The sequence below is a fragment of the Sceloporus occidentalis genome, unplaced genomic scaffold, assembly GCF_023333645.1.
Source record: "Sceloporus occidentalis isolate IW3139 unplaced genomic scaffold, rSceOcc1.0.p SCAF_4, whole genome shotgun sequence".
NCBI lineage: Eukaryota > Metazoa > Chordata > Lepidosauria > Squamata > Phrynosomatidae > Sceloporus > Sceloporus occidentalis.
In genome coordinates, this window is record NW_028316984.1 from 110,830,148 (window position 1) to 111,090,739 (window position 260,592).

Here is a 260,592-nt window from a genome sequence, read left to right on the forward strand (position 1 = left end):
ACCCTGCAGGTTTCATGGCCAAGTAAGGAACTGACCCTTGATCTCCAGAGTCGTAGTCCAAGACTCAGATCACTATGCCACGCTCAGGTCTTCTATATCCTGAAAAGACACTATATCCTGAAAAAAAACCTCTGGGTCTCTTTATTTGTTTCATATTATTTGATAAATAATGCTTTGAGGGGAACAATTCAAAGGTTTCTACTACAGTTTGAAAACTCAAACCACTGCACCACGCTGGCTCCATATGCATTTATTACCAATCGGTACTGCATCCAAAGAAGTGGGTTCATATCCACGAAAGCTAATATAAAAATGAAACCCATTAGTCTCAGAAGTGCTGCCACATTTCTATTCTCTCATCCTTCTTCCTTCTTTGTCTTTATGCTGCAAGAGACTAACAGGGCTGCTTCTTTGAAAACTGTACAAGGAAAAAGAGTCAGGTTGGCATAGTGGTTTGAACGTTGGACTAACACTCTGGATAACAGGGTTTGATTCCCTCTCTTCACCATGAAAATCCTACTGGGTGGACTTGTGAAAGTCACACTCTCTCAGCCTCAGAGGATGCCAATGGCAAACCCCCTCTGAAGAAACCTTGCCAAGAAAACCCTGTGATAGGGTCACCATAAGTAAAAAATGGAGACGCACAACAATAATAGGACAAGCTCCAGCATAAAAACCAAATGTGTCCTAACCGCAAAGGAGTACAAGGCAAGATAAAATGGAGAAAGTGAAGGGGAAAAAAGTACTGTATTTTCTGGCATATAAGACTGTTAAGGAAAATGCAACATGGGATATACAGTGAATGAAATAAAACATGTATGTGAGAGTCAGGGTGACTCAGCAGAAGCAAATAAAAGCCACACAGGTGTAAAAGGTAATGGAATTAGCAAGTCCTAAATGCCAAGGACAGAAATGTAAAGTGGATAATTGAACACACCTGAGAATTGTTAAGTGGTCAAGGTGAAATGATGAAATCATTAATTGTGGGTTGAACCAAGAGAACCAATGAGAGTGGATGTACACGCCCACTGGGTGGAAACAGACAAGAGTGGGTGGTATTATCCAATGACTATAATAATGGCTATGAATCCCAATGTATTTTGTGGGTAGTAGTAGTGGGTAGTATTGGAGCTGTATATAGTAGAATAAAGTAGATCTTTTATATAAGACTACTGAGTTGTCTGGTGTCTTGAGTGAAGATACAAGAGCCAGCAGGATCCTGAAGAAGTGTGAAGACTTCTGTGGAAGCAAGAGTGAGAAGGCTTGGAGAGTTTGTCAGGGTCTTCAGCCTATTCTCTGTAACTCTGCTGCTTTAGAGCAAAGCTTTAACCACTGACCAAAACTGGTCAGCGCCGGTGCGTAACAAGGTGGTGAGTTCGAGCCTGAGGTGAAGAGCAACAATTCCCATCATCCCTGACAAAGACTACTTTTTAACCCAGGAAAATCTTCTCAAAAGTCGGGGGTCGTCTTATACGCCGGAGGTCGTCTTATAGGGCAGGTGCTGAAATGTCCAAGCTGGACTGGAGAATCTGCAGTTGCCGCATATGGTGAGGGGGGCTCAAAAATGGCCACGGCCACATCCCCACCGTATGCGGCAACCATATGAAAGCAGCAACGGCAGCACTGTACAAGTACAGTAGAAGAAAATCCATTCACAAGGATTTGTGGAAAGAAGTGACTTAATGCGGTCCCGATGATGAGGTGACGGGGGTGTAAGTGAAGGGCGGAGCAAGCTGCAGGCGTCTGGAACCCCTGGGGTATGGAAAAAAGAGCCATGTTTGCACTACCATTCTGATAGTCTTGGAGACAGGGAGGGCAGGGCAGGCAGGGAGAGCTGACCAATCCAAGCAGGCTTTGTATACAACAAGTTTTCCTGCTAAGTACCTGCATATCATAAGCATTTGAATTAAAATTACCATACTGAAATCAAATCTGATGTTTTTTAAATTTTTATTTGGTGTGCGTTGGAAGAGGGGTAGCCTTATATGGCGAGTATATCCCAAACTCTATATTTTAACTGGAAAAGTTAGGGGTCGTTTTATACGCCCAGTCGTCTTATACGCCGGAAAATACAGGTATGTCATTTATCACATAAAAGCTAAGAACACTAATACAAATTCATGCTTCTTAGTGAAGCTCAAAATGGAGGTTATTTTGGAACTCCTCCTGGACAGAAGGTTGAAATGTCCTCAAAAAGGTGGACCTGTGGTCACCCTGCACTGGGTGACCTTGGGCAAGTCACACTTTCTCCGCCTCAGAGGGTGGCCAAAACATAGAATATACTTTAAATTAAAATCTGAAACAAAACTTTTATAAAACACAATTTCGGTCATATCTCACACCTTATAAGTTGGCCAAGATGTCTAAAAATACCAAAAATATATGCTGGAAATGTGTGGAGGAGATTGGCACTTTCTTTTTTTTTCTTCTAAATTTTATTTTCATTACCTGGTACATCATACGTCTTTTGATACTGTTACATCAACATATTTTCCAATACCCCATAGTCCCTTCTATTTCTTTCAGATTAATATTTACATTCAGTTTTGTTTTAACAAACTTCCTATCCCTAAATAACCGGAACTATCTATACAATCTTTTTCTCTATCACATCCTATCCTTTTCTTGTGACACTCCTTAAGAAATCCTACTGGCTTACCTCCCATGCCTCATCTGAACTTAAGTTACATTAGTTATAATTTATACTAAAGAAACATTTACACATATAAACAATACTGTGAATAGTATTCTTCCATCTTTTAGTATAATAGTATTTTTTGCGTACATATTAACCTCCAGGGTTTCCCCTTAAACCAAATCTCTAATTTCTTGTACTTAAAGTCCCCATTTCTCCTTGATTATCTCTTTCTGTCTTACACAATTTATAACCTGTATCATAAAGATGTTATGATAGATATATGTTTTCTACTGATATCTAGCAAAGTCTCTTCAAAATGGTCTAAACACATCCAAATTTATAGACTATCCAATAGGTATATCTTCAATTGATAACATGTTTGCCACTTTACCCCATTTTTCTTCCATGTATCTCTTTACTTTAATCCAACTTGACCTCCATTTGGAGGTATCCTCATTTTTCAGTTTGGATGATAGTGGGTCTGCCTCCATCATGGCATATAGTTTAAGTCGCTATTCGTCCAATTCTATTTTTTTTTAAATCAGTTTTCCAATATTTGGCAAAAATTAGTCTGGCGGCTGTTAGCATATAAAAAATAATTTTACCAAAGATCGATTCTACGTTGTCTTCCAACAAAGTAACCATGTTTCTGCTCTCAATTTTAACGTAATCCCCAAAATATTGTGTACTTCAACTTGAATCTGCTTCCAATATACTTTTGCTCTATCACAGGACCACCATAGATGGTAGAAAGTACCTATCTCTTTTTGGCATTTCCAGCAAGTGCTTGTTCTTATCCCATATATTCTAGCTATTTCGTCTGGCGACAGATGCCATCTATATAGGATTGTATAGTAGTTCTCTTTTACATTTTGCGAGAGGGAGTATTTCATTCTTTTGTTCCAAGCTTTTTCCCACTGATCTAATTCTGTCACCCACTCGCAGTTCTGAGCCCATTTGATCATGGCATCTTTTATCCATTCATCCTCAGTATACTACTCTAATAGTTTTTTATATATATTAGATAGTGTCTTTTGTTCTGACTGACATATAATTTCCTCCATTACAGAATTAGAGTTGGAAAGGCCACTTTGTTTTTTGTCTATATGATATCTCTGGTATAATTGTCTGTATAGAGACCAACTTACCTTCCACTTCTCTTCTTTTAATCTTTCGTACATTTTAATTCTACCTTCCTCATCAATTAGATCTCTATATTTTATCCATGTTGTTTCTCTTTTGGGGTGGATGTTATATAATGCCTCATGGGGTGAGAGCCACAGCGGTATTTTAGGAGAGATTCTTTTCTTGTATTTGTTCCAGATTCAAAAAAATTGAGGCTCGGATGTAATGGTCGTTTGGCTTTTAGTTTGTCATAGAACAAATAACCATGCCATCCGAACCTCATATCAGCACCTTCCAACTTTAATAATCTTTCATCTTGTAAAGTCAACCACTTTTTTAGCCACATGATTACACTGGCTTCATAGTATAAGCTTAATTTGGGGAAGGCAAAGCCCCCTCTTTCCTTAGCATCACGGAGGATTTTAAGCTTAGTTCTTGGCTTTTTGCCAGCCCACGCAAAGTCTGCCAGTTGTTTTTGCCACTCTTTAAAGATTTTTTTCATATTTAATTATGGGTATGCCCTGGAACAAAAATAATATCTTAGGTATAACTGACATTTTAACAGCAGTGATTCTACCTAATAATGAACATTTGAGTTCTTGCCAATTTTTAAAGTCTTTTAAAATTTCTGTCCATTTTCTTTGGTAGTTGTTTTTGTACAAATTTGAATTTTTATTTGTCAAAATAAATTCCCAAATATCTGACCTTATCAACAATATTAAAGCCTGACAAACGCTTCAAACTGTTTTGCTCTTCTTGACTCATATTTTTTGTAACCATTGCCGATTTCTCTATATTAACTTTTAGGCCTGAAATCTGTTTGAAATTTTTTTAGCTGTTTTATCAGCTTTGTGATGCTTGTTATTGGGTCTTGCAGCATGATGATCACTACGTCGTCCGCATAGGCTCTAGTTTTTAAACATTCCCCCTTAAATTTGACTCCAGTTATTTCCTTATCCGTTCTTAAATTGATTAAGAACATCTCCAAAACCAAAATAAACAAAAGGGGTGACTGGATAGCCCTGTCTGGTGCCACAGTGTAAAGAAATACAGTCTGTTCTCTGTTGGTTAATTATCACTCTAGCCGATTGCTTAGAGTAAACTGCTTTTATCCAGTCCATAAATCTCTGACCTGCTTTTATATGAGCTAATGTTTTTATTACAGTGCACCATTCAAGGCTGTCAAATGTCTTTTCCAAGTCGAGGAAGATCAGTGCAAGTTTTCTCTCGTTGTGGCAATCAAAATGTTCAATGACATCTAAGATGTAGCGCAAGTTTTCATTTAAATGTCTATTTGGGAGAAAACCACACTGATCCTCGCTGAGGATTAATTGCAGAGGAGACTGGCACTTTCTACCACATGTGCTGGAAGTGCAAACATGATATATATATATATATATACACACACACATACACATACATACACACAGACACAGGAAGGGAATCCACAATACATTATGAAATATCTTAAAAATTAAGGTGGATGAAGATCCAAAAATGTACTTATTAAATATGGTCTCAGATGAAAAACTGGAGGAAATATGTGGTAAGCTACTATTTTACATGGCAACTGCTGCTAGAATGTTATATCCACATAAACAGAAGGACAATAAAAACCCCATTATAAATGACTGGTTAGTGAAATTGCACAATATCGTAGACATAGATAAACTGGCATGTTTATTGAAAAATAAATCTTTATAGAGAGTTTTAAGAGTAAAAGGGATCCCTTGATACGTTGCTTAAAAGTCGAATATGGCGAAGCACCTTTCTTATCGGTCTGCAATGAAATATTTGGAACACAAATAAGCAAAATGCTGTAAATGTTACTCTGAAACAATGTTTGGACTTTATAATTACGTGGTAGATAGGGCTTTCTTTTTCCTTTCCAGCTATGTTTCTGGAGTATTATCAAATGTCAGAAAAAAACAGAAAAGGACACAATTAACGGTTTTAGTCTGATAAGATTTAAGATTAGTTTTAATATAGTTTTATGTTTCTACTGAATATTATGTAGTTTTTTGTTTGTTTGTTATGGATGCAGTTTTTGTTGATTTTAACTGAGTATAAAAAAATTTCAATAAAGAAAAAAAAGAGGGTGGCCATGGCAAAGCCCTCTCAGGGAGTCTGTCAGGAATAATAATAATAATAATGATATTTATTGTTTTATTAATATATATATATATATATAATATTAATGTATATATTAATATATTAATATTTTATTTATATTATGTATATATTCACACACACATTATTTATATGTTTTATTTATATAGGGTCGACATAAGCCAAAAAAAAAAAGACTCGGGGGCTCACAACAACAACAACAACAACAAGGAAAACGAAGCTAAAAGGCACAAAACACAAGCGTTGCTTCGCGCAGGCGCAGAACACAGAAGCAAGGAGGGTCTCCTCAGGAGGGGCGCGTGACACACGCACATGCTTTTCGCCGGAGACCTCCCACATTAGCAACGGCCATCGAGTGTTTTTGAAAACGCTTCGCCCCGCCCACTCCGGATGACTCTTCTCCTCCTCCTCCTTGTGCGCATGCGTCTTCCTTCTCTGTTTTCCCCCCGCACTCCGGATGAGCCTTCTCTTCCTCCTCCTTGTGCGCATGCGTCCTTTTTGTTCGCCCCACTCACCCCGCACTCCGGATGAGTCTCCTCCTCCTCGTGCGCATGCGTCTCCCTTCTCTTTCCACCCACTCGATGAGTGTTCTCCTCCTCCTCTTCCTCATGCGCATGCGCCTTCCTTGTTTCTTCACCCCGCACTCCGTTTCTTTCTTTCCCAGCATCCTTTTCGCGCAAACCCTCCTAGAATCCTGACCTGTCTGATTCGCCGCCGCTCCGTTGGCGGCGTGACGCTTGCCTTTTTTCCCGTCGGCCCCTGCGTCCTGCGTCCTCGCGCTTTCCCCACTGGGGTCCCGCCCCCTTCCTAGAGCGAGGAGAGGGGCGGTTGCGCCGCCATTTTGTTCCTTAGGCCGCGCGGAGAGATCGCTGCTGCTGCTGCTGCTGCTGCTGCTGCTGGGGACTCTGCGGAGGGAAGGAAGGAAGGAAGGACATATCCCCCGGCAGCTTCCTCCCTTTCCCTGCCCTTCCTTCCCCTCCTGGGGCCTGTTTGGACCCGCCATGTCCGGAGACGCTCCCGCCGGCGGAGACCAGGTAAGTAGGCAGGGCCTCCCTGGCTGAATGGGCCTCTTAAGGGGCTGAGAAAGGCCCCGAGGAGGAGGGCAGGGGAGCGGGCCTCTTTTGTCTTGGCTCCTGCGCTTCTCCCCTCCTTGCGCTTATAAGCCCCTCTCCCTCCCAGGCCCTCTGCACCGCCCCATTCGCCCGCATCTTGCTCCGCTTCCCTTCTGTCGCCATTTGGGAGGCACACCCGAAATACATTATCGGACTGCTGTGGGCTCCCACAAAGGAGACCCGCCAAAGGCAGACTTGGATCCCAGACACACAGCGGAAATAACCCAGTTTGAGGCCGCTTTAACTCTCCTGGATTAATGCTAGGGAAGCTCCTGGGAACTGTAGCCCTGTTACAGACTGCCAAGATGAAGCTGCTTCGGGTCTCTTTGGAGGTATGCTATTTAAATGATGCATGGGTCCTAAGAGTCCGGAGGTCGCACCAAAGCCACACTCCATTCCTAAGCACCAGAGTGCAGCTTTTGGTGCAGCTTCCGGATTCTTAGGATGCATGCATCATTTAAATAGCATACCTCCTAAGAGACCCGAAGCAGCTTCATCTTGGCAGTCTGTAACAGGCCTTAGTTTTGTGAGGCATCCAGCCTTCTCTTTCAGAGAGAGCGATGGTGCCTCAACAAACTACAGTTCCCAGGATTCCCTAGCACTCAGCCAGGGCAGTCAAAGCAGCCTCAAGGTGGATTATCTCTGCAGTGGACCTGTGTTGGGGTTGATTTCCAAATGCACACGGCTGGCATTACAGCCTCATCGTGCGTCTCTCCTGGGATGAATGAGGGGAAAGCAGAGGGGTGTTTCCTAATATCCGGGCGTGACACAATGAAGAGCACATACAGCCTTCTGCCTATTAGCTTCACATTCTTAAACCAGAAAACGATGGAGGTCAATACCTTTCCTTCACGAAATAAAAGCTTATGTACGGACACAAGGTCTGCACTGTGTGCTTCATTTTGTATGCGGAGTAAAATTGAGCTTGAGGCATTCGAAATAGGAATTCAGCTAGCAAAATGCGGGCCTGCTAATAAATGGGATCAACTTAACAGAAATGTTACTGTGTCCTTCATGTGCAGCTTCGTATTGTTTGTGTGTCTGTGTGGTTCTATTTTCCTCTGGAATTAAAGCAATGTCCACAGCAGCTGAAGACAGGAAAGAGTAGCCGGGGCACAAAGACTGGACACAGTAGAACAGTCTTCCATTCCTTGTATGTGTCCTATATAGAGGCAGGCTGGCTATGGGGGGAACTGCACTTGAAGCTGCGCACAGGACCAGAGAAGGACCTTAATTCCTTAAAGGGGGAGGGCAAGCCCCTCAGGAATGTCGCTGGGCTTTCACAAGGCTCTAGGAGAGTAAATGCTGTTCTTTGCATTGTTCTTACCAGTTTTGGAGGCACTTTAAATATTCTGCTCACAAAATGAACACAGAGGGCTTGTTTTTTAAAAACTAGTATTAATTATTTTCTTCAGTACTTTTTTTAGTGCACGCCTTCATATAATAGCAATGCTAGTTTCTATTAAACTAAGTGAATGCCAAGGATAACTTCCTCTTCCATATCTTTGGATGTTCAATAGTGTTTGGCCCATTGCTTAGGCTTTACATGTTATGTATGGTTATGCGTGGCTAAAAGAGCACAAGTGCTCTAATTTTTCTTCTCAACTTGCCTGTTTTCATCAGTCAAAAATGCACCTGCACCTTTCACTTTGTCTTGTGACCCGTCTTGGGTCCCTTTCAGAGTGAAAGGCAGCATAAAAATCCAGTTAATTGTAATAGTCATAGTGATAATAATTATAACAAATTTGCCTTGGCACACATTTTCCATCACTGTAACACAGAAATTTATTCTTCAGTTGAGATCCTATAAATTTAATAGTTCACCAAGATTTCAATTTGGGACTATCAAAGGCATATTGGGGTTAATAGGCTGATTTTCACAAGATGGGTTGAAGTAACAAGGCCAATCATCTTTACAGAGAGGGAGATTCTTCAGGTTTAGCACAAGAAGCCAGTTTTGTGTGTCATGGCGGTACAGTTTGTTTCTTTGCTGTACCCTTTTGGTAACTGCCAAGTCCTGTGGGAAGTCATAACATCATGCCTATTTGTCAGAACAATTCGACTAGATTAGACGAAGTACATCTTTATCCTACATCTTATTTTCACACAGTGTGTAATCAGATGCTTTCCAAAAGTTCACACATTGGGAATAAAGGCAATAGTTGTCTCCCAGCAACTAGTCATAACATATGAGGTTTACCTTCTTTTTATTCACTTCTGTGCTGTGAAGATACAGTTGGGCCAAGAACAGTAAGGCCCTTTATCAGGTTGCTAAAGTCTGGATGAAAGGTTGGGTTAGAGAGAACTCTTGAGGCTTATGTACATCATGTACATTTTGTGATAGTGAGCAAAGGGGTGCAGCTAGAAATTGGATCTGATTTCCAGGTGATCGTTGTGCAGCCCAGAGTGTAGGTAAGATTATCTTGGAGTATTGTACTGCAAGTGGTTTTTCAAGCTGTTCTTTCCTGACTCATTGCACTGACCTAAGAAGGGCAAGTTGGGAGGCAGGGATAAAGATGAGTCAAGGACTGTTTTCAAAAATATTTTCCAACAGTTAAAGGAATTAGTAAATCTGATCAGTGGTTTATTTATTTAGAGAAGGGAGGTGCCAAAAACAGGGCATACGTATCTGGTGACAGAAGCAAAAATCTCAGTATATTTGTTAGATTCCTTTTCTTTTGAAAAACAGACTTTTAATTAATGTAGGGCCCAAGCAGACAGGCCAAAATAAAGCTGCTTCAGGTCACTTCGAAGGTATGCTGATTAAATGATTAAATGCAGAAGCCGCACCAAAGCCGCAATCCATTCCTAAGGCATATAAGACGACCCCTGACTTTTGAGAAGATTTTCCTGGCTTAAAAAGTAGTCTTATACGCCAGAAAATACAGTACGTCATTTAAACAGCATACCTCCAAAGTGACCTAAAGCAACTTTATTTCGGCCTATCTGTTTGGGCTCGTGATACATGTCTTGAAGTCATCACTTTAAAAGGCAGATTGTCTATTAATACAGACCATCGTCTTGTGTGTATCTATATGCCTTAAAGTTTTAGGTAGCTCTCATGAATTTCATAGGGTTTTCTTAGGCAAGGAATTCTCAAAGATAGTTTTGCCAGCTCGTTCCTCTGAAATGTAGCCTAAAGCACCTGGTATTCATTGGTGGTCCTCCATCCAAGTACTGACCAATGCTGACCCTGCTTAACTTCCAGGATGGTGCCTTATAGGGAATGTCGATCAAGAGCATCTGAACAATTATTTTTATGTTGTCTAATGTTGGGGACCTTTCCCCCTGGTGTGCTTTTTTGTGCCTATGGGCTAGAGCTGCCTCATGCCTTCTTGGAATCTCTGCAGACGAGCAGAGCAACATCACTCCACGGATCAGTATTGCGTAGCACTTCCTTGCATTGCGCAGGTGTGAATTGATCCAGTCTAGAGTTGGACTGAGCAATGTATGGCATGTGTTGGCTGTTTGAGTGGCCCTCAGGGTCATGCAGTTGTCAAAAAATCTTTTGCTCCAAAACTCCTTTAATATCCTTAAGTGCCCTTGGACAGCATTTGGAGCCTCCCAGAGTTCAAAACTATTTCCTCTCCTCAAAATAACCCAAAATTCCCTCTAGGTGCCCCAGGGGCCACAAAAACATGATGAGAATGCCCCATGTCTCTTAGAGGACATTTGGGGCAAAATTTGAGTTTTCTTCTTGGGGTTCAGCTGTCCAAGATCTCCCTGGGGGCTAATACATACATCCCATTGTGGGTGTAATCATTTGGCAATGCTAAGAGCTCATAAGCCTGTCAGTAATCCATGTGAATTTAATGTGCACCACTCCTGTTGTGGGTGTACTGCTCCCATTGTAAAAATTCTGAGCAACGTGTTGGTTCTTTCGGAGATGACTTGAAAAGTCCAGTAAAAGTGTTTGTCAGAATGTGGTCACCTTAATAATGCCTCCTGGTAAGCTAAAGGAAAAGAGTATTTCATTTTACCATGCAGCTCACACATTAGCACTTCTGCTTGGGACTTCACTCTACTTACTTACTATTTTTCCTGTGCTGCAACAGCCCAGGAAGAAAAGGCTATCATTTTTTTTTCAGTTTATCATTTTTAACAAATAAAGGTTTGGGTCATTAAAATTGATTCTCATTATGTGATAATCATTTGTTACATCAGTTATTGCACAGCCTTTAAGAAATGCAGCTATTAATAGAACTTCCTTCACTTGCTGAATATAATATGTTCCATTGGTATAGTCAGACCTGTTTCAAGTTTGAATGTTTCCTCCACTTGTTAAGATAGCAAGTCAAGATATCTGGCACATTATACTATTAGATATTATGTGCCAGAAGAAAATCACTCCTGCCCTGGAACATTATAAATTATATCAAGAAGAGGGAGTCAAATGTATTGGGGTGTGGCTGATGGTTGTGCGTGGGAAGGTATGCAACTGCTCAGGGCCAAAGAGGATAGTATTCACCAAACATGAATGCAGTTTGTACTGCTAAATCAAACTTGTATGTTTGGATAGTTTACAATGATATATACAGTACAATGGGACTTCGCCATCCGTGGGCTTGCCATCCACAGATTTGAGCATCTGGGGACACCAGGCCCTGTTGTTCTCAATGGTGGTGCATGCCATTAGGAACAACAGGACTTGAAGTCCCATATTTTTTTGTGTTGGGGGGAGGGTCTGGAATGGATCCCCCACAGATACAAATGTATGAGTGTGGGACCAGTATAGTTGCCTGAATCTAGTGCAGCGGTCCCCAAACCTTTTCAGATTACTGCTCCCTTTTCTCTTGGGTGACATTAGGTCTATTGTTCATGGAGTACCCACCTGGCCAGCAGCATCTGTCTCAATCATGCACAGCTCACCACCATCTCTTCTTCTGCCTCAACCTATCATATGCAAATACAGTACAGTGGGGCCTCACTGTCTACGGACTTGCCATCCACAGGCTTCAGCATCTGCAGATAGCAAGCTCCTGTTGTCCCCAGTGGTGGCACATGCATGAGACTGCACTGCCATTAGGGACAACAGGACTTCAGGTAAGCGACCATTCCATTGTCCCTAATGGTGTTGTGGCCACATGCACATGCTGCCATTGTGGACAGCGGGGCTTGAAGTCTCACAGATTTTGGTATCCGCAGTAGGGGGGTCTAGAATGGATCCTCCACGGATACCAGGGCCCCACTGTACAACACTGGTGGTGGCCCAGGCCTGCTCCTTTGTCTTGCCTGTGCTGGCTTTACAGTAAAAAGAAGCAGAAGCTAATCTGAATAATTGCATTAAATCAAATTTGTGATGATGCCCTTCAGAGTCTTCTGGAAAACTGTAGTTTGAGATTTTTGAGTGTGAAGAGAAGGCTGGGCCCTAGGACACGCTTTGCCCACACCACATAAAGATCAACCAATGTTTGAAGGATCAGATCCTTTAAGGAGTTTTGAATTCAGGTGCCAGTTGTTGAGCCAGAAATAAAAACAATTTTGCAGGTAGATGTGCCTGTTCCAATAGAACTTCCTGGCATTTTGGGATTGGAGGTTTAGTCATTATTACTCAGATGATTTCAATATTTTCAGTACAGTCAGCCCTTCATATCCATGGATTCAACTATCCATGGCTTGGAATAGTCATATAATTATTTAAGAATACAAATGCCAAAACACATTAGGAAAGAATTTACTTGAGCTAGTTTTGATCAGCTTGACATTATGGTAAGATATGGGAGATTTAATGGCATCCCTTATAATGAGCGAATCTATATTTATGGAGAGCATGAAACTGAGGATATAGCACATAGAATCATAGAATCGTAGAGTTGGAAGAGGCCACAAGGGCCATCCAGTCCAACCCCCTGCCATGCAGGAACTCTTAGTCAAGGGACTAAAATTAAATTACATTTAAAAAAAAAGGTAAAGGTAGTCCCTTGACTATTCCAAGCCATGGATACTTGAATCCATGGATATGGTGGGCTGACTGTATTCAAAAAGCCATATGTATATATATATATATATATATATATATGGCTTTTAATATATATATATATATATAGAGAGAGAGAGAGAGAGAGAGAGAGCTGGCTGTACTGAAAAAGCCATATATATATATATATATATATATATGGCTTGGAATGTATATGTGTGTGTGTGTGTGCATTCCAAGTGAGATATACAGTGCGCCCGCATTATACACGGCATCCAGCATATGCTGGAAGCCATGCCGGAAGGAAGGGAGGAAGAAAACAATGGTGCGCATTCCCATGGTGTGCGCACCGCCGCGGGCACAAGCCCCATTCATTTGAATGGGGCTTGACCATCTGCATTTTTCCCCTTACGTGGGGGGGAGGGTCCTCTGAACAAATCTTACTAAGAAAACCCCATGATAATAGTCAGAAATGAAGGCACACAACAACAAACAGTAAAGGGATACTGGTATACTGACTTTGAGTTTTCAGAACAGTATATAGTAATAGAATCCAATCATTGTAAATGTATGCACTAATAAATGGATTTTTCTACTTGCCTGAATCTGTTCTAGAATGGAATGTGTTGTGGATTTAATGTTGGATGTTTTTAGTCAATTACTAACCTAGGTCACCGCTCCACAAATGATTGAACTTAATTCATACACATTTATGATCAAATTAATATGGTTTTATATGAATGGGATGTGAAAAATTGGTGGAATAAGGTCCTTACTATCCAACATGTTACTTTAGCCTTTGACTAAAATTTAAATAAATTTAATATTCACCAGGAAAATTCAATTTGGTGTTTATTAAAAATGTTATTGAAACATTAATTCTTATTTCTGTTTTTAAACATTATTAGTCTAACAGGTAGGTTAAACAATTTAAGCATGACTTTCTGATTCAGTCTTTGGTTTTAATACCAGATATCTTAAAAGATTAGTATTTGAAAGTCTGGCAAGTTCAACTGTTAAGAGAAGACAAAATAATATTTGGGAAAAAATAGTTACTGTTATAAATACTGTAGTTTAAAAATGAACCTACATGGGAGTTTAAAATAATTTTATCCCATGTTTTTCTACTATGTTTATCCATGGATTCAGTCATGCACGGTTTGAAAATATTCCAAAAAAATATAAATTCCAAAATGCAAACTTGGATTTTGCTATTTTATGTAAAGTACGACATTTCACTATGCCATTATGTTTAATGAGACTTGAGCAGCCATTTTAGTGTCTGCTGGAACCATACCCATCAGACACCAAGGGCCTTCTTTAATCTGGGATCTTTAGTACAGTAATTGTCCGTTTTTACATAAAGTAGAAGGAGGCTTATTGATTATTAAACTATATGTCCTGTAAAATATAGCCTACAACCCCTGATATTTGTTGGCAGTCTTCCATCCAAGTACTGATCAAAACTGACCCTGTTTAGCTTCCATTTGTCAGTTTATAAAAGTCTGTCAGATACCCTAGGGCAGTGCTACTCAGTCTGGTTGTCCATGAGTCCACTACCCATTTATCGCTGGCCTGATCAAGTTTCTAGATGTCTATGTGAATATGATGGGAATATTCAACAATATACAGTATCAGTCCTTGGTACATTCAGGGGGAAATAAATAGTCAGTCTACTATATCAGATATCTTGAAAAGCACTAGTCTAGCAGAAGTTGAGCACAATATTGTCCTGAGTTTTGGAGGGTCCCAAGCTGTTTTAAACTTAAGAGGGGTCTTATTCAAAACAGAAAAAGACAGAAATTTTGGTTTTGGGAAAGAGCCTCTTGGCCTAAAACAAGTGATGGGGTGGATGTTCAAATTGTGTTTGAATTTTTCCAAGATCCATGGGAGGTATGTGTGGCTCCCAAGTGTCAGGATGTTGTTGGTCATTCAAACTATATGGTAATGCAGTATGTTCATTTAGCTTCCAGGCTCTTGTTAGTTCACTTGTGTGTTTTTTTTTTAATCTACTGTACTATCATATCTGAGGCTAATAAGAATTTTAGTGGGCAGAATTTTGGTGTACACTTATTCCAGGCTACTTATGTGGACTCCTGTTTCCCCTTCTAGGTGACTGATGTGTGCTTGTTTGCCCTGTAGTTCATAGGATGATGATGAGTTTCCTCCCACCACCTACTGTGCACAGTAAGAAAGAGGCAACTAAGGTCCAAAGCACACTGCAGAAATAATCCAGTTTGGGACTGCTTTAGCCACCCTAGCTCAATGTTAGGAAATTCTGGGAACTGCAGTTTCGTGAGACATTTAGCCTTCCCTGTGAGAAAGTTCTGGTGCCACAGTCAACTACAATTCCCAGGATTCCCTAGAACTGAGCCAGGGCATTAAAGCAATCAGAGTGGAACTCTTTCTTTTTGAAAATGGGATACCTCTCATTTTTCATGGAATGGATGTACAGTCATCCCTCCTCATCCAAGGATTTTTTACCCACGGATTCAAGCATCCACAGCTTGAAAATACTTTTAAGAATACACAAATTTCCTTATGTAAACCTGGATTTTGCCCTTTTATACAAGGGACACCAGTTTACTATGTCATTGTATTTAATGGGACTTGAGCATTGACGGATTTTGGTATCCATGGGGAGTCCTGGAACCAAATCCCATTGGATACCAAAGGCCCGCTGTACATACACACCTATATATGGGGTTCATGTTAAGCAGGGTCAGCCCTGTTTTGTATTTGTATGAAGACTGCTAAGGTGTACTAGGGCTGTAGGCTATGTTTCAGTGTAAGGCAATGAGAAGCCACCTCTGAGTATTTCTTGCCCAAGATGCCGATGACACCCAGCTGTATCTTTCCGCCCCTGACCTTTCTCCAAGGCTTGAACAGCAAGTTTCATCATGTCTCACAGCTGTCTCGCAGTGGATGCGCCATCGGCGTTTGAAGCTCAACATGTCCAAGACGGAGCTTCTTGTCTTTCCTCCTAAGCCCACCCTTCAACACTCCTTTTCTGTCTCTGTGGACAACATTTCTATTCAACCAGTCCAGCAAGCCTGCAGTCTTGGTTTTATCTTTGACTCTTCTCTGTCGTGTATCCCTCAGATCCAGACCACAGCCAAGGCTTGTAGATTCTTCTTGTACAATATTGCCAAAATCCAACCATATCTCTCTGCCTCTACTGCCAAGATCCTGGTCCATGCCCTAGTGGTCTCACGACTTGATTACTGTAACGTCCTCCTGGCTGGGCTTCCTCTTTCTCACCTCCGTCCTTTAATCTCTGTTCAGCATTCAGCTGCATGCATTATCACTTCCACCCACCGCTCTGACCACATCTCTCCTGTGCTGGCATCCCTTCACTGGCTCCCACTCCCTTTCCGCATTCAGTACAAGCTCCTGCTGTTGACATTTAAAGTCCTCCATGGACTGGCCCCTCCTTACTTATCAGACCTTCTTTCTCCTCACCTTCCCACTAGGGCCCTCCGTTCTGGTAGTCAAGGTCTGCTGTCCCAGCCCAGGATTTCCTCTGCCCCATCCCGGATTCGCCCCTTTTCACTTGCTGCCCCCCACTCCTGGAACCTTCTTCCCCCACAAGCAAGAGCCATCACTTCTTTAACCAGCTTCAAAACGGAGTTGAAAACCATCCTGTTCAGAGAAGCCTTCCCAGGCGTTGCATAATTGTTGCTTGCTATTTGGTGTTCTTTTGTTGTCTGTTTATCAAACCATTTCCTGTATTGCTATGTACTGTATATGCATTATCCTACTTGAGAGTTTGTATTTTCCCTGGAAAATGATTAACCATCCATTAAGAGCCCAAGCCCTCCCTCCAGTCCATCTGCCTTGGTCCAGGCCTTGGAGGTAGAGAGGAACTGCTGGACCTCTTACCCTTTCCCTCCACCACTCCCTTCTCCTTCTCTGTCATGTCTCTTTAGATTGTAAGCCCGAGGGCAGGGAACCGTCTAACTAAAAAGATCGTATGTACAGCGCTGTGTAAATTTACAGCGTTTCATAAATAAAAGTTAATGATAATAATAATAATAACAAGAAAACCCTATGAAATCCATGGGGTTTGCATGAATCAGCAGGCATCTTGAAGGCACATAAACACATACTTCCATTGAAAGCTTAGCCTTAAGAACCAGAACTCCATCTCAAGTAGTCCACCCTAACATTTAATAGTAGAAGTTTCTCTTGCCTTCTTGGGTTTGGGGAAGTAATCTGTTATCGGATTATTTCCAAGAAAGACGTCTCACCTCCCAACATACATTTGTTTTGAAATCCTAGTTTTACTTTTCTTTTTTAAATATAAGATGTGAATGAGATGGCTGTATAAAGAAAAGCATTTTCCAAAAGAAGGCTGAAATGTATATTTGTTTTGGGTGTGAGTAAGTTTCCTCTACCAGTTCCAGTGTTAAAACAAGTAGGGATTATTCCATTGTCTTTTCAACTGAGAGAAGAATCAAAAAGGCAACTGTCATGTCCTTCCAGTTTTGCCCTTTACCATAGTGTAAAATGCAAATTTCTGAAAACAGTCTAGGCCTACCAAATAATGTTTTTAATCATTCAAATGGGTTGTATGGGATATTGTCAGAAGTGATTCATTCTTTTTTACTTTTCAAGTTTTCTACAGAGGTCCTGCATGCTTACACAGCAAAAATGCTAATTACATTATCAAGAATGTTTTATGTCTCTTGTGATCACATTTTTCTGGCATAGCTTGTTTTTAGTATCATAGTATAAGAGTGCGAGGGAAGGAGAGACTAATCCATTAGGCCAAATCTATTCTCCTTGGGCTTTCAAAATTTATATATTTAATTATTTATTTACTCTGGGGATATGTTCTGACATTTATGAAGGTGCTCTTATATTTCTAAGAGCTCTAAAATCTAGTGACACAGACCTGTTATTGCCATTATAGAAAAAGAAGCCAACATTATTTGGTAATACAAAGTTTAAGCTTTTTTGTTTAAATTGCAAAGGGTTGTTTTCAGTAATGTAATTCCCTGGATGGAATGGCTTCCATTTGTGGGAATGGGGTCATCATACACCAAAGTGGTTCTCAATGGCTGTGGAAATGATTTGGAACAGATTTTCAAGCACAGTGAAAAACTATCATATGGAGAAGTAAGGGAGAAAACCATGTTTTATTAGCAACCTTTTACATTATTTTGCATTCTGTAGAATATTTGGCTCAATTTATAGATATTTTTGTATGTTGCCATGGGTTTGATTTAGCATTGAGCTCCAGTAATGAGATTAAACCTATTTGATACTGTGCATTTTTCTTGTGTACTGCATATGTTACCATTGTGCACATTGTTTTGGTATCATGGGGGAGAGGGGATTGTAATCAGTTACATATCTATGTAAAAGTGAACATTCATATATAGGTGGCAGGTGACATTGTCAAACTAGTTGTATACTCTTAACATTCTGCTTTGTGTTTTCTAGGCTGCTGAATATGTCCCTGAAAAAGTAAAGAAAGCTGAAAAGAAACTAGAAGAGAATCCATATGACCTTGACGCTTGGAGCATTCTCATTCGAGAGGCACAGGTTTAGTGACATAGGATTACATTTCCTTATCAATGGGTCCACTCACATTGATTGGTTCTAAAGTAAATGTCAATACATATTTTAACATCATAAATATTGTAAATATTTATTGGTTTTTAATTTTTAGAATCAGCCTATAGACAAAGCACGGAAGACCTATGAACGCCTTGTTGCCCAGTTCCCAAGTTCTGGCAGATTCTGGAAACTGTACATTGAAGCTGAGGTTAATATTTTTATATTCTTTCTTAAACATATAGTAGGAATTTTACTTGACACTGAAACGTTTTTAGGTCCATACACAAACTCAGGTAAAGGAGGAATTGAATTCTTTATTTCTGTAAAGTAGGTGAAAAGGGGTGATTAAAATGAATTCTAAACATTTGGGTCTCTGGTGATTGTTGCATTATGGATTTGCAACAACATTAAAACCGTTTCAATGGTATTGGAGTGCTTTAGCCTTTTATTTACTTGTCGTGTCAATTTATTGCCTCCTGTGTCCTTTATTTAGAGCTCCCTTTTTGTTCATAGAAGTTAACAAATGATTTTGTGATATGTTGGGCTCTAATATTAATTTTTTATTTCTTAGGATTGATTGAAATTTTGAAACGTTTTGGGGGTGGGGGTGGAATTAAACTTATTTTTAATTGAAAAATAACAGAAAATATGTTTACATAAATGTGAATTATACATAATCCAAACAAATAAGCTTTTATCCTGTTGTGTTAAAAAGCCCACAGGATAATGTGAAAAGAAGGTGCTGTGTCAGAAAAAATATTTTTGTCTTTAGCAATTATTTATACATATACCTTTATGTTTAAATGTAGAGTACATGTTGCTGTACATGCAAACCTTGTAGAGTAGCATAATGTGTTTTTATAATTGTAGATAATTGTTCATCTATAGTGTAAAATGTTAAGTTAGTCTTAAAATATGTTTCTAAACGAGTAAGTAAAATCAGTTTGAAGATGCTACTCATGTGATGTATGTGGTATAAAATTAATAAAATAATTTGAGGTATGTAACTAGAGAACATCAAAAAGACCAGCAATAGAGTATTGTAGGAAATTCAGATATCCATAGTTGAATCTTAAGTGTATGGTCATCAAAATACGATTTTAATGCTTTATTTGTTGCACATCAAAACTGATTCAGATTATTGTTCTAGTATGTTCTATTGTAGACATTCCACTATACAAATTATTTAATGTAACGTAGAATCCCTAGAGATCCCACAGTGTTATGTTGGTATCCAGTACTTGATGGAATATTCACAGGCCTTTCCACAAGTACACCTATTCCAGAGGTCTTTCAGTTCCAAGGAAACAAAGTGTTAGTATTTTTTAATGTGTAATACCTGATTGTAGGATTTCGCTACAATCCCAGTTTATTCTCTTGCCTTCAGTGGCTTGAATATTTGTTTTTGATATGACCCCTATACAGTAGACTTAAAATTGGTTGTTGTAATATATTTATCATCACTGATGGAGTATAGCAATATCCCTCTTTTTAGTGATAGTGCAGTATTCATGTATTTGATAGTTAGCAATAGTATTGGTCTTCAAATAAATAAAAATGACCACCCAAATAATGCCCAGTCAGCATCAATACCAGGAAGATTTTTAGGAGAACCAGTGCTGTGATCACTAAAAGTCAATATGGATTTCTCTAAAATAAGTCATGGCAGACTAGCTCTCTCTCTCTCTCTTCTTTTTCTTTCTTCTTTCTTTTTTGATAAGAGTTATCAGCTTAATAGATGAAGGGAATGCTGTGGGTGTAGCATACTTGATTTCAATAATGCCTTTGACAAAGTCTCCCATGATATTCTTGCAAAAAGGCTAGTAAAATATGGGCTAGATAATGCAACTGTTAGGTGGATTTGTAACTGGTTGACCGGCTGAACCCAAAGTGTATTCACCAATGGCTTTTCTTCATCTTGGGGGGGAAGTGTGACTAGTGGGATGCTACAAGATTCTGTTTTGGTCCCAGTGCTATTCAACATGTTTATTGATGAATTTGAGGATGAGGTAGAGGGCATGCTTATCAAATTTGCCGATGAGATCAAATTAGGAGGGGTAGCCAATACTCCAAAGGACAGGGTCAGAACGATTTTAACAGATTAGAGAATTGGATCAAAACTAACAAAATGAATTTCAAGAGGGAGAAATATAAGGTACTACCCTTAGGCAAAAAAATTGAAATGCACAGATATAGGATGGGGGATACCTGGCTTGACAACAGTACATGAAAAAGGGATCTAGGAGTCTTAGTAGACCACAAGATGATCATGAATCAACAGTGTGATGGGCCAACTAAAACGGCCAGTGCTAATCTAGGCTGCATCAATAGGAATATTGTGTCTAGATTGAGGGAAGTAATAGTACTATTTTATTCAGCTTTAGTCAGAGTTCACCTGGAATACTGTGTCAAGTTCTGGGCACCACAGATCAAGAAGGATGTTGATAAGCTGGAGTGTGTCCAAAGGAGGGCGTCCAAAATGGTGAAAGGTCCTATGAGGAGAATCGTAGAGAGCTGTTTGTGTTTAGTCAGAAGAAGAGAAAGTTGACATGATAGCCACGTTTAAATATTTGAAGGGCTGTTGCATTGAGGATGGAGCAAGCTTGTTTTCTGCAGCTCCAGAGATAAAACACAAAGCAATGGATAGTCCATCTAAACATTACGAAGACCTTCCTGATGGATAGAGCTGTTTGACAATGGAATATGCTGTCTCAGAGTGTGCTGGAGTCTCCTCTGTTGGAGATTTTAAAAGTGGACAGGAATCACATGCCTTATCTAAGCCTTATTCTTTGGGAATTTCATTTCTGTTTTCAATATTCTCTTTACTCTTCATATATGTTTGCCAACTTGAGCTGGCCTTGATCCCCTGCCTGTGATAGGTTGTACGTAATTAAAAGGACAGGAACATGGACTGTTAACAAAAGTTGGTAGCCAACTTTTTAGAACAATCACAGATAATAGGGATAGAAACCTTCAATTATCATTCAGCTAAGTACCATTTTAACAGTACTTGATATCTCAAGTAATGGATATAATTATCTGATTTCCCCCTGTCCTCTGGCAGTTATGTGGGCTGCAAAAATCTTCAGAGGCTTGGACAGCTCTGCAAAGCAGAACCCATGAAACAAACAGCAGCTACTGGAAAATTAAATAGATTCTTTGCCATGCATGACTAAAGGCCCTGGCATAATACACACAAGTGGAAATATGTTTCCATTCATGGGAGATATATGGAAATACAGCTTGAGTACCCCTAATCCTAAATCTGAAATTCTCTAAGCCAAAACTTTTTTCATGGGTGGCTGAGACAGTTCCATGTTTGCTTTTTGATGTTTTAGTATACACAATTTTTTCCTTCATGCACAAAAATATTTAAAATATTGTATAACATTACCTTCAGGTTATGTGTATAAGGTGTATATGAAACATAAATTAATTTCCTGTTTAGACTTAGGTCTCATCTCCAAGATACCTTCTGATCCCAAGCATTTTGGATAAGCGATTCTCTACTTGTTCCTTAGTTTATTCCATTTCAGCCGCCAAAATCTACATGGAGATTAAATTTGTTGTGCAGCTAACATAATAAAATTTGACTTAGTAGTATTGGTTTATTAATCAAGCTATTACCCTAAACAGAATTTGTTATAATTTATTTATTATATATGAATAGCAGTAGAGTAGGTATTTTGAACTGACACTTACAAAGGAGTAGATAATTATGCTGAAATGTTTAATTCTGATTCTTTAAACTCTCTTCCTGTGAATCACTCTAGTTTCTTCCTTGTGCAGTGGTGGTCTTGATCTTATAAAGCAGGGGTGGGCTACTTTGTGGCTCTCCAAATGTTGGAACGCAGCTTCCATCAGCTATAGGAAGCATGTCCAGTAGTGAGAATCTGGAAATCCACAAGTTGCTCTGCTTATTTAGAAAATATGCCCCAAGTGAAGTGCAGAATGTGAGAGTGCCGCTGTAGTGCGCAATTATGAACATATGCATTTCTATCCTGTACCTTACTGTAATTTTCATTTTCTGCTGAGCTGATTATAAAGCTGCAAGAAACATAGTCTAACTTTGCTCTTGTCACAGGCTCCACATATTCCTCCTTATTATGCCTCTTGTAGCTGGAAAGTACTATGCTTTTTCTAACTAGAAAGCAGCTGCAGAGCTTTTTATTATCATTTTTCCTTTTTAAAAATGCTCTTTGAACGATCCCTGAAAATTCTAGCTTTCAGATTGAGTTTGTTGATGCAATATTAAACAAGGCAGGGTATTGGAAGGCTTGAAAATATGTATAATAAATTTAATAATTTATCTTAAAATTAGTTTTGAATTCTGATACTGAACTAAAGAACCTAAGAATTTTTCTGAATAGTGAATGTAAGAGTGGTCATATAGATGGTTCTCATGTTTCTTCCTTTTATATTGGTGTGGTAAATATTGCATAATTATATCTAGTTAATTAGTTTCAAGGTAGTTTAAGGTGGGAGTGGGCAGAAGATACATTGCCAGATGTTTTAAACTTTACCTCCTATCAGCCCCTGCCAGTATGGGCAGTGGTCAGGGTTTGTGGGAAATGAAGCCCACAGCTTGGTGAAAATTTTCTGCTCACCTCTAAAGTATAATGGGAATAGAGTTTGATCAGTGCAAAGAAGGGATAAATTTTACAAAAACAGTGAAAATACCAGGATTCCACCAGCTTCTTCTGAAATATTACCTGCTGTATAACCTGCTGCTCATGAAAGCATAGCTGAAGCTAGTGGTAGTTAAATACTTATAATTGGCAAAAGATAGATAACAATGCTGTTTTCCTGTATTGGTCTATACATTCAGTGAAAGGAAAAGGAACAGAATATTAGTACATCTTATATGACTTGCTAGTCATATAATTTCATTGGTCAGAACTTTAGAAGGCGGAAGGAAGGCTCATTTCTTATTAATCAGTTGGATAGTCTACTGCCTATATGATTTCCCTATTTCCCTGTAATTATAAGAACTAGCATGTGTGTATGTTTAGCACTAATTTTGTAAAAATCCGGGGAGTAGGTTTGCGTATATAAGCATAGCATCTTGAAATATGGGAATCTTTGAAAATAGTTAAATAGAGATAATATAATGTTCTGATAAGTTGTGAAGTTCTATTGTTTCATTAAGTCGTCTTCTCCCCATCCCATTTTATAGTTTTGCTGAGCAGTTAAAAAGTAAATTAAAGACATGATAAAAATCAAATTCTGAAATAGTAAATTTGATTAGTTAGATATGCAAGCTAGATTTGTTTCATATGATTAATTTGGAAACACATCCCCTTGTCTCCTGATTTATAATCTGTCACAGTGGATTGTGAGGTGAAGAATAGTCCAGGAAAACTTCCTGAGAAAAGAGTGTGGTACTAATGGGCATCTTACTTCATGAACTATATTCTGAATGCATGTGGCATGGCCATGGAGTGCTTTTTGGGCAACACATTTCACTAAAGAAGTGCTGTGGATGGCACTGAAAAAGAGGGAGATGCAGTAGTAGTTTTGCTCAAAGGAACAGGTAAGTGGATAACAAAGTTATAGTTTAAAAAGGTAAAGTAAAACATGTACAAAATTACAATAAAGTAGGAAAGTAGTGACTACTAAAATAACAGTGATTTGAAGTTAATGGGTGTTTCAACTGGTGTTATGCTTCACTTTGTCTTGACAGAAAGATGGGAGATTGCCTTCCTTGGTCTCCATTTTCTCACAACTACTTCATGCAGTTTTTCCTATGTGCATCTGATGATATAATTGAAATACATGTTGAGATTGTCAGAGTGAAAGTCTGTGTATGAGGATATGTTGAGTGAGAAGAGATATGAATATTGTGTGAGTTTTTTGTGAGTGCACAATTAAAAATGATAATTTTGACACCAGATCCAAAATTGTCCACATCAGTCTTGAGTTCTTACATAACTAGGTAAGTATTTCCAACTAGTGCTAGAGAGGACTCATAAATCTTAAGACTACTACAGTGAAACACACAAGAGGAAGTATCTTAACTCCATCCATTCTACCACTGCGTTTGCAAAATTGTCTCATGTGATTAGACCAGACAGGAGACCTTTTCCAAACTCCCTCATCCCTTGTCTTCATGCATAGATTGCCTCCCAGTAGTGCTTTCTTGTGTACACTGTGCACGGTTGTATTGCCTGCCTAGTGCCTTCCCTCTAAAATCTACTTTGCGTTGTATTCACTGGTGCCTGTTTTTCAAACTTTGTCCTTGTTTTAGCTTTTTCATCCAGAAAATATATTTTGCTTCAGGATTTTTGTTTCTCCAATTTAATTTCACCCCGTATCATCTTGATTTATACATAATAGAGAGCATAAAGTAACAAAGCTTGAACAATAATCAGTTTATTATCATCCCTTTCTGATGCTTGTCCTCTTCTTCTTCCTTTATTTTTATGCATTCATTTGGATTCTGTGCCTACAAAGAGCCAGATATATACTGGCCTGTTTCATGTGTCAAGGTAAACCAGGAATCTGCAGGAACCCTGGCTTAGCAAGGATTAGCAGCATGCTTGTGCATGCTATTTGATTGCTCCTATTTGCAGCAGAAAGAGCTAAACAGATCTTGGACCTGGGAGCATGTGGAGCAGTTAAATCATGGACCAGAGCAACCAGCCCTCTGGCTCCCCCCCCCCCCAAACGTACCTGGAAAAGAAATCGACAACAAACTTTCGATTATTTCTTCAGCTTGCTTAGGAGTAAAACCCAGCTACTGCTGGGTTCCTATATCAAACTAAATGAACCAAGGACCAAAGGCTGGTTTGTTTAAATGACTTGGAACTAGGATTCAGCACACTAGCTTCTTCTTGAAACCATGACTTCCAAGACACCCAAATGTGACCTGTGCGTTGGTTAGTTACCCAGAATTCACATTGCTGGTGGGTGTAGATTGGAGTAGTAGGACAAAAGGCTGTTCCATTATTAAAGACATCAGTGAGTCTTTAGTAAAGGGCAGCACAATTTCCTGATTTATATTGACTCATATGTGCTGATGAATAAGGGCAGTGCAGGTTGTTTTGGAAGAAAGTGTATACCATCAAGATTGCTTTGTGGACTGTGGCAGAAGTAATTCTCATCATCTCTTCTCGTGTCCGGTGAACGCAACACCTGAACAAATCAGGTCGGTTGGGCTACATGCTATTGTGAGCCATTTTAGTCAGTCAATCAGAAACACCCGCGGCTCTGTCTTCGTATTTAGGTAATCTTGTCTCAACAAATCTTTCTAAGTGGGAGATACTCCTCACACTGCTTTTCTTGGAGATTGGGGGACAGGGGATAATGTTCTAATGCCTCAATCTATTTAGAAACTATTGCCTTAGATTCATTTTAATTTTAATAAATTAATGAAATTTTGTGGCTTCTGGAATAAAATGAAGCTTTATTGAACATACAGTTAAATTCATATGAGAAATCAAAGAGAACTGAGCTCTTTACATCCCTGGTGTACTTCTAGGAACATCATCTCTATAAAGCACTCAAAGATCCTTCTGCATTTCTTTGCCTCAGTTCACTTCTCGTACATAGCACTACATGCAGTATGACAGTGTTGCAATCGCCACGCACTCATATGCTAAACATGGATGGCACTGGGTGGGGCATGGCTAGAAGGCAAACAGTTAAGAATTTTGAATTTTTATTGTGAATGTTTAAAAACAAGTATTGCAACAGTTGCCCCCCCCCAAAAAAAAAATCCAACAAAAGTAAAAATGCTTTATGGTTCTGCCTATTGTCATGCATTCTTGTGTAGAATTTGAATATTAATACAAGGACAACTTCATAAACCTTTTCTTAGGGACTTAACTCTCTGCAGAGATTGCTGTGAACATGTTCTGATCCAAAAATTTAACTTGAAAAATAAAAGGTTAAAACAAGTGAATAAAACACACATTCTGCAAAGTGCTTTGGTGTGGAAGAGCAACAGGAAATGCTGAAATACAATTTAGTACCACTCAGCCTATTTTGTATGCAAGGATTGAGTTAACATAACTTATACAAACAGATAAATATAAGTTGTAACATAGGAATAATCACAGAAGCATTCTAGATAAAAGGTGAACCAGTTAATTACTGATCCCACATCGTACAGAAGCACAGCATGACAACTAAAGGAAGGTACTGAGACTTGTGTATCTTCATGGCACACACTGATGACTCAGTCAAAACCTTAGGTCACAATCATTGCTGATACATTGAATCAATTGGGGGGTAATTTTTAATGGAACAGTTTTCTATTCAGCAGATATGCTATTTACCTACCTCACAGGGTTGTTGTGAGGCTTAATGTAGAGTATTGGGTTGTTGTGGGAGGGGAGGAAAGACTATGGAAGTGCTATCAAAAACTATGGGAGTGCTATTCTGGTCCAGAAATGTATATGAAAGGGGACATTCATAAATTACAAAGTAATTCCATTGATTAAATTTTCTTGAATGGATAGATGAGTAGCTAAGCTCTAAACCATTACTGTGCTTGCCCCCTATCCCCCACCCCACTGTTATCAAGAAGAGATCAAAAGCTTCTGAAACTATTATTTGACTCTGACCTGTTCTCAGTATATTCCAGGGTCTAAACAAGACAGTAGAAGCTTTTTATCTCCTTGCAGCTGTGGGAAAACAATGGGGCCAGTAACTGTTTGCATAGTAACAGTATGGGTTCTTGGTATGTTGGAATGAAGCTTGAGAGATTTGCTTTTATGTAGGAATAATTGTCTGTACATTTGCACTAAACACTCTTTGACACTTGACATGATTTTTATTTTAGAAAATGTATTGCAGCATGCTTGGTAGGGTTCTCTTGGGATCGGAGTTAAGAACAAATATACAGTGGAAAGAGTGGGGGTGGAACAACCTACAGCATGATCAGAGGTCTACTCATACAGTACAACATTGGATGTTGCCCAATAATTGAGAACTTGGCTGGAAAACAGAAAAGTCATAGACCAAAATCCTAAAATTTCAACTATAATAATTAAAAACATTTGAAATCAGATTTGTATTTTTGTTAAAATCCAATCAGACACACACACACACACACACACACACACACACACACACAGCAATAAAAACAGCCAGAACATTTTTCTAATAAGTTTATGAAATGTACAAATGCAGTTAGAGCACCCAGAATTCCTACAGCAGAATACTTTCCAGTTCATCAGAATTTTTCCTCCATGATTGAAATAAACATTTGTCCATGTTTTTCAACAAACAAATATTAAATGCACATTATGTATTGGAGAACTTTTAATTTTTTCCCCAATACTTTCTAAATATTCTGGTCTGCTTTCACACATAAAAATGATAATTGATGTCAGATTCTTTTCAAATTAAAAAAAAAAAATGAACGTAAAATTGGATTTGGAAATCAGCTCTGTTTATCAGACCATCATTTCGTATTTACTTTTCTGAATGTAATTTTATTATAATATCTATCCATGATTCAGGATTAATTATATTGCAGTATGGATATGAGAGTTCCTGCATGGCAGGGGATTGGACTGGATGGCCCTTGTGGTCTCTTCCAACTCTATGATTCTATAATAATGTTTGTCAAGTTATTAAAAGATGAGTGAAAAATTTAGGATTTCTGGGTTATTTATCTTAAACATTTTTAGTTGGATTTTCTCAAAAATATTTTAATAATGAGCATTTTAAGAAGATTATGTTAGAAATCTATAGTTATGTGATAATGTTTTTGGAGTGCTTTAATGTGAAATATTTTCCCATTTGTTCAAATTTTTCTAAACCTAAATGGATACTGTTGGTACAGTTTTGTAATAATTGATTAGTAGTTATTCACTAATCGAGGCAAAAAGTTTGTGGATTCTCTGTATAACTAATTGTTTTTACTTGAAGTAATTGTTTCCTAAAATTTTGATACTTCAAAAATTGTACCCCTGCTAATAAATGGTAATTTCTGTCTATTGAAGTTCTACATTAGAAATAAGATGTAGCATGATGTATACAGTTTGGCCTATTTTTTCACAAATCAGTATAACAATAACTAGAATAATAAATAGTTTAAATGAAGAAGATGTTACTTGCTTGTCTTTTAAAACATACACTACAACACTGGAATTTCCCATATGCCTTATGTAAGCAATTCTGGTAACTTGGTAATTTAGAAAATTTCTGAACCTCATAATTATAATGTGCACTTCCTTTACCACGGTGAAAAATGCACCAGGTTTTTTCTCTTTTTAATTTGTCATGCCCTCTCCCCTTCTGTGGTGTTTAAACTTGAACAAATATTTGCAAAGTGTTGTTTCTGCCAAAGGAGAATGCTGTTCATTTTCATCTTCCTGAGCTATTTCTGGAGCCTAACGCTATCATAGAATACCTTGGCTGCCATGAAAATAATATTAGCATGCTTGTGTTACAGTTTCTTGCAGTTTATTTTCAGATTTTGTAGCATTAACTACACAATCCAAAGCAAAAGTTCAAGTGACAATGTGTTTTAAATTTATACACATTAACACTTTGTGTATTTCTTCTTCAAGCTGGTGATTGGAAATGGCATTGAACAATGAAGCACTGTGTCTTGATCACTGCAAACCATATTCCACACTTCTGTGGTTCAGCAGGGATTATCCACATATGTTCATTATACAGCACCTAGAATTTGGATGTTTCTAAATATAGTAGGTCAGATTGTAAGGATTCTAAATTTGGTACTTACAAACTGTTACTGAATGCCCACAGTGCTACATTACAGTAATACTTCACGAGAATATGAATGGCATTAAAAAGAGGACTTGCAATTTGACCACTTTACTGGATTCATTATTACTTTAGGATGCTCTAGGATTCACTGTCGTCTAGTATTCTTTAAGTACAGCTAGCCCTTCTTATCCACAGATTTTTTTATCCACCGATTCAAGCATCCGTGGCTTGAAAATATTTTTTTAAAAGTATAAATTCCAAATAGCAAACCTTCATTTTCCACTTTATATAAGGGACACCATTTGGTATGCCATTGTATTTAATGGGACTTGAGCATCCATGAATTTTGTTATCCATGGAGGGTCCTGAAACCAAACCCCAGCAGATAACAAGGGCCCACTGTAATAGGTATGCCTTGGAATTTTGCTTCTCAAACTAACTAATGTGGCATATGGCAGTTTTCTCTTTTATTTTGCAGGGACTGGTACTATAACTGTGCCATATTTTAAATGCATAGTCCTAGAAACCTGAAACAGAACAGCATTGGCCTTGAATTTGTTATTTGGTTGATACTTCACAACTTTTTAGAAATGTGGGATCTGCCATTTAACTCACTTGACTTGATAGCCTAGCATGAATACTGTAGTGAGCTGCAGCGTTTGAAAAAGTTTGGAAACTCTTGTTCTGCATTCTGTTAACTCTCCCTTTGTCTTAAGCTGCACACAATGCTCATATTAACCCAATTTCATTCTTATGTGGATAACAGTCCAGTCCATTTCCTGTTATATTCAAAAAGTGGGAGCTAAATGTACTCTGGATATATTTAAGAGAGTGCCTTCTCACTTTGATATCCTTCTCATTACCCTCCTCCAGCCTGAATGATATCAAGTGGCGAAACCTTGTCTAAACAGTACTTTGTTATATTTTTTTATTATGTTTATAAAATTGTCTTTAAAACAAATAGTTGGGCTGTCATTATAGTCTTTAAAAAAGAAAATACAGTAATGTAACTTATATCTAAAGTGCAATATAAAAGTAACATAATAAAAATATAAAGCCTGTGTGCTAAAGTACAATAAAATGAAATACACTGGTGACCTTGGGAAAGTCACTCAGCAGCAGGAGAGGGCAGTGGCAAATCCATTCTGAACAGATCTTGCCAATAGGTTTGCATGAGTGTCTCCATAAGATAGAATGGACTTGAAGACACACAGCAACAAATAAATGATTAGATTCAGCATGATGGTAAATCTTTCCTTGTTTAGGCAGTACAAAATTCTGAAGTAATGGTTACACTTATGCTAGCACTTTCTCTTATTTTTTTGTGTAATGGCTTGTAATGTAATCCTAAATATGTGGTGTAATTTTGAACAATAAGGTTCTATTTTGCCCCTATGTGGGAGATGTTGGGACAAACTTAATGACCTATCACTGTCACATTCTTCTAGTTAGCATGTAATTGGAAATAGAGTCCTGGATCAGATAAATCTGTTTTCTGATTCAAGTATGTGATGGTTTGCTTGGTTCACAGGTAAAATGTGATTATCCATAACAGCTTGTGTTCATCTTCCTATGCCCACGGCTGGTTTCTAGTTTACTTAAGCATGCCTCATTGAATTAGATGAAACATACATAGTGTAATGAATATTGATTGTACTGTTTAACAAAAATACAGAATAAAGACACCTTCTGAAACAAACTACCATTTTGTATCCACTTATTCTGCCCTTAGGTTAGCTTCATAGACCTGAATGGCTTGCAGTGTTTTCTAGTTCAAAAAGCAGTTGCAGCTCAAAAAAAAAACTTTATAACATCTCTGCATGTTATCTGTCTTACAGATTCACTTTGTGTTTTCCATAACTTGTGATCAAGGAAGGGCCATAACACCATAACACCATAGATACACTATCTGGCAAAACAATAGTTAGTTTTCAGTCTCAATAAATACACATACACATATTGAATGCATGTGTGAAGATAAAGACTCATGGAACCGGAAGACCCTCATATTTCTGTACTGTACCCAGTATCTGTGCAGTGAATATTTCGGCATAATATTGAAGGCTGTTAATCCAAGTATGAAAGATTACCAGTAACCCTTTTAGACTACTTTAAGCTTGTCTCACTTAATACTGCTAGTGAATTCTCACTTCTTTACTTAAACAATGTGACTGAAATGGTGCTTCATGTCTACTTAATTTCACGTTTGCACTTTTTAAGTGAAATAATCAGATACCTAGATGTTATGAGTTATTTCCTTTTCAGTTCACCTCCAAAAACACTGAAATAGTTTTTAAAAACCCAATAATGATGCTGACACTCTTCTTCTCCCAGGCAGTTCCTGATGAAGAGAGAACAAAGCTTTAAATCCTTAACATGGATCATTGTCGTATTATTTTACACACTTAATTTTTTTTGTGCACCTTAAAGCTCAAACCTATTTTCCACATTCATTTTGTGCTACTTCTTTGGGGTGGGCATCAGTGCCAAGTCCAGAGGCCAATTCTTTGTTACTTTCCAGGGACAGCATGGACTGTTAACGCCTAGAACTGGTCAGAAGTTCATTTCTGGTTTTGACAAATTTTGTGTTTTTCTCTTGACTGTGAAAACAGTATAGAAGTGACCTGCTGTCTGTTGAAAAGATACATTGCTGCTCCTGTTAATTTCCAGTAGTGACAATTCGCTCTGTTTAAGTCTTGGGGAATCTGGAGGATGAAAGGCCTCAAAATCAGCCTTCTGGGATGCACTTTGTTGACTGTTGCTCTTCTAGTCTGATTATGTCCACTGAACACCATTAACTAAAATAGTACCTGTTCTGAGTCCTAGTCCCTATTTTTGATTGTTAGCTGTCTCTTGGCAACCTCTGAATGTTGGAAAGTGTCACTGCACCACTATAACACTGACCTGATGTTACTTTGCAGGGTGCTATTCCCCTGTGTATGCAAGTGAACCTCTGAAATAGCTTTTTCTGGTGTCTATTCATCTCAATATTGTGTTTCTGCTTTTTAAAAAAACTATTTGAGGATAGTACACACCAATAAATAAACTACAGCAATATTGTGGAACAGCTGAGGTCATAAGAAAACACTATATATTCCCACCACTAAAAGGTGCTCCACTGTTAACTTCAAGCAGGGGCCTTATAGTTCTCATCAGGCCGCCTAAAGAACAGGGGTTAAAGGAAAGAAGGATGGGAGGGATGAATGGACAGATAGACAAAATGACCCTTTACACTACCCTGTACTATTAGAGGACTTGGAGCCTAAAACCTGAACATGGAAAGTAGGAAAGATTGCTTCCCTCCTTGCTTATTACAGTATTGTTGTATCCGCATGGATTCATTCGGACCAAATGACCTTTAAAATGCCTCCTATAATCTCTTACAAGATGGAGTAGTTTAGTTTGAACTCCCTCTTCCCCTCATATTTTTTTCCCTTTGCTTATACCCTAACATTCAGTTTTTCAGACATGGACTTTTATTGTACTGTCTTCCTATCTTCACATTTCCTTTATCTTATGCCCTGTGTTTAGTTACATTCTTGCGCTACTGCAAGATCTGTTGCACACGTGGTTGTGCATTTGCAGAGTTAGAACAAGGCTAGCATTTAATACTGCTGCTATGCACAAAGTTATACAAAACTCTTATACAATTAATCATGCTCAATCGCTTCTGGATTATTTGGCACAACCACTCCAGCAGGGATTTTCACTCAATCAGCTACCACAGATACTTTAGTAATGTTTTTAGATAATTGCAGTTAATGGACTATTTTGTTTAGGGTACTGCCCAGTTGCATCTCTTTGAATCATATTCTGAAATCTTCAAATGATCTTTGGTCTACTGGGGAGCATTGTTACAGTGCAGCGTTTTCTAATCCAGATTTTGATGGATCGTATGACTCCTATACATACCATGCACTATAGCATCTTTGCTCCAATTTTTTCGGGCTACTCCCCTCTTTCCTCTTCGGTTACAACCCTAGTGGCCTCCCATGTCTATTTCTTGACATTAGGTCTACATTTTGTGTAGCAGCTACTTGGCCAGTGCTGTCTACCTCAGCTGCACCTACCTGCTACTTTCTCATTATCCTCCTCTTCCACCTCTCGTGTAATCCCACAGCAGCCAGACCTGCTCTTCCCTCTTGCCCTCATCAAAAGGAAGGCTGGCAGGCTGCTTTTTTGCTGCTCCCATGGTGATTGAGTTCAAAGGGAGCAGTGTCCAAGCAACAGCCCAAAAGGGCGAGAGGCTTCTCATTCACTGCTTCCTTTCCACCCAGTTACTCTGGGAGCAGCAACCAAATAGTGGCTGAGCAGCAACTAAGAAGCCTCTCGCTTATACTGGACATCTGTCAAAGGCTGACCCAGACTAAAGGCATCTCAGCTGCTGCTCGATTGGTTCCTTATTTGTTGATCCCAAGGTGACTGGCTGTAAAGCAAGAAGCTTCTCCCCAGTTAAGAAGGACTCCCAGTTCTTTGCCGGGGTACAAAGGGATGCAGCTAGCTTCCTATCTTTATTGTCAGTGGAGAAGGACTCTCGGTCCTAGAGAGATAAAGGACTTTCAAGGAATCAACCCCAGATACTCCTCCCTGTACTTCCTAGAGACATGCCTTCCTCATACAGCTTCAAGTCACCCACCCCATAAACACACAAACATTGTTTCTTCTGGTACCTCTTGTGGCCTGTCCAGTGAAAATAAGCAGCAGCAGCACACCCCTGACCCACCAGCTGAGTCCCAGCTAAATTTACAAAGCTTAAGCAGGGTTCCAAATGTGAAAGCCCCCTTTTGCCTCTGCATCTTCCCTACTACCACATGCTTTAACTCCTCATCTCTACCATGGTCCCAAAGACTGCTGATTCCCCTTGTTTTCCTTGCATGCCAGTACTTTGACTGAAGGCCCCTCTGCTGCCCCTTTTCCCCTCACCACCCCCATTGGGAATTGCTGGCCTAGCGTTTCATCTTAAAATGAACTCTATGTACACAACTCTTGGTCAGCATTTGAGAGTATGTGCACATAGAATCATAGAGTTGGAAGAGACCACAAGGGCCATCCAGTCCAACCTCCTGGCATGCAGGAACTCTCAGTCAAAGCATGCCCGACAGATGGCCATCCAGCCTCTGTTTAAAGACCTCCAAGGAGGGGGAGACTCCACCACTCTCTGAGGAAGTGTGTTCCACTGTCGAACAGCCCTTATTGTCAGGAAGTTCCTCCTAATGTTGAGGTGGAATCTTTTTCCCTGGAGCTTGCATCCATTGCTCCGTGTTCTAGTCTCTGGAGTAGCAGAAAACAAGCTTGCTCCCTCCTCAATATAGTATCCCTTCAAGTATTTAAACAGGGTTATCATATCACCTCTTAACTTTCTCTTCTGCAGACTAAACATCCCCAGCTCCCTAAGGCATTCCTCATAGGGCATGGTTTGAAGACACTTCACCATTTTAGTCGCCCTCCTTTGGACATGCTCCAGTTTCTCAATTTCCTTTTTGAATTATGGTGCCCAGAACTGGACACAGTATTCCAGGTGGGGCCTGACCAAAGCAGAATAGAGTGGCACTATTACTTCCCTTGATCTAGATACTATACTTCTGTTGATGCAGCCTAAAATCACATTGGCCTCTTTAGCTGCCGCATTGCACTGTTGACTCATGTTCAACTTATAGTCTTCTTGGACTCCTAGATCCTATTCACATGTAGTCTTATTCAACCAGGTGTCCCCCATCCTATATCTATGCATTTTGTTTTTCTGCCCTAAGTACAGTACCTTACATTTCTCCATATTGAATTTCATTTTGTTAGCTTTGGCCCAGCTTTCTAGTCTATTCAGGTCATTTTGAATTTTGATCCTGTCCTCTGGAGTATTAGCTACTCCTAATTTGGGGATAGGTATGCCCTCAATTCTGTCATCCAAGTCATTGATAAAGATGTTGAATTGCACTGGGCCCAGGACAGAACCCTGTGGGACCCCACTGGTCATTTCTTTCCAAGATGAAAACGAGCCATTGTTGAGCACCCTTTGGGTTCAGCCAGTCAACCAATTACAAATCCATGTAACAGTTACTTTGTCTAGATCTATAATCTCAGACTGTTCTAAGTTCCCCACATAGTTATCCTCCTTACTTTTCCTGTCTACTAGTTAGTTTGTCATCACAATGTTCAAACAAGTTGTCACTATGTCTAGGCTACCTCCTCAAGCTGTTTGTGTAGAACAGCTAGAAATTCTGCCAGCTCCATAAAGGCACAAAAGCATTTTCCCCATTTTCAGGATATAAATTCTAAAGATAGATAAATAGTTTATTCTGCTTTGGTGGAAAAATTAGACAGTACTGTGATTAATTGATTTCTGTCAGTAACAAGAATATACATGTATTTGTGATATATTTTTCCCAAAGTATCATCATTTAAGTAGCATTGATTTTCAAATCTTTCCCATCCCTCTACAGTTGTGTATATTGGTCAGTAATTTTAGAAATGTTCTTCCCATATGTTCTCAACGCATGTATTGTTCACATTATCTGTTAAACAAACATAGCAACAAATGAATCTGAAGTATATATCAGTCCTGTGAGATTTAGTAGAGGTGCTAATACATTTAGTATTTCCTAATATTGGAATGTAAACCTCCAACATATTTCTCAGTATAAATCTATGTCCAGTAGTGAAATGCACATTAAACAGCATGCCATTCAGATAAGAAAATCTAAAATTATATTGGTAATGAAAACTCAGATGCTGAGGTATAATATACACAGACTGCAATTAATATGCCTTAAATACAATTAATATGCTTTAAATACACTAGGACAAAAGTAGATGTCAGTCTACAGAAGCGGGTGTCCATCTGAAAATTTCAACTTCACAATGGGTAATGGTTAGTTAGCCTTACATTTTGGCTGGGATCCAAAGTAGCCAATTTAGGATATCCACGGCTTGAAAGTGTTCAAAAAATACATACATTCCAAAAAGCAAAACTTAATTTTGGCATTTTATATAGGGGGCACCATTTTATTTCTGTTATATTTACAGTCAGCCCTCAGTATCTGTGGACCGCAAGCCCACATTGTTTTGTTTGTTTGTTTGGTTTTTTATTTATATACCACTATTCCAAAGATCATAGCGGTGAACAGCAAGTAAGCTAATTAGCAAGTAAGCTATTCCCAGTGGCAGCACATGCATGTGGCTGCACCCCGTATGGACAGCCCCCATTGTCCTGTGGCGTCATGTGCACGCAGCCATGCTGTCATTAAGTTCCATTGTCCCCAATGGTGGTGCAGTCGTGTGCACGCGCCACCATTGGGGGCAACGTGGGCCTGAGTATCAGCAGATTTTGGTATTTGCAGGGAGAGTATGAAATGGATCCCCTGTGAATACTGAGGGCAGACTGCAATTGGATTTGAGCATCCATGGATTTTCTTATCCATGGGGAGGAAGGTGTCCTGAACTGAACCCCAGGGGATACCAAGGGCTCGTTGCATTGCCTTTCCCCCCTCTCCAGGCACCAGTGCTTAATTCACTACATTATAGTGACTGTGTTTTATCGAACCAGCAGATATCTGTTGATAGTACATTAACGCATTGTGTTTTCTAGTGTGAGCTGAGGTGATGATTTTGATTATTTGAGAGGGGAACAGTAACAAATGGATTATGTACACAGGACCTGAACTCTTTCACTTGGTAAAGAAAAAGAAATGGAGAAATAACCTTACATGATCATGATTTAGGGAACTATAAAGGTTTGTGGCGTCAGCAGCAATTATATTAATTACTGTACTCATCTGTAATCCACCTATATGCATAACACCCTACATTAAGAAAAGGGAAAACAATTGCTCTGTTAGCAGTCTTGGAAACAAGCGATCAAGAGAAAATATGGAGATTAGACACAACTATCTTAGCTACTCCATACATACCACCATTAATTTGGTTAATGTTCTACACCTCCAATAGCCATATTAGCAACCAGTTTTTAATTGTATTCTCATGCTGTTTGACTCGGATATTAAAATAAGAATGTGTTCATTACGCTTTCACTAAGGTGCTTAACTACTGCTTGTATATCATCTTATAAAATATGGCCCAAATATTCATATTTCTTTTTAAACATCAATACCTATATCCATTTATCATTTTTTTACTTTTAAATCTCAACCAGTCAATTTTGTGAAGGTTTGATAAAATATGAATTCATATAACTGATTATCTTCCCATTAATTTTGGATTGTGCTTGCAATTACAGTCAGCCCCCCCATATCCATAGATTCTTTATCCACGGATTCAACCATCCACAGCATGAAAATATTCAGAAATTATATAAATTCCAAAAAGCAAACGTAGATTTTGCATTTTATATAAGTGATACCATTTTACCATGCCACTGTATTTAATGGGACTTGAGCATCCATGGATTTTGGTATCCACAGAGGTTCCTGGATCCAAACCCCAGCAGATACCAAGAGACCACTGTATAACGTTGTCTTTTAGGTTGCATCTACACTGCAGAAATATTCCAGTTTCACAACATGGCTCAATGTTATGGAATTCTGGGAACTGTAGTGTTGAGAGATATTTAGCTTTCTCTGTCAGAGAACTCTGGTGCTACAACAAACTACCATTCTCAGAACTGCGTAGCATTGAGCCATGGCAGTTAAAATTGTATCAAACTGGATCATTTTTGCAGTGCAGATGCAGCCCTAATCTAGCAAAGCTTCAACTTTATCTTTTATATGTTGGTTTTTCACTATATAAATTATCCATGCACTATTTATACTCATCCATTCAACCTAGTAAGAGCCAGCCTCGTGCAGTGCTTGAGTTTTGAACATGGCATACAGGAGCCTAAGTTTCACATCTCGACTCAGCCATGGGGACCCACTAGGTGACCTTATGCAAGTGATACTCAGTCTTGCAGGAGGGCAATGGCAAGCCTCTGGGGTGGGGGTGGGGAACCCTTGCGAACAAAATACTATGGGTTGCCGTAAGTGAGAGTTGTCTTGATGGCATAACAGCATTCAGTCTTCCTTATTTCAGATTCCTTGATGGAAGAGTGCAACAATGGCAGTATTTTTCATTTTTCTACTTGGGAATTGCAGTGTGTTATTTCCAGCATCCATTCTGAATTTACCATCCACAGGATTGTTAGCCCTGCATTTTCTGTTGACATTTTAAAATGCATTCAAGACAACCTATAGTCTTCCCAGCCCCATGAAAAAGCTTTCTTGTAATTGTTTCACATTTACTTTTGCATATAATACAGTCTTGCCTAAAATACTAATAAGAAATTACTCATATCATTTTACCTGTTAACTGGATGTGTGTGGGAATGTGTGTGTGTGTGGTACTGAAAATTTGAAACAAATTAATTCCATAATCACAAAGGATGAATGGAAATTACTTTAAATTTAGATATTGCTTTCTTAAATTAATTAGATATCTTAATTTAAATAACCATTTATTCAAAATCTTACTAAATGTTACGATTTTTTTATTTTTCAGTGAAGAGTTCAGTTAAATTATTGTATTATACAGATACGAAATTCTTTTTACTATAGTTGGCCCACAGTATCCATGCGTTCTGCACCTACAGATTCAGCCATCTATGGCTTGAAAATATATATTTTTTTAAATCCAAAAAACAAACCCTGAATTTGCGATTTTATATGAGGAACACCATTTTACTGTAACATTGTATGTGATGGTACTTGAGCATCCACAGATTTTGGTAGCCATCTGGGGTCCTAGAATCAGTGGGGACACCAAGGTCCCAATGTATTATTATTAATGTATATCCTACTTCTCCCCATTTCTGGGATTCAAGATGGTCTACAAAAGTTAAAACACAAAATCGTAAATAAAAACACAAATAAATTATACACAGAATGAAAACCAATCAAAATGAACCTGTGAAGGACATTAAGAACCAGTAGGATAAGCAAAACAACATACTATTAAGAGCCTTGGCAATTATTTCTAAAAGTCTGTTTGAACAGTAGGATTTTCATTTGTGGTAGAAATAAAAAAGAATCATTTGCTACTTATCTGGATCCTATAATTCACATGGTGGTAGCCAAAAGGTCTATAATGGTGAGTAAACAAATACGTATTTACAGGATTCTCTGTTAGCCCTTGTGGTGGTGGTGATGAAGATGATGATGAGTGTTCTAGGACATACCTGTTCATTAATATCTATATTGTTTGGGTGCCATGACACAACCTGCTCTACCCAAGCTCCTGCCTATGTTGATGTAGTTTATTCATCTTTTCTGATTCTCATCCCTACCTCACTCATGTCATAATTGAATTTTGGTGGTGATTGCCTCTGACTTTTCAGTGGGCGAGTTCCAGACATGGCACATATTCAGTTCATTGCCTTTATTGATGAGGCCTTACAATTCTGTGCAGAATAATTAACAATTCACAACACAATTATCCTTTTTTCCATTGAAGCCTATTTGATTCTACTCTTTAAATAGTACTAAATCAGTGTGCTAGTGTTGCTTTTAATGGTTTCAGACGTTTATTTACTGTCCTATTTCCCGTATCATACACCCCCTATTGTGAAGGGAAGAGGTTCCTATAATAAATAAATAAATAAATAAATAAACTTTATTCTTATACCCCGCCTTTCTTCTGCAGCGATCAATAAAATATAAAGTGCTGTTGAAGTTCTTCCTCCTGATGGCATATATGTCCTTGCTATTATAGTGAATAAAAGGGCTCACATTATTATTAATTTTAGTATTATCTTCATATCCTGCCTTTCCCCCAATACTGAGACTCAAGTACAATACATTTTAAAAAATAGATAAAATAAAGGAGTCTTTTACTGGCAAGAGAAAGGCAGCAAGGAAGGGAACCATTCTAGTCTCCCTAGGAAGGGCATACCAGGGCTGAGGGCAGCCACTGAGATGTCCCTCTATTCTGATTCCAACAGATATGTGCAGCTCCTGAAGATAAGTGGGGAAGAGATCAGTAATATTATCTCACAACTGCTTCCTATATGTGTATTATTGATTTCAGTAGGATTTATTTCCAGGTAAATATTCATTTGAGATTGTGGGAGCAGTCCATTTCGGGAGTGGGCTGTGCAGTCGCTGTTGTCCCAGCCCAGTCAGGGTTTATCATTATCATTAACTCCAGATAATTAGTCTTATTTGTTAGATTCTTAACTAAATTGGTAAGGATGGAATTGCAGGGATTTTGCACCCAAAAGCACCAATGCAATTTTAATAAAAACATGCTTCAGACACATTAACAAGCTTCAGTAGCATACCTTTTTAAAAATATATATATATTCAAATGTAAAAATATACAGTAATAGCATTCTAATTTTTATATTCTTTTGCTGTCAATGTAAGAAAACAGTTTTATCTCACCTTATGTAGGTTTGGCTATGAAGGACACATGACAGTGTAAAAGACACATCCTTGACAGCAAAAGGAAATGTTTTAGAAGATCCACCAGAAACAATATGAAATGTATATGTTGTGAATTTCTGATAGATTTCTTTTGTCTTTAGTCTAGAAATTTGAGAAAGGTGGCGTTTGTGATTATTTAGGAAAGGACTGGAGCATCTTATCTGTAGGAAAGGAAATTCCAAAATATGGAAAATAAGAGAGTCAAAAGAGGATAAGGAAGGAGAGGAGTGATATAAGTATCTGGAAGTGTGCTTGTTTGTGTGGGTATGAAAAAATAAAGCCCTCCTCCACACTGCAACCAAACAGACTTCATTAGGCCACATTACAGAGCAGGGTGTCTCTATACATCAGAGAGACCAAGCTGCTCTATAGGGAAGAAGGTGGTCCTGAACTGTTCAGGGACTTGTACACCAAAAGTTACATCTTTAATCTGTTAAAAAAAGTTGTTTTCTGCTCAGGGGTGCAGTATATATGTACAGTGAGCCCAGGCCATACTCAGGCTCCTTATAGGTGGCTTTCAGCATACACTGAAGCTGCCTGGGAAATGCGTGCACAGCGGGCACGAGCCCCATTATATCCAATTGGGCTTCCAAATGGCGCATGCAGTGGGCATGAGCCCCAATGGATATAATGGGGCTCAAGCTTACACGTGATTTGCTTTACACGGGGGGGGGGGGACGGATCCCCCACATATAGCAAGGGTCCACTGTATGATAGAAAACTAAGCAGCCCAACTGCATCATTTTTTCTGAAACAGGTCTAATATAGGGCTGGTACAGACTGCCCCAAAGGCACTGGATTGTGGCCCCAATCCGGTGTTTTTCCGGGCCACAGAGAATCAGCAAAATGCTGCTTCTCCATAGGCGGGAAAAGGGGTGTCCTAGGGGCATCATGCCCCCGGACATCCCTGCACTAAAGAGGAGAAAGGGGCAGCCCCTTTCTCCTTCTCTGCATCTTGATGCAGCCATTTGGTTGCTGCACCAATTGTGCATGCGCCCAAAAGGAGCTGTGAAACGGAGCTCCTCCAGCAGTGTGGTGACGTGTCCTGTGCGATGTGCCATTTGGATGCTTTGCACACGACACATCATGCACGCCCCCCCCCCCCTGTGTTGGCGGGGCAGTGCGGTGCTGTAATGGCACCACCTGCACGCAGTAGGGCTCGGGACCGTGCGGTTGGTGCGCTGTCTCAAGCCCTTTTGTTGCCGTCAGGATGTCGCGTCCTGGCGGTCTGTACCAAACCATAGTTCCATTTAAAGCACATTGCAGTAGTCCAGTTTTAAAACTACAAATGCATTAATCACACTGTCCAGGAATGGCCATAGATGCCACACCAGCTACAGCTGACAGTAGGTTCTCTGCCACTGAGGCAACTTAAATCTCATGTGACAAAGATGAGTTCTAGAGCATTCCTCTCCAGACAAATTATGTAAATCTTGGACCCAGGAACCACTCATCCACTAGGATTCAGCTACATTTGGTTAGCACTCATCCACTCTTCTGCATCAAGTGCAGGTCCCTACTGTGGCATGGTCACACTTCACAGAGAGATAGCATTTTAAAAAAGCTGGATATTATCTGCACCTTGATGTTGCCTTGCCCCTCCAACCCTCATGACTGTTCTCAATAGCTTCATGTAGATGTTACTAAGTTTCCTGATGTACCACCATAGCATAATTGCCAAGAAGCAGAGGAATAGTTCCTCAGTGCCCACATCTATAGTTGGCCCTGTAGATAGCAATATAATCCCACTGCATTTTCACAAAGCTGAAGTCCTATGGTTGATGGTATCAAAAATCACAGAGAGAGCAAGGTGAAAGGCAGCAGTTACATTCCCTCATTCCTTTTCCATTCAAGGTCTTCCCTCAGAACAACTAAACCTGAATCTGAACCTAGGCTCAGGTCTGAAACTAGGCTCAAAAGTGAGCCTCTGCATGTGCCACCACCAGCCTCCAGATTGTCCAAAAAGGAATGTTTCTAACGGTAATAATTTTTGCGTATATCTAATTTGGGATGGTTTTCTTTGAAGTCATTATGCAATTAATTCTTTAAAGGTAGCTTGCTAAGGTATCATAGCAAACAGTCTCCAGACCCATCTGAACAGTCAATCCGTGGCTAGCCCCAATGAGGCAAGATGGATAAGAGTTAAGAAGTCAGATTCTACCCTTTAGGAGCAAGAATCCTATCCACATCCACAGATTGTATCAACTGAAAATAGTCCCATAACATTGGATAACAATGCGCTGAACACCAGATGTTGGAAAGATAAATTGTCAAAATACCTGGCAAACTAGGCAAATCCTATTCACACTAGGGTTACAATCCTGTTGGTTAGTTTCAGTCATAGTATATCTATTGAAACAGTTTATGAATGGTAAGTCAACTCAGGTAAATCCAATTCAGTGGGTTTACTCTGGTTTGGACTAACAATAGGATTTTAGTCTAGGCTTCTGAGGGGTTGTCTGCACTGTCTCGTACTCTACATCAGATGGCACAAGCCAAAACCCCTGGGCCAATATTGGGCTTGATCCTGCCTGTCCAGATAGAGTTCTGGAGGATCTGGCCTTTACCCCAGGGGAATTTCTGCAGAGCGTCTAGGAAACGCCATGACAAAACCTGGCTGTGCAGTCCCCCCTCCAATCCTTACTTGCTGGCTATCGCCTCAACTGAAGAAGCACCTACCGTTGCCTCTGATGCAGAAACAGGGCATCTGGGCATGTGGGTGCAGCCAGGCACCCCGTTTCCATGTCAGACACAGTGACAGGGACATCTTTAGTTGGGGTAATGGCTGGCCAGGTAAGGAACGTGCTCCTGTCCCAGTCCTAGATCAGTGTGGGGAGGTATGTATGAACACCTGCCCATCTCCGTGCCAACCCAGGGATCAACCCAGTTGGACTAGGACACTAGGAAGCCAGGGTTTGAATGCTGGCTTGGCCATGGAAACCCACTGGGTGATCTTGAGCAAGTCACACACTCTGAGCTTCAGAGGATGCCAATGGCAAACCCCCTCTGGACATAACTTGCCAAGAAAATTCTGATAGGTTCACCTTAGGATCACCATATATCAGAAATGACTTGAAGGCACTCAACAAAAACAAAGTAACATGGCTTGTACAACCCTCATTCCAAAAATAATTTTATATGTTAGAAATGAGCCCTCATTCCATACTGTTCTTGACTGCTAAAAGCCAATTGTAATTACATGGGAATGAGGCTATCAGAAGATTGCCTAGCAATGCTAATCCCAAATTGTTTAGTACTTAACACATCCTCTCTTTAAAGAGAGTCATCTAGGGCAGCAGTCCAGTTCAAACACTAGACCAGAGTTATCCTTTGACAATATTTTGTGCTACATAGTTTTTGTTCTGGCAGAAGATTCTGAATTTATAAGGACAGATCAGTGTAAAGCTCATAGGTGTAACCTGTTCTTAAAATTGTAAACATAGTACATACACCAGGGCCATGATCCTACACTGTTTTAGCCTGGTGTAAATTCATGCCAGCATAGTTATGCTAGAGACAACACTTGTGCAGCAGTTACCATTGTCTTGAGCTCAGCTGTTGTATAGTGATTGATTATTCCCTCATGTATATCAAAACTTTGAGAAAGGGCTCTGTGTGTGTGTGTGTGTTTGCAGAACAGTTCACCAAGCTTGGGACCACGCTTTTGCAATGATTTGTACACAGTGATTATGGTGTACAGACAGTTCTGGACTAGATCAGAATCCCAGAGCAAATACCACTCTATGAGCTGGAGATGGTAGAAAGTATTCTTGGTTTCTGCTGCAGTGGGGGTATTTAGAAGCCACAATCAAAGTATGCTATACTGTATCTCAGTTATTCTCATCTACCTCAGGTTAAGGATAGCTATTGATAATTCTGGTTTCACCTTCATCCCGTTTAATTCTCAGACATGAGAAAAATACTGACAGTATACAACCGCAAAGGAAGAGGCAAACATCAGAGGTCACATCCCTTTTAAGAAGTCGTGTGTGTCAATTTGAACAAGGAACACAATGAGATTCTATAGTTAGCATTTTAGTGGGATGATAAGCATTTATCATTTTCTTGATTTCTCTTGATAGCAGTGAACAGAATCACTTGGAATATCTGCCCATCATAATCTCTTGTAAGCAACACCTTAGCTAGGCCAGTCTATGAGGCAAAGGATCTGAAATGATTATGGTTTATAGATGTACATGGGATGAGCATTGGAGGTGCTATAGGATTTAGACATGAATTTACATTCAGGATATGTTAAACAATATAGCCAAGTATTGACAAGCAGGAATAAAGAGATAACACAAAGTTATGTCACAGAACATTGAAAATTTTGACTGCAAATCAGATTGCAAATTCACCATACATAGATGAAAATAGCTAAGCATAGATATATTTAGGTCTATTTAGACCATTTATTCCAAATAGTTCAGCTAACTTTATAAAAACAATGACATTTAAAACTGAGTTACTATTGCTACAGCATAGTTGTATAAAAAGAAGTACACAATTAGTACTCCTCAAGGTGAATTTAGACCAATACTCTGTGATTTCCATAAGCTTGAACATACTTTTGTATTCTTAAAAAGTATCATTTTAATAGCTAAATGCAAAAATGTTATTTTTTCAGTAATTATTACAATAATGTGAAATATTAATCAGTCATTTGGGTTAGTTAATTTATTTAATATATCACTTTTCTTCTTTGTGGTCTCTGTGACTCACACAAGTGGGTTATGCTGCGCTTGTGCAATGTATCTTTCGGAACCTTCTAAAACATTACATAAATGTGTTGGTGGTGGTCCCACCCTCTCCAACAGCCTTATATAGGGGACTTCTCACTGAAACACCAGTTCTTTTTCATCTGCTGCTGCAGCAACATCAATAGGAACTGCATTCATTGATTGTCTTTGGTCTTATGACAACCTTCTTTGGCAGATTCAGCCCTGGGGGTTAACCAGGTAATGGGTTACCTAGCATTGGTTGTTGAAGCTGCACTTGCCCTCTGAGTTTCTTGCCTCACTGTCGTCCTTCAAAAATGTGTCTTCTGTAGTGCTAAAATCCCAGGATGGGATGGACTCCTGAAATGTCTTGGGTCTAGGGAAAGCTCATGTGGTTGTTTCTTGTGTCCATTCGACTGCCTTTACACCTCAAGCAAAATGAAATTTGAAGGCACTCCTGTACAGGGAGGCCTCAAATGCCATCTTGATAGTCTGCTTCTGTTGGTATGGGAGCCATAGAAAAAGTCTGAAAAATTGCTTCAGTTCTGGCTGCCAGTTCTTCCGCTCACCACAACGTTCATTGATGGATTCCATCTCAACCCCATCAAAAGCAGCATAGGCTAATTCCAATAGTCCTGGTGTGTATGTGTCTTCCTATGTAGTCAATATGTTTTGACAGCAAAACATAAGAAGTGTGCTAAAGAAAAGGACTGTAGCCATCCCACTGTTTCAAAGGAACAGTTGACTCCTGATCATTGCACCAGTGCCTGTGTCAAGGCCTTTGGAGCTCTTCCATGGGGGCAGCTGCCTACCTGTGGAACAGAGAATTAACAACATTCCCCTGCTGGGGTGGAAGTGGATCAGATATGTATCTGAGGGTGAGATCCTAAAATCTTCCCCTGTCCTGAAAGTCACAGATTCACCTTCTCCATTTTGGCCATTGACTTCAGATGTGACTGCTTCAAGGCTGTTTCCCACCATACCATCTACACCACATCAACATTAATGTTAGTTTTGGTTTCAGTGGATTTTGGCATCAGATTCAATTTGTGATATGTCTTTGAGCTCTAGGTCCTGTATTAGATGGCTCTATCAATCTCAATACTTTCAGTACACAGGCATAACAGGATGAGGCATTCGAGGTCAGATTCAACAGAATCCTCTTACTTCAGGTACAATAACCCTTTGGTTTACAATAGTCATTACTGGGACTATGTTTACTACTATGAGGACAAAACCCGCCTGCAATACCGTCTGGCCTATAAGCACCCTCGATATCAAGAATGCTCTTGTGCACTTGCCTCTGCCTAACAGTTGATTTAGTACACGGGACATGCCTTACAGGAGATACCCTCAATGGGACAGCAAGAACCTGTACTATCTAGATCTGTACCAATCCAGGACATTTCAAGACAGTCCACCAAGATGTTTCAACCTTCCTCCACTCCTGCTTCCACTCAAAACTAAGATCTGTGCCACACCTCAGTTGTTACAACCTCTGATCTCAGCTACTACATCATCTGCATCTGGGTCTGGTTCAGATTTGGTCATAGTTTCAACGAGGAAATCACCCCAGATTTCATTGAGGGCACTAGATCCCTCCTCTGCAGGTGAGGTCATAGCCTTCGTCAACCAGATTATGAGAACGGCAGAGTTGCTAGATCTTTCTATCACACAGCCACAATCACAGATCAGTGACCCGATTTTCCATTGCATCTAGACTCAATCTACCATACCTGCTGCACTTCTTTTGCTAACATATCTTGTCCAGGTCATCTGTAAATCCTGGGTGCTCCCTTCTCAATACTTTCCACATCCAAGGTTCAAGATCAAAGCTCTTTATATGGCACAATATAAAGCTTGGCTTGGTCAACATCTAAAACTGAATTCTATCATTGTGAACGCAATCCAATCCATGGTATCTTGAAGACACCACTCAGAGCCAACTGATAAGGAGAGGGGAAATTGGATTCAATGAATAGAATGTTCTACTCATCTGCTGCTCTTATTTGCAGGATTTAAAATTACCTGGCCTTCATGGGCTCATAATGCCAGTTGCTTTGGGAGAAAATCGCTCCCTTTCTCTGTAAATTGGGTAATGAATAGTTTTTTGTGGGTTTTTTGGGCTATGTGGCCATGTTCTAGAAGAGTTTCTTCCTGACGTTTCACCAGCATCTGTGGCTGGCATCTTCAGAGAATGCTTGCCCAAGTCCTTTCCAGGCATTTTCCATTGGGGAATGAAGAGTGAAGAGTAGCCTTGTTGTTCCAATCTGAAACTCATAAATCTGACCTCATGACCTTTCGCCATGTAGCAGACTGGTGGTAAAGCTGTGGCCAACATTGTGGTCTTCCAAAGAAATGCTTGACTTCAGTTTTTAGAGCTCTGAGCAAGCATGATTAGTGAGAGAGGACCTGTTGTTAGACTATGGCAGTCTGTTCAATGCAGAAACAGACACAAAATTAAAACACCTTCAAGAAATGCAGTCCACTAAGAAGTACAGGTTTAATCTGTTAATGCAGTCTGGTTCGAAGTGTAGATCTTATTGGTATAGATATGACACGGCCCCAGAGAAAGCCTATAATTCATTTTGGGCTTGATACTGACATGCCTTTCCACTGCCCTCCTCTGCAAGCCTCTTCTGTATCAAATTCAAGTCTGGGCATTCTAAAAACTGTCAGGGGGAGACTTCTAAATATATGGAAAATTGCTCTCTCTGGGATGACTCACACAATCCCACACATCCTCCCCTAGTAGTGCCCTGTCCTATGGACTACTGCATCGGTGTCCATGCAACTGGCAGTTTCAGTGGGAAGGCCCCTGTATAGCTCTGCTGGAGGTGAGCGCAGCTACCACCAAAACACTGTCAACTCTTACCATGATGAAATCAAAACTAATCCAGATTTTATACATTGAGCAGCTGATAGGTACATTTGTGCTCCGTTTCTCCTAAACCACCAAACCAATATGTCCTGGCAACCAATTGTAATTTATAAGTGGAAAACATGACACTCATTCAAAATGAGGTTTTTGTAGCTTTTAAACTTCAGTTTCAGAATTGATACTCCATGAAATGGGAAGGAGCCATTGAGACAAAAAAAAAAAGGGGGGGGGGACACTCAAGTAATGCCTCACCTCCTGTCAGTGTTTTAGTTCTCTTTAAATTTTAAAGTTGTCTTTAAAATATATGATTGCACATTTTAGCATATTTTACCTTTATACACATACCATGCAACTTTTGCACACCTCCAAAAGGGTTTGGGGTTGCTGTTATAAATGTTTGTTATACTGACATGCTAACAGTTAGGTGCTTAGAATTCCAGTTGGACTGAATTCTGTATTTTCCTCATTATTTTTGTATCTTAAAATAATCTGTGCTTGCATCACTCTGCTTACAAATTACTTACCCCAAATAACTTAAATTGATATAATAGATGGTGTTGATGAGAATTCATTGTCATGCTAGCAAAATGCGCCTAAAAACAGATGTAAATGAGCCTTCCCAGCTTGGTGCCATCGTGATGCAATTAGTATGAAGAGCAATGTTTTGAGCAAGATGGGCCAAACAAATCTTACTTTGTTGAAAGATCATTAAAATACCTGAAATATTTTTAGGGAATAAGCTTTCCTCAATCTCCACAGCAGGTTGTTGTATGCCTCAATTAGCAACTTCTATAAATGTCCTGAAACTATAATTTGACAGTGTTTTTCAGCACCACTTGTAGTTTTGTGTTGTATATATTAAAAGCCAAAAAGTGTTGTGATATTGTGAAGACTTCATTGTGAAGACTTCTGCCTTTGCTTCCTTAGGATGGTAAGTGCAAGATTGCTGAATTTATTTTCGGATTGCTCCCATTTTGTAACTTTGAATCCTGCCCCCTGAGATGCCTGAAGTTTATGGAACTTTAGAAGGAGCTAGCAAGATATAGTGGCTTCCATATTAGTCCAAGAGACCAGGTTTCAAATCTCATCTCAGCTGTAGAAACCCAGCAGATAATATTGAGCAGGTCACACACTCTCAGCCTCAGACTTTTAATGTCAAAACTCCACTGAACAAATCTTCCAAAAATACCCTGTTCATAAGTTTGCCATAGGTTCGAGCCAACTTGAAAGCACATCAAAACAATAGAATACCTATGAACAAAAGAAAGTGGTTAATTAGTAATAAAACTGGCTGTCTGAACTTCCCTAATTAGTATGGATTTTAATAGAATAATTTCAGTAGTATGAAAATAAAACTAAATATTACTGATACAGGCCTTAAACTACTATATATTCTCAACTATAAGTTGACCTTATGCATAAGTCAAGGGCAGGTTTTGGGGCCAAAATTATGGATTTTGATATGACCCATGGATAAGTCAAGGGTAAAATTCAGGGGCATGTAACAAAAGATCCTTCACTTCACATGAAGTGAAGGAAAATAGTGCCAAAGAACTTTTAGCAGGCATAACTAAAGGCTGGATAGATGACAGAGGAGGGGGGATCAGTGCTCCCAAAAGAGATTACACTCTTGCCTTCACCACGGGATGGTTCTTTTTTTAAAAAAAAAAATCAGAGTTAAAGTACAGTATTTACTTTGACCCATGGATAAGTTAGATTTTGGGGTCAATTTTTTGCATATAAAAATTATATACAGTACAATATCTGAACTAGTTCTTTAATTTGGAATTAGTAAGATGTAAGATCTAAAGTTTCTAAATTGCAGAAATTGTTTGTGCTTGTTGCTGAACCCAGGATCTGGTAATCAGCAGGCCTCAGAATATTATGCTGTCATGCCTCATAGAGTTGTCTGAAATTTTAGTCCAATGTAAGATAAAGAAAGACCTGCTATCTCTTTTAATATTCTATGAAATGAATGCTAAATAAAACAAAATTAATAATAAACCAATACTACTAGGTCAAGTTTGATTAACTTAGGTGCACAGAGAATTTAGTTTTCATGGAGATTTTGAGGGCTGACATGGAATAAATTAAGGAACAGGTTGAATATCCCTTATCCAAAATGCTTGGAATCAGAAGAAGGTATCTTGAAGATGGTACCCAAGTTTAAACATGAAATTAATTTATGCCTCTTACACGTTGTAGACATTGCCTGAAAGTAATATTACTCAGTTATTATTTTAAAATAATTTCATGCCTGAAACAAACTTTGTGTATATCGAACCATCAGAAAGCAAATGTAGCACTGTTTCAGGTATCCATGAAAAAAGTTTTGGATTTTGGAATATGTCAGGTAAGGGACATTGAACCTGTATTTCCATAGACAAGATCTTCATAATCTCAGAATTTAAGAATATTGAAGCAATTATTACAGAAGTACATAAACATATTCAGAGAAACATAGCTTTTTGTGTCAAACATCATGACAAAATGTAGTTTAAATAAATTAGAGTTAGTCACCCAGAACAAACAGTGGATTCAGATTGTGATCTACGGCTTGTTAACAAACTATCTTTTAAGATGAGGAAGACTCACAATAGGATCACAATAACAGACATGCAACAGACCAGATTGCAGCAAATCATACCATAATTTCTTGTTATGTATACATATTTTTCAGAATTTTACTGAATTTCCATTTGATTAAGCGCAAACCAAATGCTGTCATGGATTTTGCTATGATTTACCCCATCTGTATATAAAAATGTGAAATCATAGGTGCAAGTCATTCTTTGTTTCACTTTGTTTCATTTCATCACTTAGGCATACAAATAGCATGCTTAGACAAGCATGAATGAATGAGAGATTCTTATGGAAGAGAGTATAACCTCTGTTCCCATAATTTTTTTCTGACACACTTTTGAGTACCACTGAATTATGTTATTCTTAGGAGTGCTGAACGAGCAATCCACAACCATTGGGATATTCCCTTGCGCCATTTGACCCCAATTTCAAATCTGTTTAAGCCATTGTTGTGCCTCTCTCTGTTCACTTTTTTCTCCTGTCTTGCCAGCTGGTCGAAAATATCTCTCTCATTCATCACTATAAAATTAAACTCTAGTTAGTTGAGCATTACATGGGAGAAAATTAAGCATGAAATTGACAGGAAATGTTAAAGAAAAAGAGAAAAAGCATGGTTTCATATGAGATGGGGGAAGTTCTCTGCATCTCATTGAAGAAAAAGCAAAAACTGCTGGATGAGGAGTGTAATCTTACAACTAATGAGTGATATAGATAGAAGCTCCCTATATCAATATATGGATTTAGAACTCATGGCAATAAGAGCAGCAATAATTATCCCAGAGAAGGCTAAAATGTTTTAAAAGTCAAAAATGAAGAGAAAACGGTAAAAGACATTTTACCAGCATTGCCTCCCCAGAGGAAGAAATGGAGGTTGGGCAATTTAAGCTTAGTTGCACTTTCCATCTATGTATCTATTTCTTCTTTGTGGTCTCTGCGAATCATACAAATGGGTTGTAATGAGCCTGCACAGTGCTGCTTACAAACTTCTGGAATCACTGGGCAAAGTTAACTTTGCAACTTTTTGGTGGTAGCTCCGCCCATCCCGCTCTTTCCCCAGTTCCTTCTTTCCACCACGTTGGCTGCTTAGCAACTTCGCTACTGGAATCTGCTTGTTCTCTGAAAAATCTCGACCTCGACTTGCTTGACCATTCTTGATCTGACACACACACCCCTCCCTGCGTATTGTTGACCAATCTGTACGTTCTTTGACTTCGATTTGGATTTTGATTCGGCTTACGATTTCTCCGGCTTGGTTCAAAAAGTGCAACGTGTGTGGTGGTAAGATCCCGGACAGGATCCCCACTCTTCCTGCCTTCTCTGCCTCATTGAGGGTCACAACACCAAGACCTGTGCCCCCTGCAAGTCTTTGGCTCCCCAGGCCAGAAAGAATCGCGACACTCACCTTAAGACTGCCTTGTACCAACAGGCTCTCTTGCCTCCATCAGCCTCCCGCTCTGCTTCTGCACCTGCTGCTTCAGAGTTGGCACCTACGGCTTCTGTTTCTGTGGCCCAGAGCTTCTCCACTGAGCCAAGTGCCACAGCCATTTCTGTCCCTGAAAGGGATGTTGGTTCCGAAGGAGCACGCCAGATGAAGTCCAAGTCTAAGTCCTCCAAAAAGGACAAGACTATACACAAGAACTCAAGCTCCAGGAAGGATTCGGCCCATGATAAGGATTTGAGCTCCCTAAGGGAATCGTGCTCTAAATCTTCCTCAAAAAAGAGGCTTTTGGATTCAGAAGAAGGTTCTCCTCATGGCTCTTCACACTCCAAGAAGGCACGCACCAAGACTCCTGATGGCACTCGGTTGGGCTCCAAGGACCATGCCACCTCTTTAGTACGAGACTTGTCGGTGCCGCTCGAACCCGAATCTCTCCAGGCCTGTTGAATGCCGGTTTCACCTTTGGGCTCCTCCCTGCCTGCTACATTGGCCTTCCACCAAATCTCTTGACAAAGGGGTCGATGCTGCCATTCTGCCAGCCATGTCACCCCATGGAGGCTCTTCCCGAAGTCGTCGGTCTCCTACACCGGTTCCAGGCAAGCATTCTCTGAAGATGCCAGCCACAGATGCTGGCAAAACTCTTCTAGAACATGTCCACATAGCCCGAAAAGCCCACAAAAAAACTATGGATGCCGGCTATGAAATCCTTCGACTTCACATGACAAGAGACCGCTCGGATTCCATCCTGATCACTCCTTGGTGGCCGAGACAACCGTGGTTTCTGTCCCTGCTCCACCTCTCCCAGAAAGACTTTCTCCGTCTCAAATTCCATCCGGATCTCCTCACTCTCCAGGACGGCCAGGTTTGTCATCCGGACATCGACAACCTACCGATGGTGGTGTAGAGGCACTGTCCCTAGGGCCCCCCCCCCTCGGTACGGATGGTGATTCTGGCTGCCCAAAAGGCAGCTACCAAGAACTATGCTTCCAAATGGAAGAAATTTGCTGATTTTCTCTCTGAGACAGGCCTCTCTCCATCCCAGGTGTCGACATTGGTGGTGCAGGAGTTTTTAATGACACTTCTGGATTTGGGGCTGTGACTCACCTCCATCAAGTGTTATCTTTCTGCCATCTGTTCCCACTGTCAATTTGATGGCGGGCCTTCTTTTTTCAGGGACCTCTTGTGAAGAGTTTCTGGAAGGGTTGCAACAATCTCCATCCTCCGGTATCGGTACCAACACCTGCTTGGTGTCTGGACGCTGTGCTGTCTTATTTGCAATCCAAGTCCTTTGAACCCATGGCCACAGCTGACTTGAGGCTGTTGACTTGGAAGACAGCCTTTCTTGTGGCCATTACTTCTGCTCGCTGCGCAGGAGAACTTTGTGTCTTGTGGAGGGATCAGCCTTTTCTTAGGTTCCATAAGGATAAGGTTGTCCTCCATACCGACATTACCTTTTTGCCTAAAGTGGTGTCATCCTTTCACATGTGTCAGGAAATTGTTTTACCGACCCTGGCCTCATACCCGACCACTGATACCAAACATCGACTGCACACCTTGGACGTTCTGAGGGCTTTTGCCTTCTATTTGGACAGTACTGCGGGTTCGAGTCATTCTGAGAGACTGTTCCAGTGCTATTCAGAACCGAAAAAGGGACTACCTGTGACTGCTCAAAGGCTTTCCAAATGGGTGGCTGGAACCATCCACCTCTGCTATGAACTGTCAGGTAGACTTCTTCCTGCCAGGGTTCAGTCCCGTGCAACTAGGGCGGTAGCGACATCCTCCGCTTTTTTGACTGGGTCCCCTTGGAGGATGTCTGTAAGGCTGCTGTATGGTCCCAGCCCTTGACTTTCATCAAACATTATAGGCTGGACACCAGGGCCAAACAGGACGCAGCCTTTGGGAGGGCAGTGTTGGTTTCAGGTTTACATTGATTTTGCACTGCATTTCTATTTGTTTACAAGCTGTTGACAACGAATGTCTTAAATTGCCAAAATTGGCATAGTTTACACAAGTCCTTCATGACTTAATATGTTGGAAAATGTGCCTTATGACTTGAACATGTTTCATAATGTGATCCTATTGTTGTTGATGACTTAAAGTACTATTTATTGAAGTACTAAGCACAGTTTTGGTTCAAAGATCTTTATTGTGTGGTTTAATAAACACAGCTTTATTTGAACCTAACTTTGGTGTCATGATACTCCCTCCATCACTGACCTAAGCTTGTCAGTCTAACCCATTTGTATGATTCGCAGAGACCACAAAGAAGGAGGACAGGTTGCTCACCTGTAATGGTATTTCTTCGAGTGGTCATCTGTGAATACATACAAATCCCACCCATCCTTCCCTCAGTTTCCTGCTCTACATTGGCTCATTCTTATGTCGCTTACGCGGCGAAAATTTTGGAACTGGGGAAAGAGCAGGAAGACGGGACTTATAAGGGATCCGCCAAAAAGTTGCAAAGTTAACTTTGCCCAATGGTTCCCGAAGTTTCCAAGCAGCACTGCGCAGGCGCAGTACAACCCATTTGTATGTATTCACAGATGACCACTCAAAGAAATACCGTTACAGGTGAGCAACCTGTACTTATACATACTATATCAGAGGATTTTAGGCAGAAGGGAGTGTAGAAACTAAGATTTTTCAGCCATTCAGAATAGACAGCTTTAGTTGCACAGTTGTGCACATTGTAACAGCCAGAACACAAGCAATGAGGCATCAGAAAGAGGAAAAAATGTTCCCTTTAAACACAAGCAACACAAGTGAGGCACAGGGAAAGTTTCTGAATTACCTGGCTACAATGGTCTCTCAGACTCTGGCCAATAAAGTTTAATATTAATTTCAGCAGCGACTTCATGATCTCTCTGCAATAAAAAGCATAATTAAAGAATTAATGCAGAAATGGATAAGAGGATTCACAATACCCCCAAAGATTGAAATATAGCAATTGCAAATTTGAACAACATGAGTAATTTAATGAAATTGATTTCACAATCCAATTTAACAATTTATTTTTGAAATGATGACAATGCATAGAACATCTGTGGGGAGCAGGTGAAAAGTCTTGACAGACAGTAAATTTCTCAGGAGCAACAGTTAATAGAAAAGACTGAAAAACCTAATGAAAAGGGTACAGGGGAAACCAAGGAAATGCACAGAGAAATCAAAGTATATCTACTTAAAGACACCTTAAGTGCAAAAAATAATGTAGACAAGCTAATGTCATGTCAGTATTAGAATCAGAAGGGGAAGGCTTAAGGATTCAGGAGGCAGAGTCAAGAGTTTCGGATTTAGATGATTTGGGATCCTCAGATGAGGATTCTTTACTGAAGCAAACCATGAGAAAGTTATTTGATCCTGACAACTTTAAAGGATTTCTTAGAAAAATGTTACTGACTTTAGATCTGTAAGATCCAGAGCAAGGTGAGAATTCAAAAAAGGAAAAATCCAATTCAAATTATCAAAAGCTTTTTCCGCATCTGAAAGTATCAGAGTGGCTTGTTTCTCATTTTGTCTTTCCAAGTATTCAAAAATATTTATCACACATATCGTTCGCAATAGTAATAAAGGTTTTCTTTCTAATGACTTATAATACAGTACACCCTCCAAATCCATGAGTTCTGTATCCACAGATCCACCATCTATTACTTGAAAACATTCTAAACAAAATAAATTAATAATAATTCCATAAGCAAACTTTGATTTTGCAGTTTTAGATAAGGGACATCATTTTACCTCACCATTGTATATAATGGAACCTGACCATCCCCAGATTTTGGTATCCACAGAGGGTCCTGGAACCAAACCCCAGTGGATAACAAGGACCCACTATATTCAGCAGACAAACCATCCAGCCCAGGCAGTTTGTCAGTCTTTATCTTTTTAATTGTATTACAGATCTCAATAAAAGAGGTGCATTCAATTTCTTTCTCTGAAATTTTTCTCTCTGAAATTTTGTAATCTTGTTTTATTAAAAAAATTCATCAGCTTTCTCTGCAGGGATTCTTTGCCTTTTATATAAAATGTTATAATACCCTTGAAATGCTTTTGCAATATTATCACTGTCTGGAATTGTCTCTTTCCCTGATTGTATCTTTAAAATTATTATTTCTTTACTCTTTCCATTCTCAGTTTATATGCCAGCCATCTTCCAGGTTTATTTGCAAATTCAAAGTTCTTTACATTCATGTATTTCATCTTGTTCTCCATTTCATAGACCATAACCAAGGATAGTTGGCTTTGTAACATCTTTAATTGCTCTCTTTCTTATCCCCTTACAAAAGTGTTACTTTCATCCCATACCATTCCAATATCCATATCTTTATCCATGTTATCTTCAGTTTTTTAAAAAAACTTCTTACACTTTTCTATAGTCTTCTCATCTTTCAAAACTTCATTATTCAATTTCCAAGTAAAGTATTTCTTTTTAATGACACATGATTATGATTTGAAAATGTCTTTGATAAAATTTCCATTTTAAAGATTCTATTTACTAAAGTTTCAGATAGCAGAAATATATAAATCCTACAGAAAGACTTTTTTTAAAGTATAGTCTTTAGCATTATCATGTCATTATCAGGTGCTCTGTCTATCTCCTAGAAATGCCAGTTTTCATAAGAATAATCCATTACCTTATTATTCAATCCCCCCCCCCAAAAAAAAAATGATTTGTTTTTTGTGGGAGTATAAACTCCTACTGCCAGAATTTGAGTTCCTTGAATATTTATCTGAACTCCCACATGTCTCCCAAATTGACCCTCAGATACTTTTTCTGGAACCAATTGCATAAATAACTACTCCTTTTTTCCCCTTTTTATCTGAGTCTGAAAAGAATTCCCTACCCAATTTGTGATAGACTAAATAGTTCAGATTTTTCCCTAATATGACTTTCTTAGTAAAAAATGAAATCATAATTAAATTTTCCCAAATATTCCCCCCTTGCCCCCCTCTTGTGGAGCATTAGTTCCTCTTATATTCTAGGTGATGCATTTCAAATCTGTTATCATGCCATTGGTTTCTCTAAGACCATATCCATGATTCTTTCTTGCATTTCCATGGAAAATTTTTAGCTTTTTTTTGACTGAATTAAATGTGAATTTTCTTTCCTTGCACATCACTCCAAAGGTGATGTTCCTTTGCTTCAGTTTGTCAGAAAATATATGAAAAAAAATTATTGAAGCTCTGGCACATTTCCTGGAAAAATTAAATGAAGAAATGAAGGTGGACATAGACTGTATGTACAGAATCAGCTTTATTAGCAAGAGAGAGGTACCTTCCAAAAGATGTAATTGCTTATTTCTTTAAAAAAAAAAAGATAAGTGATGAAGATTTACAGCAGCACTAGCAAAACAGAACGAAGATGGGAGACAGATTGGTGATAACTTCGAAAGATATTCCGGCTTGGATTTTTTTTTTTTAAAGGAATTGCTATTGTTTTCCCCAGCTTGCTCAAGAATTTCTCTGAAAGGAAAAAAAACCTTTTTGCTCAAGTCCCAACAAAGCACTAGCATTCAAATCAATTTTTCGTAGTCTAGCCAGCGAGTCTGTGTTCTTACTTCAGGTTTTTCTACTTTATCCTCCAGAAATTGTATTTTTCACATAAATGCTTCATTTCTAGTGCCATCTATGCCATAAATTATTTTACTTCCTTGAGCTTCATTTTCAGAGCTTTCAAAAATTCAGCTGACATGTCTGTCTTTAAATTAGGTCCCAGTTGAGTCATCTGTGTCTTGAGAGTTTTCATTTTTTCCAATAACTTTTGATTTATCCACAGATTTTGTCATCTCTGTTGATCCTCTCCTTGTCCTGTAGCTTTTCCTTTCAGTCTTAATCAAGTAGATATATTTTGTAACAGATGTATTTTTTTAGTAATTATAAGCAAAATAGAGAAGAAATCCAAAATTTTCTCTCACCACTAGATATCACTCCACCCTCCTGGTCCTTTCTTAACAGCCTTATTTGTAGCATTTAACAGTCAATCTCAGCATCCTTTCATAATTCAGACTCCAACAACAGCACCTGGCTGACCTTGGTCTTATTGCTAGTCTCAGGTAAACGATTACCATTTTTGTATTTTAAACCCCACTTTATCATTTTCAGTTTTTAGTATCCTTACAATTTAGTATCTTTTTCAATTTATACTTTTGCCTTCCTTCATATTTAAAATTTTCATTAGGCTTTAACAGCAGGTTGCATTTTAAAAAGAAACCTTTCTATTGAGCTAGATGGCTTAAAATCTCTAATTAATATGTAAAAACAGCACTGCTAGAAGTTATCTCCCATTGAAATGAGAAGACCTTTTAAATGGTAATTCCACATTGATTCCACTTTAAAAAGCAAATTTTGCGGCCCTTGTGTCAATACATTCTTAAAAGATGTATAAGAAAAAATAATTGATTCACCTCTGAGAAGGTCATATGAGGCCTCAGCCCTATCAACCTCTGACTCATGGAGCCCTTTTTGGAATCAATTTCTGTGGCGGAGCCCCTAAGAGGCCTACCATATGTCTTACAAGTTAATGATGTTTAGAAGTAGTGTTATCTTTTGTTTCTTATTCTTTAATTTCATTCAATTTTTATTTCTTTCATTTTCCTGGAGAGGCGGCTTAGCACCAGGGAAGTGCACGTGGAGCCCTAAGGGCTCCTTGGAGGACAGGTTGGAAACCGCTGTATTCTGTAGGTTATATAGGTGCAAAATAATTTAAAAGAGCATTACATACGTTTGAGAAAGTATTTCAATATGTAGCTGATGTGGGATATGATGCTGCAGCATGTGCATAGCATTCCATTTTGGTGACTATGGTCTGTAGAAGATCCTTGTGGTTAAAATATTGGGAGGCAGACCAAAAATCAAAGGCCAATTTGGTAAACTCCTTCCAAGGACTTACAAAAACTCAGTGGATGTCTGCAGTATCAAAGGTTCAAGGTGGAGACATTACAATCTAGAGTATTTGGTCCTTAACATTTTCTTATTTTCGATAGATACGAGAGAAGCATATTTGCATGTCCCTTTGCATTGCAGCTCCAGAAAATACTTGCGAGAGCAGTAATTACCAGTGTAAGGTTCTTTCATTGAACCTGGCATCTGCTCCCAGGGCTTTCACCTACTTTTGGTGAACACATTTTTGAGGCAGCAGAATGTGCTGTTATTCTCATACTTGAATTTTATTTTCCTGAAAGTTGGGTACAGATAGGGTTGCCATAAGTCAGGACCTCCAAACCGGGACAAATGTAGGACAACATTTCAAATGTAGGACACTTATAAAAATGGAGGACACAAAAATTGCTGGGTTTTTATATATATATATATATATATATATATATATATATATATATATAGGGTTAGATAGAAGGGGGGTTAAATAAGGGGGTTTGAGAAAGGGGGGGGCTATAGAAGGAGGGCTAGATGGGATACCTAGAGGGGGTTAGGGTTAGATAAAGAGGAGTAAGATAGAGAGGGGTTAGAGGGGGGCTTAGAAGACACTTAAATAAGGGAGTTAGATAGAGGGGGTTAGAGAGGGCTTAGATAGAGGGGGGTTAGATGGGCTTAAATTCTAAAGCACCACAGTTGTTCTCTCTGCAGGGCTCTCAGACTACACACACACTGCAGAAATAACCCAGTCTGACAGCACTTTAACTGCCCTGGCTCAATGCTATGGAATTCTGGGAAATGTAGTTCGTTGTGGCTCCAGAGCAGAGCTCTGCTTCTTCAGTGCCAGGAGCTGATCTGCCTGTGTAGTTTGGCTATCTGTGAATTTCACAAACCGCTCGGATTCCCAGTGATTGGGTGGTATATAAATAAATCCTATTATTATTATTATTAAATAAGGGGGTTAGAGCAGTGGTTCCCAAACTGTGTCATTTAAGAGATTTTGGACTTCAACTCCCAGAAGCCTCAGACATGTTACTCAATAGTTTGAGATTCTGGGAGCTGAAGTCCAAAATTACTTCAAGAGCACAGTTTGGGGATCACTGGGTTAGAGAGAGGGGGGAGTAGATAGAGAGGGGTTGGAGGGGGGTTTAGATGGAGAGAAGGTGGTAGATAGAAGGGGGTTAGAGAGGGCTCAGTTAAAGTGGGGTAACGGGGAGAGGGAGTCAGAGAGAGGGTTAGAAAGGAGAGGTGTGTGTGTTTTGGGGGCCTTCGGGAGGGGGCTTCCAATGTCCGACGGGGGCAATCCTGGGGCCCAGGAGGGGCCTGGAAGGTGCCCTCTTGCCTCTCCCGGGTGCCAGCCCCTTCCTCCTCTTCTGAGCCTTGCCGAGGCTTTTCCTCTTCGACGGCTGGGTCCCTGAGGCGCCCCTCCCCTTTAGTGAGGCAGCTCTCCTGGCGCTTCAGAGCCCCTTCCTTGCAAGAGCAGGAGGAAGAGGAGGACTGGGGAGCAGGGGTTCCAGGAAAGGGCCCTTTCCTTCCCCAGTCCGGGCTGCCCCAGAGGCCAGGGCCCTTTCCTCCCCTCTCCCAGCGGCCTGCCTGGACGGGCGGGGGCCACTGCTGCTGCCGACCTGCCTGGCCCTGCTCCTCCTCCTGGCACCTTGTTGCCCTGCCTGACTAAGCCTGCTCCTTGGGAGGGCTGGCCAAGAGGGGCAAAGCAGAGCAGCAGAGCCCTCCCCTGCCAGCTCCAGCCCTGGCTGTTGCTCTCATCACAATATAGGGATGCAGCAGGACCAGGAGCCAGGCAGCCACCTGAGGGCGTGACGGGACCGGGAACACCCCCTAGAAAGCGGGGGAGTCACGCCTCCCACCGGGTTATGGCAACCCTAGGTACAGATAGAAGCCACAATGCAACCTCAATCTCTTGTTACAACATTTACAAATGTACAAGTTTCTAATAAATTTCTCAAAAAGTCAGTTGATGGCTATAAGAATATTAACTCACTTGGGTGCAGAAATAAATATACAAAGGAGGCATGTCTTCCTTTCCAAAGAAAGGAAACACTTTAATGGAGGACGTAATGAAGCTGAGTAGATCTAATGCATTTGGCAAGGATGCTAGGAATGTTTGTATCAACTATTCAGTTAGACCTGTAGGGAAAGTTTCACACAAGGACATTGCAAATTTTCATGAAACCATTTCAGAGTCAAATAGTAAGAACAGGGTATATCATTCTACCTATACCAATAAAAGCGAGGAGAGATTTGTTTTGGTGGGTCAGACCAGGCAGTTTCAACAGGGGTACTGTGTTTGTTCCACAAAACAAGATAATATTAAGAACAGATGTTTTTTTATGGATGTGGTGCTCATTGTCAGGATTAGGTGGTACAGGAAAGAATGAACAGAGTTAAATAAAGGACTCAGTATAAATTTATTAAAAAGAACAGTCAAGTTAGCAATGTTTAAGTGTTCAAGCAGATATTTTTAAAAGGTGTGCACAGACAATGTTACTGTGAAATTGTATCTGTGCAACCAAGGGAGAATGAGTTCCCAAGAACTTCTAAAGGAATCTATCAAAATTCTGGCTTCGGCTAAGACATGGCTGCATTTTCTAACAGCAGTAAATCTCAAAGAAATTTTGAATTTGACAGCAAACTACTTAAGCAGGAACAAAATTCAACCAGGAGTGTGGGGTTTGAACAAGGCAGTATTAAACAACTTTACAGAACAACTGTGGAAAATTTGTGGTGGACCTTTTGCCTCTGCTCAGAATTTCAAAGTAGAAAGGTATTTTGAGTCAATACAGAAGGGCACAATGTACAGTATTAGTGGTGGAATGGCTGAATGTTCCCTTTCCTTCCAGTATTACATAAAGTTCTCAAGAAAATCAGAGTGGAGAAAGCAGAAGTGATCTGAATTGCTCCACACTGGCTGCACAGACCTTGGTATCCTTATTTGCTTATGGGTTAACAAGACCTTAATCCAGCTTTCCCTAACAAGTTTCTCCTATATGGGATGACAGTTCCCATCCTCCCCAGCCACTAGATTGGCTGGGAACAACAAAAAGTTGATACACCTAGAGAGCATTAGATTGCTGCTAAACTGAAATCTCAGGATTTCTTCTTACCATCTTCTCATCAGCATATTCAACACCTCCCTGTGTGAATGTGGAAAGCATTCTAGAGGAAACATCAGTTTTTCACCAGAGAAGGCAATGGCGAACCATTGCATGACATGGTTTATAATAACAAATTTTTCTTTACTAAGTGTTTGTAAGCCCTTTATGAAAGGTGTGTTCATGGACAAGAATCAGTATTTGCACAAAAACAGTAATGTGGGTCAGAACCATCTCTGCCTGTTCCATATGGCCTTTTATCAACTTAATTTTTGAATCCTTTATTTTTATTCTTCCTCTACTCCTCTGAATCACATTAAGCAGCTGAGTATTTTCCTGCTGCATTAATATAGCAGAGAATAATTCTTCACTTATATCTAAGCCTAGAGTGCATACTTTGCACCATACTGAGTCCCTGTTCTGGGAGAAGCGCAGAATATAAATAAAAATAAAGATCCCAGGTTTAATCTCTATGAGGTATGGCTGGGAAAGACCACAGTTAGAGACCCTGGAAAGCTGCTGCCAATGAGTACTTGGTATAAGGCAGTTTTGTATATTCTTACGACCCCTACACTTCATGAGTCATTTGCCTTTTGTGGGAGGAGGAAAAATTCACAAGGCAAGTGGTGAGATCTTCAAAATTACTTCTCCCCTCCACAGCCTTTTTTATGACACCTTTGCTACTTTCCTCTTTTTAGTTCTATGACAGATAGATACTATACCCTTCTTGAATATGTAAATGTTCCAATGTGCTTTTAGTGTTCCTATTCTAGATGATGATGGTAATTTTATTGTTTCTAGGATGTTATTACTACACTGTTTAGGAACAAGTTAAACTAGTTCCTGATACTTTACACTTGTTCATCCCCCTTGGGTATGTGCTAACTTTCCTCATTGGGATCTTATGGAGCCTGTGTTTGAGTTGGGGATAGTGTAGAAGTTCAGAGCCTTCAACATGCTGTTCTTAAATTGAAATATAACCTCAAAAGCCACTCTTATATTGGGTGAAAATCTATTCCACTTGGCCTCCTCCTGAACCTACCTACCTATCATTTTTAAAGACTGGTTTTGTAAGAGGAAAGTTTCTTTGGAAGCTTGTGAGTCTGAATAGATTAGAGTAGAAGATCTGAGCTAAAGAAATGAGAATCTGATTTGGATGCTGTGTAGTAACATTTTAGAAACGTGTGACTATGTGCTAATAATATAATGTTGAGACTAACAAGCTTAGCTACCTACTCCACAGTCATTTCCATTTTTTAAAGTAAATTTCTGGAGTATGAACATTCAACACTGGGATTTTGTTTTTCATATTATCATAACTATTGTTTGCTTATGTATCCCAGGGTTACCTGGGATTTAAATTTTTATATATTTCCATTTCATCTGATGTAGGTTTAGTTAAATTTCCCTTTATATTTATGCAAACATATCTCACTTATGCTTGACTAGCGGGAGGCTCACTGATGTCACCTTGAACAAATCTCTAGCTGACTGAAACCTGTAATCTTTTCCTTGTCTCTGCTTGAGAAGTAATTTTGCTTTTGTATAAACAACAACAACAAAAGTGGGACCTATATCAACATGTTGCAGTGTAGAATGGTATCAGACAGCTGTCATTCCTTTTTCTGAATACTTCATTCCATTCTCCCTTCTAGTTTACCATCTACCCACAATAGATGGTCAGCAATCCACAGTAGATAGTCTTCCTACCTACAGACAGTGGACAGCCATCCATCCTAGTCGTCATTCTGCTATATTTATATTTTTACAGTGCTGCAGACTTGCTTCCCTAAGGATTATTCCCTAAGGATCATAGTTTGCTATTAGTCTGTAGGACTTTTATTTAATAATGTGATACAGATACATGTAGGGTATATTTTCATCTTTTGGTAAAACCTTTTGGGGAAGGAGGAAGGGGAAAACAAACTTGTGCATGTTCTGTTACTTTGACCGTCTATCTGATCTATCTTCAGGAGAGACCATAGAGTTTATCTGATATTTTCCACACTGTAACTTGACCATTTATCAGCTATAAGATTAGAATATCATCTTTTGGTCTAAGAGATATCCTGAAGGGCTTCAGTCAAAGGCCTTGTGTGTTTTTGATCTGCTCACATCTGAAGAGTGCCTGTGACCCCCACTTTTCACCTTGAATTCAGCAGTTACCACTTAGTACTAGCAACTAGAGAAAAGCTCTAGTCCTAAAATAATTGTTATTAAAAATAAGTATGGTTAGAGAACCCATTCCATGCCAAGGAATCCATTTTGTAAGGGATTCTGTGGCACCTCATGTACTGCATGTGTAAGTGCCACCTAGGCCTGTTGCCTCACAGCTGGATCGGTAAAACTGAAAATGACCAACTCTGTCTGTATGTTGCTTTTTGGTACTGGAAGAAATGTGTAGCAATAGAAGAATCTACCTTGATGAAGAATCACTTAAGGGCAGTCACTGAGTTTAGTACCATAAAACATGTTTGCATACTTTTAGTCTATTGACCAATAACTGCTTGGGTAAAGGCAGTGCATTCAACTCATAATAACCAAACATACATAAACACAGTAAAAACTCTATAATTAAAAATCATTCAATGCTGGCTGAAAACTAAATAGTTTTTTAAATATTAAAATTATTTTTGTCTTAACTCATAATGATAATTTGTTCTAATTATTTCAGTGAATATAGAAAAGTGAATTTGCGAAATATTTTTTTGTTAATGATTAAATTACATTATGCTGAATCTAGTTTAGATATAGAATATTTTTCTACCTTTGGTATGCTTGGACCTGACTGTTTTGAGTTTTTTTCTGTTTTACAGATAAAAGCAAAAAACTATGACAAAGTAGAAAAGGTGAGTTTAAAAGTGTAGCCTACATGTTAAATAAATTTGGAAAAGTAATTAATATGTGGGCCGTGTTTCTCCCTTCATTAAGTGATTGGAGGATGGCAGTTGCAAATTCATGCACAGTTAACTTATCTTCCTAGCAGTTGCTGTGGATATTGAGTGGGAAATGTCTTGTGGTTGTTACTTTGTGGCAAAAGACAGAAAAGAGAAAGCATGATAAGACTCCCCTTTGCTTTCAAATATTATCTTAAATTCCATGATCTTCCTTCTTTCCAGCCTACCTACCATTTACCTATTGCCTTGCAACTAGGATCCCCAGGGTGATATACAAAAGATAAAAATGTTTAAATTGTTATATACACAAATAAGCACGTTGTAAAACGGACTAAAACAACTCATTAAAAATGGTTTTAAAACTACTAATACAGTTGACCACATTTGCACATTTAACATTCACGAATTTGATTACTCATGAGTTTGACCATGCTCTTTCCTACCCCTGCACGGCCCTAAAGGGTGTGCGTGCGCTCCTCCTCTGTCCTGGCCTCCCCCCCCCCAGTGGGAAGGAGAAAAAGTCAAGCCTAGGACTGGAGCAGTTTGGAAGGGCATGTGCCTGTTCTTCCTCTGTCCTGGTCTTTTCCTCTGTATTTGTTGTTTTTCCACTTTCAAGGATTTCTTGCACCCCTAATCCCGCAAATGTGGAGGGCAAACTGTAGTTAAAACAGCCATAGCCCAAGATTTAAGGATTGAACCCATCTAAAACCACACAGTTAACTGCCTGTTGAAAACTCAGAAGGGATGGAGCCAGCCTGACTTGTTCCACAGTTAGGCTGCTGCTACAGGGAGAGCTGCACCCATCAACCTAGATTTTCTGGGTGATGGAATGTGCAACAAGTTTCTCTTAAAATCTCAAATTTCTGGCACATTCACATGGGAGGATATGGTCTTTCTGATATACTGGTGCTAAGCTATTTTGGGATTTGTTGGCCAAAGCCAGCCCCTCAAATTTAGCTGAGAAACTGATTAGAAGCCAGTACAATTCTTGAAGGAACAGTGATCTATGATCTCTAAAACAGATAAGTGTGATAGTCACATTTTGCACTAGTTAAAGATTCCAAATACTTTTCAAGGACAGCCTCATATACACCCCAGTATAGTTCAGGTTGAGTCTCCCTATGGATTTGGGGATTTATTTATTTTGGATTTTGGAACATTTGCATATGCATAATGAGGTATCTTTGAAATGGGACCCAAGTCTTAACATAAAATTCATGTACACCTTAGACACACAGCCTGAAAATAATTGTATACATAAGAATTTAAATATTTTTTGCATGAAACAATTTGTGTACATGGAACCATCAGAAAGCAAAGGTGTCACTGTCTCAGCCAGCCATGAAAAAAGTTTTGAATTTTGGAGGATTTTGAATTTTTGAATTCCAGATAAGGGAGACTCAACCTGTAACTGGATACCCTGAAAAACCCACAAAACTATGTAACCGAATCATTTTAAGACTGTAGCACTATGGTCAGATTGAGACCTAATGGAGTGACCCCTTGTGAGTATTTCAGTAATAGATGAGGTACATCAGGATTGCCTCTTCAGCAGCACATATAAGAAGGTGTCACTTGTGAGTACTAAGGCCCCTATGTGTGGATTGTCTGTGTGACTTTTAATTAACATTAGTCATTGAACTGAAGAGCTCCAAATGCAGTCCCAATACCATGCCCACCCACTATAAACTAATGACTAAATTAATATGTGAAGAGAGAACTCATTGTGGGCTTTTACACTTACAGAGTACAGACAGAGATCTGAATAATGGCAGCAGAGAGTGGAACAGCTGAGTACATCATTTATTGACTAGAATTGCTCAGCAGTTACTTCTCACATACTTCTTGGAAAGAAAATGATTAAATTGAATCTTACTGCATCCCAGTTCCTGAAGCGCTAACATGGAGAGACTATTAAATACAGTATTTATTTGAGATTACATGTCACCCTATAACCATGTTCTTGGGGGCAGTTTACAATAAAGACAAAAATGAAATGCATACAATGAAACAAATTTAGGCCAGGTAAAATCAATGTACATATACATTCTAAACTGGGTGAAACCAATGTAAGACAGGAACAGATTAAAAGGTCCAGAAAAAACAATTAAAATGGTCTTTGCTTGGGGCTGGAGTGGTATCTAGGTAGGGGAAGGGCTTTCCAGTGATTGGTATGAATTGTTTTGTCCATTGGCCTGGAATTCAGTTGGATGAACTATAAGTTTTCAGTAAATAAATATTTGGGGTGCAGCTACTGAGAAGGTCCTTTTTACAGTAGTTAACCTTTATACCTCTCCAGGCAAGGGCACCTAGAGAATATCCTCTGAAGAAGTTCTGAACTGACTGAAGTGTTTCTGGCTGCATCTGCACAGCAGACATAATGGCAGTTTGATGCCACTTTAACTGCCATGGTGGAATGCAGTGGAATTCTGGGATTTGTAGTTTTGTGAGCTGTTTAGCCTTCCCTGTCAGAGAATCCCAGAATTCCATAGCATTGAGCCATGGCAGTTAAAGTGGTGTCAGACTGCATTATTTCTGCAGTGCAGATGCAGCCTCCGCCATTTCTACAGGCACTTGTTTGAATCATTACAGGTGCTTAAATAGGTGCCTGGGATATGTACTCTGAAAAAAATCATACCTATACTTTAAGATGTGAAAAATGCAACCTGGGTAATACTAGGAGTCACATTACTGGATAAAGCAGAAGACATCCAAGTTGCAAGGCTTCTGTCCTGGACAGAACATCTTTACATGTATGAATATTTGGGTTGTGACTCATGAAATGATCCCTGTATCTCATTAAATGAAGATAGAGGAATGATTATTGTTTGGATCTCTTAAGAGTTTCCTGAAGTCTGTTTATGGACTCCTCTTTCTTTTCTCTCCCACTAATGAAAACAGTTGTTTCAGAGGTGCCTTATGAAAGTTTTACACATTGACCTATGGAAATGCTACCTTTCATATGTGCGAGAAACCAAAGGAAAGCTACCTAGTTATAAGTAAGTAATTATTTGTTCTTCAGTTTTTCTAGTCTCTAGGGAAAAGACAGAATTAGGTAACTTCTATCAGGCCCATTCCTCTCATATAGTCTAGTGAAATTATGTGCTTCAAGTTGCACCAGAAGAAGTTGGACAGAAGAGAGTAGGCTCTGAAATGTATAGCAAGATCCTGTGTAGACCTGCCTCCTTCTCTTCCTCTTTATCCTTTTCTAGACCAACACCCCTTTCACATTCCTTTGTGATACCATCACAGAATCATAAAACCATCTGTTTGGTGTTAATAAAATTCAACAGTCTTGGAAAAGCAGCAGGAGAACTGCCTCTCTGTGGTCACTTCACCCATAATGCTTTATTTTGAGGAACCAAGAGCAAGGAATTCAGCATTCTGACACTGGTTGTGGGCTGGAACACCAACGGCATGTGCCGTTGGGAGGATACAACTGTGGTAGGTGCAGCAGCACAGCTACCAAGTGGAGTACCTGATGTTCTCTGCCTGTCTGGCTAATTATGGCTTGTGTCAGGACTGCCTATGACACAATATGACTTAGTGGCTTGTGTGCTGTAAACATCAACATATTTACCTACTAGCAGGGGCAGAACAATTAGCGCTCTGCTTCAGGCAGAAAAAGGTCTTGAGGTGATTGATGTTCATTCACTTGTAGGGGCCTTTTCCTTTGTGAACATTTGCCTCTTGATTTCTTCAAGCTGTTGATTATAATACATATTTGGTGAAGGAAGTGGGTAAATGGCACTTTCAAAACAATCGTAATAAATAATAATAAAATAATAAAAAAATTATTTATATCCCGCCTCTCTGTCAATGACAAGCGAGACAGCTTACAAGTTAAAACTTACATACAATCCCAAATGCCCTATCCCATCCTCCCTTTAAATCATCAATTAAACCTTAACAATTTAAATCCTACATTAAAACAATATCAAACAACATCAGCAATCAGGCAATAAACTGTAGCGAATTCAGAGACATAAGAGGGTTCAAATTGGTGTCTGGGTTTTCTATTCAGGAAAGGCCTGCCAAAAGAGATCTGTCTTAACAGCTTTTTTAAAGCTGTCTAGGCTGGTCATGTGATGGATCTCTTCTGGCAGGCCATTCCATAATCTGGGAGTGGTTGACGAGAAGGTCCTCTGGGTGGTTGCGGTTAGCCTAGTTTTTATAGGTTGCAATAGATTCCTTCCAGAGAACTTAATTGTGCGGGGTGGATTGTACGGAAGGAGGCAGTCCTGCAGATAGGTTGGACCAAGCCATTTAGGGCTTTAAAGGTAATAACCAACACCTTGTACTGCAATGGAAACTAATAGGCCAGTGGAGCGATCTCAGATAGATGTTATCCGATTGCTTCTGGTTTTATCAGTAATCAGCCTGGCTGCCATGTTCTGGACTAATTGAAGTTGCAATCATCGCAAAGTACTAGAAGAATTAATTCCTGTTTGTGGATTTGCTAGTCCAGTGAAGGTGCAATCCCCAAAAGCTATTTGTGAGGCTTCTTCTGCTTCCATATTTCATAGTGCAGAGAAATCAGATTTGAGGGAGGCGATGAGAAGAATAGCTTGACCTCCTTGCATGGTCGTGGAACTCATAGATGCCCTGGAAAACACTGCCTTTTTACAGGCTGGTAATCTAGCTTCTCTCTCTTTAGAAACATATAGCACACATCTAAACTACGTTTTAAAGTTCTTGACAATTAGAAAAGCAACTTGATATTGTAGTAAAAGTGACTTGCAGAAAACGTAGTGCCACTATTTTTCCTTTCATTCATTTAAAAATATATATTTGACTTCATCCCATGCTCAGCAATAACAGTAGAAGTTGTGACAATGCAATCACACAAATAACAACCAGTTATGTAAAATCCTGTGTCATTAGCATGAACTTTGAATAAGGCCACCATAGTCTTTTGAGATCTGGCAGGCTTGGTTTTATTGGAGGATGAGAGGGATGGTCTTAGATGGTTAATTTTAATTTTGTATGTTTTAAATTTTATATTTGTAATTTTTATATTTTTACCATTTTAATTGTACAATTTTAACTGTTGTGTTTTATGTATGTTAGCCACCTTGGGTCTCACTTTGGAAGAAAGGTGGGATAAATATAAATAAATAAATAGTGCCATAATATGAATAAACATGTTTTTAATTTCTAAATATTAACACAAACATACAGTTTTTCTGAACAGCTCAAGCCACATATCTTCTAAAACCCTGCATTTAAAATGAAATGTAGCATTTCCTGGGAGTAGTTAGTATGATTCAATGTACTTCAAATGAAGTCAAAGCCTTCTGACAGTTTACAGACTCTTGTGGTTTCAAAGCATATTCATACAGAAAGCTTTAAAGCTGTCTGTTGCATCTGGCCCACACTGCGTATGCTGCACAGTGCACACTTGAAGTAATGATATGGGACTTGCTCAAACACTGAAGGCATCTCAAATCCCCATCTCAGCCCAGAATCCTAGCACCACATTCAACACACTTCTTGCAAGAAGTCAGCAGTACTGAGGAAGCCCTGAGAGCCAGCATGGCTAGAGGTCCATGCTGATGATCGATCTTCAGAAGACATCCTCCATTTCTGATGAGGCAGCTGCAGCTGAGGACAAAAAAAGAACTGGCAGGTTTTGCCATGAGCCCCTTATATAGGGCTAGCAGAGGTGTGTGGGGCTACCTCCAAAACACTTTAGAACACACTGAAAGAGGCACTGCACAGGTGCAGGATAAACCATTTGTGTGAGTCACAGATACCACAAAGAAGCACCAATCTTGGCCATGATCATCAGCACCAAAATATGAGGTTTACTTTTAAAAATATTAATGTCTTCACTAGCATATTACTAGTTTGCTGTTTAGAAGAGTTACTATTAAAATTTAATAGTACCGTAAGTTAACATGTGGTTTTAATAGCACATGTATGTTTTCTTTAGAGAAAAAATGGCCCAAGCATATGACTTTGCTCTGGATAAAATCGGCATGGAAATAATGTCTTACCAGGTATGTTTCCCCAAAATTCATATAGATGTTTATGGTGCTTATGTACTTGTTTTTTAAACTTGTGCTCTGCTTTTCTGTGAGAAAAGAGCACGCAAGGCCTTGCTGACAAACTAAACTTTTATTTTTCTCATTCTGTATATTTTTATATAGATCTGGGTAGATTACATCAATTTTTTGAAAGGCGTGTAAGTACACTTTGTTTTTTCTCTCTGTTATTTAATGCAGTGTTGGTATGTATATAGGTTGCAGTTTGTAATTGCTGACATGTTACTGTCTCACCTCACTATTTAGTGAAGCAGTAGGATCCTATGCAGAAAACCAGAGGATAACTGCCGTTCGTAGGGTTTATCAGCGGGGCTGCGTGAACCCAATGATTAATATTGAGCAACTCTGGCGAGATTATAACAAGTATGAAGAGGTAACTAAAAGGATGCATGGCATTCCAGCTTGATTTAGGTGACAGATTGTTGTGTGATACAACTCTTTTCCTGCATTTGTAATAGTGAGGCCTCTCTTCTGTGACCTGGTGAATACATTTTCTGCAAGCCTGCTTTTCTCCTACAATTGAAAACAAAATTGCTTGGAATTTGGGGGGGCGGGGAGGGGGGGAGAAAAGGATCAAGACAAGAGAACAAATTTTCCTATAAGCATTGAGGGGATTGAGCAATTAGAAATATTCCTTTCAAAATTATTTTCATACAACTTTTCTTTGCACTATTTCTAGGTACATTCCCATTGCCCTTTTTATTTTTTGTTTGATAATTACATTTATATGCTGCCTTTCCTCTAATGAGATCAAGACAGCTTACATGGTTGTCCTCCCCACTTTATCTCGGGAAAGACAGACTGTAGGGGAGTGGCTGGCCCCAAATCACCCAGGGGCTTGCATGGCTCAGTAGAAACAAGAACCTGGAAGCTCCAAGTTCTAGTCCAGTACTCAAATGATTACTCCAATACTTGCTGGCCAGCCTGCCATTCTTCATTTGATGATATTCCTTGCATAGTGAGAAAAGCTGTCTCCCATTGGAGGAGCAAAGAGATTCCTTACACTGGCTGGAAGCTTAGGGTCTGATTGAATCCTTCCCTGCCACTGTGTGTCAGAACAGAGGATGGACTGCTAGTAAAACAGCTCCTCTCCCTCTATGCAGGGCAGTAATCCAAATGATGGGTGCTTTCCCACTCTGGACAGGAAGAGATAGACTTTGAGGAAATTGCAGTATGGTAAACTGCAAGAAAAGCCATACTTAATTTAACTGGTGTCCAGTTCTATTTTTGTCTCTACAGAAAAATGAGGTAGTTTTTACTTTGCCTTAATCTGCTGTTCACCTCTAAAGTGAGGCTTTGGGGCACAAAGGTGATTAGAGAGCTTTTATTCCTAAATGAGACATTATTAAATAAAAGAAGTCTCTTGTATTTGGAGAGAAGGAGGGAATAACAGTCCTGTGCATATTTACTCATATGTAAGTCTCACTGAGTTCATTACTCCCAAGTACATAGGATTTCAGAGCTTAAATGTTTATTTTCTTTTCCCAGGGAATCAATATCCATTTAGCTAAGAAAATGATTGAAGATCGCAGTAGAGATTATATGAATGCAAGACGTGTGGCAAAGGTGCAAACTCTAATTTGTTTTTCTTAACTGTTTCTTCTAATTAAATGCAGCATTAATATTTAACTGGCAACAAATGATTAATGAAGTGGAGTTGTTAAAAGTGTACTATAAAATATTGCTTAAAATCCCATTAAAGTGAATGCTTCATCCTGCATACAATTCCTGTTTTTAGCTGTGGTTTTTTTTTTCCCCTCTTAAGGAATACGAGACTGTGATGAAAGGTCTAGATCGCAATGCTCCCTCTGTCCCACCACAAAACACCCCTCAAGAGGCTCAGCAGGTAGACATGTGGAAGAAATATATACAATGGGAAAAGAGCAATCCTCTACGTACTGAAGACCAAACCCTGATAACAAAAAGAGGTAATGGCATATTTCTGCAGTGGACTTCAGGAATAATGTTAAAAAGATAAAAGGCCCTGTGCAGACTGGCCTTAAAGGCTGGGTTGGGGGAGAAGTCAGGACATACCATCCATATGACACACGCCTCGGCTCCGCCCCAGGGCAGCATGATGCCACACAGCATGTGATGATACAGCGCTCCTCTGTCATTGGGTCTGCATGACGCAACACAAAAAAAGTGTCATAAAGCCACGGAGCCGCAGCTATTGCGCCCTTTCCAGGGTGCTAAAAGGAACAGCTTTTTGAGGCTCCTTTTCACGCCCTGGAAAGGCCAGATCAGGGCCGCAGTGTGCTGTTGCCGTGGCCTCGATCTGGTTGTAAAAGGGGAGGCTGGAGGCATAACTCCATAATTGGCAATTAGGTGCTGTGGGTGTCTTCTTCTGATATCTACTCACTGTGCAGATCTAGAGGAATGGCCTGCGTGTTTAGGTCTCCTTCATTGCAATAGGTTTAATTCCACTTCGTTTTTTTCTCAGGAATGAAATATAATAGTGTAACACTTACTCTTTTTATCAACCAATGGCAGCATTGAAAGAAACTTTCTCCAACTTAATACTTTTCTTAAACATAATAAGCAAGGGCAGAACAAGGGTTTGTTCTTTTCCTCTTGCCTGTGTAGTCTTAGAAATACACTGATATTCCTCATTTTTCATAATATGTAATCTGCAAGGAGACTCTAGTAATGCCCCTTGCAGTAGTAATGTTAGGATTGCTCAGGCTGCAAAGACAGTTCAAAACCCAGAGCAGAGTAAGAAGAATGCCAAAAAAATGCAAGTAGAATTAAAGTTTACTCTGGGAACAGAATGCAGTATTGCGCTGCATTGACCACCAAATGTTTCAAGAACAGAATTCGATTAATGGTTCTGGAACCACTAGTAAATTTTAATGCTTTTTTAAAATGTAGTACTCCAGGTTGTTCTTGATGTTCTGTTTTATTTTATACAGTAAGATGCTTTGAGTCCCATTCAGGGGAAAAATTGAATAAAAAACAAATAAATTTATAATTAAATTGTGGGATGGCCACTACTAGATTTCCCCCTTTTGCAGATGTGCTCAACAAAGCTGAGAACTGAGGGGAATCATGCATATATTTTATAAGCTGAACCTTGAAGAGGCTAAATATGTAGTTAAATGTCAGAATCATTGATTAAAACAAGTATTTTCTCAGTGCCACCTGCTAGATATATTTATTATATCATTGTCTTCTAGTAATGTTTGCATATGAGCAGTGTCTGCTGGTGCTGGGCCATCATCCTGATATCTGGTATGAAGCTGCACAATATCTTGAGCAATCCAGCAAGCTACTAGCTGAGAAAGGGGTAAGAGAAGGGGTGAAATGAAAACATATTTATTATATACATTGGTATTTAATAGTAAAATTGTTACTGGGATTTCATACAAAAATATGTCATTCAGGGATTTTTTTAAAGTATGTGGTATTTTAAATACAAAAGAAAATTTCTAAGGAAATAAAAGCTGGTATGTGCGGAGATGTCATGCTTTTTCAACAGTAGAGAAGGGTCTCCGGTGTAGGATGCTCTCCCTCTGCTGTTGAAAGTACCAATATTCAGTTCTAATAAGATCCTGATGGAAGTCTTCCAGCTGTTTGGTTGTTAACACGTGCACTTCAGTTTGTTTCAGAATACTCTTTTATATCTGTTTTCCCCTCACTAGCCTTTACCCATACCTTCTCATTAGTTTTTTCTCTGGTTCCAGGACATGAATAATGCTAAACTGTTCAGTGATGAAGCTGCAAATATTTATGAAAGAGCCATCAGCACTTTACTAAAAAAGAACATGCTTCTTTATTTTGCATATGCCGATTATGAGGAGGTGAGTCCTTAGATTTACTGTTCATTCAAACAACTTTTTAAAACTTTTTTGTTATCTGTAAATATTCTTGGCTGCAGATCCTAATTTTCACATAATCAGATGAGCAGTACTGGTACCATTTTGAGCATAAGCTTGAGAAAACTGGTTTTAATTTTTTTCCTATTTGTGCAGAGCCGAATGAAATATGAGAAGGTGCACAGCATATATAACCGGCTCCTGGCTATTGAAGATATTGATCCCACTTTGGTATGTTTAGTTTTCAGCATTTCACTCATTGATTAAATAATAAAATGTAGAGTTTTCTGCATTGATTCTCTCTTGACAGTTCTCCAGCAGAAAATATATAGGTAGGTATCTCAAAGGTACATTATAAATTATGGTTACCTTTATTTTTTACTTATAATTTTCATTCCAAATGTTAAGTTTATCATGCTATACTTCTGTTTGCACATTATCCATGGTATTTTGCTTCACAGAAGAACCTTTTTGCCACATGTGTGATATATGAAATCATAGGTGAAAAATAGGTAACAGGTTTTAGCTTTCTTGTTTAATGAAGAACAAAAAAAGTGGAACTATTGATGACAATAATATCTGTGCATTATTACCAGTACACATGTACAATGGCCATGCCATTGCTGGTGGGTAGTGGTGGGTGGAATGAGAGAAACATCTACCCATGGGGATAGACAGAGGCAAAGGACATTAGCTGAGGTCTTAGCAGATGAAGTTGTCAGTCTGGACCTGACTATGGGGACTCCAGGCCTCTCTACTCTCCAATGACAGTGGAATGGCCACGAGGCTAGAATCATAGAATCATGATGTTGGAAGAGACCACAAGGGCCATCCAGTCCAACCCCCTGCCGTGCAGGAACGTGCAATTGAAGCACCTGCAACAGGTGGCCATCCAGCCTCTGTTTAAAAACCTCAAAAGAAGGGGACTTTGCCACACTCCAAGGGAGTGTGTTCCACTGTCAAACGGTTCTTACTGTCAGGACGTTCCTCCTAATGTTGAAGTGGAATCTCTTTTCATACAGCGTCCTAGTCTGCTCCATCCTCAATATGACATTCTGTCAGATATATAAACAGGGCTATCACATCACCAACCAGTTGTACCGCAGCATTAGGACAAGTCCGACAAGGATGTGCTTTAGTTATTGCAGAGGGTGGAATACTACCAAGCTCTGCAATAGCCAAAAAAAAAAAAAAGACATACAGGTGTAAGATGGACTTCCACCTGGAGGTGTCACTAACAGGCTGCTAGCCAGTGAATACCATGGGATTTGGGTAGTGAAGAGTATTCTAAAAGGGAAGAGGACTTGGACAACCCCATCTGACAGAGGCGATACGCACATACAACAAGCTCTGGCTGGAAGCCTCGCTGTTTAAACGACACAGATGCATGTTTTGTTTAAACAGCATACCTCCAAAGTGATTCAAAGCAGCTTTACTTTGCCCTGTCTGTTCAGGTCTCTATGTGCCTAATAGATGCTATATGCCTATCACTTTCCCCCACCCCAGTTGTTAGGGCTGCTCATATGTATTCTCAGAAAATCAGCAGTACTAACAGTCAGCTATTTGGGAGTGGGAGGGAGGCTGGATTTAGTCTGCCTCTCATCCAAACAGCTAATTGCCATAGTTCATCATCCATCAGGGTTATGTATGTGCAGCCCAAAGTGTGATATGTATTGCTGGGCAGAGGCTGCAGAAACACAGGAGGAAATGAATTGCCTTTAATTTACTTGTTCTGTGCTCAGCTGCTTGAGAAACACATTTTCTAGAGGTTTCTATAAGTGAATGTTTTATAATAATCTTTGCTGTGTCGTTTGGTTTTCACAACAACTCAAAGGGCAAAGTAAGCTGTGCGATAAATTCAGAGAGCTGAAGTAGTGTGTTACTGGAGAGTATTTAACAGCTAGAATGCATGGAAGCTTTGCTATTCCTTTGACTGTGAGCACATTTGGAAAAGGAGGGAGATTTAGATATGAAATGACACTGTATTTTTCTGAATGGTTTCTGAATATTTAGCTACAGCTCAAAGATGGTCCTATTTCTTCAGGTATACATTCAGTACATGAAGTTCGCAAGGCGAGCAGAAGGCATAAAATCAGGCAGAATGATATTTAAGAAGGCACGAGAGGATGTCCGGACACGCCACCATGTCTATGTTACAGCTGCTCTGATGGAGTATTATTGCAGTAAGGTAAGAAGTGAAACATTTGCTTCAGCTCCTTAAAGATGGTTTCTTCCCCATCCCCCATTAACATGTTTTTTAATTTGCAGGACAAGTCGGTAGCCTTTAAGATCTTTGAGCTGGGGCTAAAGAAATATGGTGACATTCCAGAATATGTCTTGGCATATATTGATTATCTTTCTCATCTAAATGGTAAGCTCTAGGAAAAGAGAATTCATGACTTTTGAGTTTGGAGTGGATTCAATTTCTTGAAAATTCTAGGCATTTTTTGCATTTTTAAAGGAGCAATTGATTTGGAGTTATCCATAAAAAGGCAGATTTCAATTGGTACTGATAACCATATACAGGTGAGCGCAATATACGCGGCTTTCGGCATACACTGAAAACCGCACAGGAAAAAGCCGCGCTGGAAAAGCCATTCTTAATGGGGCTCCAGCATATGCAGGATTTTCCTTATGCAGGGGGGTCCGGAATGGATTCCCTGCATAAGGGAAAGGCCTTCTGTATGCATCCTGCCTTGTTACCTCTTCAATAGACCAACTAGATTTTACTAAACAGTATTTCCGAAAAAGTTTGTTTCAGCAGGTCTTGTGCCAGTAGTGCTGGGGGGGGCGGAGGAGTGACTTAAATATGTAGATGAATGTAGGTATTGATCCTTCCTGCAGTGCACAGTTACATGTAAAGAAATGGTATAATGTGATTGCTGACAGGATTAGTAGGGTTTATTCATTGAAAAACTGGATTCATTCATTCATCTGTTTCTCAGTTCCTTCTTTGATAATACCAGGACTATACTAATGACCTAACTGTTCAGTGTAAGAAAGCTGGCATATACAGAGTTAAAGCAGTGGTCCATTTAGTTTAGTGTTATTTTACACTGATTGGCAGCAGGTCTTAAAGATTTCAGATAGTGCTTTTTCAGTCCTATGTGGAGATGGCAGTCTTGTTCTAAGGATTATTGGGGCAGGGATCTGGTTGTATCCAGAGATAGGCAGTCCTCTTCTCCCCTCCCCCCCCATCCCCGCCACCAGGTCCTGAGGCTATCTTTCAACCTTCCACACCACTACAATCCACAGGTAATTTGCAAAGTTACTCTGTAATGGAGTGTGATAGAGCTCGGAGGATTGCCACATGACAAGCCTCTGCCAGTGAACATTTTGATACTTTCATACAAGGCAGTATATCTGTTAAATCATTTTATAAAAGTTGGATTACTGTATATATTCATGTGTAAGTCTAGAAATTTAGGTCAGAAAATTGACCCAAAAAACCTGAGTCAACATATCCACAGGTCAATGTACGTAGTGTATCTTAACTCTTATTTAAAAGAAGGAACCATCCCCTAGTGAAAAGCAAGTGTTAATATCAATATTTCAAACATAATAAAAATAATATCTGAGGAAAATAAAAATTCATAATTGTTCTATAGATTGAGTCTAACCTGAATGAGGATTTTAAAAGGATAGTCAATTCACCAAAGCAGAGTTAGAAACTAAAAATGTGGATGGGGGCAATTTCCCTACAAACTGGATTACATCATGGGGTCTGACCATGTCATTTATGTCATTTGGTCTCTGAGGATGACGTTGAATCTCTGGCCAAACGTTTTTGCTCCTCTCCTTTCTTTGTTTCTCTGTCCTCCCTGTGTCTAAAGACAAAGGTCAAATAAGAAGTAACCGCTTCCAGTTTCATATTTAAATGCTGCTATTGGCAATTTTTAAATGAAATTTCTAATTCTTATTTTAGCTCTTGAATTATTATAATTTAGTATGGATTGAGACATGTATGTGTACTTCCAAAGCCTCCCTTAGTATGTTGGGACAAGCCTTCAGATAAAATGGGATAAACAAGCTCAAGTGTATTATTTTATCCACAGAAAATTATAGCTTGTATGCAGGATTTTTCACCTTTCAGTTAAATCAAAATTATTTAGAAATAATGTTTTATTTTAACCTGTAATTTTCATTAAAATGTTTGAAGCTTATTTTCATCTTCCATTTTTAACATTTTTTAAACAGAGGATAATAATACAAGAGTCTTGTTTGAACGTGTATTAACCTCGGGCAGTCTCCCACCTGAGAAATCTGGGTAAGTATAGCCAAAGGTCCTTTGCAAATTCTCATTTTTGCTATGTCGGTAGTTCTTTGTATAACATAGATAACATCACAGATTAAAGGGATTGTTTAGAGAGAGCACTTTCATTGTCGTCTTAAATCAGGAGCCAGCTGTTGTAAAAGGGCTATAAACTAGATTTTCTATGGTATTCATGCTTTACGTGCCTAAATGTGCTTTGATGACACTGCTCACTTCTCCACTGTGAGAATAAATAGCATATGCACTCAGTGGTTAGTGAGTACATTGGCTCTACTTTAGATCTAGAGTCTTAGGTCGAAACTACACAGCAAAAATAGTCAAGTTTGAAAACACTTCAACTGCCCTGGCTCAATGCTAGGGAATTCTGGGAACTGTAGTTTTGTAAGATATTTTGCCATCTCTGTCAGAGAACTCTGGTGCCACAATAAACTACAATTTCCAGGATTCCCTAGCATTGAGCCAGGGCAGTTAAAGCTGTCTCAAACTGGATTATTTCTACAGTGTGTTTTATACCTTCATTGCTTTTATCCTTATGTAGACACGTACCTTCCTCCCTACTGTTGTTTCCAAGGGGTCAGTGACTTCCACAACCTTCAATTGAGTTCTGTGCTGGCCTGAAGCCTGTTCTAGGAGTGGATGAACTATGGATTTAAATAAATTTTGGCTAGAAATGTATGGAACTGTTAATAATGTTTTTTTTGCCAATGTTGGTGAGAAATTGTCTTGAGTAACCACAGCTTGCAAATACAATATAGTGTCTCTCTCTATTCTGCTTTGAAGGCCCCTCTCTATCCTGCCTGTTTCACCAGAGAGCATTCTTTGCTAGGGCAGGAAGTGACTGGCCTCTGCGACCTTTTGCCATAATCATCAGGGCCTTCTGGATCAAAGCATCTGGCAGCAAGAAACAGCTGAGGGAAGCAAATGGTGATTGATCTATGAGTCTGCTGGGGCTTCTGGTTGAAGGACAGAGATGTGATTTGCCACAATTGGCAATCCCTATAGTTCTCTCCTATGTCTCCTGGAGTAGTTTCATGCCTGCATAGAATTGGCACTGAGAAGCAAGGCACTGGAAACAGTAGAGGAATTTCTTAGGCACAGCAAGCAGCTGACAAACATTTCCATGGATTGGGTCTTTGAAGCCTGCCAATCAATGTGGATGATTGCACTGCTTTTGGCATTGTATGTCAAGTGTGAGAGAAGTATGCTTCCACAATCCTTGTATTTTGGGGCCAGAACAGATTGGCCTGTAAAGTTTAGACCCTGCACATCTCTAATACGTCCAGATGCTGCCCTGGTCAACCAGACATAGGCGGCTTCAAGACGCTCCAGGGGTGTGGCATTTGCACCCCACCAGAGCAGATTGAAATCACCCTGGAGTTGTGGCCAGGCAGCTTTTTACCAGCCCGAATAGGAGCTGATCTTTTCTACTTCTATTTGGGCCGGCTCCAGGGTGGATTGGGGCCACAGCATATGGTTGCTGTCACAGCAGGCCGAGCAGCAGTGGCCCAGTCCCAATCCACCCTTTTGTGGCGGTCTGTTCCACCACTAAGTCTGTTTTAATTTTTGAATGCTTTGCATTTATTCTGCTTTTCTCTGCTTCCTTCACAGAGAGATATGGGCCCGGTTTTTAGCTTTTGAAAGCAACATTGGTGACCTGGCTAGCATATTAAAAGTAGAAAAACGGAGATTTACGGCTTTCAAGGAAGAATATGAGGGCAAAGAAACAGCTCTGCTAGTAGACCGATATAAGTTCATGGATCTGTACCCTTGTTCTGCCAGTGAACTTAAAGCCCTTGGTTACAAGGTAAGGAGAAAAAGACTTTTCAGACTAGTATATACATACATGCTGAAAAAGTGTGCAGACCAACAGCATTGCTAGTTGTATGCCTTCCCCACTACTTATCCATGTGTTGTTTTTATTTAGCTGGAGGTGCAGGTGCACCAATGTTTGCAGTTAATCTTCTGACAGATTGGTTTGCTAGATGTAAGCTTTTAGATGACATTTGAAGCTTGGTACCCCTAACAAAAAGCCTTCTCTTTATTTACGACTATTATTTAAAAAACACAGTATTTTTGACATCATATAGGAACTAAACTTTATTTTATGCCTTTTAATCATACTAATTTTTAATATAAATCACTACGAATAGACTTCCATTCAAAAGGCAGCTAATAGAATTTAAAATTATTAGGAGCAGGCAGACCACTTCCCCACTCACTCAGAAATTGGCAAAGTTTGCACTGTCTGAACAGCTGCTTTAGCAGACTCTTAGGGAGGTTTTTCTAGCCTAGTCTGTGCACACGATTGCTCTGGTTCCAGCCTTTATACTTGTTGCTGGGAAACATTGCTCCATGGCTGTGATGCTTCCTACTTTTAACATGTGTTTGAGGAAAAAGGGGGGAAATACTGTGATGCAATACTAAACATCTAATTTATGCTTCTTTTGCTATATACTACTTTTCTAGGATGTTTCTCGTGCGAAGCTAGCAGCCATAATTCCAGATCCTGTTGTAGCTCCTTCAATAGTACCTGTGCTAAAAGATGAAGTGGACAGGAAGCCAGAGTATCCAAAACCAGACACCCAGCAGATGATTCCGTTTCAGCCAAGACATTTAGCACGTAAGCTGAAACTTACCCTCAGACTTCTGAAAGACATTTAGGTTTTGAATGTTTGTGGTCCTAGATGAAAATATCAGCTCATGCTATTTCCTAAACTGGGATCAAATACAATAAACTTTTCAGCCAGAGTAACCTGTCTCTGCTGTTTTTGCTCATTCTTGCATGGTTCTTTGGAAGATAAATCACCCAAATTGAAAAACAATTAATTTCCATAAGTACTAATCTTACTTGTTTTTAAACACAAGATCTCTTGAGCCTGCGTATTTCTTTATTACCTACTAGCTCCAGGTTTGCACCCAGTCCCTGGTGGTGTGTTTCCAGTCCCACCTGCTGCTGTTGTTCTAATGAAGCTTCTTCCACCTCCTGTGTGTTTTCAGGTCGGTAATGATATTTTAAATAGTCTTACAAGCTTTGTAATCTCTTAGCACAGTGTCTCATTGTATTACATTGTGCTATATTATATTAACTAAAATATCTAGAACCCTAAATGAAAAGGTCCTGGAGGGATACAGATAATAAAATCAATATTAAAATAATTTAAAACTGTCTATAATGGTTATATGGTAGCTGTTTTTGCTCAAACAGTCTTTTTTCTCTGGCAGGGCCCATTTGTGCAAGTAGATGAGCTCATGGAGATTGTCAGGCGGTGTAAACTTCCAGACAGTAAGTTGTTTTTGTGTTAAAAGATATATGGTGATATCACTGGATGTCACTGTATTCCTGTCATTCTGAATTTTTTGTGTTGGCTGTTAAACATATTGCTATATCAACAATATATGGAGCTGATGGCAGTGTAATATATAAGATGGTTTCATCTGGTGGCGCAGTGGTTAAATGCCTGTACTGCAGCCATTCACTCAAAACCACAAGGTTGCGAGTTCAAGACCAGCAAAAGGACCCAAACTCGACTCAGGCTTGCATCCTTCCGAGGTCGCTAAAATGAGTACCCAGACTGTTGGGGGCAAATTAGCTTACTTGCTAATTAGCTTACTTGATGTTCACCGCTATGATCTTTGGAATAGCGGTATATAAATAAAACAAATTATTATTATTATTTTGATTATTTTGGCCCGTTCTGCACCCACCTTTGCCACCCATCATGTGCTAGGGTTGGCTGAGGACCTAGCATCCATACTGGCCTCACCCCTAGCACATGACTAGGGCGTAAAAATGGTGGTGCCCTATACACACGGGCGCCACCATTTTTACATGCTGGGCGCTTAGCGTCCGCACGTCGCCCTTGCCTTATGATGTCACGAGTGCGCCATTTGCGCACTTGTGCGTCGCAAGCGCGGTGCGAAAAAAAGCCGCTTTTTGCGGCTTCTTTTTCCACTGCCAGGAAGCCTCTCCCTTTGGAGGCTGCCGCTTCCTGGCGGCGGAAATGGAGGTGGCAGCAGACCACCGCTTTCAGGCGGTCTGTAATGCACCTTAGTGACCTGAAGGGTTCCTTCCCTTCACAGAAGATGCCAAAACCAAATTGCAGCTCCTCTCTGAAGGAGTGTGGCAAGGAAATGAGCTATGCCCTATTCTCCAGTCAAGCAGAACTCCCACTAAGTATTAATCTTAATACATATTTATCAATCACTGTCAAAGCAGACAGTGAGTGAAATAATGGGGAACTCCTGTAAGCTTGAAATTTACAGGAATCTTTGGAATGAAACAGAAAATAAACTTTAAACAAATTCTTACATTACAAAGCCACACTTCTGGAGGAAAAATTCCAAGCAGAAGCATGTTGTTCACACTTTGCATCAGGAAAAACAGTTGATTGTTAAATTATTTGTTCATGGAGTCTAGGCCCAGTGCAGGTGCCGACCTGATTCCCTCCAGAGGGATGCCACAGCAGCCAAACTGCGCGGCATCCCTCCGGAGTACAAAGAACCCGGAAAAAATGTATTCTTTTTATGGTGCCCGGTGCACATCACGAGTGCGCCAATGGCGCACTTGTGACATAAGCGATGAAAAGCAACATGTATATACTACGTGTCGCTTACGTCAAGATGGCAGTGCCCGTGTGGATGGGACACCGCCATTAGGCCACCGCCATGCCGTGCTAGGGTTAGGGACTGTGCGGTTGGTGCACAATCCCTAACTCTAGTATCGCTGGTGGCACGGCATTCCATGCCTATGTAACTTCTCCTGGCCTGACTCCCCAAAACCTATGGAAACATCATCTACCTATGCTTTTGATTGTTGGCAGAATGGCTCTCCTTCTTTCCATGCAGCCCATGCCTGGTAAAGGAGGTTGGGGAAAGAATTATGATTGTGGCAGTAGTGTCAAAATTGTGACTAAGTAGTGATCTTGAATTTGAAACAGTTACTTAACAGTATCTCCTCTCCTAGATTTAGGGTATACACCAGTGGTCCTTAAACTATGGTTCTACAAATGTTTTGACCTTAAAGTCCCAGACTTTCCAGCACATTGGCCAAGGGACAGGATTCTGGGAGCTGAAATCCAGACTGTCTGAAGGACCAAAGCTTGAAAACCACTGGTGTACAACACAGATATGCTCATACCTTGAACAAGTAAGAGTTGGTTGTGAAAACGTAAAGCACTGTCATAGAAGAATAGTACTCTTAAAACAGTGTTTTCAAACTATAATATGCCCCTCATGTTTGAAGCTTAGCTATTCATCAAAAGCAAAATCCGCATTACTTCCTCAGTATTTCTAGTAGAGAATTGTCCCAGTCTTTCAAGTATTTAAATGATTTGTCAAAGGATATCTAGTTCAAACACCGAATGATTATATTGATTGAATAAATAAATACAAATGTTTGTCTTTGATCGAGAGCTATCTTTGAAACATGCAGGGCTCCTTTGTTGTTTGAATATATTTTTGGGAGTTACGATTTATTCTTTTTTGGTAACTTTCTCTGAAATCACTTATGAATTTTCAAATGATTTTCAGACAATTCCTAATCTCTTGCAAGCTGAAAATGTATTAGCATTCCCAAGAGTTACTGAACCAAAAGGTACTATAGAAATTTTAATACAAAATTATAGATGTTTCCCAAACTATATACAAGAATATGTGTCATATTTATGTCACTCTTTCAGACCATAATTATGAGTTATGATGGATATATTTTCATAACTGTTGAGCAAACATCTTACTCTGGGTCGCCTCTGGCTCTAGGTTGACTCAGCCTGGCATCCCTCTGAGGTCACTAAAATGAGTACCCAGCTTGTTGGGGGCAATTAGCTTACACTTTGTAAACCACTTAGTTCATCGGTAAGCAGTATAGAAATGTACATGCTCTTGCTACTACTCATAAAGCCAATAATTTTCTTCTCTGTTCCAAAGATGTAGATGAAGCTGTAAGGATCATAACTGGAGGCTTGCCTGACTTATCAATGGAAGGAAATGGACCTTTGGAAAATAATGCTCTTTTAAATAAATCTGTCAAAAGACCAAACGAAGATTCAGATGATGAAGAGGAAAAAGGATCAGTGGTTCCTCCTATTCATGACATTTACAGAGCACGACAACAAAAACGGATCCGATGAAATATGTTGCAAATAGAACTGTGAAAAAACAAAGGACTTGTAACATTTTTTTTCCTTCAACAAATAAAATGTTTAAAAGGGATTGAAATTTATAACATACATCTTGCAACTGAGGTTATTTTGTTACTGTGGTGCCTCTTTTTTTACCAGCTGGTTCTTCATCAGAAAAGAAGAAAAGCAGATGAATCTTAGAAGAAAATTGTGGTTTTTGAACACAAACCATGATAAATGTCTGAACTGTACTTCATTGCTCTTCAAATGTATCCCCATCTGCCACAAAAAATATCTCATGGGGGTTCTGACAGTTTTATTTTAAAAACTGGATAGCTTATAATTGAAATATTCTAAATTCACACTTCTGGAACCCAAGCAGTTGTTCTCAGTTTGCTCATGTAGTGTCTGTCCTGCCTTATTCTTTGTTTTTATTTATGGCAGAATGAATGGAAGCTGTTTTGTAGTTTAAAATGGGGGAAGACCCACATTCCTTTCAAATAAAGGAGCTCTGTAATATCATGCCTCATGCTGTTTTACTTCTTGCACAGTAGACGTTTCAGATATTTCCAACCAAAAGCCACTAATAAAATAATCCCAAGTATTCATGGCTGTGATAGGGTATCTATCTATGGGGGAACTGCCACTACATCCAGAGCCTTGCCAGATTACAGCATTCAGGATAGAAAGTGGAACATTGCAGCTTTTGTCCAGTTCTTTTACTGGTGTATCTTTCCCCTCCAATACACAGGCTGGTATTTTTACAGCGCTTTAGAAATAAAGTTTAATAATAATAATAATAATAATAATAATAATAATAATAATAATATTTTCATGACACATAGGTTGGTATCTTCCACTTTATAACTGCTCCACATTCAGCTATGCTATGTATTCATGATCATGGAATTACTGCACGGCACTAGGGCATTCCACTCCCTGGAGTTTGAAGTAGGTTTTGACAATTCCTTAGTTAATTCTTTAGGTCAGCCATGTGTCTACACTGATGGGAAAACTCATCCCACCTCATAGTCTGCAGCAACACTGTTAACACTATACTCATGGCAAAATCAGAATAACCTGCCACACATTTCCCTCAGCCAAACTCGCGTTGTTGTAAAAGGGCAGACCTACAATCATCATGCATCCTATATTTTTCAGTGTTTTCAGCCACACAACCAACTCCACTTTTTCTTCCCCATTATGCATGCCTACTCTGCCCACCAAAAACTCCTCTCCTCAGCTCCACTCCGATACCACTTTGGAACATTGGCCCCATAGGATTATCTGGATTTTTCAGGTATATGTGGCAGTGGGGGCAGGGGGAGAAGGGGTTATTTTTTAATCACATTTTCGGTAAAAAGCCGTGCATTGCCTGCAAATTGTCATGAGTTGTGTGCCTGGGTTGGAGTGACTACAATGGTTTTTTTTAACCATTGTAGGTTTATGAGTGCTATGTAGAATCTCAGCCATCCTATTTAAACCAGAGGTGGGCGAAGTGCTTCTCTCTACATACTGGACTGCAGCTCCCCTGAGTCTTAGGTAGCATGGCCAGTGGCCAAGAAATGCTGGGGGTGAGAGTCCAGTTACATTTGGGGGGCCTCATCTTGCCCTGAAACCATAGGAGGAAACATCAAGGGGTTTAATGAAAAGGAATATTATGGGAACAAAAAACATTGAATTCAACAGATCCAAGGCTGCCTTGTATGTGCTCCATTCATACCTACCACCGATGGGCACATTCCTGCCATGTACACATATATATGTACACCTGTACAATTTTCCACAGCCATGTGAAGGACCTCTGCAATGGCTATGTCAGTGATGGTGAACCTATGGCACTCGTGCCAGAGGTGGCACTCAGAGCCCTCTCTGTAGGCACATGTGCCATCGCCCCAGCACAGAGTTTGCCAGAGTTTGTTACTAGAAAGCCAGAGGGACACGGCACGTTGCAGTAAATAAGTGGGGTTTAGGTTGCAGTTTGGGCACTCAGCCTCTAAAAGGTTCACCATCACTGGGCTATGTTCAGCCCATTGGCTTCAGCATGGGTTAAGACTGCTCTGTATTTTATAACTAATAATTTGTTTCACAGAATTAGTATCAGAATATCAAGAGTACACGTCACTGATACAAGAATATGCATTGTTCCTCCTTGAAATGTCTTCATATTCTAAAAAATTTCATTCTCCAAGTATACAGTGTGAGCCCTGTAACAAACAAGAGCTGGACAAGCTTTTTCTTTTGCATTTTTTGAATTTCTCTGCTAAGACAATATTGTATATGGCTACTTAGATGTAAGCCACCTAGTGTTACCTGGTAGTTATTCCCACTGCATGTCTACCTGGTGGAGGGCTGCTGAGGAATTTCATCTTTTCCAGTACCAATATGGCCTGTCCTGATCTGCAGCTCTTGGAGAAAGAGGTGGGATCATCAGAACATGTTGTGGTATATGTAGTTCTTTGCTCAGTATACATACATATATACATACAAAGCATTTTAAACTCTGCATTTTATGAGGAAATACGTGTTTGAGCATTGGACTATGACTCTGGAGGCCAGGGTTCAAATTCCGGATTGGCCATGTAAACCCTCTTGGTGACTGGGCAAGTCACTCTCTCAGCCTCAGGATAACAATGGCAAACCCTCTCAGAGGTAATTACTAATTATTTGCAACTGCAACATGTGGACTACTACAAAAAATGTGTATTGATTATAGATGAGTTACAGCCTCACGTTAGTGGTACACAGAAGGTAAAGACAACAGCAACATAAACACTGAAGAAAAAACATCAACAGCTTTACGTTATAAATAGTTTCAACTAAATACATAAAATTCAGACAATGTCAACTGAACATTCAATTTCCATCTATTTTTTCCCCTTCACCTTTTCTTTCCAACTTACTGGTACAGCAAGAGAGGGATAAGCTGCTTTTTCCATAATCCTGCTGGGTCTTCCACAAGCAAGGTGGCATTGTTTCTTTCCTTCCTGTTTCAGGCTGTGTTGTTGCTAATGATTTACCTCCCAATGTAATCAATGGGAACAAAATTCTGTACAACAGCTCTAGGTCTGGTGTACATTCCATTCTTGCAGGGAGCATCTAGGAAATTTCCCTGTGAAATGCTCCTATTCTTTCCCCTTTGCCTCTACTGACATCAGTGAAAACGGAATTGGGAGGGAACATCTGAAGTCAGATCTCGCTGCTCAGGGGGTACAACTCTCCTCTTTCACTCTCCAGCCACAGAGGTGATCCAAACTATGCAATGGAGCATGCAACTCCACATGTTCAGCCTTGCAAATTACCCAGTGACACTTTCTCATATACATATTCAAGGGTATATGAGAGCCAGGCCCAAACCAACAATTCCTTTGGCTAATACAAGCTAGAAACAGATTTTATTTTGGTACTTCTAGACCAACAGGCCTGATCCAACTGGTTTCAATGGGAGAAATTTAAGCAAGTGCCCACTGGCATTTCTGGAGCTTCCATGTAATTAATTTATATAAAATGTTACTTGTTTATATTAACACTGCAAGCTACTAGCAAAGATTTAAAAAAACAAACCTCTTTATCAAAAGAGATTGTAGTTTTCACACTTTGAGAGCAACTCCACCTTAAATCTACATAATGTCTTCCTTGTGAATACTTAAGTAGAGAAGAATCCAGAAAGCACTCTACAAAAATATAGTTTATATATGTTTTTGGTAGAATATCTGTAGGGTACAGAAACAAGACTATAGGAAAAGCCATGGCTGGCAGAAAGACTAAAAGCCTTGGCTTGCAGTCTACACATAAAGTGCGTTATCTACCAGTATCCAGGTTTTGAGTATGTAAGTTACCATTACAGTTGCTAAGACAGGTGCAAACCATATAATTTAGCACAGAAAGAGAAGTTTGCTAATCTCTTTCGTATCAAAGTACAGGCTAACAGAATGGTTTCACCAGCTATAATTCTTTTACAGGTGGCCATGTTTCAGAGAGAAACACATTACTAGCTCTTGCTTTGAGTTAGAGAAGAAACTAGAATATTTTCATGTATTTTTGTACATCATTGGAGTATCCATTTTGCATTCAGTCACTGCTATTAAATTACTGAAATGTTTGATTTTTCAAAGCTATTTTCCAAAGGTTTTTTTTTTTACTACAGAGAAGTTAAACCATCTTGATCCAGTAAAAATTTCAAGCACAGATATCTCTTCCCAATTGGGCCCAATGTGACACAAAAACCAGACCACTGCACAAGGAGACAGATGGGAGGCACTCTCCCCCCACCACTGCCCTCTACTCAGGTGACCAGAAGAAACAGGGCTAGCTGTGTGATGCCATCAGCACCATTCCAACAGCAGCCTAACATTGTCAGGGGGTCCTGAATAAAGTCCTCTTAGCATTGGGTGGGGGTGGGGGGAGTCAATACAATTCCTGTCACTCTCACCTGCTCCTTACCCCAAAAGTGTCTAAATTTATCTGTCCTATCTCATGTTTCACTCAGACGTTTCTAAACTTTAGCACAAGTCTGTGCTGTGGGCAGGAGGGGAAAAGCAGGGGACAGGTCTGAATGTGGAGATGCACAAGATCTAACAGAGATAACGAAGGGTTTTTTTCGGCTTTGCAGCCCTGATAATTTTGACAAACACAAGCATTGAAGTGGGTATGTATCCTTCTACTACCCTACTCTGGATTGAAGCCCTATTGCTTCATTGTACAACAATATTCAGTTCCATATTTTTCAGGTTTTTTTTGCACAGTTAAAGTGATTCTTCTTTATGCAGTATTTTGTTGAGAACTGCATCATAGTAAGGACTGAAGACCATCTTGTTGTAGTTGACAAGGCGGACGTATTTGACAGCAATTTCCTCCAGCTCTTTCTGAACAGGGCCTAATCCACCAGGAACTGCAGGAAAGGATTGCTGATGGCCAGAAGCAAGATAACTCTCCAAAAATGATTGGATCCTTGAATCTTAAGAAGGGAAGTAAAAAAATAGTAATAAGAATTACTAAGAGATCCTAACTTCCTCTTGACAGGAGAAACTAGGCATATGGATCAGATGGGACAATTATGGTACTTATTTCTGTTTCAAAAAACCTTATCTCAGACATAAGCAAATACTAAGTTCTTTTACTCTTCACTCCAAATGTTTCCAAACATATTTACTTCCTTATCTCAAAAGACACTACCATCCATAAGTTTTTAAAAACTTGACACTCCCTGCTCTTCTACACTCATCATTTCAAATAACTGTGAAAAAATCCTCTCTCTGGTATTTAACCTTATCTCCATCAGGATGAAGTAGCCCTTTTATATTTCTCAAAGGCAAGTGACTTCCCATCCCCAGAGAGCATATTTGTACAATGAATGCATTTCTTTTCTCCAAGTTAGACACTGAAATATTTCTGTGTTCTCACATTTCTGGATTACAGATTACATCTGATAACTAACGGGAGAAAAGATACCCTCATACAAAACACACTTTGGTCTAGTAAACATACCTATTAGTTTGCATACGGTGTTATTAGGATTGGCCAAAGCCTGAACCTGTCCTTTAAGTGCAGTCTCTTTCTCCAGTGTAAAAGGTGTGTATCCATGTTGGGAAAGGGTACTATTAACTTCAGCACAAATCTTCTCACTTATGACAGCCAAAGCTTCATACAAGTTGAAGGAGCTAGAGAAAGAAGAATTTGATTCTTTAAAGATAGTTTTTGAAAATTCCATGTGTTTTAAAAGCTATAAAACAACTTGGAATTTACTTAGGCTCCTTTCATGCACCACAGTTATAGCACTTTGATACCACTGCCATATCTACATCCTGTGGAATCCTGGTATTTGTAGGCTTGCAGATTTGCAAAGTATTTAGAATTCTATACCAGTGCTCTAACTAAACTATAAATCCCTGTATCTCACAGGATGCAGTTTGAAAGGGGTCAAAATTAACTATGTATGACAATCAAGACAAAATCACAAGCAATGTGAGCATCACAGATTTGCAGAGTGAAGGGGGAGGAGTCCTTACATGCCAAATATTGCTTTAAAAATGGTGACATATGCTGGCATAATTTTACTGAAAGTCCAGAATGATAGATAGCTGGCTACTGGGTGCAGGGAGGGGGGCACACTCCAGCACCACCAAAAGCCCAGTGGGAGCATGCTGACAGAGATTTATGCTCTGCTAGCACTCAAACCAGAATCTTGTCCTATTGGATTTTTGCTCATAAGACATGAGGGGAAAGAGGGAGTCTCTTTCCTAAATAATTGTTGTTGCTAAAAGGATTTTTCTTTAAATCATCTCTTAACCAGCCAAGGCTCCCAAGGAAATGCACAACAGATAAAACCATGCTTTAAAACCAGATTTAAACTGTTTAAAAACAAACAAACAGTTTTTAATAAACAGAAAGGTGGAACAATCCCAAAAGCCAATCCTGATTTTAAGGATCAAAGGTCCACATCTGGGAGTTGATCTATTTTTACAGACACACTAGCTTCTACTACAGAAAAAAACATCTGTGCGTGTATTTTAACTGGAGAGGATTCAATTAAAGATTCCCTTAGAGTTGTATTCTGAAGTGACATAATTCAAGAAGGGCTACACCATGTGCTTATTCTGAACATACAGATTGCCTCCATATTAGAGATGTTCAACAAGCTCATTCCAACACTGTGGAGCCCATAATACCCTTGGTTTAGACAAAATCTACAGGGAATGAAACATACTACAAAGTGGCAAGAAAGCAATGGCAAGTATTGTATGTTGGATGTTTTTAACTATGTTAGCCGCTTTGATTGTTTTATTACAAAAAGTTTATTACAAATATTTATTATTATTTATAGTGAAACAAAGTGCGGTCAAAGATCAGCAAGCATACTTTGTTTGCCTCTTATGCGGCTAGCAAAAAAATTAAAAATCATATTAGACTTCTTGTGTTGCATCCCCAACTTGCTGTCCAGCTGAGTTTTTCTGAATGGTGAGAAGCCTGTTGGAACTGGGCCCAGAAAGACCAAGAATGGAACCCTTGGTCACCTACTGTGAAAGAATCTGGCAGGAACTTTAAGGAGAATGTTGCTCATATTCATTCAGAACTTGATGCCACGGTTGTTACAATCTGGAGAAGTATACAGCATGCCATCTAATCAGGTTTCGGGGGTATCAGTTTCAGTTAATATGTGGATAAGATGCTTCAGTTAATCCACCTCATCACATGTAAACTTCACCCTTGCCCACCATGGCTAATAAAGACTGGCTGCAGTGTGATCTTTCCTGAACAGGACATCTCTGGACCAAGAAGTCTGTGAGAACAACTGCCCTTTTACTAACTTCCCCTTTCAGTTGCTTGAGTGTATAGTGACTATGCAGCTTTGTGCATTTTGGAAGAGAGATTATCTGCATCTATCTCAGCTGGGTTTCTGACGAGCATATGGTACTGAAATGTCCATAGCTCATTAGCACCTGCTCTGGGGGAAACATGAGGGACTGCTACTGGATCTTTCAATGACTATGTTAATATGCTCTATGCCAGTGATGGCGAACCTAAGGCACGTGTGCCAGAGGTGGCACTCAGAGCCCTCTCTGTGGGCACACATGTTGTCACCCTAGCACAGAGTTTGCCAGAATTTCTTACTAGAAACCATGATGGACATAGCACTTTGCAATAAATAAGTGGGGTCTGGGTTGCAGTTTGGGCACTTGGTCTGTAAAAGGTTCACCATCACTGCTCTATGCTCTTGAAGATGACTTGGAAGATGCAAAACACAGCAGCTAGACTGCTGATGAGAGTACTGCAGACTGAGAAACTGTACAACACAAGCATTGCTCTGGCTGTGAATATGCTTCCAGTCTCAATTCATGGTACTTGGGTGACATTCAAAGCCCTAACTGGCTTGGGAATCCCAATACATGTGTTTTGTTGTTGTGCTCTTCGTTTCCAATTTATGGTGACCCTAAGGAGAACCTATAACGGGATTCTCTAGGGCTGAGTGTACATAACAAACCCAAAGTCCCCCAAAGAGTTTCCATGACTGAGTGGGGAATTCAACCCTAGTCTTCTGAATTGTAGTCCAACACTCAAACCACTAACTACACTGGTTCTCTACATGAAAGAGTGCCTCTCCATGTATATGCCTGCTCGAGAACTGAGGTCTGCTGGAGGGACCCTCCTCTCGTGTCCCACAGGTGGGACACGAGAGGAGGGTGGGAATAATACAATAGGTATACTTCCACCAGCAGAAGCAATACACTGCATGAGGACTGGAGAGAAAGTCTTCTCAGCTGTGGCATCCCAGTTACAGAATGACCTCCCCACTGGAGCTCCAGTTAATGTTTTATTTTGGTGCCAAGTCAAAACATGGCTTTTTAAATTAATGCTTCTGTGGCATAATTATTTTTTTTAACAAAGCACACATAAAAGTGGTTTTAACCTGTTTTAACTTATTAAATAGTTTAATATGTTTCACTCCATTTGAATTAATTTTATTTTATATTTTATACTGTTTTAAAGTGCTTAAAATGATTTTATATGTATATCACCCTGAGATCCTGTACTGTACAAGTTATAAATATTTAAAGTATCTTAAAGTAAATTAAAAGTAGTATTCCCTATCATCTTCAAAGCACTTTACAACTGCAGAGGGAAGGAAAATCATGCATGGGCTGTTTACAAACAGACCTCAGAAATTAGCAACACTCACTTCTATGTCATTATGGAGCCCAAAAGCTGGGCGGTACTCACGGAAGGTGTAGCCCTGTCAACAGTACCCGGATAACCATTTTGAGCTTGTCAGGGAAGTCTGACAACCCTGAAAGAGCAGGGCCGGCAGCATTTAATGTTACCAAAAGAATAGCTCCAATTAAAATAAGCTGGTCCAGTTCCAACTGCATTTCCTGGAAGCGGCTTTGGTCCATTAGCACAGTCTATTAAAAAACAAAACAAAAGACAGTGAATTCAAACTGCAGAATTAATGGCAAGACACTGTAAGAAGTAAATCATACAACATAGTACAATGGGTTTTATTATACATTGCCACAGAATGGTTAATTCTGAAAACCACTTTCTAATTGTATTTATACTTTTCCACTGTTTTATGTTTAATTATTTTTATACCGAGCTGCATTATGAAGTTGTGAACCCCTTTCTGAGAATCAACCGGAACCAGGTTTTATACAAATGATGGAATAGTGCACAACAAATGCACTATGGATGCAGTTTCAAACTGACCCAACTTGTGGATGCTTCTACATGGTGACTGTTCACCTGCAGCACTTGCCTATGGGGCTCAGTGATGTCATCTCTATAAAACTGCAGAACTGTGATCCAGAACTTTTTAGTATATACAGAAAGATGTATCAATGCCCATGGCCACCCATGTATATCAACTGCTTTGGGCACCATTTTAAGCTGTGTGTTCAGTGGTAGTGGTGGGGAGTTTCTTTATTACATTTAACTGCATGATGGCTGTCCTTAAGAATATCTGTTGTGTTCCTCATGTAGAAACCACTAGTAAAATTGGGATTGTAGAAAGATACTGGGCATCACATTGATTCCATGGCCTAAATCCAGTTGATAAACCCAAACAGAGTAGCCTCATGAAATCATTTGGATTTATGTAAGTGTTGACTCATCATTCTGCAATTTATTACATGGGCATAGTCCAGGTGGAACTAGCAAATAAATTAGGCAGTTTATTGTTTGATGGCATGCAGCATCCAAGGCAATCTGCTTCATAGCAGGTTGTGATTAACACCCTTGGCTAGCATGGAATCTCCACCAGGGAAGAATTATTATCTTTAACAAGAAGAATAGCCACAATGAAAATGAATATCCTTCCAAAGATATTATTTTTATTCCAGACTATCCCCATAATCACAACAAATGAACCATTTAGAATCTGGTCTAAAGACATTAAAGAATTTCTATGGCAAGGTAGAAAACCAAGGATAAAAACAAGAGCACTTCAGGATTGTAAAGAAAAAGGAGGAATGGGCCTACCAAATCTGCAAATTTATTATAATGCTAGCGCATTTATCTGGATTAAAGACTGGATAAATTTAAAAGAAAAAAAGATTGCTTGCCCTAGAAAGTGAGGGTTTGGAAAGAGGGTGGCATGCTTATTTGTGCTACAACTAGGACACAGATTGCCAAACCTTCAACAAACATGTAATAAGGAAAGCATTATTTAAAATATGGAATAAAAATTATATATATCTATATCTCTATCTATCTATCTATCTATCTATCTATCTATATAAAATCCCGAGATGGACCTCTGTTTTAGAGGCCTTCTATACAACAGGAAAGACATATAAAGGGAAATGGATTACATATAATGACATCTTAGTTTAAAAAGTGAAGAAGAAAGAATGAAAACAATAAAGGAATTACAGGAAGAAGGAATAGATGTATGTTGGTTAACATACTATCAAATTAGAGGAAGATTCTTAAAAGATGTTAAAAATACAGAAATTGAAAGAGAAACAAATGAGTTAGACAAAATTATATCTCAAAAGAAAAAAAATGATAACCAAAATATACAGTTATGTACCATATACTAAGCTGAAACATTTATTTCTCAATACATGTCACATTTTTGAAGGGTGTACCATTGGCTCTCTTCTGTAAAGAACCAAAAAAGAGCCATCTGATTTCTAATTCAGTGGAAATCTGCCAAGTTCACAGGACAATAAAACAACAACATTGGCCCAATGTCATCTTAGCAACAATCCAGAAGTTGTAAATCTACAAGGAACTCGGGTCACTGGGTACAGAATACATGTACAGGTGAACCAAATGTTCTGACTTTTTTATTTTTAAATTTATAGTATTAGAAAGATACTGATATAGGCTGCAGTTCCTCGGATATAAATCAAGACATTTTTCATGGAGCACAGTATTCTTGGAATCAAAACAAATGGTAAGCCACCCAAAAACAAGTAATGAGCTGGAATTCCACTGGTTACTGTGGCTTGTATAAATGCCAGTCTTACATTTTAAAGCCCTAAATGGCTTGAAACCAGGTTATTTGAATGCCTACACACATATAATCCTGTTCATAGGCTAAGATCCAGAAAGGTTGATGTGCTTAATTAGTAGCTATGAAGCTGAGGAACTCCATTCCTGCTGATTTGCTCCTTCCATGATCTGTACAGGGATCCTGGTGAACTTGGAGTGTCTTCTTCAGTATGATTTTTAACATCTTTGCCTGATGAAGAAGCCAGTGGAGCTTACAACATGCATTTTGTGCATTTTGGTTGTCCCCATAAAGGTATCACTGTTTTGTGGATTCATGATATTATTGTACTGCTTCTTCAGTGCTGACTTTAGCTAAGACTGAGCAACTGTATGTGTAACAGAGCAAATATAGTCACTATATCTTATTTATTTATTTGATTGATTTATAGCCCACCTTTCTCCCACTATGGGAAAAATGTAAGTCAAAACAAAATGGCTAAAGCAGCACACCCACTGCACATCCTTCTACCTCAACCAGTTGAAGGCTGAAGGCCTATTTAAATAGGAACATTTTTGCCTTATATCATAAAGAGAGGAGAGAGGGAGCCAACCAAGCCTCCCTTGGGAAGGAGTTCCATGGCCTAAGGAACAGCTACCTACAAGTCTCTCCCTCTTTTTCCATTTTCCATTACTCTTATTTGTAAATCACTTAAGGAGGCCATAGTTCTATAGAAAGCAAACCTGACTCCCATATAAATACTATAAATAAGCACAGAGCTAATTATTTACATTGTAGAAATCAATGGATTCTGTAATTTCGCAATTTTATTTACGAACTTTGACCAAAATATCTCAAAGTTATAAAAACCTTATCAATAAAAGCACTCTTACAAAAAACTAATAAAAACAAATTAAAACCCAAATGCACATGTAAACAAAAAGCAAATGAATTCTGTATAAGTGCTATCTGTTCTTAAATTTCAGACAGGGACCCTCCCAATGAGCACTTTGTAAAAACTAAGGAATCTCTGTAGTTAATAAACTAGAGACTGGACCTACATATTAAATATTGCCCATCTGTCGGGTGGCAAAAGACCATTCCATGTTCCTAAAGAAAATATTAACCTTTCATTATAGAAAGGGGTGAGAAAGATACACTGTATCACAATGTGTTTATAGATCAAGATTTCCAAAGTTATCCAAATTACCAATTTAAACTCTGCTAATTTTGCCTGCACAAGTAGCAGTCCAATATGATAACGGTTTATTTCAGGACACAATTCAAAGTGCCTATAAAGCCCTACACAACTAAAGTCTGAACTATCTGAAATATCATATCTGCCTGTACAAACCTGCCAGAGTTTTAAGATCTACAGGTGAAATCTTGCTCTCAGTTCCACCACCATTACAGGCTTCCTTGGTGAGGACACAAGAGACAGTCCTCTTAGTGGCTGCTCCCAACCTCTGGAACTCCCTTTTGTCAGAGGCCAGGCTGGCCCCCTCCCAGCTTTCCTTTCTTCAGCAGACAAAGAACTTTTTGTTTAAGCAGGCTTTAATATTTAATTGCTCCCAGGAAGGCTTCTTATTGAAATGTGTGCTTTGTTTATTTTTTAACTTGTGTATGCTTTGAAAATAAATTTATATTGTTTTAGATGCAATGAATTTAACTGCTTTTGAAACTGTACTGTTAGGTTATAACTGCTAAGTGGTATCTGCCATAAAGGTAAAGATTTCTGTGAGTTGCCTTGGGTCCTACTCTGGTAGAATGAAATGAAATGATTCTTTGCTACCTTGCTGACTACCTGAGGCCATTTCCATTTGCTTTCATTCCTCTATTGTCTATAGTATCATCATCATCATCATCATCATCATCATCATCATCATCATCATCATCATCACTTTTCTCATTATTTTCTACTTCCAACAAAATTCTACCCCTACTCATATTTGTATTCTACTTTCCCCCAAACAACTGATACTCAAAGCAGTTAATAATTTAAAATAATACAAGTAAAAACATCAATAAAGTGACCATTAAAATAGAATTAAATTATTTGCAGTATTAAACCAATTCCCACCTCAAGTTTAAAAGTAAAATGCAATTAAAAAGATAAAAAGCTCTCAAAACAATTCAGTTAAAACAATAAAGCACCCTGTAGCCTGTTCTTTTAAAAAAATCTGTTTTAAAAGCCTGTCTGAATAAAAATGTCTTAGCCTGCCAACAGAAGGACAACAAGGAGGGGACCATTTTGGCTTCACTGAGAAGTGAGTTCCAAAGTCTGGGGGCAGCCAGTGAGAAGGCCCTCTCTCGTGTCCCCACCAACTGTGCTTGTGACAGTAATGGGACTGAGAGAATGGCCTCTGCTTATGATCTCAGAGCCTAGGCCAGCTCTGGAGATATGGTCTGCCAGATAGCCTGGAACTGAGCCATATGGGGGTTTACAGGTCATAACCAGCACTTTGAATTGTGCCCAGAAACAAACTGGCTAGTACTCTGAGTTCCACCCACAAAGAGAACTAATGTGATCTTCCTGCCAGCTGCTTATTTTGGATAGAAATAGCAGCCTGGCAGCAAAGGAAAAATATGCTTCTTTGCTCTGCTACCAACTTCAGTGGTATCTGCCATAAAGGTAAAGATTTCCCTTGACAAAAATATCTAGTTGTAACGAACTGTAAGGGATGGTGCTCATGTCCAGTAGTAAGCTGAAGAGCCAGTGTTGTCTGAATGGCCAGAATGACTGCACACAATACTGTTACCTTCCCACCAAAGTGGTACCTATTTATCTACTTGCATTTGCATACTTTTGAACTGCTAGATTGACAGAAGCTGGGACTAGTGACGGGAGCTCACCCTATCACATGGTACTTGGGCCTTGAACTGCCAGCCTTCTGACCTTACAATTGTCAGAACTGGCATTTTAACCACTAAGCCCCCATATCTGACATAGATGCCATGAAATGGGCTGATGGAGGAATCTTGGTGCTCTCCAAACCTATCCAGCAACACATTTAGACCAAATTCTTCCTCCATGTTCAATGTTCTACCACCTGCATCAAACTGCTTACTCAACTAGATTAAATTTCATGTAATTTCTGGTGACCAGGAAAGTAAGTAAGAGCAAAGATGATCCAAAGTATGTTTTACTTACCCTATGAGTCCAAACGTATATTGTTATAGAACCTGCTCAAATTACAAAGAAACAAATGATTTACCTCTGGAAATGGCTTCTGTAGATGATTCCACTTGAGTAGTTTAAGGTATGCACAGTTCTGTATAGCAACAGGGCACAACACAACAGCTCCACTGGTAGATGTAGCACTGTCATCCCCAGCAAGAGCAGCTTTGGATCTCAAGTCATCTGCAGCTTCTTGCAGCCATAGAGTGACAAAATCTAAGGAATCTGTTTTTGAGTGAAATCAAATCAAATCCAGTATGTATCATTATAGTCAGAGACCAGTCAGCAAATCTACTTCAAAGGAGGAGGGCAAAGGAGACTTACCAGAGCATTTTTTCATGAAACCATTATTCCTCCTGTTTATTTAAAATATTTTTACAATATCCTTTATCAAAATTATTTTAAAATGGTTCACAACAATACAAGAAACACAAAAAAAATTAAATGAAGCATATAAAAAAGATCGGGGAAAAAAGGTGTCAGTAAAGAGTACTCAAAAAGGTGAGTAACAGAAAGGATCTCTTTCTCTCACGCATCTTGAGCCAAAAAGAAAATACAGCGCGCCCGCGCCATACGCAGCCTTGAGCATACGCGCTCAAGTCACTGGGGGCGCGCAGGGCGGAAGGGGTGGCGCATCCCATTCAATTGAATGGGCGCGCGCGCCCGTTGCGCCCTGCGCACTCCCACGCCGCCGCGCACGAGCCCCATTGTTTCCAATGGGGCTCGAGCATAGGCGGAATTCGCCTTACGCGGCGGGATCCGGAACGGATCCCCCGCGTAAGGCGAGGATGGACTGTAACATTTGCTCTTGGCATACCACCTTGCAAGAATAATTTCATTACTGGGATGCCACAGGAAAACAATCCTATCCCTAATTGGCACAGGCTGATAGAAAAATCCTTGAAAGGAGTCACTGACAGATGATTTTAAGGTTCAGGTAACTTGACATCCCCTTCCTACAACCTATTTTTGTTTCAGATTTCATTTACCTGCACATTTTAGTTGATTAACTAATTTGCTTTTAACGTAACTGCAACAAAAATAAATGGGCACATTACATTTTTCATATTGTTTCTATTTCATTATTACTACCCATTTCCCTAAAATTGTGAAGCTCAAAGAAATTCTGTACTTTTAAATCGTATTTACATCACTAGGAAACTAACCTAAAATCAAGCAATTTAAAGACTACAGCCTTACTGATAACAAAATCCCAAGCACACTTTTATCCAAAGCAGGTCCACTAAATACACGTGATTTTCCTCTATTCCTATGGAATTATCCTATCAAATTTCTCATATATAGGGATTAACATTTATACTGGATTAGCTCAATAAGAGCATTTTAACAACAGAAGAAAATAATTTGGCAAAGGGAAACAAAATTCATACTTGGCTGTTTTTCATACAGTTCCTGAAACTTCTTCCTTTCATATTCAACTGATTGCTGCATTAAATGTGGCCTAATGCTACTGACAGCAAAGTTAGCCATGTCCATTTTCATCAAGTCCAACACAGAGAAAATTGCTCTGTAAGAAACAAAAAGACATTCAACATTTCAAACATGTGTGCATTTCTAAAAGACCTGTAGGATTGGGAGGTTACAGTTTTTGAGATCCCAAAGGATCAGTTTTCAATCATTATGATAAATACGTATTGGGGCAGTATCACTTCAGATTGTGGGATGAGGGGAATTTACAAGATTATATATGCTCCTTTTTTTTTTTAAAAAAAAATAATCTTTTCTTGCAGAAAACTGCAGGTGAAGCTGAAATGTTTTCCCCTGTCATTTAGTTTTTTTATGTGGAATCATTCCTTAGTTTAGTCACAGAAGCCTCCACTTGAGACATAAATGAAGTCTGACACTACAAAAAAGAATTAAACTTCAGTCAAAAACAATTATATGGAGGTATAAGCATAAATTATACGGAGGTAGATACATAAATGCCGTATGGTTATACAAACAAACAAACATCATAATCACAGTGCTTCACTAGATGTCTCTTTGGTCAAAAACATAGCTTTTCTCATTATTTTCTATTTCTGTCAATACTCTACACACACACACACACACACACACACCAATTCATGTTATTAACATATTAGAGGGGATGGAATAAAACATCTATCAAAAATATTCAGATATTCTACCAAACCTCAACTGAGAAAGTCCACCTTTATAGGAAATCATACCAGTACCTGAACAAGGGAACAATTTCACGAATGTCTTTCAGTTTCTTAATTTCCTCATCTCTGGCTGGAGCGCAGAGCGTTCCCATCATCCCAATGATGAATTCTACCAGTTTAGAAATGTCAAGTGCACCATTCTCAGCCTCCTGCTTGATCAGCTCTAGATCTAGAGTTTCCATAATTTGATTTCTTAATCTAGTATGGCCAGGCAGCAAAAAAGACAGGAGTGTCTGAAAGAAATCAATGTACCTCCCATTAACTCCAAACAGTATTTCATGGCTGTACCCAACAACACTGTCCTAAAGCAAATGTTTGGTGTCACAATGTTATATTGCTATGAAAAATTGTGTTTTAAAATATAATAAAATATTATTAGCAATAACAATAGCATTTACATTTTTATACGGCTTAATAGTGAACCCAGCACTCTCTAAGCAGTTTACAATCGTTAAGCCAATTGCCTCAACAAGCTAAGTACTTATTTTATCAGCCTAAAAAAGGATGGAAGGCTGAGTCAACCTGGAGCCCTCTGGGACTGAACTCACAACATTGTGGCTGCAGTACCGGCATTTAACCACTGCACCCCCAGGGCTCCCTATTACCAATTGTAGTAAAGCTTTTCATTTCTGAAAGAAATATGTGGATTGCTAGGGCAGGCGCAGTCATGGGTTTGCTTTTCGCATGTTCTTTTTACTCCAGAGGGACACCACACAGTTTGGCTGCTACGCATCCCTCTGAAGTTAAAACGGGAGCCTCCAGTCTGCCGTTTTCGGGTGGTCTGTTGAGCCCCTATGAAAGCCACAAAAAGGATCCAGATCTTATCTACCACCCATGCATTCACCTAAAAGAAACGTGTTTCTTGGGGAGCATGAAAGAGATCATGCTGAGGGAAGGATACTAGCCAAACAGTTTACCAGTCTAGGGAAAACGAACGTTGGTACTTACCCGTGATACGTTCATTTCCAGCAGACGAGGGTCCTAACATCCTGTATTCTGGGTTAAGCTCCTCCTATTCGCTCCTGTAGGCAGGGACAATAAACAAAAGACCGGCCCCCTATATAGGGAGGAGCTAGCCCCCCTGGGCCTCAGTCAATAACAAGCCAAGCGAGTAGTAAGGTAAATCAAGGAACTGAACTTTAGTAACATCAGCTAAGGGTTAACTAGAACACCTTAGAAAAACTAGTCCAAGAACAAACAAGAACTCAGAAAACCAATGCAGCAACCAGAAGAACAAGGCAGGCCCACCAACAGGCAGGCAGGGTTGGAGGCCGCAGGCAGCACCTGGGTGGGCAGGATGTTAGGACCCTCGTCTGCTGGAAATGAACGTATCACGGTTAAGTACCAACGTTCGTTTTCCCAGCAGACAGGGGCCTAACCTCCTGTATTATGGGATTTACAAAAGCCCTCTTGAACCTGGAGGGAAGTGCTGCTAGGAGACTGTGGCCCCTGACACAATCTGTTGGAGGACTCTCCTTTGAAATGACGCCTCAGCAAACTCAGACATGTCCAGTTTGTAATGTCATATGAAGGTCGAAGGCGACTTCCATGTGGCCGCCCTGCAAATTTCTGACAGGGAGGCGCTAGTGGACAGGACCACAGAGGTCAATGCACTCCTGGTTGAGTGCGCCATCACCCTCTCGGGTGGAGTGAGATCAAGAGTTCGGTAGTTCTCTTGAATACAAGACCTGATCCACCTAGTCAAAGTTGAGACCAATACCTTGTGGCCCAAAGAGCCCGGGCGAAAGGAAATGAACAACGCCTCGGATGACCTGAAGGTTGAAGTCCTCTTGATGTAGATTTTGAGGGCTCTGCGCACATCCAATGTGTGCCAGGTCTTTTCCAAGTCCTTCTTAGAATTGGGGCAGAATGAAGGCAGGAGAATGTCCTGTGACACGTGAAAGGCTGAGCTGACCTTAGGCACAAAGGTAGGGTCTGGACGAAGGCACACTGAGTCTGGCCTAAAATACACAAGTCTTTTCGTACTGACAGGGTCCCCAGCTCTGACACCCATCTGGCGGAGGTAATGGCCGTGAGGAAGATGACCTTGAGGGAGAGGTGTTTGAGGAAGGCCTCCCAAAGAGACTTGATCGGCCCAACCATTAGAGCCTTTAAGACCCAAGTTGGAAAACGATGTCTGGTGGGCTGGGCCCTGTTGGAAACTCCCCTCAACAGCCTCTTAATGTGAGGATGGCCGCCATTCTAGCTGCTCTCTTATGGAGCAGAACCGACGTGATGGCAGACACCTGCCTTATAACTGTGTTGGGTCTAAGTCCCTTTTTAATGCCATCTTGGATGGACTGTAGCAGGCCAGCCACTGAAAACCTGAAGCTGTCGATGAGAACTTGTCTAAAAAGTGGATTATTGTGGATTATGTGATCAATCAGAATAGAACCTGATCTAATCTGGACCTATGGCAGCTTCCACCCTATCACTGATTACCTTGTCAACTGGTTATAGCAATGAAGGTGATATTAAGGTGATTTCACTTGTAGCAATTAAGACTTACCACTCTGAAAGAGAAATGTTAATGTCTGACCACCAACTAATACTTCAAAACAATGTGCAGTTCTTTACTGGAACATCTATGTACCTGTGTAAAATAAGACTAATTCCATGGTTAGGCAAGGGAGACACTGGATTAACCTATATCTCACAGACATTGGTGAGTCCATGCAGAAGTGTGGATGAACTCTGTGTTAACAGGGCCTGTGGTCAGAATTAAGTCTGATTTCATCTGAGGATGAACTTGTCTAGAGGCTTCAAAAATCACCCCAACTCCATGTAGCAGACTATCATCAACCTGTATGAAGGCTAAGGGGTCTCCCGGATGAATGAACTGCTGATTAAGGAGTCATGAAATGGGAACAGAGGGCTTGGCAAGGATAGCTCTCTGCTATCTAATTTCAAGGAGAGAATTTTCTCAACAAAAAGGATCTGTCAAAGGAAAACAAACCTAAATTTTAAATAGTATAGTGGGCTCTCGATATGTACTGGAGTTGGATTCAGGACTTTGCATGGATACCAAATACATGGAAGCTCAAGTCACATAAAATATAATGGCATAGTAAAATCACAGTTTGGTATTGTTGTTTTTCTGTTTCTTGCTTTTTTTGTTTGTTTGTTTTTTAATACACACACACACACACACACAAGCTGTGGGCATATAGGTGGCTGGTGTAAGTCTATATATGGAGCTGTATGGTATATTAAATCTGAGCACATGTGCTAGCAGAAAACAAGGCATAGGCACTAGGAAGTCCATTTTCCCAGCATCAGAAGGCAGTGGACAATGGTGTTGTTTGGACCAGACCTTGGCATGAAAACCCAGTCAGGGATAAGACACTCAACCACACAGCAGCTAACCTTATAACAATAAAAATCACAGAATCATGGAGTTGGATGAGACCACAAGGGCCATCAAGTCCAACCCTCTGCCATGCAGGAAATCACAATCAAAGCATGCCCAACCATATGCAGAGGAATCTTGTAGCACCATGAGACCACTAAAAGAAAGAGATTGGCAGCATGAACCTTCATGGCCTTGAGCCCAATTCATCATATGTATGATAGACCTTGTACAATAGGTCTGCCAAGCCAGGCAGCAGTTGAATGGCAAGCCCATCAGCAGACATTCTTATTTAAAATGTAACTATCTGGACAAGGTAAGAGGTAATTGTTATCTTTGTGGCAGACCCCTCAGGGCTCTGTAGGATGTCTGAATGGGATTTGAAGCAACCCCTTAGCAGAAAAACCTGATTATATTGTTTTAAAACATTCATGGGGGAAGGGGGGTTCGTCATGGGATGGAGAGGAGGCTGTTTGTATGTTTCTGATTAAGAATTTTTCTTAACCCCCCTGTATTAGTGAGAACCATCTCATGGAAGAAACTGTATTTTTTAGTTTCTTCCCTTTAACAGACATCTCTCCTATGAAAGAAGGGAAGGCAAGGGGAGCCACCTCTCCTGAGGCTACCTGACTGAGGTTCACTGTGTTTTATAACAGGAACATAACCCTTTTGCCACTAAAGTGGAGCTTGGTTGGTCACCTTAATCCAATATATCTATCACCTCATAAAATGTTTTTACCAAAGATCCTCAATGTGTGTAAGCATTAGAGGTTTGCTGAGTGACCAGAAGCCTTCTCCTTGCTTGAGTCACCCTGTTTATTAGCATTTAAATGAATCTGTATTGTTAAAGCTTATGTTCTTAATGAGACGTGCTATGGCTGATACCAGTTTACACAAGGGAGGCAGAACCATGTGCTCATCTTATGTCTTAGGCTGTTCCAGCTAATGCAAAAAGGCTCTGACCCTAATGGAGGCAGGGATGGAGGCCTATGAGGAGGGAAGAAAAGTCATCATGTGGCTTTTATGGCTAGCCCTCTCCCGAGATGACTTAGTTTCCAGGCATCTTCTCTGGCCTGGAAAAAAGGAGAGGGAGTGAGCAGAAACAGCACAACTCAAACCTCATGGGCTAACAGTAATAAAATGAACACCAGAAAAAGTTAACCAGTATCTCTTGTAAATCTGAGCCCCCAGACCTGTTGCTGTGGGGGCTTTCCCCTCCTTTATTTGCCCCATCAAGGGAGGCTTCCTGGGCAGCAGCTTTTTCCAGGCACTGAGGAAACTGCTCTTAAGTTAGCAGTGACTGAAGACCATTTGTAACCATGGGTAGATAGCTACATATGGCCTGTAGTGTAGCCCTGATATTCACAGGGCATTTTGTTTTATTTATGTTTGAAACAGCCCCAACTTCAAGCTGGGGTTAGAAGCTTAGCCCTTTCAATCTCAGGCAGGCTTTATAGTAACCTGGCAGCATGATAGAAGCTGGCTTGGTCCTCAACTCCCTTACCACTTGCATAGATAGCTGGGAAGGGCAGAGGGGCTGCTGTGGGACATGGCTCCACATTTACCTTAGGTATGTCTGTATCCTGAGAAAGGATAATCTCTGATGGAAAGGAGAGGCCAAGCGCTCAAGCTGCTCTCTTAAGAGTGCCACAGTTTGGGGCAGCCAAACACAATTGGGGGTGAAGGGAACTCTCCACCCATGATAATACTTAATAATACTTTATTCTTATATACCGCTATTCCTTTTTCAAGATCATAGTGGTGTACACGTTAAAAAACAGTATAAAAACAGCAAAAAACAGTGTTAAAACATCAAATAGCAATCTAAAAACAGATAATAAAACATCAACTCATAGGGGGGAAAGCTTGACGGAAAAAGAAAGTTTTTAGCATCCTCTTAAATCCATCAAGGGATGAGGCTGTGCGGAGCTCGTCGGGCAGGGTATTCCATAATCTGGGGGCTGAGATTGAAAATGCCCTCTGTGTTGCACTATAATGAGCACTTGGAATAGACAAAAGATGTTTCTCACCCGACCTGAGAGTGCGGAGCGGATTGTACGGGGAGAGGCGGTCCTCCAAGTACCCTGGGCCCAAGCCATTTAGGGCTTTATAGGTAATAACCAACACCTTGTATTGCGCTCGGAAGCGAATGGGCAGCCAATGGAGGTCTTTCAATATAGGTGTTATATGACTGGCCCTGGAACATCCAGTGACCAGTCTAGCAGCCATGTTCTGCACCAATTGTAGCTTCCAAGTTTGGTACAAGGGTTGCCCCATGTAGAGCGCGTTACAGAAGTCCAAGCAAGAGGTTACCAGAGCATGTACGACGGTTTCAAGGTCAGCCCGGCCCAGGTAGGGATGCAGCTGGCGTATCAGCCGAAGCTGAAAACAGGTGTTCCTGACCGTCACATCCACCTGAGATGTGAGGTGGAGCAACGAGTCCAGGAGCACCCCCAGGCTGTGAACAGAGTCCTTCACAGGGAGCGTGACCCCATTCAGGACAGGTGGAACAATTTCCTTCCCCGGACCAGGAGAAACTATCACCTGTACTTCCGTTTTCTCTGGATTCAAACTGAGTCTGTTTTCCCTCATCCAGCCCATTACTGACTCCAAGCAGGCATTTAGAGGAGAGATGCCATCCTTAGTCACTGCATCAGTCGGAGACACAGAGAAGACTATTTGGGTGTCATCAGCGTACTGATAACACCACGCCCCGTATCTCCGGATGATCTCTCCCAGCGGCTTCATGTAAATGTTGAATAGCATGGGGGACAAAATCGCTCCTTGAGGGACCCCAGATGTAAGGGCCCTCTTGTCGGAGCGACAGTCCCCCAGCTCCACCATCTGGAATCTACCCGAGAGGTAGGAATGGAACCACTACAAAACAGTGCCCCCGATACCCAACTCCCTCAGGCAATCCAGAAGGATACCATGGTTGATGGTATCGAAGGCCGCAGAGATGTCCAAGAGCACTAACAGGGACACGCTACCCCTGTCCATGCCCTGACGGAGGTCATCGACTAAGACGACCATGGCTGTCTCAACTCCATAGCCCGCCCGGAAGCCAGTTTGAAATGGGTCCAGAAAATCAGTCTCCTCCAAGATCCCCTGGAGCTGGAAGGCAACTGCCCTCTCGATCAACTTCCCCAGAAATGGTAACAGCGAGACAGGCCGATAAAGTGCCGCATTGATCAGGTTACTGGAAAGGTGGGTTACAAATAAAACCTATTATTATTATTATTATTATTGTTCCGAATTAGGGGGTCTAGGGAGGGCTTTTTCAACAAAGGTTTTACTATGGCCGTCTTCAGAGTAGATGGAAACTGCCCTTCCCTAAGAGATGAATTAATGATGCGGTGTAACATCTCTGTAACAACCGCTCCCCCTTGAGCTGTTAACCATGAAGGGCAGGGATCAAGAGAACAAGTCGTCTTCCTAACGCTCCGAAGGATCTTGTCCACATCCTCGGTACTAACAGACTCAAATTGATCCAGTATAACCAAGTCCACGGAAGCTCTGGATGCCTCTACTCTAGGATCTGAACTAATACTGGTGTCAAGATCAGCTCTTATCCGAGAGATTTTATCCGCGAAGAAGTTGTTAAACTCGTCACAGCAGGCCTTAGATGGTTCCAAAATAGGGTTCAGGGCGGGGGGGAGTTGAGTGAGCTCCCTCACAATCCTGAACAGCTCTGCCGGACGCGACTCCGCGGACACAATACGTGCAGCAAAGAATGAGTTCTTCGCTGCATCTATTGCCACTCCGTAGGCCTTCAAATGAGACTTTAGGAGTGCCTTGTCGGCTAAGAGATGATATCTTCGCCAGTTGCACTCTAGTCGTTGCGCAGCCCGCTTCCTTGCCCTGAGATCTTCCGTATACCAGGGCTTTTTGTTGGAAGCAGGCCGGAAAGGACGCTTGGGAGCGATACTGTGTATAGCCCTGGAGAGATCTGTATCCCAGGTGTTAGTCAGGGCATCAACAGAATCGCCATCATTTCCAACCATATACCCTTCTAGGGCTTCTTGGAACCTTTTGGGTTCCATTAGCCTTTGAGGGTGGACCATTCTAATAGGTCCGCCACCCCCGGGGGGGATCTGGGTAGATGCCTTGATATTAGCCTCAACCAGGAAGTGATCTGTCCATGACAAGGCGGAGATGTTAGTAACTTCCGCCCACAGAGAATCCATATCCGAACAGAAAAGGACATCGAGTGTATTACCAGCTTAATGCGTGGGCCCTGAGACCAATTGGGACAGGCCCATGGCTGTCATGGTAGCCATGAACTCCCGAGCTGCACCAGTTGGACCATGACTGGCTTCGAGAGGGATGTTGAGGTCCCCGAGGACAAGAAGCCTGGGGGACTCCAACATCAACTCCAAGACCAGCTGTAACAGCTCGGCCAGGGAATCTGTTAGCACACGGGGTGGCCTGTAGACCAACAGAATCCCTAAACTGTCCCTAGCCTTCAGGGTCAGGTAAATACACTCGATGTACACAGTCTGACGGAGATGGTTCCTGGTCAAGGAAAGGGTGTTCTTATGAATCAAGGCAACACCCCCCCGCCCACTTAGCCTGCACTGTGCCCACACCGCTTCACTCTCAGGCCCAAGCCAGCTTTCCCCCTTTTTTGTTGTTGTAATTTTTGAGGAGGGAACACAGGAGGATTTGTATCCATGTGCTCTCTCAAAGAATCCTTGGGTTGGAAGAGACCCCCAAGGGCCATCCAGTCCAACCCCATTCTGCCATGCAGGAACTCTCAATCAAAGCATGGCCCTCCGGCCTCTATTTAGAAGTGGGTGGCAGAGGCCATGCTCTCTCTGGGGAGGACATGAAGCAATTTTGTGCTTTTTTGTGGGATGCTCTGTGGCAGCCACAAAAGACCATTTTGGAAGCTTCAGCTCCTGATGGGCCAAGTCTAGCTTCCTTTACAGCCATGCGGCTGTACAACATAGAGGAGGAGTCCTCTGCCTCCTTACACACCATCTCATGATAACAATTCAAAAGGAACGTGCAGGAGCCCTGGCAACACCACCATGTGTTTCCCAGTCTGCAATAGAATCCCCCACACCTGTTGGGGTCTGAGTGCCATTGGGGCCAGAGATGGGAAGGAAGGGGGAGACCAAGGATTTATGCCCCCATCTGCCCTCCTGGCAGAGTCCCAAACCTTATGCTAGGCATAGTGCCTGCAATGGCCATGGCTGAGGCCTCATGGCAATGCCTGCCCTGAGCGAGGGCATTAGATCTGGCAAAGGTTCTTTGGTGGCTAGAGAGAGAGGGCCCCTAGTACTCACCCTTCTCCTGTGTCTTCTGGCTGGCTTGCCTCTCTGACCTTGGCCGTTTCAGGCTGGGCAGAGGTGATGCAGAGAAACTCTTTGCCATGGCTTTTGGCTGGCCTGTCCTCTGAACCCTGGCCCTAAACAAGCTGGGCAGAGATGATGAGAAGAGAAGTTTCCATACCTTCTGGCCAGTTTCCTCACTGATCCCTGGCCCTAAATGTGCTGGGCAGAGGTGATGTGGAGAAAAGGGACATGAAGGGGATACCCCTCACCATCTGTTCCCACGGCTCCCATGTGCTGAAATGGTGTTTGCAGAAAACTCCTGTGCTCCCACCATGAAAGGGGGGCAGCTTTGGAGAAGAGGGAGAATCATTCACAAAGCCAAGACCTTTCTCCAATCCTGGGAGCCTTTGCCATATTAAGTCTTTTTCATGCTTCCAAGGCAGCAAGAGAAACGAAGAAAAGGACTGGAGTAGCTGTAGTGAAGAAGTTGCAGAGCAACAGCAAACATCTCTTACTGGATCTCCCTCTAAAGCCAGCTCCCTCTGTTGTGCCGGCAGACCCTGAGCTAGGGATGCCTGAGCTAAGGCTGGCCCTTCACCCATGCTCTTGTGGTCCTATGCCATAGCCACCACCAAGGAAAGGGGGAAAGGCAGGAGAGAGGAGAAGAAGGGAAGGCCAAGAAAACTCTCAAACCGCTTTTGGAGAAAGGAAAAACTTCGCTGGCTCGAAGAGGCACATCCTGCTAGGAGCGTAGGCAGGAACAAGACTGGGGCCCAGGGGGGCTAGCTCCTCCCTATATAGGGGGCCGGTCTTTTGTTTATTGTCCCTGCCTACAGGAGCGAATAGGAGGAGCTTAACCCAGAATACAGGAGGTTAGGACCCTGTCTGCTGGTAAATAATGTTTACCTAGAAACTAATTCCTAGATGTATCAAGATAACTGGTACAACAAGTTGCTATCCCCAACTTCAGGGAACCAACTGCTTCTGTGAGTCCCCCAAAAAGAGCATAATTTTTTTTCTCTTTTACCTCTTTGATTTCTCCCACAAGTTTAATTGCATGATCATATGATGGTGGGTCTTCTTTTAACTGTGTTTCCAAACAATCCCAGAAGGCTTTGTGGACAATATCTCTCACTCGTTTTTCAAGGCTGGTAGGCAAAACAACAGGTGGTGAAAATTCAATTTTAACTCTAATATAAAGCCAAGCATGATGAGCAAATGAGGCCTGGAAAAGCAATGAATAAAACTGTGATGTGTCTGATAATATAGCAGTGGGGGTGGGGCGGAATCTCTTGGCAAAGGATTATGTACTTGTTGCATTCAATGGGGAGCTGTATTCAATGAGAAATTATAATTCAGGAATAATGGGCAAGAGATAATCTGTTGCCAGGATAAAAGACAAAACTTACAGATGGAGCAACAGAAGTTCAATGCATGTTCTTTTCTTTCTGGGGTTAGTATAGAAAGAATTGGGGCTTAGCTGTCAGAGGGGCAGGAGGGCTATTATCACAACAGGTTTCAAAAATTCCTTGTTTAGATGTCATTGGTCTCAGTTACAGAAAAAAGCTGTAAGTCAAATAGCTTTGCTTTCACTGCCAATATACTGATGTTTATTGAGTCAATATCTAACAAAACCACAAGGTCCTCTGTAAATTGTTATGTTCTTATTGCTGGAAACACCAGCTGTGCCACTGTTTCTTGTACAGACAAGCTACAGCATTTTGCTGTCTTTTCTGACTGTAATAATGGGCCTCTTACCTGTTTTCTGGCAAATCAGATGGCTTAATCTGGAAGCCTCCATTGACAACAATCTCATGAGCTAGCACCATGTTAGTGACACCTTTTGCTGTTTCCATCAGTTCCTCCACTGACACAAACTGTGGGGGGCTAGCTGCTGGGAAATGAGAGGTATTTCAGCAAAATATCCTGTTGGTTTAAACATTACCAGACTCCTCACTCAAATAATTGAATGGTACCTGATACACAGGTTGTTACACTATGTTACAAATTTGAAGAAATCTAAGTATTTTGATGCATAGAATTTCTTTCTCCTCTTGGTTGCCACAAAGAAATTTTAAAATCCTGCAGAATGTCTGATGTCCTTTTGTTCCATGCATTTCTTTATGGTGCCAGTCATGCAACTGTGTTTTTGTGAATACAGGGAAAAAGATAGAATATGCTGCTTTACCATATATACTCAACTATAAGTTGACCTCATGTATAAGTCGAGGGCAGTTTCTGGGTCCAAAATGATGGATTCTGATATGACCCATAGATAAGTCGAGGGTAAAATTTAGGGGCATTTAACAAAGGATGTATAGGACGAAGCCAAGGAAAACAATGCCAAAGAATTTTCAAAATCCCAGCAGACATAACTGTTTGTGCTCATACTAAAGGCTGGTAGATGAGAATAGAGGAGGTTCAGTGATTCCAGGGCAGATGACACTCTTGCCTTTCACCAGGGGATAAGAGTTAAAGTACAGTACCTACGTCAACCCATGGATAAGTCGACCCAGTTTTGGGGGGGGTCAATGTTTTGACCTAAATTTCTAGACTTATACATGAGTATATACAGTATATCTGGCTTTTGGGGGGGGGGGGCGAGGAGTAGATTTGGCAATCAGAATGATAAAGTGAAGGCTGCCAGATGGATGGCATATCCATGCCAGTAAAGATCCCCTGAAAAGAAGGAAGTTGGACTAGACCCAAAAAGAATGTTGGAAGGGAGGGCTGATAAAAGATAAAATCCCTTTGCAAACAACCAAGAACTCATGAAAGTCTTTTCAGGAAAAGATAAGAGACAGGAAAGCAGGAAGAGTCTATGCTCAAGTGCAGATTCAGAAACATCAAAAGCAACATTTGCAGACTGAACTATTTCATGTAAACAGAACAAGAATGCATACATGTAAACAGAACAAGCATGCAAACTGAAGGCCCATTTCCACAACCTTCCTTGGAAGATGACACACTGTCATAAAAAGAGATAGAGAGGGGCAAAATAGACTGCTCCAAAGGAGTGGCTTCTGACCACCTTTTTGAGCGCTGGATCGGGGCTGTGGCAATAGCATGCCACGGCCCTGATCAGGCATTTTCCTGGCACAAAAAGAAGCAGCTCCTTTTTGTGCTGGGAAAATGGCGCCTTTGCTGCTGCATTTTTTTCCAGGCTTCTGCAGTACAGCATGTGTAAATGCTGCGCTGCAGAAACACCATAAAGCTGTTGCACATGCAGTCACCCATGCAGCTTCCTGGTGGCATGGGGGCATGCTACTGTCTGAACACCATGCCACATGCCACTGGAAAGCCAGCTCTTTTTGCAGGTCTGTACCGGCCCAAAGTCTAAATGTATGAATTTTCACTAGGGTTCCTTTAAATAGTACATTTTCTTGAAAGGAAGTTTGAAGTCCTGCATTTAGCCAGGGAATGGAATGGACAGCCCATGAGACCCCTTCCAAAAACATCCTAAATTGTACAGAACAGAACAGAGAAACCACTGGAGAATATTTTGCGTGTAATGAAAGAAAATAATGTCTTCCAAGTAATAATTCTGCTTACCCTCTGGTGTATTATCTATGCTGGGATTTGGTGTATTTTGTCGAATCTTTTTCCTGACTGACTGTTCTGAATTGTCCAAACTCTCCTGCTGGTTATCCTCCAACTTGTCTGATTTTCCCTCACTTGTACCTGGCATGTCTTGGTCCTGCGACATCCTGAGATTTTTGACTGAGAAAAAAGAAATTAAATCAACTAATGTAATCTCATCATGGCTGCCAAATTCTCTGCTAAACTGTTATAAAATAAATTTTCACATTTAATGCAGTTGCTCTAACTTAAATGCATTACAAGACACTAGAAGAGAATTTGACTTCTATATGCTATTTTCCCAAATATATAAATATAGAGGTTAGGCAGGCATATTATTGAAAGACAATAGAATATTTTTGTGTATTTTCATATATTTAAAAAGTATCTGCATCCACAATCTATTACAAAAAGTAATGTTGGACTACTTTCTGTTTTTAAAAATGTACTTTTTATTAAAATTAACAAATCAGATAAGAATACATAAAACACCAGTCAAACTGGGTATTTTCAAAGCTGTTAACTTTTAATTTGAACTTTTTGGGGAGTTAGCTATTTAAAAGTAGCATCCATTTTCTTTTAATTTCATATATATTTTACCTTTTTTCACAGTCTGAAGATGACTTATAAAAGTTAAAAGAAACAAGGCTAAAAATATATACCAAATACAAAGTATATATATACAATTAAACTACTCATAACATTAAAACCAGTTAAAAACATATCTATTAAAAACAACGAATAAACAAAACACAGACAAGACAGCACAGTTCTGCAAGACCCAGTCCACCTAGGGGACTTTGGAGGTAGGGCCTGAACAGACAGGCCAAAATAACAGCATACCTCCAAAGTGACCCGAAGCAGCTTTATTTTGGCCTGTCTGTCCAACATGTCTGAGGCTTCTGGGAGCTGAAGTCCAAAATCTCTTAAAGGGCACAGTTTGGCAACCACTGGTGTAGAAGTTGCACTGGAACAAGAAAGAAATGCTCCGCATAACTTGCTATAATTGTTCCAAATCAGTAGCTACTCACAGGTAGCAAGTGGAAACAGGCTATGAGTAAATTATCAGACTGCAAATAATAAAGTGAAGCCCTGTACTTTCTGATGTTCTCCCATGTTTCTCTCTAGAGGCTATTTTGGCAAGGGTGCATGGGAGTTGCAGTCCAGCAAGATCTGGAAGGCCACACTTTTCTAACCATTGAGCCCTGGTGGCGCAGTGGTTAAATGCCTGTTCTGCAGCCATTCACTCAAAACCACAAGGTTGCGAGTTCAAGACCAGCAAAAGGGCCCAAGCTCGACTCAGGCTTGCATCCTTCCGAGGTCGCTAAAATGAGTACCCAGACTGTTGGGGGCAAATTAGCTTACTTGCTAATTAGCTTACTTGCTGTTCACCGCTATGATCTTTGGAATAGCGGTATATAAATAAAACAAAATTATTATTATTATTATTATTATTATTATTATTATTATTTAGAACCTGAGAGGCACTCACATGGGTTTATGTGATTGACAATTGAGTAAACTACTCCCAGCAAAGTCAGAGCAAAACATTATGCAACAACTGCTCACATCTCATAGAATCATAGAATCATAGAGTTGGAAGAGACCACAAGGGCCATCCAGTCCAACCCCCTGCCATGCAGGAAATCCAGATCAAAGCATCCCTGACAGATGGCCATCCAACCTCCGTTTGAAGACCTCCAAGGAGGGAGACTCCACTACACTCCTAGGAAGTGTGTTCCACTGTCGAACAGCCCTTACTGTCAGGAAATTCCTCCTAATGTTGAGGTGGAATCTCTTTTCCTGCAGCTTGCATCCATTGCTCCGGGTCCTAGTCTCTGGAGCAGCAGAAAACAAGCTTGCTCCCTCCTCAATATGACATCCCTTCAAATATTTAAACAGGGCTATCATATCACCTCTTAACCTTCTCTTCTCCAGGCTAAACATACCCAGCTCCCTGAGTCATTCCTCATAGGGCATGATTTCCAGACCTTTCACCATTTTAGTCGCCCTCCTTTGGACATGCTCCAGTTTCTCAATGTCCTTTTTGAATTGTGGCACCCAGAACTGGACACAATATTCCAGGTGGGGCCTGACCAGAGCAGAATATAGTGGCACTATTACTTCCCTTGATCTAGACACTATACTTCTATTGATGCAGCCTAAAATCGCATTGGCCTTGTTAGCTGCCGCATCGCACTGTTGACTCATGTTCAACTTGTGGTCTACTTGGACTCCTAGATCCCTTTCACATGTTGTTTCCTTAAGCCAGGTGTCATCCATCCTATATCTGTGCATTTCATTTTTTTGCCCAAGTGCAGTACCTTACATTTCTCCCTGTTGAAGTTCATTCTGTTAGCTGTGGCCCAGCTTTCTAGTCTATTCAGGTCATTTTGAATTTTGATCCTGTCCTCTGGAGTATTAGCTATTCCTCCTAATTTGGTGTCATCTGCAAATTTGATAAGTATTCCCCCAATTTTTTCCTCCAAGTCATTGATAAAGATGTTGAACAGTACTGGGCCCAGGACAGAGCCCTGTGAAACACCACTGGTCACTTCTCTCCAGGATGAAAAGGTGCCATTGTTGAGCACCCTTTGGGTTCGTCCGGTCTGCTACAAGGATATTTTTCTCTACCAGCCTAGTCTTTAACCAGTCACCTGGTTTTCATAAAAGTAAAGTATGTGCTTTCAAGTTGCCTGTTGACTTATAGTGACCCCACTGATTTTATAGGATTTTCTTATGCACTACATTTGATAATCTTGATGAGAAATTTGTACTTAGGACAAGAGGCCACTGTTAGAAAATAATTTGTAAAAATAGAATGGTTCCCAATTGGTAAGGGGTCAGGCAAGGCTGCATTCTTTCACTCTACCTGTTTAGACTTAGGTTTAGACTTAGAAAAAGGAGTGAAGACAAGAGGAAGGAACATCAAAGATCTAAGATATGCAGATGACACTATACTACTAGCGAAAAATATAACAGACTTTGAACAATTATTAAAGAAAGTCAAAGAAAAAAGTGCAAAGGGAGGCTTGCTGCTTTACATAAAGAAAACAAAAATAACGACCATGGAGGATCTATATAAAGTAAATTAGGAAATCAAGTCAAAGATTTCCCATATCTTGAATCAAACCTTGATTAGAATGGAGACTGCAGTAAAGAAATCAGAAGACTAAGAGCAGCTGTGAAAGTACTAGACAAGATCCTAAAGTGTAAAGATATACAAATGAACATGCAGCCATCATATTCCCTATCACCATGTATAGATGTGAGAGCTGTACAGTGAAGAAAGCAAACAGGAAGAAAATAAGCACATTTGAGCTGTGGTGCTGTAGAAGAGTACTGAGAATACTGTAGATAGCCAAAAGGCAAACAATCCACAACACCTAAGCAGAGCAGTGGAGGGTACTGGGGCTTGGAGATGTCTCATCTACAGTGTTGCCATGAGTCGAGGCCGACATGAGGGAGTTAACAACAGCAAGGCAAGAGATAGTTAGAGGTGGTTTGTCATTGCCTTCCTCTGAAATGTAGCCAAAACCACTTGGTACTACCTGGTGATCTCCATTCCGAGTACTAACCAAGCCTGCTCAGCTTCCAAAATCAGACAAAATGTGTGCCTTCAGGGTATTTCAACCCAGATAAGGGCAGAAGGTAGAAATGCAGCCTACTACATTTTAGTACTAGGCAGAGAGAATATTCTGTCTCCTTTACACTCAGCAAAGAAATCAAATGAGTTGCAGGCTGCATGGAGTGCTGCATCCATTTTGTAAGTAATAATAACCCTGACATAATCTGTATGTCAAGTTATCAATTCAACATTATAAACAGAGACAGATATTTTCTATTATCATAAGATTCTGCAGTATTTTTGATTATTTATGCATAAGTGTTACCAAAGGTATTTTGAGAACATAGTGTAATATTGTGTGTCTGCAAGATGTGAGCAGGGCTGTTGATGATATGGTGACTTGGAAGTCCCTCATAATCATAGGGTCACCACAAGTCAAAGTAAACCTGATGGCAGTTGACAACAAAATATTGTGTTCTTTTCTAACTGGTGGATCACAATTCATGTCTACCATGTTTGCTACTTGGTCTCCAATAGTAGACCGACACTAAATAGATGCAAAATAAACCAAAGCAGCTACAAAAAGGTCTCCTTATCACAGGACAAACTGCTGATGATTGTCAGAAAGATCATGGTGGAAAAAGAAAATATAAAGTAATGTGATCTGTGTTTGAATTTTGAAAAGACAGAGGTTCGCTGAGTTGAAGTCACAGCTGTTATTCATTGAGGATTTATTAGCCTTCTAAATGTACATGCAGTGACTATTTTCTGGGAGTTTTGTGGCATCATTGCTTGTGAGCAACAATATTTGGAGGTTAGTAATTTGAGTGGCTAATTTACAAGACTGTACTTCTCCATGTACCAATGGAGTTTAGGAGAGTCTTAAACCTCATCTCATAACAAGATCAACAGTTACTCACACAGTGAAGAAGGGATACTTGTAAAGAGATGCCATGTATTTAGCAGGGCATAACCTCAAAGTAAATCAAAAAGACCTATGAAGAACACTGTCACTTCACATTCAGAATTTTAGAATCAGGGTGAGGGAAAAACATATCACTAATGTTGTTTTTGAACATGAGTACACACAACAAAATATGGTCTTTACTTGATAGTTAACCTGAATGTACACTGTCTTACACACACAATCTTGGCTTTAAGCCCAGTCTCTAATTAATGGCTGGTAATGCTCCACAGAAGAAAAACTCTGAATGAACAGATCAGATAGGAGCCCTCTCATGAAAACCTGTCAAAGTAAGAAGCCCTGGCCAATTGTAAAATTTTAAAAGCTGCACTTGATTAGTGAGACCTGAAGAAGATACAAGTACTAGACACTAAGAACAATCCAACTCAAAACCATCTGCCCTCCTTTAGTTCATTGTTTCAATTTCTTTTTCAGATTTATATTGGGCCTGATAACAGAAGCAGCACTCAATATCCCAGACTGAAACATCTTTTCATATAAGCAAACGCAAAATGTGTGATGCTCAAATGAAGGTTCCTTTGTAGACTTGAACAGCTTTATGATTTAATTTTTTTAAAAAAAAAGAATATCCTTTAGTCTCAATGTTAGAATTTGAATGTAAACGTCTGAATGGTAAAATTACAGTCGACACTTACATTTCACCTAGTGTTCTGAGAACAAGTCTTCAGTATATAGCACAAAGGCAGAAAGCCAGCAAAATGATGCGTTCTGAGACTGATTTCTACACCAGTAAAAAGCTAAGAAGAAAACAGGCTCTGCAGAAGAAATTCAAGATACCATTAAGTAAAGATGTGTATGAATATGGTACTCAAAGTCTCCAGAATTATGTAATTTTTAAGTAGACCATGTTTTTTTAATGCAACTTACAAGTAAATATGCAAGTACATATTTTCTGTAATGAGGGAAAATGAGGTCACAGTCACAGATTGAGTCACTATTTTAAAATGATAATTTCAGAGGAGTGTCCTGTTTTTCAGTTCTATTAAAATAATTAAAATAAAACAATGTCACTAGACATATCCATGATTAATGTTTATTTACAGTTCACAATATGTTGCCCAGTGTCCATCAGTGTTTCTGAATAGCTGGGCTATTTGTAATTTGTGAAGCTGAAAGGTAACAAGCCTGTAATATACTGGATTTTTCTGAGCATATTCAGTGGCTGAATAATGCCAATGTGACCAACTCCAACTGAATTTGATGGACATGATGACATTTTCTAGCATGCTTGGTTGGCCCAGCGATTAGGAATTGGACTGGATGGCTCTGTTATTTTATGTAGCGAAACAGAATTTAACAACTAAGCAGAATGACAGCCATGATGTGTGATCAACCTGAATCCTGCCAAGGATACTGCAAAGTAGTAAAGGGGCAAGTAAAAGTCCAGCATACACAGCAGAGGATAGAAAATTGTAGTTGCTGACTAACTATTTGGTTCTGAAACTGCTTCACCACGGTAATTCTTCTCCAGCAAACCTGTTGATTTCAGAGCCTCAAAGAGAGCTATGGGAACAATTTTGGTGCAGCAGATACCTGGACAAAGAAAAAGCAGAGAAGAATTGGGTTAAATCCAATTGTAAGAGCAGACTGATGCAAAAGTCACTTGCGTAGGTATTAAATTATCCTACCAAGTCTACGGTAGTTGGAACTAAGAATTAAATTTAGGCCTTGGTTTCCTATCCATGAAGCACTTTGAGTCACTGCTTTTGCTTTTTACATGGATGCTGTGACAGGCTCGGGCCTAAATTGAATCTCATGGTGGAAGAAAGGAGGGATATAAATCCTTGAAAATAATAATAATAAATTTTCTGTTTAGTCCTAACTAGAGTAGACCTGCTGAATCCACTATATTTATCTACCTGTTAACTCATCATTCAACAACTGACTGGTTTATTTCACCTGGGACTAAGCAACAGGATGCCAGTTCTGGCTTTAGTGCACAGTTCTCCCACCACTGTGTATATGTGCCTTCAAGTCACCTGTTGACTCATGGCAACTCCATTACTTTCATAGGGTTTTCTTAGGCAAAGAATACTCATGAGGTGACATTGATAGTTCCTTTCTCTGAAATATAGCCTATAGCCCTGGTATTTATTGGTGGTCCCTGCTCAGCTTCCAAGATCAGACAAGACTTGGTGCCTTTAGGGTATGTAGGCCCTTAAGTCTAACCAATACATACAGTGCTCAAGCTCAGAGATGGGGTGGCTTTGGAATACATGATGGGGTTCACATGAATGAATGCGCGCGCGCACACACACACACACACACACAACAAGCAAATAAAACACCACAACCCTCCAAATGGGAAAATAAAGGGGGAGAAAAGTTTCAATATACAGTAGGCTTCTTTCTGATGTCCTCACTTTCTGTGTGAAAAGTGTTCCTTCCATCAACACTTTTTTTCTTTAGCACAAAAATTTTCATTCAACAGTTTCTTCCTTGTAATATCTCATAACACCCCTGGCTGTTCGACAGTGGAACATACTTCCTCGGAGAGTGGTGGAGTCTCTCTCCTTGGAGGTCTTTAACCAGAGGCTGGATGGCCACCTGTCATGTATGCTTTGATTGAGAATTCCTGCATGGCAGGGGGTTGGACTGGATGGCCCTTGTGGTCTCTTCCAACTCTATGATTCTAATATCTTATAATACCCTTTCCCCTCCACATATAGTTCTCCATCTTATCCTCATTTTCCCTGTTTAATCCATCTTTCCTCTTTCCCCAGCTTGTTGGCTTGTTTTTCCTCCCCATCATTCCAAAGTCCCACATACCTCTCCCTTTCCCCTTTTCCAATGTCAGCCTTTTCAGTTTTGCTTGTTCTTTTTGTAGATGTACAGTTTTCTTTTCCTTTTTTATCCCACAATTTCAATTAGAAAAAATGAGGCTTAATTTCAGTCAAGACTTCAAAGACTTCAGAAGCTCTATCAGAGTGGTGGTGGGGTCACACAGAAAGTAAATGTGATGGGGGAGGCAACAAAAACTGCCTATATATACTATATATATATATATATATATATATATATATATCCCCTACCCTTAATCACAACAGCAAATATTGAGGAATATATAGTTCAGAGACTATTTTTTTTTTAGACAGGTTTAAGTCCAGACAGCTCTCAAGTAACTAGAGCCTGAAAGGAAGAGAGAGAATAAGAAGACCACGGGCCCTTTTGCACTACACAATTATATCACTATGATTCCACTTTAGTTGCCATGGTTCCATCCTATGGAATCCTGGGATTTGCAGTTTAGGGAGGCTTCACCAGATTGCTAGGATTCCTCAAGATGGAACCACAACAGCTAACATGAAATCACAGTACTAAAACCACGTAGTGTGAAACAGCCCCTGAACACACCAAAGGGACCAGAATCTTTCCATTCACGTCTCCATTTCTTCCTGCCACACGATTCCTCTCTGCCCCATATTAATAGAAATAAATTAATAAGATCCAAACCAGGTGGAATTATAATAACCAGACAGTTTCACTATATTAAAAATGAGCTTGTGCTCTTTCCACTATCACAAAACTGCCTTTGAAAATATACAAAAGGTTACAAATAAAGAAGAAGCAAGCCTTTTGTAGAGATCCCCATTCTGTTATCGAACAGTTGATGCTAGAAGCACAGCCAACAGGTTTTTCCAGAATTTGTGCTGGATTTGGCCTAAAGCAATAGGAAAAAATGAGATGTTTCTTGGGTTTTTATTTATTTTACATCATGACTAAACTCTATTTTGTAATGATCTCTGTAAACTAATAATTTTATAATAGTTTACAGAGATCTCTAGAAATGAGCTTTGTCATGCTGTAAAGTAAACAGCATGTGTGAGACAACTCAAACAAGCAGCAAACACAAAGTTAAGAATATGAGGTTAGAAAATTCTTGTTTGTGTTACACTACGTTCTCTACCCTGCCACCCACCAATGTAGTGCATAAACATTTCTAAACAGATTAAGAAAGGTTGGATAGGGTTTGCAACTGAAATGGATGAACATAAATAATACTATAGAAATGAAATACAGTATTTCTTCTTGGTAGAAGGAGGGTTGTTGCACAAAGCACAATTAATAATTAAATTTTGTCCCATTATATTCTGGGCAACTGTGATGTTCTGAAGCCTAGTTTCAGGTCTGTATAAACCTTGGGCAAGTCAGTCTCATTCTCAGAGGATGGCAGTGGCAAACGTCCTCTGAACAAATCTTGCCAAGAAAACCTCCAGCCTTAAGACTGGCCTAAATAGGTAATGACTTGAAGGCACACAACAACAACAACAACAAATAAGGTGAACAAAAAATATCCCCTAACACTTATCCTGAAACTGAAAGATTTAAGGCAAGGATGAAGGGGTGAGAACCATGCGTCCAACTTTTACAACCACTTACCTGGGAGTAATCTCCATGGAATTTAATGGGGCTTATTTCTGAGTAAATACATATCTATGGTAGCAGTGTTGGCCATACAGCAAAGTAAAGAACCAGATTCAAGACAAGATCTCCAAGGCAATATCTTTTTGTCTTGCTACTGGGATTCAAAGTTTATTTCCCAGACTGAATCTCCCAGTACTCGCATGGCCAGAAGCAGGAGCCCATTTGCATGAATACTCTTCCATACTATCTGAACTGAGGACAGCAAAAACCACAACATCCTGGCCAAATGGAGATTTGTGACTAATATTGTCAATTTTTCCCCTTTTCTTTCTCCTTCGTCAATTTTAACACCATTGCCTGATGAAAAAGCTAGTGGAGCTTTGAAAGCACGAAACAGATAAAATGTGGATTTTGGTTGTCCCCATAAAGGTATTGCTGTTTTCTGGATTCTGGATGATACTGTACTGAGTGATGATACTATTCTGTACTGACATGTAAGATTCTCCAGTCCTGGAACAATGGCTAGCAATCCATGAACAAAAGTGTAACCAATATGCATTTTAATTTTTAATTAGGGCATGTTTGCCTATAATATGATTGCTTTAAGAATGATAAAAATGGTGGTGTTCCCCCACTCTTTCCATGCATGCTGACATCCCAGCCCTGGCAATAAGCAGGGGCTCCATGGGGGCAATTAATGCCAGATGTGCCCATGCATGGAGGGCCACCCAGGGCCAGGGTGACCAGATGTCCTAACCACAAAGGAGGGCAAGGCAGCGCAAAATGGATAGCGCTCAAGAAGGACGGCATGGACAAATAAAAAGGCCTTGATCTCCTTTGTGGTTATGACATCTGGTCACGCTGCCCGGATGGCATGGGTGGCAGAGACTGGGAGCCTCTTTTTTGTTCCCATCCACATCCTAAGGCAGGAAGAAGACAACCTGGCGGCAAAAAAGACCAATGAAAACAACACCCCTCTGGAGGATCTAAATACCCTAAGGGCACCAGATCTTGGAAGCTAAGCAGGGTCAGAGATGGTTGGGACTTGGAGGGGAGACTGTCAACAAATGGCAGCTGCTGTAGGCTATATTTCAGAGGAAGGAATTGGCAAAACCACCTCTGAATAACTCCTTGCCTAAGAAAACCCTGTGAAATTCATGGGGTTGCTGTAAGTCAACAGGAGACTGGAAGGCACCTCTCTCTCCCACAGGCAGCCCTGGGACACAAGGGGACCACAGGCCCTCTTCTTCTGTCCAGAAAGAAAAACAATCATGTCTCCCATTCTGAGCCTGGCTAAGGGATTACATTCACAGCTTTTATCTGGCCATTTCTTCCATTTTCCTTGAATGTCATCCATTCTGTGGAGCCTTGTCCTCCTTTGCGCTTAGGACAGGTGGGCTCATCCTCCTGTCTAGAAAGCCAACCGGGGCTGGACTGCCCTCTGGGCCATGAGAGCCCCGCTGGGAGAGACTGGGGCCTCACAGGCTCTCAGCCTCCTCAGGGGAAGAAGAAGGCCAGGGCAGACCCCCTCTGAGAAAGACCCATGATGCTGCTGGATTCATGACCTTTCAGGTCGCCATAACGTCAGGAAGGCAGACCAGAGCAACAGCAGCAGCAACAACATCCTTCTGCCTCATGGAGGGAGGGAGGGAAGGACATAAACTGACTGGATGGAATAGGGAAGCCCTGGAGGAGCCTTGCCTACAGGGAAACTTTGGAGGAGCCTTGCCCCTAGAGCATCACCGGGAAGCCCTGGAGGAGCCCTGCCCAGAGTGGGCAGGCGTGGCTCTTCCACGGGGGCCATCTCCCCCAGGACAATGAAACCCTGCCATCTGCAAGGCTCCTATGGGCAGGTGCTGCCATGTCTTCCAATGCCCAAGAGCACTGCCGTGCCAATCTCCTTAGTCCTGCTGAACAGGGAGGGCCTGGGGGGTTCCTCCTGGGCAGAAGGCTGGGGAAGAGGAGGGGGGAGGGAGGGAGACGGAGGGCCCAGGCTGGCCCCTGATGCCCCCCTCCCCCTCCTCCCGGCCTGCGCTTACCTCCTTGAGGCGAGGCCAGGCCAGGCGAGGCGAGGGGGCTCTAGTCTGGGCGCCGCCCTGCCCTCCTGCTCCTCCTCTCCTGGGCGCCGACCGACTGCAGGGGAAAGGGCAGCAACAACACAAACACCGGCCGGCGAGAGAAGAGAAGGAAAGCGGCGCCAGGTGCGGGGAGGCCCCTCGTCCTCTGGTCCCCGCCTCCGCCTCCCTCCCCTCAGGGCCAGCGGGGACAGACAGCCAGCGCCTGCGGAGGGACCGGAATGGATGACGTTCCCTCAGAGGGCGCCGCCATTTTGGGGCTGGGAAGCGGGAGGAGGAGACGCCTCTCAGTCCTCCTGCCTCAGGAAGAGAGCAGACAGAGGACGAGCCCAGGCCCCTTCGCTGGCAGCCTCTGCCCCTGCTTCTTCCCCAGCCCTTTCCAGACCCCCCCCCCTTGGGCCCTCGTGGCGCTCAGGAGGAGGAGCCCGACTAGAGATGGAAGAGACACAAGGGCCCTGATCCAGTCCAACCCCCTTCTGCCATGCAGGAACTCTCAATCAAAGCATCCCCATTGACAGATGGCCATCCAGCCTCCGTTTGAAGACCTCCAAGGAGGGAGACTCCACTACACTCCTAGGAAGTGTGTTCCACTGTCGAACAGCCCTTACTGTCAGGAAGTTCCTCCTAATGTTGAGGTGGAATCTCTTTTCCTGCAGCTTGCATCCATTGCTCCGGGTCCTGTTCTCTGGAGCAGCAGAAAACAAGCTTGCTCCCTCCTCAATATGACATCCCTTCAAGTATTTAAATAGGGCTATCATATCACCTCTTAACCTTCTTTTCTCCAGGCTAAACATCCCCAGCTCCCTAAGGCATTCCTCATAGGGCATGGTTTCAAGACACTTCACCATTTTAGTTGCCCTCCTTTGGACACGCTCCAGTTTCTCAATGTCCTTTTTGAATTATGGTGCCCAGAACTGGACACAGTATTCCAGGTGGGGCCTGACCAAAGCAGAATAGAGTGGCACTATTACTTCCCTTGATCTAGACACTATACTTCTATTGATGCAGCCTAACATCGCATTGGCCTTGTTAGCTGCTGCATCGCACTGTTGACTCATGTTCAACTTGTGGTCACTCGGACTCCTACATGTCAGGGCCTCAAGAAAAATTAGGGGGGGAGCCATTTTTGTCAGTGTTTTTCCTAAATCATGCTAAAATAAAAGATTGCATAATTGGTCCTTTTTCCCCAATTTTTCTTGTTTGGGTGGTGGTGGGTGAGTGCACCTGTCACAGGGCACGGGGGAAGGTGAGCCCCCTGCAACAAACTTTAGTATTTAACTGTGAAGAACTAGGTATAGCTATGAAATTGGAGATCAGACAGAGGGAAACTGGGTAAGAAAAAGCCATACTCCCGCAAAGTTGCTCAATTGCACTGAAGATGTTCAGACAATGGGCTTTATTGCACATGGGGAAAACAGGGGGTTTAAAAAGCCACTTTCCCGGGAAAGTTGTGCAGTCACTGCTAAGATTATCACATGATGTTGCGATTAGAGAGATCTTACCCAGGGAATAACCAGACAATAACCAGCAACAAATCTTTCACAGGGAAATTTATTCCCTGTTTATTCCCAGGATAAATCCTCTAATTCTGATGCATGTGAAAATCTTCATCACAATCATGCAACTTTCCCAGGAAAATTACAGTTTAAAACCCAGATTCTCCCCACATGTGATAAACTCCGACATCACACTTATCCAGGACTTGACCCATGAAGATCCAGGAATGCTCCAGCAACAAACTATTCCCAGGACTTCCCTGGGAATGGTTTGTTGCTGGAGCATTTCTAGGTCTTCATCAGATAAGTCCTGAATAAACGCTCTGTGTCTGAATATCCAGCTCAATTGCACAACTTTGATAGGAGAATGCCTTTTACTCCTGGCTCCTCCCCGGTCTGATAATCTCTTAAATTGTAGGAAGCTATACAGTTGGCCCTCCACATTTGCAGCTCTGACTTTTGTGGATTGGATTATTTGCGGTTTTGATTATTTTTAATTTGTGGTTTTTCCACATTCACAGAGGGGCCTTCACCCATAACCCTAGCGAATGTGGAGGGAGCACTGAGGATCCCGTGGACAGCCAAAAAGACAAATAAATGGGTCCTCAACAATTGCCACCATGTCTCTTATTATACTTAGGCAGAAAAAATGAAACGCACAGATATAGGATGCAGGACAACTGGCTTGAAAACAGTACTTACAAAAGGGATTTAGGAGCCTTAGCAGACCAAGAGCTGAACATGAGTGAACAGTGTGATGCAGCAGATAAAAATGTGATTCTAGGCTGCATCAATAGGATCTAGGATCTAGACTGAGGGAAGTAATAATACAACTCTATTCTGCTTTGGTCAGACCTCACCTGGAGTACTGTGTCCTGTTGTGGGCACCACAATTCAAGAAAGATATTGACAAGTGGAGGGTTTTGAGAAGAGGGTGACCCAAAAGGTGAAAGGTCTGGAAACCATGACCTATGAGGAGCGGCTTAGGGAGCTGGGTATGTTTAGCCTGGAGAAGAGAAAGTTAAGAGGTGATATGATAGCTGTGTTTAAATATTTGAAGAGATGTCATACTGAAAATGGGGCAGGTTTGTTTTCTGCAGCTCCAGAGAAAAGGACCCAGAGCAATGGATTCACACTATAGGAAAAGAGATTCCACCTAACATTGGGAAGAACTTCCAGACAGTAAGAGCTGTTTCATATGCTGCCTTGGGGTATGGTGATGTCTTCTTCTTTTGGGGTTTTTCAACAGAGATTGGCTGGCCATCTGTAAGGAGTGCTGTGGCAGAATATTCCAGTTCTGTGATTTATTAATCCTATATTTGTTCTTCGGAGGATATAAGATAATGGGTTGTGGAGGAATTGATTTTCTTCCCTCCATGTAATAATTTTATTGTCCAGAACATAAGTCTATTGCTGTCACCCTGCTGGAAGAATTATTAGTATTCTTAGTAGACTTCTGAGATTAATCCATAGATATCCCTTTTCCTCGATATAACCCCTACCCCCAATCAGGTTAAAATAAGAATATACGAAAAGCCATGCTGGATCTCAAATCAGAGACCTATCTAGGCTAGAAGCCTAGAGAACACTCAGGCCAGAGTCTCCTCTAGTCCAGCATTTTATTCATACAATAGCAAACCAGTTGCCCAGAAAGGGAGCCCATCAGCAGCACATGAATGCAACGGCACCCTCATGCTTTCAGCAACCAAGATGCAGAGGCATACTGCCTCTAATACTGGAGGGACTATAAATCCACTGTGACTAGTAGTCACATTCACAATCATTCATCAAATTCAAATGGCTTCTGTTCTGTGGATCTGAATGATATTTTACCACTGCCTGGAAATTTCCCACAGCTCAAACTTGGTTTCCATCCAGAAAAGAATGGGAACACTTCTGGGAGGGATGTATTAGCCCAGAGAGCAGGCCAAAAAGAGAAGTGATAGCTTTTTACCTAGATAAACAGATAATAAACTGCTTTTACAGGTATGAAAGAACACCCTAAACAAAAAACAAAAAAACCCACCAGCCTACTACTAATCAATTGCCTAAAAAGGAGCAAATTTTGAATCCTCAGGCTAACCATTTTATGTAAAAATACTGAGGGGAAAGTTAGGAGCCAGCAAGTCCTAAAGAGAAAACATGATTTCAGCATTACTTGAGACCATTATAATCAGCCATTTGAACAAAAGGCCAAAAATGCAGGACCAAGCTGAAAATGATACCATCAGGTAAGAAAGCCAACCATGGGACAAAGCAGTTACTAAAATGCAAGATACCTTTCAGAATCAGATTGGCTCAGTCTCCACTGTGTATTCAGTAGACTCCTAAGAACCTGTGTGATACCGGCTTCTACCTTCCTAGCTTCCTACCTAGCTGCAGGATAAAAATACATTTTTGTTCCAATAGGTCTTGCAATTAGGAAAAAAAACAACAACACTTGAGCGTGGGAATAAAATGTAGCTGGTAGTGACAGGACTGGCCAAAAAATTGTCTGGGACAACAGAAACAGCAGTTGTTTATATCTTTTTTTAAAAAAAGAATCTGCAGCAACAAATACCATCATCTCTAGCAATCTCTGGACATATTTGGCTTAGCTGGAGGAGTTCATAGCCTCATTTGAAATCCCACCAGGCTCCATTTTGTTCCAGGAGACAACTTGCTTCATTAACAGAAAAAACCTGGCTTGCTATGCCATGAAGAAACAGCCAAAGGGCCCATTCACACTTGTACTGATCTGGGGACTCTTTGGGGATGCTGTCGTGAATCGATCAGGTTCATAGTTCTCACTATGTTTTCCAGGACTGAATTTTTTGTTCCCCTTTCACACTCGCGGTCTGAACAGGTTGCCTTTGCCCCCTCGGTGGGTTGGGGCTAAAATGCCCTGGGAGGTGAGCGGTCTGTGGGAGGGCTCCTTCTTGTTGTTGTTGTTGTGTGCCTTTAAGTCATTTCTGATTTGGCTGACCCCAAGATCATGGGTTTTTTCTTGGCAGGTTTCTTCAGAGAGGGTTTGCCATTGCCATCCTCTGAGGCTGAGAGAATGTGACTTGCCCAAGGTCACTATGGCCGAGCCAGGATTCAAACCCTGGTCTCCAGAGTTGTAGCCCAATGCTCATACCATTGCACAACATTGTCTTTCTAAAGAAGGAAGCCGGGGGTGGGGTGAGGGAAAAGGAAGTGGTGGCAGCAACAGCAGCTGTCAGGGGGGCAAGAGGAAGACCAGGGGGAGCAAGAGAAAGGAGGAAACTTTCCACACGATCCAGATTGATGCAGTAATGCATTCTCACGACACTACCTAAGATCTGGATCATTGTGGGCCCCCCAAAAAGAAGTGGTAAGGGACCCAGTGCAAAAGCACTGGGTTAAATGCGTATTTTTTTGTGCGCCCCTCCACAAACTGCACCAAGTGCAGTCGGGGCCAATATGAATTCCAACGAAATAACCTGGGTTCTACACTAGGTTATTTCGTAGTGTGAATGGGCACCTAGGCACTCAAGCTATTGGGTTAGAAGAAAATGGCAGAATATGGTTTGTTTCAAACCAGCAAAGGCAGTAAGGAAATGACCTTCCTTCCCCTTGAACACAATATGTGTGAGTGCAGCAGTCCTCAGCTGCCTATGTATTGCCTAATCTCTGTATCAGCATCATGATCTGGAGGTATGGGATATTTTAACGCATATGCTAACATTCCCTTATCAAGCAAGAGTTACAAAAGGAAACCATTATTTTGCACTTGTGGAGTAGGAAGGAAAAAAAATCTTATTAGCAAATATAAACAATAATTGACTGCCAAGTCCTGCTAGAACGTGGACTTATACTTTAGTTATCAAGAGAAAATACATATACCTCAGTTAACAAATCATCTGGCTAAGCTCCCTTTTATAAAGATTTTTTTATACCTGCCCATCCAATTTTCCTCTTTATCCTGTCTATCTGGAAGTTTTTTTTAGCAGCTTCAACATTTTAAACAGCATCAGTTGAAGGGGCTGGAGAAACACAGACTTTTGAAGTCAGTTTGTGCTAGAGTATCTGCAGTAAACAATGAAATAAACCCTGAGCTGGGAGATATGTATGTAAATATGTATACCTGCTTACATCAGGCAAAGGAGACAACAGCGGCCTCTAGAATCCCTTACTGAGCAAAACAGAAAAAGGGAAACCAGATAAATCTGCCTTACTTGCTCCCCTCAGCATGTTGAAAAAGCATAAATTGTTAAATTTGGCTACCAAAATGAAAATCCTAGGTGGAAGCTGAAGAAAGTAAAAAGTTTTCCCTGGATTAATTCTGGAAGGAGCTTTCAGGTGATCTTTAGGTTAAACATGTTTTTATTTAGCTATGCAAGGCTCACCTGACCTGGTTGTTTCCTTTTACAAGTGTATATTTTGTTAGTTTTAAATAAAGTTTAAATAATGTGGATCTTCTGCATCCACATTTGGGGCCCTTTCATGCTATGCAGTTATAGTAATATGATTCCACTTACCTGCCATGGTTACATTCTATGGTGGTGGTGGTGGTTAACTGCCCTTGAGTCGATCCCAGCTCATGGCGACCCTGTGGACAAGACATCTCCAAGACCCCCTATCCTCCACTGCTCTGTTCAGGACCCACAGACTCAACCCTGTGACTTTCCTCATTGAGTCTAGCTTTTTCTACTGCCTTCTATCTTCCCAAGCTTTATTGTCCCTTCTAATGAGTCATGCCTTCTCATGATGTGACCAAAGTATGACACCCTCGGTTTTGTCATACTGGCTTCCAGGGGTAATTCAGGCCTGATCTGTTTTAGAACCCATCTGTCTGTCTTTTTGGCTCTCCATTGTGTCCTCAGCACTCTTCTCTAGCACATATCAAATGAGTGGATTTTTTTCCTGTCTGCCTTCTTCACTGTCTAGCTCTCACATCTGTACATGGTGATGGGACATACAATGGATTAAATGATTCTAATTATAGTGTTCAATTGCCTATCTTTGCACTTTAGGATCTTACCTAGTTCTTTCAAAGCTGCCCTTTCCATTCCTAGTCTCCTGATTTCTTGACTACAATCTCCCTTCTGATCAATATTTGATCTGAGGTTTGGGAAATTTTTCACTATTTCCATTTCCTTAGTGTCTAAGTTGAATTTATGTAGACCCTCCATGGTCATTATTTTTGTTTTCTTTGTTTAGCAGTAATCTTACCTTTGGACATTCTTCTTTAACTTTCCTTAGTACTTTTTCTAAGTCCATGATGTTTCTGGTATTATAGTGTCATCTGCACATCTTAGATTGTTGATGTTCCTTCCTCCTAGTAGCCTAACTGATACTAGTATTGTTCTTTTTGTCGTTGCTCTTTAGAAGTTCATTTGGCATTCACTTATAAAAAGTATTTTACATGAACCATTTGAACTTGGAATTCTGAGTACCAGGCTAAACCATTTACATCAAAAACAGGTCTATTAGCATGGATACCTTAAATCTACCTCATCATAAGAACAAGAATGCAGATTAAAGATATCCAAGCTGTATTCTGCATTCTTATTACCTTGATGATATATTTTGAAGTCAGTTGCCTTCTGACTATTAAATAAATATTTGAACTTTAGAGTTAATGAATTAAGTATGAACTAGAAAAAAAACCACTGTAACAATATTTTCAGTAGGACACACTGGAAACTTTTACTCATGTTTGGCCTATTTAAGAATGTTATTGGTCTTAATCTCCCATGGTTCAACACAATAACATCTACTAATCATCAGTCTTCCTGAACAGATGCAAATTCTTGTGTCCATGTAAGGTCAGAAGTAGTTGTAGAGCACCAATGGTGATTTATAAGTACACTTTCTTAGTCATAGAAGGTACACTGAAGCCTGCTATGCCACGGTCCAGTAGATTTCTCCTACAGATTTATGTGGATGTTCCCTAGACCATGACCAGACTTATGTTTTAAAACTGTTCTTTCCAGATCACCATCACCTGCAGTTTTATATCTGTAAACAGATATGCCATTAACACAAGTTTATTAGTGATTCTGATGGAGATGGTGGCTGCCCACAAAAATCCCGAAAGCACCTTGGTAAGAGTTTTGTAAGGCAGTTTACACAATCCTGGCCTCTATGGATTGCTTACCTTCTGAGTGGGCACTTAGCCACTTCTTAGTCCACATCATCTAGTTCAGTTAGCAAAAGTAAAATGATTTTTTAAAAAATGCCCCTGAATCCTAATGTAAGTGTTATTATTGTATGTTAGGATTCCATATAAACAATAAAGATGATAGATGTGTACCCAAGGTTCATCTGAACCAGAAATGTCCTAGAAGTGGAGCAGACAAAGTATGGCCCATGGTCACATGCCGTTCTGCAAGGGAGGTTTTGTAGCCCCCAGGGGTCAATTTTTTGGGGTTTCACTGTAGAATGCCCAAATATACTCTAGGAGTGTGTGGAGGGGCATTTCCACCACAGTTGGGACCCCTAGGGGCAAGGTGACCAGATGTCATAACTGCAAAGGAGGACAGGGCACCACAAAATGTAGGACATTCGAGAAAAATGTATGACATTACAAAATAAAAGCAGAAAAAAACTAATACAAATATAAATTCATGTTTCTTAGTCCTGCTCAAAATGAAAGACATTTGGGAATTCCTCCTGAATAGAAGGCTGAAATATAGGACATGACCTGGAAAAGGAGGGCATAAAAAACCCCAAAATGTTCAAAATTATTTCCACATTTTGACTAATTGAGATCCAGGAGAGCCCTTTGTTTGAACCCCAAAACTCAGTGAAAATGCCCTACACTACCTAGAGGTAAAAAAAAAATGCAATAGTAGGTATGCCTTTGAAGGTCTGCTGGGGGCTAATGCATCCCCTAGCCTTCCGCAGTGGCCCACCCCTGTCCTAGAGCAACAAGTATCACACTTTAGCAAGCAGACAGTTCAGCATGTAAACCTAGTTCTTTTTCTAAACCCCACCATGTTAATAAGTGAATAGACAACCACTGCTTGAGTCTTCATATAAAGATGTGGTTGTATGAATATAAATTTAGATAGAAACTGCAGTAGTTACACAAATGTCAAGGGACTGTAGTATTCTGTTAGCTCAAGGTCAACCTGGAGTTGTCTAACAAAGACAAATCAATTAATTGTTGTAGTCCAAACACTGGCACTAAAAAGAGATCTGAGGGAGAATGTTTATCTTCACCACTTAAGTTTCATTATCAGAAGTTTACATTAGTGTTTCAACAGAACTGTGAAACGATTATAGATATTAGACCTACAATTCTCACCCTAGTTCTTCTTTTAAATAAAGAGAATTAAGTGCATTTTTTCAATTAGATTATCAGCAGCTTTAATTCATTTTAAAATTGTGTTATTTCAGGTGGATTCCACCCATATTTACAAAACAAGTTTATTTAAGCACAATACAAAAAAAAAAAAAAAAACCCTAAAAGATACAAAGTACATGTTTCCAAAGCCTTGAGCACTGATCATGCCTAACAAGGCTAAAATGACACAGTGTCATCAGTATCTCTCTCACCAAAATACTGCAAAAAGATAGCAGGATTACTAGCATAGAACTGATCCAGCAACTTCTTTCGTTCTTTGGCAGAGAGACTAGAATCCTCATCAATTGTTTTTAGCAGAGAGACAAGTTCCTTTTTCGTAGCCTTCTTTGCACTGTTGTGATACTCGCTTTCATTAAGCCGTTGGCAGAAAGTATATCCTATAGTAAACACATGAAAAATAATTCACAAAAGCCTAGTAGTAATTCTTATTATTTCTACAGAACTTTTCCTAAGTGCTCACACTGCCTTGCCATTCAGCACAGACCAACACACAGATTAACATGCAAATCACTTCTTTCTAACCAAAAGTCACACAGTGTATATATACCCCACTCATTTCCATGCCAGCATTCTCTGAAGCTGCCAGCCACAGATGCTGGCAAAACGTCAGGAAAAAACTCTTCTAGAACATGGCCACATAGCCTGAAAAACCCACAAAAAACTATTAATGCCAGCTGTGAAAGCCTTTGACTTCACATTGTTCACACTGCATTCACATATTCACAACCTGTGTGGTAACCCACAAAAGGGAAGGGCCATTACTACTACTGTTAGAAAGATTATGGCCAAAGGCGATTTATCTTGCCTAAGGTCCAGCCTATTGGCTTCATGACTGAAGACACATCAGGATCGGGGTTTTCCAGCTTATGGTATATCTTTGACCAACTCAAAAATCTGATTCCAAGTCCAGAACAAGGTGATCTTCAGTTCATAATTATGCCCTGCCATTGTTCCTGCCACTGGCATTAAACTGCTGCAATTCTCTACAGCGTATGGTGCACCATGGAGCAGGAGAGTAGACAGACCATCCCCTTCTGGAATGGAATGTGGAAAAGTGGGCATTTACTGCTGCCAATTTCTGATGGTGTAGTTCTGGAGACAGTATCAGTAGCAAATGAGGGAGGGCACCACAGCCCCCAAATATGCACAAGGGATTCATCTAGCCTGCACAGCATACTGTCCAAGGATAGCAATGGCAAGCCCTCTCTGAAGAAACTTGCCAAGGTTTGTGTTAGGGTTGCTGTAAGTTGGAAACAACATATATATTTAATAAAATATACTCATCTATATATTTTATTAATTAACAGAATCATGTTTGATGGACCCAATGCATCACCAACCAAACCTCTGTACTACTGAAATTTCATTAGCACCACAGTTATATGTTTTATTGGTTAATTCCGTTTATCCTCTTACACTAAGTTTGTGTCTGTATAAACATTTAAGATATTTAACAGTCAAAATATACGTGAAATTTATTTATGGATCATTTATATGTTTCATATCCTCAGTGGATTATGCCCAAAGTGGGCCAATATAAAGCATCAGCTGATTCCCAAAATTAATGAGAGAATGTAAATAATGGTTACCTGTATTGAGGCTGGAATCTTTCCCTTCCTGTATGGCTACAAGCTTATCACTAACCATTTTGTGCAGTGTTCCTGGAATCTGGAATGAAGAAAAACATGCCAAGAATTGATTTCCGTCAACTGCAGCTTAATAATTACTGAACAACAAGCTGAGGGAGAGGGGAGATTTTCAGGTACATACCTTTAAGACATCTTTTTGGTAGTCTACCAAAAACAAAATCAGAAGGTCTGTTTTTCCTTTAGATAAATTTCTATTGTCAACTATAGCTCTAGAGAAAGTTCTTTTCACAACCATCCGGTTGTCACTCTACAAAAGGAAGGCAGCGAATAAAAAAGTTAGCACTGGGATTCCCAGTTCATTCACTGCATCTACTCAACATACATCCTTCATTTTCAAACACAGATGTTATCTAGTTGTCAGTTAACAATTTGATTTTTAAGACCACAGTAAAGCCACAGATGTCATGTGGATTTAAGTGCTTCTAAACATTAAGTAAGGCAAATTTATTTCATTTTCAGGGAACATTTGCAAAAGAACAACAAGGTTCCCTTCCAACCTAATCTTTGATAGTATAAGAGTCACTCGAGTATGCATGAGAAATGCACACTGTGCCCCCCCCCCCCCCCGCCTTCAGCCTTGCTCTTCTTCAGGAGAGCTCAAGAAATCATGGCATGGTTTCCCACCCCACCATTAACAAGAGATAAAGGAAGGAGCCATGAGGTGATGGCATCCATGTCACTAAAAGCAGTATTAGAAATCTGCCCACTTGGCACTGAAAGCCCCTCCCATAGCCAAGAAGCATTCAATGCCTCTTCCCCTCGTCAAGTGATCGTACTTGCCTCTGTTTGCAGTTTAAGCTCAGAATTCTGAGCTATAACAGCCATGAAATAAAGAAGCCTCCTGAATTCCTCTCTTGTTGAACTATCTAGTAACTTCAAGTAGAGCTGAATTGCTTCCAGAGCTTGATCAGTCTTTCCATTAACTGGAAGAGGCAATATAAGACAAAAAATATATGATGCAGTTTATGAGGAACACAAACGTTACATTGCTTTTCTGCTGAAATACCAACTATTACATCACCACAAACTTGTAAAGTTGGGTAGTAAAACACACTGTTACCGTTAAGCTCCAGAATGTACATTTTAAAAGAAAAGTTTTCACTCCATAAATTGATTACAAGAAAATAGTTGCTGCTTGCTGATGAATGTAGCTAGTCATCTAGAAATCTGAAATAGATGGCTACTGAAGGCAGCCTATCCACTCCTCTCTTTTGAACAGATCATACACAGACTCCCACTTCTTCTTCTTCTTTTACTATAAAGATGAATAGACTTTTCTTCTGTGGTGGTTACTTATTTAGAATGAATTTATATTTGATATATAAAATTTTTGCCTTGTGCATCTTGTACTAAAGGAAAAACAGTGGTGGCATAGATCCAATCTCCACTGAGCACCTTATATGAAGATTGGAATCAGTTTAGGATAAGATATTTCATGCCTCCTAGGATTAGAATACTGCTTCTTTGGCTCCTTAATGGAAAGGATGAAAGCAAAAGTGTCAAACCAGTGGAAAAGGAAGTACTTTTTCAGACAGAGACTTGATCAATGAGGGCTTTTGCTACAAACCTATGACAAGATGTAGTGGTGGCCACCAACCTGAATGGCTTTAAAGGGGGGGGGGGGGATTTGCACAATGTTGTGGTTTGAGATGCAATGGTTTGAGGGTAACACTGGATTCTGGAGACCAATATTTGGATCTCAGTTTGGAGACTGAAACCCACTTGCTGACCCAAGGCAAGTCACATACAGTGACTTGTACTCTTGTTGCCTCAGAGGATGGCAATGGAAAACTCCTTCTGAATAAATCTTGCCAAGATACCTTTGTAATAGGGTAGCCATAAACTGGAAATGACTTGAAGGTGCACAACAAGAAATTCAGAGAGGGAAGGGCTAGCAGTTGCTGCTAGTAATGATGGATATGTACTATCAGTATTAGTACAGGTCTCAATACTATTTGGTAGAAACTAAGAGCACGAACAGCTTGTCCTGATTTCACATAGACATGTGGCATGGAAACAGCCTGCCAGACTAGATAGCCTTTTGTCTTCTTCAGGATGGTGTTACATTCTTGAGGATAAAATAAGAGGCAACAAATGGCTCTGCTGCTCTTCCTTGTCTTGGTCAATAAAGAAAGTATTTGGATGGCTCACTATCTGCATTAGTTTGAATCTTGCTAGCCATCTTAGTGAATTCACTACATTAGGCCCCATTCCCACTGGGCAAAAAAAGCGGCTTATTTCGCTGAGATTCTGACTCGGATTCTGACTTGAATCTGACCCATTGTTCCCATTAAGAACAGGTGCAAACATACCCGGGTTTTTTTATCTCTGTTTTCATTCCCATTGGTATTATCCCTGTGGTAATTTGAAGCGGGTTATTTTGCTCCCTGTTCACATTGCCCTTCCGGAACCTCTTTTTTTAAAATCAGTTGTCAATCAAGCACTTAAGCACTTGATGTCACAGCCAATCAGTCGCTTAGGCGCTTTTCCCCTCCAGAAAAGGGAGAAGGGAGCCTCTATTTGTCCTAAAAGGTTGCAGGGGGAGTACTGTGTTTATTGCGTTTGGAACTCAATGTAGCGCGATCGCCTTACCCTGCTTCCCAATCCACAGGGGGAAAGGCTATGCGAATGGAAGAAAATGGCGCTGGCGATGCAGAAAGAGAACAAAGAGGGTGACACCCCCAGGCCAGCCCCTTGAGCGCTGCTCCTCTCATCTCCAGGTTCCCGAATCAGATACGCTTTCGTTTCCATTCATTTGCCCCGAATCAGACTAGGGAGGCACAGGAAAACTTGCTAAAAAGCCACTGTTTTTTAAAACCGGTTTATCAACCTATAATTCGAGTTTTTCAGGATAATTCGATTCAGATTCGAATTCCAATGGGAACGATATCGGAGCAATGCGGGTCGAATGCACGCTGAAATGGAAATGATGCACCCATGATTCGTGTCCTGATCCGCATTATAGGACAGTGGGAATGGGACCTTTGTGTACCAGTAGTTAGCTGCACTACTTTGGCTTCAATTTAGTGCTCTAATTTATAGCAGCCTGGCTATATATCAGATATAGAAAGTGCTGGTGAAGATGGGATTATTGGTGGGTTAGGGGGCTAGCACATGAAAGGCAAGGGGCAATTTTATCCCTGTACCACTATCCCCTAGCACAGAATCATAGAGGTGGAGGAGACCACAAGAGCCATCCAGTCCTTCCATGGAGGAACTCACAATCAAAACAACCCCCCCAAAAAAAGTTTGCAAGCTCCAGAGATCTTCTCTGACGAAATGGAAAGGAGGTCATGTCACTTTCAGTTTCATCATCATCATCTTTATTTCTATCCCAGCTTTTCCCCAATTTGGGACTCTGAGGCAGCTTACAATTTTTAAAAAAGATAATTAAAAATCTAGAAGATATAAAATAATTTTTGGCAAATATTTTGGTATTTTCAAGACTCTGGAATTGCGGGGCCAGCAAAAGCCAAACCACCATATTTTCAGGTGGCTTTCTTGGCATTTTGGATAGTTTGGAAACAAAACAAACAAAACAGTGCAACATGCAGGTGACCATGTTTCATGGCTACACGCACACACTGCCATTGAGGAGAACTTTGTGAGGCCATCTGCAGATGCTCCAATCCACAGATGGCAAGCCCACCAATACAGAGGGCTGACTGTACAGAGACAGAGCGAGCCCCAGGAGCTGTACTTTTCCTATTCCTGCCTGCAAAAGGTAGCCTAAAAATATTTTAAAATAAAATTTCTTCTGTGACTATTTCCTGCTGTGATGAAACTTAATGCTGATGCAGAAGAATAAAGTATATATATTTATGAATATAATTAAAACCTAGACTTTGGAAAGTGAGTGTAAAAGAAGGGGTAAAATATGCACAGATGCGTTTCCTGCCACAAAGATAAGGGAATAATACATTTGTGAAACCAATACTTGACTAATGTACATGTTCTCATTATATCATTACCAACTAACTTGGCCTGTTTCATTTCTTACTGAAAATATGATGCTTATTTATTCAATGTAAAATAATGATCAGTCCTCATAGATTACTGGCAGGTTATTCATATGTACAGTCGCCCCTCCTTTCTTGCGAACTTGAAATCCACGGTCTTCAATATTCATGGAGGGGCGACCTCTGTTATTTTCAATGGGGAGTGCCTCCATGGCGCGTACCTCCACAGTGCCCCCCCCCCCCCATTCAAGCCTATGGGCTTCAATATTGGTGAATCTCTGTTTTTGCAGGGTGATGGTGGTGTCCAGAATGGATTCCACCACGAAAACAGAGGGCCAACTGTATACTTTTCACTCTGCCAAACTATTATGTTTTGAATGTTTTCCATTATGAAGGCAACACCGCCACAAATAGCCATGAACAAGAACAGCACCATGATATAATGGCTCTGCCTGACATGCAAAAAAGGTAGGCACAGCAACATTAGTATAGAATCTTTGTCAGTATCCACTAACTCAACAAATAAAATTTTCTCAGGAGCATTTGCCTTCCAAATAACTTTAAGAAACTAGTCCACATATTTTTTTAGTAGTAATGCTCTGGTCAGTCAAAGCCATCTTTCCATATATTCCATGGAGAATACACAGAGCACAGCTATTGTTAATATTCACATAATTAATAGATATCTACTTACCTAACAGTTCTGCAATGCCAAGGTGGATATCAGGCGCATGTTTTAAGAGAGGCTCCTTCTTTTGGCTATAGTATCTTCCGATAGTATCAAACAGCAGCAGTTTCCCTACTTGGACTCTGTTGGGCCCATCAGGTAAATTTCGGCTTACATCAACCACCATCTGATCTGGAAGATACTCCAAGCAATCTACTGCTGCTGATAGCCATTCATCTGTCCTAGAAAAACAAACAAACAGAGGATGTTGATTCTGTCCCAGGTACTAAAACCGTCCCAGGAATAAGGCTCATCGGAAATAATGGTACATTAGAGAAAAATCAGGTGATGTGGAAGATCTATGGAAGGGTCTCTTTTATGCATAGATCCTCTCTCAGTATAAGTAAGCAAGATGCAGACTTGTGACTGACAATGCCAGCTTTCTTTCCCTGCATGTTTTTTAAAACCATCTTGGCCAAGTGAAGAAACCAGTGGGCTTATGAATATTACATCTTTTGGTTGGCCTTATAAAGGTATCACCAATGTGTACTTTGGGTTTTGGATCCAATTTTGTTGCTATTGTTTTTCAAACAAAGATCAAGGTACAATTCAGTACCAGGGAAGAGATTGCAGTGGTAGGGGAGAGAAGATAACTTCTCATATACCATTCTCCCGAGGCCCTTTTTACAAGACAATTAAGGCAGTATGACACCACTTTCAATGGAATCCTGGTGTTTGTAGTTTGGTGAGTTCTATGGCTTCCTTCCTCAACTGCAAATTCCAGGATTGAATAGGATGGCATGACAGCAGTAAAAAATAGCACTATAACTGTGGTGTGAAAGGGCCTGTAGTTTAAATACCCATTTCCTCAAAATCCTCCCCTCTCTATTTAAGTAAGCAAGTCAACCTTGTCTGAAAATTGGCTTTCTTGTCTTTCTATTTATGCACTTAAAATGCTTACTGGGAGTCACCAAAGGCTTTCAGAATCTCTCTGTCCAAGTAGTTGTTTGTGATGATGCTATGTTCTGTTTCTTGCTTTGTTTGTGGAAATCTGGCTTCTGTCTTCTGGTACTCAAGTAAAGAATCAAGCAGTGGAAGGTCTATGAGCTGCAGGAGGCGTGCAATTGTTTGCTCTCTCCAGACTTCATTGATAACTGGTGGGGGCAGAGGGGGGGACAAACCAAACAGCAAGATTGTTAGCAGAAGCTATTTAAGGATGAAAAAGTGATTCCAACATTCCAGTATTTGTTTTTTAGCCTAAGAGACTTAATGCTTCACTGCAAGAATACTTAAGGGACCAACTTCCTGTTGATGTATTGTCAACTTCAAGTGTCCTTCATTAGAGTAAAAAGGTGGTGGTGACTAATAGCAATTTATGCAGCAAGCAGCAAGGATTTTAAGATATCCCAAATGCTTTACATTCTTTCCTGTGCAAATTGCAAATGATATTTTCTGGACAGAGAATCCAATCACATAAATCATGCTAATAGGGATGCAAAAAGAAAGAAAGCCTTGTTAAAGGCTTCTGAGCTGGAACAATGACATGCTTAGCTTCAAGTGCCCCTGCAACAGTGAAGGATTCCACAGCTGAAAATGAAGAATTTGTCTGCTGGCTAAATTTTCTAATCAATTACCATGTTCTACAGTACAGAAAAACAATAATGTTAATACCGGGTTTTGTTTTCACTCAGCAAAAACAAAATAAAACTAAAATGAAAGAGAGGTGGAAGCAACATATAAGAGCCTTCTTGTTTAAAGCAGCTACATTTTGATGTAACTGGAAAAACTAGAACATTTGCAACACTGGTGGCTATTATGCCACATGTCAAACACAAAGTGGGAGAAAGTGCCATTGTGGTACATGTTCAGCCCTATACCCCTTCCATTTCTTTGGGATAGTTTTCCCTCCTGTCTAATAAGTGGGGAAAGTAAAGGTGGCAGCTACACATTATTGGAGAAATGCACAGGAGTGGGGAATCTCTGTTTACATTGAGGGTCCCATCTTCGCAAGAGCTGTCTATCAGGAATACATGCCACCAGCGGAAAGGCTTAGAAAAACTTTTTTGGGCTATAGTTCCAGGAATCCCCCAGCTAGCCAGCAATACTATGGCCAACCTTCTTCAAGCTCTGGTGAAGGCCCAGCATTTACAGTGGGCCCTTCACATTTGCTGGGGTTAGGGGCACAGGACGCCCATGAAAGTGAAAGAAATGCAATTTTTTTTTTTCTGAGAGAACACTTCTCTAGGAATCTCTAGTTCCTCAGTCGCACCTCTATGGCCAACATCTGGCAAAAGCTGACTATAGAATTGCACTGGAGGATCTACAAATGCCTACAGAAGGAATCTCTAGGTGCTGCAGTGTGACTTCTGGTAGAGTCGTCTGGAGGACCTAGCGATTTCTAGAGAGAACATATTAATCAAATCCATGAATAATCAAAGTTGCAAATGTGGAGGATCAACTGTACTTCCCTTTCTCTCTCCATCCGTTCCTGTATCATACCCTTCCCTTTCTCTGCTTCTCCCATCTCCTCTCCCACCCTTATCAGAGGTCTGAACCAGTCCTTTAAGGTAGGTAGCCCTCCTCAGGCATATACCATCATTGCCTCTTCTTTTCTGTTTTCTGGGACAGTTGTGGCATAGTGAGAGTGGTTGCGGTCCATGCCAGAGGTTGGCAAGCTGGTTTCTCATGAACGAGAGACAACAGACATCTGTTAAAATTGAGCAAACACATTACACAATGTATTTTTGTGTGTGTGCGTACACTATTTTTATAATGGCTACTGTGGCAGGGAGCTTAAATTCGCAAGTTCCTTCTACTTTAAAACCAGGCAGTTATTTCTTTCATCATTTACAAGCAGCTCTGAATTCTTTACATCACTTACCTTGGCGAGACAAATTTGAAGAGGTATTTACTTGAGGGGAACTAACAGGCTTTAAACTCAAGTTTTCCAAAAGATCCTCCAAGCTCTTTGCTTTCACAGGTGTTGTACTAAGTAGTGTTGTTTTCTCCTGTCTGTAGCAAGAAGAGCAAATGATCCAATACATGTAAGTTTTGCCAGAAAGATTCTGATTGCAACAGTTGGGTCAAGTCTCATTTTATAAAATTTTGAACAAAATACTACTCCACTTAAATGGCAAAATTAAACACTAGTTGAAGTTTCCTTACTCCATAAGTAATGGAAAGCAGAAAAGTATGTTCACATAATGCAGAAAGCGTTGACATTTTTTGCTACCTTTTGGTTGGCCAGCATGGTTTGAATGTTGAACTAAGACTCTGAAGACCAAGTTTTGATTGCCTGCTCAGCCATGAAACCTACTGGATGACCTTGGACAAAGCCCATGCTCTGAGCCTCAGGGGAAGGCAAAAGCAAACTTCCTCTGAACATAGCTTGCCACGAAAACCCTGTGATAGGGTGACGGGTCACCTTAGGAGTCACTATTAAGTCAGAAATAACTTGAAGGCACACAATAACACCAAAGTAACAAATGGCATGGATTTTGGAACATTTCTTATAGTCCAAATGGCTACCTATTCCCTCTAATGCAGATTAGTTACCTAAACTATCAGAAACAAATTTCTCTGATGAATAACAAAATATGTGCTTCCCCATCCCCTTTAGTTTTACACACACTGTCAGAACAGGGATATTGAAGAACAGCTTCAAATGGTAAAAAATAGGGGGCAATGTCTTAAAATGCTCCCTACACCCGATAAGAATGCACTTCCATTTGAATTCCATTTTTAAAAAAAGGCTTCTGCTTAGCCCTAAACAATCTTGGGCAGTAGGAACATGACATAATTGCTTCATTCCATGGAGAATGGGAGCCATTTTATGAAACAAATATTTTAAAAATTCAGGGGTGGAGGTATGATTAGGCATACTGAAGAGGGTGTCCCCCCCCGTAAACCCTGGCAATTGCCCACCCTTGTCTAAAAACACATTTACTGTCCCTGAAATACATAACCAGATACCATACCCCCCTCAGAAATGTAGTATTGTTAAATCTGTATACTGTAGTCTCTACCTATTCGAACTCAGCTTTAAAGAAACTGGAACACGCTAGGTTCAAATTCACACATACAATTATTCTCTAAGCACTTGGACTAGAGGAAAATCACAACACCACAAGTAGAAACGCTCCAGCAGCAATTCTGATGAGAAAGTACATGACCTTCCAAAAAGAAATATTCTGCTGGCGCCGCCAGTTGCTGCGTCCAGGAACTGCAGCTGTCAAACCACATGGTTCCCGGATGCAACAAAAAGAAGCCGCAAAAAGCAGCTTCTTTTTGCACCCAGAAGTGGTGCCGCAAGTGGCCAATGGCGCACTCGCAACATCACTTATAATAATAATAATAATAATAACTTTATTACGGCCATTTGGCCAGCACAGCAACATCACTTCTGTTGCGGGACGTGCGGACGTTATGTGTCCGCGACATCAAGATGGCGGTGCCTGTGTAGAACGGGCGCCACCATTTTGTACGCATGCCCTTTCCTAACCCTAGTATGTCCTGGGGACATACTTTACGCCCGTGCAGAATGGGCCATTGTTACCTTCCCTTGAGTCAACATCAACTCATGGTGACCCTGTGGATAAGATATCTTCAATACCTCCTATCCTCCACTGCTCTGTTCAGGTCCTGAGATTCAAATCTGTGACCTCCCTGATTGAGTCAGCTATATATATGGCATAGGGTCTTCCTCTCTTTATACTGCCTTCTATCTTTCTGAGCTTTGTTGTCTTTCCTAATGAATCATGCCTTCTCATGATGTGGCCAAAGTACAACAGCCTCAGTTTCGTCATCTTGGCTTCTAGGGAGAGTTGGTCTGTTCTAGGACCCACTTGTTCATCTTTTTGGCCATCCACGGTATCCTTAACACTCTTCACCAGAACCACAGCTCAAATGAGTTGATTTTCATCCTATCCTCTTTCTCCACTGTCCAGCTCTCACATCCATGCTATACATGGTGATGGGGAATACAATGGATTGGAAGAGTCTGCTTACAAAAAGAAATAGGTTCCTACAGCTTATTTATATTTCACTCAGCTATAAAGATGTCCAGCACTCCCTCACCCAGAAATGCCTTCACTTCTGGAACAACTCACAAGATTTCTCAGAGATAAACCCCAATTTCTATGGTTACACTAAGCACACTTCAGTCAGCTTTGCTGCACTTTTCTATCCAGTATGTTATTTTTGTTGGTTAACCCTAAGTAGTTTTAAGTTCACAGAGAAAATGAGATTTTATCCTATAGAAAGTAACATACATAAAAACACTAAACACACAATTCTTCTAAATGAACCATGTAAGTTTATGGAGAAGCAAGTCCCACTAAGATTGTTTTGAGTGGTGGACAAGAACTCTGGGAGACCAGGTTTCAAATCCCTCCTTAGCCATGGAAACCCACTGGTGACCCTGGGCAACTCACACTTGCCAGCACAGGAGGAAGGGAATGGCAAACCTCCTCTGAATAAATCTTGTAAGGAAAACCTATGGATGTTGTTGTTGTGTGTGCTTTCAAATCTCCAACTTATGGCGATCCTAGGGCGAAGCTATCTCAGAGGTTACTGGGCTGACTGTTTATCACACTATGCTCTTAAAGAGCTACTATTCCAGTGTGACTCCTCTAGCAGCCTCCTGTTGCATGCTGGGATTGGCAGTTTTAAGGAGCTGAACTTCTCTGCCTGAGAATTCTAAATACCCCTCCTTAAAACTGCCAATCCCAGCATGCAACAGGAGGCAGCTAGAGGAGTCACACTGGAATAGTACCTCTTTAAGAGCATAGTGTGATAAACATCAGTGTGTGATTTGCCCAAGGTCACCCAGTGGATATCCATGGCCAAGTGGGGAACAGAAGTCTGATCTCCACAATCATAGTCCAGCAGACAAACCACTATACCACGCTAGCTCTAAGATTAGGGTCACCACAGGTTAGAGGTGATTTGAAGGCACATAACAACTACAACAGAAATCTCACTAAATTCACTATGGCTTATTCCCAAGGTAAGTGGGCATAAGATTGCAGCCTGAATTGCATATCCTACCAGCATTTAACAAAAAGACACAACAGAATGAGATTCAGCTTATTCACAGTGAGCCAAATGAGTTTACTTTTGACAACTGAGAAGACACTAAAATAAAATCTTAGAGGAAAGAACCGTCTCAGTCATAGGTCTTATGCCACACACAACAGATCACACCCTTATGTTCTTTCTTTGTGTACAGCCTGGTTTTATACTCAAAAGACATTAACAAAAACAGACTGTTGACTTCACCCATATAAAACACATTGAACGAACCACCTGCTCTTTAACTTTAATTATTCTATGTAACTGAGGCGGGTTACAGACCGCCGAAATGTGGTCTCCCGCCGCCGCTGCTTGCAGCGTCCGGGAGCCGCAGCGGCCAAACTGTGCAGGTCCCGGATGCTCCGAGGAAGGAGCGCGGAAATTGCACTCCTTCCTGGGCCCCGGAAAAGACGTCACAAAGCGCTAGTCGCGCACTCGCGGTGTCACTTCCGGGGCGCGACGTGCGGATGCACAGCATCCGCTATGTCAATATGGCAGCGGCCGTGTGGAAAGGCCACCGCCATTTGTTACAGACTCTGTCCGTAATAGGAGTAGGGGCGTCTGGAAGAGACGCCCCTTTTTCAAACTGGGACATCCTGAGGACGTCCGAAATGGCGGTTTGTAATGCGCCTGAGTCTTGACTGCAGACACTTTTCACATTAACTAGGTCAATACAAACAACACCCTACCTGAAAGTGTAATTGCAACCTACACAATGGCAATTAGTTACACTAAGTGCTACTAAAATCCAAGTATGATTATAAACTCTCTTGTGTTGGGACTTCTACACAACAGCTATTTGCAACCTAGATATTAAAAAATATATATATTATAATCGCTAATCTTCCTATTTGTAATTGTCCTATATAAGAATTTCATGACTAGAATCAAAGTTGTCCAATATTACATTTAATGGAAAGTTATATTCAATAACATTAACACAAGCACAACAAAACAGAAGGCAGAATATTTAGATCTAAAGCAGAATCATTTAGATTCTGAGAGCCCATAGATTTTCTTGGGTGCAGCTCTCATGACCCTTCCACACTAGCTCTGATGGCTAGGGCTGATGGGAGATAGGGTCCAACACCATTTGGAGAGCCACAGATGCCCACCCCTTCCACCTACTTTATTCTCTATATCTTTAGGTTTTTGAAGATTGCTACTGAAATCAACAATAAAAATATAACTTGACTGGATGATTCCATTAGATAATTTGATGAATCAGTTGTCTAGTGACTACAGAGAATTAATAGTTATTAGTAAAAGTACTTGGCTTTGAAGAGGCTGGAACAGTACTTTTGAACTGGTACACTAAAATGCTGAAGCAGTTACACAGCTATCAGAGTTGGATGCATATGTCCACAATGCATGAATAAAGCCACTGAGAACTCTTGACCATGGTCTATCCCTACTGTTGCCTCTGGGATAGGTATGCCATATTCATGAGTGAGGGCTTACCTCACCGAGGGGGCAGATGTATAACATACTAACCAGAACCAACCTGGGTAGTATGTCATATACATTATACATCCATGTTATCTTCCATAACCCACATATTGGTCATGAAGTCCCTGCTTAGTGATTAAAAGTGGTACTGCACAGGCTTCAAGTCAAGATCCACACAAACAAACTAATATGTTATAAGAGCCAACATGATTGAGCCAGAACTGTGGGACGGCAGAGTTTGAATCCCCACTCAGCCCTTGAAGCCCACTAGAGTGAACTTGGGCAAGTCATACTCTCTCTTACCTTAGAGAAAGGTAACGGCAAACCTCTTCTAATTAAATCTTGCCAGGAAAACCTATGATAGGATGGCCATAAGTCAGAGTCTATCTGAAGGCATGGAACACAACATACATTTTAAAACCAGATAACCACAAGTGTTCACCCCTAATGTCCCCTTAAAATGTGCATCATGTTTTACTGTCTAGGTTTCACAATCTTAGTGCTATGGCTCTGAAATAGCTCCTATAGGCAAGTGGGGTCTTCAGGAAGATGCTGCAAATGTAGAACGTTCTTGTTCAGGGATCCAGCTAGCCATGCCCTTTTCTCAAGATACTTCTTCCCACTCCTACTCTCACCCCTGTTTTCTGTTTTCCTCTTCTCAGCAGTCAGCATCCCCACACCACTCTGCATCTTCACATTCTACCCCAAAGGACTATCAGTGTGTGAAGGGGGCCTTCCTCCCTTTCCCTAAACTTTGTAATACTTCTGCAAATCTTGACGTCTCCCTGAGCCTGCAGATATCTTCCTGTAGTGTGGAGAGTGATGCCATTTTGGCTATATAAGGAGAACAAGCTTGCTGTTTGTTAGCATGCAGAATAATTTCCATTTCATTTGTAACATGCAGAGTAATTTACAGCTTTGTCACATTCATTCTTCCTCCCTATTTCCAATTTACAGTTAGGGAACATAGACTGCAAACCTCTGGAAAACAAAGTAGTTTTGACTAGAACTACTGAGTAGCTGAGGTGGAGTTCGTTCCCAAGAGTACCAGGGCCAAGTACTTAATTGCCTGTAGAAGTCCGCCATCTTGCTTCAATTCTGAGTACTCAGATCAAGCTTCCAAGTGAAGTAATTTTACCTGCCTGAAATTTTATGACCATTTAATAACCTATGAATCTTTCATGCCTTGAGATCTTGAAGGGTCTTTTTTTAGTGCCCCTGCATTCCAAAGTAAGGCAACCTCTGACGAGATATTCAGCCTTTTTGGTGGTATCTCCCCATTTTGAAACACTCTTCCGAGAAACACGAGTATGGGACACCTAGTTTGCAAGCTTTTAGGCAACTGGTAAAAGGTATTCCATTCTCACAAGCTTTTAAGTTAGAAAATACATTTCACTACCATAGCTATTTGTTATTGTGAATATTTTTGCTTTTATAGATGTCTCTGTTTTAATTCTTGCTTCTGCTTTTTTTTACTTCTGCTTTGGAAAATTACCTTTTTTTTGTACTAGCATCCAATGTTCGCCATGATTGTACTGAGGTTTTTTCCTCCCTGCACCCAGTACTTTTGGTAGAGCTCCAAGCCACTTAAAAGTTTTAATGTTGAAAGGCAGAATATAAATGCTTAAAAATAAAATAAATAAGATAAATTCTATTTGATGTGGGAAAGGCAATACAAGTTGGGATGCCAGCTTCAGATCACATGTTCCTTTTGCTGGGGGAAACCTCATTGTGAAAACTGGTGATACACATGTTTCCGAGGGCAAAAAAAGTCAACCCAGGACACAGAGCTGTATTTCCATTGCCTCTTTAGATGGGAAATGAGAACATCAAACACTTTATTGGAAAGAGTGGGAATCTTGTCCTTCTGCACCCCCTGAACTGGCACCCAGTCAAAGAGTAATGGTCATGAATATTAGCTAATGGGGTAGAAGCCTCACTGCTGTGCTGGTTAGTTATGTTGGGTCCATTGAGCAAAGTCCATAGTGGCTTGTGCAAGAACATGCAGATCTTCCTCAGTTGTTGACTCTTGAACAGCTTATGTTCATGGTCTTGCCTTTTCCCCACCCCCATCTCCCTTTTAAGCTGTATACACAGTCCTAGGGATGGCAGCCAACTCACAGAATTACATCCATTGGCTTTAGGATCTCTCCAGAATACCTCAGAAACAAAAAAGCTATATGTACCAAAACACCCACAACAACAAACAGTGCATACATCTGAGTAAACTTCTATCTCATCTAGCTACAAAACACTAATCCTAAGCAAACCCAGTGGAATATCTCAATGAACTGTACTGTACAGGAATAAGGACTGTCAGTTCCTGGGGGCAAGGCTGCATCTACCCTGAAGAAATAATCCAGTTTGACACCACTTTAACTGCCATGGCTTTGTGCTATGGAATTCTGGGATTTGTAGTTTGTTCTAGCACCAGAACTCTGAGATGGTTAAATGTCTCAGAAAACTTCAGTTCCCAGAATTCCATAGCACTGAACCATAGGAGTCAAAGCAGTGTCAAATTGCATTATTTCTACCATGTATATGCAGTCCAAACCTTACCCTCCTGCGGTTTCATTTGGAGCCATGGCCCTTCCCATAACACCGCTGTCTGGTGATTTCCCAGATTATTTCCATTCTTATAGGGTGTAATGTCTTTAAAGCTCACCTACTAACAATTATTATTATTATTATTATATTTATTTATATCCTACCCTTTCCACAAAACTGGGACTCAAAGTAGCGTACATTATCAAAAGACAGTACAATTAAAAATATACAAAATAAATACATTAAAATAGAATCAAATTATTAAAATAGATAAATTATTACAACACTTTAAGGTAAAATATGCTGTTACTCTGGTCCCACCTATATGTCCTTGGCCTTCCATGGTGAGGTAGCCTCTAAGAATGTCTCTGAAATGTAACTCAACCTTTAGACTGAATGAGATTCCCCACCCTTGATACATAGCTTAAATCCAAGAAAGTATGTTTAGGATTATGCTTGGGGGCAGCTGGTACCCACTTGAACTGATAGGGCAGAGTGGCTAATGGAAGGTGAAGCCAAAGTCAATAGCATGCAGAGCCAGTTAATTTTGTTTTTATCCCCCCACCTTCCTCCTCCTATCCAACAACAGTGCAGTACAAGTCCTTCGTATTTTACACAGGCATGAAGAGCTGTTGCTCCCCAGATGTTTCAGACAACAACACCCCAAATCCCTTACCAGTGGTCATTCTGGATTGGGCTTCTGTGAAGCCCCCATTACAAGGTGAAAAAAAGAAGATGTGGGGATTGTATGTTGCCAGGAAAATGAGAAGTGACAAACGAGAGGTGATGTGATAGCCATCTTTTATTATCTGAAGGGTTGCTATATGGCAGATAGTCAGCATGTTTTTGCTGCCCAGAAGACAGGACACAAACCTATGGTTTCAAACTACCAAAGACAGAGAGAGAGAGAGAGAGAGAGAGAGAGAGAGAGAGAGAGAGAGAGAGATTCCATCTACACATTAGGAAGAACTTTTGACAGACTACCTCAGAAAGTGGTAGAGTTGGTGTCACTGGCTGTTTTTAAGCACAGGTTAGATGGCCACCTCTTGGGCTGTGGGTTCTTGTACTAGCAGGGGGTTAGACTACATGGCTTTTGGCATTCCTTCCAACTCTATGATTATGTTTTCTGACTACCTAGCTGCAAGCCCAATCCCGGAGAGAGAGAATTCTACAGTCATCTTCTATAACTGGGCATGTTGGTTGCCTGTTGCCTTCTCATTCTTCTGGGGCGAAGGCTGATCACAGTATTGAACTCTAAAGTAGAAATAGAAATGTTGGTTGGCACCAACAGTTGGCTCTTCTGACATTCCTCTATTACTTTGGAAAGAGCATCTAAACCCAAGCCTGACAAGGTGGTCCTTTGCTTGGGTCCAGGTTAGAGAACCGGTGAGCACCCCCATCCGTTGAGATTTCCTGAGTCAACCAAGAAACATTATTAACACATTTTGATCAATAAGTGCTCTGAAAAGAGCTGATGCTGGCAATAAGAGCCAGGCCAAAAAGCTGGATTTTGGTTTGGAAGCCCGCTACAGGTATACAATACTTCTGCTTACAAAGCCTCTGACAATTACAGTCCTTTTTATAACGTATTTTCAATCCTGTCCAGCCTCTCCCTTTTTCTTCTTTGTCTAGTTGTTTAGCAGCATTGGCATTGGGAGGCTGGGGAAGAAAGACTGGAGAAATACAGACTTTAAGTGTCAGGTTGCAGCATCTTGTCTGCACTAAAGAACAAGTGAAGCTTAAGCTAGAAAGGGGGATTTTAATCTAATCAATCCTGTGCTAGTTGTGTGTGCTTGCTTACAAACAAGCTAAACTGCAGCTGTCTCCAGAATCCCTTACTGAGCTTGTGGGAACAGCAAAACAGAGAAAATGGGAGAGCAGATAAGTCCACCTTACCACCATGTCAAAACACAACAAAAACATAGATCTATCTTTAAGTTTGGCCACCAAAATTGAAATCATAGGAAAAGTGGAGGCTGGTGAAAGAAAAGTTGATCGCAAGATGCATTTTGGAAGAAACGCTCAGTTCGTCTTTAAAAGGTTGAAAATGTTGTTTCATTTCACATATGCATATTATTACACTCTTGAATAAAAAGTTATCTGGAACATACAGTATTGAACTGTTCTTTTTTGTGATGTAGCGACCTATCCCTCTTGTTTCCACGCTATTTCTGCTTCTAGTACCAAGGAGAAGTAATGTTAGAGAAGTAATGCTCAACACATTGGTTTTGTTAACTGAGGTATACTTGTATTATTCTTTTGCTAGAGGTGCTCCCAGAGACCTTTCAAGGTGCCTTGCTGACTATATACATTTAGCAAGAGCAACCTTACCTCTAATTTATTCTCTCACTCTCATTCTCAATCAGAAAAACCAACCATAAAGCATTAAAGGGCTTGTAGAACAGGTGTCAAGGGCTTTCTTAGATCACACTTCATGGTCTTCTCTTTTTGGACTGACCTTTGGAGATTAACTGGGAAAACCCCCCACTTCCTACCTATTAAGAGCCCTGCCCCCTTAAATACCCTAAAGGCACCAGATCTTATCTGACCTTGGAAGGGTCAGCCCTAGTTTGTGCTCAGATGGGAGATTGCCAGTAAGGTGCTGTAGGCTATATTTCAGAAAAAGGAACTGGTAAAACCACATCCAAGTATTCCTTGCTTAAGAAAAACCTATGAAATCCATGGGATCACCACAAGTTGACAGCTGACGTGAAGACACAGGCAAATATTAAGAGAGGTCGCTTTTCTCTCTCACACAGTTATTCCTCAAGACAGGTTTCCTTCTGGCTGCACCCCTCAGTTCCACAGCAAAAATAAGACAAAGCAGATGTTTCTTCTCTCTATCTTGGAGTGGAGCTGGAACAACAGAACTTTTTCTAGTAATTTTTAAATTATCAATTTTGTACAATGAATTTAAATGTAGATTGTTTTTAATATGGTTACATCTTGTTTGTTCTTTTAAATGTGTGTTTGAAGTGATGCCTTTTTAACTGATGTTGTTTGTCTGTTAATTTTTGCTATTCCTCACCTTGATCTATGGGGAGAGGCAGGTAATCAATATTATTGTTGTTGTTATATCAGTAAAAACAACAATGACAGCATCAATAACCTAACAAGATATCTAACCCAGCCACCAGCAATGAATTCATTGACCAGAGGCAGATGCTCCTGCTGCCCTACTGAGTCTCTGATGGATCAAGCTGCTTCCATAAGAATTCACTAACCACACTTGTCAATCTTTCCTTCCAGCTCCCTGTTTCTGCTCTTCCTCTGTTGCTTCTGTATGAACAGAGAGAGCTCTGCCCATGAAGACTCACCTGGCTGCAGCGGCAAGTTTGCCAGATCCAGGGGCCCATTTCTTGCCTCCACAACACCCATCACAAGCTGCGCAATCCCACCATTGAAATTCAGCAGCAGCTCACACAAAAAACTCTGAAAACATCTTTAAAATAAGAATTTTCTGTTTGTTTTAAGGGTTTTAGTGACCCACTGCTCAAATCTGGTGGCATGTTTAGGAGGGCACAAAAACAGACTTAAGGCCCTGGGTGCCCCACTGGTCACATAATATCCACTTTTGCATTACCCACTATGAGTCTTTCCAAGAGGGACATGCATGCTGAATTCAGCAAGGCATGTAGAAAAGACTACCTTAAGGAAAATGGCTGTGTCACCCTGTGGGCAAGTTCAGAGGCAAACATAAGTGGGGTTGCAAGGGGTTTCCTAACTTCAGTTGGCAGCACCCTAGGCATCCTGAGGGGCCAGCCTCTATTGTTTCTGGTATGGATATGCTGAGAGCCATCATGTGGTAGTAGTTTGAGTTTTAAACTACAACGGTGGAGATCAGGATTCAAATCCTTGCTCAGCCAGAGAAACCCAATGGTAACCTTGGGTGAGTCAGCCTCAGCAGAGGGCAAAGGCAAACCCCCTCTGAAAAAAATCTTGCCAAGAAAATCCTGTAATAGTTATGGTTGCCATAAATCAGAAGTGACTTGCAGGAAGATAACAACAGCAACAATGGATAAGCCAAAATAAGAAGAAAAATGCAACAACCCAGTCTTATACACTTCATTTAGAACTAACCTTTGATGTATAAAGTGGCCAGATTCTTTCCCAAAGGAGCTGTCCACTTGGTTAGCAGCAGCGGGAAACCTGTAGAGGCTGCTGCTGCTATCCTCAAACACAGATCGTTTGTCTTTTCCAAAGACTCGGGTGGAAACTGCTTCAAACACTTTGTGGTCCATCAGTACCTGACACACTCTTACAACTTTAGTCCGGGAAATATCCACATCACCAAAGTATTTGTTCTGGAGAAGGTGGGCATAGACAACATCCACTGCATCGGAACCGATGAAGCAGTGATTATAGCACTTCAGGTTTTGACGCCGCTTTTTCACTTCGACTTGTGCCTGAAGTGTGTTGATAATGCTGCTCCAGACATACGTGGCTCCAAATGGTCTCTGCGCCAAGCTGTAACCTGGACAAGCAATGCAGATGAATTATCGCAAAATATATGTTGGGTTTTGCAATCATGAAGGTCTCAGGCTCTTTTATTGGTGGCATGTTCTAATGTTATGTCTCTGATGTTGCTAATAAAAACAAAAGCTATGCCCCCCATTCTCACAGCATGAAATTTGATTTTAGCCAGATTATTGGCAGTTGTTGTGATGCTGAGTGCTTCGTCACTATTTCTGAGTACTTCCTCAGCTACAACAGAGCTGAGGAACCAGATGTTGCTGCACTCAAATTCCCTTCAATCCTAGCTAGCCTGATCAATGGTCAGACATCTAGCCTACAGCTTGGTGCTGTAGGCTAGATTTCCGAGGAAAAAACTGGCAAAAGCACCTCTGAGAGGATTCCTTGCCTGAGAAAACCCTATGAAATTCATGGGGTCACCATAAGTCAACAGCAGACTTGAAGGTACACACACACACACATGATAAAAAGACGCATAAAAAGTGAAAGATACCCCAGCCTGGGTTGAAGTATTGTGAAGAGTTCTTGGACTTACAGTGAACCTATCACAGAGTTTTCTTGCCAATATTTCTTCAGAGGAGCTTTGCCTCTCCTTTCCTCTTAGACCGAAAGTGTGATTTCCCAGGGTCACCCAATAGCTATCCATGGTTATGCAGGGATTCGAACCTGTTCTCCTGGCATCTTACTCCAACTGCTACATCATAGTGGTATACGGCTAGCTATTTTCTTTATGTAAGTCAATGTTATCTTGGAACCAGACTAGATAACTGGAAAAAGACACAAACTTTGGTGTCCACCTAGACCTGTCTGTTTTAGGTATTGAAAAACACTACACTTCACTGCAGAACTTAGAAAAGTTGTTGTTGTTGGAATACAGCTTCCAGAATCCTCCAGTCAGCACAGGCAGGCTGGGGGATTCTGGAAGCTGATATCAAGAGTAACTTTGCCAAGTTCTACTTCATCAGGCTGTTCTTACATTCATGTTTTACATGCACATCTAAAAATGTACTGTTAGGAGGAACAACTGCAGTGTTCAGTACAGTACTTGCATTACATGAAGAAAGTTCAAAGTTTAGAAGTTTATGTTAGAAAATAGTATTAAACAGCAGGGAAAATTCTGTCTACAAGGCTTTAGACAGGAATTGCCAGTCAGAGGGCAGCAACCCTGGTGCCCTCCAGATATTCTGGACTCTACCTCCCAGCAGCCTTAGCTAACACACCCAATGGCAAGGGATTGTGGAAGTCGCTGTATCCCCTACCTTCAGGAAGAGAGAACTGGAATGGGTTATGACTCAATATAAGCAGACCTCATACAATCATTAATGATACTATTAAAATGGCAAACACTGCAGGAGAATAGAATGAAAACAAAACAGTTCAGTGTAAACACAACTGAGACAAGAGCCCATCATTAAGTGCTGGGATACAATTTCAAATTGTGCAGTGCAGGAAAGAAATTAAAAGAGCTGCTGGTTATATCTGAGTTTAAACTGCCAAAAAGCAGTGTGTTCTAAAAGCTTCTGTTGAGGTTGCTAATTATATCTTTTAGGTATATCAAAATCATATATAGCAAGACGACCTTTTTATTATTAAAACAAATGCCTTTGACATACATCCCAGGGCACTCTCCCATTTCATTCTTTATGACAGCAGGTTATAGTGTGTAAAAAAAAAAAATCCCCAAGTGAGCTGCAAATATAAATGCTTCTGAGGAGCAGCCAGGTTTGGCTCGACCCTGGGATGGAACATATAAAGGCTATGCTTGAAATACTTAAATGGCACCTCTCTGTACTGAGAAGATCAGGTTAGTAAAATTAATATACCACAATTAATTCTGCTTAAATGAAAGATAGTTCCGTTTCCTGTTTTTATATCAGCTCCCTACTTTTATATCCACTCTGCCATGAACTAAGTAGCACAGCTCTCCCTACTATTTGTATCTAATAGAATCCAGAGGGTTTGTAACCAACATTTTAAACAATTTCCCAGTGGGTTCCCAAATTGAGAGAAAACTATAGCATCGCCAGGAAAAAGGTTCCCAAGAGATGGAGTCCTGCACATTCCCAGCATCTGAATTTCTCAAAACAAAGGTGGAGCTTTTTTTTTTGGGACTCTGTAAACATCAATTTATTAATGGTTTGTTTTTGCTTTATAGGTGTCAGCAAATACCACATAAAGCAGACAGGCAACCTGCAGATTAACTTCTGGATGCCTCCGGCCATTAGAAACTGTGGTTGAGCAGTTCAAGTATGGGGAAGAAGGAACCAATAAATCACCTGCTGCTGTTTAAAAAGATGATGATTTTTTTAAAGGAACTAATACAGAAAAAGTTATAGAATGCCTTCTTTGGCAGAAGGACTTCTCTCCTTGAGTTAACACGGCTGGCAGAAAAACCCCAGCCAACCTTTGAAATAAAGTCAATAAGAGAAGCAGCCAACTGGCTCTCTGCACGAGAGACCAGTCTACCCAGTGGCAGCTCAGGAAACATCAAACATGCCAAGACTGGGAGGAGGGAAGCCCATGCCAATAACTGCATGGGCAAACAAGGCCCCAACATACATTTAACCACCACAGCCATTGCGCTGACCGAGGCAAGAAGTCCCTTCTGAGCCAGGAGCATACAATAAGACACAGAGGGCCACTCAGACCTTCCGACTGATTGCTGTTGTTTGTTGCTGTGTGCAACAAACAAGTAGTTTCCTATCATCATCGTGCCACTGATGTACATGGATCTTTATTTATGGCAATGCTAAAGTGAAGCTATCACAGGGTTTTCCTAGCAAGTTTCTTTAGAGGGGTTTTGTCACTGCCATCCTCTGAGGCTGAAAGAGTGTGACTTGCCCAAGGGTCACCCAGACGATTTCTATGGCCAATTCCCAGAAGGTAAGAAAAATCAGAAAAGCCAGCATGGTGCAAAGTGGTTTGAGCACAGGATTATGACCCTGGAGACCAGGGTTCAAATCCCTGCTTGGCCATGGAAACCCACTGGGGAACCTTGGGCAAGTCACACTCTCTCAGCCTCAGAGGGGGGCAAAGCCAAACCCCCTCTGCAGAAATCTTGCCAAGAAAACCAAGTGGGTTGCATAAGTTGGAAATGACTTGCAAGCAAACATCAACAACAACAACAATAACAACAACAACAGTGTTGCTGGGGCAAGCCAGCAGTCTGTTTCCAAAGAGGAAGAGGCAGATTCTTTTGTTGTGGTTGTGTGCTTTCAAGTTGTTATGGACACATGACAAACCTATCATTGGGTTTTATTGGTAAGATTTGTTGGGAGGTTTGCCCTTGCTTTCCCCTGAGGCTGAGAGAGTGTGACTTACCCAATGAGTTTCATGGCACGCTGGGATTCGAACACTGGTCGCCAGAGTCATCATAGCCCCACACTCTAACCATTCACCATATTCGATATCTCTAGAAAGAAGTAACCCCACCCCATTGCAAGCCACCAATTCAAGGGAAGGCATTTTCTGCCTCTGCCTTTCACCTGGGCTGAGCAGAGGCAGGTGAGCCGAAGGGGCAGCTTTCTCGTTGTTGTTGGGTGCCTTCAAGTCATTTCCAACTTATGGCACCCCTAAGGCCATGAACTGATTGCAGGAAATGGATATTTGGATTCAAAACACAGATAAATACCTATACATATATGATTGTATACGGTTAATTTGATTTGGTACTTAGAAAACTATACCTCACACCTATCATGCAGGGTGGCCAGACATCCTCCTGTCCTCTGTTTAAACTTTCTTTCCAAGAGGAATTCCAAACTGTTCTCCATTTTGAGCGTGACTAAAAAGCATGAGTTTAATATTTACATGGGTGTTTTGAGCTTTTATTTGGGTCATGTATGCCATTTTCCCCCTTGGATGTCCTGCATTTTGAGGTGCCTCTTACTCCTTGAAGGTTAAAATGCATTGGTTTTCTTGGCAAGGTTTGTTCAGAGAGGATTTTGGCTTTGTTCTTCCCCCTGAGGCTGAGAGAGTGTGACTCGCCCAAGGTGGATTTCCGTGGCTGAGTGGGGATTTGAACCCAGGACTCCAGAGTCGTAGTCTAGCCCTCAAACCACTATTTATTTCCAGGATTTTTATCCCATTTTTCTCTCACAGTGGTATATTAAAAAGAAAAGAAAAGACAGAGCCAAAACATTGATTACATAAGTTAAAAATGATTAAATAAAAATAATTAAACAACACCAAGAGCTGCCCCAATTTCACCTGCCTCTTTCTCCCTTTCCAAAGTGGTCCAAAACACACTGCAGAAACAACCCAGTTTGAAACCGCTTTAACTGCCCTGGCTCAGTGCTAGGGAATTCTGGGAACTGTAGTTTTGTGAGACATTTATCCTTCTCTGTCAGAAAGAGCTCTGGTGCCACAACAAACTACAACTCCCAGGATTCCCTAGCACTGAGCCAGGGCAGTTAAAGCGGTCTCAAGCTGGGTTATTCCTGCAGTGTGTTTTGGACCTCTGTGTTTAACTAGGTGATTTTAATTGTTTTCAAAATCTAATAATAATAACAATAATAATTTATTACTATTATATAATAATTGTTTAATAGTTATTACAACATAAATTATTATTATTATTATTATTATTATTATTATTATTTCTTACCTGCGCTCCCATGGATCAAGGGGTGGGGAAAGGCAAGAATCCAACAAAGATGTGTCAGTAAAAACACAACCTCAATTAAAACAGGCATCCATTTAAAAAGAACAAACAAGAGACATGGACATTAAAACAATCATCTACGTTCAAAATTCATCCTTTAAAATTTACAGTTTTAAAATGTCCATATATACAGTATATATATATATATATGTTGTAAGCCGCCTTGAATCCCAATTTGGGACAAAGGCGGATAAAAATGAAGTAAGTAAAATAAACAACAACAACAACAGCAAAAATTAGAGCAATGTTTTCGTTTTGTGAGCCGCCTTGGGTCCCTTTTGGGAGAAAGGCGACATAGAAATGAAGTGCTGCTCTTGCTGCTGCCCTGCAGCCCAGAGCCCCCAGGGCCTTCTCTCTCACCGGGAGGCTTGTTGGCGGGGCTGTAGAGGGCGCAGAGATTCAAAGCTGCCGCCTTCTCCCTCACTGAAGCCATCGCTGCTCCGAGAGACACAGCAGCACCGACCGCCTCCTCCTCCCCGCGGAGCCTGAATGACCGCAGGCAGGAGGCTATGGCCAAGGGAAAGTGGGCGTGGCCAAGCGCAGAGGGCTTCCCCATTGGCTCACCTTCGTTCTGGGGGCGGGGCCTACTGCCCGGGGAACATTCCAAACAGAGGTCCTGGCTGGGAGTGGAGTTTATCAGACAAGGGAAATGGGAAGTATAATGCAATGGCAATCCCAACGCAATCATGGGGTTTAACGTTATTGTGTGATAGACTGCCACACGCAGTTTTGGGCAATGGCAAGCTATTTTCAGGAAGTCAGTTTGAATGCAATTTGAATTCTCGTAAATTCGCTGCACATGAATGCATTCTGGCCCCACTTTCTTTTCATTCAAACTTAAGAGACATTCCTCCTGTGTGATAAACTCCTCAGAGGTGAGTTTTTCCTCAGAAGGAGTTCCCAAATCCCCAGGGCCAGCATAGATCATCCTCTTCCATGACCCATCCTACATGTCAGCCTTCTGTCCCAGAGGCTTTCTAAAACGTCCCGGGTGACCAGGCGTCCTCTTTTTCCAGGACGTGTCCTCCATTTCAGCCTTTTGCCCAAGAGGAATTCCCAAATACCCAGGATGACCAGGGGTCCTCCTTTCCCCGGACGTGTCCTCCATTCCAGCCTTTAGGAGGCACTCCCAAATGCCCAAGTTGGCCAGGCATCCTCCTTTTCCAGGACGTGTCCTCCACCTCAACCCTCTGTCCAGGTGGAATCCCAACATGTCCTCCATTTTGAGCATGACTAAGAAGCATGGACGTATCTTCCTGTGAGTGTTTTTAGCTTTCATTTGGTCATAGCGTCCATTTTTCTCGAATGCCCTCCATCTTGCATTTCAGGCAGACCTCATTCTTCCAGAGAAGTCTCAAGGACAAGTTGTCTTATTATTTCTGATAGAATTAAAAAACACAGCCATGTTAGACTGGAAAATCACTATGCAAAGGGATCTTGCATCTGGTGGAGTTATATATATATACATATATACAGACAAGAGAAATTCTTAGAAATATAAAAATTCATGGTTTGGAGAGACAGTAATTAAAAGATGGAAAGACACTCGCCTGAAGACATCAAGATGGAAGATATTAGAAGAAGACCTTGGAGGATACTTCTTTGCTTTATTTGAACAATATTTAAAGAGGGGGGGGGGAGAAGAATCATTTAGGTTATGTTTAATGAAATATGATTATTGTGATATATTAGACTTAAGGTTCTATAATAAGATAATCAGTATGTAATGAGCTTTACTTTAAGTTTGAAACCTGGATTTGTATAAAAATCAGTTAAAAAGGGATCTTGCATCACCCTTGAGACTGAAAGAAGCTGGTGAGCTTTTGTAGACTTGGGCCTACTTCCTCAGATGCATGCTTTCAAGTCGCCCGTTGACTTATGGCAACCCTATGAATGTCATAGGGTTTACTCAGAGGTGGTTTTGCCAGCTCCTTCTGAAATATGGCCAGCTATTTGTTGGCGGTCTCTTGCCCAAGTACTAACCAGAGCTTAGTTGCCAAGATCAGAAAGCATCTAGTATCTTTAGGGTACTGAGGCCACAAAAACCCATATTAAGGTAATATCTCTTTCAGTTTCAGTCTATGGTGCAGATGTTGTTATTTTTGTTGCTGCTGCTGCTGCTGTGTGCCTTCAAGTTGTTTCCCACTTATGGTGACTCTAAGATGAACCTATCAGGGGGTTTTCGTGACAAGATTTTTTCAGAGGAGGTTTGCCATTGCCTTCTCTTGAGGATGAGAGCATTTGAAAGGAGCCCTGGTGGCGCAATGGTTAAATGGTTAAAGGCCTGTACTGCAGCCACTCACTCAAAACCATAAGGTTGCGAGTTCAGTACCAGCGAAAGGGCTCAAGCTCGACTCAGGCTTGCATCCTTCTAAGGTCACTAAAATGAGTACCCAGATTGTTGGGGGCAATTAGCTCACAGTTGTAAACAGCTTGGACACTGCTAGTTTGGTGTGAAGCGGTATATAAATGAAGCTTGTTTGTTTTGTTTGACTTGTCATCCAGTGGGTTTCATGGCCGAACAGGGAACTGAACCCTGGTCTCCAGAGTCACAGTCCAGCACTCAAACTACTATATCATGCTGTCTCTTGCGGTGCAGATATACCCAGATATACTCGTAGAATCATAGAGTTGGAAGAAACCACAAGGGCCATTCAGTCCAACCCCATTCTGCCATGCAGGAACTCACAATCAAATCATCCGCACTGACAGATGACCATCCAGCCTCTATTTAAAGACCTCCAAGGAAGGAGGTAACACAGTGCTATGTGTGTGGCTGAATAAGTGAACAGTTTGTTGTGGCTCGTGTGCTGTGCCCATAACCTTTGTTGGGACCTATGGAAATGACGCGCAGTGTCCACCACGACCACCTGCAGAGTTCAACCACGTCAACAGGATGCCAAGAAGAAGGAATCTGTGAAGATGTCTTCAACTAATAATGACTCTTACAAGTCTTCACTCTAAACGAGGGTATTAATCTTCCTTTGCAGTATTTACAACATAGATATACACCGTGTATTGGACATCCGTCTCTAATACACACTATTTACACCAACCAACAATAACACAACCTCTGAGGCAGCCACATTAACACACAACCATCTCACTGCCTCCCAGTAACAGACACAGCCCACTCTCTGAGGCACCAATTCTCCCACAGTCACAGACACAGCCCACTCTCAGGCACCAACTGTCTCTCAGTGACAGTTGAGAACTGACAGTTGACAGTTGCATCAACATTCCGATGGTGCACTGTTTGAATGCTGACACATTAGCTGCCACTGGAACTGTAAATTATTTGCACAACAGCTCCCCCTAGTGGCCACACCAATGTCATTTCCTGACACAGTTTGCCTCAAACTCATCCATTTCTTTTTCTCTTGGCTTCTTCTCTCCCTCGTCCTTTCCATTCTGCTTTTTTACTTTCCCCTTTCCTCACTCTTCATCCTTATAGTTGCTGTCGTGTGCCTTCAAGTCATTTCTGACTTATGGTGACCCCACCATGGAGTTTTCTTGGCAAGACGACTCATCCCTGGACTCTGTTTTAAACACTATGAGCGGACCACTCACATGTCAAGTAATGTTGGAGAGACTAGGTCTGAATTCATGAAGCATGCCTTACCTTCTCCAGCGAGTATTTTCAGCTAGACTCTTACAGATTTCACACCGGGAACAAAAGCCGAAGGTGTAGAAATGTGACTCTTCCACTGCATCCTGAAATCTTTGCATTTTCAAAGTTAACCACTACAGTTATCTGACTCACCAATTTCTACATCTAAGCCTACCTGGCCACTGAAATCCTCAAGGAGAGGCCTTATCTCAGTTATTTCTTGTTGTTGCCTACTTATGATAACCCTAAGGTGAACCTATCATGGGATACCGCTTTACAAGAATGGTGGGAACACAAGACAGGGCCTCCTCTGTGGTTTTCCCTAGGCTCTGGAGCTCCTTTCCTAGATTGGCTAGAACAGCCAGCTCCTTACAATGATTTAGTCAGCAGGCAAATACTAGTGTTTTAAATGTGACAGTGTTTTAAAATGAAGGTTATTAAATGAAAGGGCTTTCAGGGCTGATGTATTGCTTTTACTCTTCTAACTCGGCTATTTTCCAAACTACTTTCTCTCATTTTTCACTGCATGTTTTTAAATGTTGTTAGTTCAATTCCATTTTAATTTTAATTTTTGTATATCTTAAATGCATTGTATTCTAAATTGTAAGCCACCTTGAGTCCCAGTTTTGGGGAAAAGATGAAGGAAAAAAAGAACATGAACCACAACAACAATAGTGATCTAGTTGTGTACGCTACAATCAAAGGTTGTGATGAATTAGTTTGTATTTTTTATTTGAAAAATGACCTCCTCCCCCTTCTTTTGCAAGAGTTCTCTTGTTCCTTTCCAAATAAAGCATGTTGCTTACTGTGGTTAAGGCAGTTTCTGCTCCAAAGCTAGCGCTGAAGTGAGACTGAAATGGGTCCAGTTAATTAAAACTGGCAATACTGCCTGTTTATTTCCCCATAAAAGTTGTTGCTTATCATGGGTAAGCAGTTTCAGTATCAAAGCTAGTTTACATTGAAATGGGTTTAGTTAATTAAATTAGGCAGCAACACCCCTGGCAAATCAACTGTGAGATAACAGCACATTTAAACACCCCCCTGCAACCTGGACTTACCCCTAAACATCAAACATTGGAACTGAAAGAGGAATGGCAGGTCATTGTGACTGTGAATTTGGGACAATTTATTTTCTGGGACTTGTTGAAATAAGCGTCACACAAGTCTGAGTTACAACTTTGAGGATGCTTGTACTTACCATATAACATTTATAGGTGCCAGTAGGAGCATACAAAAAGCACACAGTGGATCAAGGAACAAGTCCCCCACCTACAGTGGTGCTTGCTGTGTCAGAACATGCAGAACTAGGCCTTCTGAACACAATGAACTGAAATCTATGAAGGCGCTGCAGCCTTTTAATCTTTGTTACATTTTACTAAAAGACAAGCCAGATGTTTGCATAACTCTTGATTCCGAAGTCCTACCAAGTTCAATGATTGGATTTAGATTTAGGCTGTATCTACATTGCAGAATTAATGCACTTTGGCACTGCTTTAATTGCTATGGCTCAGTGTTATGGAATTCAAGAACTTGTAGCTTTTTGAGATATTCAGCCTTCTTTGTCAGAGAACTCTGATGCTACAAATAAGCTACAAACCCCTGGATTCCATAGGTTGGAGCCATGACAGTTAAAAAGATATCAATCTGCATTAATTCTGCAGTGTGGCAGTATCCTGATTTATGCTTAGAGTAGTCCTACTGATTTCAATGGGTCTACTTTGCAAATAGCAAAGTCTTGGAACCATTACTGAAGAAAATCAAGGAAGAAAGTGCAGTTGACCATTAACAAAATAAGGACCATACCCTGGCTCAGTCATTAATCAGAATGGAGACGAGTCAAGAAATCAGAAGACAAGGACTTGGAAGGGCAACCGTGAAAGAACTATACAAGATCCTGATGTGTAAAAATATGCAATTGAATACTAAAATTAGGATTGTCCATGCCATCATATTTCCCATTTATATGTATGGTTGTGAAAGCTGGACAAGTGAAGAAAGCTGATAGGGAAAATAACCAACTCACTTAAAATAAGGTTCTGGAGAAGAGTTCTAAGGATACAAACTGATAAAAAGACCAATAAATGTGTCTGAGAGCAAATCAAACCTTAATTATCCCTAGAAGCCAAGATGGCAAAACTGATTTTCATACTTTGGCTGTATAAGAAAACATGACTCACTAGAGAAGACAATAATTTTTGGTAAGGTAGAAGGCAGCAGCAAAAGATGGCAGCAGGAAAAGATGGATAGACTCAGTCAGAGAAGTTGTGGCCCTGAGTCTGCAGGAATTGAGCAGGATGACTTGGAGGCTTCTCGTTCATCGGGTTGTCTTAAGTTGAAATCAAATTAACAGCAATTAACAACAACTTTGCAATTGAGTCTAGATCCAAGCCAGTGGGGAACATTCTTAGGTATCTATGCATAGGACTGGCATCAAAAGATTTTTTTTTCAGAGGCAGTTTTGTTTTCCTCAAAGGTTGAGAGACTGTGAGAGTTGCTCAACATCAGTCTGGGAACTCCCATGGCTAAGCAAGGATTTGAATCCTGGTCTCCTGGAGTCTTAATCCAATACTCAGGCCACTATATCACACTGGCCACTGTATGGTTAGATGAGGCCATTTCTCTCTCTCTTTATTTCAAAAAAATGTGCAGAAACAAATTTGTCACATCCTTAATTATACTTTGGGTGTAGCCTTCACTTCATAATTATTTTTTTACTTATTACTTGGGAATTAAGCTTTGATTTCCATAGTACTAAGATTTCTTTTATGAAAAAACCCAATCAAGTCTTTGGATCTTAGTTCTGTTGAATTATGTATCAATGTCATTTACCATAAATATTTCATAAACATTCCAGTTATGTTTTATTGGCCCCTCATCTGCATCTTATTTCATCATGTGAACAATGGTTTTATTCAATCAGAATGCAGCCACTCTCCACAGAAAGAATAAATTTCTGTAATACATGTTCTGTACCCATTATTTTGAAGAGGAAACAAATTGACTTTTACTATAGAGTTCACAATCTTATCAGCTGGTCTTTAGAAACCAGGACAACCCCCCCCCCCAAAAAAAAACCCCACCCTGTTAGGTATACTAGTGGCTCTGCTTAAAGTAGAAAAAGTTAACTCTGTTCAGCTTTCAACATGACAACATTGGGACCAACACACTGATGCAGTACATATTCTTTCAGACCAAAGTTGAACAAAGAACTTTCTCATTGAACAATAAATCATTGAATAGTATTTTAAAAAAGTTTTTTCCACTTTAATGAGTTTAGTAACATCAAATCAACAATACAAAAAGTGACTTTTCCGTAACTCTATACATTTATTGTGGACCACCTGAAAACGGGACTTAAAAGCATATCTCCCATTAGTCCCAGCCTATTTTTTTTTTTTGCATTATATAGAGGATAGGAATTAACATGCATTTGTGAACATTAACTTAAATAGGGTACATATAGGATGTGCACTGTATAATACTATACAAAAAGGTATGCTAGTGTTAGATGCCAAACACTGAATTGTCATCTATACTTTGATTTTTAGTTTCCTAAAAGTTTTGGCTTATTCATTTTTAAATTAAATAGCTGTAAAATTTTAAATATTTAAAATATATTTCCTCTATGAAGACTGTTCATTGGAAGACACTTTTGAGTTTCCTTCGTAACATATATTACTTAAAGCAAAAGGAAAAAAGATATAACTTCCAGGTAAATATTGTTTTAGAACTCACTTGTATCAGTTCTACAACCAGAAATTTGAGCAGGCAGTGCCCCACTGAATGTTTCTGGATTGCACCTACCATCAGCCCTAGTCAGCATAGACAATGTTTAAAGATGATTAGAGTTACAGGCCAACATCTGGGACACCATATGTTCTCCACTCCTGGATTAGAGAAGTTACAACTAAAGCAAAGAAAGCATAAACAATGCTTGTTGGAATGCCAACCTCACCATGTAATAATTTAGAGCTTGTTTTGATACCAGTTGTTACATTCGCGGTTTACTGTGCTTCTGTAGCCTGTCAGTATTGTATTCATGTGATATTCTGGGAATGAATTGGCCTGAGTGAATCTTGCATGTACTCTCTCTGCTCAAGTATGATTGGTTCTAAACAGACTAAAACAGAAGCCATTCCCAACAATTTCAGTGTATTTAACCAACATGTCTGCTGTACAAATATTTTAAAAATCTGCTTGTGTGATTAATTTGCAAAGGATCATCATCTTAAACACAAAATTACTATTTATAGAGCTTCCCAGATGGAAGAAAAGAGAGAATAGTAGTTTATGGGGCTAAACAGACTGCCCTTTTGGAGTGGCCTGCAGCTGCCCCTTTCCTTCATGGATTGGGGCCGTGGCAGCTACACACCATGGCCCCGATTTGGCCTTTCCATGGCACAAAAAGAAGCTACAAAAAGCAGCTCCTTTTCGTGCCATGGAAAGGGCGCCCTAGCTGCTGTGGCAGCTTTTCAGTGCTCTTTTGGCACAACTCATTTAAATGCTGCACCAACGGAGCATTGTGATGCCCCCCGCTGTGCGACTGGGCCAGCGTAGGGGAAGCCAGCATGCATACTCCATGCCCCTACATGGGAGTATAACGCCAGTCTGTAGCGGCTCTATGTTACATAATTAATGGCTGAATTCCATGTGGTGTTTTAGCCTACTAAGAAAACTGATATTGTGAACAACCATTATTAAGCAGGATTGCACTTTGGCCCCTGGATGGTAACAATTAATTTTGCCCTCCTTTCATTTGTTGACACGAATACCTAAAATCCTTGTTGATACTTTATTTTGCACAAATGTCACTGCGTTTTCCTAAAAATGCTTCATTCTGAATGACTACCTCAGTGGCTTTCCATTTCTTCAAAGGAACCCTGTGTTTTCCTGCAAGATTATTAGGGACTTCTCAATGAAAACAAATAATCAATAATTCTGGATGACTGTGAAATATTGTTGCACTATCACCACCAACCTTTTTTTTTTTTTTGCAATAAATAGCCATGAGGGTTAACAGCCCTCGCCAATGTTCTGCATAGCAACACAATGTAATCTAAAACATATCCAAATTCTTTGCCGTGCAGAGAGCTTCTTTGACTCACACTGAGGGTAAGCAAGCTGTGTGAAAGTTCTCTGAGAAAGAAGGCCTATCTAGTAAAATACATAAAACTTTTGTGCTGCATTTATGTAATGCCAAGGTACTTCTTACATTTCCTTCATGTGATAAAATTGTCACCGGTTGCTGTATGCCTTCAAGGCATTTCTGATTTATGGCAACACCAAGGCAAACTGATCATGGGTTTCCTTGACAAGATGTGTTCAGAGGTGGTTTGCCTGTGTCTTCCTCTAAAACTGAAAAGAGTGTGACTTGCCCAATTTACACTGAAACTGTAAAATAAACTGAATGGGACTCCATTGCTGAGCATGGATTCTAACTCTGGAATCCAGAGTCTTAGTCCAATGCTCAAACCATTACACCACGATGGGTCTCAAGTTGCTGCCTAGTCTTGCTAAAAATGAAAGAGAAAGCTGACAACACAATTCTACACAGAAAATAAGTCCCAATGATTTCATTGAGGCTTACCCTTTATAGTATTGATAGGACTGCATCCTGAAATTACTATTTATGCAGGACACAATCCCTAGTTTTGTTCAGTTAAAACAGTTTTTCAATAATGCCCTAAGAACCTAAATTTGGGGCATAGTTGAAATGAGAGAACTCTGAAAGTTTCACTTATTTTCTTTAAAGAACAGAAGAAATACTAGACAGCTACTTGTATTGTTTGATTGCTACTTTATGTAGTGACTGCATAACATAAAATATGTAGCTTATTTTATATATAAATACTAACTCTTCATATGTTTCAAGTATACTGTATACATTAACTAGTGTTGAGATGAATGCTAATTTGTTGTAGAAAAACTTTTTGGTTTATGTTTGTGAACCTCCAGGTATTAAATCCAAAATACAGCGTGCCCGCTCCATATGTGGGTGCGCCATATGCGGCTTCCTGTTTACACGAAAGCTGCGCTGTAATACTGCCTATGGCGCGCACGGCCACTGAATGTGTGTGCCACACTACAACATGCATGAGCCCCATTCAGTCTAATGGGGCTCGAGCATAGGCGGGGGGGTGGGTGGGTCTGAAACGGATCCCTCGCGTAAGGCAAGGTTCCACTGTACCTACTGACAAAAACCTATTGGAAAATCTTCTCCCATAACCTCCTACAAATTAATAGATTATTTGCATGGTGTAATAAAAATATTACATCTCTATTATTTAAAAAAACGGTCTAATGTCCTAACACATACCTTACTTACAGCACAACATAAATGTCAGCTCAAAAGCCAGCCACATTGAGGTGCAGCCTTAAAGTAGTAGAAAGTTAATTTTATTTAGGAAATGAATGGAAATCCAATAACTTTAGCAATATTGCCTTCTTCTTTGCAGGCAGATAATAAACCAGAGTCATTTTTAGCTGAGTACTCAGATGTAGCCCTAACATGGTACAGGACTGGAGTTGTATGATAGGAGCTGCTCTCAATATCCATGTTTCAGACCACCAAATTTCCTAAAGAACCAGTACAATGGATGGACAACTGTGACCCTCCAGATCTTGCTGGACTGCATTCCCTATTATCCCTTATTTTTTACTATGCTGGCTAGGGCTGATGGGCCTTGCAGTCCAATATATGGAAGGCCATATATTACCCACTCCTCCAGCAGAGGTTCAGTGTATGCACAATCACAGTAAAGAATCTGGCTTTTTCAAGGCAAGCGGAGTACAAAGAAAGTGCAAGACAAACACCAATGGGGAATTTATCAAAATTTTCATTGACTCTTTTCTTCCCTCATAGAAATGAAATGAGGAGTATCACATCCACATAAAAAAAATCTTTTGAAAATACAGAAGTTGTCTCTTATCATAACAGACACAATATGATCAAAATGTCCTTTGAGAACCTTGAAATCCTAATTTAATTGTTCATAATCACAGCCCTTCATTATACATTACAAATCTAAGGTGCAATGAACATATGTACAATTAGGGAAAAGACACCATGCTACATACAAGAATATCCTGGTTGGCTAGTGAATAAGGAGACCTGCTTTCTTGGCTGAAATTAAGGCACTAAGTGGCAGTGAAAGGACAAATGAATTATTTCTGTATGTTATCTGACACAATACGTTCAGTCTTTTCACAATTCCAAGCAGAAGACTTATACACTTTGAATTAGTGACTGTGAAGTAAGGCAATCTGTTGGCAAATCAAGAAAGTTTCCTATCAATTTGAGTTTAATATATTTGTAGTCTGAGACTACTGGTCCTACTGCAGAAAGACAGCTGCAAAAGTATGTTGACTTTAAAAGGCACCAAGAAGCAAACAGTTCTGCCATTACCAGTTCTTTAAAAAAAAAAAAATCACTGTCAGCTGTGTTCAACACTGCATATATTTTATTCAGTCACCAATCCCTATTGTCCAGAAGACAAATGCAGTAGCTGTTCACTGAAACTGTCAATTAACGAAGAATTTTCATGTATTAGAAAATAAAATGCAGTGTTTAAACACAACTATACTCATAAAGCAAACTTATAAAGTCTAGTATGTCTTATTCCTGGTTAACACTGAAGCAAACCTGTACTGAATAACAAAAGGGTTATCTCAAGATAATATCGTTTACAATATGAAATTAATATATAAAATGAACAAGATTTACTGAAAACAATGGGAAGTGTATTACAAAGATACATGGAACAACTTTAAGCCATCCTTTTTTTTTCTCTGTGAAAAATACAACTGTTAGTGAGATAAAATGTACAATTTTTTTTTCCAATTGAGGAAAAAAGCACAGTATAAAGGAAAATGTTTTTCCCCCATCAAAATCCCCAGGGAAAATAGTTAAGGTCATTGTTTTTCATTACAATATAATTTGACACGAAATAGCAGTCATAGGATTGCACCAGCTCCATGTCCAGTCTTCTGAACATAATAGAAGTAAAAATAGTCAGTAAAGCAGGATTTGTGATGGCAATTATTCTTTCATGTCATACTAGCTGTGTTTCCAAAATGTTCAAGACTCTAAATATTTAGCATCCAGACTCTTCCTAGTGTTGAGATTCTGAAAAAGGCCATGATATTTTGTTATTCTCATCACAGCCCCAAAATATAAGTTTTGTGCATGCTTTGATCATTTGCCAAAAAATAAACGCAAGTTATTTCAATACAAGAGTTTACAAAATAGGAAAAAAAAATCATTCTTCAGGTTAAAAATGCAGTGAGGTTCCTTTGTAGTTTCATGTGCATGGCAGCATAATTTTTCCATAACAGAAGCCCACGAATCAATAACACCACAAATTCCTCTGACCTAGAATTGAGTCTGGCATGATCAGTCTAAGAAGAGCTTCTCTGACCTTTCAGTTTTTGTTGAAGTGTGTGACAGAAAAACAGTGACGTTGGGGACAAAGTTTGCTATGAACATTTCTGCTGTACATGATTCAAAAGTTCACCAAACTTCTCAAAGAGATCTTCAATCCATTTCATATTTTTCATACACTGTTGTACAATCTCCTCCTGGCCTAGATCTAGATTCTTCTTTTGAACAGAAGAGATCTGTTGGCAGAGCAAAAAGCAGGTCACCATTAAGTCTGCTAATACTTACAGGTTTGCAGTACACTCTTTAGTCAGAGGTGTCACATTTTAACAGTCATATTCCTATCTCTGAGAATATTTAGTTCTCTTTTGTTACAATGGACAACTACTACATAAACATAATAAAGCTCAGTGGAGGAAATTCCTAATAAAATCAAGATTTTTTCTTAAATAAAGCACTTTTTCTGTATTCAGGAATCACCTGCAATATTCAATTAAGTTGTCCTTTCCAACTGCAGATCCTTAGATATTGAACTCCAATAATCCCAAAGATACATGGCCAAGGTTAGGGGCCACTGGAGCTTTACTAGAACTTGCGAACCTGCACATTTCTTTTATACTAAACTCACACAAGTATACTGTATATACACATGTATAAGTCTAGAAATTTAGGTCAAAAAATGACCCCAAAACCCTGAGTCGATTTATCCAAGGGTCAATGTATGTAGAGTATCTTAACTCTTATTTAAAATAAGAAACTATCCCTTGGTGAAAAGCAAGAATATAATCTGTCCTGGAATCACTCACCCTCTCTACTGTCTCATCCATCCAGCCTTAAGACTAAGCACATAGAGTTATGTCTGCTGGAATTTTGTAAATTCTTTGACATTGTTTTACTTTGCTACATCTTTAGATCCTTTGCTATATGCTCCTAAGTTTTACCCTTGACATATCCATGGGTCATAGCAAAATTCATAATTTTTGCCCCAAAACTTGCCCTCGATTTATACATGAGGTCGGCCTATAGTTGAGTATATACTGTAATCCTGGGATCAGAGCTATGTTCCATCCTTGCCCAGTGGAAGGCTAACCCTACTGTGGAGTGAGAAGCTTTCACTACTAATTTTTAAACAAAAAAAAAGAGTCTGTGCATTCCATGGATGATAATCTCAAATTGCTATAAGCCCCACTATGAAAAAGAAACAGGTACCTATACCTTCTGTTTCATAATGCTTAAATATTCTCCCCACCCCCATGGTGTCAAGATACATATCCAGCTTCTGCCTCTTTTAAATTAGATCCTGGATCTCACGGGCAGGTTCAATTTTGATTCTACAAACAGCAGTACACCAGATTCTTGAAAATGAAAATATTCTGACTCACAACACTCTGGCCTGGAACAGACAGGGAAGAAGCAGTGGCATGAGGCTGTTCTGGCCACAAGCGGTCCAGGGCTGTGGCAACTGCATGGCCTGCTCCAAAACTGGGCTGCCGCCAGCGGATCCAACCCACACCAACAGGAGCTGGATTATCCTGGATCCTTTTTTGTTCTAGTCTAAAGGACCAGTGTACAGCCTCGGCGCAGCTTACAGCCATGTTGGAGGCATGTGTTGTATAAACAACGCGCCTACAATGTGGCCATAATCTGCTTCTTTATGCCCCTGTATTCCAGGCCTCTATTGCCAGTACTGAAGCACCGCTCAGATACATTAACTTTGCATTGGTAAGAGATGCCTTTCAGAAATATTGGCAAGTACCGTATTTTCCGGTGTATAAGGCAACTCTTTACGTCTATCTTATGTGCTGGATTTTGACCCCAGAGACAGGCGAATGGCATAGTCACTTCTCTGTCTCTGGGGTCCTTGCTGGGTCTTCTCCCAGCCAGCAGGCACTTGCCCCGGCTGGAGGGGGCCTTTCTGGAGGCCTGAGGGAAGATCCGCAGCTGGGTTCTCTCGCCGCCATTGTTGCTCCAAAAGGCAGCAGCAGGGAAGCGGTTCCAGAGCCGTCCGAGCCAAGGAAAAGAGCCGTCCCCTTAATTCTTGCTGCCGCCACCCGGGATTCTCTGATCCTTCAGCGGCTTCAGAACTCCGCCGCAGCCGCTAACACCCGGGATACTCCGCTCCTCCAGCGGCTTCCGCGACGGACTTCTGAAGCCGCTGGAGGATTAGAGTATCCCGAGCGGCAGCGGCAAGAATTAAGGGTCCGAATCTTTTCCTTGGCCTGGCTGGCTCTGGAGCCGCTTCCCCGCCGCCACCTTTTGCAGCTACAATGGTGGCGAAAGAGCCCAGCCGTGGATCCTGCCTCAGACCTCCAGAGAGGCCCCTTCCAGCTGGCGCGAAACCCCCGCACAGGAGGCCAGGGATGCTGCCAGCGAGGCGACTTGGGAGTCGCCTTACACACTGGAAAATAGGGTAGTTGCTTTATCTGAACTGTTCATATATTGCTATTAATTTTCCTGTGCAGGAATACTTGGTGGATTGTCCAATGACATAAAAATGGGCTTTCATGATAACTCCAACAATGGAGCTATGGCAATATTCCAGTTATTTTATGGTATGGCTCCGCACAATTTGTAATCAATTGTTACAAATTACAATGTTACATGCAATTTGCCACTTTTTGGGATAAAAAGGGTATAACAGTATACCTTTTGTGAAGTAAGGTAACAAGTGGTAATACTGGTATCCCTGTATAATGAGTAATGTTTACTGAAATGTTGAATAATTATAAAATACATTACAAATGAGTTGTAGAAAAAAGAAGGGAATGGTTCAGATAAAGGAATGAACATAGGAATAAGACCATAGGAAATTAGCTCTGGGAGGGAGGGAAGTGAAATATGGATTTAATAACTGGAAGAGGACATAACATGGGACTGAAAGTTAGATGACATGCTATTCATTGATGTCTTTTATGCTACTGTGTAATCTGTTTTTTTTTAAATTATTAAAATATTAATTTTTAAAAGTTACTTCTGGAGAAGGCATCCAAGGGTATTCTTTGACATCTCAATATTTTTAAATCAATCTAATTTTAAAATTTCCAAATTTTCAGCAGCACTACCAAGTTATTTTTAAAAGAATATTCCAAGGTCTGTATACATTCATTCAAAAAATCTTTAAAAATCTTATGATACTATCACCAACAAATCAATTTTGATAGAGTATGGTTTCAACACAATTATTAGCTCATACTGAATGGCCTAAGACTGTTAATACATAAATCTGATTTTTGCATTAGTTTCACTGCATTAGATCATAAATACAATGACATCATAAACTAAGGACTCACCTCTACTTTACACCTCAGAAACATATGGTATTTGTAATGATGGAGTGAATGATACAAAGAACATAATGGTATTTTTTCTGGATCTACAGCAAACTCCTGTACAGAGAAATAGTTACTGTTAGCTACAAGAGTAAATACAAACTACAAATTTCTAATAAATTATGTTTACCATGTATAAATAAAGTACATTATTGAATATATTCCCCAAATTATGCATTAAAATTGCACATCTTCATGATGTAACAGATTACAGAATATGTGTTCCATTTTTTTCTTCAATAATATTAAAGCAGTCTAGCTCTTTCAATATTTAAAGAAAAAATAAATTATTATTATTATTATTATTATTATTATTATTATTATTAACCTTTATTTATAAAGCGCTGTAAATTTACACAGCGCTGTACATACAATCTTTTTAATTGGACGGTTCCCTGCCCTCAGGCTTACAATCTAAAAAGACACAACACAAAGGGAATGGTGGTGGGGAAGGGGCCTCTAGTAGGATAATACATATAAAATACATAGCAATACAGGAAATGATTCAATAAAACAACCAACAAAAGAACATCAAATAGCAAGTGACAATTATGCAATGCCTGGGAACGCTGCCCTGAACAGGATGGTCTTCAACTCCGTTTTGAAGCTGGTTAAAGAAGTGATGGCCCTTGCTCGCAGGGGAAGAAGGTTCCAGGAGTGAGGGGCAGCGAGTGAAAAGGGGCAAATCCGAGATGGGGCAGAGGAAATCTTTTTTTCCTAGATTTTTACATTTGGATTTTTTGAGATTTTTGAGTTGTATTAGTGCAGCTATATTACTGCGCAGACACACTGCCACTTTTCCAAAGTCCTTATCGGGAATGCTGTTCTGTCAGTCACAAGGCTGAGGAAGTACATGCCATCTCAGGTTCTTGCAGAGCCGAAAAGGCCTGAGGGCAGGCCTGGTAATACTGAAGAAATAAGGATATATACTTTTTACCTGTAACACTGCCTGACAAGCTGATAGAACAGTCGCTACTAGACACGAAAAGGGGTAGGCAGGAGGGAGAATTTCATTTGGTATATATTTTAAAGCAAACTGAGCTTCTACATTACTTGGACTTCTACACAGATTGAAATGCTATTATTTTCCAGATAGCAAATGGTCCTCACTTTTGTGATACAGTTCTTGACTCAAAAATGCATACAAAAGTTCATACTTCTGGGCATATGGCATAGAAGATGCATACTGTGGACAGAATTGTGCATAAAAATGTGTGATTTCATGAAGATTTTTTAAAAAGTTGCCAACTGATACAGAAAGAGGACACACTGGGTTTATGACTCAACACAAAGGGAACTAATATGGGACTTGCAGGATCAGTCTACTGACATGCAACATAGGGCAATCTGACCGCTTGGAGGCACATAAGTCAAAGCCCTCTACATCGTATGCAGTTAGGAAAACATCTTACTACTCATTAGCAATAGAAGTCATGATTTCCGGTATGCATTTCCAGCTCACATAGACCCGGAACAGATGGGCAGGACAAAGTGGCTCAATCCTGCTTTTTTCCCAAAGTGGGTGGAAACCCTGCTGCCCACACGGTCTGCTCCCAAGGTGGACCAAATACACATGCTGGGTAATTTTTTTGTTGCCTCCCCACCATATATTGCGCAAACACACCTCCAATTACCTCCTAGATCTGGCCAGATGCCATCCTGTTGCACAGCCACCCCTTTGAGCAGCCACACAATCAGACGTGCAATGCTTTGTCAGTACAAGTCATCGGTGCATCAGTATGTGAGTGATACACTGGCAAAGCAAAATCATGAAGACCCCCCCAATTACATGCCCTTCGTTGGATGGTCTGCTTTGTGTATGTTCTAATTATAGCCACTGAAACTGTCACACTTTCATTTCTTTTGCCACAGCAACTTTGGGGCGCTCATATGCAGCAGCAAACATGCACATTTTCTAGGATAAGTCAGAACATCCCAGCTTCTTTTTGCTCTGGTTTTTAGCCCCGGAGCACAGCTTTGGTTCAGTTTCCAGCCACTTTTGAGGCATGCAAACATCCTGACTTGAAAGCAGTTGGAAACTGCTTTATTTAGCTCATCTCTTTCTCCTCACAGAGATAAAAAATAAACTACCCAGTGTTCAGTACCCTCTGTTCGCGATTAGCACAAGCAAATGGACCACCCATTTAAATTTTTTAAAAACTGTTTTGGCTGCACAGTGTTTTGTTTTGTAAGACTATCATTATTTTTGAACCCTAAGTTATTGTTCTTCTTCACTCGGGAATACCTCTTGACATTCATGTTGCTGCAGTTCTCTCTTGCTGACTCCTGCAGCTATAGAGGGAAATTTATTTTATTTTATTTGAGTATTTATACCCTGCTCTTCAGCAACAAAGGCTCTCAGAGTGGCTTACAAATGGTTAATTAGATGGATCCCTGCTCTCAGGTTTACAATCTAAAAAGACATGACACAAAAGGAGAAGGCAATGGCTTTGGGCAAGGGGATCGGGTCCAGCAGTTCTTCTCTCCCTCTGAAGCCTGGACCATGGCAAATGGACTGGAGGAAGGGCTCTCCTTCTTAGTCTAAGCTAGACCTGATGGAGCTGGGCTTGACTCTCTCTCTCTGAGGCCTGATGGAATCAGATGGACTGGAGGGAGGGCTCTCCTTCTTAGTCTAAGCTAGGCCCGATAGAGCTGGTGACTTTGTAACTAATGTTATTGGTGCAGGGGCCCTCAAAATTAGCAAGTACTAAAGTGCCAGTATAAAAAATGTTACCGTGCAAGATCAAAAACATAGCAATTATAGGCCATCACATTATGATTAATGACCACTGCAAGGGGATTATAAAAAGTCCTTGCTTAATCCTAAGGGAGTGCATAGGTCTGGTTGTGAGTCTATTTCTTTCAGAAGTTTTTTTCTACTCTACATGTAATACAGTTACATTTTTAGAATGTAACTACTTCTTGCACTTCAAAAGACAAAGATAAAATGAAATGAATCTAGTTGTTTTTAAAATCCTTAAAATATATACTTAAGGAGCCAGGTGTATTCAAAAATATGCAACCCAAATGCAACTAATTCAACACTTAGTTAGATTTGCTTAGAAATATGGAAAGAGAAAAACAAGACATATGCTTACCTGTGCTAATTTTGTAGTTGCTTTAGAAATCTTCAGTGTTTTCTTATTATAAGCTTTCCCATTCATTTTGATTCGAGAAACTGCACTCACCCCTGTTTTTGTTTTAGAGTCACGAGTGATTATAGTCAGTTCAGGAAAGCTTTCCAAAGCAGCCTTAAAACAGAGCAAAACTAGATTACTGATTGTGTAGGATTTTACTATAGAAAATGTCTTAAATTGATGTGCTAGAAATTTAACTAGAAACCTTTTATAAAATGAGGCATACAAAGCAAAAAACAGTTCATGAGAGAGAAATCATCGCTATCCAGATCTTTAAAAATGTCCAGAGACAATGTAGCAAGAAGTGTTATCTGGATTTAAGTGAAGGTTTAGATTGATTATTATGGTAACTGATGAGTAGAAAAAAGCCCCCTTTCCTTTGAAAATGCAAGATAATAGGTAGCCATAAAAACATTTTAAGAATCAGTACCTTGAATGAGCGCTCCAAACGTAATTTTGAGAGCAACTTTTTTCTACTGTCATTCAGCATGCCATCAATTTTTCTCATGTGTGGCAAAAGGAGCTCATCTAAAAAAGAAAACACGTGTTTTACCGCTGGCCCTCCATATCCACACATTCTTTATCCTTGGATTCAACCAACTATTAAAAAAAAACCATATACATTCCAAAAAGGAAACCTTGATTTTATTATAAACAACAATACAAATATTGTACTTTTTTTATACAGAATAATCTGGAGTATGACTATTTTTCGTTGGATGTACTGGGTGGCACACAATGTTACAAGGTAAAGCTTTCTCTTTCCTCTTCTATAATCTGCTCCAGAAAGTCCACATATGCAGACATGAAGGCATACAGAAGCAAGCAGAATATATCCTAAGATTTTATTGAGGAATGCTATTTTCCAGTGGGATGATTCTATGCATTGTTTACCACCCTAGTATTAAATTGATGAAGAATGATTTATATCTTAAATCCAGCAGGGAATATTCACTGGCTTAGCTGCTTCTGCAAGTGGAGTCAAGAGGGTGCAGGGTGCTCTCTCTTTCCTCTTCACTGCATCAATTTCACCCTACTTGCTCTGGAGGGTTGGGAAAGACCCTGTGCCTGTTTTCTGTCAGCACCGAGGGCCACAAACGTGGAGGGAGGAGAAAAAGGGTTTGCCATTGTGGCATTGCAATGCCAGCACAACATTCAAGACCTTTTAATAAATAACTATGATACTTCAAACCACTTCAAGGCAGACAAGACACACAACAACTGACATAGTACCCACACCCCAAATATGATTATCATACAAATATATACATATTTTGTAGAAAAGACTTGTATATGCTAAGGTTTTGTAAATGGATCATATGAGAAATCTGCATCATGACACTAAAGAAACTTTGCTACTCTTGTGCTGCAGTTGGATAGGGACACCATAGCAAGAAAAAGTGCACAATTATATTTTTTCTGCAATAGTCTGGATAAAATGAACCCAAACCATATCCATCTCTACAACATGATCCATCATTTACACATCTACACTAAAATTACTTTATATTAACTTAGATGCATCATACAAGAAACATAGAGAAGTAAATAGTGTCACCAAGCAGCAATCTATAGACAAGAAACAAACTCAATAAAATCTAGCAAAAGAAATAATCTCTATAAAGTCAAAGGCAATCTGCCCCTTCTTGGCCTCAAATATAAATTATTACCAACAATAATTAAAGCAGGAACAGCCAAACTGTAAAAAATGTTTTAAACAGAACTATATCAGCAGTATCTCTAGTCTGCCCATCACCTGCTCTGGCCATTTCAAAAGTAAAGAACCCCCACCAACTATTTTTAGAAAGAAGAGGCAGATATTTGATTCTTTAATCAATAAAAATGACCAGTTCATCCATGACAATGCAAGCAACTATTTATCTGCTATATCCAGAAAAGGTACGTCTTCTTTCAAAGCTTATGTTAAATCTGCAGGAACTGTAAATCAACTATTACACAGCTCAATACTATTTTCAATAAACTAGATGGCAGCAGGGTGGGAGCGACAATATCTGTCTTTCTTTTACAGTTTCTTAGCTATCCTCTCAAATAATTTTATTCTATGTATTGGGTACTACTTCAAAGTACAGTGTTGTCTTGGTAAACACATCATTCTCCTGTGCATATTTTGGATGAAAATGAACATGTTGCACTTTATTTTAATCTTTAAAATGAGAAGCCTGTTACACCTCACTTGCCATGTAAAGATCTGGCAAATTGTGTATAAAACAAGACTTTCACCCAGGCAGAAAAGACAATACGCTTGACCATCAGAAAATGGATTCTTCACCCCTACAATTGAGACACTTCTTGAAGGAAGTCTTTGGGACCATAAGCCACTAGAGGCAAAAAAAGACAAACTGATAACTGGAAAAAGCCAAAATGCTGAGGCTTTCTAATGATCCTACCACAATGGTGGATGAAAACAAACTGAGCTTCAGCAGCAACACAAGGATTATATGCACGCAGGTGAGGGAGTTGAATTACCTCCAAAATGCAGCTATAGAAGCTTCCTGGAGGCACAGAATGACCAGTATGTATGAATCACAGAGATCACGAAGAACTAGAACTTATTCAAAGTAACCCTAAGTATGTTCTAATAATTCTACTGTTTATCTCCTGCAGTAATATTATTCTTTTAAACAACAACAACTATTAAAATGAACTAGTATTACTGGTTCTTCACTTTAAAATTCAACTCAAAGGTCTAAGTAACCCTCCAAAACAGCATTTAATGAAGTACAAGGCAACTTTTCCATTCACGCACAGAAGCACTGTGCCCGTGTGCCTATAATATGGATCCTATTTAATTGTTAGCAATGGTTTAATATGGTAAGCTGTAATAAGATAAAATAATCAAAAGACTGAACACTGTACCATTACTCTTCTCCAATGCCAACATAGTATCTGGGTCCAAGGCGATGCTAACAAGCAGTTCCATGTAACTCCTAAATGTTTCCTTCATAGCTCTGGTGTTCAAAAAACGAGCAACAACAGGAACTGGAGGTGCAGTGTCTAAAATATTAGAAATACAAGTATAATTTTCTAATTCCATTTTAATGCCATAAAGGGATTTCTTTGATATGACTGTGGCGACCTCTAGTGATGACTCAAAGCAATGTAAATGCATCAAGATCACTAGGAGTTACCCTAATCAGGAAAAAGTAATTAGATTTCTACTTTTGCACTAAACTTCAAATAATTTCTAAAAATACTAAATGTGTTGAATTCTGGAAGCCAGGGTCCAAAGCACACTGCAGAAATAATCTAGTCTGAGACTGCTTTAACTACCCTGGCTCAATGCTAGGGATTTCTGGGAACTGTAGTTTTGTGAGACATTTAACCTTATTTGTCAGAGAGCTCTGGTGCCACAATAAACTACAATTCTCAGGATTCCCTAGCACTGAGCCAAGGCAGTTAAAGAAGTTTCAAACTGGATTATTTCTGCACTGTGTTTTGAAACTAAGATTAAAATGTTGCAGCATGAAAGTGACTTTAGTTACAAAATACAAGGTCTGGGAATGTATTCTTCACAGAAGAGAAATGCATAGAGGAACTGTCTGCCTAAGGCTGCATCATGAAGCAATATAAAAAGTCTGCCACCTCAACAAGTAACTGATCACATCACATTATGAGACCTGAGAGTAAAGTAAATTTCAGAAAGTCATAAATGTTCACAACGTTCTACCAACACTTGCCAGGAAACACACAAAGCAGATAACATGCAGAAAATAATAAATAGAAATATAATTACTTTTGATAGGGTGGGGTCTACTTTCCTCATCGCTCTGGAGTTGAGGAGTAGCAGGCATTTCTTCCTTCCATGTTTTTCGTTTCTTTGGTGGTGGCTCAGCCTTTATCTTTGGCTGTTTAGCTTTGGGTTTCATCGAAGAAACTTTTGTTGTTACTGTTGTAGTTTTTGGTGCCGGGGGATCAGGAACTTTGTTGATGTTTGTGCTTGGCTTACAATGGACAGTTCTTCAAGTAAGACAGAGAAATTGAAACAGGTTGTTACATATGGGGGGGGGGGGACAAAAGCTGGGTTGTAGTGTATGAAATCTATATGAGAAAAAGGAGGCACATCTCAAGATGCTAAAAATGGTCTCTTACTAGTTAAAGGTCTGAGTCATTTCAGACTATGGATAATCTTAAGCTTTCCTTCTGCCACTACAGTGGCCCTTGGTATCCACTGAGGTTTGTTTCCAGGATTCACCATGGATACCAAAATCCATGGATGCTCAAGTCCCATTAAATGCAATGGACAGTAAAATGGTGCAACTCATATAAAATGGCAACATATGGAATTTATACATATAAATTCCAAATGTTATTTTCATTTGGAAAAGTTATGTTTAAGCTGTAGTTAGTTGAATCAGTGGATGAAAAAATCTGTGGATATGGAGGGCTACTTCTAAAGGTTTTGGATTTTCTAAAGTTTTTATTTCAAGCATCCCACTGAAGAAAGCATTAGGAGTATCCATAAGCCAAAATGTACAAAATGTATTAGGCTTTCTAGCTAATAAAATTACATCTTTTCAGCATCTTGATATGTGTCTCCTTTCTTTCTTATACTAATACAAGCCTGACTTGTGAAAATTCCATTCATTTAATTTAGGTGATTAGTTATAGTTTGGTGTGTATTATTACTTCTGCATTAAATGTGTATTACTTTTTAAAAGAACATTTCTGCATTTGTATATATGTACATTCATAGATATATGTAGGACTGGAACACATGGCCAGGAAGAGGTGGCTTGAAGCTGACCCCGCCGAAGACACATTAGGGTCATGGCAAACACATGCCATTGGCCCCAATCTAACCTGAACCCAGCCCAAATAGGAGCCGAAAAGATCCACTCCTATTTGGGCTGGGAATGGGCTGACTTTTCTGGCCCCGCCGCAGCTCCAGGGTGGTTTCAAGATGCTTTGGTGGTGTGTGGCATGTAAATGCCACACTGCTGGAGCATGTCTTGAAGCCACCCATGTATAAACGCCATGCTCCCAAGATCCCCGGAAGCAGGCTTTAATGGGCCATCTGTTTCGGCCCACAGTTTTTAACCAGCACTAGATACTTAAAGATGGTTTTTTGTGGGTTTTTCGGGCTCTGTGGCCATGTTCTAGAAAATTTTCTTCCTGACATTTTGCCAGCATCTGTGGCTAGCATCTTCAGAGAATGCTTTGCCTGGAAAGTTGGGTGTATATATACTGTGTGAGCCTGGGAAACGTCAGGAAGAAAATTTTCTAGAACATGGCCACAGAGCCCGAAAAACCCACAAAAAAACCATGGATGCGGGCCATGAAAGCCTTCGACTTCACAGATACTTAAGGACTTAATTGTTGTTGATGGTACTATTCTATGGTTGTCAACAACTGGACCAGCTTTGCCTAAGTTAGAAAAAAAACCTTAAAACTTCACCACCAAGCCAGCACACTTGCCCCTTTCTTCTGATCTCTCTCTTCTCTCCACCTTCAACTCTTTTTTCCTTCCCTCCATCCTCATTTCATATTCCCTCTCCTCGCTTGACTTAACACACACCAGGAATTCTTTCTCTCTCTCTTTTTCTACTGTCCCAAGAATTCAGGCCCTTGAGAGAGAAGAGGTACATAAAGCTACCAGAAGCTTTGCAAACAAGTGAATTTCCCAGGCCCACCTAGAGCTTTGTCTCTTACAAAAATCTGACTAGTGGCTGAACCTGGAACTGCAGACTTTATTATGTCCTTTCAAGTCAGCTCTGAGTTATGATGACCCTATCATATGGCAAGATTTATTCAGAGATTTGCCATTGCCTTCTTTTGAGGCTGAGAGTGTGTGACTTACCCAAGGTAACAAAATGGGTATCCTTGGCCAGCAGGGATTTGAACTCTTGACCCCCACAGTCCTAGTTCAACACTCAAACCACTATACCTTCCTAGCTCTTACTGCAGGGTACAGATAGATTTTAATTAAATAAACACACATTCTAGACTTTAGGAGAGCTGATTTCAGTATACCTAGGGAAATACTGGGGGTGATCCCATGGTCAGGAAGAATAAAAGAAAAGGGAGTTCAGGGAGAGAAGGCACAATTTCAAACTATTCCAATAAGGAGGAAAAATCACTGGTTTTGCATACTCTCCTACCCCTCATTGTGCATGCACTTCTAATTAAATCTCAGTTTCCATATTTTATATATAATGAGAAAGTGGGTTTAGTCAAAAATCGATAGAGAAGCTTTCACTGTTCTCCTTTCATATTTGGAGCTCATTTGTCCCCAATTCATACCAGGCTGCTGTGTTTTCAGATTATTTTAGAACAAAGTATATGAATAAACAGATTATGCCATGGACATGATTCTAATATAAGGATGAAAATAAATACTTTAAAAATATAAAGCTTGTTAAAATAACTCTCAATGTCTTCCTGCCTAAGTTTTAAATACTGTCAGAATTCAACATTTTTAAAATATTGTATCAGAATCAAATACCTTGCAGACTGTACAGGTTTATTTCTTGGTCTCTTGGAACACACTCTGACATACTCTTTCTTGTTTGTATTTTCTATAAACTTCACATACACCCGTTTGTACTTTGATTTTGCATCCCCAAAATACCCAAGATACTGCAACAAGCAAAAACAAAGACACAGTACATACAAGTATGTATACATCTTATTTTATATAGCAGACTTTAAAAGCATCACATAAAGATTATCTTGCATTTTAGTCTTAGTGCAAGCAGTATTTTGGCTGTGCAATGGGGCATCCCTACATGTCTCACTATTCCTATCTTGCAGATCCTTCAAGGATAGAATAGAATGTGGCAGAGTACTGCAGTAACTGGGAAAAATGAAGAAACTGGGTAAAAGTAGCTTCCACAGCCAAATTTTCATCTGTGGAAAGCCTGAGTGGAACTCAATATATAAAGATAAATTTACCAAAATACATTGTCATCACTTTCTACACATGTCATTTAGCATGAATGTTTTAGTGCAATCAGCCATGATAGCACAGTAAAGTGCCATAAACTGGAGTACTCCTTCCATTTTAATGATAAAATAGTCAGTCATTCAAAGTTTAGAAAACAAGATTGTGAGAATTGGTAAAAGAATGTGGTGAAAGAATAAAAACAATATCCCTTTCCCTCTCCTTCCCTGCATAGTCTGAAGTGGTTTCTGATTATTATGGTTAACAGTATTATACCTAGAATCATAGAATCATAGAGTTGGAAGAGACTGCAAGGGCCATCCAATCCAACCCCTGCCATGCAGGAAATCTCAATTAAAGCATCCCTGACAGATGGCCATCCAGCCTCTGTTTAAAGACCTCTAAGGAAGAAGATTCCACTGCACTCTGAGGGAGTGTGTTCCACTGTCAAACAGCCCTTACTGTCAGTTCCTCCTAATGTTGAGGTGGAACCTAATCTGAAAATTACACAGTTATGATTGTTATGAACTAATAAGTGGGGAAGAGAAGGGAAAGATGGGAGAATACATATTCCCAGTCATCAAACCTTAGTCACTCACCTTTGAAGGTGAGTGACAGAGTGGATGTGTCCATACAGGTACACATAAAATATGTACCTTCTGGAACTTCATCCCTCACTGTCATTTCTAATATTTGATTAAAGTAGATTCTAATACACCATAAATGTACATCATAAGAAATTTCTTTATTCTTATAGATAGGCAATAAAAGCAACGAGGAGATCCTTCTCGTCTGCTCGCATTGCATCTGCAAAGTCTCGTCCAGCAGAACTGTTTAGGGTGGTGAGGGAACTGACGGTGATGCCATCTACCCAGAACCCTCTACTTAACCCAACAACAGTCTTCTGTGATGCATTTAACAACTACTTTGCAGGTAAAATCTCTCAGATAAGAGCCCACCTGGACGCCAATGTTGGGGCAAAATTAACTGATGAGTTGTCCAGTCAATCCGTTTATGAGATTAGACTGGATCAATTTGAGCTTGTGAGTACTGATGACGTGGACAAGATCCTTGGAAAGGTGAGGAAGACGACATGCCCTCTCGACCCCTGCCCATCATGACTGGCCATCTAGGGGGGTGATGCCTTGATGGCATTTCTTAGACGTGTCATCAATGCATCCCTTAGGGAAGGTTATGTACCATCTGCCTTAAAGGAAGTGGTTGTTAGACCGCTTCTAAATAAACCTTCCCTGGACCCCCTGGACATGAAAAATTATAGGCCTGTTTCCTATCTGCCATTTTTGAATAAGGTGATCGAGAGGGCTGTCGCTCTTCAGCTCCAAGTGGTCTTGGATGAAGCCGATTTACTAGATCCATTTCAAACTGGCTTCAGGACAGGATATGGGGTTGAGACTGCAATGGTTGCCTTAACTGATGACCTTCGTCTAAGCATCGACAGAGGAAGCGTCACCCTGGTGGTGCTATTAGACCTCTCAGAGGCATTTGACACAATAGACCATGACATCCTCTTGGAATGCCTGAGAGCACTAGGAATTGGAGGCACTGCCTTGCAGTGGTTCCGTTCCTTCCTCTCAGGTAGATTCCAGAGGGTGATGCTTGGGGACAGTTGCTCTTCAAAAACAGAGCTGAATTGTGGCGTCCCTCAGGGTGTCATCCTGTCCCCGATGTTATTCAACATCTATATGAAGCCGCTCGGAGAAATCATCCGTAGACATGGAGAGGGGTGTTATCAGTATGCTGATGACACCCAAATATATTTCTCCATGTCTCGGTCATCAGCAATGACGACAGATGGCATTTCTCCCCTCAATCAATGTCTTGCAGCAGTAATGGACTGGATGAGGGAAAACAAGCTCAAGCTGAATCCAGAAAAAACGGAAGTACTTATAGTAGGGGCCCCCAAGCCAGGTATTGGGCCGCAACCTCCAGTCCTAGAGGGGTTCACACTCCCCTCAAAGGACTGTGTTCGGAGTTTAGAGGTGCTTCTCGACTCATTGCTTCAGATGAGAAATCAGGTGAATGCAACAGTCAAGAGTGCTTGTTATCAGCTCCGGCTGATACGTCAGCTGCACCCTTTCCTGGAACGGGGTGACCTAGAAACTGTAGTACATGCACTGGTAACCTCAAGACTTGATTTTTGCAATGCGCTCTACATGGGGCTACCCTTGTGACTAGTCCGGAAACTTCAACTGGTAAAGAATATGGCAGCCAGATTGATTACAGGAACAACTAGGAGTGACCATATTACACTAATATTGAAATCACTCCACTGGCTGCCTATTCGTTTCTGGGCACAGTACAAAGTATTGGTCATTACCTTTAAAGCCCTCCATGGCTCGGGCCTAACATACTTAAGGGATCGCCTCCTTCCATACAATCCACCCCGTGCACTCAGATCCTCTGGGAGGAATTTGTTGCAGTCCACAAAGACCAGATTGACAGCGACCTCCCAGAGGACCTTTTCCATGACCGCTCCCAGTTTATTGAATGGCCTGCTGGACGAGATCCGTCAAATTGCCAACCTAGAGAGCTTCATGAAAGCTGTCAAGACGGATCTCTTCCGGCAGGCCTTCCCAGAATAGAACCCGGCCACGTAACGCTCCCCGCACAGTCATATATAAGCGAAGACTCTGCCCACCGTTATTTTATTATTGTATTGTTTTTAGATTTTATCATTTGTAATTTTAATGGATAGAATTGTTTAATCCTTTTTTAAGGGGAGAGGGGAATTGTATATATTGTATTTTTAAAGTTTGTACGCCTCTTTGATTGTGGTAACAAAAAGCGGGATAAACATTAAAGTTTTATTATTTTTATTATTATAAATGTTGTTAGTCTGTAAGATATCACTGGAAACTTTGTTGAAGTTTGAGGTCAGCCTTTTCTATTTTATTGCTATATCTCATCTTACGCCATTGAGAATCTCCTTGGCATAAAAAGATTAAAATAGAATCTTTGTACTCACATACATACAGATATACTTACACTATTAGTAGCTGTAAATTCCCTCTGCCCATCTCGTACTTCAGGAACAAACTTTTGTAACAAAGCTTTCTGAACTTTCCAGATGGCTGGAGGCTCTGTTCCTGTTTTTAAAGCAGCCTGCAAAGGCCAGAATGAAAAGAACAAATTTGCTTTTAGAGCTACAATAATTAACTCCTACTGACCAAAAACTCAGAAAGCCCCAATTTACCTCTATTACATCCAAAATGGGAGCTATGGTTGATGGCTTTGAATGAACCCAAGAAATGCCATTTTTAAAAAATAATTTCATATTCTGCTTAAAATAGTTTTTTAGGTTCGGATGCAACAAGAAGTTATGGTTAACTTAAAGCAAATGGCTGTGTACAGATGAAGAATACTAACACACATCTCAGATTTAGCATAAGACATTGTCTGAATTTGGCCTCTCACAAACTATTGTAAAACTAAGATAAAACGGGTCCTTGGTATCTGCTGGATTTTGGTTCAAGGACACCCCCCCCCCCGTAGATACCAAAATCCGTGGATGATCTAGTCCCATTAAATACAATGTCATAGTAAAATGGTGTCCTGTCCATTAAATAACAAGATCAAGGTTTGCTTTCTGGAACTATTTTCAAGCCGTGGATGCTTGAATCGGTGGATTAAAAATCCATGCATATGAGGGCTGACTGTACAGTACAGATCTTAGAAACCTTAACTACGAATCATCTGAAAAGGATCATACTACTTAAAGCAATGAGTTTTTTAAAGCTACAATATATTTAAGACAACCAAAAAAGGAAAAGATAAAACATAATACCAGCAAATATTATTTGATTAGTGCATTTTCTTAAATTATTAATTTTTTAATGGATTACCTTTAGTAATTCTATATCTTCTATCTTCACTACAAATTCATCACGTTCTCTATACATGCCCTCACCACCACTGTCTCCATTGTCATCCTCAGTACAGCCTTCTATTGCAACAGTTGCCTGCTTTTTTGCTAACTGATCTGTAACAACTCTCTCTTTTTCAAGTTGTGGTGAACAGGTTTTTACTTGAGCATCTTGCACAGTAATAGCTAAACTGGAAGGCTCCTTCTTTACAGCATTGGTAGTAATTTTAGAAACAGTTTTCTCCATTCCTGAAATACAAAATATATATATATATCTCACTTTGCTTAATTTAAAAACCATGTGTGTGTGTGTGTATATATATATATATATATATATATATATATATATATAAGATGAGTTATTTTAAGCCTTTAATAACCAATTTTAAAATTGTTAACAGAAGGTGTAAAATTCAACTGATGACAGAAGCAGCATGCTCATTTGGGGGGATAAAGTCCCACATTTGCTAATATGTGTTTTACATTTAAGATTACTTCAGTGTACAAAAAGAATGGAGACCCAACATTTCCCCAAGAATGAACCCAATTTATGTATGTATTCAAAGTAGTTGACCGGAACCACATATAGAAGTAATCATATATTGAAGACATTCAAAAGGAAAAGACAACACACATACACAGTTTTTTAGGTGCATGATATTCATGTTGTTGGTAAAACTATGGCTGAGTTGAGGGGTTTTTTTAAGAGTTAAATTTGCCCCTTATAGTATGTTATTGAGACTTCAGTTTAGACAAACTAAAAAAGCCCTCCCTTGACCCCCTGATGCATAATAATTATCGGCCAGTATCGCTATTGCCATTTTTGGGTAAGGTGATTGAGAGGGCAGTTGCAATCCAGCTTCAATCGATCTTGGATGAAACGGATTATCTAGACCCATTTCAAACCGGCTTTCGGGCGGGTTACGGGGTTGAGACCGCCATGGTCTCCTTGGTCGATGATCTCTGTCTGGGCATGGACAGGGGTAGCGTGTCCCTGTTAGTGCTCTTGGACATCTCAGCGGCTTTCGATACCATTGACCATGGTATCCTTCTGGAGCGCCTGGGGGAGTTGGGAATTGGGGGCACTGCGCTCCAGTGGTTCCGATCCTATCTCTCTGGGAGATTCCAGATGGTGCAGCTGGGGGACGTATGCTCCGACAAGAGGGCCCTTACATCTGGGGTCCCTCAAGGAGCCATTCTATCCCCCATGCTTTTTAACATTTACATGAAACCGCTGGGAGAGATCATCCGGAGGCATGGGGCACGGGGTTATCAATACGCTGATGACACCCAAATAGTCTTCTCTATGTCTCCGACTGATTCAGTGACCAAGGATGGCATCTCTCCTCTCGTTGCCTGTCTGGAGTCGGTAATGGGCTGGATGAGGGAAAACAGACTCAGCCTGAATCCAGAGAAAACGGAAGTACTCATGATAGGCTCCCCTGGCCCGGGGATGGTGGTGGTTCCACCTGTTCTGAATGGGGTTACGCTTCCCGTGAAGGACTCAGTACGCAGTCTAGGGGTGCTCCTTGACTCGTCGCTCCACCTTACATCTCAGGTGGATGCGACCGTCAGGAGCACCTGTTATCAGCTTAGGCTGATACGCCAGCTGTGACCCTACCTGGGCCGGGGGGACCTTGAAACGGTAGTACATGCTCTGGTAACCTCTCGGTTGGATTTCTGCAATGCGCTCTACATGGGGCAACCCTTGTACCATACCCGGAAGCTGCAATTGGTGCAGAATATGGCAGCAAGACTGGTCACTGGTACTTCCAGGACCAGTCATATAACACCGGTCTTTAAAGACCTTCACTGGCTGCCTATTCGCTTCCGGGCGCAATACAAGGTGTTGGTTATTACCTATAAAGCCCTAAATGGCTTGGGCCCAGGGTACTTGGAGGACCGCCTCTCTCCATCCAATCCGCCCCGCACACTCAGGTCTGCCGGGAAGCAATTGCTAAGGGTTCCAGAGGCCAGATATGTCAGCACCACGCAGAGAGCCTTTTCTACCTCGGCCCCCAAGCTCTGGAACTCGCTTCCCGTCGAGCTCCGCTCGGCCGCCTCGCTGGAACAATTTAAAAAGGGGTTAAAAACACACCTATTCCAGCAGGCATACCCTGACCCCTGATTACCCCTGATGTACTCCCTTCCTCTCTCCTCTCAGCAGCATTGTTGAGCTAGCGTGAGACTGTTTACTGTATGATTTGTTTTTATGATGTTTTTAATTATTGTTATATGTGTTGTGTTGTGAACCCGCCTTGATCTCTGGAAAGGCGGTATATAAATAAAATTTTATTATTATTATTATTATTATTATTATTATTATTATTTTTAAAAAATCACAAAATTATTCTTTGAAATAATGCAAATTTTAAAAATGCCTTCAGAAGGGACTTAAATCTTATCAGGTCAGGACAACTCTTTCGTAAAGTAAGCGGCTGAACATGACAGTCGTCACATTCGTGGGGGTTAGGGGCGCAAGACCCCCGCGAAGGTGGAAAAAACAGGAATAACTCCCCCCTCACAGGAAGCCAGTTAAAGGGATGGGTGGACGAGGCAAGAGGAGCAGGAACATGCACGCTCCTTCCCCTGTCCTCCTGTCCCTTTAACTGGTTACCCACCCCTTTCCCAGGTGGACAGCTGCCTTTCCCCAGGCAGCTCTCCATCCTGGAAAGGGGTGGATAATCAGTCCCCCACACTTCTCTCCAGGACAGAGAGCTACCTGAGGAAAGGCAGCTCTCAGTCCTGGAAAGGGGCAGAGTTGGCACGTGCACCCTTCTCAGCTGCTCCCTCCCTCCTGGGCTTTTTTCCTTCAAATGGGAAAAGCCCAGGAGGGAGGGAAGGAGGTGTGTGCATGCACGTGGCAGCCTTGACTTTGCCAATGATCAAAACCACAAGTGTGAAAGCTGTGAATGTTGAAGGATGACTGTATGTCCAAAAATGTACAAGAAAACTACATTTCAAAATATATTTTAACTTCCACAATTTCCATTAGCCTTAAATATAGTTAAAAACTGATACTTAATTATAGTATTTTGAATACACAAAAATTGACCATGTCTATCTTTACTGAAGCAGTCTTTAAACTATGGGCATATATTTAGTTGTAAGCACAACACAATAATCTTTACCTGACTTTTTCTTTTTATTAGAATCATCAGTCAAAGTTGACAAGGCAGATGTAATGCTCTTCTGAAGATCCTGGTTACCTCCGACCGAATCTTCATCAGAAGAAAATGAGGGCAATGCTTCTGAATTTCTCTTTCGTTCTTCATTACCCTTTTTGTTTGAACTTTGACCATTGCTTTCAGGATATGCAGGAGGTGTTGGGGCTTGGGGGTTTGAAAGTGTATGTGGACATGGTGCTCTAACAACTGCTGTAACAGGTCTCCTGACACGATTCGGCACACGCACAGCAGGAACTGAAAGCTGTTGTCTAGGTCCAGATTTTAGGAAATCTAAAAAAGATGCAATGAATCCTGTTCTGACTTCTGGTTGCTTTTCTTCTACTTCTTTGATTTTCTGCCTCATTTTTTCTTGATGTTGGTAAGTTTCATGACAACTTTCAGGAGCAGGCGAATATGGGAAGCTGGCATCACTTCCTCTTGAATTCTGGTGCTTACATTGTCCACTTCGCTTAAGTTGCTTTTGATTTGCATCATCTTCATTTTTAATTTGATTTTGTCCCCTCTCCTTCTGTTTCTGCAGGTCCTCTTGTAACAAGTCTTGGCTCTTGTCTTCAGCTTTGTTACTGTTTTCATCTCCTAGATGTTGCATAGATAGTGAATGTAATGGAACTTTGACCTTGTTTCCTGTCATAGTGTTGTCACCCTCCATGTTACAATCCCTACTCAGTCTTGCAGTCTCTTCATTTAGGATCTTACCATTTGAAACATTTAGCACACCATCCATGTGAACGTAGTTTTTACCTTCAGAGTCATTATTTGTGATAGACTGCTGCTTAACTAGGCCAGAAGCCTGTTGCTGTGTTTGTTCAAACTCTGATGTAGCAACTCTAGTACAGATAACTTGATCTGGAGTATCAATATGTTGTTCATCAACACTTCCAGTTTTTGGTGCTGTATGTACTGCTGTTAGGTTTAGGGTAATCTGGCCTCCATTCAAAGAAATATTGTTTATGCTCAATGGCTTTCCAACTACTGCTGGTGAGGAGCTGAAGCTTGGAGTCACATGTCTAACATCTATTGTCTGGAACTGAACCTTGGAATTGTCTCCATTTTCAACTGACTGCATTTCTTCACTAGAGGTTGATTTGGCAAATTCAGATGGAGTTACACCACAAGCAACAGCTGTTGCTGCCAAGATATCATCTACATTAGATAGTATGTTCCTCTCATCATTGAGCATCATAGATTCTGGAAAACATACAGAACTAAGGGTAACAAACTGATTCTTAGAGTCATTATTTGGGTGCACAAAATTTTCTTTCGATGTCAAGTGTTGCTGTATTGGCTTTGATGGCTCAGAAATGTCCATTTTTATTATGTCAGAGCTTTGAGGATGAAGCTGCTGCTGAGAATGTCCTCCATTACTCTGAATCAAATGTCCATCCACCTGAAGAAACTGGTGGGTCATCTGCTGAGAACTCTGAATACGTTGCACTTGTGGAGAAGCTTTTGTATGCCCTAAGCTAGACTGCAGTATTGACTGCTGGAGCATCTGTAAATCACAGGCAGATTCCAAAAGTACCTGTGCACTGGGCAAACACAGCTGATGGCTATGCCTTATGGCTTGAGTGTTAATCAGTGTTGGTGTGCTAGTAACATGGCCCTGTTGCTCTGAGGATTTAGCTTCATGTACCTTATGCAGAAGAGATTGCTGCTGGCTTAGTTCTTTGTCATCCATACTTACTTGGGTGGCTGGCAATAAATTAGCTGCCTTTTTAATATCATGGCTTACTACATTAGTGATATGGCCAATTTGCTGGGTAAGTTGAGATACAGAGCTAACCATCCTTTCATCCTTTTTTGAGCCCTGAAGAGTAAGCCCAACAACTTGATCTTCAAGACGAGAGTTACTTCTGATTACACTTTGAGAATATCGAGTGTCCACTTTGGAAACTTTGAAAGTTGTATCCTGAGTGTTAATGTCATTATCAGCTAACCTCTGAGGGGAGGAATCAAGAGATGTTTGCTGTTGCAATGACTGCAAATCTTGCATTGGGAACTGATCATCTTGTTTAGATGTTTGATATAAATTAGGGTCAGATTTCCTTTTAATATATGATTTTGTATCTGAGGAAGAGCTGTTCTGCAATGCTTGTGAATGAGCTGGCATTATAAAAGTTGATTGGACAACTGGTAAAAACTTTTGAGACTGTGGAGAGGATGACTCTTGTGCCTGAGAATGTAGAGAAATATAGTTCTGGGGAGGGCTAGATGCTGACAAGTTTTGAACATGAGAAGAGGAAGAAAATGGAAGAGATTGTGATGTTAATGTTATAGACTGCCCTGTTGTATATGTTTCTGAAGGACTAACTATTGGCAAAACCTGGGATTGAGATGAAAAGATAACTTGTGGTTGACTAACTGTTGACAACCCCTGAGAATGGCTAGAAGAATAATTTTGAGATTGGTTGTCTGAAAGATCTCTTGTCTGTGCAGAGTAGTTGTCATTTGAAACTGAACCTAATACCTGCTGCTCAGATGAATAACTCAGTGTTTGGCTATCAGAAGTAATAGCTTGTGACTGCCCAGCAAAAGCAAGACTTTTGTATAAAGGTGGCAACTTCTCAAGCTTGATAGCTGAGAATACTTGTGCATGACTGACAGATGGCACATTCTGTGACTGTGTTGAAACATAATTTTGTGACTGGCTTACTGATAATAGGCTTGGAAGTTGTGCTGTAGAATAGATTTGTGCTTGACCTGCTATTACAGAGTTCTGGCTCTGTCCAGTTTTGGGATAGCTTTGAGTCTGCACAGCAGAGGCTACACTTTGTGGCTTAGGTGTCTTTGTTGACCTTGATGGCTGCTTTGTAGGACACTGTTTTGCTTTTGTAGTAGAAACAGATGGGAAACCAGGTGATGGAACTGCTGACGTGTATGACTGAGCAAGTTCCACTGAAACCTGAGAGGTCTTCTGCTGTGGTCCATTATTGCTTCCCTGAGTAGCATCGGCAACTGGGCTACAAGACAGGGATGACCCTTGAGATGTATCTTGGAAATCAGTTCCATCTGCATTTGATAAAAAATTTTCTAAGGAATGCTGTGAACCAGGCAGTTGTGCCTGAACAGACTGTGTGCTTGAAGGCCGCTGGTGGTGTTTAATTACACTACATTCTCTCTGCAGTGCTCTTTCAATGGAGGCAGTAGAACCGGTAAACAGAGTTGGGCTATATACCTGTGGAGCTGGCTGAGCTCCTCCAAGTGATGAAGGCAACAAACTGAATTGTGGCTGCAACAGATGGGGTGCAGATTCCTGAGCAGAGCGATATGTTGAAGACTGTGGTGGTATGCTGGTACTTAACACAGAACTGCCTAGGCGCTCAAAAGTCAATGCAGCAGGAACAGTGCCTTGGGATGTCTTAATCTGCAACAAAGGGTCATGAGCAGTTAAAAGCCCATTTGATGTTGCACTGAAAGTTGCATCCTGAAGTGTTAGAGAAGGAGTAGTAGCAAAGTTTCTACTGCCAAAAGCACTGGGATGCTGATAAGCTGAAGTTGGTGGAAAGGTTCCAGAGGCTGGCAAGGCTCCAGTAACAAAAAGTTCAGTTGATGAATGCATAGCTGTTTAAAAAGAGACACAGAAAGAAAGAAGTGCAATACACATGAATCAAGAACTTTTCTAACCTAACCATTTTGTTTAGCCTTGGAAATAATCACCCACAGAATTAGCCACATTTCAAAATTCTTTTAATGTAACACCTGATGATGAGATCATCATCTTTTTGGAATATTTTTTGCTTAACTTTTTCTGTCCTTCCTCCTTGCTTCTGCCTACTTGCAGTTCAGGAGTGATATGAAAATACAGAAACTTCATCCAGATATGATACGGATGCTGGTGGTCAAGAAATCTGCAGTGTGAGTAATGTCATACTGCCAGTTCTAGATAAGGCTGCATTCCCTTTCAAAGGATCATGCACACAGCTTGGGAGCATTATGTGACCTAATGCTTTCACCAGACATTCAGATGGCAGCTACTAGGAAAGAAAGCCTTTCATCAACTTTGGCTACTGAACAAATTACAACTTTTTCTGAAGAAAGCAGATAAGGCCTCAGATTCTTTAATGGTACAAATTTTGAATCAAACAAAACAATTCTATGCTGGGACTTTCATTACAGTAATATCAGCACAATATTTAAGCACTAGACTGATCACCCTAGGCATGGTATGGAATCCCATGCAGGAAAATGAGATTGGAGGAGGAAGGATCGAGTAGTAGTTCATCTCTATTCTGCACCCAGCATAAAAACCAAGTGGGTTGCAAGAGCAGAGATTCACAACCCGTAAAGAATTATAGGAGGTTTATTCAAGGTGAGTGGAGCTTTCTCTCTTCAACCATATCCCAGAACTTTGTTGTTGTTGTTTTGCATGTGGACTTTGTGGGCTTATTCATAAGACTGTTACACTCCTTAAACTTGGCTGTGGTATATATGCAAAAATTTATTTTCTACTTTTCAAGTTCATGTGTCTTGGCCAGTATATACAGTTACAGTTGTTTCCTCAATAAACACATTATTGTATAAGATAGCAAACTAAGTTGTTTACATATTTATAACTTCTTTAAAGTGTACATTGGAAGAGCAGGAAGAGAAGAATGTACTGAACTGTTACAATACTGGGAGAGGAGATTAACCAAATAAGCATTTATGTTGCAGTGGATGATGGTGAACTGAAGCAGGGGAGGTGCTTTTTACCTATTTCCCCTCTTAAGTAAAGCCCTATGCTCTCCCAGTTGTTCTGGACAGTTCACTTACTCTCCAAAACAGTATGGCACCTGATAATGGGAGCTGCAGGGAGAAGGAATCAGAAAAAAGTATACAACCATATTGCTCCCTGCTACAAGGCTCACATGTAAGAAACTGGCATTTAACAAATTAGCAAGTCACTAATTTATTTCTAGAATTCTACAATGCAGGGCCACAAAGAAAGTTTTTTTCTAAATGGATGCAATGAGACATCATACTAAGCACCAGTTAGTGTTAATCACACAAGGTTGCAAAGTGATATATCATTAGCCCTGGGAGACCCAGGGACGTAGCCAGGATTTTAGGAAGGGGGGGGGGGGTCCTGACTAAGTGCCACCATTATAATGGGGCTTGAGTGCGGCGGCGCAGCAGCACACACCATTCATTTTTCTAATGGAAGGGGGGGTCCGGACCCCAAGAACCCCCCCCCCCCGGCTACGTCCCTGGGAGACCTCACAGTAAGACAGCCCAAAGCTTTGTAACAATTGGTCGCATCAACTGGTGTGGAAATTAAAGTGTACAAGTTTTGCAAAAAGATTTTACAAGTGAGTTATATTGTACTTAGAGAATAACAACTGTTAATAGTTCAAAGTAGCAGTTTAACACTCTTGCAGAGCTATAATAACTAATAAGGTTGCTAAAATGCTTGCTTAACAAAAGCATGAAACATATGAAGATAATTTCTTAGAAATCTATATCTAAATGAAGACTTTTATTCTGCATCCACATAGCAGAAATAATACAGTTTGACACCACTTTAACAGCCAAGGCTCAGTGGTATGGAATTCTGGGAACTTTATTTCAATTATCTGTCAGAGAGCTCTGGTGCCACAAAAAACTAAAATTCCCAGGATTCCATAGGTTGGAGCCATAGCAGTTAAAGAGGCATCAAACTAGATTATTTTTGCAGTGCAGCTTAGGCATTTTGAATTCTAATATTATGATATTAATTTCATTTTAACAAAGAAACAAATAATACAAGGACTAAAACTTAGGAAAATATCACCTGGCTGCCAAGTTGGGGCTCGAAACTGTGGTAAAAGAGTAGTTCCTGAAGAAACAGCCTGAGCATTGCGGGATTCAATTGCAGAGAGAAAATTCATAACTGAAGTTTCTTTAGTGCTGGTACTGTTGCTGTGCATAGTGTTATCAAAAATGCCAGAAAGACCTAAGTGAATTAAATTATACAAGAACATGTATTAACACATACATATGAGTGCTGCACATACATATGAGTGCTCACTCACACATTTATTGGCCAGGAAGCTTGACTGTGACACTCACTGGCTGATCTTAAGTATGGTCTGTAGATGTATGTACCTGTTAGGCACCAAACTATATAATCAGTGTAAGAACAGTCTTCTGTAACAATGGTTTTGAAAATAAATGCATATCTAGCCCTTATTTTATTATTTTTATTTTTATTTTTTAAAAAGAGTTCACATTCAAATGGCTAGTTCAATATGAAGTGGTATATAAATGAAGCTATTTGTTTGTTTTGTATGAGAAATATAATATATTAAGATTATAGATGAGGGGAGAGTAAGGTAAGGTAATAAATTACATGAAACATTAAGCCAAACTTCACCAATCTGGCAACCTAAAGATATGTTGTACTTCAATTTCCATCATATCCCATGCTGGATTAGAGACATGAAGGCCTATAAAAAACAACTGATAAAACAGTACATTTTCTTTTCTTGTGGATTTTTCCACCCCCAAATCCCCCCCCCCCTTTTTAAAGGAATATGGGGAAAATATAAGGGGAGATTTTATTTTATAAGGATGAACAAAATATATAGGAGAAGGTGTCCTTATTTCTGTTCTCCTGCATCAATAAAAGTATAGTGTCTAGATCAGGGGAAGTAATAGTGCCACTCTATTCTGCTCTGGTCAGACCCCACCTGGAATACTGTATCCAGTTCTGGGCACCACAATTAAAAAAAAGATATTGAGAAACTGGAGCGTGTCCAAAGGAGGGCAACCAAAATGGTGAAGGGTCTGGAAAACATGCCCTATGAGGAACGACTCAGGGAGCTGGGGATGTTTAGCCTGGAGAAGAGAAGCTTAAGAGGTGATGTGATAGCCCTGTTTAAATACTGGAAGGGATGTCATATTGAGGAGGGAGCAAGCTTGTTTTCTGCTGCTCCAGAGACTAGGACCCGGAGCAATGGATACAAGCTACAGGAAAAGAGATTCCACCTCAACATTAGGAAGAACGTCCTGACAGTAAGGGCTGTTCGACAATGGAACAAACTCCCTCGGAGTGTAGTGAAGTCTCCTAACTTAGAGGTCTTTAAACAAAGGCTGGATGGCCATCTGTCGGGGATGCTTTGATTGAGATTTCCTGCATGGCAGGGGGTTGGACTGGATGGCCCTTGCAGTCTCTTCCAACTCTATGATTCTATGATTCCCTCATTACATTATGTATTCATTAAGGATATGTCCCCAGACCAATGCATAATGAAACCCATGGATAATAGTGTATCCTCTGTATTTCCAGGGGCCTCTGTATTACCAGGGGCCATTGACCACAGAGTCACACTGGAGAACCTCTACACACACTGAGAGATCATATTTTTTCAGATGTGGGTAAGGGAAAACAGAGGTACCAGTTCTATGGATAAAGGAATCATACTGTATACCTAAAACTATGTGCAGTATCTCACATCATTGCAATTCCTGGTCTTGGTTTCCTTACTTCTTTTACATAGTGTATGCCTGGCACTATGGAGGTCTAAAGGAGACTCCCCCCCCATATACTTTATTGTTGATTGTTTCATTGGTTGTATTGGTTGTTTGCTCCTCATTAACTGGCTTTACCAAAGAGTTCCTTATACTGTAACGTATTCCTTATAATTGCAGCTTCATTTTATTTTAATTTTTTAAAATTCATAGTTATTTTGGGAATAACTGCACTTTTAATATATCAAGTTTGATAATGCTATGCCAAACAAATATGATACATAATGTATTTTATATTCCTAAAGTAGCACTGACTTTGATTTTTTATAGTATGCTAACACTGTATTTTTTCATATGTTTGCTGAAGATTTCCATTCCTTCCCACCCATGGCTTCAACATTTCTAGAGCTTTTAATCCCTGTTCTGGGTCACGATGATGGAAGTAAACCAAATACGAAGGGCACCAAGATCCTACACTAAAGGATATCTCAAACTGGGACAGGGATTTTCTGATGGTTTTATTTCCTCCAACCAACTACTCAATTTGGCTCACATTTTGCCTAATCCAGTCTTGAGAATGTAGAGACCTCCTAACTGACTGTCCTCCATCTATAAAAGGACTTATGAGCTTTGCAGTGGACAGAGCCAAATTTGAATTTTCTATAGAGTTTTGTTGTATTTTCAAACGAAGGACCAAATTTTATTGCCTTGTGGTTCCCATGGATCTTGTGGCAGTTGGGATATCCCCTGATGACTCTATTTTGATAGGATGTAGACAATTTTAATGTATTTTTATAATGTGTGACACCTTGGGACCCTTTTTGGGACAAAGATGGTATAGAAATAAAGTAAATAAATGAATAATTTCTCCATACCATCTCAACATAATACGCAAGCTGTATGACTCTTAACGTTGTCACATACACCATCCCCCCCCCTTTTTAAAAAAATACAATAAAACTCAATTGAAAATTCAAACTTGTCTCTGTCCAGTGCAAAACTCACAGGCCCCTTTATAGATGGAGAACAGTTAGGAGGTTTCTACATTCTCAAGACTAGATTAGGCAAAATGTGAGCCAAACTGAGTAATTGATTGGAGAAAATAAACCACCAGAAAATCCTGTCCCAGTTTGAGATGTCCTCTGATGTAGGATCCTGGTGCCCTTCATAGGTGGTTTACTTCCATCATCATGACCCAACAAAGGGATGTAAAATCTCTAGAAATGTTGAGCCATGAGTGGGAGGGAATGGAAATTTTCTCTGATGAACAAACATTTGGTTTTGAAAGCTTACACAGATAATGTGCCTTTTTTTGTTAGCCTAACGGAAGTATCCTCACAATATGGACTTTGAATTTGTCTTATGGTCAACATAGTTACCCCTGCATTCAAATATAAGGTTCTATAATGGCACCATCCATATCCTACAAATAAAACACATTCCTGAAATATTCTCTTGAAAACTGATTCTATACTACACAAAGTTCTAAGATACATGCAAGGGATTTTATATCAAAGGTCCAAAACACACTGCAGAAATAATCCAGTTTGAGACCACTTTAACTGCCCTGGCTCAATGCTAGGGAATTCTGAAAACTGTAGTTTTGTAATATATTTAGCCTTCTCTGTCAAGAGAGATGTGGTGCCACAAGGAACTATACTTCCCATGATTCCCTAGCACTGAGCCAAGGCAATTAAAATGGTCACAACGTGGATTAGTTCTACAGTGTGTTTTGGATCAAAGTGATGGAAGTACTAATCAAAACTGATGTTTCAGAGTGTATTATTTATTACCTGCAGGGTGGGGTGTAGTAGCGTATGTAGGTAGCTGATGAGAAGCTACATATGTTTGTCTGTGAAGAAGATCTGCTTCTGAGTGTGATGGATGTCCTCCTCCAAAGCTTAAACTGCAGATGAAAAAAAAGAAAACATAAAAAGTAAAATCAGACATAGTAATGTGTACAAGGAGGGTGAGAAAGGAAATATAGATGAGAACAGTTCTGAGAATAAAGTGAGGAAAAGTAAAGTAGGAGGGTTCTGTATGGATTGATCTCATTGAAGGGTAAGGCGAATGCCAAGGTAAGTAATAAACACACAAAGACTGACAACCTATTAAAATGATAGAGGAAAATAATATCAGAAAAATATGAAGCTTAGTGGCTCATCAATGACTGATTTGTGCAAGAAAAATTATTGTAACATAAGATCCTTTCACATCAATACACCAGTCATGATTTAGTTTACAAAAAACAGAACAGTCTTTGAAACACAAACAAAAGCAGAGATTTGTTTCCCTTACTTATGTTAAAGAGTGGCTGAACAGGTTTGACAACAGCTGTCCTGCAGCAAACAGTGGTATATTTGTAAGTCATTATTCTAGTTTGTAATTCTGTTGCTCCACATACTTGAAGAGATGGAATGAAAAGGAAGCTTAAAATGTATTTAAGAAGCTAGATATTTAAGGAAACCATTAATTTTGGATACACTTTACCACCCAAAGTGATGGTCTTATTTCTGACCTTGCACTTCATCTCCAGATCAGGAACAACTGATTGTCCAGGGATTTAGGGGGGGTGTGTTCTTTTGGGGGGGGGGATGTTCATGCTATGAGGAGTACTTTGGAAACATAGCTAAGGAGCAAATCTCCATTTTCCTTTCCATTTCTGGGAGAGGCAAAGTATTGCATTTGTTCTTTTTTTCCTTGGTAGGACTTTGAGGCTCCTCGGGCTTGCTACACAGCGGTGAAATCTAGCAATAAGAAGCAAAATTGTTGATCTCTGCTCAAATAAGGCTGGGTGACGATGTTGGGAATTGCAGTCCAAGCCATTGGTGGGGCACCAGGTTTAAGAAAGTTGTAATATAACATCAGTTTAATGCATTCTCTGTTATAGGTGTTTGGCCTTACTGGATGGAAACCTGAGATAGGGGAGTGTAAACATGAGGCTGTCATCCTAAGACTATGCTGGGGGGGGGGGGGCTGCATGACTCCCCCCCCCCCCCCCCGCACGGCATGCCTGCCCTTCTGAAAGCAATAACGGTAGTCTTTTTCAGCCTCAAAAGATATAAAGGAATCCTGTAGCACCATTAAAGACTCTAGCACAAGCTTTTATGGCCTATAGTCCACTTCATCAGATAGTCGATTATATATCTGTTGAAGTGGACTGCAGTTCAAAGCTTAGGAATTTATTTTTCTCATTCTCAAAAGTGCTACAGGATTCCTTTATATCTTCTCCTGGAGCACATGTTTCTACAAAACTATCTCAAGTCACTGTCTTCTGCCAACAAGAGATGAACGATTTTAAAATATTTTGAAGCCACAAGGGAGGAAAGCTTGACAGTATAAGGAAAGGAGATGTCTCATCCACAGAGTCATCATGAGTCAAGATCTGACAACACGGAGGAAAGAGGGAAGGGAGGGAGGAAGATTAGTTTCTTTTAATTATGTTATAATTACAATTACCCTTTGCCCTCATCAGACTCACAAAATACTAATTTTGCATCATGGAATTGATTAGTCAATCTAATTTTCTAGGGTATTATTCTCAATAGTTTTTGCTTTTGTGATCCCTCGCTTTTATCAACCGCGTGGATGAGCAAAACCTGATAATTTGCCTAGATTTTGGCAAACGTTTCACTTGCATAAATCAATTTACTTCTTGACATTGTATTGTCTTTCCAAACATATACAGTTCTTTCACATGCTGCAAACAGAGGATGAGGGCACCTCAGGCAATTGAAAAGTTAAAGTCATGAGGGATTGTGTCATGAAAAGTTCTTGCTATCAAGTTGTAGGAGGAATATGCCTGACAGAATTCTAGACAAATTATCTAAACTAATCAGCATTTTTCTACATTTAAAAGTTCCTTTTCAACATGAATTCATATATTTCTAGTAGTCGGAAGGCAGGGAGCATAGAACAGGCAGAACTATACAAACACTTTGGCTTTTTATTCCATATTCTAAACAATTTATTTCCCAATTTTTTCAATTTTCTCAGGGGGAAAAATCCAAAATCCTTAAGATATACCCATTCACCCAATTTCCCCAGGGTTTCCCCTCAAGTCATCATATGAGACATAGTTATTTCAATCTTTTAAAAAGATTGAATTCCAGGAATTAGAATTCCAGAAAGTAATCTGTAGCATAATAGTGAAAAATTTAAAATGTTATATTCCAATTTGTATTACTATGGTGTATTTTCAAACAATGTTAAGAAAAACTCTTATGTTTTATTAAAAACATACAGTGGGCCCTCCTTATCTGCACACTTGCCATCTGTGGATTTGAGCATCCACGTATGGCAAGACCTCATTGTCCCCAATGGCAGTGTGCACACAGCCACTCCGCAATTGGGGACAAAAGTCCCTCACCCACCTTCCTTCCTTCCTTCCTTCCTTCCTTCCTTCCTTCCTCTGAAGCTTCTGCCCCGGGTTGGATTGGATTGTGGGGAAAATCTGCTGCCCAGTCAGCTGGGGCTGGGGCCAAGGCTTGAGTCTCAGAGCCCCTGACCCCAGGCCCAGCACCTGGGATGGAGCCTTTGGGCTCTGAAAACCAAGCCCCAGCCCCAGCCCCCTCGGAACCCGCTGGCTGGAGAGCTGGGGTCAGGGCCAAGACTTGGGTCTCAGAGCCCAGATGCTCCGTCCCAGGTGCTGGGCCTAAGGACAGGGGCTCTGAGACTCAAGCCTTGGCCATGGCCCCAACTGAATGGGTGACAGATTCTCCCCCCAAATCCAAGCTGGGGCAGAAGCTTTGGAGGAAGGAAGGAAGAAGGGGAGAAGGGAAGGAAGGAGGGATGGAGGGGGAACTCCAGTTCCATTGTCCGCAATGGTTGCGCTGCTGTTAAGGACAATGTGAGTTGAGCATCCACAGATTCTGGTATCCACCGGGGGGAGGGGTCCAAAATGGATCCCTCGCAGATACCGAGAGCCCACTGTATTACAATTCGTGCACAGCTGTCATTCAAAATGAATAACTGCTTTCCTTGATATGCCACTGTGGTAAAAGAAACCCATTAAATGGAACAGAAAGATGAGCATAGCAAGATAGGTATCATCTTCTGGATTTTGACATTAATACAGAATTTATGACCATTGCCTAAGACTAGTAGTGGAAATCGTGTAGCCCTCCAGATGTTGCCGGGACTACATCTCTCAGCATTCCTCACTTCTATGGCCTAAAATACACAGACCAAATGATGTGGATTCCAGCCGTGTTTGGGGCATAGTATTCAGATGACACATGCCCCGAACGCAGCTGGAAGCCGCATCAAGCCTGCATCATCCTTCAAGGACTCAGTCAAGAAGGAGTGGAGAGAATCTGCTCCTTCTGGCAGCCTAAATGGGGCAAGGACGTGTGGGGTTGCTGCGGTCCCAGCACAAAAGGCGCCAGCACAGCCTCCTGATGATCTATTTGGTCTGTCTGTTTTGGGATTATGCTGGCTAGTACTAGTGTGAGACTGCCTTCAAGTTGTCTATCGACTTATGGCAACCCCATAGCTTTCTCTGGGTTTTCTTAGGCAAGGATTGTTGTAAGGTGACTCTATCATGGAGTTTTCTTGGCAAGATTTGTTCAGAGGAAGTTTGCCATTACTCTCCCCTAGGGCTGGGAGAGTGTGACTTGCCCAAGATCGCCCAGTGGGTTTGTGTGGCCGAGCTAGGATTCGAACCCTTGTCTCCAGAGTCACAGCCCAACACTTAAACTACTATGCCATGCTGGCTCTCAGGCAAGGATTACTCATCTTTAAAATTTTGCTCATGTTCTTCCATTTACCACTGTTCTGGTGCTGATGGTTAAACAGTGTCAGTCAAATGGCTGGCATTTCACCCCTGACTTCCAAAGGTCTTGAAACATACCCGTATTTTCTGGCATATAAAACGACTGGGCGTATAAGACGATCCCCAGCTTTTCCAGTTAAAATATAGAATTTGGGATATACTCGTCGTATAAGACTGCCCCTCTTCCAATGCACACCAAATACAATTTTTAAAGAAACAACACTTCAGATTTGATTTCAATATGGTAATTTTAATTCAAATGCTTATGACATGCAGGTGCTTAGCAGGAAAATATGTTGTACACAAAACCTGCTTGGATTCGTCAGCTGTCCCTGCCTGCCCAGCCCTCCCTATCTCCAAGACTATCAGAGAGATAGCGCAAGCACGGCTCTTTTTTCCATACCCCGGGCGTCCCGGACGCCTGCAGCTTGTTCCGCCCTTCACTTACACCTTCCTGGTGAGGCGCTCTCGCACCTCATCATCAGGATCACGTTAAGTCACTTCTTTCCAAAAATCCTGGTGAGTGGATTTTCTTCTACCATACTTGTACAGCGCCGCCCTTGCTGCTTTCATATGGTCTCCACATATGGCAGGGAAGCGGCCGTGGCAGTTTTTTAGGTCCCCCCACCATATGTGGCAACCACAGATTCTCCAGTCCAGCTCAGAAGTTTCAGCATCCGCCCTATAAAACGACTTCCGACTTTTGAGATTATTTTCCTGGGTTAAAAAGTAGTCTTATACGCCAGAAAATACAGTATCTTATTTATTATAGTATTTTTTCCTAATCACACAAGTAATTTCTCTTACAATAGCCATATTTCCAAGTTATTGTATCTGATAAAACAAGATACGAATGAGTAGAATGGAGGTGCACATAGCCTCATTCACTCCCAATTCCCTCATTCGCTCTGTGAAAGTCAGATACTCAGAAGGGGAAAGCTTCTTATGCAATCTGAATCACAGATTATGGTGAAGTGTGGTTAAGAAAACATGACTTGAAAGCCAGCTTCAAACCAGTGCTTGTCACTAGTTTGTGAATTCTGGCTTTCTCAGGGTCCACTAATCTATAAATCTGATCTTAACGATGTCTCAAGAAGCTATGCCCTGTCTGATTAGATGAATGAAGGGGAGCAGTGAAATGGGAGTGAGGGTAGTCTAGTCCTGGCTGGTTGGAGCAAGCATTTCCCAGAGGACCTGAGTATATAGGACAGATTGTATGGGAGAAGGTGATCCTGTAGGTAACCTGGACCCAAACCATGTAGGGCTTTAAAGGTAATAACCAAGACTTTGTACTTTGCATGGAAACTAATTCGCAACCAGCAGAGTGCTTTTAAGATCAGTGTGCTGTGTGGATGTACCTGTAATCAATCTAGCTGCCATATTCTGAACCAGTCGGGGTTTTCAACTTGGTACAAAAGTATCCCAATGTCTAGTGCATTGCAGAAGTCCAGCCTTGAGTTTCCCAGTGCGTGCACTACCACCTTTAGGTCCACAATTCTAGGAAGGGGTGCAGTTGGCATATACTTTCTCCTCCTTTGCCTGGTTATTACTGCCTGCAAGAGGAGGTGGAAGGGGTGGGAGGAATGACTGTCCACATTTTTTCTTTGTAGGAAACACTGTTTTGAAACTGTAGCAGGTGGGGAGAAATGTGTTGATGTATACATCTGCATGATCCTGGGCTAGAATTTTTAAAAAGGTGATTTCCACACAAAAATTAACAAAAAATAATAAATGACCCAAAACATGTCCCCTTGCCTGTACCCAGTGAAAGATAAAAACTGAAACTAAAGCAGACATGAACCATATGTAAAATGAGCGAAATAACCCAGTTAAAGAATCATAATAAAACATGATTTTTTTTTACCTCAACTTTAAGCCCCAAGGGCAAGAGGACATATAGGCAGGACTTAAAGGTTACTGGATGTCACATGTCAACAAAGGGAGACATTACTGCATTTTCAGCTCCATGTAGTTTAGCCCCACAACAAGAAAATCAAACGAATTATGTAGAACTGCCTTGAACAAGCACCTTTCACCTTCCTAAGGTACTTCGGAACCAATCAATGGTTTATGGCTTAGAGCCATTATTCCTGTTTGGCAACCAGTAGGGGACTGCTCATCCATAGCAGGCTGAATGAACAAATGAAGTCAGTTGCATTTTTATTTTAATAAACAGTACTATTTGCTTTCTTTTAGCTTTTATTCTCTCTTGCCTCACCCAAACATTCATTGGCTACATTATCATTAATGTTTATTTTAACCATTAGAATTTTAAAAATTATTTCCATATTTCCTTGCACTGCATTGAAACCTTTGGTACTAATTTATATTTTTAACATTTAAAAAAATATTGCCAACTGCTAATAATTGTCCTTGCTGTGTTGTGGTGAACTAACAGCAGCCCACAGCAGTAAATGCAGTAACTGATAGGTGACAGAGAGAGAACATGTTCAATTATCTTAGATACTGAAAACCCACCAGAAGTATAAAAATCTGTGGAACACTAACAAGATCATCTTTGAGGAAAGAGAAGTATGTTGAATTTCCAGGAAGGGAAACAGAAATGGTGGGATAAGGAAACTTTCATCACAGGGACGAGAGAGTAACTGGAATGGCAGCACAATAATTGTGAACTTTTAAAGTTTTATTTTTAACAGTATTTTTATTTAGTGATTTGCTACCACTTCTTTCAGAAGTGCATATTTTAGTAGAAATGTCTGTTGTGACCTTGATTCCATTTAAAAAATAACAGGAAGCTCATAAATTTCCCATGTGGGATTCAGATACAAGTGTAGTTATTGCAGCTCTGTGTCTAGGAGATGTAACATCATCACATATTATATTTATAGATGTTTGGAAAATTTGATCTTTGGGAATTTCAGTATGAACTGACCTGATCTAAACATCTACGGCTCCTAGATTACCATGCAGATGAGAGCGTAACATCAACAAGCTTTCATCATTCACAACTGTTCTCATGAAGTACTCAAAATGGTACAAAAACTAGTTTTAAATCATGAGAAAATATTTCAGGATTTCAGGATGCATTTCTGGGAAGACAATGGTTTGAAATCAGTATTTCTGTTGGGGAAAAAATTACAACTGCAATAGAAAGAGATGGCAATGGAGCCACTCTACCAGCTCTGCTAAAAGAAAAACTCCATAGTACCTTCCCATCCTCAGCAGAGAAGGCCATTTCATATGGCTGCAGTTCTACTGAAGACCAGCTGCACTGAGTGCCTCCTCTTTCTGAAATCTGTTGACATTAAGAATTGGTATCACCTACCTTTCTTCCCCTTTTCTTTTGTGTTTCTTGCCTTACTAGATTGCGTGTCTCTGGGCAGGGACGGTCTTGCTTTCATCTACTATTTGGGAGCCTTCTCAGCTGAAGTGTAATGTAAAACATTTCAATCATATAAATAATCTTACAAATACATGTTATTTATTATTATCTCTGAAATGTTAGGCACTGTAAGAATCATGAGGCTGAAAACAGGATAGTCATATTTTACATAAACAAATAAAAAGAAATGTGTCTCTTCAAGAGTGAGAGTATCCTTCTTAAGCAGATAGTGTGGATATCTTTAAAACTTTCCTTGTTAGAAATATATATGTGTATCCAGATAAATGAAAATACGCTGAGTATATATAGATTGGCTATACTTTAAAGAGAATTATTCAAAATGGGCACTCAGTCTTCACGTTATTGCACCTTTCTTATTCTTAAATTCTCTGGCTTGCTCTTTAAACAACACTGCTTTTCAGTAACATATGGGAAATAAGAATCTTAAGTATTTTAATACTAGAAAGCAAGTACTAACTTGCCTGTTTTAAGCCCACTAAAATTCTACAGTGCTTCTAAAGGCAATGAGAACAACAGTTCTGTTGTGCGAGCCTTCTCCTTTTTCTTCAAGTGGATTGCTGAATGCAACTGGAAAGACAGTTCAGGAATATCTGTCATCTTTTCCTCATACTGGTCTCAATATCATCAACCCTTCCCTCTCTCCTGCATTATTAAAGCAATTTGTGCCTGTGAGGAAGACAGAGTTTGTGCCATGTATCTAGGGTCTCAAGGAGTTGCAAAAACCTTGTTTGGAAGCATTAGCTAATTCTCCATCAGAAGGAAGTAACTTTCTTGTTTGGTGCTGAAGCTCCTCACAATTTATTCCACTTGCTATCTTTGTTTCATTTATTTCTTCCCTCTTTAGCAGCAACAACCGAAAATACTAAATACAAAGGTAGGTGTGTTGCTCCATAAAAGATCTGTCATCACTTTGTAACAACCACCAAAATGTTACAAAAGACCATATGAACTCTGGAGTTCTCCAGAACTCTTTACTGGGCTAAGGACGATAAAAATCAAATGACAAAGGATGAAACAGCAGGCAATTAAAAAATGAGGCTAAATTTTGCTGCTGTGAGGTCTTGAGAATAGAACTCAACTCCAAACAGTAACTTTTCAGAATGAATGAACTGGTTGGACTGAACTGATACACAATAGCAATAGCAAGTACTGTATAGTTCCATACCATTTAACTTTAAAGCAGAACCCAATTCCTACACTACTCTCCCAACTCTGACTCTTAACTATTTACTGTATGGGGTTACAGTCCTCCTGAAAATGAAGGCTCGCACTCTGGGGTACTCCTGGATTAAGTCCTGACCCTGGAGGTCCAGGTCTCAGTCAGAATTAGGAGTGCATTTGCACAGTTAAACTAGTGCACTAATTATGCCTGTTCCTGGAGAAGTCAGATGTAGCAACATTAACATATGCCTTATTTACCTTCCGGTTGGATTACTATAATGCGCTCTATGTGGGGCTGCCTTTGAAAAGTGGTCAGAAACTTCAGTTACCCCAAAGAACAGTAGCTAGATTGTTAAAACATTTTTTATACCAAAAGGCTTTTAGAAACTGACTGTGGTGGGCTTTTAATGCTGCGTTGTGCTGTTTTTAAGGTTTGGATGTAGCTTTTTAATGAATATTAATATTTTTAATGCTTATAGTTTTTCATATTTTATTAAGTGTTTTAAAATAAGTTTTATATTTACACTTTGCTTTTTTAATCTGTATTGTTTAAATATTCTGTTAGCCACCTTGAGTCTCATTATTGAAAGAAAGGCAGGGTATAAATAATGATGATAATGATAATACAGTCAGCCCTTCATATCGACAGATTTTTTTTATCCATGGATTCAAGCATCCATGGCTTGAAAATATTTTAAACACATATAAATTTCAAAAAGCAAGCCTTGATCTTTGCCATTTTTTACATGAGACATCATTTTACTATGCCATTGTACATAATGAGACTTGAGCATCCACGGATTTTGGTATCCACAAGAGGTCCAGGAGCCAAACACCATCAGATACAAAGAACTGAGCACTGTAATCTAAAGCTGAATTTAATCTTTAACTACTGGTCCGACCCAAAGCATACTTCGATTAAGACCCTCTTGGGCAGTGAAACTACACCAGTGTAGACAGCAGGTGCAGCAGTAGTGGCAGGAGGGGAAAGGTCCTGCAGAGGCAATTTTGCAAGGCAGCTTTCCCACAGTGCCTTTAGCTTCAAGAAGTCATAGGGAGCCACTGAAGAAACAGGCCACTTGGGGACTTGCATGCCATACAGCAGGACACACTTTCTATGCCCTTTTTTGCTGTGTAGTCCTGCAAAGTGTGCACTATGCCAGCATAACAGTGTGTCATGTTAGCTTAGTTCACCAATAGGATTCTAGCCTAAACCTACTCTGTAGAACTGGTCTCTGAGTAGATACATTTTGGATTGAATAATGGAGAAAAACATAATTAGAGTTTCTTCCTCTAATGATGGTGCTGATAGCAAGATACTGTATATAACCTGGATGCCTGAAGGTGGCCCATTTGTTAGGTGCTGTTCCCTTTCAAAAGCTTGATGGAAGAAAACTCCACCAACTTCTTGTAAGATGGGAGAGGTCTGGCTGCAGCATTAAAACTACACTGGCATTGGAGATCTAGTACACTTAGAGCATTTAAATCTGATTGAAGATAAACTAAGTGGTTATCCAGATTGTCTCCAATGAAGTGGAATTCCTATTCATACTAATGCAATAACTTATACAGTATTTAACTATTTAGCAGCAGAAACCTATACTGAAGGAAGAGGATTTTATGCCACCAGAAGCCACCAGGTATTGATGCCCTGAGGTTCACCTCCTGCTACTACTAGACAAAGTACCGGTAACAACAATAATAACAATTAGTTAAAATATATATAAGAAAAATCAGTCAATAGAACCAGACAATTAAAAAGCTACAATAACATGCTAATATACTAAAAACTCATTATCAGTCAATGCCCATCTTGGCAACCTTAGCATACTCAGCAACTCAGCAATCTGGCAAATTGAAGAGGAAGGTCTTCAACCTTTTGCGAAGGCGAGTAAGATATTCTTCAAGCCAAAGGTCCAAAGGAAGACTGTTTCACAAACACGAAACCAGATCCTGAAAGTTACTCAATCTGGCTTCTATCGAATTTTTAAAATACAGCATCTAAAATCCTTATACAGCATCCATTCTATTAATAAGCAGACTGCTCATTTTCAGCTCTCCTACCAATAAAGGATGGGATGGAGGCAGAAATAAATTTGTAGCACTACATCTTTTTCTTCTTTCGTTGCTCCCTCAATTTCAGGGGTTACTCCAGGTGAAAACATCACATCATCTGCTAAGAGGCTTAGCGGAATTTATGTCTGCAGACCTCTCCTCTCCCATTTCAACTTAAAGGAATCGATGGGCCTGAGCAGACAGGCCAAAATAAAGCTGCATTAGGTCACTTTGGAGGTATGCTATTTAAATGAAACATGCATCTTAAGAGGCCAGAAACGTGCCAAAGCTGTAATCCAGTCCTTAGGACTAGAATGTGGCTTTGGCGTGGCTTCTGGCCTCTTAGGACACATGCATCATTTAAACAGCATACCTCCAAAGTGGCCCAAAGCAGCTTTATTTTGGCCTGTCTGTTCAGGCCTATGGGGGCAAATTAGATGGGCATGAAGGAGCGGCCTATGGCCGCTGTGCTCAGGAACCACAGCAACTGCACACCTTGCTCTCAAAGCAGGTCACTGTCATGTTCCCAAAACCGGACGCCAGCAGGAGCATTTTTCCTCCACTCCTTTTTCCGGTGGTTTCAGGTTACCACTAGCGGCCTCAGAGTAGCTCCCAGCCGCTCTAGTGGCATGTGTCAGATGAATGCCATGCCCCCAAAGCAGCTTGAAGCCACTCCTTTTGGACTATCTGTTTTAGGCCATAGTTGAAAGAGACCACAAGGGCCATCCAGTCCAACCCCCTGCTATGCCGTGACACAATATCAAAGCATCCCTGACAGATGTCCATCCAGCCTTTGTTTAAAGACCTCCAAAGGAGACTCCACCACTCACTCTTACTGTCAGGAAGTTCCTCCCAATGGTCAGGTGGAATATCTTTTCCAATACTGTAGTTTGAATCCATTATTCTGTGTCCTATTCCCTGGAGCAGCAGAAAACAAGCTTGCTCCATCTTCAAATACTTAAACAGGGCTCTCATATCACCTCTTAATCATCTCTTCTCCAGGATAAACATACCCAGCTTCCTAAGTGTCTCCTCATAAGGCATGGTTACCAGACTTTTCACCATTTTGGTTTCCCTTCTCTGGACACACTCCAGCTTGTCAACATTCTCTTTGAATTGGTGCCCAGCACTGGACACAGTATTCCAGGTGAGGTCTGACCAAAGCAGAATAGAGTGGCACTATTAGTTCCCTTGATGACAGACAATTCAGATGTCATGACTTCAACATCATGTTTTTCCTTTCTCTACACCCACATCAACCTGTATTTTACATAATCTTGCCCAATGAGAAGTGATGAAACTGTCAAAAGTCTGCACACATACTGTAGTCTTCAGCTGGTCCTGTGTTAAGTAACCAAGAAGAGCAGATTTCAGTTTCCTCCCCAAAATAGCTTATGGGCCATAGTGCCTTTTAGACAACTTAAGTACTCACTGCTTTCTATCTACAACTATATAATAATAATAATAATAATAATAATAATAATAATAATAATAATAATGTTTATTTATAGCCCGCTTTTCCAAAAAAATGATCAAAGCGGGGTACAGCATAAATGATGACAATGCATAAAATTCAGATTACAGTGTACTACAAATAACCAAATAAGGTGATCTTCACAAGTGTTTCTGCAGTGCAAGGAGGGCATTCAACACAATTATAGAAATTGCATGTCTGAAAAGCTTAGTTGTACCTAACTGGCAGAAAAGTCATATAAATCAATGAAAAAGCTGAAAGGAAAATCCAGAATAACTAATCCCTATGATGTAGTCATTAAATGCCACTTTTGGCTACAGTACATTAAAAGGCAGTATCAAGTAATAGGGCAAGAAACAACACAAAAATATCTTTATAAAAATCAGGCAGTTATGCATCCAATGATCTGTATATTCTCCACATTTTTCAAGTAAAGATGCACTATCATGACAGATTAGCATTTTAAATTTGGACAAATGCCTGCTTGTGAATTTGGAACAATTTTAACAGGCTGAAGAACAGGATTCCACAACAAATACACAATACTCTTTCTAAAGGAAAACTTACAGCAAGTAGAAAAAGAATCATTCAGTGTCAATTTTCATTTGGATACTCTTGGCACTTTAGAATTCTGCCCAAGTACAATTTTGAGTTCCCACCTATCATTATAGAATATTCCACACATACTATGGAAACAATGACACTGCCAAGCTTAATTCTGATACAAGACAAATGGTTTCTCGCCTTGCAAAAAGGGACAGTATTTAAGTTTGCAAAAAACACATCAGGCCAACAACATAATTGATTCTGTACAGAAAGCAAGAATCCATATACAGTCAGCCTTCCATATCCACAGACTCTTTATCCATGGATTCAACCATCCATGTCTTGAAAATATTAAAAAAGACATACATTCCAAAAAGTAAACTTTGATTTTGCTGTTTATATAAGTGACACCATTTTACTATGCTACTGTATTTAATGGGAATTGAGCATCTATGGATTTTGGTATCCATATGGACTTCATGATTCACTGATTATTTGGTGTTGCCTCTGCTGTCTGATGCAATTTTTAATAGGGACTGCAAGCTTTGTGCAACTGAAAGACAGCAAACATGTTGTGAGGTTTGTAAGTTCCTATTAAAAATGGTATAGGGCAGCCACTGAGGCAAACCCCACCAGCCACCCACTTCTGCCTTGCAAAGGAACCCTGCCACCTTGAAGGCATTCCACTCCAGATTGTGTGTGTGTGTTTTAAATATGGTTGGGAGGGCTAGTGGTTTTTACACTTTCGTGGGGGTCCTGTGACCTAACCTCAGCAAATGTGGAGGGCTGATTGTATTTGTATACACACATGTTCAGGGCTGTATACTGGCATTAAATGACAATATCTGCATGTTGATCACATTTCACAAAGCTGGTATACTCTCCTGATTTTCTCACCCCCATATTTCCTTACAACTTTAGTCCCTGACCACTTCTGAGTTCAGGCAGGTAACTTTCACCTTAGATTACAGCATATTATCTTGCCTGTTAAAAAGAACTGTCACTTCGAGAGCTGAACCCATTTATGGTGCCCTTTGAAAAAATGAAAAACCTGATAAAAAGCAAGAGCGAGTGGAATGGAGTGTCAGAGTTGAGAAAGTAGAGTGTCAAAGTTCTACTAATTAGGCCTATGTCTGAATAACCATTCAGCCTTTAAACTCACTTACCTGGAGCCAGTTGCTATGTTTTAGGCTCCTTCTCCTCCTCCTCCTCCTCCCAGGATGATTGTGAGAATAAAAGGAGGGAAACTCTATGTATGGCCCAAAACAGACAGGCCCAAAGTGCCAGCTTCGGGCAGCATTGGGAGCACGGTGTTTAGACGACGCATGCCCCAAACATGGCCAGAAGCCATGCTGATGCCACACCATCACAGAAGAACCAGGGCAAGAAGGAGCAGATAGAGTTTGCTCCTTCTGGCAGCCCGGGTTGGGACTGGGCATGCGTGCTTGCTACTGTCCAAGCACAAACGGTGATCTGTCTGTTTCAGCCCATGTTAACTGATTTCCTTGGGAAAAGGGAAGGATATCAACAGATGAAGACTAAACTCTCCCTAGAAACCAAGGTGATTACACTCGGGCTGTCATACTTGAGCCACATCATAAGAAAACAAGACTCACTAGAAAAGACAATAACGCAAGGGCAGGTAGAAGGTAGTAGGAAAAGAGGAAGATGGCATATTGGATGTCTAGACTCAATCTACAAGACCTAAGCAGAACAGTGGAAGATAGGAGGATTTTGAGATGTTTCCTATACAGGATCCCTATGAGTCCAGAAGGCAGCTAACAACAACAACAATCATGTTAAACTATTATCTAAAATCTATAAGCTATGCCTTTCTAACCTACTTTTTCACTTGAATCAATCTCACTCTCACTAGAATATAGTTGCCCCTTTGAACTCGTGGGGGATCCATTCTGCCTCCCCTGCTCAAGTTCAAAATCCTGCACATATTCAAGCCCATAGGCCTGAATGGGGCGTGTGCATGTGGGGCGCGCACCTCATTAAGATTAATAGCGGTCGCTCCTCTGCGGATTTACAAGTCTGCACATTTCAAGTCTGCAGACTTGAAGGGGCGACTGTATATGTTCCCCAGAGATAAGGGGAAGTATATCAAAATGTATTCCTACAACTTGTGTGATTTTTCTGTATTAAACAGACGACACAGAGGAAACACAACATTTTAAATGTTTACAGTTTCAATTATTCTCTCTCTGCTATTTCAATTTTCTTGTAAACATACTAGGAAGTAAATCAGAAAACAGAAAAACTGATTTTTGCATGCTAAATATTCAGCTTTTGTGTATGTTATATCAAAAAGAAAAAGAAAATACTGATGTATTCACTGGTCAAGAAACATCTGTAGTGGTAACTGACTTGGCTCCATTGCCACTAACAAGATCATACAAAGAAATGAAGAAACAGCATTTGAAATGTCATCATGCATAGTCTCTCTTAGCTATAAACTCCCACAAGCCAGTCTTGGTCTTCTGGATACTAGATTTCAAAATTCTGGTACAGAAAACCATGAATTTCTTTCCCACACATCTACATCTGCAGAGCATAAGTAACTGGAAGCAAAGGCAAAAATTGAACAGTTGCTTATCTTATAACTCCAAACCATACAGCAAGAACGGAAATATGCACTGTGGTAGTTAGAGGGGCTTAGATTTATGATTGACAAGTAGTATAGAACTCTGTCTGTAAATATCCACAATACTAAAATGTCTCCCCCTTTCCCCAAAACAGGAAGTCAAATGGCCTGTACTAATTCTTGTGCTTAAAAGCAGATGTCAGCCTTTCCTGCCTATGCCAACATGCAAGTAACCCCAGCAGGGCACTGGATCTGCTACGCTTAGGCAGAGGAAAAATGCTTGTGTGACTCCCATATCCATTCTGGAACTGCAACAATCATGTGGCCCCTGAAAGATTAATTAACTTTATTTGGCATTAGTATCTGAAGACCAATCTTCTTCTTCAGATATAGTGCTATAGTGGAATGAATTTTAATACCAGTACAAACATCAAACTTTATGCAGCTAGTAGGATTCATATGTTTTTATTACACACAAATATTGCAATTCAAAGGACAACATAAGGCTACTAAAATGGTCTGTTATCTCAAGGTACAGCTAGTGGTTCTATACTATACTGTACTATATTCCAGATGAATAGGGAGTAAACAGCATCTCTTTTCTTGAGCTGACTAGAATCTCAACGTTTACTCAGATGAAGCCACTACGCTACACTGGCTCTCTAAAGAATATGATACTTCTCCAACACCTGATGCCATTTTCTTGACAGTCCATTTTAAAAATAAAATTAGAGAAACCCACCTAGAACAGCTGATTTAAATCAGGGGCAGGAATCATGCAACCATCCACATGCTGTTGGGGCTCCCAGCATTTCTCATCACTTATCACTAGGATTGCTGGAACTTCCCACATCATGGGGGGGGGGGGCACATGAGTCCCATTCCCTCTGTTAGCTCCCACAGAAGTAGATCCAATTGATCCATTAAAGCCTGGTAAGTATTCAGTAGGTCTGCTCTAGTTGGATCACAGTTTACTCTGACTGAACCACAGTCTACTAAAAAAGCACAAAAAGCCAATTCACCAATAAGCACAAGGGAGGTACTGGCACTCTCAGGAGAATGCTGAAATTTGCAATAGGCAACAAACATTTTTTAAATCCCTAGGAAACAAGTCATCCTCAACCCAAAACAGTTCAGTGAGATATGATCATACTCAGTAGCCACTGAATGCAGAGGGTGAATTGCAAAAACAATAGGAAAGAGAAAACAGAAAACTGTGGTGAAAATAGGGGAAAATACCAGAGCTACTTCACACCGGAGACATAAACACTTCTATTAGGAAGTGACAGGGCTTTGTAATATTTTGTTGCAGGTCCCACATATTGTCTCTAATAGCACAATAAATATCCTATATAAATTAAAAGAGTGTTTTTTAAAGATGCAGCCAAGTGAACTGCAGAATACTGGCAGCACAGGAAATTCTGGAGAACTGTAAAATCAGTGGTTCTGTGCTTACAGATTTGAAAGCAAAAGGACCACCAACAAAAGAATGAGGTTTCTGTATACGTGTGGGAACATCCAAGGTGTGCAGAAATAACTGACATACCAGAGAAGGAAAGAAGTCCATATGGAAAATGTTCTGCTCTCATGCTGTTATGCAATTCTGCCTACATGCATGCAGTGAAGAGATGCAAGTCCTCAATCTGCTCAGTTCTAGGCTTTTATGAGGCAACAGATCTGTACACTAGGGAGACTGCACTACAATCTTAAAACGCTGCTATTCCATTTTTATGGCTATGATTGCCTCCTGATACATTATGAGATTTGCAGTTTATGGAGGGGCATTTAGAATATTCAACCAGAGCAGTCTTTAGGCCTCACTGAACTACAAACTTCAGAATGCAACAGGAAGCAGCCAGAGCAGTTAAAGTGGAATAGCAACACTGTAAGAGAGTAGTGTGATAATCTCCTTACTGTCTTCAGTTCTGTCATCTTGTGAGTGATTTGAAGAGACAGAATTATTACATTGCCATGGCTGTTTGGCTGATCTTTGGAGACTCACCACCAGTAAGAAAAATCTTCCACTCTTATGACTTAGGAAAGGGCAGGGAAATTTTCCTTGACAGTGAACAGCCCTATAGACTTACAAGACAGGGGATTGGCTACTCGTTGTGCAACATGATCAGAACCAGGCCACCAATGAGAAAGGCTTCCTTGCCCTTTTCATGGCCCAAAGGACTGCTTGGCTATTTCAATTTATTATTATTATTATTAAACTTTATTTCTATAGCGCTGTAATTATACACAGCGCTGTACAAAGTCGGTAAAAATTTCTCCTGTGTACACAACTATTGTGTACACATATTGTGAATCTTCAATTACAGCACTTAAGCCATAACATCTAAATGGAGTACAGTCACCCCTCCTACGTCGCAGATCTGAGATCTGTGTTCCTGAATATGTGCGGAGGGGCGACTTCCACTATTTACAATAGTGCATGCACCCAGGCCGTGTGCACAGGGGTGCACCACATTCAAGCCTATGGGGCTTGAATAAGTGCAAGCCTCCGTTTTCGTGGGGGGGGGTGTCCATCTTTGTAGGGGGGGAACTGTATATTAAAACCAAGTTGTCTTCTATCATTTTTACAGGGCTAATTAGGATGTCATAAGAAAAACAAAAAACTTTAAGTAGGTTTTAAAGGTTACAATATTCAAGATTAAAAGAGTTAGGTGGTGTTCAGAGGAGGGACAGGAACATATTTTCTCTTGGCACCCAGAAGTTAAATCATGCCTATCCATCACTTTTCCAGGAAGGTCCAGCCTCCAGCCATCACTTTCATCTGCACTGCACCCTCTCAATGGGAAATTAAAAGGTATAACTAGAATCAGTAAAAGAAACCAAAGTTTTCTTCTTCTGTGCTTCCTATTTTTCTTTGTGCTATTCTGCGTTACTTCAGGTACAGTAGCTTAATCCTCACTGTATCACCTTGCAAGTGTCTGCATCTCTTTTCTGCTCCCCCATGAGCTTCTCCCCTCATGAAGTGTGCTTTTTTGTCTTGGGCTCTTTGCATTTTCCACATCCTAGCATTCAGGCCATTGTATTCCCAATTACCATGTACAGATGTGAGAGCTGGATAGTGAAGGAAACAGACAGACAGAAAATCAACTCATTTGAAATGTGGTGCTAGAGAAGAGTACCCGTACTTAGGATATCATGGACAGCCAAGAAGACAAACAAATGGGTTCTTGAACAGATCAGATCAGGACTCTCCTGGGAAGCAATGGTGATCCTATCATACTTTTGTGACATAATGAAAAGGCATGGGTCACTAGAAAAAACGATAGTGCTAGGAAAGGTAGAGGATAGAATAAAGAGAGGAAGACCACAAACCAGATGGACAGACTCAATCAGGGGAGTTATGGGCAAGGGCTTGCAGGATCTGGGCAGGGCAGTGGAGGATAGTGATTCTTGGAGATGTCTCATCCACAGGGTCGCCATGAATCGGAACCGACTCGAGGGCAACCAACAACAAAGCGAGTAAAATCATACCACAATCTTTCTGTAAAGGAGTTGAGTTCAGAACTATAAGAAAGGGAAGACCATGCACCCAAGAAACCTACTGACTTTATATGCCATTCACAGGCCCAAAGTGTATCTAATACATCACTGCAAACATCATCTCTACAAGTAGCCAGGATCATACATCCACTGCAATATTTTGTTCCATGTCACATTTGTTCCATACTGACTTTTAACTCGAGGTTCACTGTGAAACACACGCAGAACAGCTTGCACAATTTCTCAATAGTCCTAGGAAATATAACTGATTCTTCATTAAATATGTAAGTACCACTATATTAAAAACATAATGTTGTTGTGTGCCTTCAAATCATTTCTGAGTTATGGTGACCCTATAATGGTTTCTCTTGGCAAGATTTATTCAGAGTAGGTTTGCCATTGCCTTCACCTAAGGCTGAGAGGGTGTGACTTGTTGTGTAAGGTCACCCAGTGGGTTTTATGGCCAAATGGGGAATTGAATCCTGCTCTCCAGAGTCGTGATCCAACACTCAAAACACTATGCCATGCTGGCTCTCTGAACATAGGTCACTATATTTTAATATGTACAGGGTAGCAGAATTTCCTTTCCTGCTAAAGGTAAGAAATTGTTTCCTTGAAAGCCTCTTTTATTTTTCCCAACCCTTGAGGGGGGTGGGGGTGGGGGAGCTGAATACTTTTCCTCAAGCTGAATTTTCAATTTAGACATTTAAAAAACTAGGCTACTGAATCCACTATAAAGCAATGGATGGCACAATAAAATTCAAATGATGCAAGGATGGGAAGCAACGAGATGAGCTCAGAACAGTCTCTGGTCATTTAAGATGAGATCATTAAGAATCAGCGATACCTATCCATCCCTGACTATCAGCATTTGTAACTTGGCAATTCCACATTTGCAACCTCCACACTCCTCTCTCTTCTTTATTCCAGAACCACGCCTTCTTTAATGCCTCACAGGTGAGCCTATTACTATTTATTATGAAGAAGCTTCCCTTCTTTCTTCCAGGGACCTCCAAACAAGTTTGCTTCCGTGCTTGGCAACCCAAGGAGTAAACATGAACTCTTGAACCTGAACTGCTGTTGAAAAGAAACACCTTGAGTGTAGGAAAAGAAAACACTAATTCTCCCAAAAGATATCCAGAGGTGTTGCCCAGATTATTATTGTCGTTGTGTGGCTTCAAGTCGTTTCTGACTTAAGGTGACCCTAAGGCTACCATGGGGTTTTCTTGGCAAGATTTGTTCCCAGGGGGCTTGCCACTGTCTTCCCCTGAGGCTGAGAGTGTGTGTGACTTGCCCAAGGTTACCCAATGGGTTTCCATCGTGGCAGAGCTGGGATCCAAACCGTGGTCTCCAGAGTTGTAGTCCAACACTCAAAACTACTACGCCACGCTGGCTCTAGTTAAAGTACACTAGCATCCAAAATCCACGAAACAGGGATAGCTTTATTCAACCAACCAAAATGCACAAAATACACCATGCAAGCTTTTGAAGATGCACTGGCTTCTTAGAGGAGTTAAAAGCCACACTCAGATATATATATATATAGAGAGAGAGATATACACACACACTCATTCCTCCATATTTGTGGATTTGATTATTCATATTTTGATTAATATGTTCTCTCTAGGAATATCTAGGTCCTCCTGTGCAACTCTATGGTCAACTTTAACTAAATGTTGCAGAGATTCCTATAGAGAATACTCTACTAGGCCTTTGTAGCTCCTCCAGTGCAATTCTATGGTCAGTGTCTGTCGGACGTCGACCACAGAGTTGCCCTGGAGGACCTAGAGATTCCTAAAGAGGTGTCCTCTCAGGTAAAAACACGGTGTTTTTGTTATTTGTGGTTTTTCCATATTCACGGGGTCTTGTGTCCCTGACCCTAGCGAATATGGACAGAGAAGTGTAGATAAATGAAACGGAAAAGGGGCCAGTGTGATATGATGTTCTGAGCCCTGGACCAGGGCTGCGTCTGCACAGCACAATTAACGCAGTCTGACACCGCTTTACCTGCGATGGCCCAATGGTATGGAATTCTGGGAGCTGTAGTGTTGTGAGATATTGAGCCTGCCTTGTCAGAGAGGTCTGGCCCCCTCCACGCCCAACTACATACCCTGAACTTGCATGGCATTGAGACATGGAAGCCAAAGTGGTGTCATGCTGCTTTGTTTCTGAAGTGTGGCAGTAGCCCAGGGCATTTGGGAGACGAGGGCTCAAGAAAAGCCATGGAGACCCACTGGGTGAACCCACAATAGGGCCGGCTTAGGGCAAGCCACACTCTCTCAGCCTCTGGGATGGCAATGGCAGCCCCAAGCAAAACGTGCCGAGATGAAAACCCCATGAGAGGGTCGCCATAAGTCGGAAACACAACAACAACAACAACAACAACAACAACAACAACAAGAGATTGCCCGAAGAGCTTCCTGGGAGGGAGGTGCCAGTCTAGGAAACGACAGAGGACAATATAACAAAACCCCCACAACAAGCCAGAGACCTATTCTCCAGGGGCGGTGCGTGTGTGGAAAGGGAAGCCACCTCAGTTCTGGCAGAGATAAAGGGAAGGATATAAAGGAAGGAGGCGGAGAAGCAGCGGCGTGGCTGGGAAAGCGCCCCTCGGTCCTTGCCCCTGGGGCGCTGCTGCTGCTGCTGCTGCTCGCACTCCTGCTCCCCGCTTCTCCCCTGGCAAACCCCGGCCGGGCTCCCATTGTTCCTGCCGCCCTTCTCCTCCTCTTCCTCCTCCTCCTCCTCCTCCCTTCCCCGCCCCAAACACTTTGGGGAGAGAGAGAGAGACGCTAGACACACAGAGTAGGCCTCGCCTCAATCCCCGGCCTTTCCTAGCGCGGCCCCCCACCGCTGCGGGGCTTACCTGGGCTTGCTGCTGTAGGCCCAAGCGGGGGAAGGAGGCGAGGCGGAGGAGGCGGCGGCTGCGGTGGCCGAAGCCATGGGGAAGCTCCTCTCCATCCTCGGGGCTGAAGGGGGGAAAGGGAGAAGGGGGCGAGGCTGCGGAGGAGGAGGAGACCCTTCCCGCTCGCAGCAGCAGCAGCAGCAGCAGAAGGAGGAGGAGGAGGAGGGAGAGGAGGAGGAGGAGGAGGAGGAGGGCTGCCACTACTAGGACTGCTGCTGCTGCTGTTGCTGCTGCTAGTAGCGGCCTCCCTCCCGTTTCCGCTGCGGAGGAGCCCCCCGGGCCTCGGCGGTGGCAGGCCCAGGCCTTGGCTGGGGACCCATGGCTGGCCCAGGCCTTCCAGGAGGAGGCTCCTCCCACGCGGGCCCGGGCGGAGGGGCTCCAGCCAGGCCCCGAGCAGCAGCAGCAGCAGCAGCAGCAGCAGGAGGAGGGCAAGAGGGGCCAGGCCTCCCTCCGCCTCCTCCGAGGCCTCACCTCTGTTTCTAACGCCTGGCCCCCGGGGGGGCGGTAATTCCCAGATGTCCGCCATTTTGAGCAGGACTAAAGGGCCTTGAGGCTTTTCCAGACCCTGCCCAGCATTTCAGGCTTCTCTCCAGCCTCTCCAGACATCTAGTTTTCAGCAGGACTAGGGTGACCAAGAGTCCTCCTTTTTGCAGGCCCTGACCTCCATTTCAATCTTCTGTCCTCCGTTTTTGAGCACGAAGGGCAGGGTGACCAGGCCTCCCTCCTTTCCCAGGCACAGCCCCTACATTTCAGACTTCTCTCCAGGAGGAATTTTTGAATGGCCTCCATTTTGAGCAGGACTAAAGATAGGGTGACCAAGGGTCCTTCTTTTTGCAGGACCTGACCTCCACTTCAACCTCCTGTCTGGGAGGGATTTCAAAATGTCCTCAATTTTGAGCACTAAGGACCGGGTGGCCAGAGGTCCTCCTTTTCAAATGTCCTCTATTTTGAGCAGGACTAAGGGCAGGGAGACCAGTGCTTCTCCTTTTCCAGGGCCTGTCCTACATTTCAGACTTTAAGAGGAATTTTTAAAATGTCCTCCATTTTGAGCAGCACTAAAGACAGGGTAGCCAAAGGCTTTCCTTTCTGCAGGACCTGATCTCCATTTCAAACTCCTGTCGGAGGGATTTTAAAATATCCTCCATTTTGAGCACTAAGGACAGGATGACCAAGAGTCCTCCTTTTCCAGGCACAGGCCCTACATTTCAGACTTCTCTCCAGGAGGATTTTTTTAAATGACTTCCATTTTGAGCAAGACTAAAGATAGGGTGACCAAGGGTCCTCTTTTTTGCAGGACATGACCTCCATTTCAACCTCCTGCTCAGGAGGGACTTCAAAATGTCCTCTACTTTGAACAGAACTAAGGGCAGGGAGACCAGTGGTTCCCTTTTCCAGGGCCTGTCCTACATTTCAGACTTCAGGAGGAAGTTTAAAATGCCCTTCATGTTGAGCAGGACTAAAGAGTGGGTGACCAATGGTCCTCCTTTTTTAGGAAGTGACCTTCATTTCAATCTCCTGTCTGGAAGTATTTCACACTGTCCTCTATTTTGAACAGGACTAAGGACAGGGTGACCAGGTATACCTCCTTTTCCAGGGTACGTCCTACATTTCAACCTTCTCTCCAGGAGGAATATTAAAATGCCCTCCATTTTGAGCAGGACTAAGGACAGGGTGACCAGACGTCATCCATTTCCAGGATCATCCTCCATTTCATGATCCTGTCCGAAGGAATTTCAAAATATCATCCATTTTGAGCAGGACTGTGCAGCATGAATTATTTATATGAGTTTGTAAAGGTTTTATTTGGTCATTTGGCAACCCTAAGGTCCCTGCTTGTCACCTCACAACCCCCGGCTTATAGTGAGTCCTCTTCTGTGCTTTCACAGGACACTTCTCCATGAGGGGAGAAGGAGGAATGCCAAGGGGATGAGAAAGAGAAGAAGTAGAGCAAGCACCATTACATTCAGAGTAGCAATCCTTCCCATGCAAGTTCTCCCTACTACCAGGGAGACCAGAAGTCCTCTTTTTCCAGGACTGGTCCCCCATTTCAACCTTCTGTCCAGGAGGGGTTTCAAAATGTCCTCCATTTTCAGCACGACTAAACATGAATTTATATGAATGTTTTGAGCTTTTATTTGGTCCTGCCCTCCCTTTTCTGCGATGTCCTCCATTTTGCAGTGCCTTGTCCTCCTTAGGACCTCAGGTCACCCTACACACACGCACATTGGGGAATGTGATCCAGTTGCACTGCATTTATTTACAAGCACCCACTTTTACTTTATATGTTGCTCTGGACTCCCTCAGAGGTGGAAAAGTTCTTTCCCCCCCAAAAACTACAGCTCCCCAGAGCCCCTCAGCCTACAGGTGCCCTAAACAAAACAGGAGGGCATTAAGAGATGCCCCCACCCCCCAAGCAATGCACTTCTGAGCTTACTCAGAAGGAAGCCTCCCCACAGAATCAGGACAGGTCCTACATTTCAACCTTCTGTATATTTCAACCCTCCATTTTGAGCACAACTAAGAAGCATGAATTTATATTTCTATGAGTGTTTTTTAGCTTTTTAATTTTGTAATGTCCTCCATTCTGCTTCAATGTTCTCCTTGCCTTCCTTTGCAATTAGGACAACCGGTCACCCTGCCACCTCCCATTCTTTCTGGAAGGTTACTTCATAACAGTGTGGAAAGGCCAAGAAGACAAACAAATGGGCCCTAGAACAGATCAGGCCTGAACTCCCCATGAAAGCCAAGATGACTAAACAGACTGTTGTACTTGGCCACATCATGAATAAAAATGAAATGTTAGAAAAGGCAACGATGTTAGCAAAGATGGAAAGCCATACAAAGAGAGGAGATCACGTGCCAGGTTGCTAGACTATCTCAGCGAGGGCCTGGGCCCAGAGGGCCTGAGCAGAAAGGTCAGGAACAGGGAGTTTGGGAGATGTCTCATCCACAGGATCACCATTAATCAAGGTCAACTGAAAGGCAGTTAACAGCAACAAACTTTGTACATTGAACAGGTTGAAGGGCACCCTAACATTTTAAAAATGTACACTGTCTGTCTGTCTGTCTGTCTGTCTGTCTAGTGTTTAAAATATCACATTCTGTTTTGAAAATTGGTATCATACCCCACATGCAGGAAACTAGGATTATTTTGCATCTCTGAGTGCACATGTTGGCAACTCCAGGCTTCTTGTTGGGTTATGTGTGAAGCTGCACAAAAGGTAAAATTAACCCTTGGGTGGGTAGAAAACTGGTTGTCATGAACTAGTTTGGATTGCAGGTGAGGGAATAAAGTGCATGAGTAATATAACGTGCTCAGGTGCTATATTCACTTTGGGATATTCAGGCATTCAACACATGGGGCTATAGTTTACCTAAAGTGAGCATGTGTTCAACCCAGATATGGTGTAGTGTAGTTGATAACAGCTGCCTAAGAAAAGTGGTTGCAAGGAGACTTAAGTTCTAACAAGCACAACTTGTGACATTGCACTAATCATAGGACACACCTGTTAAGGCATCAGCCCCTTAGAGGACTCATCCTTGACCCAGAAACTTATTTCTAACTACACTATAACTCCCAATATCCCAGAGCTGTAGTCCCTACTATATAATAGTCCCAAACCGGAAGTTTGGCATAGCAAGTACACAACAGTACCACTCTCCTTGTGCAGATATACTTAAATTAACAAAATAGATGTGTTCCTGGGGTTCAGTTCTTTCACAGAAACATTGATACTAGAAAGTATAAATAAATGGAAAGACTACAGATAGGTTCCTACGCAACAAAAATTAAGGGTACCTCTTTTGAAGGAACCACTTTGAGGGTGGAGCTAGGGGGAGGGACAATTACTTTATAGTTAATATCCATAATTGTAGTGTTATGTTTTATTATTGTCTCTGTTTTGGATTGTGTTCATATTCCACCTCTTGGTGAAAGGACATTTTACATATAATCGCTATTAACATTTTTCAGCAAACTTTTTATTCAAACCTTGCTCAAGTAAACAAAAAGATTTTGAATATTTTAGAGCAGACTTGAAAGCTTCTTCCAAAATGCATCCAGGATTTTTTCTCTCAACAGCCTCCATTTTACTTATAATTTTGATTTTGGTGGTAAAATGTACAGATCTTATGTTTTTGCTACATACCAGGATAGCTAATGAGAGACAGGCTAATCTCCTTTACCCTTTTCTTTCTGTTTTCTTCTTTGCACATGCTCAATAGGTGATTCTGGAGGCAGCTGTTTACCATCCTTGCCTCTTGTAGGTAAGCAGACCCAGCTACAGTAGAATCACCTTGAGCAGCAGCTCATTCTTTCCCAGGTCAACCTTTGTTGCAGTTTACTGCAGGCACACAGCTGCAGGCCAGCACTGAAAAAGTCTGTCTTCAGTCCTCTTTCACCATCCTCCCAATGCCAATACTGCAAAGAAAAAGCACGCAGCTAGACAGAAGACAAGAAAAAGAAGAGCTGGAGTCCCATAAAAAGACTGTAAAAAGTAACATCTTTGTTAACTGAAGTATACCTATACTTTTGAAATACATGATTTTAAATGCATACTTACAGCATTTGTAGGATATGTTGGCTGGGATCTTGTTAGCTGCAGTTAGAGCAGTACTTAAAACATAAGTAACTAGTTAGAGTATGCAGTTAGAGCAGTAGTCAAAACATAAGTAAATCCTGGTGATTCAAGGAGTCTACATTAGTTATGGCTAACAACAAAATTTAGGCTTTGATATCCCTGAATATCTTGATGGCATCAGATTCTGTCTGATCTTGGAAGCTAAGCAGAGTCAGCACTAGTTAGGACTTGGATGGGAGACTGCCAATGAATACCAGGTGCTGTAGGTATACTTCAGAAGAAGAGACTGGCAAAAACACCTCTGACTATTTCTTGTATACAAAAACCCTATGAAACCCATCAAGCTGCTATAAGTCAACAGGCAACTTGAAGGTGTGTGTGCATACACACACATATATTAACAACAGAATACATGAACCAGCCTCAAAATCTGAATACACCATTGCTGCTATGTGTAACGCAAAGAAAATGTAATTTTTATCCCTAAATTTCACAACAGGTTAATACACTGGATGTCTTTGGGATCTGTGTTATTAAGGTATGGGACAGCAGAGAGAATTAGTTTTCTGTAACAATGTCTTCTCTATTGATCAACATATTATGTGAATATGACATCAAATTTAGAGACTTCTTTAAGATCTGTGAAGCTGGAAAATTTGTACAAACTAAAAAAAAACCCTCAAAAGTATGTTTTCCACCTTCTTTATGCTACACAGATAGAATATTGTTTTATGCTCACAGCTTAGCACACAACTCATTTTGCTAGAAGACACAGCCAACCCTTCCGCTGAGCAGGAAGAAGCACTTTCATCAGGAGTCAAGAGTGCAAGTGTTTGGCAAATCATATGGGCAGTTTCAGATAGCCTCACCAGTCAAAATGGGAGCAGGCAAGTCTCCAGGCCTTACAAAGTCCTAAATATCTGTGTGTGGCCATGATGGGAGTCATATAAAGCCCTAAATGGCTTGGGCCCAGGGTACTTGGAGGACCGCCTCTCCCCATACTATCCGCCCTGCACTCTCAGGTCGGGTGAAAGACATCTTTTAAGAGTTCCAGACGCTCGATATGTATCAGCTCAGAGGGCTTTCTCTATTTCAGCCCCTCAGCTCTGGAACTCCCTCCCCAATGAGCTCCATACTTCTACCTCCCTCGATGCTTTCAAGAAGAACTTGAAGACTTTTTTGTTCCGCCTGGCTTTCCCCCCGTGAGCCTTGTGGTCATTCTCTTCCCCGTGGCAATGTTTTTGTGTATTCCATTCTACACAGCCACTTGTATAGGGTGTTGTTAGTTTTTACTGTTCTTAATTATTAACTTTGTATTATTTCATGCTAATGTTTCATTTGTCTTACTCTTTGATGTACACTGCTGTGATCGCTGGAATAGCGGTATAGAAATAAAATTTTATTATTATTATTATTATTATTATTATTATTATATGCATGTCGCATCTTCATAGTTTTCTTTTGCCACTAAGGCAGCCCACCACCCACAATGTTTGACTTTGGGAAAGGTCACTATGGCGGGTTACAGACCGCCAGAAAGTACGCGACGAGCGCGTACTAGGGTTAGGAAGGGGCGGTGCTTCTGCACCCCCTAACCCTAGTACGTGCTCTGCGCGCACAAAATGGTGGCGGCCATTCCACACGGCCGCCGCCATATTGAGGCCACGCCACGGCGCATAGTGCGTCTTTTCTCCGGCTCCGGAAGGAGCGCGATTTCATGCGGTGTGGCAGCTGCAGCTCCCGGACGCTGCAAGCGGCGGCGGCAGGAGAGCGCCACTTCTCGGTGGTATGTAACCTGCCTCAGAGTCAGACGTTTGAGTCCAACTTAGCACTGCTTTTCAGAAGATTCACCACATTCTCAAAAGGCAGTGAGGGATGGGTGTGGGCTTCTTCTTTTGCCTTAGCTGGGTCTTTGGCTACTGCTGGGAGAAAATACATACTGGTAGTTACTTTTATTCACTGAAAAGATGGATGAGAGAACATAGCCTGAAGAACTGGATTCCAGAGAGGCATCAAAGAGCATTTCAGAAACAATTTTTATTTTTTAACTTCTAATATGGCACAAGAGAATTACTCTTCAAAGCAGGATGCTTTTTTAAAAGACCAGTTCAAGAAACACTGTCTTGTGACCATCTCTCAGCCAGAGCCACTACTGTGCATAATGTATAAGAGGCAGGCAGATAAGAATAAATATTTTAAAAATTTAGTTACAGGGCAGGGGTAGAAATAATGTGGCTCCCCAGAAAAACAGTCAGACCGCAATGATGAAAAATATTGGGAGATGCAGTCCACTGACATCTCCAGGGCTGCACCTACTCCCCTAGTGAAGTTCAAAATCCAACTTCTAATTCCAAACAGAGTAGCCTAATTGAATCAATTCCTAAATGATAAATGATTTATGTCAATTTCATGAATTCAATCTGTCTACCTGGAGCTAACAATTGGATGTAAGCCATAGTATTTACTATTGGAGTGCTGTTGTTTTGTACCTTCAAGCCATTTCAAATGTATGGTGACTCTAAGGTGAGTCTGTCACAACATTTGCTAGCCAGATTTGTTCAAAGGGGTTTGCCAATGTCTTTTGAGGCTGAAATAGTGTGACTTGCCCAAGGCCACCTCATTGGTTTCCATGGCCAAGCAGGGATTCAAACTCTCCTACAGTCCTAGTCTCACACTCAAACCACTATACATGCTGGCTCTAAGTATTCACTATAAACAAAAATAGTACACACACATAACAACAATTAACATATGACCAATTTATCTTTATTGTCTTTTCAGCAAACTGCCTAAACAGTAATCACGGTGGGTTTCCCCCCTCTTCTTTGGCAGTGAGTCTAGTATCTTAATTATACAGGTATACATGGTTAATAAAATAGATGTGTATCTGGGCATGAAAATTTGGTACTAATGGTAGAAATAACATGGAAAGAAGGGGACAGGTTTGCACAACATAAAAATTGAAGAGCAGTTCAACGTTTCAGCAAACTTTTTATCCAAAACTAACAATACGCACATGCAAATGAAACAACCAGGTCTTAGTAAGCAAAAAAGTCTTGAACCTTCTAGAGACCACTTGAAGCCTTCTTCCATAATGCATTTTGGGATGATATCTTTCTTTCACTAGCCTCCACTTTTCTTATATAAAATATCTATGCGTTTTAACATGCTGGGGGAGTTGGTGAGGCTGGTGCTGAGCTACACCATTTTCAATAGGGACTTAGGTTTGCAGTTTCGTAGGGCCTGAACAGACAGGCCAAAATAAAGCTGCTTTGGGTCACTTTGGAGGTATGCTGTTTAAATGACACACGCATCTTAAGAGGCCAGAAGCTGCACCAAAGCTGCGCTCCAGTCCTTAGGACTGGAGCATGGCTTTGGCATGGCTGGAAGCCACATGCATCATTTAAACAGCACACCTCCAAAGTGACCTGAAGTAGCTTTATTTTGGCCCATTGGGACCCTTAGTTTCACAAGGCTTCCAGTCCCTATTAAAAACATTGTTGGACAGCAGCAGAGGCAACAGCAAATAACCCGTGTTTAATAAAATCTGCAAAAGTCAAACCTACAAATGTGGGTACTCAATTTTATAAAGAATTTTAAAACTTCTGTAATTTAAATTGTATTTTTGCACTGAATATTTTATATATACTTTTAATCAGATGCTTACCAACTCCCATCCTCAATTTTCAGGCTGAACTTGATTTGTTCCAATAATATAATGGGCCAAGATTTTTAGAGGTTGTTTGTGAATGAATGTTTTGGTTTCATAGGATTTGTCTAAGCTAGTCTTGACAGGAGCTTCCCCCTTCCTGCTCTTAAGCGCTTCTCTGGCTAGCTATTGCTTCAGACAGAGTATTAAATTAAATGGAGCTTTAGTCTGATAAAGCATTTCTTATTCACAAACATAAAAGGCAATCAACAGGTCTCATCCTCAAGATCTGTAATTTAATGGGTATTGAGTGACAAAAGAAAAGAAAGTGTGCTGACACAGGGCTATAATTTTAGAGCTGTTTGCTGGTAGACCATTAAAGTGGAAAATGTAGATTAAAAGTTGTTTGGAGTATTCTGGGAACTGAAATGTTAACAGGCTGTTATTTAGATTAGAGCAAGCATACAGCCATTCCTATTTTATCACTTATTGCAATGATAATTAAAAACACCAATTGACAACTGTATTTTTAAAACTGAAGCTGAAACTGAGGGACAGGAAAAGTGGTATATCAGTTCAGTGAGTGGCTCAAAATGCATGGCAGCCAAGTTCAATACAGTTCTTAGCACCTAAAGAGAAGCATAACAAAAGGAGTCTTTCATCCATTGCAGAAGGATGGTTTCCTTGTTCACCTGACACACTTCACTTCCTCTTCGGCATGCTGAAGAGCTATATCCCTTTCATACTGTGAAAGGCTCCTGAAGTGAACACAATGCTGCAGCATTTCAGCAATACATCTTCTTTTAGACAAGAGTAATTCTCAACCATTGCACAAGCCATGCTTTTTAATTAAGGAGCAGGAAGTGAGAATGATTTCTTGAACATTTTAAAACCTCCTGGAGGGCCTGGATATGGTGGTGGTGGAGCATCGTAATTGCTTCTGAGTGCCACGGCTTGTTCATAAGTTGGCAGTCCTATATGTTCTGAATGCGGAGAGAGAGACGTTAAGGGCAATTCTTCACGTCTTTGAAAGATGATGGAAGAGTTGTGCCTCCTGCAGCTTGGGTGCCTAAAATAAAAGTACAATTTTGATAAAATGACATGATTTAAACAGCTGGTAGACAGCCTTTCCCAAATCTGTGATGGGCCAAGCACAATAGTCCAAACATGTTTTCTAGACAAGAGAGCTCAAACACCTGTCCACCTGCAACAGGGTTTTACGAAAGGGTATATTCTTTTCAATAGCTATTGCTTTACTTTTTTTCCTCACCAAAGGCAGAAATACAGTGATTCCCACAGAATATAGTATGAGTAATCTTTCTTGCTGGGATATTTTGTTCTAGGATAGCCTGTTCTGAATTTATCTTTCATGTAATGATGGAGTTGCCTTTTGGCCCAATTAACAACTCAAAAGTGGAGTCTCCTTCTCTGCAGGTTTTTAAACTGAGGCTGGATGGCCATCTGTCAGAATGAGTGAGTGTGCGCCCGCTTTGATGGTAAGTTCCTGCAGGGGGTTGGGCTGGATGGCTCTTGTGGTCTCTTCCAACTCTAGAATTCTATGACAGCATCTCTAAGGTGACTTAAAATCAAAACGTTGTAAAAAGTTTTCACATTATTATAAAAGGTCTAATACTTTTTAAAACAATGGAAAAATGTAAACACAGTAAAACAGAATTAGGAGAAAGAGGTAAACAGAGTGGATACATTTTAAATACTCAGGTTTTTTGTTTTGTTTTTTTGCATGATGCTGTTTTTAAATGTCCACTAGAAAATGAACAAAGAAGGGCTAATCTAAACTTCCTTAGGGAGAACATTCCACAGAGAAGGCCTTTTCTGTCCCAGCCTCTTCTGTTGGATTGATAGATGAAAGGGATTTTGAGGAAGAGCTTTAAAACTATGGGTAGGTTCACACAGGAAGAGTCATCTTCCAGATATCTTGGCCTAAACTGTTTAGGACTTTATAAGTAAGCAGTTTTCAGTATCCTGAGTCATATAGAAAACATTCAGGGGTAGCCATATTGGACTTATAGCAAAATACAATGACATCCAAAAACTACAAAACAGTGATATCTTTATTTGGCCAACTGAAAGCATTTTGACAGGCCAAATAAAGGTATCACGGTTTTGTGAATTTTGGATGTTATTGTACTAAGGCACACAGGTCAGCATAAGACAGGAGGAAGATATAGACTATGTACAATAATTTAATGAAAGGGTATAGTGATACCAGGAATGACCATAGAAGATTTACATAAATTCAACCTAGATAGTGAGGAAATCGAAATACTTAAAGATTTCCCATACATTGGATCAATCATTGATTAGACTGAAGACTGAAGTCAAGAAATGGGAAGAAGATTAGACTGAGGACAGCTATGAAAGAACTAGACAAAACCAAAGATACAAAGCCAAAAACTAAAGCATGGATGGTCCAAGTTATTATATTCCCTATCATGCAAGAGCTGGACAGTGAAGAAAACAGATAGAAAGAAAATCAACTCATTTGAGATGTGGTGCTGGAGAAGACTGCAAAGGATACGATGGAGGGCCAGAGTATCAAACAAATGAGTCCTAGAGCTGATTAAGCCTGAGCTCTCATTGGAATCCAAGATGACCAAACTGAGGCTGTTGTATTTCAGCCACAAAACAAGAAGATATAACTCACTGGAAAAGACAATAATGCTAGGAAAGGTGGAGGGTAACAGAAAAAGAGGAAGGCCATATTCTAGATCAGTGGTTCTCAACCTGTCTAATGCTGCATCCCTTTAATACAGTTCATGTTGTGGTGACCCCCCAACCATAAAATTGCGTCTCGGTGTCTCAGTTCCTAAAACCATTGGAAATATGCATTTACCAATGGTCTTAGGTGATCCCTGTGAAAGGTTGAGAACTGCTGTTCTAGATGGATAGATTCAATCAAGGAGGCCATGGCCCTGAGCCTATAGGACCTCAGAAGAGCAGTTGAGGACAGCGAGCTTGGAGATGTGTCACTCATGGGATTGCCATGAAGTGAGGTCAACTCAAAGATGCTTAAGAACAAAAATGGCACAAGGATAGAGTGCATGAAATGAGATATTTTACAAAAACGTGCCTTGGTCACATGCAGTGATGCCACAACAGTCACATTCCAACACCACAATGGTCTGTCAGTAGCTACAGTACTCAAAGGCAGGACTTAGCTTTTTGGCCTCCACACAAGCAAGAGATTAAATTGAACACTTCCCTTCCCCTTATGGATACTCTTTTTTTTGGCAGGTGACAGCTGATCCTGCTTAATAGAATAAAGACCTTTTACAGTAAAAAGACCCAACTAATCTGGATGAAGAAAATATGGCAAAAGTAGTATGCACAAAAAAACTTATTGTGAGATAGTGTATGCTATGTGGATGAGTCCCCTCCACAACTTAAAGAACTGGGCAAGTTATTTTACAAAGTGTTTCAGAGACGGGGTGGAGTGGGGAGTATTCTGTGGGTATTCAGTGTCATAGTTTTAAGGTTTGCCTGTGATTAATTTGGAGCATTTCTCATAAAATTATCTTTCAAATCCCCAATTATGAAAAAAAATTGTCTGCACTGGTAGGCACTGAATGCTGTTGCTTAATATCCAGGAACAAGTTTCTAAAGCTGTCATGCTTTCCTAAGCCACCAAAGATATCAGGCCACAAGAACTCTGAAGGATTAAACATACACACACACATACTACTGTCACCGACATACATTTACAATTGTGTAATTAGCAACCAGGCATAAATTAGCAACCTGAAAGAACAGTCTGTGTTATAACCGTCACCATTATAGCCACAATCCAATTTTAGATAGGTTTACATCTGTCCTAAGTTCAATCCATGGGATCAATAACTGAAGCTAAGAAGCCCTGGAAACTTGACACCAGTCAGCACAGAAGCAATACTGAGCTAAACAGACCAGTTGTCTAATTTAGCAATTTTTCTATGTCCCCATTTGTTAATGCACCTGATCCCATCAGATCTTGGAAGCTGAGCAGGATCAACTCTGATTAATACTTAGATGCAGGTCCACCAACAAATATCAGATGCTGTTAGCTATATTTCTAAGGATTTATATATTTTTATATATATCGAGGGATGCGGTGGCTCAAGTGGTTAAGACACTGACTCTGGATCAGCAGGTTGACAGTTCGAGGCCCAGGTACCACATGATGGGGTGAGCTCCAGTCACTAGTCCCAGTTTGAAACAAGCAAATGCAAGTAGATAAATAGGTACCACTCCAATGGGAAGTTAAACAGCGTTCTGTGCAATCATGCTGACCACATGATCACAGAGTAGTCTCCGACAACGCTGGCTCCTTTACCTTTACCTAAGCTATATTTCAGAGCAAGGAATTGGCAAAACCATCTCTGAGTATTGCTTGCCTAAAAAAACCCTATGAAATTCCTGGCATCACCATAAGCCAACAGGCAACTTGAAGACACATGCACACAGTCTGTTATTCCCTATCACTGTAAATTCCGAATTTTGTGCTAAATCCATTGTTATCCCTTCCTGGAATAGACTCACTGAAATCAGTGATGTTCATTTCAATGGTCTACCTAAAGTAGGACTAACATTGTCTTTAGACCTTTACTCTTTTATTCTATCCTGAACTCCAGCACTTAAAAATGCTGTACATATTATTTTTAAATCATAAACTATTTGACAAAGGGAAGCAAAAGTAATACCAGGATTGCTTCTTTAAAAAAATATTTCATAATAGCAATAGCAATAGCAAGTACATTTCTATACCGCTTATCAGAGACTTAAGCACTCCCTAAGCAGTTTACAAAGTGTAAATTAATTGCCCCCAACAATCTGGGTACTCATTTTAGCGACCTTGGAAGGATGAAAGCCTGAGTCGAGCTTGAGCCCTTTTGCTAGTATTGAACTCACAACTTTATGGTTTGTGAGTTAAGTGGCTGCAGTACAGGCATTTAACCACTGCGCCACTAGGGCTCCGGTATTAAAATACAGATATTATTAAAAGCATATTGGTTCCAAAGGATGCAACTAGTGGAATCATAGTGCTATAACTGGAATCATAGCACTGTAAAGGAAATGAATTATTTACATTTCTAGTTGGTAGATTTTTATCCCAAGCAATCTTTTTATGTGTATTATTTTATTTTTTATGTTATATTTTATATTGATGCTGGTCTTTGACTGTAATAAAGAATGTATAATAATAGGAATCATAGCACTATAACACAGTATTATATATAGCTATAACATAGCCATATATACGTAGCTCTATCTATGGGTCCCTCCATATATAGAGCTATTGAACACTATAAATCCTATCAGGACATGACTGGCAAATGCAGTAAAGAAATACATACATACAGCCATGCAGCACTTTGTCTAGACCAGGGGTAGGCAACCTTTTTGAGCCGGGGGCCGGGTTGGTGTCCCCCAGACAACGGGAGGGGGGGGCGAAGCCAAAAATAAATAATTAAATAATTAAATAATTTAGGACAACATTTTCAAATGTAGGACACATTTTTTTAAAATGGAGGACATGCGAAAAAATTTGATGATTTTTTAAAAATGTTAATATAAATGCATGTTTCTTAGGCATGATCAAAATGGAGGACATTTGGCCATTATTCCTAGACAGATGGCAGAAATGTACTTCCCTTTCTGGCCAACCCCCCCTCCCCCCCATTCCAAACAGCACATTTGGGCATTGAACATGGCTTTACTTAAGATGGCCTCTTGCATATTTCAGAGGCTTATTGCATAACCAAACTCTTTGGGTTTCACACTGAACATGGGTTCACATGGCTATGCATATTGAACATGTCAAGGTGGTTTCACAGTTCTTGCACCAAGTGTACTTCTCAGAAGTGTGTACTTGGTCAAGGGACTGTAGTTTTTCTTCACTGCGCATGAGTTTGTAAAAATCACAGCAATTTACATTGACCATGCCTCAGAGGCTTGCTGATATCAATATCACCATTAAAGAACCAAAAACACACAGAAAAGGCACTTTGGAAAGTCATACTCTCTTGGCTTCAGAAACAGTGCGTGCATGCCTCTCAAGCTGACTCATATCATCATCAACATCATCATCATCACACTACCACTGTCAAAACAAGGGAGACTTGTTAGCATTAAAAGCACCCAAAACACACTTTGGAAGGTGACACTCTCTCGGCTTAAGAAACAGTGTGTGCATGCCTCTCAAGCTGACTCATATCATCATCATACTATCACTGTCAAAACAAGGGAGACTTGTTAGCATTTAAAGCACCCAAAATAAAAATTTAAAAAACCTTGAGGCCTCTGGCCACTCACCACCTCTTCCGTCCTCCTCTTCCTCCTCCTCCTTCTGCTCCCCCCTCCTCCTCTTCCTCCTCTTCTTTCTTCTCCTCCTCCCCCTCCTCTTCCTCCTCCTCCTTCTGCTCCCCCCTCCTCCTCTTCCTCCTCCTCCTTTTGCTCCCCCCCATCTCTTCCTCCTCTTCTTTCTTCTCCTCCTCCCCCTCCTCCTCTTCCTCCTCCCCCCTCCTCCATGCGCCGCGCGGCCAGGGGGCGGAGCGGAGGAGGCAGAGGAGAAGGAGGTGGACAGCGCGGGCCCGCGCGGGGAGGCGGGGAGGGCGGTGCGGGGCTTCCCCCTTTGCCTCCTCTGCCCCAGGCCACGCGGCCCTCCTCTTCTTCCTCCGAGCGGTGGAGGAGGAGGAGGGCAGCACTGTCGCGCGGCCCAGGAGGAGGTGGTGGAGGAGGAGGTGGCGGCAGCGGCAGCAGGACCGGGCTGGGGCCGGTCCTGCCGCCTCTGCGGGCCGCATCCGGCCCGCGGGCCAGGGGTTGCCGACCCCTGGTCTAGAGTGCTGAGCTTTTATGCCAACAGTGTACACAATGAACACAGGGATAGTAATTTCAATATTTAATTCCTTACCCTGTCAGTGTTGGTTTGCACCTTTTTTGGCATAGATAATAAATTAGTAATCCAGTTATAACCAGTAGCACTCCAAATGCAATAAGCCCAGTCAAAAGTCCTATAACATCCATCTTCTCTAGTGCTTGCCCACCTGTAAAAAATTAGAATAAAAATTAATTTGTATTTAAATATTGCATTGTTTCTTTATCTATTCCAGGTAACATTATAAACTGTGTAGTACTCAAGATGCTTGAGCTAGTTTGTCAAAGTTAACATATGAAACTGTTCCTAATTTATTCCATAGATCTATAAATAAAATCTCTTTATAGCACTGGTTTTCAGCCTTTGCCCCTCAAGATGTTTTGAACTTTAATTCCCAGAAGCCCTAACAACATTTATTTATTCATATAGTAAATTTATATCTTATCTTTTTCCCAATATGGGATTTAAGGCAGCATTAAAAAAAATTAGTGGTCAGGGATTTTAGGAGCTGAAGTCCAAAATATTTGGAAAATTAAAGACTGAGAACTATTCTTTTATATTAACCTTCCCTATCTACTCTAATAATAAGATACACATTATGCTTATCACATCAAGACCCAGTCTTTACTGAACAGAGCCTTTTGGACTGAATCACCAGAGTGCATTAAACAACAAATTGATAGGAAATGAAGAAGGCAATATTTCCTCACATTCATTCATAAAAAATAATCAACATAACCAGAGGTCTGGGTGACTGACACAAATATTCAACTTCAATGTATGCCACATGCTAGCCAAATAAACAGTTCCAGGAAAATCAGGAATGTGTGACTCTTTTGAGGTTTTGGATTGCAGCACTCATCATCCCTCATCACTGGCTATGTTTGGTATAGCAGAAGAGTGTTGTAGTTCAACAACATTTGGAAAACCACACATTCCACACCTCTGATGTGACTGAGTCAAGCCATACATTGTAAAAGAAAGGACAGGGAATGGTCTAAAATTACCAGCTTATGAGCACATTCTTTCCCATGCCTGCAACTAAGTAATGAAAAGAGAAGGTAGTCAATCACAGTGTTTTTCACACTGAACCATCCATGTAGAGACATGATTGTTCAGTTCAGGTTAGGAAAGGCAGTGCAGAACACTGTAATTTGGTACCTTCTCTGTGGGACTCCCCCAATCTATTGTATGGCCATCAGAGAAACAGCATGCACTCTGTAAATGTGCCATGTGGTATGTGTGATCTAAATGCATTTAATCAGAGTGCTAGGTCTTCTATTTCCCTTCAAATCCACTGAGGAAAGGATGGGAAACTATGGCCCTCCAGAGTTTCTTAGACTGCAGTTGCCCACCCTTGCTTTAGTTTGTCAAAAAAATTCAAGTTTCTATTCTGCAACAGGAGCAAATCCTTGCCCTTTAATTAAAGAAAGAAGGTATAAAACATGATGCGTTTCTACATGGAGTCAAAGGAATTCTGAATATAGGACTGTAAATAATAATAATAAAAATTAGTATATGCAAGGTCTATTGTGATTTTGACTCACCTGTCTTTGAGCCAGGCCCCCTAGTTGTATATTCATTCCAGAAAGTGTTCTAAGAGAATAAATAAAAAGAATATGCCTGAAGGGTTTTACAGGAACACACACACACACAGAAAACCCAACCACCATCCTCCAAACAGTTAAGAATGTACATTTTCTGAAATCACAACAGTTGCACATGATTAATTCTGGCTTGAATTTGGAGGTTAAAAGTGACATTTATACAAATATGGCTGAAATTTCAAGTTTTGCAAGCATCAAAGTATATGGATTGTTTTTAAATCAGACAATATATTGTTAGCTGTGCATAATGCATAATAAAAAGAAGATAGTTGGCAACACTAGTAAATGTATTACAACTTCTGGGAACTAAAACTTAAATCCAGTTGTTAATCTTAACTAAAATAGACTCATTAACATAGTGGAATTAAGAGAAATGAGCTTTGTGTCACTTGCATCTAAAAAGAGACTCCCTTGCCTGTTCCCATTTGGTTTATAATGCAGCACCTATATATTTAAACCAAAATGCAAAATTAAGTCAGGAAACTATGGCCTGGTACATACCAGCCCTTTGTGGCATCAGGGCGACGTGCTAGGGTTGCCTCAGGGCGGTGCGTGCACACACCACGCAGCCCTAGCACGTGACGAGGATGTTGCAGCTGCACAGCACCATCCACATGGCGCACACAGCTATGATGTCACAGCAGCGCAGTGTCCAAACAGCACTGCGCAGCTGCAACGTCATCACACCGTCTCTGGTGGCTTGCAGTGGTGCAACTGTGCCCCAGAAAGGAGCTGCTTCTGTGTGCTCCTTTCTTGCTGTGCAGCAGCATCGCACAATTTGATTGCTGCAGTGCTGCTGCGGAGCAAGGAGAGGCGCCTCCCCAGCTTCTAGCATCATCCCAAATAAACAAATTTCAGTAGATTTTAAAAGAAAAGATTCCCAGTCACTGTAGAAGGTTCGAACAGTTGATAATGCTGCAATTTCTGAATCCTACCTTCCAGAGCAAAATGTGACAGTTTTGACAACCCACTTAACCCCCTAGCACAGTCTCTGTTTTATGGCCATTTTAGATAATTTTCATATAATCCATTTTCATCTGTATCCAATAAATTATTGTGCTCCAGATCCAGAAATCATTTTTCAAGGCAGCAATTCAGTTGTGCAGATGTTACATTGTTACAGCCACAATAATTTGGTGCTGGAAAAATATAATTGTTCTTGTTTGTCAACAAAACAAACAGCAGTACAGATTGAGTATCCCTTTTCTGGAATTCTGAAATTCCAAAATACTCCATAATCCAAAATTGTCCACATGGGTGTGTGAGATAGAGGCCTCTTTGCTTTCTGGTGGTTCCATGTACACAAACTTTTGTTTTATGCACAAAATTATTAAAAATATTAGGTATGAAATTACTTTCAGGTTATGTGTTTAAGGTGTACATGATTTTCATGTTGAGACTTGAGTCCCATTTACAAGGTATCTCATTATGTATATGCAAATATTCCAACATCTAAAAAAATCCTAAATCCAAGACACTTCTGTTCCCAAGCATTTTGGATAAGGGAGACTCAACCTGTATAGTTAGTTCCAAGAAGCAACTCTATTCCCCCAACCATTATGTGGAGATAGGAAAGCTAATTGTAACCTAGTACCAATAGAAGGCATAAAACACTAAAGCTGGGGACGGAATCTGGATTTGCTTGTGAACTTTTCTTCATATTTGCTTGTGTTCTAGACAATTTACTTTCCATCTAGTTCCCATGACTGAATAAAGTTTAGACTTGGGCTAATCTAGGAGACAACATCCCTTCATTACTAGGACCATACAATATCAGCTGTTGTGCACATTTTACTGAAAGATATAAATGTATGTAAAGAAGTCCTCAGCATTCATTTTTTGTATGTCTCTTTCACAAACAAAATAAATAGGTAAAATAATTACTGTTTGTTCAGTGTCTTCAAAAAATTCTCTTGCTTCCTCAAAATCACATTGTTCTTCATAACATTCCCTTTTAAGATTTCCTTGGGTTAATAGTTCAAAGTCAAATCTGTTGTATAGGAGCTGCCGTCCAATGAACAGATTGGCTTTCTCTGCTGAGATGAACACTAACAAAAATAAAACAACATTTATATCAGAAACAAAGTTATGGCATTTTTAAAAACCACTAGCATAACCACTGGAGTAAATTATCTTAAAATCTGTAGTTCTGTTAACACATGGTAACAGTAACACACACAAAAAGCACAGAGAGAGAAAGAGTTGAATCATATAACTAAAGCCACGTGGAGAAAGTCACATAAGAAGCGGTGGAAATATGGACCTTCTCAAATGCAGTTCATAAGCACATATTTTCCACACCTCCTATGTTTACACAAGTTGTACCAGGAAGATGGGTGGTTCTGATGGCTTATACATACTGTTGCAACACAGCATTCTTAGGATGTATTAAAGAAGTCTGAGACAGATTGCCTTTATAACTTGATTGGGTTATTCACAGAATCACAGAATCTCTGAGTTCGAAGGCACCACAAGGGCAATCTAGTCCAACCTCCTACAATTCAGGAATACAAAACTAAAGCCCATCCAACTTCTGTTTACACCTCCAAAGAAGGAGAGGTCACCACTCTCTGAAGCAGTCTATTCTACTATTCCACTACTGAACAGCTCTTACAGTAAAAAAGTTCATCCTAATGTTTAGGTAGAATATCATCTTTTAGTATGAATCTATTGGTTCATTTCTAGTCTGTGCAGCAGCAGAAACAAGCTTGCTCCTTTTTCTATATGGCATCCCTTCTGATAGTTAAAGATAGCCATCATATCACTTCTCAATCTTCTTTTCTCCAAGGCTTGAAACAGACAGACTGAAAAAACCAAGGCAGGGCCATGCCAGCGCCATTTGCACTGGGGCTGCGACAACCACATGTTCCCGGCCCCAATCTGGGCCACAACCTGCTTTCAAACAGGCCAGCAAAAAGAGAGGTATTTTATCTCTCATTTTTGGCCCAGTTCTTCCCCAATGATGCTGATCTGGAGCAGTTACCTGCCATGTTCGGGGGCGGGCATCATCTAAACGCTATGCCTTGAATGCGGTGGGAAACTGCGTCATTTGGCCTGTCTGTTTCGGTTAAACAGTTAAACATACTCAGCTCCCTAAGTCATTCCTCAAAAAGCTTGGTTTCCAGACATGTTAAGGGATCGTCCTGGTTGCTCTTCTACAAACATGTTTCAGATTCTTAATATCCTTCATTACTATTTAGAAAGTAGGTACATGTAAAAAAGCTCTCCTAGTCTTAAAGTTGTACTGATAGCAATCTAGAAGTAATTAAACAACTTCCCTGAAGCTGCAGGGAGACAATTGCTGAGCTTAGGGTTGCCATAACCCGGTTGCAACCGGGTTTTTCCCGGTTTTGGCGGCACCTGCCCGGTCACAGCACGGGTGCAGCCAAAAACCGGGAGAAGCCCGGTTGCAGCGGGGTTGCTGGGCAACCCTGGGGCCTCGCTGCCCTCCTCCTCCTCCACCGCGCATGGCCGCGCAGAGGAAAAGGAGGGCAGCGAAGCCTGGGGCGGAGGAGGCTGCAGGGAGGGGGCGCCTCTTGGGCGCAGCCACGCCTACCTCCCCGCCTCCCTGCAGCCTCCTCCCTCCTTCCTGGCCTCCGCGGGGGCCAGGAATGAGGCAAGGCTGCAGCGATCGCCGCCGGGCTCCCCGCCTCCTTCCTGGTCCCTGCGGGGGCCAGGAACAAAGCAAGGCCGCGGCGATGGTCGGCGGCCTGCTTGCCTCCTTCCTGGTCTCCGCGGGGGCCAGGAACGAGGCAAGGCTGCGGCGATCGCCGCCGGGCTCCCCGCCTCCTTCCTGGTCCCTGCGGGGGCCAGGAACGAGGCAAGGCCGCGGCGATCGCCGCCGGGCTCCCCACCTCCTTCCTGGTCTCCGCGGGGGCCAGGAACGAGGCAAGGCCGTGGCGATCGCCGCCAGGCTCCCCGCCTCCTTCCTGGTCCCTGCGGGGGCCAGGAACGAGGCAAGGCCGTGGCGATCGCCGCCGGGCTCCCCGCCTCCTTCCTGGTCCCCGCGGGGGCCAGGAACGAGGCAAGGCCGTGGCGATGGTCGGCGGCCTGCTCGCCTCCTTCCTGGTCTCCGCGGGGGCCAAGAAGGAGGCGAAGCCCCGGCCATGGCCGGCGCTCTCCTCGCCTCCTTCCTGGTCCCTGCGGGGACCAGGAACAAGGCGGGGCCCCGATCCTGGCCTCCGATCGCGGCGAGGCCCGGGGCCCAGGTGGGGAGGGAAAGCCTCCTTAAGTGGAGGCTTTCCCTCGCCGCTTGGCCTCCGCTCCCCGCCGCGATCGTGAGGGAAATGTAGGACAGAATTTTTCCCGGTTTGGAGGTCCGGCGCTATGGCAACCCTAGCTGAGCTGGAATTATGAAGTGTTCAGTTTCCAAAGGAAAAAGTTTCCTAGATGAAAAGAGTCAGCCACCAATGCTGTCAGTGAATTTACAGATGACAGGACACTATTTGGGATCACCTTTGCTACCTTACCCTTGTTGGATCCAGCCTCTGCAAACCCCCCCCCCCTTCCATCACTTGTTTTTTTAGCTTTCTCCCCTAAATTCTACTTGTTCCAGACTTCTGGTTACCTGCACTAGTGTAGTAGAGCCAGGATTTGAGAGTGAAAGGCTCTGGACTTTTGGATTAGTAGGGATGATGAATCATCACCTCCCTCAGTTTTCCCTGTTTCCTCTGGAATGCTCTGCTGAAATTCTATCTATAGCAGTAAAGTGGAGTGGAACATGGATATACCCAGCAATAATACATATATAAATCAGTTAACAAAGTAGATGTGGCATTACTTCTTTAGCAGAAAATTTGCTACCAGATGCAGAATTAACATGGAAAGACTAGGGATAGTTTGTTGTTGATGTTGTGTGCCTTTGAGTTATTTCTTACTTATGACCTACGGTGACCCTGTTACGGGGTTTTCTTGGCAAAATTTGCTCAGAGGGGGTTTGCCATTGCTTTCTCCTGTGGCTGAGAGCATGTGACTTGCCAAAGGCTACCAAATGGGTTTCTTTTACTCTTTCCTTTATTGTCCATGCATACACATTAAGAGATTTTGGAGGTAGCTGCTGTTTACCTTGCCTGTTGTAGGCAGGCATACACAGGTACAGCAGGGTCATAGCCAAGGAGGGGTCCGTGGGGTCTGGACCCCCCCCCCCTTCCATTAGATACCATGAATGGTATGTGCTGCTGCACCGCAGTACCCAAGCCCCATTATAATGGTGGCACTTACTCTGGACCCCCCTTCCCAAAATCCTGGCTACGTCCCTGGGTACAGTAGAATTGGTGGGGGAAAAATCCCACTCTTTGCTAGCTAAAGCCTTATTGCTGTTTTAATTGCAGACACACTACTAAAAACTGCCACAGATAGTTTGTGTTTCTCCAGCCCTCCCATATCATCCTCCCAATGCCAAATCTGCTAAAAACTATTCAGTGAAGTTGCAGAGGAAAGGGCAGATAAAAATTATTAGTAAAAAGGAGCTTCGCTGTTTGAGGCTTTTTATAACTGAAGTATGCCTGCATTATATATTATGCTCTAAATACCCTAAAGACACCAAATGTCATCTTGGAATCCCATCTTGATTTTAGAAAGCAATTTGAAAAGACAGTCTGTGTTATACCCATCACCATTATGGTCACAATCCAGTTTTAGACAGGTTTACATCTGTCCAAGTTTCAATCCATGGCATCTGCAGGTAAAGCTAAGAAGACTCCTGTCTGAAATCCTGGAAACTTGACACAGCATAGAAGCAATGGTCTGATTTAGCAATTTTTCTATGTCCCTATTTGTTAAGACCAATCTGATCTTGGAAAACTGAGCAGGGTCAGCTTGGATTAGTAGTTGGTAGGAAGACCACCAACAAATGCTAGATGTTGTAGGCTATATTTCAGAGGAAGGAACTTGCAAAACCACGTAAATATTCCTTGCCTAAGAAAACCCTATGAAATGCATAGGGTTGCCAGGTGACTTGAAGGCACACATACACACCTGTATTGCTGTGAATCTCAATCTCAATCTCTCTCTCTCTCTTGTAATGCAAAGTATTTTACAATGGCTCCGAGCAGAATAGATAATTTAAGATCCCAGTAGTTTTAGGAAAGATCTGCTTCTGGTAGAAATGGAAACTGCTAGAACTGGTTTGCTGATATGGATCAACTCAGCTGACTGCACTGTGGTCTCTTCTTGGGACTATGGCTGCAGAAGAACTATCATAATAAACACCCTCTCTTCATAATTTACTACTGCATACTTGTCTCCTGCCTTGATAATGTGACCTCAGTACATGTTAGCATTGCTTGCATCCTAGAACTAATTTACTACTAAAACTAATTGTGCAGAGGTTTATCCCTAATGCTGAATCTGTAAAAACTACATAATGTGCTCTCTCAGGCCTACCCATTTCACAAACTAGGTGAGAAGTACTTTATATAAGACACAGTAAGACACAAATAGCAAAAAGAGAAAAAGAATCTCAGATGCAGTTTACAGGAAGGATTTCAGAGAGGAAATCATCTGGTATGCCATGTAGAGGCTATCCATACTGCAGAAATAAACCAGTTTAACATTACTTTGCCATGTCTCAATGCTACAGAATTCTGGGAACTGCAGTTTGTTGTGGCACCAGAGCTCTTTAACTGAGAAGGCTAAATGTCTTGCAAAACTGCAGCTCCCAGAATTCCACAGCATTGATCTAGGGCAATTAAAGTGATGTCAAACTGGATTATTTCTGCAGTGTTAGAACCTGTCTTGTTTCTACCTTCACTTTTTTCCTGCAAGTCAGAACGTCTGCATGTACCTTCAAGTTGCCTGTCAATTTATGGCAACCCCATACTTTTTTCATCAGGTTTTCTTAGGTAATGACTATTCAAAAGTGGTTTTGCCAGTTCCATCTTTTGAAACATAGCCTACAGCACCAGGTATTCGTTTATGGTCTCTCATCCAAGTATTAATCTGGGCTGACCTTGCTTAGTTTCCAAGATGGTGTCTTTAGGCTCTTATTACTCTTCTTTCAACAAAAAGACCAAAAACACATTTAACATTTAAAAATCTACTTATCCTGAAGCAATTACACAACTTGAACCACAGACTAAAAAACATTTTACAACACTATATCATTATTTCCTGCATTTTATAACACCATTTGAGGAGGGAGGGACTCTTAGAACTGGTAGCAAGAAGATCATGATAGAAATGTAATGGTCTCACAGTGAGACTTCCCCACATTTCTAGTCACAATGGATTGTCAAACTGTGATTCTGTAATGCTTTGGTCTCAGAATAATAGGACAAAGAAGAAGCTTTTATTATTAACAGTATTCCTTACAAAAATAGCACATTCCTAACTATTGTTGTATTGTGCCTTCAAGTCATTCTGAGTTATGGTGACCCTATCACGGGTTTTTCTGAGTCTGAGAGTGTGTGACTTGTCCAAGGTCACCCAGTGGGTTTCCATGGCCGAGTAGAGATTCAAACCCTGTTCTCCATGAGTCATAGTCCAATGTTAAAACTTTGCCACACTGGTTCAGTACCAAAACCTTCAGCTGGTAAACTGTGGTAGAACTATGGGGTAAAAGTCTGAAAAGGTGAACAGGAGTGACATAAAGTGATATCACTTCCAGTGTATTGTGCCATACCAGAGCAGCCAACAATCAACTAATGTTGGGGTTGCTTTGATTTGGATTTCCTGCATGGCAGGGGGTTGGACTGGAGGGCCCGTGCGGTCTCTTCCAACTCTATGATTCTATGGTATTATAATTTCCTCCAGTATTTTGAACATGTTCACATTCAGAACCTTTGAAATGCCTTGGCACTGTTCACCTTTAAACACTACATTTAAGCAATTGAATACTACATAGGGGAACAGGATAGTGATGTCACTTGGGCCATGGTTAGGAGGGGCACAGGAAGGTAAGGTTAAATGTAGCATTTACAGTCAAAAAAGAGTATGTGTCAAAGGGAGTGAACCACTGCCAAGTTAGGTGGAGATTCAAGTGTGTCAAGCTGAAGCAAGTTCGGGAAAACTGAAAAAGAGCCTAAAGGCAGGTTGATCTGAGCAATTTTAACAAGAAGATGATTAAATAAAAATGGCATTCTCTTGCAATTGTTCCATGGGAAGATTGCACACAAACCTCACGAGGAGATTTTACACAAATTCTCCATCCATTTGATGGGATCAAGAAAGAAGCAGGGACTACAAAGCAGGTTTTGAGGACTACCAATACTACTGATGGTAGAGACTATCAGTTAACCAGTATAGCTACAGATGAATAATGAATTCTAGATACAGCTTGTATTATAGCACAGTCCTGTTGTGTTTATGCCCATACTACTGACTGTGTGAAGCTGTTTGAGTAAAACAAGTCAGACATAGGGAAATTGCCTCAGATGCGCTGTTTAAAATCCAAAGTGATGGGTCATAGTTTTTTTGGTTTAAGTTGCAATAATTTATAAAAAATTTATACCCCATGAGAAAAATTTGCTTCCTGAACTTCAGCTGAAACATCATTTGAACTAATACCTGGATTCCTTATCCTCACCTCTCCAACATGAAGGAAGGTTAAAATGTATAAATTACAATTTGGAGCATGGTGTAGTGGTTTGAGTATTGGATTATGACTCTGAAGACCAGGGTTCAAATCCTGGCTCAGCCATATAAGCCCACTGGATGACTTTGGGAAACTCACACTCTCTCAGCCTCAAGAGGACAGCAATGGCAAACACAGTCTGAAGAAACTTGCCAAGAAAACGCCATGATAGGGTCTCCTTAGGGTCAACTTAAATTGGAAATGATTTGAAGGCACACAACAACAACAACAACAACAAACTACACTGAGAACAGAACCTCAATTCTTAAGCTGATGAAAACAAAGAGTTTTGTTTTACACAGTGCTTCTTATATATATAAAAAAACTTACTGCCTCTCATCACATTTCTTGATTCCCTTGATTGTCTTGAGTTGTGAGGAAATGCAAGCAGTGTTCGCAGGAAATGAAGCAGCAACACAGAAAAAAAAATAACATAACCTGGAATCTGTCAAGAGATTTGTAAATACAGTAAATTAGTCACTAACAGACTTTAAAAATGAACTGACTGGCTGCAGTCAACATCATACAAAAGTTTTCACAAGACATTTGGATGAATGTTCCATCAGAAACGGGTGGTAAGCCTCCCACAAACCAGTCTAGCACGTCCATCATCATGGTTGCATAAGATTAATTACACGGATTGTCCCTAGGAGTTGAAAAAGGCCTGTCAGAAGGAAAGAGAGTCACCGTTTGAGATAAAGACAAGATTGTACATGTTTGGGTCTCGTCTGAGTGTTCTCAAAAGTATGGACAAGGACTTGAAATACACTCTGTATTTTTTTAACCTCCGCTCCTTTTCACCCTGGATTTTTTAAAAAAACTGGATCCATCTTTTTAATCTCCTCCCCCCCCCCCCCCTTTGAAAGCCAGCCTGGCATAGTGGTTTGAGCATTGGGCTATGACTCTGGAGATGAGGGTTCGAATTCTGGCTCGGCCATGAAAACCCACTGGGTGACCCTGGGCAAGTCACACTCTCTCAGCCTGAGAGGATGGCAATGGCAAACCTCCTCTGAAGAAATTTGCCAAGAAAACCCTGTGATATGGTTGCCTTAGGGTTGCCATAAATAGGAAATGACTTGAAGGCACACAACAGCAACAACTTTAAAAAAACAAAACACAGCACCTCTTCATAACATACACTTGACCTTCAAAAGTCAGTTTTATAAGCCTGAATAGCTCCTAATCCTAATCTGAGTATCTTCAAACCAACTAACTAAATACTCACCTGCAGAGGCACAAGTTTTTGCAAACATCCATTCTTAGATGTCCACCAAAGCTTTATCCAGCACCACCAAAAGGAATTTGGACCAGCCTTATCCAAATGATACTAAACCACTTGAAATACAACCCTACTACTGGAAGACCTTCAATGTAAAAGGCCCAGTCTCTCCACGGTTTTGGTCAAATGGCCTGCAGCTTTTTGAGATTTTATTGTTTCTAGGCTTGCTGGTGTAGTGGTCTGAACACTGGACTATGACTCTGGAGACCAGGCTTCAAATCCCCGCTCAAGGGTAAAAACCCACTGGGTGACCTTGGGCAAGTCACACTCTCTCAGCCTCAGAGGATGGCCATGGCAACCCCCCCTGAAGAAACGTCCCATGAAAACCCCATGATAGGGTAGCCTTAGGATCGCCCTAAGTCAGAAACCACTTGAAGGCACACAACAACAACACTACAACAACAAAAAGACTTGCTGGCTAGGTTCTCCTTTGTTTTTATTTGGTCATGTCCTATATTTTTCTGGGACGTCCTCCATTTTTGTGGTGCTTTGTCCTATTTTGCAGTTAGGACACCCAGCACATTAGGGAGTGTGATCCAGTTACACTGCATTTATTTCCAAGCACTCGCTTTTACTTCATATGGACCCCATCAGAAGTGGAAAATTTTGGTCATGTCCTCCCTTTTCCCCCCGGAAAGCCCTCCCTTCTGCGGTGCCTTGTCCTCCTTTGCGGGTAGGACCTTTGGTTCCAAAACACACTGCAGAAATAATCCAGTCTAAGACCGATTTGACTGTCCTGTCTCAATGCTAGGGAATTCAGGGAACTGTAGTTTTGTGAGACATTGAGTCTTCTTTGTCTTGGTGCCACAATAAACTACAATTCCTAGGATCTCCTAGCACTGAGCCAGGGCAGTTAAAGAGGTCTCAAACTGGATTATTTCTGCAGTGAGTTTTGGACCCTGGTTCCCCTTCTCTATCGATTTTCCTAACAAAAGATTGCAGGCAAGATCTCTCCTCCCTCCCTCTGGCTCAGAAGGGACTCCTTCTTCCTGGGCTTACCTGGGTCCACCTTCCAGGTGTCTGCCTCCCTCTTCCTTCCCAATCAAGCCAGGCTCCTTGGGGAGCCACCAGCTCCAGAGATCTCTCTCCTAGGGACCCAGGTCCTGCCAAAGGAGCCAGACTCTGATGATGATGAGCTCACTTGGTTGCCGCCTTCCTGGAAGGTAGCCACCCACCTGGATCAGGAAGAGCAGCCCAGGCTTCACTTACAAGCCAGAGGAGAGAGGGAGCCTCTTTCAGCCAGCAGCTGCTCAGCAAACTTTGGGAGGGAGGTCCCATGTTTGCAAGCTTGGCTTGCACTTCTTCCCAAAATTGCACACCAGCAACCTTCCTTCCACTCCTCTCCCTTTGGGTAAAGCCAGGCTGAGCAGAGGTCCTCCTCCTCCTTCTCTGTCATCCCTCTCAGACTTCTGCCCAGGAGGAACATTATTATTATTATTATTATTATTATTAAGCTTTATTTATAGAGCACTGTAAATTTACACAGCGCTGTACATAGACTCAATTAAAATAGATAAAATAAACCTGCCTGTGGCATACATTCTATGAAAATAATGAAATATATACGTATTAGTGCATGTTAACATTCAATAAAATAAAATCAATTCCAAACAGTCCTCCATTTGGAGCATGAGTTTGCATTTATATGAGTGTGTCAAAGGTTTTTTTTAATTTTATTTTGGGATGGCTTCCAATATTCTTGAATGCCCTCCATTCTGCAGCGAGGGTATCTAGGGCACCCTGAGTAAACATGCCTCTAAAATATCCCATTGTGGGAGAAAGGTGGGATATAAATCCTTGAAATAAATCAAATAAGTAGTAGTAGTAGTAATATGCATACATATAATAAATAATAAATAATGTCTTAATAATCCTTTGTTCAATGACCACTGCCCTGAGTAAACATGCCTCTATGGAAGTAATAATGATAATAATAATAATAACTTCCTCAGAGACATGTTTATTCAGGACAGTGGTCCTTGAACAAAGGATTATTATTATTATTATTATTATTATTATTATTTTCTTACCCACCTCTCTTCATGGATCCAGGTAGGGAGGTAGGCTCAAGTCTAGGAAAGCTCATGCTCCCACCTTCTTTCAGTTAGTCTCAAAGGGGCTACAAGATGCCTTTACATGCTGCTTTTCCAGAATAACATGCTTTGAATATTTGTACCCATTTTATGCTCTTCCTCACCAACTTTATCAAATTTCCTTCTCCATTTGACATGACAATAAACTTAAAAAAGACATTTCCCTGGAGACATTCTGAATCTGCTATTTCTCCTTTGTAGTTCTTTTGTTCAAGGGCTGCTGTTCTGAGGTACCAGATGGAATTCAATTGACATTCTCACACATACAACTTACTTATAAAGGTCTGTCTTTGGACTCTCCAGTCCACCCCATACAATGGAGGAAGTAGGCTCGCCTCTAGGAAAGCTCAGGCTACCAGTTTCTCCTTTTCAAGTAGTCTCAAAGGTGATGCAAGATCCCTTTGCATCCTGATTTTCCAGACTAACATGATTAGGGCTTTGAATTTGAACAATAAAACATCTCCCTTACTCACTGTACCCACCCATCTGGATTCTAGGAACCTGGCTTGAGTAGGGGGAGGGTTGTTTCGTTTTTCTGGCTGTCATATTGTAAATGACAATGAGGAAACTGAAATAGTTATATAGAGTTCCCATACCTTGGATCAAACATTGATCAGAATGGGGACTGCAGTCAAGAGATCAGAAGAAGACTAGGTTTGGGAAAGGCAGCTATGAAAGAACTAGAACAGATCTTTAAATGTCAAGGCATATAACTGAGCATGGCAGTTATTTCCCAGCAGAGAGGGTCCTGTCCTCCTGTAATCTGGGGTTTAGCTCTTCCTATTTGCTCCTGTAGGCAGGGACAATAAACAAAAGACCGGCCCCTATATAGGGAGGAGCTAGCCCCCCTGAGCCTCAGTCTTGTTCCTGCCTAAGCTCCTAGCGGGATGTTCTCTTGGAGCCAGCAAAGTTTTTCCTTTCTATGAAAGCAGTTTGAGAGTTTTCTTGGCCTTCCCTTCTTCTCCTCTCTCCTGCCTTTCCCCCCTTCCTTGGTGGTGGCTATGGTAGAGGACCCTGAGAGCATGGGTGAAGGGCCATCCTTAACCCAGGCTTCCCTAGCTCAGGGTCTGCCAGCTCAACAGAGGGAGCTGGCTTCAGAGGGAGACCCATTGGGATGTGTTTGCTGTTGCTCTGCAGCTTCTTTACTACAGCCTTGGAAGCATGAAGAAGATTTAAAATGTCAAGGGCTCCCAGGATTGGAGAAAGGTCTTGGCTTTGCCAGTGACTCTCCCTCTCCTCCAAAGCTGCCCCCTTTCATGGTGGGAGCACAGGAGATTTCTGCAAACAGCATTGCAGCACATGGGAGCCGTGGGAAGAGATGGTGAGGGGTATCCCCTCCATGTCTCTGTTTCTCCACATCACCTCTGCCCAGCCTGTTTAAGGCCAGGGATCAGTGAGGAAACTGGCCAGAAGTCATGGAAACTTCCCTGCTCAGCCCATTTGGGGCCAGAGTTCAGCGGACAGGCCAGCCAACAGCCATGGCAAAGGATTTGGTGCTGGAAAAGAGTGCTGAGGATACTGTGGGCAGCCAAAAAGACAAACAAATGGGTCCTTGGATAAATCAAGCCTGAAACATCCCTGGAAGCCAAGATGTACTTTGGCCACATCATGAAAAGGCATGACTCACTGGAAAGACAATAATGCTAGGAAAAGTGGAGGGATGCAAAAAGAGAAGACGACTTCATGCTAGGTGGATGGACTCTATTAAGGAGGTCACAAGCATGTTACAAGACCTGAGCAGAGCAGTAGAGGACAGGGAATCTTGGCAATATCTCATCCACAGAGTCATCATGATCTGGGAACAACTCGAGGGTGGCTAACAACAACAACAACAAATATTGTAAATACAAATTAGTTTGAGAACCATAACCATAACAATCATAATATTATATAACCATAACATTACTTTCTTTGGCCCCATACAGACAGGCCAAAATAAAGCTGCTTCGGATCACTTTAGAGGTATACTGTTTAAATGATGCATGCGTCCCAAGAGTCCAGAAGCCACACCAAAGCCATGCTCCAGTTCTAAGGACTGGGGCATGGCTTTGGTGCGGCTTCTGGCCTTTTAGGTCGCATGCATCATTTAAACAACATACCTCCAAAGTGACCTGAAGCAGCTTTATTTTGGCATGTCTGTATGTGCCCCTAGTGTCTTTTTTGGGGTGGGTGGGTGGGTGGCTTTTGCTTCATTATGGCATCAATGTAATCAGTGATTTTCCGATTAATGTAATCAATAGCATCAATGTGGCAGCAGCTTTTCTATTGTGGAAAATTAAACAAAAGACTGCTGCTGCCATAGTAACACTATTGATTACATTAATATGAAGATCACTTATTACACTGATGTCATAATGAAGCCCCCTCCCAAAAAAAAAAAAAAAAAAACACGCAAGGAATGTAATATTATGGTTACTTTTTCCAGTGGTTGGGAAAGCTGGACAATTAAGAAAGAAGAAAGCCAACTTGAAGTGTTGCGCCAGAGGAGCATTCAACAGCTCTATAGATGCCAAAATGACCAATAAATGGGTCTCAGAGCAAATCAAGCTCTCACTAGAAGCAAGATGGCTGTCCTGCTTTGGACATATCATGAGGAGACGTTGTTGTTAACTGCCCTGGAGTCTGCAGGACTCATGGAGATCCTGTGGAAGAGGCATCTCCATGATCCATTCTCCTCCACTGCTCTGCTTAGTTCCTGCAGATTCAGACCCAGGACCTCTCTGACTGAATCCATCCATCTGGCATGCAGTCTTCCTCTCTTCCTACATGCTCTGCCTTTCCTAGCATTGTCTTTTTCTAATGAGTCATGCCTTCTCATGATGTGGCCAACATAGGACAGCCTCAGCTTGATCATCCTGGTTTCCAGGTAAATTTCAGGCTTGTATCCTCACCACTGTTATCCAGCACCACATCTCAAATGAATTGATTTTCTTCTTACCTGTCTAGCTCTCACATCTTTCACGGTGCAGGGGAATACAATGGCTTGGACAATTCTAACTTTGCTGCTCAGTTGTATATCTTTACTCTTCTTGTCTAGGCCTTTCACAGCTGTCCTTCCCATTTCCAGTCTTCTTATTACTTGACTGTAAATATCAAATTATGAAATAGCCTGCCGGAAGAGATTCGAAGTATTACTAGTCTTGATCACTTAAAAGAGGCAGTCAAGACATATCTCTTCCAGCAGATCTTTCCAGATTAAGATCCTTGCATTTATTTGTTTGACAATTGCCCTAACTGCCTCTCCCCAGGGAGGGTTAGGGAGGGTTTGGGACATAATGAAACATGTTGTTATTGTATTTTATGGATATTTTTAGTGTAAGCCACTTCGATCATTTGGAGAAGCGGGATATAAATAAATAAATAAATAAATATTATTATGGTGATTAGTTTGATCCTAGCAAATTCTTTAACTATTTCGATTTCCTCATTGTGTAGGTTGAATTTACATATTTCTTCTGTGGTCATTATTTTTATTTTCTTTATGTTCACTATTAAGCCTATCTTTGTACTTTCCTCTTTGATCTTCCTTAGTAACTGTTCCAAGTTTGTGATGTTTTCATCTGGAAATATGGTGTCTTCCACATATCTAAGATTGTTGATATACCTTCCTCCTATTTTCACTCCTTCTCCTGAGTCTGAACTTGCTTTCCTTATGATATTTTCTGCATAGAGGTTGAGCAGGCTCAAGAGGAAAGACAAGACATAACTCACTGAAAAGATAACAATAAAAGAGGGAGACTGTGCTACAGGCCGATTGATTCAATCCAGGAACCCACTGCCCTGAGTTTCCAAGACCTGACCAGGATAGTTGAAAAATTAGGATCTTGGAGGTCTCTCATTCATAGCATTGCCATAGCTCCAAGTTGACTTGATGACTGATAACAACAAAGTATTTTTGTTTTAGTTTTAAAAGCTAGATCTAGGATAGAGTCCTGTACTCCAGTTACTCTGCATGAAGAGCTACAGGATTTCATGGTCCAGTTACAAAAGCTCGAACACTCAAGAGCCTGGAAAAGTTACTTTTGGACTGAAAATCTTAGATTATTGAAGTTGTAGTTCAAAAAAGGAATTTTCCATATTCTGAACTCATATAATACACACACACATCCTGCCATTCACCCAGTAAAAATCCCAAGGCATGTGCAACAGGGGTTGTTCCCACTAGGTGAAACCCCGCGTTCTGAATCGAATCCAAGGAGTGGCGTTCCTATTAGGATCCGATTTAAACCTAGAACGGTTCTAGAGCAACCCGCAATCATCCCCACTACAAATCGAATCGTAGAGTGGGATAAAAATTTAAATCGAATTTTCCTCATTTAAAGCGTGTTAAAAAAACACTAGGGTCCGACCTACGTTTTTCCCTTGATTCGAGTTAGGAACCGGAGTATTTAAATAGGAACGACAGCCTTTGAATCGTGTTAGATGGATGGGAGGAGCGGACTGCGATGGGGCTGGCCTTGGGGGAGTTGCCCTTTCTGTCCCCATCCGTCGTGGCTGTGGCCATTTTTGCTTCCCTCACCCCTTTGTCCGCTGTGGTCTTTCAATAAGAGGTGGATTGCAACCTCCCCTCTGTGTGGGGAGAGCCCATTTCTAACGGAGGAGAGGCAGGCAGGGAAGGGAAGGCTCCTCGCGAGGAGGCATCTGATCTCGCCCAGGCAGGGAAGGGAAGGCTCCTCGCGAGGAGGCATCTGATCTCGCCCAGGCAGGGAAGGGAAGGCTCCTCACGAGGAGGCATCTGATCTCGCCCAGGCAGGGAAGGGAAGGCTCCTCGCGAGGAGGCATCTGATCTCGCCCAGGCAAGGAAGGGCTCTGATCAGTGGGGGGGGGGGGGGAATAGAGCCTTTCTCCCTCCATTTCTCAAATGGAATCTGCCTTCTCCTCCAACCCTGGAAAGAGAATCTTTGGGAAGAGTGCTCCCTCCCTGCTTTTCCAGCAGCCTCCTTCATTGATCTCTGGGCTCTCTGAAGGGATTCTCCCTGGCTGTCTTTTGGGAGACATGAAGAGGGGATGCTGTCATGCAAAACCTATCCCATAGTTCCTCTGGAAAGAGCTTGGGTTTCTTAAATTCGCTTTGCCAGAAGCCTCCCCCATTGATCTCTGGGCTCTCTGAAGGGATTCTCCCTGGCTGTCTTTTGGGAGACATGAAGAGGGGATGCTGTCATGGAAAACCTATCCCATAGTTCCTCTGGAAAGAGCTTGGGTTTCCTAAATTCGCTAAATTCACAAACAGTCAATGAAATGGAAACGATGCCAAAAGATAAATCACTTCCAAATATTCCAGATTAACGTTACGTCATTCTGACGTACTATTGATTGACAGCTCCAAATAAGGTATGGAGGAGAAGAATCGCTTTATTTAAACACCGATTTCATGCCAAGTAGGAACGCTTGCAGGTAAAAACTTCGATTTAAATAACCAGATGGGAACGATGAACAAAGCGATTCGGATAGCGGGATAAGAACAGTGTTATTTTGAATCGATTTTATTAAAAACGTTGTATTTTAAATCGTTTCAAATCTTAAGTGGGAACAACCCCACAGATATGCTGGCAGAACACTGCAATGTCAAGGTGCACATTTGGCCTGAGGCTCTCCTCTCAATTCCATTCCTATAGAGCTGGGGTTCCCAACCTGTGATCCAAGGAGCCTTTAGGGCTCTGCATTCACTTCCCAGGTGCTCCATGGCCACTCCAGGAAAATGAAAGAAATAAAAATTGAATGATATTAAAGAGTTAGAATATGTTCTTATATACGCTCCTAAACACTATTAATTTGTAAGACATAGTGTAGTGCTTTTAGGGGCTCCACTATAGAAAAAGGGCACCGTGTGTCAAAAAGGTTGGGAACCTCTGGTTTAGAGAATAACTTTTGTTGATAGCACAAAAGAAAGTGCAACTACATTTTCATGGTGCTATCAGTTTGTGAGAGTTTCTGTAGTCAAGAGGCAAATTGAAGAGTGCAAAGGGATTAATGTTACTCAGGCAGACAGATATCCTGGAAGAAGCAAACTGTTTCAAAGAATGATAATGCTATTGTCATACACCTAATAATTTGCACTGGGATCTCCATAGTGAACATAGTTCATCAAGGCATCACTCTTTGGCAAGTTGAAAGTTGTGTATTCATAAAGGGCTATTTTAATTTAGTTGTGCAAGAAGAGTGTACAAAGAATGATATTCATAACATTGGTCTTTTGTGCTCCATTGTTGCATTGTAAAAAGGCTGCTGGTCTTTTTTGACAATTTGGTATGCATGCTTTACGGTAAAAACTCAAACCACTTTTGTTTCTGGTTGGCAACATGTTGCAATGTCCTTTCCTTGCAGTAGCTTTTCCCCCTTGTATTTTACACTGTTGGAGTAGGATAAGCTTGTAGCTGCAGTTGCATTGGGTCCTCACAATGCCCCAACATTTTTACAGTGCTTGGGGCTTGCCGATTCAAGTTTGACCTGAGTTGGCAAATTCCCAGTGATTGTTTTGCAAGCAGCACAGTGGAATTACAATAATTGGGAGTATTTATCCACTCCCTTTAAAAAAAAAAACCAAAAAACAAAAACACAGATTCTTTGACAGCTGCATGAGCATATGATAAGGAGACTGATGCCCTCTACTGAGATTTTAAAGTAAATGCATTTGTTTGGTCTTTTGGGAATACTGTGGCAGATGTTTGACTGAGAAGCTTCTCTTGCCTTTATATATGACTTTCTATTTTATGTTTCTGAAATGTGCTTATATAGCAATGAGTCATCCTGTGCCACAAAATAAATAAGCATGATATGATGCACACATTCACTCACACAGTAAAAATATTTGTTGTTGTTGTTGTTTGTGTGTACCTTCAAGTTGTTTCCAACTTATGGCAACCCTAAGGCAAACCTATCACAGAGTTTTCTTGTCAAGTTTCTTCAGAGGAGGTTTACCACTGCCATCCTGTGAGGCTGAGAGTGTATGACTTGCCCAAGATTTACATGGCTGAGCTGGGACACGAACCCTGGTGTCCAGAGTTAGGGAGTAGTTAGGCACTGACCTTTTGTGGGATTGCATGCTCCTGTGAAGCAAGGGGCTATGCTGATGGTAGCAGTGCTGCTGCAGGGTTTCCCATGTCAGACCTCTTTTTCTGAGGAACCAGACTAAATGTGGCAAACAGCTACTGGGTAGCCACAGATGACACTGGTGGAGGATGTCTCAGAGACAACTGTTGTGGCACCAAAGCTAAACACTTCCCAGTACTCTGCAGAATGAGTCATGGTAAAACTAGGGTTGCCATATGTCAGGACCTCCAAACCGGGACAAATGTAGGACAACATTTTCAAATGTAGGACACATTTTTTTGTGGCCTGCATTTGAATAGGAGCCTCACTGAGGGGAGGCTTTCCCTCCCGGCCTGGGCCCCGGCCTCGCTGCGGCGGTGGCGGCGGCGGAGCCCAAGCGGGGAGGGAATCCCCCCTTCAGGGAGGCTTTCCCTCGCGGCTTGGGCCCCGGCCTCGCGGCAGCGGCGACAGAACCCAAGCAGGGAGGGAATCCTCCCCTCAGCCCGGGGGCGGGGGAAATCCCGGGGGCAGGGGCAAACCTGGGCGGGACCATGCGGACCCGCCCAAAACCAGGAAAGTCCCGCCCACAGGCAGGATATGGCAACCCTAGATAAAACCCTTTTGAATATCTTTTACCAAGGAGAAATAAGGCACACTAGGATTGGTGTCACTCAGTGTGATAACTCTTGGTGTCACCCACATGGACTTCCTCACAAATCAGACCATACAGAATCCTTAGTAATATTTTTTCTGTGGAGATGAGCACTGGACTCCCTTTGCACTTTGCAGTGACAATGCCAGAGCCCTACACTGAGGAGCTGCCTCCTCCAGATCCAAATAGGCTCTTCCTCTGGCTAAAAGATAAACTATTATCTATGGCTACATATTTGGTTTTAAAATTTTTCCTCCCCCTCTCTCCCAAGATTTTAATCATTGTAAGTAAGTGAGAAGCTACTCTAGTTCTAACTAAAATCTGTCAACAAATATAGAAAACAAAATAGTGGCTCACAGATTGGAAATGCTCAATATGCATTCCAAACTCCAAGAAAGGGGACACCCAGGGATTGCAACCACTGGACAATTGCCTTAATTTCTCATGCAAGCAAAGTGATGCTCAAAATTCTACAACAAATATTTTAACTATATATAGAGTGAGAAATACCACAGATGTCCAAGCTAAATTCACATAAGGAAGAGGCACTAGGGATTATATTACAAACTCTGTTGGATAAGGAAGCACACCAAAGAATTTCAGAAGAAACCAGCCAGTGCTTTATAGATTATAGCAAAGCTTTTGATTGTGCAGATCATGAAAAACTATGGATCTCTCTTAAAGAAATGTGTGTGCCACAATATTTACTGATCTTGATGTATAATCTGTACTCAGGATAAGAGGCTACTGTTAGGATAGAATATGGAGAAACGAAATGGTTTCCAATTGGCAAGGGGGTTAGGTTGCATTTTATCATCGTATCTTTTTAAAATTTACACTAAAGCAGGACTTGGAGGAAGGAGGTGTGAAAATTGGTGTCATGAACCTCAATAATTTAAGGTATGCAGATAACACCATACTACTAGTAAAGAGCAGCAGAGATTTGGAAAGATTACTGAATAAAATCATGGAAGAAAGTACAAAGGTAAGTTTGAAAGTTGAACATTATGAAAACAAACTAAAAAAATGACCACAGATGATTTACATAACTTTAAAGCAGACAATGAAGACATAGAAATAGTTCAAGATTTTCCATATCTTGGCTCAGTCATTAGTCCGAATGGAGAGTGTAGACTAGGACATGGAAGGGTAGCTATGAAGGATCTAGACATGATGATGAAATATAAAGGTATATCTTTGAATGGTAAAGTCATGCTCTATTCTACAATTGATTTGAGAGCTCCTATGATGGTTGATGGTAACATAGCGTTGGTCATTATGCTACACTAGGTTAGTGATTCTGTTCCATATATTTGTATTGCCAGAATAATGCTAAATATTGTGACATTACTTCGACAGTCCAAAATGTTTAAGAGAGCTCAGGCAGCATCATTTAAGAATGGAGCATTTTAGTCATTTTCATTTTCTTTCATCATGCCTATTGTTATTATGAATTTTTCAACACTAGTAACATTATGGCAATGATATATGATCAGCAAGATTATGTGTATTGTCAGCCATCCATCCTGTTGATTAAGTCTTGACAGTGCTTTATAATTTGTGTGAAAGAAAGATATTTATTGGGTGGGTGTGGGGTAATAGCAGGTCAGGATCTGCTCAGTCTGAAACTCCACAGAACCTGAGAATACCCAGTCTTTACTCTCCTCTTCACAATTTATACTAGATTGGAGCTGACAACTTCTTCTCTGAGTGGTGTAAGTTAACAAGGGTAGTCTTTTAAAAAAATCATTTTACAAATGTTGAATTAAAAATCAATGAAACAAAAATATGTATATGTGTACATATAACATTAATGAAGAATTAGTTTAAATAATTGGAAAGCCAGAGTAGGAAATTACATTCCCTCCCACATTCTTGATGAAGAAATAAAGCAACTAATTTGCATTGCTGTTAGAAAAGCAATC

The 260,592-nt window shown here is 40.9% G+C and overlaps 5 protein-coding genes across 11 annotated transcripts; 1 reads left to right on the top strand and 4 right to left on the bottom strand.

Annotated features, from left to right (window-relative positions):
* Window positions 1-6,675: 6,675 nt before the first annotated feature.
* Window positions 6,676-85,867, top strand: CSTF3 (cleavage stimulation factor subunit 3). The gene is made up of 21 exons (XM_089521254.1): window positions 6,676-6,927; window positions 18,371-18,472; window positions 18,600-18,695; window positions 64,998-65,030; window positions 67,980-68,077; window positions 71,014-71,080; window positions 71,231-71,265; window positions 71,372-71,498; window positions 72,614-72,691; window positions 72,891-73,053; window positions 74,302-74,411; window positions 74,809-74,925; window positions 75,097-75,171; window positions 76,985-77,128; window positions 77,209-77,311; window positions 79,138-79,207; window positions 80,822-81,017; window positions 81,680-81,833; window positions 82,116-82,210; window positions 82,436-82,496; window positions 85,139-85,867. The coding sequence occupies exons 1-21, from the start codon at window positions 6,895-6,897 to the stop codon at window positions 85,339-85,341; spliced, it is 2,160 nt and encodes a 719-aa protein (XP_089377380.1). The 5' UTR covers window positions 6,676-6,894; the 3' UTR covers window positions 85,342-85,867.
* Window positions 85,868-88,015: 2,148 nt separating this feature from the next.
* On the bottom strand, window positions 88,016-125,085 carry TCP11L1 (t-complex 11 like 1). Of its 7 annotated transcripts, XM_089521259.1 has the most exons (12): window positions 124,794-125,085; window positions 119,818-119,922; window positions 119,025-119,144; window positions 113,810-113,977; window positions 112,016-112,151; window positions 111,285-111,405; window positions 101,642-101,862; window positions 100,835-100,971; window positions 99,481-99,668; window positions 94,051-94,232; window positions 90,820-90,992; window positions 88,016-90,289 (listed from the first exon to the last, which is right to left on the bottom strand). In XM_089521259.1, the coding sequence occupies exons 4-12, from the start codon at window positions 113,961-113,963 to the stop codon at window positions 90,078-90,080; spliced, it is 1,524 nt and encodes a 507-aa protein (XP_089377385.1). In that variant the 5' UTR covers window positions 113,964-113,977; window positions 119,025-119,144; window positions 119,818-119,922; window positions 124,794-125,085; the 3' UTR covers window positions 88,016-90,077. The 7 variants fall into 7 exon arrangements, with proteins under 7 accessions (XP_089377385.1, XP_089377384.1, XP_089377383.1 ...); XM_089521258.1 differs by lacking the exon at window positions 119,025-119,144 and having other exon boundaries at window positions 124,794-125,084; XM_089521257.1 differs by lacking the exons at window positions 119,025-119,144; window positions 124,794-125,085 and adding an exon at window positions 124,060-124,264.
* Window positions 125,086-133,688: 8,603 nt separating this feature from the next.
* DEPDC7 (DEP domain containing 7) lies at window positions 133,689-159,558 on the bottom strand. Its single transcript, XM_089521262.1, has 9 exons — window positions 159,480-159,558; window positions 154,064-154,457; window positions 142,797-142,927; window positions 140,877-141,069; window positions 139,943-140,157; window positions 136,070-136,212; window positions 135,411-135,536; window positions 135,230-135,308; window positions 133,689-134,017 (listed from the first exon to the last, which is right to left on the bottom strand). The coding sequence occupies exons 1-9, from the start codon at window positions 159,550-159,552 to the stop codon at window positions 133,797-133,799; spliced, it is 1,575 nt and encodes a 524-aa protein (XP_089377388.1). The 5' UTR covers window positions 159,553-159,558; the 3' UTR covers window positions 133,689-133,796.
* A 9,551-nt stretch (window positions 159,559-169,109) lies between these two features.
* On the bottom strand, window positions 169,110-222,439 carry QSER1 (glutamine and serine rich 1). Its single transcript, XM_089521263.1, has 13 exons — window positions 222,297-222,439; window positions 200,766-200,878; window positions 197,294-197,455; window positions 191,488-195,105; window positions 188,337-188,605; window positions 187,480-187,596; window positions 184,036-184,169; window positions 181,327-181,550; window positions 180,450-180,587; window positions 178,003-178,100; window positions 177,534-177,686; window positions 174,397-174,492; window positions 169,110-171,345 (listed from the first exon to the last, which is right to left on the bottom strand). Exons 1-13 carry the CDS (start codon window positions 222,389-222,391, stop codon window positions 171,205-171,207), a joined length of 5,358 nt encoding a protein of 1,785 aa, XP_089377389.1. The 5' UTR covers window positions 222,392-222,439; the 3' UTR covers window positions 169,110-171,204.
* Window positions 222,440-229,676: 7,237 nt separating this feature from the next.
* PRRG4 (proline rich and Gla domain 4) lies at window positions 229,677-250,171 on the bottom strand. The gene is made up of 7 exons (XM_089523107.1): window positions 250,103-250,171; window positions 249,893-250,015; window positions 247,945-248,059; window positions 240,927-241,090; window positions 238,983-239,031; window positions 237,472-237,604; window positions 229,677-231,633 (listed from the first exon to the last, which is right to left on the bottom strand). Exons 1-7 carry the CDS (start codon window positions 250,169-250,171, stop codon window positions 231,414-231,416), a joined length of 873 nt encoding a protein of 290 aa, XP_089379233.1. The 3' UTR covers window positions 229,677-231,413.
* Between the last annotated feature and the right edge of the window lie 10,421 nt (window positions 250,172-260,592).

Coding starts and splice junctions, on each gene's coding strand:
- CSTF3 (XM_089521254.1), top strand. CDS start 6,895: ATGTCCGGAGACGCTCCCGCCGGCGGAGACCAG. Junction 18,473..18,599: donor TTCTCATTCGAGAGGCACAG/GTTTAGTGACAT, acceptor TTTAATTTTTAG/AATCAGCCTATAGACAAAGC. Junction 82,497..85,138: donor GCGGTGTAAACTTCCAGACA/GTAAGTTGTTTT, acceptor TCTGTTCCAAAG/ATGTAGATGAAGCTGTAAGG.
- QSER1 (XM_089521263.1), bottom strand. CDS start 222,391: ATGGAGAGGAGCTTCCCCATGGCTTCGGCCACCGCAGCCGCCGCCTCC. Junction 195,106..197,293: donor AGCCCCAACTTGGCAGCCAG/GTGATATTTTCC, acceptor CTTTTTAAACAG/CTATGCATTCATCAACTGAA. Junction 181,551..184,035: donor AAACCTGTACAGTCTGCAAG/GTATTTGATTCT, acceptor TCTTACTTGAAG/AACTGTCCATTGTAAGCCAA.
- TCP11L1 (XM_089521257.1), bottom strand. CDS start 124,111: ATGGATGACATTCAAGGAAAATGGAAGAAATGGCCAGATAAAAGCTGT. Junction 119,923..124,059: donor GCCAGATAAAAGCTGTGAAT/GTAATCCCTTAG, acceptor TTCTTTGTCCAG/GTATCTGCTGCACCAAAATT. Junction 90,290..90,819: donor CACCGTATGCAAACTAATAG/GTATGTTTACTA, acceptor TCCCTTCTTAAG/ATTCAAGGATCCAATCATTT.
- PRRG4 (XM_089523107.1), bottom strand. CDS start 250,171: ATGGGACCTCCCTCCCAAAGTTTGCTGAGCAGCTGCTGGCTGAAAGAG. Junction 241,091..247,944: donor AAGAAATGTGATGAGAGGCA/GTAAGTTTTTTT, acceptor TATTTTTGTTAG/TGTTCATCTCAGCAGAGAAA. Junction 237,605..238,982: donor GGGGCCTGGCTCAAAGACAG/GTGAGTCAAAAT, acceptor AATTTTTTACAG/GTGGGCAAGCACTAGAGAAG.
- DEPDC7 (XM_089521262.1), bottom strand. CDS start 159,552: ATGGCTTCAGTGAGGGAGAAGGCGGCAGCTTTGAATCTCTGCGCCCTC. Junction 140,158..140,876: donor AAAGCCTTTGGTGACTCCCA/GTAAGCATTTTA, acceptor TTGTTTTTCTAG/GACAGATGAATGGCTATCAG. Junction 134,018..135,229: donor AGATTCCAGCCTCAATACAG/GTAACCATTATT, acceptor TGTTTACTATAG/GATATACTTTCTGCCAACGG.